We start from the raw sequence: 263,504 nt of genomic DNA on the forward strand, positions 1-263,504 counted from the left end.
ATGGGATGTGAGGTAGAACCTCTGGTCCAGGGTTCCTCCCCCAATACCACATTGCAGCCACGCTGTAGTGGAAAAGGACCGGACCAAAAGGATGCATGCCTTCCTCCCACCTCAGAAATGCTCCTGGACATATAAGAGGCTTCCACAGGGAGATTCTGAGGACCTCGGGGGCCCGTTGAGTCTAGGGGAGGAGCTGTGGTGTCAGGATGCTCAGAGCACCATCTAGTGTCCTGCTCTGCCTGAGAATCTCAGTCGAATTCATTACACCCCCCAAAAGAGCAGTTACAAATCTAGACACACTCACAGAGTAAGGCAGGATTTCCATGATGTGGACAATAAAGGGAACAGCTATGGTGATTCCAGAGTATGTACATGAGGAGAAGACAGGTGCACCCACAAGTCCTTTAGAAAATTCTCACCGACTCCTGGAAGGATGTCTTTAGTCAAGACGCAGTGCATGTTTCATTTTGCTGTGGCTTGTTCTGTTTTTGTTTTTCCCAGTAGAAAGTGAGTCAAGGAAAAGCCATAAGATCCTAGGAAACAAAATATGAGCTCTGAGTTCAGAGAGCCCTGGCTGTAACTGACTATTACTTACAAAATAGTAACCATGAGCAGAATACTTAACCTCTCCAATCTGTAAACTGTGGCTATAACTGTACCCTCCCTCAAGGGCTCTTAGACGATGAACGGGGTTCCTGGGGAATTGTTAAAATTGAGTCCCTGATCCATCCACACCCACCCTGTCTGCAGGGAAATGAGATTAGAGATGATCCTCGGTGTGTCTGCGTGTGTATGTGTGGAATCTGCTATTTTTACAGTAGAGCTACTGACAGTAGATGCTAATGTTGTCGAGGATGTGCATTGACCAAACATTATTAACTCATCGAATCCTCACGCTCCAGGAGACAGGGCGCTGTAACTTCATTACACACGTGAGGAAATGACGGCACAGAGAGTTCAGATCGCTGCCTGAGATCACACAGAAATGTACTAATAAAGACCCAGGGCTCTGTCACTTGAATTCATCAACCAGGTCAGAAAAAAAATTCCTCCTCCAACTCCAGTCAATACTTATTAGTAAAAGAATGTAGGATGGCTTTGTAGTTAAGTATTATTTTCAAAGCAATGAATTGTATGGCTCTACATTAAGAATTTAATTACGCTTTACATCTGTACTTGTAAGAGTTGCCAGATTTCTCTTGGCAAACCAGCAACCGCATTAGCACTTAACCTTTCCTTAAAGGAAAGGAAGTGTACTTAGAAGTGACTAGGATTCCAAAATGTTAGTTAGAATCAGCAGGGAATTGAATTTGTATATGTTCTTTATGTGCCAACCTACTGCTGAATTGCTGAAGAGCTGAATCAGCTTGCTACCCATTGATAGCTTTTAGAAGTTTCTCTCTTTAGGGCTTTTCCACCATGAATCACTAGAGAAAGCCCCTGTCCTGTTGCCCCAGTGGTCATTGTGACAGGAGAAAGCCCCTCAGAGCATCAGGAGGCATAAAACAAGAAAGTTGTGCATGGTGTGAGGTAAGGATACGATTTCATTTTGTATTCCTTATGGATAACCAGTTGCCTCAGCAGCATTCAGTGAATAATTGTTCCTTTCCCCACTGATTTCCTCCATTGCCACCCCTGTTATGTATAGGACTTTACATGAATTGATCTCCATTCTCTTCACTTTTTTCTCCGTTTATCCTTGTACCATACCACTCTGTCTAAATTATGTAGTTCTACAATAAACCTTGATAACATTGAAGGGCCATTCACCACCCCACCCATAGTCACCTTATTTATATTCTTCAGGAGTTTCTTGACTATTTTTGGCCCCTCTCTCTTCCATATAAAATTTAGAAACAGCTTGTAAAATTCCACAAAATACGTTTTGTGTTTTCATTGGACGTGTACAGGATCTGCAGATAATTTTGGAGAGATCTGACATCTTAAAAACATTAAATATGCCCTTCCCAAAACATGGTATTTCTTTACTTAGTTCATTCTTCTTTAATGTCTTTCACTAAAATTTTATAATTTTCTTCAAAAGGTTCCACATTAAATTTAGACTTAATTCTGGATGTTGTAGATAGGTGAAAGACTTAGGTAGATAAAGAGATGATACATAGATACATAGATACACAGATGCTAGTTAGAGAGATATAAAGAATTACTATGATAAGTCACCTTTTTGAATTTCATTTTCTGTTTTCTGCAAATATGTGTAAATGCAAATTATTTTTATATATCAATTTGATATCCAACATCTTTGTTAAGTTCTTACTAATTCTAATCATTTCCTATTGTTTATTTTGGAATTTCTTATAAACAATCATATGATCTATGGATAGTGAATAGTGATAGATTTGGTTCTTCCTTTCCAACTTTTATGTCATTTATTTACTTTTCTTCTGTTATAATACTTGCCCAGCTGATTTTGCTTAGTATTTGCCTAGTAGGTCTTTTTCCACCCAAATGCCTTTACATTTTGATTGTGTCATATACAAGCAATATATTGTTGGATTCTGTTTTTTATATCATCTATTATTTTTGAAATGCTTACTGAGTTATTTGGATTCATTACTACTAGGTTATTTTGTGGTTTATGTTTTCTCTTTCCTCCCTGTTTTCTTACCTTTTTTATTATTAATTTTCCCCATTCTATTTTTTTCCTCTCTTGCTTTTTCTCTTTAGTGGTTGCCCTAAAGAGCTTCAATAAGGGAATTTAACTCAACACAATGTAAAGTTAAATCAATATAAAAGCAAAGCCTTAGAACAGATCATTTCTCTCCTGATTATAATTGAGATATTATTTTCCTTTATATAGTAATTGTTTATTTAGATTAATATGCATGCCATATTTTTGGCTTATAATTTCTTTTTTTCCTTCTTTCTTTTTTTTTTTTTTTTTTTTGTGGTACATGGGCCTCTCAGTTTTGTGGCCTCTCCCGTCGCAGAGCACAGGCTCCGGACGCGCAGGCTCAGCGGCCATGGCTCACGGGCCAAGCCGCTACGCGGCATGTGGGATCCTCCCAGATGAACCCGTGTCCCCTGAACCGGCAGGTGGACTCTCAACCACTGCACCACCAGGGAAGCCCTGGCTTATAATTTCTTGCATCTCAGGTGCTTCCATTTGAGATCACTTTTTCTTTCTTTCTTTTTTTTTTTTTGAAATACTTATCTTAGAAATTCCTTAATCTATAAGTTAATACATTTTCCTTTGTCCTGGAAAGGTAGGCTTAGAGGATAATGAATTTTAAGTTGACAGTAGTTCTCTCACAGACAGTTGAAGCTATTGTTTAATTATCTTCTGTTTTATATTGTTGCTGTCAAGAGGTCAGCTTTTGATCTTATTTTTGCCATATGTAAGCAATTTCTCTTTTTTCTCTGGCTGCTTTTAAAATAATGTTTTTGTCTTTGGTCCTACAGTTTTACAGCAACTTGACTAAGTATATGTTGCTTTTTATTCTGTTTGAGATTGATTAGACTTCCTGAAACTGAGGATTCATGCCATACAACAATTCTGGAAAATACTTAACCATTATCTCTTTAAATACTGTCTTTCCTCCATTCTTCATGTTCTTTTCTTCCAGAAGTCCATTTGTATGTCAGATATTTTCTTTCTTTACTCCTTTTTTTCTAATCATATATACATATTTATATATTTTCTATATGTTATATGTGAGATATATCTGTGTGTGCATGTAATTTATTCATTTTTAGATTCTAGTTTATAAATTTTTTCTACAATGCATGACTTGTTTAACAATTAAGTTTCCATTTTACTGTATTTTTCAATTGAGTTTAGTTGAAAATTTTGTCCAATCATTTTGATAGTCTCTTGCTCTTGTTCTTATTCCTTAATTATATTTATAACAGCCTCTCTTATTTATTTTTTTTAAAAAAAGACCCAGGGTTCAAACTCAGGCCCTCTGGGGTCAGAGTCTGTGTGCTTCACCCTCCGCCCAGCGCCCCTCTGGTGTCAGTGCAGTTCTCATGGGGTTAATGTGAAGATCAGGAGTCAGTGCCTGGGAGACACTAGTACAGATCTGAGCACACACAGTGCAGGTTACGCTGGCTGTTACCCTGTCATCACAGGAACGTCCCAAACCAATGAGTCTGAATCCAGTGACCTTTGAAAGTGAAGGAACCTGGGCACCTTCGTTTGGCGGTGGGTCCCATTGGAGCCAGTGCCCCAAAGAAAGCACTGTAACCAGCACCTCAGGGAAAGACTCAGAAATGCGGTATGACCGTTATTACAACCAGCGTTGGATTTGATAGCTCGGTTGTCATGCTATTTCTTACCTTGGTTAGATTTCATGAAATTAAAATACACAGACAAAAGTGGACTTTTGATTTCTTTTTTTATTTTTTGTGTCTCTTATGAAAATCAAAGGACAGGATTCAAGTGGCAAAGCTGGCGGCCCCAGGGTGGGTGGCAGGGAGGGTCGGGGCCATGGTCTGGGTGGAGGCACCGAGGGAGGAGAGGGGAGCTGCCCGCTGTGTGCCCTCAGGAGGCACGAGGACGCGGGGGCAGGAGGAGCTGATGAGGTTGTGGGGACAGCGGTGGGAGAGGCTCCCCTGGGCCAGCCCTGGCCCCTGCCCCTGAGTAATGGCAGAATTCCCTGTTACGGAATCAAACTGTCTGCTTGCCCAGTGGTTTGAAAAGCCCTTACACAATAATGGCACATAGAAGAATACACATGTGAACTGAAACAACCCAACCCCAGGAAGGAAGTCCAGCCAGATCCTCAGCAGACACTTTTAGAGACAAGAGATGATGAAGGAAAGGTGACCCCTTTGTGGTCCCCTCTGTCACGAGCTCTTCCCATGGCCGCAGACGGCTGTTCTCCTACACACACAGAAGGCGATGATGACAAAGTAGACCGAGCTCTTGAGGAGGAGAAGGAGGTAGGTATAGCAGGCACAGGTGATCATGAGCTGCAGCTGCAAGGAATCTAGGAGAAGACATCTTGGTTAGTTTCACCTGTTCTTTTGAGAGGATTAAAACACAGTGGTGGGGGAACGCGTCACAGTTAGAAGCATCAATGAGATTCCTATGAGGGGTACCTATCAGGGAAATCTGCTGGTGTTCACAGTGGGGTGGTTGGGGGCTTAGTAAAGAGAGCATTGCACAAAATGGAATAAACTGGTTAATCCAAATTCTCTGAAACTGTAGGATCTCATGCCTCAGTCACCTGTATTTTCTTTAACATCTCTCACTGTGGCTAGGATGTTATTAGGTAATGGCACTTCCTCTCCTATCAAGCTTTCGAAGACATATATGATGTCAAGAAATAATTAACAACAGTGATGACGGGCCTGACTTGACTACTGAATGGACCACAAGGCGAGTCCGTTCCTGAGGAAATTTCCCTTTTCCACGCTCCATCTTCCTAGAGTCAGAATTCCAGAATCACCAGCACTTGGTGTGGAAAATGATCTCAGGAGGTGATGTGCTCACAACTCACTGCCCTCAGTCAGCTCAGGTGTTCGCTGAGTTCCAGGCCCCCTGATACGAGGAATGAAAGAAGGATCATCAGGGCCAGAGCCAGTGCTTCTAAATTCACTTAGAACCTTCATGTAGGGAGAAAGGGCCACCAACTAGTACTGATTCTGGGCCAGCTAAATGGATACCCTACGGGAGATATTCCACATGTGTGACCTTATGTCTGCAATTACTGAGTAGGGTGTAATTGTTCCCTATTGGCGGATGATGACTGTATTGCTCAGAAAATATAAGGAATCTACCCATATTCATGCAACTAGTAATGAAAGAACTGGGGTTAAAGTCCAGCCTGTGATAGCGGAAGCCCAGGCTCTTACACCCCTGCCCACTCTGTCTCAGGGCTTTGACTTTGGGATTCTTGGTCTATATTTATATCTTAGAGGAGGGATAGAGAACTGAGTAAGTGCATGAACCGTTGATTCAGATGGGTTGGGTTGAATCCCCAGATAGAGCTGTGTGGCTTCATACAAGGGACTTAATTAATTGTAGCTCATTGCCCTCATCTGTAAAGTGAGGGGAAAATATTGTATCACCTCCTAGGAGTATTATAAGCAGTAAACAGAATATGTAGGCAAGACACAGCACAACACCGTGTGTATATGAAGCTCTCAGTAAGTGTCAGTTCATGTATTAGCTACTAGCGAGGACTAAAACTTAAAAAAAAAAAACAACTGCAGACAACTTGATATCACATTTCCCTAGTCATTAGAAACACAAGCCACACAAGTGGAGGAAATCCACTGTCGAAGTAATTCAGAACCTATCACTGCACCCCCTAATTTAGAGTCATGTCACACCAATACCAGCATTTACTGTGTTAAGTTGACTCCTAGGAAATGATGATAGATTTACTTAAAATATCACTCAGTCTATTTCTGCAGCATCCAGACATTCTGGTTTTTCTACCTTAAACCAAGAAAGTTCAAAAGTTAAATTTATCCAGAGGAAAAAAATGTGCTGTAGCGTGACATAAAGGCAAACCTAGACAAAAACTTACCACTTCCTTTTTTCACACAGGCATGTGTAGTGACCTCTACAAGAAATAAGAACAAGTATTAGTGAATTGTTTATATCCATTATTTGACAGTGTGCATCTCTGTGTGTGTCTCTGGATAGACAGACTGATAGGATCTCCGAGAGAGGAGAGAATCATTAAAAGTAAGATGCCTACAATCTGGGAATAGATGGTCTGGTTCAATGTAATTCAGTAGATCTAGTGCATATACTGTTTTCCGTATCCGAGGATGTTCAAGTTCATGAAGGGTACATTTTTGTTCTTCTTTCTTACAACTGAAGGGTAATATCCAAGACCATCTTGGTTTCCTTCTGTGTTCGCATCTCCTACTCCCCGAAGTGTTCAGGAAATACTGTCAAAAGAAAGATCGTCAGAAAAAGCGGCTGCTCTACATCTTCAGCGCCCACTGCTGACATGAAGGGTTGCTCCCAGAATGAATGTATCCAATCCCAGAATCTACAACAGAATCTCATGTTTGAAGGAGTCTGGCTTAGGTAAATTTCCCATCAAAATAAAAAAAAAGAAGTCAAACCTTTCCAGATCACACGTACCCCCAAGTATCCCCAACTCATGTACGTGATTTTCTGCAGTTGTGGAGTTTGTGGACGTCAAGATAACAATATAAATGAGGCTAATAGCTAGTGAGTGATTATTACTGTGCCAGGTACTTGCTTAAATACTTCATATGCATTCTCTCCTTTAACTTCCCAGTGACACTGGAGTGAGTTGTATTTGGGGGTATTCCAGGGTACAAAAGAGGAATAAAGATTAGAGGATAAGTCATATCAGTGATGACAGAGTGCATTCAAAGGATGGTCATGGGAGATTAAATGAGATAGAGTAGGTGGGAAGTACTTTGTAAAAAATAATCCATAGAAATACAGAGAAATTAATCTATAGAGAGACACCATAATTCCACCATGGTGGACACTGAAAACATCTTCTTTTCCAGAGATCTTAATTATTCTTAACAAATGAAATATTTATTACAGGAGCTCAGCATTTCAGTTCAATTCTTTCCAGGATAGAGAGATAGACCAAATCATATTTCTAGTTAATATGAAAACCTGAGGTGAAAGTTGTATTTACCTACAATGAAAAAAAAAAGGCAAACATTCATACGAAAACAAAATTTCTTTAAAAAAATAATAGACTGTTGGATGGAGGCAATCAGAGACACAGAGGTTGTTTGGTTCATGCTTTTCCCCCAGATGTGTTTTTGTACATATGATATGGTTCTAGTTTATGATATGGTTCAGGGAGATCTTTATTTGGTTTTCTCTAAAAAAATGGGTTCAAGGTACAAGTATCCCCTATTTTTCAAAAGTTTACACCACTCCGCTGTTATGAAAGACCTACATTAGTACCTGTTTTTGCTAACAGAAAGAAATCTGAAGAGGATTTTCACTTTTACGAGAAAAGGCTAAAGGCAAAAATAGCATTTAGTGTTTGTTTTGCAGCCAGCCATGATAGAGGCAGCGGGCACTCCAGCAACAAGAACAGCATCGCCAAGGCACTACACTCAGCATTTCAGCATCAAGCTGCCATAGCTCTGAACGCTATCTGTGAGCATCTGTGCCTTATCGCCATTTACTTTGCGCATCTGTTAGCAAGATCTGTCTTAAGATGATTGCTTCTTTGCTTTATGCCTTTCAGCTTAGGAAATGTTTCATAGGAACAATCTACTTTCAGGTAGAGGGTACACCTGTGTAGACTTTGGGGTAAATCCCAAGAAGGAAAATGTTAGTACACTCATGTTAGATGTTAAAATATACTTAAGAACTGACTTTAATATGTCTTTAAAACCTCTTTCTTTTCCTTTCAGGGAATTTATTTATTATAAGGTAAATAAAAATCACTTATCACCATGCATTGATTGAGGTAAAAACAACAGCATAAAAAGTTTTCATGATAAAATTTGTGTGAATATCCTAAGTTCTCTTTCTCAATCAAGAACTTGGACCAGATTCCTTTTATGAGCCTTCAAGATCACTTCATTGATTTGTGCTTCCATGTTATATTTTATCTTTCATTAAGACAACAAAAACAACAACCAACAAATCTTCTATGAAACAGCATTAGGAATTTAGTGTAGAATGACATTGACAGAAATGCCCTCATTCGCTGTGTTGCGCTGAGAAGCCCATGGGAGACATTTATTTCAGAAATTAAGTGCCAAGTAAAACACATTATGAACTGGAATTTCTCTCCTTTATGATCGTCATCACCATGGAACTTATCATTCATGTTTCTCCCTGATCACCAGCAAAATCAAAACCCAATAGGACCTTTACGCCCAAGGTTATGTTAAACTTACCCTTTGCGTATTTGCTTCCCCTCTGTTTCTTAGCTGTAGAAATAGAAAAGTAGGGTTGTTTTTGTAAGCTTACTCTAATTAGTTTGAGAAAAGCATATCAATAAATACAATGAATGCATGAATAAATACATCCGTGCTATGGTTTGGAAAGCAAGCGTTTTCACTGATGTTATTTCATTTGCTTTTCATTGCAGCCCCAGGACAAAGCCAAGGCAAGCGCTCAAATGTAATTTGATCATTGGATGAACTCACGATCTGAGAAGGTAAAGACCTGCTTCAGAAATTCAGACTGCTACACACCAAAATCTCTGCACAGTTTTGTGTTATGCTTGGTTGCCACTGGTTAAAAAGTTTTCCTAACTACAGAGAAAAGAACATGATTTCTTCTGGTGGGCACTTTGGTCTGTTAGGTGAATACTCAGGTCATTAAGTCCCGAGTCCAGTGAGTTATAGGACCACTGCCAGGGCCAAGGTACAGCCAACCCTCTGCCCACACTGTGTGGATATGTACAGCATCTGCATCAAAGGGACTCCTTTGGGACATCATGCCTGAATCACGAGAGACCCCGAGTGATTAGGAAAAGTGTATATTCTCTTTACTGTAGTGCATCCTCCTGGGACAGTAATTCACACGAGTGTGTTCATCCACACATCCCTCCAGGCCGGGCATGTGCTAGGGCTGCAATAAAAGTTTCTTGAGAGGCATTTACCGATGGCAAGAGATGGAGTGAGTCTGTACACTTTAGGCTCACCCAATGTTCAATTACAAAATTTTAGCTTAAGTGGCAGATAAAACACAAACCTCAAAAACATAAGACCATAATAAACATGCAGCAGTAATTATTCTACATTTTGTTGAGCCATGATCTGGCTTCCTCATATGAACACCATTTTGTCATTTGATAACTCATTATTTCTGGGTTCTACTTTGAGTGGAGTAAGAGTGAAGTGAGAGGGACTTTGCTTGCTGAGTAGAACCTTCTTGAAAGCTGTGTAATTGTTCTTATTTCCTGTTCAAGTAAGATCATCAAAAATGGAATCTTTGTGCATTTATTGTGTGCTAAATTGATAGGTACTTTGACATGCGTTGTTTCATTTAATCTATACAGCAACCCTAAAATACATCCTTGTGACCTTTATATTTCAGATGATAAAACTGAGCTGAAAAAGCTTCAGTAAATTTTTTTCTTTTTTATGTTTCAAAGCCAATACAATTTTAATTTTGCGGGGAAATAGCAGGACATTTATGCTACCATTAAATGTAACAACATTTAACAATTTATATTTGTTTGTCATTAATGCTTGATCGTAAAGGTGGGGTATTTTCTTTGAAATAAAGAATGATGGGAGGTTATGTTTCTTTATAATCACATACCTTTGTGAATTGAAGGGAAAAGAATCTCTCGATCAATTCCTCTTTTATTATTCTCGTGTTTGATGATACATACGTATTCATTATCCATTGACATTTTAGTCACGGTCAGCCAGCTGAATTTCATGTATGTATCATTAGTCTTGATGATATTTCCCTGCTGGGATTCCAGAACTCTGTTGCCGTTCTTTTCTTTCCAATAGACCTTAATAACATCAGGGAAAAAATTCTCTAGAAGGCAAAGATGTGTTCCAGCCTCATGGAGGTTTATTTCATCAATCGAAGGAAGAAATATAGTGGGCTTGGGAGACATGTCTACATCAAGGCTTCTATCTGTAGAGGATAATGGAAGAGAAGTGAAAAGAATTATTAGAGAAACATAAATATTGTGTGGTTTGGAACAACCTAGCTTATAGTAAAAGGAAGTAAAGCTTCCATTGAATTAGTTCTCATCATGGCCTTTTGTACACAGTAGATGTCTAGGTACATATTATTGCTCTTATTTTCAATGGGAAGAGATGTTCAAGAGGTTATATAACCTGCCCAAAGTCTCAGCTGTTCAGGAACAGAGGCTGGCTCGCACTTGGCTTTGGTTCCTTCTCCACTTGCTAAGTTGGAATATGACTTAAAACTGCCCCATAGCAATGCTTGGAACATTCAAGAACAAATTTATTTTCTTAAATCTCTTTTGTTCTATCACAGTAGAGTCTGTTTTAAGGGGGATGAGAGTGGGTGGTAGGGTTGGGGGAGAAGACCATGTAACTTTGATGGTCTCTCTACAGGTAAGAATCTTTAGTCACTTCTAAGCTATTTCCCTTTCCTATCCTGTGTTTTGTTAACACGCTCTCTTTGGCCGGTTAATACATTCTCATGTTCTGCATCTCTGTGGAACCTCATTCTTCATTTAACTGATTCTGGAATGTACCATATTTATCTTAATTCCTAAATAAATAAATGTCAGGAGCGGGTTATCATTTTAAAAACAATATACAGTTACTTGTATTAATGGGACTCTACCTCCACCTGTATTTGACAATCTATAAAGTTGAACTTTGAGCTTCAAATGTGGGTCCCATGCTCAGTTCTGCAGTGAAGAAGTTCTCCTTGTAGATTTCTAGTTTTGTACAACTTCTCAATGTCACATCTGAGCCACTCTAGATTTTTGAGGAGGGCAATATTAAAGTTGCACCTCCAAAACTGTGCCTTGAGTTTAGAAGTAAAACAGCAATACTTCCAATATTTCTATTAAAATATGTTATTTTTGGAAATGCTTTTATATTTACCTTACCAAGTAATGCACTTACAGAATTTTGTTCCACTTTAGAAAATGTTCATCAGGAACACATTTTGTTTTGGAATTTCATTTGAAGTTGAAGCATGACTAAGAAGGCACCGTTTTTTTTTTTTTTTTTTTTTTTTTTTTTGTGGTACGCGGGCCTCTCACTGTTGTGGCCTCTCCCGTTGTGGAGCACAGGCTCCAGACGCGCAAGCCCAGCGGCCATGGCTCACGGGCCCAGCCGCTCTGCGGCACGTGGGATCCTCCCGGACCGGGGCACGAACCCGTGTCCCCTGCCTCGGCAGGTGGACTCAACCACTGCGCCACCAGGGAAGCCCTGTATAATTTTTTAAAGCACTAACCAGTGAATCAAATTTTATTTGCTAAAGGATCATCATACAGAAAGTGACAGATCTAGAATCAAAGTCCATATTTTTCCCTGCACCACACACTACTAAAAATCATTTTTCAGGACACTTATGAGTTATATCTGGGTCACCTTTATTTAATTTGATTGCTATAATTTACATTGAATAGAGTCAGTTGAAAAAGGGGGACCGGAATGTTGCTTTTCAATTTACAAATTCATTTGTTTATATGATCACAACCACTAAAGAGATCAAAATATATAATTCTTTCATTTTTTTCAATGCTTTATCAACTTTGTGAAAATTTTAAAAAACTTTCATTTCCGTGGATCTCATAGGGTAGGAACATCCTTGAGAGATGTTCCCCCCTCATCCAGGCAAAATATCACCTTTAAGGCAAATGAGGAGGGAACAAATTTACCGGACTGAAGTTAGAAAAAATAAATCCACCTTAAGACATGCTTGAATATGGTTGCAAAGTTAAATATCTTGCTACTTTTACTAATCAATCTCTAACTAAATCACAAGTTGAACAATATTCGTCCAAGTTTTCCATCGGTTATTTCTGGAATCAAATTTAAAAACCACCTAAGAGTCTTTGAAATTTTCCAAGACCCAATGAACCTAATGTATCCACCACTGAGGGACACACACGTGGTCTAACTGGCAAACTCTTGCCAATGACCTCTGTACTAGGTCAGGCCGAGAAGGAACCATGCAGACTCCAAAGACCTGGATGGAGTCACCGACCTCTCCAGAGACCCCACCCTGACTCGTGACCAAAAGGGTCAAATCCAAGAATTCTGGGCCAACACCAGCACTGCAGCGTTCAGTGCCTGTATTGCTTGCCTCCCTCCCCTACCTTACTACAGAATTTAAAGAATATTTACCTGTAACAATGAGCTGTGTTCCAGAACCAAACACTTTGACACTCTTGCCATGTGTTAGCCCACTATCTAAAAAGCCTTTGTAGAAATCTCCCTCTGGGCCTGCTTTAAAATTGTGCCCATATTTTTTCAATATTTGTATAAATATATTAAGAAATGGCCCTGCTAACAATAAAGAAAGATGGAACTCAAGTGAAAGCACATTAGGTACGAACGTGGTCAAGAGTTGAAAAATTGAACCTGCTCTTATTGGGCAGCTTGGGTTATGTCTGTTCCCATCTCACCTCACATACGCTGGAGAGTATGATTCCATCTTTCCTCACCATTTTGCCTAAATCTTCTAAATATCCTCCCTTAAAGGGTTTTCATGTATAAAATTAGTTCATGCTTAGGGTATGCAGTTAATGTTTCTTTAATTTCCAAAGTTGAACTAGAAATAATGTATTTCATTATTTAATAAATGTATATTCATTACTTTTTATAGCTATTTTGTGATATATATGTATTGAGATGTAGGTATCTGGGTTAATTCTAAAGTAAATTCTTTCCAGAATCCAATCCTCATTTAGTAGACTAGATGAGTTGCTGCAGAGTGTGAATTTTTAATGATGACCTCTTAAGCTACTCATTGCTGAAAGACTGCTCCTTTCTACCTGAAAATAACCTTATGGTTTCAAGGGCATTGAAATAAAATCCTCCCCTGCTCATCAGAGAATCCTATTCAGTTTGGTATTTCTCAAGCATTTGGTATCACCTTTTCTGCACTATTTTTTAAAATTTTTATTTAATATTGGAGTATAATTGATTAACAATGTTGTGTTAGTTTCAGGTGTACAGCAAAGTGAATCAGTTATACATATACATGTATCTATTCTTTTTCAAATTCTTTTCCCATTTAGGTTGTTACAGAATATTGAGCAGAGTAGGTCCTTGTTGGTTATCTATTTTAAATATAATAGTGTGTATTTGGTATTTTTCGCTCCCATTATGTCTGGAAAAGCAGCTCAAAATTATACAATTAGTATAAATGCTATAATTCTTTTACCAGATTCAATATTTTTAGCAAATTTGATGCCAATACAGAAGGAAAATTGAGTGAAATGGTGTCAGAATGAATTGCCATTCTATAAAGATACTCTAAGAATCATATTTTGAGTATTTAGAAATTGCATATTCAGTATGACTTATATGATCTTTTCTGGGAGGAGCAAGTCATTTCGGTGCCATGAGTAGAAGAAGCAGGAGCATTATTTTCACACGAGTATTAATACAAATTATGAACTATTACTAATTAGGTAGTCAGTTACAAAATCCTTTTGAAAGGTCAGAATGCAAAAGATTAAATATTCAGAATATAAAAACATGATGTTTCACATCACATAATGGTCCAGACCCTGCACTTTGGAATCGACAAGTCGCTATTGGATCCCAAATTTTGCCACAGTAACTAGTCATGTGCCTTTAGGCAAGTAACTGAACTTCTCTAAACCTCAGTTTCCTTATCTATGAAATGGGAAGAAGAGGATTCCTGTTGAGGAAGGAGTTAAGGCACTGAAACTACTTATCTTGGCGTCTGGTCCTCAGTAAACAGTAGGTGATATTATTATTATTCCCTTTAATGGGATGGTCGTGGCCATTTCATCAAAATCTTCCAGTAAACAAAATATATGGATTTTATAGCTATTACATCAATTAAGAAAGGAAACAAGCTCATCAATGCAAGACTTCCTACCTCTCTGGCAGCCACGGGCCAAAGAATATGGGGCCCAATCAAGCCAGAATCTAGAAGGCTTTTCCACTAGACTGGAAGCTGTTTGAGTGTAGGGACCTGTTCTATCTGTGTCTTATTCACCCTTTTATCTCCAGCATCCAGCACAGAAAGTGTCCTCGATAAATGTCTGCTGAGAGAAGGAGCAAATGAGAATATACAACCATGCAGACTCTTTTCACGGGCTTTGGAGCTGAGATGGTTCACTGAGTTCACAAATCCCATGAAACTGGTCCATATCCAGGCAATGTAACAAGAGTTGTAACTGCATGAATTTCAGCTGACCTCAGCCTATCTCTGAGAAGCTAGAGTAGCAAGAAGTGGGATTGATTGATGTTCTATAGTCATTTACTATGAGAAGTTTTTTGCACTGCTGTTAAGGATGAGATGAAAACCAATAATGTCATTTTTTCAGGTTATTGGGAGAAAGGGGCAATGTGTTTATCTCAAACTATAGAGAAGAGGTAAATATTGTTTCTCATTTAAAAGCCCATCCATAGCGCTTGCCTGGTGGCTCAGTGGTTAAGAATCCGCCTCCCAATGTAAGGGACACGGGTTTGATCCCTGGCCTGGGAAGATCCCACATACCACAGAGCTACTGAGCCGACGTGCCACAGTTACTGAACCCACGTGCCACAACTACTGAAGCTTGTGTGCCTAGAGCCCGTGCTCCGCAACAAGAGAAGCCACCGCAATGAGTAGCCTGCGTAACGCAATGCAGAGTAGCCCCTGCTCGCCGCAACTAGAGAAAGCCCCCACACAGCTACAAAGACCCAACACAGCCAAAAATAAAGACACAAAGGAAAAATAAAAATGTTTAAAAAATCTATTTTAGAAAAGCCCATCTATAAGAAAAGCATTTTGAACCAATAACTTACAGCAATGGATTACAGACATGGTCCTCAAAATACTTTAATTTCTACCCTGAGTCTATTCTTTTTTGGATAAAAAGTTGAATTTCTAAAGGTAGAATTTCAACTGCTAATGAGCAGGGAAAAGAATAAGCCATTTACATTTACATTTACATTACATTTACATTTATTTGTTTCCATATACAGCAACCAGTAGCTGCAAAATTGCTGTTCAGATGCTGAGGACAGGAATGTGGCAGTCAGATAACGTGGAATCCTAAAATGTTTTTTGGTTTTTTTTCTAAAAAGCAACTATGAATTTTTCACTATTAAGTTAAAATAGAAAAAAGTTACTTACCAGGGAGAGTTACTATGAGCTTAGTTCCTTCTCCAAATATCTTGATCCAACCTGAGCTATCACAATGGTTAGAGCACCTACAAAAATCTCAGCCTTCTCCTAGCTTCATGACATGACCAGCAGTTTAAAAACTTTGTAGTGAGGTGGATGGACCTGGAGTCTGTCATACAGAGTGAAGTAAGTCAGAACGAGAAAAACAAATACCATACGCTAACACATATATATGGAATCTAAGAAAAAAAAAATGTCATGAAGAACCTAGGGGTAGGAAGGGAATAAAACACAGACCTACTAGAGCATGGCCTTGAGGATATGGGGAGGGGGAAGGGTAAGCTGTGACGAAGTGAGAGGGTGGCACGGACATATATACACTACCAAACGTAGGGTGGATAGCTAGTGGGAAGCAGCCACATGGCACAGAGAGATCAGCTAGGTGGTTTGTGACCACCTAGAGGGGTGGGATAGGGAGGGTGGGAGGGAGGGAGACGCAAGAGGGAGGAGATATAAGAACATGTGTATATGTATAACTGATTCACTTTGTTGTAAAGCAGAAACTAACACACCATTGTAAAGCAATTATACTCCAATAAAGATGTTAAAAAACAAACAAACAAAAAAACTTTGTAGAGTCAATTTGATCTTCCGGTTCTTTCAAACATCTCTGAACGTAGGTTTCATGGCATCTGATATTTTGTAGATTTTCCTCAAATCAATTGACCCAAATGTCTGTTTTCCTCCGAGTCAAAAACTTTAAAAAGCACTGATAGAAAATGAAAAGGATAAAAGCAGGAAAAGAAGAGTTCAGCACCAACTGGTCAACCAACTGCTTTTCTAAATTACCAGGAAAAATATTCAGAGAATTAAGGCTTTTTTAATTTCCAGGTGTTCAGTTGTGTTGAAACTGCTGAGTTTGCATCAAAGAAAGTCTCTTTTGTTCTCACAAACACCAGGGCTGCTCCATTAGTGATTAGGGAATGTATTTCTGAAAGGAGGAAACGCTTCAGTAACTGAAAATGCAAATATGCCAACACAAATATACCGAGCAAGTGAACAAAGTTCTTCTTTTCTCCTAAACCGCTTTTACCATTGGGCCACATGATTTTTAAAAAGGCAGTGTCAAATGAGAAAATAAGTCCTGTGGTGACATTATTTTTCGTGGGATGAAAGAAGAAATTTGTAGCATTCTGTCTCTTTGAAATAATAGATTCCTTATTTAAACTAAACCTTAAAAACTAAGTCTAGTTCTCTGATAAGTTGAAAGATGCCGTCTTGGGATGCTGTCCTGTAATGTTATGTCACTCAACATGGATCAGAGGAAAAAGAAATTGCAGCAGCTGAGTGCTCCTCTGAATACAGATGAGCTGTCCAACTGCCAGGACCCAGACAGGATAGGGCCTGAATATCCCCAGGTCCACTCCAGATCCACTTGGTTCCGGCCTAAGTCCTGTGAGCAGTCATTGCCTCTGCCCTGAGAACGAAAGTAAGAGGAGGTCACAGTGGGCAACTGTTCATTCACAGCAGCTCAGAACCCCCAACACAATGGGGGAAGACCTGGATGAAAATCATGTTTAGAAAGGGTTTTTTAACTGAAAATTCAAAGGTATTATTACTTGGAGCTGTCAAATACCCTTTGCACCTATTGTAGACATAAATGATGTCCACTCAATTCCTTTCTGATAGTTTTTCCTCTGTTTTACTTTATTCCAAGAAAATGAGCAGAATTATAAGGTATTTTAGGAGTTGTCTATATTTCAAGATCCATGAAGGTAGTAAAATACAAGAGTAAAAAAGAGTTACAAAATCCTTTATTAAATTACAAAAACTATATGAAGAGTATAATATTTTACTAAATATATTTACTAAAGTAAATATAATTTACTATAATATTTACTAAATATTTTTATTTTACTATAATATTTTACTAATATAAATATTTTACAAAAGAGTAAAAAAGAGTTACAAAATCCTTTATTAAATTACAAAAACTATATGAAGAGTATAATATTTTACTAAAGGGCATAAAATAAAACCTGAATAAACAGATGGATACCATATTTGTAAAGGAAAAACTCTCGATCATAAAGATCATAAAGATGCTAACCTTTCCTAAAAGCATGTATATAAATTGACCTCAATTCCAACCAGAATTATGATAACATTTTATTTTTTGTTCTTTGTTGTAAAATGTTGGGGTGGACTAGATAAGTTGATTTTAAACTCTGATGGGAAGAATAAATATGAGATAATTGAAAAATATTTTTAAAAACAATGGTGAAGAGACATTGAGCATAGTAGATTTTATCACTTACTACAAAGCTACTGACATAGTTAGGATAAAGGTGTAAGAACAGTGAAATTTGTATAACACAGAAGTCCTCCAGAAGATGATCCAAATGTACGCAAATATTAAAATGTGATCTGGTATTTTTAAAAAATTTATTTATTTTTAAAAATTCATCGTTTTTGGCTGCGTTGGGTCTTTGTTGCTGCACACAGGCTTTTCTCTGATTGTGGCTACTCTTCATTGCGGTGTGTGAGCTTCTCATTGCGGTGTCTTCTCTTGTTGCTGAGCACGGACTCGAGGCTCACGGGCTTCAGTAGTTGTGTCTCACGGGCTCTGGAGCTCAGGCTCAGTAGTTGTGGCACATGGGCTTAGTTGCTCCACGGCATGTGGGATCTTCCCGGACCGGGGCCTGAACCCATGTCCCCTGCAATGGCAGGCGGATTCCCAACCACTGCGCCACCAGGGAAGCCCCAGTGATCTGGTATTTTTTAATAATAGGGAAATAATAGATTATTTGAAAACAAGCTTTGGACTATTGATTACCCCGTTGGAAAAAGCAAAAATAGCTCTCTACCTCATACCATATAAATTGGGTTCCAAGTAGATGACTATCTAAGTGAAAGAGAATCTAGAGATGTGAGCTGGAAAGAAGTAGGGGACTAACTGGGTCTGTTGTGTAGGGGAGCTTCGAAAGGGAAGCGGATTAGGAGGCACCTTTACTTAATAATGTTTCAGAAGGAGAAAGTTGGAGAATGTTTATTTTTTTCCTGTATTTTCAAATAAACATGTTTTGAAAAGAATAAATGGTGGTGACTTACTGAAGGTTTTAGTGACATGATCAGAAGGTAAAGTAAGAGCAGGAAGGTGGGTCGGTCAGGGGAGCAATGCCGGTGAAGCACACATGTTTCAGAGACAGTCGCCATGAGCCACTGAGAGGCATCTGAGGACCCAGCTTGTTGCAGTGACAGTGAGGACGCATGGAAGGGCAGGTGCAATAAATATTAACAGGTTTATCAGAGCGTCTAAAGAATTCAAATAGGAGAGATCAAATTACCATTAAGGAGGTTGAAAGTGAAGAAAAAGACGTTTTAAAACCAGAAAGATTCAGGTTCCGATTCTAGCCCCTCTGCTCCTGGGGAAGTGTCCTTGGGCACATTTCAGAGTGTCGGTTTCCTCATCTTTAAAAGGGAGGGGATAATATCTGTTTCTCAGGACTTTTGTAAAGTGCACATGAGATAACGTGTCTAGAAAAGATGCTGCAAAAGTTCAGGAACAGAGAATTCATTTTCTTGGAAAGAATGGAAAAATCTTAGCGTTGTCTACAGAATCATTTTGCTCGTAACCCTGCTTTATGTAACACGTGCAAACACACATACCCCTCACTCACCACATTCTAAGGTGACCGACAAAGGCAACTTAAATTCTTCTTCAGCATGAGGAAAGAATACAGAAATAACAAACAAGTCAAGTGAAGTAAAGCACAAGTTTCAAAAGGACTCCTTGAAGTTTTGCATTGCCTTTTCAGGTGTGATGATGATTTCATAGTTGACCAAACTCAACCAAATTTGGCAGATCATCAGAAGTTATGAATCTCATAATTATTGTCAAGATTATGTGGTTATTTCTGTGCTGGGCTTGCTGATTACCCTGCACGTGTCAGCTGGAAAATAAGAGTTTCTTCACTTGCACCAAGTCAGAGAGAGAGAGAGAGAGAGAGGAGCGGGAGATCTCTGCCTCAGAGCTGAGACTTTTGGTCTTGGACTTTGTCTTCACAGCCAGTTCTGTTCTCAGATAGCACACCATAGGCTCTGGCCTGGTTTGCGGTTTCCTTTCTACCAGATGAATCCACAGTTCGCAGGGTCTCCTGTCTCCTCCTTTCAGATCTCGTATGACGAGAAATACCTAAAGAACTGTCAGGTTTCCTCATTTCTTTTTTCTGAATACCAAAGAAAGCCAAAGATGTGGGAGGTCGAGAAAACACCACCTGTTTTTACCAAGTATTCTTGCATGGTGTTAAACGACACACAGACCTTTGCTGTTTACTGAGATAGGAAAGTTTGGGGGGAAAATAATGCAAATTGTGCAGGTTGGGGTGAAGGAATGGAATTGAAATCAATAATTTTATTCTGGCTACTTATTAGAAATCCAAGAAGAGAGCTATTTAGCTGTATTGTAAGGGTATAGATTTTGTTGTTCTTGCTGTTCTTCATGTTATTTTCAAGTCTGGCTGGTAAGAAGTGCAAAAAGCAGATCGGGGCTACCAAACTTGGAACCAAGTGCACGACCATCCGGTTAGGATTGGTCCCAGGTTTCAGACTGAAGAGCAGGAAATTAAGGGCTTGGTTGGGCAGGTCCTTCGGTAAGTGGCAAAGAATTTACAAACGTATTCGTGAAGAAAGCAATCCCCACGTTTGATGTGTATGCCAGAAAAATTATTCCAGTCGTTGAGGATTTCACAACAGATAGGAAGCTACAGAAATGAAGGAGGACTGGTAGTAGGATAATAGGGTAGCCATAGGAAAACAACAGGGAGGTAGACAGAGCTGGGAGTCCATCCCCTGCTGACCCTTATCCCTTCTCAACAGTGTGGCAGTCACAAAATTTACCTACAAATCAGACTTAATTGGGTTATGGGGACATCACTTATGAAGACAAGCCATCCTTGTCACAACTCCCTTTGAGAGAAATGCAATTGTGCTAAAAGGAGTTCAACGCTAACCACAAGAGAGGCAAGAAAAGGCACTGGACTGAGAATCTGAAACGCAGGTGTGTCCCACCTCTGTGGTTAACTGGCTTTGCAAAAAGCCACTTGCCATCTCTGGGCCCCAGCTTCCTCATCTGAAGTGTGGGCATTGGATTAAATTTGTCCTAAAGGCCCTTCCTGTTCCAACAACTATGAACCCATGATTAAGAGAATTGAAGAGTCTGTCGTGGTTGCCCGAGTGTGAGGGGGGTTGAGAGTTAGTAATAGAGAAGGTTTTCTTCCAGGTCCCTTCTGACTCTGTGACACTGTGAGATCCCAGTAGGCACAGTAGTAGGGGGCTTCATCGGACTTGGCAACGTTATTGATTATCAGGTAAATGATTCCATCCTCTTTCTTGTCTGTCTCCAAGCTGGAATTAGGTTCATCCAGCTTGTAACTGTCAGCAGAGCCATAAAGGATTCGCTTCAGGGGCTCCCCTTCTTTCTCTTGATATCAGTGCACAATGTCATTCTCCAGGGGAACCCCAGACAGTTTGCAACTTATGTGCACTGTTCTGTCTAGTCTTCGGGGAGAGGAGAGTTGATCCTGAGAAATTCTCATGCTGGTGTCTCCATCTGAAAAGCAAGGGGGGCAATCAGAGGCACTTAAAAAGGCTGACGCTGGTCGCAAAAACAATGGAAAGACAAAAGACAAGAAAGGAGAAAAGTCAACCTACAAACCCAAGCCAAAGATACAAGGAAAATACACGTGGATGGCATGACCAGTGATTAGTAAGAATGGGGTGTGAATCAGGACAGGACAGAGGACGCCGTGGCAGCCCTGGGTCTGTGGAGGCAAGAATACGGGAGGAAGGTGTGCTTTAGAGCCAATGAAAGTCTTTCACAGATAAAATGTGTCGCGGTGTGATTTTGATCATCTTCCTGGTATAAAGGAGCTTTCAGACTCCCGACAAGCTCATCAAAAAACATTTATGTTGGGGCTTCCCTGGTGGCGCAGTGGTTGAGAATCCGCCTGCCGATGCACGATGTTCGTGCCCCGGTCTGGGAAGATCCCACGTGCCGCGGAGCGGCTGGGCCCGTGAGCCATGGCCGCTGCGCCTGCGCGTCTGGAGCCTGTGCTCCGCAACGGGAGAGGCCACAACAGTGAGAGGCCCGCGTACCACCAAAAAAAAAAAAAAAAAAACAAACATTTATGTTATAATCATTTGATGTTAACTTCACCTTGGGAGAAATGGTCTCCTACTTTTCCTTTACGTGTTGCTTCAAACACACTTATCCTTGTGCTCGTTTTCACTCTGTGAGTTATAGATTTTTTGTATGGCTTTCATGAGAATTAGAAGGATATTGGCATTACTGTAGATAGTAATACATGACTAACGATCCCACAACCTTATACAGAAGGTTGTATATTATATAGATCATTAGTTTGCAGAAAGCTCACAAAGTTGGGTAAATACTAACAATTACTGTAGTTATCGCTTAGGATACTATGACGTTATTATATGACATTTCTTCATTTTGCTGTGAATGAAGAAAAGTGTTGAAGGAAACAAAATCCCCTTGTTTGCAAGATTGCCTTGTTTGCAAAAAACCCTGCAATTTTTTTTATTCACCATTCTTAGTTTGTTAGCATTAAAGCTATGCTTTCCTGTGGTTTGGAGGACAGTGTAAGATGTGATTTTTAAAGGGTCCTAAGCTCCTATTTTAGTTGTGATGGCTCAGTGAAGTGGTTTAGTCATAGTTGGAAAGGACACTGTGAGTTGTTGAATACCGTGCTGAAACGTTCATAGGTGAATCTCATTCAGTCTTCAGCAACCTATGCAGTTGTTAGCACCATGCCCACTTAAAATTGGGGAAACATGGACCTAGAGATTGTCATACTGAGTGAAGTAAGTCAGACACTGAAAGACAAATATCATACGATATTGCTTATATGTGGAATCTAAAAAAAAGGTATAAATGAGCTTAGTTACAAAACAGAAGTAGAGTCACAGACGTAGAAAACAAACTTATGGTTACCAGAGCATAAGTGGGGGGGGGGTGCGGGGCAGGGATAAATTGGGAGATTGGGACGGATATATATATACTCTACTATGTATAAACTAGATAATCAACAAGAACTTACTGTATGGCACAGGGAACTCTACTCAATACTCTATCATGATTTATATGGGAAAATAATCTAAAAAGGAGTGTGTGTATATAACTCATTCACTTGCTGTACACCTGAAACTAACAAAACACTGTAAATCAACTCTACCCCAATGGAAATTTTTTAAAAATAAATAAAATTGGGGAAACAGAAATAAACATTTCAGTAACTCTCCTATATCACCCTGTCAATGAGTGGCTAAGCAGGAGTTAGAAACCCAGTCCGATGGCACTAAAAAGGACTTGTATCTTCCATCACTCATTCATTCATTCATTCATTCATTCATTCTTCTTTCCAAGCCAACACATCACGTTCAGCACTGGATTATGGCTTCCTTCCCAGGAGGCTCCCATAGATGGTGAAGAGCAGAGACAATTTTGGGCACTTACAAACCGTGCCAAGACCCCAGAGGTGAGGATGGAGGATAAAGTGACCTAACTGAAAGAAGCCTCAAGGATCAGGTCCTTGGGCTACTTGCTCAGACACTGCTCAGGACACACGTGCAGGAGAAAAGTCCTCTATGCGAGGCAGAAAGGAGGAGGGGTGTGTGTTTGCACAGGTGTGATGGCGGGGGAGGGTTTTTGTTCAATGACAGCGGCGCCCTGGCGCACCGTGTATCCCAGCAGGCGCAGTAGTACAGTGCCGCGTCCTCCTCGGTGGCTCGGTGTATCCTGAGGCTCACCAGTGAATTACTTGGCCATTTCCTTGCTTCGTATCTTTCCTCACTAATCCCTTGTTCCTGAACAACATTTTCATCGGAGGAAATATACAGAATTCGGTTTAGAGGCTGCGCTGGCTTCTGGCGGTACCAGTGGATGTAGCACTCTTCCTTAACATATCTGTTTTTATCTGGCGTTCAAGAGATGCCGTACTTCCTTTTTTCTTTGTAATGGATGTTATGCGTTGTGTTATTTGAATATCTCCACTTGTGTCTGAAAGAAAAACAAGGGGAAAAATTAGCGAAGTTCTGATGTTCGTTACCATCGTCTACATGTGTTCTCTTCTCATGAAAAGCCTGGGGACTGATGTTTACATTTTCTTCCCAAAGAATTCAAGGTGATGATGGAATTTGTCAGCTTAGCTTGAACGACCACGTGACGCGAGTCCACCTGAAAAGGGTGATGCGACTGCCCGTGATCTATCCCCTCCCTTGGGTGAAGCCACTCACATGTCCAGAGCGAAGCCGCCACCAAGCCCTGGGGCAGGAACAGCGTGCTGCCAGCTCTAGTCAGGAGAGGTAATTGAAGAGTGGGAAGATTGCAGAGCCAACCGGAGGACTGATCTAGAACGAGGAAGTGGTGCCCGGAACTCACAGCTAAGACCCATAGACTGCAGAGAAAGGGGCTCGTGGTGATGCTCAAAACATCTTGCGGAAATAGGTCTGCTAATTCATCAGCAGATTCCTCTCGTTACTGTGTGATTTTCACCAACAGTGACGTTAGCGTTAAGAACCCATTTTCTGGTTAAAGGACTAAAGTCCTTTATTGGTCTAACAGAGGGAGGGAGAGGGAGAAGGAGGGAGAAAGAGGCCTAAGTGCACACTTGACAAGCCTCATGGGAAACTTCTAATCTAGCACCTTTGACGGTCACTACACTGTGTCAGGCAATCTCAGATGTAGGCTAAAGGGACAGCTTACTTGTGTATGCTGCTGCTCTATACTTTAGATAACCCAGCTAAAGAAGACACTTCAGATTCTCTTATTTTTGAATGTGACCATTAAATGGGATCCTTAGCGATGCCGTGTCCTTGTAGTGCCTTAATATACCTTAAAAACAAAAGCCATTGTTGTTTCCTAATATATAATGAGTGCATCCTCAGCATGGATCTTAAAGAAATACAAACAGAAGAGAAGACGGTCGCTTTTTGTCCCATCGCTCAGAGACAATTACTGGGTAACAGTGGGTACATTCGCTTACAGATTAATTTCTGTTCATTTAAAACATTTGTTTCACAGAGACATGATGATATCGTATATTTAAGGTTGTGCTCTGTCTTCATTACTTAATATGGTACCATGAACATTTTTCTACTCTGTAAGTACTTCCTTGCAGTGTTCTGACTCTTAGCAAGGTTCCCTGGTTCACCACCACGTTGACTCTCAGATCACTTAGGGTCCCACAGTTTCTATTCTTTTTACATGGCCAGTCCACAAAACAGGAGCGCATAACAGGAAATCCATGACACAATTCATCACTCAGTTTTTTTTTTTTCTTAAAGATCGTTTTGTGACCTCAGATTAACATCTTTATTCTTTTTTTTAAAAAAATATTTATTTATTTATTTATGGCTGTGTTGGGTCTTCGCTTCTGTGCGTGGGCTTTCTCTAGTTGCGGCAAGCAGGGTCCACTCTTAATCACGGTGCGCGGGCCTCTCACTATCGTGGCCTCTCTTGCTGCGGAGCACAGGCTCCGGACGCGCGGGCTCAGTACTTGTGGCTCACGGGGCCCAGTTGCTCCGCGGCATGTGGGATCTTCCCGGACCAGGGCTCGAACCCGTGTCCCCTGCATTGGCAGGCGGATTCTCAACCACTGCGCCACCAGGGAAGCCCCATCACTCAGTTTTGAACCCCTGTTATGCCCCCTGTGTCACCTAGTGACTGGATACCAAAATACACTTTATCATCTGCCTTGCCTTTCATGTTTCCTTTCCTTACTGCTCTGCTTGTTTGCCTGCACCTCCCAAATAAATTACTTATACCCCAAGTCATATATTCTGGGGAACCCAAACTAAGATAGGTAGGTATTGATGGAAGACATGTTCACATGTTGAGGTATGGGGAAGTCATTCTTGCTTATATTTCATTTGGCTTGAACTTTGTGCTAACTAGAACAGCCTGTCTTATGGCCTGTCAAACATATATTGCACATTTGCTTTAACCATTCAAGAAAAAAATCAAGAATGATTACCAGATTATTTAGAATGTCCACTTTGAAGATACAAATGAATACCCTTCCCTTCCTATGTGGTCAATGCTAGTACTCCTTTGAAGATGAGATTTCCTTTCCAGGCACCAAGGTCAAGCTGAGTCGCCATGTACATACTCATCTGTCTCTTTGAGACCTTGATGAAGTGTGACCTTGTCACGTTCAATGTCTGTCCTTTGTTCCAACAGAAACAAAACTGTTTGAGGCATCCCAAATGGAGCCGGGTGCCATTGTGGATGTGGTTTCCGACACGTTCCTGCATCACGGAGAACTTGAATTTTCTGAAGTGTATCAAACTCAAGGACACTACAAGCCCTTTCAAAAACAGTGTCTTCTAGTAGCTGCCAGCTCAGTCACCCTTTACATCTTGCCGACTCTAATCCTAATTACTGACGGAAAAACTGTGGTCCTTGAATCTGTGTCTCCTAGGCTGTCTTCAGGTTAGCTCAAGTAAAAAAATTTGGGGGGCTTCCCTGGGGGGCTTCCCTGGTGGCGCAGTGGTTGAGAGTCCGCCTGCTGATGCAGGGGACACGGGTTCGTGCCCCGCTCCGGGAAGATCCCACGTGCCGCGGAGCAGCTGGGCCCGTGAGCCATGGCCGCTGAGCCTGCGCATCCGGAGCCTGTGCTCCGTCAGCAATGGGAGAGGCCACGACAGTGAGAGGCCCGCGTACCGCACAAAAATAATAATAATAATAACTTTAAAGGATTACTGTTTACCTTCATTTATTATACTCCTAGTACACATCATTTCTTTATGGAAATTCAAATTTTTTACCTATACCATATTTTTTATGCCTGAATAACTTCTTTCAACATCTCTTAGAGTAGGTGGGCTGGCAATGAAATCGCTCAGTTTCTGTTTTGTCTGAGAATTCTTCAATTCTCCTTGACTTTCGAAGGATATTTTTGCTGAGATGTCAGTTTTCCCTTCCAATATTTTAAAGATTTTTGTCCATTGTCTTCTCGTGTGCATACTTTCTGAAGAAAGTCTACTATTTTTTCCCCATCTGGCTGCAGACTTCCGCCCCCATTCGGTAACTATTACCGCAAAGGAAATCACATCTCCATGCCTCTGTTTCATCACCTATAAAATGTGAATCACGATAGCACTGATGTCAACGGATTGTCCCAAACATGAGAAAAATTAGACCTAAAGGATTTAGAACAGTGTCTGAGAAAGAATAGCAGCCTGAATAAATGGACTCTGTGACGCTCTGCAGGTTCCCGGCAGAATCCCGGGGAAATGGATCCAGACAGGAGTATCCACCTTGTTGTGTGATCACCTAATGCCCCTGGAGGTCAGAGGCCTGTGCAAAAGGAAGTGCGCCGGTCGGGCTGTCACGCAAACCCTGAGTGAGCAGTCCACAGTAACCCCCGTCCTGCAAGGGAGGGCTAGAGCCCCATCCCACACTCACCCCAAATACGTAGGGAGTAACCAAACTCTGAACTTATTCAGGATGGCCTGAGAGAGTTGAAGTAGCATGGGATTTGGAGGTTTAAAAAGTCATTATGTCTTGCTAAGCCTCAAATTATTAGTATCGAAGTGGAAAAAGTGAGAATTACGTTGCAACCGTGTGGTGACGTTGATATAAGATGTAATATCACCAGCGTGTTTTCTGGCAATGGGTGATTTCCTCTTTGAGGATGAGCCATGTAACTTTCAAGTAATCGCTGGATAGTGAAAACGCGCTCTCTGTCTTGGGAGACTTAGGCGCGGCTCTCAGCTGTGCAGCCTCAATAGCTGCTGGTATTGAGGATGTGGGTGGGCACAGAGCTGGAGACTGTTCTTGTGTGTGTCGCCCAAGAAACTCTAACGCTGTGGACATTAAGCCAGCTGGCACAGTAGTACGTGGCCTCGTCTTCTTTCTCTAAGAATCTTATTTTCAAGGTAGATGTGGAAGTGGGGACGTCTTTTCTGGCCTCAATCTTGTTTTTCTTCCCTCCTAAGTGATTTAGAGCAGGGTCTGTTACGACGTATGCTAGATGTTCTATACCCTGATCTGGTTTATGCCGGTACCAGTGGATGTATTCTTTGCTAAAGTAGGCAGAGGACAACTTGCAAGATATAACTGCACTCTTATGTCTTGCTCCAGTAACTGATATTTCAGGTTGCTCCCACTTTAATTGCCCAAGACCAACTGCAAGCAAAGAAGAGAAATTCCCATAAACAAATGACATGTAAGGAGGCAACAATAAAGACCTTCTTCAGTCTCTCCTGTAGACTGAAATGATTCGGAGGCAACTCACAAGCCCAGAGGGAGGAGAAGAGGACTGCTTCCAGGAGTGCCATCTCGTGCCCAGACTGGCTCCCTGGGAGGAGGTAAGAAAGTGAGGGCTCTGTTGGCAGGAAGTCTCAGGCCAGTGGCAGGAGAGCCAGGCTGGATCTTGTGTCTCAGAAGAAGCGATGGATCAGGTCGGGTGGTTCTCTAGGGTTCTTCATGACCTGCTACGGGTATGAGCAGTTCTGGTTTCGTGGGGGTTTTCCTGCCCCTGAGTGCTGGGCAGGTGGGCTAAGTAGGCTCACGATCTGGAAAGAAAACCCTGAGATGAATGCGTATACCTGGGGGTGGAGCAGTTTTCATAGCCACTCACCTCATCCCCCTGAAATTCCCTGCTGTAGTAACATTGCTACAGAAATATGAGGACGTCCCTACTCTGTTCTTTCCCTATGTCTATCTTTCTGTAACTGGCTGGTGAGCCAGGACTCGGGTATGAAAACTAACCTTTATTTTTCTGTAATGCTACAGAAAAAAGCTAGACACTAGAACATCTCCTGGACATGATTTTAAAATTTATTTATTTAATTTATTTATTTTTGTCTGTGTTGGCTTTTCGTTGCTGTGCACGGGCTTTCTCTCTAGTTGCGTCAAGCGGGGGCTACTCTTTTTGCAGTGTTCAGACTTCTCAGTGTGGTGGCTTCTCTTGTTGCAGAGCATGGGCTCTAGGCGCATGGGCTTCAGTAGTTGCGGCACGCAGGCTCAGTAGTTGTGGCTCGTGGGCTCTAGAGCACAGGCTCAGTAGTTGTGGCACATGGCCTTAGTTGCTCCATGGCATGTGGGATCTTCCCAGACCAGGGATCGAATCCGTGTCCCCTGCATTGGCAGGCAGATTCTCAACCACTGCACCACCAGGGAAGCCCTTCCTGGACATTATTTAATATGCCATGTGCACAAGCACTAGGGTATTTTTGTGTTTTTTTAAATTAATTGAGAGGTTACCATGCAAATTACCAGTCAGAGAAATCATACTTTGTTTACAATCAGGGTGCCTTCAAAAAGAGACTAGATTACAATTGCTAGTGGATCTGTGAGACAGAGTGATCTATGGAAATCAGCTTCACTCAACCTGGACCTGAGAACAGTCTCATGAACTTTATGTCACATGCAGGAGTATTTTAAAAGCAATATTCTGTTTAATATGCAATGGTAATCTTTAAAATTAATATGACACCTAATATCCATTGAGGACTTGCTATTTGTCAAGCATGGTTCTAAATGTTCTCTTACAATTTTATTTAATCCTCTTAATCATCCCGTGAGGGAGCTATTATGAACATCTCTATGTGACCAGTGAGGATAGTGGCAAACAGACTCGTTCAGAGACGTGGAGCTGGTAAATGTGATAGCTCACATAAATAACCTTTGTTTATCAAAGACAATGGGTAAAATACGATATAAAAAAGGACAAGAGAGGCACCCATCATTTACTTTTAGTTTGAATTTTTCTGTACATTTTTATGGCTAGAGATGGGATTGCTGGATATTATTTACATAAATATACATTTAAGTGGGATTTGCATCTGGGGCTTTCTAGTCTCTTCTTTTGGTTAACTTATGATAGTAAGCAACGTTGCTTTAACTAAACTATGTGAATGTTATTTTTAATGACTAAGGATAAGTAAACACCTTCCAATACCACTTACCCTATCTGACATGAGCTGAATTATTTAAGCTTCTTTTGCCTCACTTTCCACAGGTACACCTTGACTGCATAGATATCTTTTAGAGGTATTAGGAGGCTTACATTATCCTATTACATGAAGAAAATGCTCAGATATCAGTACCTGGCACATCCTGAGTCTTCAGTGATGTTCTGAAATCTTATTATTACTATTATCAAGCAAGAGAAAGTTACTTTGTTAAATTACTTTTTTACAGTAAAACCATAGTAGCTCACTTAGTAAAGTTAGGTTATCAAAGTACATAGTAGAAATAAAAACCATTTGTTTTCTCAAGAATATTCTTAAGATTTTGGAGAACTCCCTCTCCTCTTTTTAAATTCTTCTATCAATACAACCTTTATAATTTTAATAGATCGTCATATCCTCATGAATTTTCTTTATATTGTATTGTGGATATTTTCCAATTCTATTAATAAATCCACAAAACGTTGTGTTCAACGGCTGCATAGTTTTCTACCCTTTTAACACAATGTAAATCTTTCTCTGTCATTCACCATTTAGTCTGACACATAAGAACCTACTGGAAACTTCTCCTCTAAGATGTGACACAGGGCGTCCTGCTTTGGACACCTCATACTGCTTTATGAGGCATTTTTGAGTACTCAGTGGACAACCTTGTCAAGAAGGGAGCAGAGGTACCTTGACAAGCTTGTCCTCGAGTTCCCATCTCAAAAGGGCTTATGTTTTCAGACCGTTGGTTTCTCTAAGGTCCGGCTCTCTACCTTAGCTGGTGTTCAAAGTTTAGGTAACCAGTAACGCCCTATTTAATTTCAAGAAATCACTGGCAGCCCACACTGAGTGAATAAGATGGACAGAAATTAAACAGACAGGATGCAGTCAGAAAAGGTTGCCTGCGTCAGAGGCAAGAAGAGAAAGGCTGACAGACTGATTCTATGTCAGTCTTTGCTGTGAATCTCCCTTCTTTCTTTCCATGGCTTCCCTGAATTAGAAATAGGACTGGAATATTTAGTAGAGGGGATGATGGGGGTGAACATGTTGCCATGACTTTGGAAATTATCAGATAAATAAGGGAATACTCATGGCACAGATGCAAAATGATATCCAGGGGGTACCTAGTATGTACTGCATGCAAAGAATGCATGGATTACAGGATAGTCCTTTGCTTCACAATTATTTGAGAGGTGGCATCAGAAAACAATAGATTTTATTATTTTATACTTTGGAAAATAAACTGATAACGTATTGGCATCTCACATATTCTGTGAAGACTGCTAATGACTCAGATCCTGCTCACATGATTCAGTATAAAAGAATCAATTGTGCCAGTGAGTGTCCCACAAAGGTGACTTTTATTTTCTCCATGGAGGTAGGAACGATGCATAGTACTTTTTTTTTTTTTTTTTTTTGCGGTATGCGGGCCTCTCACTGTGTGGCCTCTCCCGTTGCGGAGCACAGGCTCCGGACGCGCAGGCGCAGCGGCCGTGGCTCACGGGCCCAGCCGCTCCGCGGCACGTGGGATCTTCCCGGACCGGAGCACGAACCCGTGTCTCCTGCATCGGCAGGCGGATTCTCAACCACTGCGCCACCAGGGAAGCCCCATAGTACTTCTTTTTATCCTCTTATGATGAAAAGGACAGACAATGGAGCTAGATTTCCTGGGTCCAATCCTATTGTGCCAGGTACCAGCTGTGTGACTTGGACAAATTCCTGAGACAAGTAGTATCTTATTTACCTCGTGAGTCGATGGCTTCATGACAGTAACAGAAGAGGCCTCCCGGGTTACCGTGTGGGTTAAGAGACTTGATATGGGCAAAGAACTGAGAACACTAATACAGAATTCTCTCACACACACAATGATTAGCTGTTCCTCTCTTGGTCCATCTTCCCTCTTTCTTCATAGGCAGAACCGAGGGTTGCTCACTATTCGGTGGGCTCATCTATTGGCTCCAGTAGCTCAGACCTCTACTCTGATGAAGTCAGGCTGGCACAGCCTTGAATGTGAAGGGAGGAACCATCTTGCTCCTCCCCCAGAAAAAAAGACACTTGCTCCATCCCCAGATGTACCTCAAGTATTCTGTTGGCTATAGAACTGTGATCTTTAAATTTTCAGGATGGCATCAAGGTCCAGTTAAAAAAGCGTAGACTTCCTGTCTCTGGCTAATCATTTTAATTCTCTGAGCTTTAATTTCTTTACCTATAAGATGGGCAAATAATGATTATCATGCAGGGGAGTTGTGATAATTACGTGTGGTAATATATGTGTACCAAGTCTAGGAGTCCTGGTACACAGTGGTTCCTTCCCTCAGCCTGAACAATTCCCAGTTACTGGAAATCTCTGGGTGGTGATATGATAAATGAAGGCTGTGTCTACTCCTTCCCAGACAAGACTTTAGTTCATTGGGAAGTTGTGTTAAAGGAAGATTTCGGAACATCATGGTCAGAAATGCTTCCTGCTCCAGACGGGGCCTGATGTATAAGGACAGGCCTCCAGCCGCGGCGGGTCCTCAAAGTGCAGCAACGATCGACGAGAGGGGGTAGGGAACTGAAAGCACCAAGGTATGGGATCAGAAGGGCACAGACAACTGATGGTTGCAAGGCAAATTAATAGCAAAGCATAGCCATATATATATACCCCTAAAGCAGGGACTTTGCATAGTCATTGTAAAGCAGGGACTTTGCATAGACATTGTAAAGCAGGGGCTTTGCATAGACATTGTAAAGCAGGGGCTTTGCATAGACATTGTAAAGCAGGGGCTTTGCATAGACATTGTAAAGCAGGGGCTTTGCATAGACATTGTAAAGCAGGGGCTTTGCATAGACATTGTAAAGCAGGGGCTTTGCATAGACATTGTAAAGCAGGGGCTTTGCATAGACATTTTGAAGCAGGGACTTTGCATAGACATTTTTCTATAGAACTGGGCTTCCAGTCTCGGCTAGTCGCCACCATATCTGCATCAGCGGGTTTATTGCTTGTTCCACAAAGGCACCAACTTCCCCTCCAGGGTTGCTTTTCCTAGCTTTAGGGAACAACCAGGGACTCCCAGTAACTGAGCAGGTCTCTGGAGCGATCTGGCCAAAGGCCATCTCCTTTTTTACGTTCATATCATAAAGTCCAGGATGCATACCAAGGAGAGTACAATCGGGCCCTGAGGCTTATGAGGGTCTTAATGGCGCCTTCCTCAGAGGGCAATGCTCGCCACAAGGACAAGCCAAGATGGCTTCCTGGAAAGCTCAGGAAAGTAGCAGAGACAGTGAGGCAGAGGCTGGAAGCCCAGGCAGGAACTAGCTGAGTTTGCTCCTGTGGGAAGGCTGTGATGGGGCAGAGCCCCGTCCGAGGCAGTTGTTAGGCTCTGTTGGCACCTCTAGTGCTGTGGGTCCTACCACTCTGTAGTCAGTGGCCACAGCTGCTTCTATGAAGTTTACGGTAAGGATTGAACTGGGTGCTTGAAAATTTTCTGGCCTCGAATTTGCTTTGTTCCTCACCTAAGTGAACTCAAACTGGAGTTTTTATTGAGATGACAAACATCTGATGTGTCATAATTTCGTTGGGTTTCTGCAAATACCAGTGTATAACTATATTTTCAAAGCCTTCTTCATACAGGATATGTTATTTCTTTTTCTGTTTCTCTGGAAGATGACATTTTAGGTTGCTCTAACTTTAACTGCCCATGTCCAACCACACACAAAAAAACTTTTTTTGAGGGAAATTCCCATAAACATCTGACACAGAAAGTGGAAATAATAAAGAATGTATTTCATCTCTTAAGAGCAACTCACAAGCCCAGAGGGAGAAAAATATGGATGTGCCCAGCAGTGACACTTTCCTGTCTGCCTGACCATGTCACCAAGAAGAAGGCAGGAAAATGGGGTTTTGGAAGATCCAGGTGTCGTGTGACTTGGCGGGACAGGAGGAGTATGTAGGTAGGGTATTTCTACTACAAATCTGCTGAGGATTTGCTGGCACCATTCTAAATATTTTTTTCGTATCCTTTCATTTACACTTCTCAATCTTGAGAGTGGTATTATTATCTCACTTTGACCTATGAGAACAGTGTGGCAAAGGTACCTTATCCCACGTTAAAAAGCTGGGAAATGTGGGAGATTGGATAAGTAACAGACACTCATTGAGGAAAATCAGAGTAAATGTGTTACAAAATGATGAAAATATGTAATAGCTATCATCTATTACTTTTTTAAAACATCTTTATTGGAGTATAACTGTTTTACAATGGTGTGTTAGTTTCTGCTTTACAACACAGTGAATCAGTTATACATGCACTTATGTTCCCATATCTCTTCCCTCTTGCACCTCCTTCCCACCCTCCCTATCCCACCCCTCTAGGTGGTCCCAAAGCACCGAGCTGATCTCCCTGTGCTATGCGGCTGCTTCCCACTAGCTAACTATTCTACATTTGGTAGTGTATATATGTCCATGCCACTCTCCATCTTTTACTTTTAAGTGTTTTCTCTACACATTTATTCATAGTAATATGTTTGCTTGGATCTTTACACATATTTTTTAAAATTTTACTGGGATTTACATAATAAATAGTTTACATAATAGTTTACATAATAGTTTCATAATATTCTGCTCTTTTAAATAACTGTATTTTGGAAATATACTAGGTCCTTAAAAAGTTAAGTGTCCATCGACAGATGAATGGATAAGGAAGATGTGGCACATATGTACAATGTAATATTACTCAGCCATAAAAAGAAATGAAACTGAGTTATTTGTAGTGAGGTGGATGGACCTGGAGTCTGTCATACAGAGTGAAGTAAGTCAGAAGGAGAAAAACAAATACCATATGCTAACACATATATGTGGAATCTAAGAAAAAGAAAATTTTCTGAACAACCTAGGGGAAGAGCAGGGATAAAGACACAGACTAGAGCATGGACTTGAGGACATGAGGAGGGGGAAGGGTAAGCTGGGACGAAGTGAGAGAGTGGCATGGACATATAGACACTACCAAATGTAAAATAGCTAGTGGGAAGCAGCCGCATAGCACAGGGAGATCAGCTCTGTGCTCTGTGACCTCCTAGAGGGGTGGGATAGGGAGGGTGGGAGGGAGACGCAAGAGGGAGGGGATATGGGGCTATATGTATATGTATAGCTGATTCACTTTGTTATACAGCAGAAACTAATACCATTGTAAAGCAATTATACTCCAATAAAGATGCTAAAAAAACCAGTTTACGTGAATATCATTATTAATGACCTATGAAAATAAGCACCCTTCTATACAACTTGCTTATCCCTTCTGATCTTGGCTGAGTTATTTAATCTCATGGTGTCTCAGTTTTTGCCTCTCTAATTGCCTCAAAAAATATCTTTCAGAGACTTAAGAAAGTTACATTAACACACTAAAAATGATAATGATATAAAGTATAAATAATAGTGCCTGACACAATAAGCCATTTATGATGTTTTCAAATTGTATGTATTGTTAATATTCTTGAACGACAAAAGAAAACTACCCTGTTAAATAGGATTTTATTTATTTATTTGTTTATTTATTTTTGCGGTGCACGGGCCTCTCACTGCTGTGGCCTCTCCCGCTGCGGAGCGCAGGCTCCGGACGCGCAGGCGCAGCGGCCACGGCTCACGGGCCCAGCCGCTCCGCGGCACGTGGGATCCTCCCGGACCGGGGCACGAACCCGCGTCCCCCGCATCGGCAGGCGGACCCTCAACCACTGCGCCACCAGCGAAGCCCTAAATAGGATTTTAATTGTAAAAATTCTTGTAGTCTGTTTTTTAAAAATGTAGAAAGTCATTAAAAATATAAAGAAGAAAATAACCCGTCTACCCAATCAGGAAAAAACCCTACAGTACAACTCCCACATTCCTTTCATTTTGTTTCTTCCACCAATATAGACATGTACGGAATTGATATTGGATGTATATTTGTTTGTACTTTATGTGATTTTTTGATATTTCAATTTAAACAATTTCACTTTTATTAAGAAATCTTCAAATATGCCATTTTAATGACTTCATAATATTCTATCATTTGAATGCAACATAAATTATTTACCTCTTTCCCTTGGTTCATCACTGAGTTAGTTGGTCACTATTTTTTCCAAGGGATAATATTGAAAAGCTGATATAACTTTTATCTCCTGAGATCTGTTTCTCTAAAGTCATCATATAGCTAAGGTACACTGCTCTTCTGTATATTACACGAAAAAATACATGCAGAGAACTTAGCAAAAGTAATTTAAGAAGCTTAATCCACACTTTCCACGCATTCCTTTTGGAAAAGACCCCTCTTCTCAAGTTTGGTGTTTTCCACTCAGTTTCCGGTCTTTCATTTGCTTGCATAAAAAATATAGGGGCCTGATATATACACACTACTATATATAAAATAGATAACTAATAAGGACTTACTGTACAGCACAGGGAACTCTACTCAACACTCTGTAATGACCTATATGGGAAGAGAATCTAAAAAAGAGTGGATATATGTATATGTATAACTGATTCACTTTGCTGTACGCCTGAAACTAATACAACATTGTGAATAAACTATACTCCAAAAAAATTTTGTTTAAGATATATGGGTCAGGAAGGTTATTTTTTGACTCAAAAGGGCAATGGTCCCTCCACGAAGAAACTGTCATGGTCATAAGCAGTGTAAGTCAGGATGTAAATTAAAGAAATACAAGCCCACCAGAAATGGGAGAAGAAAGGTTGAAGGATCATATCCATATTCTTAGCAAAAGCCCACTGCAGATAGTACTATTAGAAATAGAAAATAAGAATTTTTTTTGTTTTACATTGAAAAGCCAGTAGATAATTTCTTGGCATTTTGCTTATTCTATGAAGACACCTACTCACTCAAATCCCGGGCATATGCTTCAACAAGTAATGTATGTCAGTCATGTGTGTCATGTATGTCAGTTAGTGTTCTGTAATGCTCAGTACGGTCTCTGTGAGAATGGGAACAATGGATTGATCCTTTTATTGTCTTTCAATTAAGAAGTGGTTTAGGGCTTCCCTGGTGGCGCAGTGGTTGAGAGTCCGCCTGCCGATGCGGGGGACGCGGGTTCGTGCCCCGGTCCGGGAGGATCCCACATGCCGCGGAGCGGCTGGGCCCGTGAGCCATGGCCGCTGAGCCTGCGCGTCCGGAGCCTGTGCTCCGCAACGGGAGAGGCCACAGCAGTGGGAGGCCCACATACCGAAAAAAAAAAAAAAAAAAGAAGTGGTTTAGTGTAATAGTTGAGAGGAGCCAGATTATCTAGGTTCCTAACCTACTCTGCCAACTAGCCATGTGCCAGCTGTGTGATTTGGACAAGTGACACTACCACCTGGTACTTTATTTGCCTCATGAGTCAAAAATGTTTCACGATAAGGAAAAAAACCTTATAGCTAGTGCTGTTTAAAGGAGCTAATACATGCGAAGCATTGAGAACACTGATGGAGACTTCATTCACACACACACACACACACACACACACACACACACACACACACAATGTTAGCTCTTCTGGTCTTGGCATGTACTCCTTCTTCTTTCTTTTTTTCTTCTTTTTTTTTTTGGCCATGCCTCAGGGCATCTAGATCTTAGTTCCCCAACCAGGGATCAAAACTGTGCCCCCATCAAAGAATTCGTTTGCTCACTTATCGAGACCGAAATGGTCAGGAAGTGACTCACGAGCCCAGAAGGAGAAGAAGGTGAATGCTTGCAGCGGTGACATCCTGTCTGCCAGGCTGTGTGCTCAAGGAGAAGGCAGGAAGGTGGGGACCTTGTGGCTGGACACGCCACGTCACTGGTAGGAGGGCATGGCCTGAATTGTGGGGGGAAGGAAGTGGTGAGTCTGGCGGGTCTAGTGGGTCCTTGGGCTGTTAGTGCCGGCTGCAGGCTCCTCAGGCCTAGGTTTCCTGTTTCCTCTGGTCCTCCTGCTTGCCCTGTTGATCTCAAGATAAAGCTAGTGGTCTCTGGAGGGTTATCTGACATGAATGTGAGAGAGCTATAGCAGCGATCGGCCTTGTCACATAGCTAGTAAATGTCAGAGCCCAAGTCAGACCTAGGTCTCTCTGATACAAGAGGCCAAGGTCTTCACCACTTGGCTACACCCTATCTGTAGCCAGATAATTGTTGACTATCGAAGAACCAGAAAATGTAGGAGCTATTTGAGAAGACAAACCTAAGAATTATTTATCCCTCAATTCTTTTAACCAGAGCAAATCTACTTTCGTTTGTTTTATGTAAGATCACATTTGAAGAAAACAAAAATCATATTTGTTTTGTCATGGCAAAACGACAAAAATTATAAACCATGAGCTGAGCTAGAAGTAACCAGAATTCCTGAGAGACTTATAACCCTGAGACGTAGTTAAGTTGGGGACTGTCATTTCACTGGCGAGGCAGCCCAGCAGCAGAAAGGGGGCTCTACAGAAGTGACCTCCAGCTTTGACAAAGCATATGAGATTTGCAATGTCTGCTGTACACAGTGCCTGGCGCAAAGTGTCACACACTTATTGTGGGATAAATGGAATCTTAAGCCAGAGAATGCAAGACTCCCCAAACCTCAATCCAAAGTAGACTTTGGCTTGGACTCAATAAGTAGCAGCACGTATAAGTTTTGTGCAAAATCAAATGTCACCATCCCAGGGCATGAATTTGATATATTTATTATGCAATCAGCCCTGCTTGTGGTTAGATCATGGTGTGTTTGCTACATTTTAGCCTCTAGGAAAATGAATAGCGTTTAGGGACTTCCCTGGCAGTTCAGTGGTTAAGACACTGCGCTTCCACTGCAGAGGGCCCAGGTTCGATCTTTGGTCCTGCAGGCAAGGTGCAGTCAAAAAAAGAGAAAATGATTAGCATTCAATCTAATATCCATTATTTTAATCCAAGGAGATAAGTATATCAGAAAAAAAAACCTAATGAAATGCAAATTGACTCATACAAAAAAAAAAGTCACAGGGCTTCCCTGGTGGCGCAGTGGTTGGGACTCCGCCTGCCGATGCAGGGGATACGGGTTCGTGCCCTAGTCAGGGAGGATCCCACGTGCCTCGGAGCGGCTGGGCCCGTGAGCTGTGGCCGCTGAGCCTGTGCACCTGGAGCCTGTGCTCCGCAATGGGAGAGGCCACAGCGGTGAGAGACCCGTGTACAGCAAAAAAAAAAAAAAAAAAAAAAAGTCACAGATAACATTGTATATATATCTTGGCAGAAAATAAAAGAGTAAGTAGTGGAGGTTGACTCAGATAAATAAACATGGGTACCCTGGGAAAGCCTGTTGAGAGCAAGATGATCCCTGAAAACATAACCCTGGTTGTTTGCACGTACTTCTGCAAAGCTTCCTCTAAGAAAATATAGGATTTGGCCACTTCACATAGAGTCACCTATATAAAAGTTTATCTAAAAAACTGTGCAGAAGCATACAGGTGGTAACTGTGGTTTCCTAACTCACAATAGTGAATGAAAACCCAATGATCTTTGTGGCCACCTAGAGGGGTGGGATAGGGAGGGTGGGAGGGAGACGCAAGAGGGAGGAGATATGGGGATATATGTTTATGTATAGCTGCTTCACTTGGTTATAAAGCAGAAACTAACACACCACTGTAAAGCAATTATACTCCGATAAAGATGTAAAAAAAACCCCCCAGTGATCATTTATTGAATGACGTGACTCTAATGTCTGCTACTGTGCACTTCCCAGAGGGCACAATAGTAGGTGGCCGCGTCTTGTTCCTGTACATTGTGAATGGTGAGGGTCGACGTAGAAGTTTCGGATATCTTGTCTGCCTCAAACTTGCCCAGTGTAACGTCTGATTCCCTTTTGACGGTGTTGTTAGATAAAATGTGTAGCAGGTGCTGCATGGCTTGACCAGGTCTTTCTTGATACCAATATACAGACATTTTAGAAATGGTTACACCAGACACCACGCATTCCAGGCGGGCTGTTTTTGACAGCTTTTTGGTACTGGAGAGTTGAGGTTGCTCTAGATGACCTGCACCGTACACACATACTGGGAAAAAAAAAAAAAAAAGGAGGAGAGCAAATAAACCAGAACCTTGGAATTTTTTAAAATGACAAAATTAGAGAATATTGGTCAAAGGCTATTAGGGGAAGAAAACAACTTACGAGCCCCAAGGACTGGAAGGACATGGGACAGTGACGGCATGTCTGCATGAACCGTGCTCTCCTCCAGGACAGCCTGGAAGCGCTGCTGAGAAGAGTTTCAGACCAGTGGGGCTTGGCTGAGGCAATCAAGTCAAACTTCCTATTGGTGACGGTGACACAGCTCTTTCCTCATTGTGAAGCAGCGTTTCTCACCACCTCCTATTACATCCTCTCCAAGACAGTAGTTCAAGCTCCTCCAGCTTAAAATAGACCACACAGATGGCCGCCTTAGAACTCTGACAGGACTCATTTTTCCAAACGGTATTCATGAACCTGCCATGACATGCAAGGTGTCCTGCTAAGTTCTTTGGGTGGAATAAAGATGCAAGGATAGGGCATCTAACCATGGAGAGCTGTCTAATGGGGAGATGGGGTGACTTAAGGCCGTGATCGTGGTATTTATTCTCTCTTTTCTCCCACACTGCCTTTCACAGAAGAAATCCTCCATAACCCCAGAGAGGTGGCCGGCCAGAGTTGGTGAGGAAAGGAGGAGGGTGATCTGGGCTGGGTTATGCATCATTGGAACCACAGAGAACTTCTGTAACCAGCTGCAGAGACTTCGGTTCTGCTTACATCTGTTCAGTTACCCACACGCACCTACAGCACAGAGTGCCACTGACCACCTTCAGGGTCTGGAGACTCCATTCCAGTTTGTTTGCTTCCATTTATTATTTATTTATTAAAAAAAAATTTTTTTTTTTTTTTTTGCGGTACGCGGGCCTCTCACTGTTGTGGCCTCTCCCGTTGCGGAGCACGGGCTCCGGACACGCAGGCTCAGCGGCCATGGCTCACGGGCCCAGCCGCTCCGCGGCACGTGGGATCTTCCCAGACCGGGGCACGAACCCGTGTCCCCTGCATCGGCAGGCGGACTCCCAACCACTGCACCACCAGGGAAGCCCTGTTTGCTTTCATTTAAATTTCAGGTTTATGTCTTCCCCCTTTGGCTACCTGGAGGATATAGCAAATCCCAGTTTCTCGTCTATGAAACAGGATTTCCTCTTTCTGAATTCCTGAGTTTCCTTTCAGTCTGTTTTTCTTTCTCTAACCCCAAGATATTTCACCTGTTTAGGGTATTTTTAAGAATTTAAGGGTTTCGTCTCTGGACCATCAGAAGATTTCATTTGAAAGTGACAGGTTCTGATCGGTTCAGACAAAAGGAGGGGAAACTGCTGGCTCAGATCAACTCCACGCGACTGCTGGCCTTCCAGACTTCCTTGTCAGGTGAATGGTCCCGTCATGGGGCTCTGCCTGGGGACCCCGCTCTCTGGACAGACAGCAATTAACCCCATCAACAGTGGGCTGAGGGGAGATGGTCCTTCTCAGGACGGAGTCACCAAAAAGGGACATTTGGAGAGTCTGACATGAGACCCTGTAATTCTGTGAGGCTATATTGCTTTGGAAAAGATAGAATGAATGACAGCTGGAATCCTAGAACTGCCACTTGAAGGATGTGTGTCCTCAGGCAAGTCACTGTAAATGGGAACAATGGTGTTTACTCTGGTTATGCTGTCCACCCTGTGCCAGGGATTGTGTCGTTTGTTTTTTAAATAAATACTATCTAAGTTGGTCTTAAGTACCATTTAATTCTGATAACATTTTAGTCCTTGTAATAATACTTCAAAGTAGTTATATTCAACCACATTGGACAGATGAGAGAATCAGAATCTTAAAAAATTTCATCTGCTCGGGATCTTTTTTTTTTTACATCTTTATTGGAGTATAATTGCTTTACAATGGTGTGTTAGCTTCTGCTTTACAACAAAGTGAATCTGCTATACATATACATATATCCCCATATCCCTTCCCTCTTGCGTCTCCCTCCCACCCTCCCTATCCCACCTCTCTAGGTGGTCACAAAGCACCGAGCTGATCTCCCTGTGCTATGTGGCTGCTTCCCACTAGCTATCTATTTACATTTGGTAGTGTATATATGTCCATGCCACTCTCTCACTTCGTCCCAGCTTACCCTTCCCCCTCCCCGTGTCCTCAAGTCCATTCTCTACGTCTGCATCTTTATTCCTGTCTTGCCCCTAGGTTCTTCATGACCTTTTTTTTTTTTTTAGATTCCATATATATGTGTTAGCATATGGTATTTGTTTTTCTCTTCCTGACTTACTTCACTCTGTATGACAGTCTCTGGGCCCATCCACCTCACTACAAATAACTCAATTTCATTTCTTTTTATGGCTGAGTACTATTCCATTGTATATATGTGCCACATCTTCTTTATCCATTCATCTGTTGATGGACACTTAGGTTGCTTCCATGTCCTGGCTATTGTAAATAGAGCTGCAATTAATATTGTGGTACATGACTCTTTTTGAATTATGGTTTTCTCAGGGTATATACCCAGCAGTGGGATTGCAGGGTCGTATGGTAGTTCTATTTGTAGTTTTTTAAGGAACCTCCATACTGTGCTCCATAGTGGCTGTATTAATTTACATTCCCACCAACAGTGCAAGAGGGTTCCCTTTTCTCCATACTCTCTCCTGCATTTATTATTTGCAGATTTTTTAAAATGATGGCCATTCTGCTCAGGGTCATTTAAGAAGTAGGTAATGGGGCTTCTCTGGTGGCGCAGTGGTTGGGAGTCCGCCTGCGGATGCAGGGGGGCGCGGGTTCGTGCCCCGGTCCGGGAGGATCCCACGTGCCGCGGAGCTGCTGGGCCCGTGAGCCATGGCCGCCGAGCCTGCGCGTCCGGAGCCTGTGCTCCGCAACGGGAGAGGCCACAGCAGTGAGAGGCCCGCATACCGCAAAAAAAAAAAAAAAAAAAAGAAGAAGTAGGTAATGGAGCCTGGATTCAAACCCAAGTCTAACAAATTACAAAGCCTGTGCCAACATCTGTTCAATGTATAAAGGTGATATATATATGTATATATATATACACACATATATATATGATTTCTTTTAAAATTATAATATGCACGGGACCATGAAGAAAATTTGAGAAATATTACAGAAACTCAAGAATAACTCTCACACACCAGAAAACAAAGACTATAAGATATTTTTGAAGAATCTACATTCATTAACGTGGTCGACCTCAAAAAATAAAAGAAATTTCTTCTAACACTTTTGAGTTAATAGTTGATGGCCTTTTAAAAACCTAATTTTCTTAAGGTTGTAACAGAAATCATTGATCCATTAAATGATAACAAATACCCTTTATTGAATGTGAAACATTGTATATACTTATCCCTCCTTTGCAAGCATAAAAGCATACTTATGCCCATTTTACAGATGAAACAGAGGCTAAGGGAGGTTAAGTAACTTACTCTAGGTTGCCTAGGGAATAAAGACAGGGCAAGAATTTGAGCCAAGTCAGCCAGTCTCCAGAGCCTGTGCCCTAAGTAACATGCTTGGCGGTTTATGATTCAGGAATTAATTTGTCTCCTCACTGGACTGTTTCATTTTAATTCAAATTGTGGGCTTACTGTACATCGGTTCTGTTCTCAGTGTGTGCTTCCTGCTTATAAAGTGCATAGTAGTTGGACGCATTCACTTACACTAACTTCTAGCACCCCCTTCTGGCCATAGGAGGTATGTCATACCTGTTATATTTCCCCTGCATCGGAGCCCCAGTAAGTGATGTCTGTTAACAGCAAAGATTCAGCATGATGAACGAAAGTGCCCTGGAATGCAAGGCAGGAAACTTGTTTTTCCAATCGTATTCCGAATGTGCTTGGTATTTTTAAACAAGCGACTCCTCTTTGCAAGGCGCCCATTTCCCCAGCCTCAAAACGAGACGAGAGGGTGATGTTTTTGGTCTCTTCCGATTCCAGAAATTCGTGATTCTGAACTGAATCGACACTCCAGTTGTTGAAATAACAGGTGTGGCAGGATGCAAAAAATGAAAGCTTATCATTTTGGTTCTGATGTAATAATAATGCGTGTTGCTTGCTATCTCTTGACTTATAACTGCTCTAGAAAACTTTTATTTTGAGTAGGTTCCTTCGCAAAACCCCATTAATTCCTAAGTGTATTGTGAGGGTATATATAGCCACTGGCTTTGTTACCCAGCCTGACCACTACAGAAAGTACTTCCTCCAGCAAACTTGTCCCAAGCCAGTGCCAAGGAAATGTTCAAATGTCGCACCTAGAAAAGATGCAAACGTTGAGGCATGGAGAGAGCCCAATGTGCTCAAGCATGCACACACACACGTGCACACACAGGTATATGTACACGACTACAGTACATACCCAAAGCTGAATTATGCTGATTATCATATAGGTAATTGGTTCTGGCTCTGTCGAGAAACTAAGAGAGAAGACCTTCAGTAAATCTAAATATGCCTACAAAATAGAACTCTCTTGGGGATATTTAGAATTTGCCATCTGTCTGTACCACCCCCATGCTTCAAGTTTATTTATAATTTTAAAGTGTTTTAATGTTTCATGGTTTTCAAAAACCAGAAGGATTTCATCAACAGCATACTCAGTATGCCTGTCTCTGGGGGATATAGTAGTTGACTTTGGTTTGGAAAACATCTCGGCTAAAAACTAGATTCTCACACCTTCTTTCATTTGCATTTCACCGAGACCCCCAAGGGGTTGTATCAATATCTGACTCCAGTTTTTCAATGCAGGAGCATCCTTATTCTGGGTTTGCTTTAATTGTCCTGGAGGTGAGGTCAACTCCATGACTAGTGCTCCATGGCCAGGTCCAGCTAGACATCCGCTGGCAGCCAGTGTACCTGAATGTTCCCCGAAGAAGGAAAAAGTCGGGTTGTCCACAACCACTGAAGAAAATGAACAAATTCCCCTTGGGTTAACCTGAGCTTAATTTACCAGTTGAAACCATTCTTGAGATTGAGGGGAGATAGGTTGTTGAAAAGGAAGTCTCAAAGCTCAAATATGAGGTCTTGATGGCTTGTCCTGGAATTAGCATTCTCTGAGTGTCTCCATGGTGTATATTTTCTGACTGCTTTTTGGGTTTTGTGTATTTTTTTAACCTTCATTCTCATTTTTGTGTGTGTCATATTTCTCAGCGTAGAGCACACTATCACCATTAATCTGTACCAGTCATGTTACATAGTTTTACGTATTTATTTATTTTATTCTTTTTTCCCTTTCTTTGCCTATTCCAGTTCCTCCATAGATGCTTGATCTGTTTATGTCCTTCAAGCTTACGTATCTCTGAAAACTAAATTATCATTTGTGAAGAATGTACTTTTGCATTGATATAAATGGCATAGCAACCTTACCTGCCTGTGTCTGTACATCTGTCTGCTCACCTGGTTTTACTGCTCTTCACAGCTTGCTGCATCCATCCCCCAGGGACCAGCACCTCACCTGCTGCCCCCTCCTGGCCATCCCCAGCTATGCAGTGACTGACACCTCAGAGGATCCCTTCATGCCCAGAGTAAGCAATTCCCTGGGAATGTTACCCCAGGGTTGTACGTCACAGGGACTATACATACACATGTTCACTCAATACCATCAGTGCTATGTTAGCTGACATTTTCATCTTCACCAACCTGCTGGCTACCAAGCAGTATCTCACTAGTCTATGAGATTATTGGCACTGGTCTGATTAGTAGGAGGCTGAAGGTCTCCTTTTATGCCTAGTATCCACTCAAGTGTCTCCTCCAGAGCCTTGCCTATTCGAGTCCTTAACACAGAGCAAAAAGAAGGGTGGATAGCAGAGGGGCAAACCTATGTTAGAGCCAGGATGCCTAGGCTATTATAGCCTGGCCCTGCTGTTTACTGGCTGCGTGACCTTGAGGAAGTTCCTTCATGTCACTCACTGTACCTTAGCCTCATTTACAAAAGCGAAAAACAGCAACTACCTCACAGATTAATGAAGATGAATACTTGCAGAACACTTAGGTGTTTGGTAAATAATAGACATGCAATATATGTTAGTTATTATATACTATGTATTATATAATAATATACTATAATATATAATACTGTGTATTATTATATAATATGTATATTATACTTACTATTACAAGTAATTTATTAATATTATAAATACAAAGGTAAATAACAAACATAAGTGAATTATTAAGATTGTATTAAGATAATACTAATTATTAGTTTTTTGTTGACTTGAATGAGTTTAGGATACTTATCTTAAAGACGAAAGATAAGTATCTTAAACTTATAAGATACTTACCCTTTGTGACTTTCGGCTGTCACAAATATTCTCAGCAAATCTATCATCTGTCTACTTCTACTGATTTTGTCTCAAGCACCATTCATTAGCTAGAAATTCTCAATTTTGTAGTCAAACTATTTGTTGGCCATATACTTTGGGTACTTTCTTATATTGAATTTTAGATTGGGGATTGGAGTTTCTGGGCTTCCCTGAATTAATCCATCACTCAGTACCTTGTTCCTTTGCTTGGTGCCCTTGTGTATAAGGTCCTGGAGCAGACTCGGAATACAGAGAAGGTTGGTAGAGAGTTTTCAGTTAGGGGGGGAAACAAAGGGCTAGCTGATATCCTTTTTACACTAAATTCAATGAGCCGAACAGGTGTGGACAGAGGAGTGAACTGGTGAGAAAGCTTTGTCCAGGAGATGGGACTTTAATCTGTGCCTGGAGGGAGGGGGCGTTGCAGAGGCAGACAGGAGGGGCGGGCATCTCCGGAGGAGGTTGCAATGCAGTGAGCAAAGGGTAGAGGTGCAGCGGGAGGGCGGGATGGACCAGTGAGGAAGGTCCTCTGATGGAAGCAGAAGACAAGCATCGGTGAAGACGTGGAAAGCCAAGCAGAGGTATGGAGATTCCGTGTGTCATACAACAGTGTCCCTCATTACTGTGTGTGTATGTGAGAGAGAGACACACACAGAGAGAGGGAGACCAAAGGCGAGTGCTAACCCTTTGACATCAGTGTAGGTAAATGGTCCGGGGAGTGGAGCATAAACTAGGAAGAAGGGAAGCACGGAGACAGTGGGACGACAAACACCAAAAGTCTTCCTTGGCAGGGACAAGGACCACCCCCAGATGCGGCAGCAGGGATTAAAGCACAAGATCGCATGACGTTTTGAGAAAAGAAACAAAGGCAGGTGCTTGGAATCTGGAAAAGGAACGGCAGAGGCGAGGCCTCACATTTCCAGGCCTAGAGCTCGGAAGAGGGGGACCCCTCAGTGGTGGGCTGCAGCCGGGCTTTTGAGAGCATTTCCTTGAGCACAAGGTCTCAGTCTGTGTGGTGCCGTGCACAGTAACTGACACTTAGCATGAGCCTTACAAATGTTTAATGAATGACCATGCGGACTTGGAAGCAGTAATGGGACCCTCCAAGGAAACATTCTCTGGACGGAGGGTGTACAGACCGAGAGAGAGAGGGAGACTGAGGCTGCCCTGCCCCCACCGCCCCACTCCAGCAGCCATTGGAAGAAGCAAGAAAACAAGGAAAATGAGTCTCTTGGAACCTTACAGAGAGTTTGGAGAAGTCTGGCGGCATCATCAGATGTCGCAGAAATCACGTGCTGGTCACTGGCCGGTTTTTGGAGAGCAGAGCGTAAGGACACTGAGTCTGATGCTCTTTATTAACAGGGGGAGGGTGTAAGGGTATCAGCCGTGTGGCAACGTGCCATAGACCCGGCGGTCCTGCACGGGTTTTCACGGCACTAAAAGGCATCAGGAGGTGTCTTCCCGGAGCAAATGGCAGACACACCCTGGTGGGTACAGAGGAGAAGGAATAAGCACAGGACCTTGACCCAACCTATAAAAATGAGGCAATCTCAGTGTTGGACCTGAGACCGCAGGGGACTGGGAATTAACTGGATTTTATAAGAAAGTGAGTTCAGATAGCCTTTGAAAGAGTTTCAAGGTACCTAGCCTGCCTCTCAAGCTGCATAGACTTAAGGGGTGTGTCTCAATTACCCCCTCAATGGAAAAATTCAGTATGTGTTACCACTAAGAAATCATAACAAAGGATAACCAATGAGCCACTAACTCTTGGGTTGGCCGAAAAGTTCATTCGGGTTTTCCCTAGACGAACTTTTTGACCCACCCAATATTTGGATGGACTATTAAGCTTATTTTATTGGTTATTATGAAAAACGGTATCAAACCCACGCTATACACCTTGAGGAAGGCTGCCCTGAACAGCTAGGGTTCGTCTAGTCCTGGCCCTGCTGTGGAGTCAAGGATGAGTGGAAGCACACAGCTCTCAGATTTCTAAGTTTGCAAAGAGAATAATAGTCACCGTCTTCTCCATGCAGCTGCCAATGTCTGATGCCATTTATCCAAGTCCTGTCCTGTGGATCACAGTGAAAAAAAAGGCTTGAGGACCGGTGGGCTGGAATACAGTGCTGACAAGGCCATGGAAGGTCTTTTATTTCATCCTCAAGCACTTGCTTATAAGAAGGAACTCTGGGGGCTTCCCTGGGGGCTTCCCTGGGGGCGCAGTGGTTAAGAATCCGCCTGCCGATGCAGGGGACGCAGGTTCGTGCCCTGGTCCGGGAAGATCCCACATGCCGTGAAGCGGCTGGGCCCGTGAGCCATGGCCGCTGGGCCTGCGCGTCCGGAGCCTGTGCTCCGCAACGGGAGAGGCCACAACAGTGAGAGGCCCGCGTAACGCAAAAAAAAAAAAAAATAATAAGGAACTCTGTCTGCCAGCTCACATCATGTAACTGAAATAAACCACCGTATACAAGGCTTAGCAAATACTAACAGCTCGATATGTGTTGCCTGGTATCACTATTGTGTTTGTTGTTTTTCAAGTTTATATAAACTACAAAGCTGTTTGATGTCATGACATTCTTTTTATTTATTTATTTATTTATTTTGCGGTACGCGGGCCTCTCACTGTTGTGGCCTCTCCCGTTGCGGAGCACAGGGTCCGGACGCGCAGGCTCAGGGGCCATGGCTCACGGGCCCAGCCGCTCCGCGGCACGTGGGATCCTCCCGGACCGGGGCACGAACCCGCGTCCCCTGCATCGGCAGGCGGACTCTCAACCACTGCGCCACCAGGGAAGCCCATGTCATGACATTCTTGCTGGAAACATCTGTAGAGTCTTTGTAAATTACTCCTCATAAACATTTGTCTATCATCATGCCGGGAAGACGGTAGCTACACCACCACCCAAGAAAACTGTGTGACCAGCTCATGTCCAAGGTCTGGTACCCAGTGTTCATAAAGTCTTTAGTTGGGTTCCAGGTAAAAACCAGAAGGCAGCTTGGGCTCCTTTGAAAAGAGCAGGAGAGTCCTAGCAGAGCAAATCAGTTATTTCTCAGGCTTTAAGGTGTTCATGCATTTTGTGTGAAATAAAGCACTGAGTGTGAGTCATCTTTAAACTCATTGATTTCTTAAAATTTCTGCAGTTTCCTAAAGTTTTTTTCTTGAATGCGCCATCAGAATGAACCGTGGGGCCGTGCTGGGTTTTTCTAGTAGATTGAGTTTGGGCTTTTTTAGGTAATAAGAGGGCTCAGAATTCTGCACCTGCACACTCTTTCCATGGAAGCCCATGGACACGGGGTTCTGGCTCACTCTAAAGCTGTCCTGGCTCGGTCAGAAGGAGCTGGCCCAGGAGGAAGCAGTGTGACAGCATGGTGCATGGAGCTTTTCCATCCCAGGGGGCACTGAGATATTATTAAAAATCCAAACTGTCTGAGGGCTTTGCCCTGCAACTATGTACGTCACTCAGTCTATATGTGGAATTGGCAGGAATGCCAAGTAGGTGTATAAGAACCATAGGCTTCCGTATCTGACTTTTTGAAGGTCCTCTGAACTATCTGAAGGTCTGAGTCCTATTAGATTTGTAAGAGAAATCTTAAAAGATGAAGAGGAGGCTAGGATAGGGCTTCCTGGGTCAAGGCCTTTCATGATGATCCAGTTTCCCTGGAAATCAGCCCCTGGAAAAATCCTGGGTCAATAATAGCTGTTTCTCTATCAACACTTAACCATCCACTAAGCGTCCAAGTCAGTAATCCACCACGAGAAATGAAATCATGAATCACTAATACATACCAAATTTAAAATTCTAATAACACCCATCCTAGATCAGCTTATATTGAGTACAATTGTACTAGCAGAAAAGAGTCTAAATCAACTGAAAGGGTTCTAAGAATTCTCTTCTATAAACAATGGTCCAGTGAACTGACTCTTCTACGTCATCTAATCTATTTTTTATATGTACCTCCAAACATAAACATGTCAGAAAGAAAAGTCACCAAAACAATGAGGCTGGTGTGAGAAGAAACTGCTGATTATGGAGGTCGTCAGATTTCTGTGATACACAGACTAGGGCAGCGACAGCCCGCACCTCGGAGGGGCCTCCGCTGAAAGCTGTTATTTGTGCTGCAGTGATTGCCAGGAAGCAGGGACCACTGAGTGACCTGCAATGACGGGGTTGCAGGGCTTTGCAGAAGGGAGGCGGGCTGTGGAGCACAACGGGAGGAACAAGCAGATTTCTGCACAAAGAACAACTCCAACATAGACTGTTTCAAGCAGTGTACCCGAATGGAACAAGCTTTCCATAACAAAGGACTCATCGGAAGGAGTCAAGGTCATTGCTGGAGATTACCCAAGGTTTATTTGGAATGACACAGCACTGAAAACAGAATCGTTACAGATGACTTGTGGATACAGCATACATCGTCTATATCTTATTTTCGGACGATCTGTGAAGATGAGTTGCATCAATAAAAAGAGGTGGAAATATATAGGAGCTTTCTGAAATAGTGTTCTTTGGGGGTGGACTTAAATGCCCCATCGGCTAGCCAGTCTCAGAGAGGCAGAAATTAAGCCATTTCAGCTGCTGATCCACACTTGCCCACCTCCAGTCACCGTGGCCGGACATCCAGATCCTCAGACTCTGCTTTCTCCAAAGGGGCAGCAGCTCCGATGTGCCGTTAGTCACTGCGTCCTGAACAATGCACATTCCAAACACAGATACTGTCCACTGTTTTGGCAATGGGATGGCTGGTTTTGCCCAGAGGCAAAACTGCAACTGTGATGCCAGACGGAATAAGAGCAACGCGTGTATCAATGACACATAAGAGGCTAAAAGCTACAATGGAAAGGAGAGAGCGCAACTATGTATATGTAGCCTTGTGCATACACATAGATCCAGGAGTGATGAGAACGAGCTCGTGTGACTGTGTGTCCATATATATATATATAGAGAGAGATAGAGAGGTGCTGGTAAAGAACAGTGACCACTTTGCAGCAGTTTCGTTTTAAACACAGTAAATGTGAAAGGGAGAGAGAGCACGTGCTCACACCTGCACAGGGGAATAAGATAATCTCGTATTACAGGACAATTCATCACGTCTTCTGCAGGGAAGCCACTCAATACCGTACACTTGGTGCAGAGAAATTAAGGTTCTGGTCTGGAGAAAGCTACTTTAGAACTGGTGGGAGGGGGTCGAGTATACAAGTCTCCACAGCTTGGACAAAGCACAAACAAACCTGTTAGCAAGAACGTGGGAACCAGTGAAGACTTTTTCCTTAGTTTACTTGTTTATTTTTCCTCTAAACCTTTGTTTGCACACATGCTTCATTGACATAGCCTTCCAAACTTTGTCTGGCATTGGTCTGTAAATCACTAAGAGTGTCACAGCAAAAGTGAACTCTTCAGGTTTTCACAAAGGTTTAAAAACCCAGTAATCAGGCTCTTTCTACAATACTTTTGGTCCTAATCCAGGCGCCGTGTGAAGTTCTCTGGAAAGAGGCCTTTGTACGTGGCGAGGTCTCTGTACTGGAGCCAGTCTGATTCCTTCACACCTACCAGCCAGCCTGCATCCTGCAAGACAAAGACAGGGCTTTCAGAGTCCAGCAAACTACTGGAAAACTCTGCATTGCCAAAGATTAATAAAATAATGGGTTTAATGAGTATTGTGGTCCTGCACAAGGATGATGCACTACATGTGAACAGGTGTGCTGAGCTCAGGGGGGAGGCTTGTCCCAAGTAAGCTGTTAGTTACAAAAAAAAAAGGAGTAAACATTTGAAATTATTTTATGTATATTGTTAACTGAAGGTTAATATTAATATTATAATTTTGTATAAAGTATAGTTAATTGATGCTAACTGGATTATGATGTAAGTCCTAATCCAGTTAGCATCAATTAACTATACGAATTAGAATTATAGCCAGTGCAGGGAATTCCCTGGCGGTCCAGTGGTTAGGACTGCGTGTTCTCACTGCCGAGGACCCGGGTTCAAACCCTGGTCATGGACCTAAGATCCCACAAGCCGAGCAGTGTGGGAGAGAGGGAGGGAGGGAGGGAGGGATGGAGGGAGGAAGGAAGGAAGGAAGGGTTATAGCGAGTGCAAAGAGAGGAACGCCGGGTGAAAACATCACACACAGGACCATTTCCTGTCCTGTGGATCACAGTGAAAAATAGGCTTGAGGACCAGTGGGCTGGAATATAGTGCTGACAAGGCCGTGGAAGGTCTTTTATTTCATCCTCAAGCACTTGCTTATAAGAAGGAACTCTGTCTGCCAGCTCACATCATGTAACTGAAATAAACCACCGTATACAAGGCTTAGCAAATACTAACAGCTCGATATGTGTTGCCTGGTATCACTATTGTGTTTGTTGTTTTTCAAGTTTATATAAACTACAAAGCTGTTTGATGTCATGACATTCTCGCTGGAAACATCTGTAGAGTCTTTGTAAATTACTCCTCATAAACATTTGTCTATCATATAGGCGTGCCCTCACAAAAGTGAAGACAGTTAACCACGGAAAGTTTAAAGAACCCATCCATGCATGGTCATAGAGCATGGGAGACCAAACATAAAACTGAGAAACAGAGGTTGCCATCTGCCCTTGGCCTTCTGGAGATAAGCAGAGTCTAGTTGGGAAAAGCTGAGTTGAAGGAATAATTTTAAACACACAGACCGTATGAAGTGAAACGAGAGGGAAATGACTACCTTTATTATGTTAAACAATGCAGGAAAGAGCTGCCACTTAAAATGAGGGATAGTCGGATTTAATCTGAACCAATCTCCAATATAGTTCAAGTACATCAGATAAAACAAGGTCTCAAAAATTAAATAAAGAAGCTGAATACATTCCCTTTGATGTAATCTGAGACCATAAATTGATGCTGCTATATAGACAAGAAATATAAGCATTTAGACAGGCCAATTTTTGAAGGCAGAAAAAAATAACACTGAGAAAAAAAATGATTCAATAAAATAACTGATAAAATCCTAGCTGATGAGGAAAAGTGTCCTCTATAAAATTATGATGTTATGTATGTGAAGGACAAAGTTATCCTTAGAGTAAAAGATGATAACTAAATATTTTCTAAACCTCTAGTAGACATATAAAAGGTCGTATTTTCCCCTCAAGTGTCTATATTTGACTTTATTTACTGCTAGAAGATTAGCACTCTAGGACTCAGGTTTTCAATAGGAAAGTAACTGAGACCAGATGGAAACTCAGATCTATAGGAAGAAATCAGAGCACTGGAAATGGCAAACATGTTGGTAAATATAAAAGACTAGCTTTTGGTCTCTTTATTTCTTTAAAAGATAACTTATTGTTAATGCAAAATATATATATAAATTTATATTTTATAAGTATAAAAAATATATATTTTACATATTTTCATAAGTTTATAATGAGGTTTTTAATGATTTTGAGATACCTAGACACTTTTGCCTGATATTGGTAATTTATGCTTTGTCATCTATTTGTATTTAAAAAAATATATAATAGCATCCCAATAGCATCCCAAAAGAAGTGTCCTAAAAATCTAGTTAGTGATGCTGTGACCTTAAGCCCTTTTCAGAGCCGTCACACAGCATCTCAGAAGGTAGAAACGTCTTCAGGAAGTCACTGTGCCCAACTGACTCTCAGGAAAAACCAATACAGCCTGCAGTACTTTCCACTCTCATCCTTTACCTGGTCAGCTTCCGAATCTGAGGGCACTACCAACACCACGTCACCCCTTTGTAAGGTAAGCTCATCAGAATTTGCTGCCTCGAAATCATGCAGTGTTTCCACCTGCAAAAGATTGTAAGAGAACCGATTCATTTTAGAAAGAAAAGGAGATGTAAAATTAAAGTCTCTCAGCCAGATTATCAGCAGGCTCTCTAAGAAGCATCTCCAAGCTGGATAAAAAAGGGTGAAGATGAGTCACACCCCAAGGAAGAAGGCCGCTGAAGACAGAAAAGGAATCCTAATCTCTGTTTACTTAAAATATCCGAGTTTTACAGACTGATACTGAGGCCACTTGAATGTATATTTAGTAAAGCAATGCCTTCTGCGAGAACTAAAATGTAGTGCATTAATGAAATTTTAATTCATCATATTTTTGTTAGAGATTTGCATTGTATTATCATCAATGTTTTGTTACTGCTTGTTTTTTAACCTGAAGTAAAGATACCTAGTGGAAAGTTCCTCTAACCTCAGCTTCTGTAAAATAATAATTGAGAGCTTGCATGTTATATAGGAATTACTAATTAAGCCTGTGATCAATTTCTTTATAAGCCAACTTCCTTCCCTATCTTACCCTTTAAACTTTGACAATCTGTTTCTTTTCCTTCTCTCTTTTTCTGGTTTTTAACTGAAATATAGTTGACATGTGACATCGTATAATTTAAGGTATACACCATGTTAATTTGATACATTTATTTATGGTAATATGATTGTCACTGTAGCCATAGCTAGCTCCTGATCAGGTTACATAATTATCATTTCTTTTTAGTGGTGGGTTAATTAAGTTCTAGTCTCTTAGCAGGTTTGATGACTAGAATACAACAGTGTCATCTATATTCACCATGGATGAGATCTCTAGGTCTACTTTACTACTTGCTGCAAGTTTGTGCCTCTTAACAACATCTGTTTTAACCCACCACCCCTCTTTCCCTTTTTTTTGGAAAGATTTCTTTAAAATTGGATTATAGAAAATTTTTAAAAAGCAAAAGGAGAAAGAGTATTATAATGAACCCCCAGGGACTCATCACCCAGCTTGCATAATGATTTAATCATGGCCAGTTTTTTCTCTCCCATATCCCTCGCCTCAATCCCACTGCCAAGATTAAACACCTGGCTTTTTTTTTTTTTTTTCATTTTTATTTTATTATTTATTTATTTATTTTTGGCTGTGTTGGGTCTTTGTGGTTGCACGTGGGTTTTCTCTAGTTGCGGCAAGCGGGGGCTACTCTTCGTTGTGGTGCGCGGGCTTCTCATTGCGGTGGCTTCTCTTGTTGCGGAGCATGGGCTCTAGGCACCTGGGCTTCAGGAGTTGTGGCGCGTGGGCTCAGTAGTTGTGGCTTAGGGGCCCTAGAGCACAGGCTCAGTAGTTGTGGCTCACGGGCATGTGGATCTTCCCGGACCAGGGCTCGAACCCGTGTCCCCTGCATTGGCAGGTGGATTCTGAACCACTGCGCCACCAGGGAAGTTCTAAACACCTAGCTTTTAAGCTGTGTATTTTGCATACAGAATCATAACATGTCAGAGCTGGAAATGACTATCAAATTCATTTTTCTGATGAGAAAACTGAAGCCCAGAGAGAGGGTAAGTGCAATTCCCCAGCTCACACTGTAGCTAGTGAGCAAAGCCAGGGAGGGACCCAGCCAGGCCTGGCTTTGCATGGCACCTGCCCCCTTGATTTCATGTCCTCTTCTTATAACAGAACCCAGTGGGGCACATGTCCTCACTGGCCACAGGTCTAGCTTTTTTCTCCACATTAATTCATTCATTAATCCCACCTGGACCCACTGGAGGTGACAAGGTAGCAGTTACTTTCTAACGAGCAGAGAGAGAGAAGAAGAGGGTTCTACTCAAGCCCACCCCGACAAACACAAACAGAGTTAACACTTTTTAAAAGACAAAGAGCTGAATTAGGAAATGCAAAATCAAACATGCAAATTAACATTCCAACTATATTCTGTTAGGTAGGATTATCTGCCTTTAACCCCTGGCTTAAACTAGGGTATTAGGCTTAAGTATAAGGGATTTACTGGGTTTGGGGTATGCACCCTTCCATTTATGAAGAGTTTAGTAGCCATTTGATGGCCTCTCTGAGCAAAACCTTCTTGCCATTATTTTTTATCCTTATCGTGGAAGCCTATTAAGATAGTTATTAACTTTCAATATATTATTAAAAATATATTATATTTTTATATTATTTTATATTTATTTATTTATATTTACATTATTATAATATTTTATATTATATTATTAAAAATATATTGAAAGTTATTAACTTTCAATATATATTATTGACTCCCTGCTCTGTGCCATGCACTACAACAAGGTGCCAGAGCTGACTGAACGATTCATGTATCCTGCCCTCCATGGGGGACCAGATGAGCACACGGATGGTTTCAAGCCCTGGGCTCTAGGGGGAGCCCGGGAGGGCACACCCATCCACTACCAAGAAGAAATCCACCCATTCACTACCAAGGGACATATCATTTACCCCGTGGTGAACTTTCTTTAATCATTGGTTGTTAAAATATGGAAAGACATGACTCTGGTTCTTGTAGCCCAGCAGCTTGGAAACCTTGCCATGTTACAACGGGATGTGGGAGTAAAGCCTAAGGCAGTCAGAGAACAAATACATATAGCAAAAAGATTAAAAATCAGACAACTAAATTTGCACAAAAGGACCGCAAAGCAAAGGAAGGGCGAATGGCCACCAGATTAAAAAAAAAACAAATGTTAAGAGATCTGAAACACATTTCTCCTTTTTAAAAGAGAATCAGCTTTAATTTAAGTAAAAGTGTATCGCAGGTCATAGAGAACTGAAAATATATTTAAAAATCAGGTGCGGCACTTCAAAGGTATCCCTTTGCAGATAAGGCAACCAAACGTACAAGCTTTTGAACTAAACAATGAGCCTCGGTCAACTGCAAATCAAATGGAACACAGTTCTCAAGTAGGGCTAAATTTAATTACACTCTGTTCTCCATCCAAAGTGACAGATTTTTCTTTTACATTTTCCTGACACTGAATAAAATAAGAAAAAAAAAAAGCGCAAAATAAAAAGAAGAAATATTAAGACCTTGTAGAGGAAGCCGGGAGGCCCTTCCTGGAGGGCCTCGCTTGCGGAGGGGGCTGCCGGCTGGGAGGCCTTGACCGCCGTGTGTTCCTCCGAGGCCAGCGCTGCTGTCTCGACGGTGGAGCCCGGAAGCACCACGTCAGCAGCTGCCTCCTTGGACTCTGCACCCATGGCCTCTTCGTGTTCTCCCTCCCCTTCATTGTTGGAGGCGGGCTCTATGACCACTGAAGGAATGACCTTCTCCTAAAGGAAGAAAAATGTGGTTGGCAGCGACTGGGAAAGGAGACTTCTGTACCCTCCAAGGGCGGCCGCTACCCCACCCCACACTGCCTGGCTCCTCCACTCTCCCCACCTCCACCATTCAGCTAAATGCCTGCTCTTCCCTTTTTCTGGTCTCCGGCCCCTCCTCCCGACACGGCTTCCTTTCTATCTCTCCTGAGACAGAAGCCCTTAGTAGGACTAATTTCTGGATCCTTGACCAACCAGGCAGTTGGGTTAAGAGTGAAGTTACTAGGGAAACTGGGAAGTGGGTTAGGAGGCTTCGGGGGGGAGAGAGGGCGAGTCACCATGGGGGTGGGGGGACAATCCTGAAAGGGAACGTAGTAGGACTCCAAAGGATGCTCTCATTTTTGCAGTGGTCCGTTCTTGTCCCACGGAATGGTAACCCTCGCCTGAAACTGACGTTTCACCTCCTGTGACTGCCTTTCTCCTTGAAACCATATTGTTGGTGAAGATCTGGTGGCCGGTGTTTGGAGATAATCTGCCCATCTTTGGCTTGTTGATTATCACCAGAGCCCACACTGCAGTGACAACTTTGAGGTATGACAAGTCCCACCAACCACTCTAAGTACTTGTGTTGTCTGGGGGCAAAGCAGAACCAAAGGATCAAGATCTCTCTCTCATTTTTTAACAAAGATAAGCACCGAGGGGAATTCCGCTAGCATCACGGAAGCCCGGAGATCAAGTTCGCTACATCCCCAGGTATCGGCAGACACGGGCACCTCCATTCTTCAATTTGGAGAAAACAATACACTCTTTCAACAAGCACAGCAATACATACAGGGCTACGCCTAGCATCCTGACAAAGACAAATCTTCGGAAAAAACGGCATATACGTTTGAGTTATTTCTCTAAGTAGTGCTGCTACCTGCTGTTTGAAGGGATCATTCAATTTCAAGCTTTAAGTAACTCTGGAGAGATTATTGGAAATGTGGCATGGGTAAAATAATCAGGAAAAAGCAAAGCCTCACATGAAACCAACTCTTCACTGTTTCTACTTAGGAGAGCAAGGACATGGACTTGAGAAGCGCCGTCCTGGCTCCAGCTGCTGGGTTTGAGGTTCCACATTGGCAACGTCTGCATTTGTTGCCTTTGAGTGCTTCTCTGAAGAAATGAAGAGCTTGGGTAACTCCAACTTCATGTACGTTAGCAATGACCCATTTTCTTTAGAAAGTGCAACACGGGGGTGGGCTTTTGGTGAAAGGAGCCTAATGGTGAGTTCGGAGCACTCTAATAAAAGTAATGACCACAAAATAGTAATTACAGTAATATGCTATAACTACTAATACGGGCTTCTCACCATGTGCCTGGCACCTGGCTAAGCACTTGGTGGCTATTTTCTCACTGCATCCAACAACCCTGTGTTTGTTCTATCATATTCTCTTCCTCCTTCCCCCATTCTCATCCTTTCCACTGTGCTTTACTCCTTTTCTCCATCACGTTATTTCACGGTTCCCTTTGCCCCTACCTGGGCTTAAGCCCAGTCCGCCAGAGCAATAGGGGCCCGTGTGGAGCCTCACGATGCTGATACTGAGAGAATGCTGAGGCCACTCTTCCTGAGAATTGAGTATTTCGTTTTGGTGGCGTGCGATGCCACAGAATGGTTACCAACTGTCCACAGCTCCACATCCAAAAGAGGTACCACCATTAACCAACAGACAGAGGATTTCAATGGGCGTTATCTCCCCAGAACCTCCATTTACTAGGACATGTACCTGAGTCGCTGCTGCTTCTGTTTCTACCGGTTGAGGTCTGTCACCATCTACAGCCTCCGTGGCTTCGGTGTCAATCTTGGCGTCCTCTGAACTCGCTGCTTCTCCAGCAGGAAGAGTCACCTTCTCTGTCTCTGCTTCCCCCACGGGGGCCCCCTCCGCTGCCGGCACCGAGGTCTCAGCCGTCACGTCAGCATCCGTTGCAGGGATGAGCTGTAAACCAGAAACCAAACAGGCTGTGTCTGTCTCCACGGGCCTCAGTGAGAGTCAGACTCAGCCCTTTCACGTCTCTCCCCTCCGCTGAGGCCATGGGACTTCCAGGCTTTCTTTGGCATGTCCTGAAGCCCAGGATGCAGGTACACCAGAGTCTGCCATTTGCTCCACAAAACCCTGACTCCTCTTCCTGCTGGCCCACGACAATGCTGCATTCCTCGGCTTTCCTTGCAGCTGGGTGTAGCACATGGAATTTGAATGGAAGTGACACATGCCACTCCTGAGACATGGCTTTTAAGGTGAGCGTGGTCTCCTCCTCAAGCTCCTTCTAGCTTTGTTGGCTGAAAGCAGAGGGCGGCAAGGCTGTAGAGGCTATCTGAGTGATGAAATGGAAGGGGTCCGGGCCCGATACTACCTGGGTCATGGAAGAAAGCCACTTAAAAGTACCCTCACCACACAAAGTCAGAATTTAGAAAAACTGTATTTTAGTATGAACTTCCAAATCTTCGTGGGGAAAGGTCCCAGAAGCTAAATCACAGTCATGAAAAAAAAAAAAAAAATTAGGAACTTTCTCAATGAGACCTCTTGAGAATGAAGGGAAAATCATTTGTCATCAAATATGCAATATAATCCAAAAATCAAATCAGACTTTGGGTCCTTTACTGAGAAAAGCAAGACAGAAAAAAAGAGAATTTTGTTTCTAAGGTTGGAACGCCGTCAGAAGAGCTTTAAATAGTGTTTAAAACTTGTAATAATGAAATAAATTGCAATCAGAAGTTTTAGTTTTGCACAGATTGGCTATGGAGTCCAAGTCTTGAACAAGACTCTCACATCAGTTTGGCAGACGTGATTTGAGAGGTTCAAATTGGAAAGCCTGAGAAAGAAGGAGAATTGTAACTTGATCTTATATAATACACTCAGGACGCATCTTCCAAAAAGGGATCTTGCTAGCTGATGTGATTAGCATTAGCCGTTCCTTTTCTTTATTGAATAAATTCAACCCAGTCTGTCCTACTAAGTTAGGAAAGCTCTGATGTTGCAGATATTAACTGTCAAACCCAGAATACTGAAAAGGGTGATGGAGACTGCCTGCGAATCGGGCCTCAGAAATGGGACAAGGAGATTCTGAGCTACACACCTACAGTCACAGCCGGGCATTTTAAAAAATAACAACTTTCTTCTGACTCATATTTACTTTTATTTATAAAAATAACCCATTGCAGTATACACACTACTAAATAGAAATTAGATAACCAACAAGGAACTACTGTATAGCACAGGGAACTATACTCAGTATCTTGTAATTATCTATAAAAGAGAAGAATCTGAAAAAGAATACACATGTATATATATGTATAACTGAATCACTTTGCCGTACACTGGAAACTAACACAACATTGTAAACAAACTATACTTCAATTTAAAAAATGAAAAATAAATCAATAACCTGTTGCAGAATACATTTTTCTGCAACATTTTACTTTAGAAATGAAAAAATAATGCTAACAGTGGAGTATTTGTTGTAAGTATCACTCATATTCTTAGAAATTTACTTCCCTCTCTTAGGAGAATTTCCTATTATGAGAATTTGGCTCTCCACACGGTATGCAATGGTCCAAAAGGCAGCCACTGGCCATGACATGGCATTTATTTATTTTTTTTTCTACTCTGGCATTAAAGCACATGACTGCAGAAAAGTAATCCTTCTACCTGAATTGTAATATACTTATTTAAGATGAATTATAAACGCTGATAATTACTGAAGTGGGGTAACAGGTACAGGGGGATTTATATTTAGGTGAATAACTGAAAATTCCTATAATAAAAAGTTAATTTAAAAATTTAAGAGAATTGCACCTCTTGTTTTACATAAATGGGTCTTTTTATGTATATGTTTGTTACCATTGTTAAAAGAGTAATACTCAGAATAAATATTAGGAGGGCATCTTAATTCTAAGAAGAGTAATGAACAACTGCTCTTAGCTTTACTGCTGGAGAAAGCAACAAGCTCTCTCCAGGATCCTAAGGACCTACTGAATTTTCTTCCTCATTGGAAACTATGCATAAAGACAATGTGTATGCAATGAACTTATGAGCTCAAATGTAGAAAACAAGTTGTATTGTCATCATTCTAAGTTATGTATGCTTTCTATCTGTCTGGAAAAATCACACCTATGGAGTGAACATCCCCCTGGTTTCAAAAGCTTCAAACCAGACGGGCTCTGTACTATGCAGACAGCATGGGCAAGCAGTGAATACCACTACATACACACATACACACAGACAGTGTTACAGATCAAAAAGCAGGCATTATGGTATTGACAGGCTACTTCTCCAAGTTATTATACATAAACCTTTCCTTACATACATGTTCCAAGCACATACTATTAGTAATTGGATTTTACTCTCAACTGGATTGATATATCTCCCGAAGAGAATATATTTTTGTGAAGTATTGATGGGGTTACCAAAAGTAATTTTTTAACTCGATACAAATAGAATGTTCATAATTTATCCTGATTTATCTCTATGGCGGATAAAGTCCCTGATTTATCTCTATGGCTCTATATAACTATCAGTTTGGTTGTATCCGATTTTACTAGTGCAAGATATACATGTCATCACCTCTCCTTTGTTAAATAATTTTAATAGGCACAAAATATTGAAAGTAACAATGCTAATAAAGACAAGGTGCTAAGGAAATGGCACTGACTACAGAGAGGAAAAGCCAAACATTTTGAATGACCTACTTGGGAAAGGGAAGAAATGATCACTCCTCCATCCTTCTCTGAGTCCATTAGAAATGAATTCCTATTTCTCTAGCTGAAATTAACACTCTGATTTTACAGACCTTAAGAGCATTATTGAAACACAGAAGGACGTCGCCACCTGTACTTCCTTGAATCTTCCCGCCTCTGTCTGACACTCCTCTGAAAAATCAAGGATGCCCTGATCCTCACCTTATGTCTGGAATCTGTGCCATATTTTCTTCTCTTACCAAAATATTTGGAAAATAGAATCCATTTGCTCAGATTAGGTGTTAGCTCTAGATAAATCAAGAACAGATTAAAAAGGTTTTCAGTGACAGTTATACCTCTATGATTATTTTTATGCATTCCAATCTGTTAGCTAATGTAGCCTTAGACTCTAAATTTAGTCTTTTCTAGACTCTAGACACCTGCAACCACAATGACTAATGACTATTTTTTGTTGTTTTTTTTTTTAAGGGAGACCAGAGTATTGAAACTACTGAAAGTATTTCAAGCCTTTGATATTCAACGTTACTAAATTTTTCTCTTCACTACACATTTTAAGAGAAACACTATTATCTTATCTTCTGCCAAAACTGTACTATCTGTTCACCAAATAGATTTATGGTGGGAAATCATCTGAGGCAAAAAGAGACTAAAAACAGTTCTCCCTACCCTCAGGTTGTTTACTGTATCCACAAGGTCCGTGAATCACATGCACCCTATTGCCAATTTGCAAATTAATCACACAGAAATCACAGGGATGTGCAGGGGACCTTCTTTGAGAAGGTGAGCGGTTCTCACTTTATCACACTGTATAGATCTTACTGCCTTTTAATCTTCTGCCTCAACAGACCCTTTGGTGGAAAGCAATATGGTCATGGCATGCATGGCAGTCTTTTCAAACACCTATGTGCCTTAGCGAGATTTCCTGCAAGCGGAATGAAATGAATGCAATGCAACAATGGCCCCCATATCCTGCACAGCAGGGGAACATAGTGGGGGACAGAAACTAACCGGTCCCTCTGGGCGATGGTGCCCTAGAAGCAGGTCAACAAGGGAGCTGTGATTGGTTGCAGGAGAATTTGTAATCTGCGGGCTTTGTGTAATTTATTGATTTATTTTATTCATTCATTGTTTTCTTGGCAATATGAGCTCTGAACAATGCCTGAAAAACAGCTTGCCAACTGTGTAACTGATCTGGATGAGGAAAAGAGATGCCCTAGTATGAAATTCCTATAGGGTAGGCCATCTGAAAATAGGTATTTTTCTGCTTAAAAAAATGATACCATGGTTTTCAAAATAATAAAGTAAATAACTTATGGTACCTTTTTTTTTGTTTTTTTTGCGGTACGCGGGCCTCTCACTGTCGCGGCCTCTCCCGTTGCGGAGCACAGGCTCCGGACGCGCAGGCTCAGCGGCCATGGCTCACGGGCCCAGCCGCTCCGCGGCACGTGGGATCTTCCCGGACCGGGGCACGAACCCGCGACCCCTGCATCGGCAGGCGGACTCTCAACCACTGCTCCACCAGGGAAGCCCGATGGTACCATTTTGATATATTTATTTTTATTCATTTTCTGTGCATATAGGGACTTTATTTTAGAACACATGGATTGTGTTTCTTGGGAAAATTATATTAGTGGATATATAATACTTTGCTTTTTCTATTTAACCATTTATTTAACAGTTCTCCTATAATTGAACACTAGCTGGTTTCTAGTTTGTGTGTATGTGTGTTAATATAGTTTTTTTTTTTTTTAATTTTAGTATTTTTATTAAATGGTGGTCATTAGAAAAATTTGAAAAACATGGGAGCATAAAGAAGAAAACAAAGTACCCATCATTTCATGATCAATGTTAACATTTTGATGTTTTCTCCCACACATCTTTTTGCTATGGACACACGTGCTTGAACTGAACTGGGATTATCTATCTACGGTTTCACCCTTGGTCCCAGCTAGTAGCAGAGGCATCACCTAGAAGCCTGTTAGAAATGCAGGGTCTCAGGCCCCACCCCAAACCTACTGAATTGGAATCTTGATCTTAATGAAGTCCAGGGAATTCATGTATGTACTAAAGGTAGAACTGCCTTTTGCACTCTGAATTACATTGTAAGCATTTCACAACCATCTGTCTTAAATCCCCCAAATGCATGTGTCAAAGGATGTGTTGGTGTGACAGTAGGCCCCAGGTGACCTGGATGCTTCAGAAAGACGTGCCCACACTCATGGTGGGCTGGGTACCAGTGTCTTCTATCTGGGGTGGGATGGATGACACATTTTTCTATGCCAGGCTCAGTTATTGTGCTTTTAGGACTTGTTCATGCCTTGGTTTGTGGAAAATTCTCCAGAGCTTGGCTAATACTTTTAGAGTACTATTCAGGCTTTGACTCACTTTGTATATTTAAGCATAAAGAGCATTAAAATGAAAAAATACACTGATAACAGTGAATCTGGTAAAATTTTGTGATTTTTTTTTTTCTGTTTCAGTCTTACAATCTTCAGTTATGTGCTCACCGGATGCATTTGATTTTCATTAAAATATTCCTGGGGTAAATGAGACAAATGATAAGTAAAGAATGTAAGAAATATTGGGCTTCCCTGGTGGCGCAGTGGTTGAGAGTCCGCCTGCCGATGCGGGGGACACGGGTTCGTGCCCCGGTCCGGGAAGATCCCACATGCTGCGGAGCGGCTGGGCCCGTGAGCCATGGCCGCTGAGCCTGCACGACCGGAGCCTGTGCTCCGCAACGGAAGAGGCCACGACAGTGAGAAGCCCGTGTACAGCAAAAAAAAAAAACCAAAAAACACATGGCAGGTCATAATTCCCCTTCAGCAAGACTGCAGTGTGAGCTCTCCCATGGAACACCATGCCTCCAATGCTGTCCCCTTCAAAGGCTGCCCCTGGTGTTACAAACTTCATTTGATAACCTATATGTTTCCTTTCTAATAAAGGAATTTAGTGGGTTTTCTCCCCCTGACCTTCAGCTCAATCATCTTTTTCAATCTACTCTCCTAGTATTGCCGGCAGACCCATCATAAGCATTTAGCAGCCCGGTCCCAGCGCAACTCAGCTGCTGGCAGGCTGGGTTGCCATGGCAACATCTGTCCAATTTAGCTCCATACTTTCTTTAAAAATTAAGATCTCCTGCTGAAATGCCCAAGTTAAGGAATCTGGGGGTTAATTTGGCCTTTAAGGTCATAGCAGAATATCCAATAATGATACACATTAAATTATTAAAGTTTTAATTAGAGATTCATTTGCAAAGCGTATGGGAGAAATGCACAGGATAGGTGGATTTATGTTTACAAGCAAAGGTAAATATTGTGCGTTGCACACTCTCAGACATTGGGACGTGAGCAAGTATTAGTTTCAGAAGTAGCCACAGAACACAGCTTCAACGGGGGCTGCAAAGAACTTGTTAAAGAGGCTCTTTAGAAAATGCCTTTACTGCACAATAAACACTTCACCCCACCTGGCTCTGGTATCTTTTTTTGTGTGTGCGGTACGCGGGCCTCTCACCGTTGTGGCCTCTCCTGCCGCGGAGCACAGGCTCCGGACGCGCGGGCTCAGCGGCCGTGGGTCACGGGCCCAGCGGCATGTGGGATCTTCCCGGACCGGGGCACGAACCCATGTCCCAGAGACCCACACACCCAGAGACTAAACCAAAAAATGGAGATCTGCAAATCACCTAAATGTCATCATGCTCTGTTGGCAAAACTCCTGACCCTGCCAAGAACCACACGCATGTCCTTGGGCAACCTGTGACTCAGCCAGATGGCAGTCGGAGGCCTGAATCTTGAGGAAAGGTAAGCAGCTGACTGTCACAGGTGGAGGACCCAAGTGCCTACCCTCTGATATGACAGCCTTTGACTAGTCCCTGGACTTGGTAAGAAAAACACTCCATGCTGATCTGTCGCCCCATTTGCCTAGCAAATAGAAGCTGGAAAATAAGACATGATTCAAGGGCGCTTTCATGACAAGGGATTTGGAAATCCTTAACCGTTGAATGCAGTAAGTTGTAGATTTTTGAGAGCAGGAAGAGAACATATTGTATATCAAACACAACTTGTAAAGGAGAGATGAGAAAACTGCTAGAGAACGGGAAAGTGATTTCCCAAGGCCACCTCGCTGGTGAGCCATGGAGCTAAGAGTCTCCAGACTCTTGGTTCAGGGATCTTTTCAATACATCCCCTTAGATCCTTGCTTTGCAGCCAAAGTGGAGGGTTAGGCTACCCACTGTCTCTGAGAAGCTCAAGGTTGGGCTCTTACAAGCACTTCTATATTTCTTTTTGACCCTTCAGTTCCACATCAGGAATAGGCATCAAGTCGAAGCATTGGTTGGAGAAAGTCCTGGTGTCAGCGTGGAGGGATTTCAGCCCAGTTGTGACCCTGTTGGCTTTAGATTGGTCTGTAAAGGTACTTTTATAAAAACCTGCTCTTTTGAAAAATATAGCATCTGGAGAAGTTATGAGAGGAACACCTATGGATTAAAATGTCAGGATTTGCATTTCATGTCATCACTTTCTGGGTGTGTGATCTTGGTTTAAACCACATAAACTCTCTGTGTCTCCGTTTCCTTAATCTGCAAAATGCGGTAATGATACCTAAAGAATGCTTCCTTCACAGGATTGCTGTGAGATAATGTATGTCAAATATTAGCATACAATATGGTCCTGTTGCCTGCGCCTTAACTCTCTTGGTATTCCAGTCATAATGCCTTTCACTGCTGGCCAAACACAGTAATTCTCAAAGGCAGCACTTGGCTTGGTTGAGACTCAATACTGGCAAAATTGAGACTCAATTTTCCAGAGGAAAGGAAGGGCTCTCTAAACCAAAATCAAGCACTTTTTCCTGGTCACACTTATGGTTCCAGCTCATGTCCACTAATGAGGAGAGGTCCGTGGAAAGGACCTTCTACCCTGGAGGTGCTGAGAGGATGAAAAAGAAAAGGCAAGAACAGGTGCAGAGCTATAAGACACACTGGTCTGGATGTTCCGTTCCATATTATCCATGGACCAAGTAAACCTTGATACTGGGACCCACAGAGTGAGAGATCTGAGCCCGTAGACACATGTCCAAGGCTCTGCCAAGTCAAAATGGGGTAAGACTAGGACTGATGGAGGGTGGGGGTGGGTTTTATAAAGAGTTGTCTTTTTAGCATTCTTGGCCATCAGCCCAGTTGGGTCTGGTCTTACCCAACTGGGCTGATGGCCAGGAAAGGTATCCATGTGGGCTTATGCATTGAGCTCAGTAAATACTGAGAGAGAATAAGGGAGTTTTTATCCTGAAGTTAATTACAACCAAAACCATGTTAAAAACAGCCAAGTTCAAGCACTAGATTTAGTATGTGCCAAAAAGTATACACCAAACCGGACACAAAAGGTCACATATTGTATGAGTCTATGTATATGAAATATCCAAGGTAGATAAAACCATAGAGACAGAAAGCAGATTGGCAGTTCCCAGAGGCTGGAGGTGGGGGCCATGGGTATGGGGTTTTAACCTGGGGAGATGAAAATGTTTCAGAACGAGATAGAGGTGGTGGTTATACATTAGGAATGTACAAAAGCCACCGAATTTTTCACTTTAAATCGATTAATTTCATGTTACGTGAATTGCACCTCAATAAGAAAAAAAAAAAAGCACATGCCAAAAGTAACACTTAAAAAATCACTAGGCACCCATCATGGACAAACGGCTCCTCGAAAGTGGAAGAACAATCTGAAACCTCACGATCGTGTTCACGTGTAATTATAACACTGAAGAAATAATAACATTCCACAGTCATCACATGGGTCCGTGCAAGAAGGGGCTTTGGAAGGTGAGACCCCAGAAAGCAGGGAAGATGGTTTGTGTGTGCTGCTTAACAGCTGGCAGGTGGGTTAATGAATACTTAATATCAGCCACATGTGGAAACAACCACGGCCCCGTTTTCCAGAGATAGAAACTGACAAGCCCCGGTCAACCTGCTCTGTGAGGTGTGAGGCGTGGGGCGTTGTCCACAATCTCGTTACCTTCATCTTAGCCCTGGCTGACTCCATCTCTTTCCCGTAATGTGCTGCAGTGATAGAGAGAAAGCCAGGTCTCGGCCCGGCCACTTGGGTCAACTGTGAGTACATCTCTGGAGCTCACCCGCCTGTGTGCTCCTTCTATCACCCCCCTGAAGGAGGCTGCATGGCTCTGAATGCCCACATCTTCCTGGCAGCGAAGGTTGGAACATTCCCTATCAACGGACCCAATATGAAGGTCCCTAGAAGAGAAATAAGTCTTCTCAGAAAAGGCAAAGAATTTTGATGGGATGCAGCTTCTTTAGGGACCGAGAGGAAATTTGCGCTGATGGGGGACCGAAATAAGACCAAGCCCCTTAATATCAACGTGCAACAAAAGGAAAAGGGGTGCTGTTATCTTCCACATCTGCGGCCAGCTCCTTCCCAGAGTACAGCTTTCACCTACATCTGCTTATCTTGGAGGAAACCACTTATCATGAAGATGATGACAGGAATGATATTATCCAACTCTCACTGTTGGAGGAACGTCTACGTGCCAGATGCTAAACTAGTGACATGGATTATTCCCAAGCCCTTGCCAGAAACTTTCAAGGTAATTATCATTAATCCCATTTTACATCTGTGGCAACTGGGGCTCAGATGTCACAGGCCACTGGGCAGCGTAATGAGAAAGGTGGCCCTGCTTTTGATCACAATAAACAGCTTCCTTTTCCTAAATATAAAAATTCAATTATCTGAATGGAAGCTGAAAGAAAGAAAAATGACCAGGTAATATCGGTGTTTTAATAGCTTTGGCTGTAGTCTCTTTCAGGATCAGTAGACTATAGTGTCAATCAGTCAACCCATCAATGACTCAGAATTCTCTGGGCATGCATTATTCACCCAGTTCTGTGCTGGGTGCCATGGAACACAAAAGAAACACCTATTTGTTTGGCTTGCAGGGCACTGAGAATGTAATTAGCTGCTAATAGGAATGCAGTCAAACTCAGAGAAAATAACTATTCCTGTGATTTTTTTTTTCTGAGAAAGGTAAAAAAGGTACATCTATCTCCAAGACATGCATGTCTGTCTGTCTATCTATCTATCGCCATATATACCCATATGCATATGTCATTATATACATTATAATTTAAACCATGCTTCAGCGTGAGCACTTTGTGTCTATGAAAATGAAGGCCAGAGGAGAAGTTGCTGGCTTCCTCTGACAGATCCGAGCTCACATCTAGAGGCACAGTGGAAGCCTGAGTTCCCATGTTCACGCTGCACAAGGAGAAAACTCAATGCTGTTACCCACACACACGCCCATCACAGAAGGATGCCTGGACCTCTGTGTAATGCGCGCCTCACCCAGCACCAGTCTGTGTGAACCAGGACGGCAGAAGCCATATCTACTGCCTGCATCACCGTATCCCCCAGACCCAGAACAGAGCCTGACATCTAGAGAGGACTCAGCTATGTCTACCAGCTGAATGAAGGAGGAAACTAGCACATGCATTCTACACACACAGACAGAAATATTCCTGGAAAGATGAAGTTCACAGACCGTAGTGTATATCTCTATCTATGTATCTATCTATCATGTATCTGTTTACCTATCTACCTATCTATCTATCATCTATCAATCATCTATCTGTTTACCTATTATCTATCATCTATCTATCTATCATCTATCTATCTATATGTTTACCTATCAGTTATCTATCATCTATCTATCTATCATCATCTGTTTACCTATTATCTATCATCTATCTAATCTATCTATATCTGTTTCCCTATCAGTTATCTATCATCTATCTATCTATCATCATCTATCATCTATCTGTTTACCTATCAGCTATCATCTATCTATGTATCTATCTATCTATCATCAATCTATCTATAGTTGTTGGTTTAAATTGGTCCTGACAAGTCAACTTAAGTTTGGTAAAATGTTCAAAAAACGAAAACACAACAAAACCAAAAGTAGTTCCTCAAATAATGGGTCAGTGTTTCACCTTCCAGGATTCTAAAATTATTCTAAAAATTCTAAAATTCTAAAAATATCTACCTTGATCTTTTCCCCATTTATTTGTTTTGGAAACAATGCTAACCCTAAATTTAATTACACTGCATTATTTCTTTAAAAATAATGGGGAAAAAAGACATTGGTCCACTTCACATCATTGGAGCAAAATATAGGAGCAGACAGAAATTTAGAGAAAGTTAGAAGGGATTCTCTGCAAGAAAATAAAATAAATGTAGGTAGAAATCATCCTTATCTGGTTTTGAACTTAATTCTCTGATATATTTCTAAACAAATATTGATTTTTTTTCCTAAAGAAAATTTTCAGTACTTATATAACATGGAAACGTCTGGAGAAGAGGTAGCGAGTGTTGGTTTTTAAAATGTATCCTGGGGCTTCCCTGGTGGCGCAGTGGTTGAGGGCCCGCTGCCGATGCAGGGGACACGGGTTCGTGCCCCGGTCCGGGAAGATCCCACATGCCGTGGAGCCCGTGCGTCCGGAGCCTGTGCCCCACAACGGGAGAGGCCACAACAGTGAGAGGCCCGCGTAACGCAAAAAAAAAAAGTACCCTGCAGATATACTGGTAAAATTTGGTGCTGTAGGGAAAAACTAAAAACAATATTAGCTAGGTGGGGAATGAGATAACAAACAAAAATGTAATAATTAAACTTTTCTTGGGAGCCCGAGGTTTCTTTGTGAACCACTGTTCAAATTTCCTGTTTTCGAAATTACATTTGCCTCTTTTTTTTTTTTTTAACAAAACCACCACGAATTTCACCTCATATGAAATGCATTCTGTCAAGACTGGAAATAATAACTGTATGGTGACATTTCGGCGGCAAAAATGATGACCTCAAAAGGTCATGTCAACCCCATCGTGACTGATGACAGCCAGAGCCAGCCTTCTAACTCATGCTCAGGACACGGTGTGGATTTTCATCTCTTTACAACTAAATATCACACATCTAGCAACAGAAGAGAGCTTTCTTTAGAAAAAATAACCCTAATATTATCTCAATTATGACCATTAGAAAGAAGCTATAAACCTACATTAAGAGAACAAAATCACATTTTATCTGAGATTATTTTCTTAAGTAGAAGGGCGGACTTGGGGGGAGAACTGACTTTATCCAAGTGTGTCCATTTTAAAAACATGAAAAGTAGCCACTTTTATGAGTATTAGGCAAATCAAACTGCTGTAAACTGCCCTCTCTTACTGTTATTTTTTAGTCCATTTGAGGGTGGAGAAATCAACTACTTGAACTTTTTCTTCTCAGAGAGGATGACTCACACGGTCAGCTCAGGATCTGCTGTTCTTAATCACCTCTGCATCTCAGCAGGTGCCTGAATCCTTCGTAAGATTCTCCAAACTGCCTTGCGTTTCACAAGGAATCTAAATTTTCTATTCTTTAAAGTTCACATAAGCTTTAGGAGACAAGCATTTTCAGAATGAAGAATTCTTCCAGGGACTTCCCTGGTGGTCCAATGGTTAAGAATCTGCCTTCCAATGCAAGGGATGCGGGTTTGATCCCCGGTCAGGGACCTAAGATCCCACATGCGTGGGGCAACTACTGAGCCTGTGTGCTCTGGAGCCTGCGCACCACAGCTAGAGAAAAGCCCGCGTGCCACAACGAAGATCCCACATGCCACAACTAAGACCCGACGCAGCCAAATGAATAAATGTTTTTTTAAAAAAAAGAATTCTTCCAAACATCTCCTTACCCAACATGAGGGAAGCCCGTTCTAGTAATGGTTGATGCTTATACCATACAGTTTGCTAAATATTTTTAACACCACCCTTGATTTAAAAGATTATAAATCTTTTATAAATCTGTATATATGTAGTAGGTATGACATAATAGGTACTTGATAATTGGTAGCTACTCAGATTCTTCATTGGAAAACCAATGAACTTAGACTTTGAGAAAACAAAACCTACTTATATAAGTTTGTTAAAGTAAGGATGGGTATGAGAGGTTATGTAGTCATGGCCAATGGAGGATCAATGTTCAAGCCTGTATTTAACACATGAGCTTGTCTATTTCACATCTCCACCCTACTGTCAAACCCAGAATACCCTTGCTCAAAACCATGGGCGTTGATGTCATTAAGCCTTACACTGAATAGTCTGGGGCACTGAATCAACTGGGTTTAAAAACACTGGTATACACTACTATATATAAAATAGATAACTGCTATATAGCATAGGTAACTCTATTCAGTACTCTGTAATGACCTCTACGGGAACAGAATCTAAAAAAGAGTGGATACATGTGTACGTATAACTGATTCTCTTTGCTGTACAGCAGAAAGTAACACAACGTTGTAAATCAACTCTACTCCAATAAAAATTAATTTTCAAAAAAGCACTGGTAAAGATGGAGTCTGTGCTGCTATTCAAAATCGAAATTTGATGACAGCTTTCCAGAACTGAAGCCATTTCTAAATCAATATCTGAACCTGATCAATATCTTTCTAACTCCCTGGCATGGTCCATATTCTTTTTTTTTTTAACCCATATTCTTTTTAAAATCAATTTTCTTCTTAATTGTAACAGTATTCTAAGATTCCATTGTCTCTTTCCCTTCCTTCGTTATTTAAATCATCCTAAGTTGGGTGGAGAGATCTGACACCAAATGAAAATGCTCCATTTGCATTGAGTTACTAAGATCACCTGTGAATCTGGAAATGAGAGTTAAGAAGAAAAATCCCGGACACTGGAGCACAGCGCCTCAGCACTTCCCAGTCTACAATCTGTGCAAACAGCCTTTTTAGGAGGGACTCAGTCTAGCAGAACACAGTCTTGTTTTCCTTACAAAACTTGGTCCAATTGTGTACCTTTACATGGAAAATGCGATCATTTTTCTTGAGTAATTCTTAATTTGTATTTTGCATCACTATCTTGCCCTATTATTTATTTTTTCTACTCTATTAATAAATAATAAGTTTGACAGATGACCTACCCTTTTCCCAGTAAAACAAACTAGGGCACTGACAGCAAAAATATAGCTTTTATTTCTCTAGTTATCTCACGTAGCAATGTTATTTGGGGACTAGGGAGAATGGTCTCCCTCTCTGTACAGATTCTGGGAAGGCTGTAGGGTACCCTGATTGAAATTCTTGGGAGATATTTTAACTGCATTTCATAAATAAACTATTGTTCACTCTCCCTGGGAAACTTTGGTAAACTTCCCTGGTAAATTTTCCTTGGTATCATTCTACACTCTCACGTGTGTTAACTTATCCAATTCAATAGGGTGCATATAGAGCCCATCCCAGTTTTCGATGTGGTGTGGTGTGGTGTGTGGCTCAAAGGAGCAGGTGAGAGAAGGGTTCCAGGCAGACAAATGAGTCTCCACTCTTGCACAAAATACATCCTCAAGCTCTCTTGTGCCATAACAGCCAGCACCAGACTTGATTTTGAGCAAATGGTTGTTCCCATAGAAGTCCTTATAGTTTCAAGGATTTCTAATATAGGATTTCAGTCCCTCCTGGGGCCTTCACCAACCTACAAAACGAATATTGTAAGAAATCAACGTGTAGACACAACCAACAAGGTGATTACCCTTCTATTTATTATCTGCAGATTAGTCCCTAACGCAAGGCCCATCTCCAGCCATCACAGGTGGGACGGAGCATTAACAAGTCTGGTTATTTGTTGAGTTATTACAACCTGTTGACCATGAATGGGAGAGAATCAGAAAGAATCAAGGCACCCTTTTCTGAGAACCAAGCCTGTGGCTACATGACAGCGTTAAGAGCAGGACTCTGGATATCTTCCTTAAAAAAAAACCAAAACAAAACAATAAGAGCCTGCAGTTTTCCTGTCAAAGGAATAAAGGCCATTTGAACCTAGGGAGCCATGACAGATTCAGAGGTGATTTGATCCAAGTGAAGCATGAATGAGAAGGGAGAAATGGGATGATGAGATTAGCACAGCTAAATGGCAGGGGAGGTGGGGGGAAGGCGGAAGGGAGGTGGCGCTCACCGCTGCCCCCTCCACTGGCTCCTCAGCCTGGGCGTCAAGTCCAAGGTCCAGCCCAGCAGCAGGTGGTACAGCAGCAGGGGGCTCCTCTGCTTTCGGCTCTGTGGGCGGAGCCCGTTCAGGTTCAGCCTTTGATGGTTTGAGGATTAGAGGAAAAAGATTCAACAAGTGAATAGGTAACACGACGGAATACTGGACAATTACGATTTTCCTCGTCATCCTACAGGCCATTAGCTTCATTAAATCTGTGCTGGAAAAAAACTCACATTAGGCATGACGGGTCTTTATGCAACGGGTCTAGGAATAAACTCATTAAGCTTCACATTACCATCACCAAGCACTGTTCTATCCCTTGAAGTTGGGCAAAAAGACTTACCATTTTGGCTACTCGTTTTACTTACTTTCAACATTCTGAGTATTCACTTCCTTAGGACATCTCTAAGAGATCCTGAAACGGTACCTTCCCCTACTGAGCAGAGAGAGGAGAGATATCCTAGGAGCTCCCACCTTTGGAAATTGGAAGGAGTAGGGAAGAGCTCATGGAAACACAATTCTGGGACCTCCCCCCCTCTGCTGATATGCAATGCAAGCAAAAAAAATTGAGGGGCCATCCCAATACTCAGATCAAAATGCATTAACGTGAATGAAAAGGTCACTATGAAGTTACTGCGCAACTGCCCCGGCTGGGAGGCGTAGATCCAACCACCTGGCAAGGAGCCACCACAGTCGTAGATACTTTGCTGCCTTACATTTTGTTCGTTCCCTAATTCCACTTTTCCCTCCAACAAAATCCTTAGCCATCAGTTTTTTTTTTTTTTTTTTTTCATATAATAAACGAATTCTTTAGGGAACCACAGGCAGTATTCTCTGTGGTACCGATTAGACTATTCTACTCGTGCGGATAAGAGTGAGGTCTTTTCTTCCCACTGTGACCTCTACACACAGACACCCTCCGGATTCCAATTATATGCTGAATCAAGCCTCTGGCATCTCTTATCTCCAGGCTTTTTGAGTTTTAAAATTAGCATGATTAAATAACAACAGGCTATGAAAAACAGCACCGCCAATGCAAGTTACCATGGCTACTGAAATTGTTTCCTCTCTTTTGATTTAAAGATTAATGTAAACACACTATTTAGCATGACTGTTTCACTAAATGGATGGCCACTGTAGGGCACTTGAAGACCCTTTTCTATTAGGGCATTTAAACCATAAGAAAGTTTAAAAGCGTTTTCCTAGAGGAGTACAAAGTCTCCAATAAATACTTCCTTTGGAGGAATCAGTAACTTCCGTTAGACATTCGCCATAAGCCATCAAAAGCCATCTCTAGTCCTCCCATAGGTCCACTGAAGCTGGTGCACACGGCAAGTTGCATGGGGAAGTGATGGAGAAGTTGTGCCGAGATTATAGAAAACAATGATAGCCTGCTGTTGGATAAATACACAAAATATTTGTCTGGTGCTCTCCACCAAATCCTCCACTGTGACGCGTGCCAAGGTCACACCACCCTTCTCTTGAAAGGGCTTAATAAAATGAAAGGACACTTAGGGAGATAAATGTACAGAGGTCTGATATTTTTATGGGCTTTTATAACCTTTAAGGTGTGATCTGACACAATTTTTAAGAAAGAATGAGATAAAATTCACTCTAATCTACTCTCAGGAGTCCTTTATGGGGAAAGATTTCACTTATATCGTTCGAAAGGAATTATCTTCATAATGGACTGAGTTTTCCTAGCAGCCAAGAGCTACGGTAAGCTCTCAGAGTATGATCCAACCATTTGGGAAGTCGAGGCGATTTGCTGTGAGAGAATGGTATCAGATGACCTACACAGCAAGGATAAGAAGGGTAATTTGACAAAGAGCAAGAAACCCATAGGCAGATAGCTGTCCCCCTGTGAGCTGAGTCTGCAATGGAGGATGAGGGGTCAAGAGAAGTTTCAAAATGTTTATCAAATAAATATATCTGTGCACATTAAGAAAAAACCCAGAAAACCAAACACAGAGGTAACTTAAAATGAACACATATTTGCATCAGAGGCTAGGTTTCTTGGAAGTCTGAGGAAATTTTGAAGTTTTACACACGGTGAGAATAACTAGGGCGATTTCATGAATAAGTCCAATGGCGTCTCGTTCCTGAGGTCAGACAGTGACTCAATAGAAGCAAAGTACGAAGGGGAGGAGAGACGGGTTATGTCCTACGAGTCACAACATTTTTCTCTATTTATAATATGACACGGAGTATTATAATACAGCATTACACACTTAACTTAAATTCTAGGGGGCCAAATAGAACTCAGTGAATGATGAGTAAGGGTAAAGCATGACAGCTTTGCTTGCCCATAAAATCAGCTACTCAACTTTGGAAATAGAAACCACTTTCCTAATCTCAGATCATGTAAAATTGAAAATGTTTTGTCAAGATGGAAAGAAAAACAAAGGTAAATTGTGAACAACACCTTGTAGAAAGATCTCAAAGTAGTCCTGTAGGAACTGTGCCCTGTTTCAAGCACTTTTTTTTTTTCTATAAGAAGCCTCCCTTGACAAGCGTTGCAAACGGGTTGATACCATGCCATATCCATCTGGGAGCACTGGTAAGGACTTGCTATTGTTTGCTGGAGTAGAGACCGTTATACATTCAGAGGAGAGGTATACTCTATATTTATTACTGACAGCAGGATGCCACAGTGGTTTAATTCTGAGACTCAGAAATGGGATCCTTTAGAACAAAACGAGTAGTGTAACTTGGGTGCACATTTTCCGGCATACTCTGTGATAAGCTAGAAAGACGGTCAATGCAGAGGAAGAAGAGATGGGGTGGGAGAGTGGAGTTAAGGGTCTAGTCACATTCCAATATGGCGACTACCTTATGATCCTGATTCTCCAAACTGGGGAAAGCTAACTTAGTGAGAATTTCAAAGGGCCATGGAGGCAACCTTGAGCCCAGGGCAGCGTTTGCAGATTCAAAAAGGTTTCAACTTGTACACAAAGGATGTCCCATGGGGCCATAAGATGCAGACTTGGGGAGATGTACAGTTGACTCCCAACTGCAGCCTTCACCTTGCTCAGACCAGTCAACGAACCCATGCTGGGACACTGCCCTGCTCCCGGGAAGATCCCATATAATCACAGCTCAGTGGGACAGGGTCACTGTGATGCCTAGTTCCCCACAGGGCAACACTAGCAGCATCTGCAGTGCTGGGAATGACGAAACTAAGTTCCCCAATGGAAAGAAGGTGCAAGAAGTCTGCTTCAGAGAACACATATAAAGAGAAGGGGAGGGCAGGCAATGGAAGCCTGCCCTAGAACCAGCTGTAGGGGGTAGGGAGATGTTCAGAGAAACTTCAAAGCCACTGGATTCTATGCCAGGCATTTGCAACAGTAATAGGTGTGAGTTTAATGATGACCCATTGCCTTTTCGTTTATACCAGGGTCCCTCCATTTTTCTTAACCCATTCCCAACTGATAATTAAAAATCTCACCCTCCAGCACCAGTATAGCCTTTACTCCATCAGCACCCAGACTGAAAACCACCAATGACCATGAAATGGAGGTCTCTCCGGCTCCATTATTAACATCAACTTAATCTGAACTTTAAACATTTAAATCGTTATTTGCAGGTCTCACAGGCTCCACCTTTTTATCTGGTTACCCAAAAGGCAGAAATACAACAATCTCCGGACAAGGTACTAGAGAAACACTTGCCTTTGAAAAATATCAAATTAGCCTTGAAGACAAACTTCCCGGAGCAGAAAGCCTTACTTAGAAGTGAAATCATCTGAAAGGAAAAATTCCTTCTCCTTAAAACCAATTCTAAGTTTCCAAAATGAAAGCCAGAAGCTAGGATAATCCTATGCCATTCCCATGGGAAAACCAGTGTGCTACAAATAACCATGAACTAATCTGCAAAGAGCCCAAATCCTCTGTAGTGTAGCACTGGGAAGCTCTCAGTGATGTCACTCAAGGTCTCTTCATTCAACTTTACAAGGAAGCTGCTGCGAAAAACGTTTCCCATGATAACTGAGTTTGTAAGAATCTCCTCTAACCCTTCTGCCTCCTCCTCACTCTCCAGCTGAGCTTTTCTCTCATCTCATTTGACAGCAAAGTAGGAATCCTACCTCTACTGTGCATTACTTCCTTCTACAACTCACAAAATGAAGGGAGGACATGAGAAATGAGGTAGCTTCAGGTTCAAGGAAAAGCAAGGATCTACTTTCAAGCATGAATTCTCGAGGTGATTTCATCGTCAGTCCCATAGCATAAGGTACAGTCACTCAGAAACACCCATGTACAGGTTCGTTCCCTGGTACAGGAAGATCCCACATGCCGGGGAGCAACTAAGCCCGTGCACCACTACTACTGAGCCTGCGCTCTAGAGCCTGCAAGCCACAACTACTGAGCCCGCATGCCTAGAGCCCGTGCTCCGCAACAAGAGAAGCCACCGCAATGAGAAGTCTGCACACCGCAACGAAGAGCAGCCCCCGCTCACCGCAACTAGAGAAAGCAAGCCCGTGTGCAGCAACGAAGACCCAATGCAGCCAGATAAATAAATAAATTTATTTTTTAAAAAATTAAAAAGAAACACGCATGTCCTTGATGGATAGACTGTGTTCCACTGAAGCCCGTAATTAAGAGACTGATTTTTGCTGGGATCACTGTGCCTCATAAATAGAAGCAACCACATTCAAAGTCACACTGAGATTTTTTCAGAAGCTCTCCTTCGCATTTTCTAGAAAAGAGGGGGCTACAGAAACCACACTCTGGATTTCAATCTCTAAATAACCTACAAAGATCAACCTCGGATCATTTGGTGGTAACTAGCAATATCCCCAAAACACAAACCAAAATCAGCTTACGAAGTTACAGATCATATTCTGGTCTGTCTGCATTGTGAATAATGTAGTGTCCTGTGGCTGAAAATTGGGAATAAAGTAGACTATTCAAAATTATTAGGGTTTCAGTTAATTTGCCAAAAAAGCAACAACAAAGGTATCATTTAAATTAGCTCGCATGGGGCTTCCCTGCTGGCGCAGTGGTTGAGAATCCGCCTGCCGATGCAGGGGTCACGGGTTCGTGCCCTGGTCCGGGAAGATCCCACATGCCGCGGAGCAACTAAGCCCGTGAGCCATGGCCGCTGGGCCTGCGCGTCCGGAGCCTGTGCTCCGCAACGGGAGAGGCCACAGCAGTGAGAGGCCCGCATACAGCAAAAAAATTTAAAAAAAAATAAATAAAATAAAAAATAAATAAATAAATTAGCTCGCATGAATTGTGTCAATAAATATAAAGTTTTTTTAGTCTCTTTTTATTTTAAGTCAGAAAAGCAAAACATGCAGAGATAACTTTTTGACAGCAGTTATTCTAAATAGAAGCCTGAGCTAGCAGAATTCAATGATCCGATGAGAGACATTATGTAAAGGGCAGTGTCTCCAGAGGCATCTTTGGTCTGCAGCTTCTCCTCCGGACATCAACATCAAGTTAGAATTTAATGGACCTAAGCTACAAATTTTAAAGTTTTATAATGCTGGAACCTTAATCTTACTATATCACTGAAGTGTGACTTCTATGAGTTAATTATGAGCCATAACTTAAAAACTGTATACAATACATTCATTCAGGGTATGAATCCTAAAAAATTCAAGGTGGAGGAAATCTCAGGGAACAGTGATCTCTAGGAGAATCTTCATCAGGTAGCCAGGCTTATACCCTCCAAACAGGAGACTGAAAGAATCTTTCCTGGGTAATCTGACCAAAAAAATCCCCCAAGAATTAAACATCAACGGTTCCACAACAGAAAAGATGAGCCAGTGACATTTGGTTAAAGATGGAGGATTGAACACAGGCAGATACCTCCAGAATCCAAACTAAATAACAATAAGAAAATTAATTTTTAGAGACATAAACCCATAAGGGTAAAAAGAATGGGAACAAAAACAACAGCAACAAAATTCTGAAACTGAAAAGCAAATGAATGAACAGTAGGTAACTTGAGGAACCAAAAACATCTGTACCCTAAGTTGATGTAAGAAATGCCAAAAAGCAAGCCAATTTATGACTCATAAATCCCAGCGGATCAAGAATTAGAAAGATGCAGACCACAGGAAATGGAAGTTAGGATGCTGCTAATAAAGACAGAGGAACTGGTTGGAAGTCTATTTAAAAGTACTTAGACCTGGAGATACTCTCATCTACCTGAAAACCAAGCAATACCCTTTCCACCCTCGACTTGAGATTATTTTCAGAGGCTGAAACAGAGGGTCTCTGGACTGGGGGACACACAGGTACGTTAGGAAAGCAGCAGGATTAAATGAACATTTACATAATAAATATCTAAACATGGGCTCCTCCTCCCCCAACTTCTTCCCCATTCAACTCCCATTACCCTGGCAGCCAGGCTTGTACCCCTGCACCCCTGCACATACCCAGACAGGAGACCAGAAGAGTCTTCCCAGGGAAATATGACCAGCTCAAGAAAAAAAAAAAAAAAAAGCCTAAAGAATCTGACACTAGGAATTCCTCAACAGGAAAGGTAATCCTACAACAATACTCATAGTCAATGAGCTCTACCTACTTGTACAAGTCTCTCACTTTTTCAGTGTCCCCCTCTTATTAAATACGAGAAGACAGCCAAGATTAACAAACATTTAAGAAAAGTTTCAAATATTAAAGGGAGACCGAATAGGTTTAAAAAAGTGGAAGAAACAAAGACTTACAGGGGGGGAAAAGACCTTTGAAAATTATTATTATTAATACCCTTGGAAATATAATGGAAGATGCTGTATTCATGACACAAGAAGAGGATGCTATTAAAAACCAAATATTCAGTAAACAAAAAGAGCTCTTGAAAATTAAAAAAATATATAGAAGTGAAAAATCTGTTGGAAGAGTTGGAAAGCAGAGAAAGAGGGAAAAGCAAAGAAAAAGAAATAATTAGAAGACAAGCTCAAGAAGCCAGCATATGAAAAAGAGAAGGGTTACAGAATGAGAAAACAAAAAAAAGCAAAAGAAATCATCAGTAAGAAAAATTCCCCCAAAATGAAAGACACAGTCTTTAGATTAAAAGGGCCTAGTAAAATGTATGAAAATAGACTCAGACCACAGTACATCCTTGTAAAATCCTAGAAACACTGGGGTATAAAGAAGATTACACAGACTTCCAGAGAGAAGGAGAAAAAGAAGGTGGGAGGGGTACATAAGGGGGCAGAGACAGAGAGAGAGAGAGAGAGAGAGAGAGAGAGAGAGAGGGTTTCTTACAAAAGATCAAGAATCAAAATGACAATTTCTCAGTTGCAAGGCTCGGAGGTAGAATCGAAGGGAGCAATGGCTCCAAAATTCTAAAGGAAAACAGTTTACAACTTGTAATATAATATCCAAACTAACAGTCCATTCTGTACATGGGAAGAAAATTATTTTCAAACAAAGAAGGTCACAAATGCATGCTTCTTGTGCATACCTTTCTCAGCAAGCTACTGGAGGCTGTGCTCTACCCCAATGAGGAATTTAACCCCAAATGAGGACAATTTGTGTCCTGAAAAGAGTGGATGGACGGAAGACAGGTGAGGCAATCCCCACAGCAGACGTGATGGGAGACCCTGTGATAACAGCCAGTCGTATCCATGGAATCCCCAGGTCAGAGTGGAGCCGTCCAGAAGGGACAGTTTCAACCTTCAGGAGGATGAAACTTAAAGAATGTTTAATGTTCTAAACAAAACGAGAGGAGATTTCTATAACCACAGAGTATGGGATTGAATTAGTAATAAGTACCTAGAAAACTAAGCAAACAAACCAACAAGCTCACAAACAAGACCCTACAATTATTTCCTCAAAGGAAAACAAAACGTTGGCATAAAAGGAAATGTAAACTTCATGACTTGAGCACTAAGAACATCTATAGCATCGTGATAATACCACCACCGATTGGCTGGCTGGCTACAACATCAGTGGAAGGACAAGAAGCAGAGAGAGACGTGAGCTGTGACCATAGCAGGTTGAAAGCGCTTTAAGTCGTCATCGTCCAGAGAGATGAGTCCATAGCTAATGCTTTAGAAATCAAGAAGGAGCATTAGAAGAAAGTCGTGCACACATATGGGGGTGAAATCAGAGAATCTGCTACAAGGTGTGAAAGTATTTTCCTCTAAGAAGCAGGAAGTCAGGGGGTGTGAGGTGGTCTGAAGTTTTTAAATTAAAAAAAAACTTATAAAATGTTGTTACTCTTTAAACTATGTGCATTTATAAGTGATAAATACAAACTTAAAAAAATGAGAAATGAATTCTCATGACCCGATCTTTCAAAGGAGTTCTCTTCTATGGAAGAGACACGTGATCATCTCTCTGTGTGTTTGTGTGTTATCTGTATTCGGGTGTAGGTGTGTGTCAGTGGGTTTTCTCTTTTTATAAGTAACATGGGGGAAAGTAGTCAAACTTTTACATGGAGAAATTCTGAATGTTAAAATTCAAAATTGTTCATGTCTAATATTCTGAGACAAAGCACTCATCACAGACAAGCAGATATTTGAAGTCTCCCTTGAAGAGGTTTTCAGAACTTACTCCATGAACTTGACAGCCATGTGGCCTGCCTTTCACATGGGTTACACCGTCCATCTGTTGGGACATATACAGTGAATGGGACAGTTCACTGTATGGCCCGTCTTATTGGCCAGAGCCAACCTACAGCTTCTGATCTTCCAATGAAGAACCACTGAAGAAACAAGGTTCCGCGTAGTATGGCTCTTATATAAACCTTTAGAAGGAGGCTCCTAAGAATCTCTTATATTGTCTAAAGATCCATCTCATTAGTTCAAAACAATCGTATCTCCTCTTTTCCAACAGCTGAACCTAGGAGATCTCTCAGATAAAGACAACTTCTAATTTCTAGTGGAGGAATCATCAGAATTCCATGGTATAGCTAATAATAACAATAGCTAACTAGAGTCAAGGAGCTCTTAGTATGTGCTAGGCTGCTGGGCTAAATCTCTAAGTTCACATTTCCTTTAATCTTCACAACAACGCTGCAACATCGCTCCTATTACTGTTTCCATGACTGAATTCACAAGAAGTGGGCTCAAATTTTATGCTGACATACTTAAACATTATGCTCTCCCAGCAAGCAGATGTCCATATTTTTAAGATTTGCATCATTCTCAACAGATGGATTTTGCCAGCAAATTGATTTCTTACCTGGGTGAATCCATTAAATGAACCTCCAGAAGCCTAAACAGAAATGGGAATCAGAGTATGTTATTTTTTTCATTACTTTTGTAGGATTGGTAAATGTCTATTAGACACATGGGAAAGTAAGGACCACCGCAAATTTTAAAATAATACAAAAGCCTGCTGTGCATGAAAATGCTTAGGAAATGGAAAAGGCCATATTGTATTATTTTAAATAGGCTGACAAAAAAAAGAACAACATTATTTTTACAATTATTGCTGGTATGTGGCTCGGGGCTAACCAAAGTCCACTTTCTCAATAATGAGAACATGATTCCAGACAAGAGCCATGAGTGGTTAAATAGCTCGGTTTTTAGCCATCTATAGAATCTGGAAGCATTTCCAGTATTTCTCTAAATACATCATTTGATGAACAGCTATTATGAGATTTTATAGTTTCAATGGGCCTGGGTAGAAACATTTCATGTGTTTTCAGTGGGATGGTACCACTTTAGGAACAGTAAATCTGTCTGTTATATATATATTTTAGTGCTTGAACAATAAAAATGAAAGTAGAAAGAATAAATACAGTAAATAGGATGGTAAAGTAGACACTCATTAGTTTCCAACACCATCATTCTCCTTTTTGTGTTGCTGTTCTGGGGGGTTTTTGTTTGTTCGTTTTGTCAACCTATTTTGTGTTTGGTTTACACAGATTTCAAGAGGTACATGACAACCTGTCAAGGAGATGAAGCAGATCTTGGAGAAGACAGTGATGGATGATGAAGTCGGTGAGAAACATTAGGAAAAACAGAACCTACAGAAGTCTTTGGCTAGTCTATACTACATACTGGGGTAAGTACCTCTTCTTTATCAGCCTCTATTTCTTGGTACAACAATCCATATCTCTGGTTAGCAATTTCATCTTCAGATAAATCTGAGTTGTTGGTGTCATTGTCTTGGGGACTAGTGGAACTCTCGGTGCTAACATTCTGGGAGGTTCCCACAACCAATGGTCTAGCTATCTCTTGACTCTGTTCCCCACAGCTAGCAATGGCTTGTTCCCCACATACATCTGCTAGTAAGTCCACCTCCAGCCCTTTCTTGCTCCCAACTGTGTCTAAATGTTCCCAGCAATTATCTAAGCCTCCCATATCTCTGATAGGCCAGTGGTTAATAGAATCAAGGCAACTGGCAAATCCACTTGCTTGGCCATCTGGTATACCAGAGAATTCCAATATATCCATATTATTCACTGCTGAATCCAAGCTTGGCTGCCAGATTTGACCTGGATCTGTTCCCCAAGAGTCTGTTTTTGCAATTCTTGGCAAGTTAGTGGTATGGCTACAGTTCCCAGTCACTGTACTTTCAGGTTCCTCTATTAATGAATCTTCAGCCTTACACAAACACCAATCTCTTCTGTTTGCATTAGTTCCCAGAGCATAATTAAGATCTGTCCTAGACTGAGCTGCTGCTTCATGTTTTATCGATAAAACAACAGACTGATTTCCATCTCTGTTACTTCCAGGCGCATGTAACACAGCCTCACACTGCATCTCTTCAGCATCTGCACTGCCCTGTGCTGAGTGATACATTATATCATGGTTAGGAGGGTCGATTAAATTTTTCTTTATGTCTTTTCCAGCTAAGTCCCATCCCTCTGGGCTGGCATCTTCAGGATTAGATACAGAGTCAGTATGGAGAGGCAGATTCAAGATACCTGTGTGACTGTCAGGTTTAGCTCTAGATCCCTCTATAATTTCACAAGTATTTATTACTACTTGAATCCCTTCATCTAGCCCTTGGTCTCTGTCACTCAACTCATCTGCTCTCTCTACACTTTCCATGTCTTTTTCTAATATGTCAGTTTCCTCAAGATACTTTTCATTGGTCTCTACACTTTCCTTATACCCAGCACTTAGATCTTTCCTAGTTTCCTCTTCATTGCTTTTTAAGGTCTCTTGGTCTTGCTTTCCTACTGTCTGAAAAAGATCTACTACTCTGTTTCCTGTACATGCTCTCTCTTCAAATTCCTCTGTCCCTTCTAGGGCCTTGCCACCAATAGCTCCAGCCTCTACCTTTTCATATGTCTCCACACCTGCCCAGAGAGAATCTTCTATCTTCTGTTTTCCTTCTTCTTCTTCTGACTTTTTAACATCTTCTTGACTTTCTTTGACCAGGCCACCAGTTTCCATGGCTGGTATCTCTGAGTCAGGTAAATCGCAAGGATGCTCCATCTGCAGACAAGCAGCCCCAGGCACGGGATTTGGGGGCATTTGTTCTTCTCCATATGGAGGGGCTGGCCCCAGGACATGCTCACCCTGTCCAGCTACAGTGTGCCAGTCAGCAGTAGGAAGTATTCCAGTGGAAAATCCCAGTTCCTGCTCCGCTTCGGAAAGACATGCAGAGTCTTCCTGCGACCCAACTTGGGTAATTTCCTGGCTGACACTGTCTGTACTAGCATCAGGGCCCCAAATAATTGCACCTAAATCAATTTGAGATCTTTGAATTTCTTCGGTCAACCCACTGTCTGGAGGTTCCTCCATGATCAGGTTACACAGGGAAAGACTTTTTGAAGAATCAGTCTTTAGAGTGTGCAGAAAAGCAAAGGAAAAAAAAAAAATATGAAATAGATTATGGTAAGATTTGATGAAAAACACAAAGCTCTTCAGTAGGGTAGCACCAGTTACACAAAGCTAGAAAGTATTTAAATTAAATGGTTTAAGGCTAAATCTGTGACTAACAATGCCATGAGAAAAAAAAAAAAGCTCATTGTAGATAATATAACCACATATACAATGCATATTAAATACCAAAAAAATCCAGAATTTTCTGGATATTTACCTACCGGTTGTACCAAATCAGTGCTTGTCTATATGAGTAAAAAAATAATAACAAGAAATAAGCATAAGCATAATCATAAGGCAAGGGAAGAAAATTCACTAGCACATTAAAATCCCAGGCTGTCCAAAGCCAACATACTGCTGAAGACTTTGGCTTTTATTGGTTTGATATTAAGTTTTGCAACTTGTTTTATAATAGGAATGAGTTTTGTTCCACTATTGCTAAGACTTCACAATTGAAACATGAAAAATGCCTCTGTCATTTACTAATAGCAACAAGGACGTTTTAAGGCTATTACATGACTTTTGGTTTAGCAGACTCTGAAATGAAAAGTTTCCAATAAAGAAGCAAGCCTGAGGACACCAGAACAAGATCAAGCATTAGCAGCCACAGAATCACACAGCATCATGTGCTCTGATACAGTGTCAGAATAAAATCTTTCCCAAACTCACGCTGTCCTCGGTTCTGCCTTTGAGCTGGTGTTTGGATGGAACATGATCCGATGTACTAACCACTCTGCCTGCCTGGAGGATTTTCCTCTGGTTCTCCCCCCAACCTAGAAGACTTGTCTGCACACAAAGAAATAACACCGAGGAGCTAAGAAGATCAAGAAATGTCAGCTATTATGCCCAAGGGAGCTTCCGTCTTACAATCTTGTCATCATTACCATTCCTAGCAGGTCTGTCCTCTGAATTAGTCAGCGCTCCTTCTAGATGGTACTTTTATCCTCTCTATACCCTTCCCAGCTAGGGAAGGTAAGGTGTGTAATGACTCCAACTAAAGATATGAAATATTGGAATAACCAAAATTAGCGTTGTCCTCTTAATCTTTAAAAAAATTAACACAAAGTTGAGGCTAGAATTTTCCAGTGTTCTGAATGTCAATCCATGTATCCCTTTTTGTGAATATCCAAAGCTATTTTTTAACTCTTCTCTTGAGAGCTTTCCATGATGCTTTAAGCTCCTGTGGAAGGGAAGGGGATAGTCATCTTTCTGTTTTAAGGGAAGAAAGTAGCAATGTCACCTCAAAAGACCAGGCTCATGAATAGTTAAAGCTACCCAACTTTCCTGTTGCTGTCTCACTAAAAAAGAAGAAAATGTGAACTCAAGTTGATTTCTTAAGACCATGTGACCAAGGGCTTCTCTAACAAAGGGGTAGACAATGGCCCTACCCCAAGGGATGTGAGGCTCTATGTGGGTGCAGTCATTTTCTTAATTTCACAGGTGTCACCGCCACAACAGCCTGTTTGTGTTTTATTCTGAAGTCTAAATACTGGAAGTATTCATCCTTGTACATCAGAGTAGCTGAATAAATAACATTAGCAGTAATATCTACCTTGTATTGACACATGCTAGACATTGGGCTAAATATTCTACAAATACTGTCTCTAATCCTCACACAATCCTCTGAGGTCGGTGTCATTACTCTTATTTTACAGATGAGAATAACTGAGGCTTAAAGAGTTTTATTAAAAGTTGCTCAAAGTCATTGTTAGAAGAACTAGAGTAGACTCAAATCCAGGACTGTGTGTCTCTGAAGTTCAAATCCGCATTGACTAATAAGCTTCACTGAAAATAATAATGAAAAAATGGTTCCCTGTGTAGAGTAGCTCGTCCTTCACATTTTCTCATCCATACTTTTTGTGTATTCTATGAGCAATAATAAATAAGCATGCCTTCAGTACAAAATTTCCTCTGGCCACCGATAATCACAGGAGGATGCATAAAACGCAAAACACTGAATTCTTGCTCACCCAGGAGTTTGGCACTGACATTCTTTTCCTCACCATTGTTTCCATGTGCAGGTAAATGCTTAGAAACCATGAGGGAGTTGACAATTGTTCTAGGGGACTACGTTGTCATCAAAAAACATCTGGGTCTTCTTTCGATCACAGACGAAGTAAAATATAACAAGGTTCCCAAATGTCTAGCGATCCAGATACACCAAAATACAGAGTTGTTAGTTCTCTTACCGTCCATAGGTCCCAGGGCAATGTCTGAAAAGCAAACAGAGAAACAAAAATACCATTAACAGACAAATCCCCAGCATGTAAAAAACACGGAGGTGACAAAAGTTCTTGAAATAAAATCATAAACATTTCAGAAACACTTAGTACAGCACCATCCAACAGAACTTTCTTTGGTGATGAAAATGTTCCATATCTGTGCTGTCCAATACGGCAGCCACTAGTCACATGTGCTATTGAACACTTGAAAGGTGCACGTGGAACAGAACCAAATTTTAAATTTTACATTCTTATATTTAATTTAGATTTACAATGTCCACATGTGGCTAGTGGCTACCATATTGGATAGTATAGGTCTAGTCAATCTGCTTTTTGCTCTGTGAGTGCAAACTATATCTGAACTATGATGAATGGGTTTACATTGACACACACACAGACTCACACACAATTAAAATGAAGTAAACAAGATGTCCATAAATTAGTCTATCACATCTTTGAGGAAATGCAGATCCTAATCATTGCTAATGCTCTTTCCTCTCCCCACCCCCCCTTACCAAATTCAAGACAATGACCTGTTAATGGGAAATGAACTCCAGAAAAGTAGTTCTTTAGTATGTTGAATTAGACGATTAACACACAGCTCGATTAATTGGCAATCGTGCAAATTAGCAGGGTGCCCCCTAAGACATGGGTGAATTACACTTACTACTGGCATTGTAATTATGAAGCTTATTGATCCTGCGGAATGAATCCAGATGGTTCAAATAACTTCCACTGTGAGGGGAAAGTGGGGGACACTTTCTTATTTCCCTTGTGACTCAGAATTACAGCTAAGGCCACCTCCTTTTCTGCTCATGTCTTTGTGACTAGAATAGATCCATGTTTGAGCACTTATTTTGAATCTCTAAATGTGAACAGAAAACGAAGAGAGCCTGGTACTCCCATCTGAAGAATATGACACTTTCCAGATGGGATTATGGATGTCTGGTTTGGGTTCTGTACTACACAGAAGATGAGCCCTGTGGTTCCAGCTGAAACCTCCCCCCACCGCAGTTGGTCCAGACCTCCTCTAATGGTCCCACCCTGCAGCTCTGGGCAGCCTGGTCGGTCTCTGGGTTAGCACCCACTTGTAGAACGACTAAGTGCGGAACAGCTCCACTGAAAGCCAGTTATTGGTGCTTGGACACCTTTTGCACCTTATATGCATTTTCTGATTCTCCAAATGGTTGATAAGTTTTCTTGCTTCACAGTCCCTTAAGAATCACTGCTCCTAGAAGCTCCTACACATCCCTGCATAATGCAGACAGAACAGGTATTTTCACCAAAGGAAGGCAGCAACGGGAAACGTGTTTATCACTCCTTCCGATCATGAAAGGAAGGATGTGTTAGCTCGTGTGCACACTGCAAAGATCACAAGGTGAGGTGTTCTGTGAGCAGCAAGAACACAAATTAAAACACGGGGTCAGATGGCTAAGATGAGTCCAGATTACATAGCCTGCCCTACCCCTGGAATGTTATTTAGATCAAGTTTAGCTTTTAGAGTGCAGGTCTGGTTAACTGCCACGGCGGCAAAGAATCGCATGCACCTATATAAACAGGAGTCAAAATGCATTATTAGTTGAAGATCAAATCACACATTGTAGAGATGAAGTAGCTGTGATTAAGCTGCATATTTACGCTGGGAAATGGCTGAAGTGGATGGCTAGTATGAAAGTTGTTGGCCATAAGCATCACATCTCTCATCTACTTGGAATATGGAAATATATTCTAAAATAACAGCCACTGGGGTCTTGTTCACTATAAATTCAAACTTCACAGAACGTGGTAGCAATTCACAATCTGACTGTATCTGCAAACTGTCTTCACAGATGTCTAATAAAGCAAAACTCTGGATCTCAAAATAAAATAAAATAAAACACGGGGTCAGGCGATGGGGAAGGGAGAGCATTTTGACTGAAGGGGAGAGAAGGTAGCAGATTCTAACAGCGCTGTGCTTTTTGTTATCTCAGCCTCGACTTTTCTTCTTAGCCAAAGAGGAGAGATGTGGTTAGCGCTGGATCACAGGACAACTCTGCAGTGAGGTGACTCGATTACAGCCACTGGGAAGTCAGAGCAGTTAATCACCTGGCCCAAGGGAAGGATAGAGGGGCACACACAGCTTGCCCTGATGGCAGTAATACACTTCCTCCAGAAACTATAAAGGTTTTGAAGATACCACCAAGGTTATTTTCTGTTTGTTTGTTAAATTCTGAAAGACTCTCTTAGCCTTAATTTCCGTGATTCATGGCTTCTTTTAATCATGAATTGATAGAGAAGAGGTTTCTCTCCTGAGTCAGACTTGCAGACAGAAATGCTGTGGTATCTCACCCCCTGATCATCACAGCAGCCACTGTGGAAACTTTCTTCCTGCGACTAAAGTAATAAATGTTGGAGGGGAAGGCAGAAGGAGTCCCTTGAATTCTGCTGGCTTTCTATACAATGAGAAAGCTCTGGAAAGGAGATGTTCTGAATGATATGTACATTCATTTTCTGCTTTGCTTGGCCACCAGGATAGAATTGTCAAACTTGCTGACAATGACGACATTAGCGTTTTCCAAAGTGAGTTTTAGAGACCATTTCCATGAATGTTAAGACCGTTTCATGAAAACAGATTTCTGGGGTCAAACAAATTTGGGAAACCCTAAGTTAAACAAATCTAAACAGTTTTTTTAAATTGTAGGACTTCTTGGAGCCCTTGATATTCAAAGGCACATCACGAATATCTTAAAAGGGAATTAATAGAACTTCCTGAAACATTCATCTAAGAGACCCATTTTCTTTTTTTTTTTTTTCTGCAAAGTACCATCCCGACTAGTGTCTAATCTACTCAATTGCCTGCTTTATTGACGTCTCAGATTTTTATTTTTATTTTATTCCAATATCACAATCTGGAGGCCTGCAGAAATCCCATCACATTTTGGAACAAAACATGGATTAAAGAGGAGTTTTATTTATTGAGGGTCACAGTGAGCTGTCTGTGCCCCAGTGGTTTACTGTATCAAGAAGGCTTCACGACCAGGAAGTTGGCCTGGGTCTCACTTCCTAAGTTGAGTTTTGCAATACACCGTGATTAATTAATTTGAAGTACAGTGTAGCATCCTTGGATTTTTCCCAAACTCAAATGTGAGGCCCCGACCACATCAAAAATACTGACATAAACAATTCCCAGGTAGCAAAAATTCTGAGTTAACGTCCTTCCATGAGCAGAGACAACTGTGAAGTAACTATATTCCAGAGGAATCACCAACAGGTCATGACAGCATCCATCACCAGTATCCCTCTGACAGACAATGAGATCATAATAACTACTGAAATGGGAAAAATGTTGAGAAGGAGGAAGTCGTGAGCAGGGGTAAGCTTGGATAAGCAAGGCCAACTCTGCCACAAGCCAGGATCAAGAACACATAAGCCATCATCACCATCATCAAGTTCAGAACTATCAATACTGACAAAAAATTCCTGTTGGGGCAAAATCTCATGGTGATTTCAAACATGCCTTAATTTGCAAAGTATGAGGAAGGAAATTAGAGAAAACAGGAAGAAGATTAAACCCCAAGCCCAAAGAAACAGTCTTATGTTGGGAAGCCGTGAAATGTATCATCCAAACCTCGACACTTCTGAGTACAAATGTGGTTCTGTGGATTACCATGGATGATTCCTGGCAAACTGGAATGTATGTTATCCCAGCTCTGCGGGTACAGAAAGCTAATGGTAGGGGAGGGTGAGACTAATTGACAGTGATCAAGTCCTCTTTCTACCCCTCCTTCCCATCAGGAAGCATTCATCAACTGAAAAGAAAAGTCAATAGTCACATGAAAGGGAGAGGGGTCAGCGAAATGCCTTACTGAGCTTATTAAAGTTTATGAAGTATCAGCCCCAAACATCAAAAAATCCACTTGGTACCTGCGACATCGGTGAGTGGGTTACTCCAGCAGAACCCGCAGAGGGCATGTCGGGCTTGAAAGGATCGAAGTCCAGATCCAACAAGGTCTCCTCTTTCTTCACCTCAGGGACTTCATTCTGTTAAAACAAAACAAAACATGCACGAGCTTGAATCTGATCAGACTTCATGATCTATTCCATGTATAACCCTCCAATTTCAGCTGATATCCCCAAAGCACGCTTTGATAATTTACCACTTAGCTGGCTCATCCATCCACGGGCTCCCAGAGTCACTAATGATCTATGATGAGAGGTGAAATAACCACCTCCAGCCAAGTATATCACCTTAGATGCTCAGGTACATGGCCCCGGCACCAGTTCTTTTCCTTTGTTCAGCTCCAAGTCCAGGCAACAAAGAGAATGTCTGAGAAATGTATCCTAAAGCCACCTAGATCCAAGGAATCTCCTTCTCTGCCAGCTCAGAAAACTCAGGCCAAGATGTACAGAGGACCAAGTAGATAAGATGGGCTAAGGCTTGGACCCATTTCAGTCACCCACTGCTGTGATGTACCCTAGGAAGCTAAGATTTAAAAAGTAAGGGGGACTTCCCTGGTGGCGCAGTGGTTTAGAATCCGCCTGCCAATGCAAGGGACACAGGTTCGAGCCTTGGTCCGGGAAGATGCCACTTGCCGCGGAGCACCTAAGCCCGTGAGCCACAACTACTGAGCCTGTGCTCTAGAGCCCGCGAGCCACAACTACTGAAGCCCACGTGCCTACAGTCCATGCTACGCGACAAGAGAAGCCACCGCAATCAGAAGCCTGCGCACTGCAACGAAGAGTAGCCCCCACTGGCCGCAACTAGAGAAAGCCCACGTTGCAGCAACGAAGACCCAATGCAGCCAAATAAATAAATAAATAAAATTTTTTTTTTTTTAAAAGAGAGGCAGGGATTGTTGTCTACTGTGATCTCATCCCACCTGCCTCTTCCCCTCAGAGGTGCCCCACCCTTGGTTTCAGTTATCATGTGATCCACTCTTCATCCATAATACTCTTTGTCCCAACTGTGTTTATGAGGGAGCGAAAGAGAGAAAAACACGTCCCCCAGTTTTCAATGCAAAATGAGCTCCTACCCCAAGAACATTTTTAGATTAGAAAGAAAGTAAGCCAAATAGAGAATGAAAGTCCTGCCATAACAATAGCAAAAAAAATTATAACACTGAGCACTAACATTAGTTCATTTACTGTGGAAGGCAGCTCTGCTTACCACTGTACCAGCAACGCACATTTATTGTGAGATCATGACAGAGCATGGCCTTGAAGTTGGGCTAACCCAGACTCAGGTTACACAGTAAAGGTCAAAGCTGAAATAAGCCCTCATAAACTGTACCACAGTGGAGAGAATTGGAGTCAGTTTTCACACAATTCGAGTTACACACGTTTGGTATTTGATATACGCTTCAATTCTGACCATCTGTTGAAAGGGCACAATGGATAAAGTATTATATAAAAATAGAGATGTTTAGAGAAAAAATTTAAAGAACAGGAGTTATTTTAATTAATGTTGATCATAGACATAAGACTTAAAAATTCAGAAATGTATGAAAAGCCTGCGGGCAGAACAGATAATACTTTTTTTAGTATATCCACACTCATTGTAGGAGAAAATCTGCTTATATATCCTGCTGTTAGTCTTGAATTATCTATTTTGCAGCACAATGATTCCTCATATATACTTTTTTTTTTTTTTTTTTTTTTTTGCGGTACGCGGGCCTCTCACTGTCGTGGCCTCTCCCGTTGCGGAGCACGGGCTCCGGACGCGCAGGCTCAGCGGCCATGGCTCACGGGCCCAGCCGCTCCGCGGCACGTGGGATCCTCCCGGACCAGGGCACGAACCCGTGTCCCCTGCATCGGCAGGCGGACTCTCAACCACTGCGCCACCAAGGAAGCCCAGGAATTCTTGACATTCTGCTAGTTCTGCAGAAAACTTGAGGCCACACAAACATGTCCATTGGTCCTTAGGAGCCAAATAGATCCCTTTAAGGAAGCTCAAATGGGAATTTAGAGATCAAGGATTTAAAAAATTAGTCAATTATGCTTTGACTTTGATTGAAATAAATCTGGGTTTGCACCCCAATTTTGCCACTTGCTTGCTGTCTCTCACTGGGCGGTTAATTCAGCTTCTTTGAACCTCCATTTCTTCATGCATAAAATGAGAATAATAATACCTAGTAAGACTACCATGAGTAATAAAGACAAGAAATGCACTGAATATAATATATTAGAGATATTCAAAATGGAAATGGAAGCCATATTGCTACTACTATTAGTAATGATGTCTGTGTAAAATAACTGTCATCAAATATCCATCATGGGGCCTCCCTGGTGGCGCAGTGGTTGAGAGTCCGCCTGCCGATGCAGGAGACACGAGTTCGTGCCCCGGTCCGGGAGGATCCCACATGCTGCGGAACAACTAAGCCCGTGCGCCACAACTACTGAGCCTACGCTCTAGAGCCTGTGAGCCACAATCACTGAAGCCTGTGCGCCTACAGCACATGCTCCACAACAAGCGAAGCCACCACAATGAGAAGCCCGCACACCGCAACGAAGAGTAGTCCCCGCTCACCACAACTAAAGAAAGCCCGCACGCAGCAATGAAGACCCAAGGCAGCCAAAATTAAATAAATAAATAAATAAATTTTAAAAAAAGAAAAAGAAATGAGAGCAGGGGCAGAGCCACAGACATTAGAAAGAATATTAAGGAAATATTATGAACCACTTTATTCCAATACATTTGACAACTTAAGAAACAGAAACTCCCAAGGCTTACTCAAAAAGAAATCACTTGAATTGCTCTATATCGATTAAAGGAATTGCATTGATAGTTTAAGACATTTGTCCGTTAATAATAATAATAATAATAATAATAATAATAGTAATAACAACCTTTCAGGCCAGATGGCTTCTCTGGTGAATTCTACCACACAATTAAGGAACAAAAAATACCAGTCCCATATAATCTTTCCTGGAAAATTGAAGATGAGGGAATACTTCCCAATTCATTCTATGAGGCAAGCATTACCCTGATACTAAAATCAGACAAAGATGTTGTTTAAAAAAAACACCCTGCGGACTAATAAACCTCATGAATACAGGCAAAAAACTCTAGAAAAAGCTTTGGCAAATTGAATAAAAATATGTATACAAGTATAATGCATCATGACCAAATGGAATTTATCTCAGGGATGCATGATTGATTTACCATGTGAAAACCAATGAATATAATTCATCATACTAACAAATTAAAAAAGAAAACTCATATGATCATCTTAATAGTGTAGAGAAAGTATTTGAAAAAATCCACCTCCAGTCCTGTCCAAAACTCTGAACAAGGTAGGTAAAAAAGTCAACTTCCTCAACCTGATAAAGGGTATCTACAAAAAAAGAAAAAAAAAAGGGTATCTACAAAAACCTACCAAAACCTACCAAAAACATCATGCTTAATAACAAAAGACTGGATGCTTTTCCCCTAAGATCAAGGCAAGGACAGCTTCTTCACCACTTCTTTTCAACATTATACTGGCAGTACTAGACAGTGAAATAAGGAAGGAAATAAAGGGCATCCAAATTAGAAAGGAAGGAATAATACTATCTTTATTCACAGAAGATACAATCACCTATAGAGAAAATCCAGTGAAATCTGCAAAAAAAGCTAAGGAACTAATATTGAGTTTTAACAAGGCTGCAGGATACAGCATCAATATACAAAAAAATCAGTTATATTTATACATAACAGTATAAAAACCCAGAAACTGAAATTTTTAAAATATGATTTACAGTCACACTAAAAATACGAAATACTTAGGGATAAACCCAACACAAGATGTGAAATGCTTGTATACTGACTACTACAAAACACAGCAAAGATAAGTTAAAGATCTTGATAAAGGGAGAGATATGCTGTGTTTATGGGTCAGACAACTCAATATTATTAAGATGTCAGTGCTCCCCAAATTGATCTGCAGAATCAATGCAATTCCAATCATCTGTATTGGGTTGAGTCCTGTGCCCACCCCGTCCCCTGCAAAATTCACGTCCATCAGAAACCTCTGAATGTGACCTTATTTGGTAATAGGTTCTTTGCAGATGTCATGAAAATAACATGAGGTCATACCGGATTAGGATGGGCCTTAATGCAATAGCTGGTGTCCTTGTAGGAAGAGGGAATTCTGGATATCAAGCCACAAAGACAATGCCATGTGAAGACACAGAGCACACTGTCACACAGGGAGAATGCAGTGGGATGGCAGGGGCAGAGAGTAGAATGATGGGTCTATACACCAATGCACAGCAAGGGCTGCCAGCAACCAACAGAAGTTAGAGGTGCAAGAAAGAATCCTCCCCCAGGGCCTTTCAGAGGGAACACGGCCCCGCTGACACCTCGATCTTGGACTTCTAGACGCAGAACTGTGAGAGAATAAATGCCTGTTATTTTAAGCCACGCTCTTTGTGGTGCTTTATTAGGACAGCCCTAGAAATCTAATACAATGTCCCCAAAGTGTGTAGAAACTGACAAATTGATTCTAAAATTCATATGGAAACTCAAAGAACCTAGAATAGCCGAAACAACTCTGAAAAAGAATAACAGGGCTTCCCTGGTGGCGCAGTGGTTGAGAGTCCGCCTGCCGATGCAGGGGACGCGGGTTCGTGCCCCGGTCCGGGAAGATCCCACATGCGGCGGAGCGGCTGGGCCCGTGAGCCATGGCCGCCGAGCCTGCGCGTCCGGAGCCTGTGCTCCGCAACGGGAGAGGCCACAGCGGTGAAAGGCCCGCGTACCGCAAAAAAAAAAAAAAGAAGAATAACAAAGTTGAAGGACTAACCCTATCTGTTTTCAAGACAGTATAAAGGGACAGACGTCAAGATAGGGTGGCACTGGCATACACGTGAGCAAAAAGACCAATGGAAAACCAGTCCAGAAACAGAACTATACACATATGGACAACTAATTTTCCACAAAGGTACAAAGGCAATTAAGGAGAATAATGCTAGATTTTTCTTTTTCTTTTTAGACTTTTCAACTATTGTATATCCATATGTAAAGAAATAAATTTCAACCCACACTGACCGACTCTGGGCTTGAAAAGCACTATTTTTTCCCCTTTCTGATTTTCATCTTATTAATTCTTTCTGTCTTCAAAGAATGTTAACATGTTTACTTTGAAAAAAATATCAACTGAAAGTAGAAGCAGTTGGTCCAGAAATATGCTACCTTGAAAAGAAAAGCCAGGGCGGTATTTAAAAGCAGGTTACAGACACCCAGGAAACCACTGACACACATGTAAATAATCACAGGCTGGCCCCATCAGGATTGAGGAGACGAAAAAGGGCTGTCTCATGAACGTGTTTTGCAAGTTGAAAAATCTATTTCAGTTTGATTGGCTAGGAAAAAGAGGATGATTTCACGAACTTAAAATGTTAAGACGCAGCCGCAGGCCGGAGAACGGAGATCTAAGAGTAGCAAAGTAAATAGTGCTGACTTGATCCCAAGGGTCACACGATTTAAAGGCTGTGCTGATGTCTTGCCTTCCTGCACATCAGGGTGACAGGAGGGCTTGGAGGAACGAGCTGGGCTGTTCAGAAGATAATCCCTTTGGATTCGTAAACAAAAAAGCTATATCAAAGAGAGAAAATATGTGACGTCATTGTTGGGGAAAGATTTAGACCAAATAGTTGGGGTATCTGCTATGAAAAACATCCAAAAACAAGCCATCTTTTCTTCCTTACTGCTATTTGAAAGGAAAATAGGCAAGAAGGGACCCTGCCCCTAGCCCTGCCTCTCAAGGGGTCCCCACACTTTTGAGCACCTTTCTTGGAATTTTTTAGGTCACCCTCTGGTTGTGGGAACCAGCTACAGCTAGCAGTGCCATCCAAGCAGGACACCCCGGACCAGGACCTGCATGGGCCCGGCCCCCATCTTTCCACTTTGGAGCATTCTCCCACCCTAACTCCACAGGGAGGGTCCATCTCAAGCCCCAGGAGTCCGGGGCTCATAAACCGCCAGGCTGTCCTGGAACTTGGTGGCTGGGCCTGGTCGGCATTTCACTTACGGGGTCCCGTGAGACTGGCCACCAGGACGCTGCTCGCACGCTCACATCAAGTGGCTCAGACTGCTTATATGGAGAGCCCCTGCACCAGAAACAGTATTTGCCCAGGACCACAATCCCTAAGGAGAGGCCTGGTGGGAGGGGATGGTGAGTATCTGAATTAAAGTTAAGTAATCAAGTCAGCACAGAAAGCACTCCGGGACATCTTGTGAAGAAAAAAGGAGACAACCTTGCATGTACACATATACCTATGTGTATTTATACACACGACTGGTTTTTTCTCGTCTTGATCTCTTGTAAAAATCTTATTTATTTCCCATATATTTGGTTTCCAGGGACATAATACCTTTAAAATCTTCCTTTTAAAAATGTTTACCAAAAATCCATTTCCTAAGAATAGAGTATTTTGAGGGGAATGGGAGATTATTTGAGAAGCTCTTATTTAAAGAAAGTACACAGAGATTTTGTCGCAGAACTCCTCCCAGCCCCATACATGCTGATAGGGACTATGAAAAATGCAAAAGGAGATGCAGCCCCCTCCCTTCTGTGATCAAAGATGCCTTTTTCACAGCATCTCATGGGACTAGATGGCAAACGCTGTTTTAAAAGAATAATGCAGGTGCGTGCACACGCGCGCACACACACACACACATACACACAAACACACACTCACACAGACACAGGATTTCTTCCTATTTAAGTTCCTGGGAGTTAAAAACAGGGAGGGATGGATTTGTCCTTTATCGGGTCCATATTTGTAAACACAGAACCAGAAAAGCAAAGTCAGCCCTGTGGTCTTGATAAGCAGGCATCTCCCTATAAGCAGATAAGGATATGTCCAGAGAAGATTCTGGGAAATATGTATTTCCCGAATACACATGCTACATTTAAGGTTTGGGCCATTAGAGGGCTCTGTAGACCTGATGGATTTCTGTTTCCAATCCCAGGATGTTCTCAAGAGAGAATTATCGCTGTGATGAAGCCTGGTGAATGAAACATACAAATCCATCAGACATGAGGAATATTTCATTCATCACATCTTGAGCTTCTAGGTGGGATTAATACAAATGCTTTTCTTCCCCATTATGCAAATGATAAAAATAGCAAACTGGGGGCATAAATCTATTTGTTAAATGTAAAACGACCCATTAGACATTTTGAAAATAGTAAAATAAAATTTATATATAAATATATACATGAATCACTTCGCCGTACACCAGAAGCCAACACAACATTGTAAATCAACTATACCTCAATAAAGAAAAAATAAGTGAAATTAAATAAAGCTGGATTATATCACTCAATAAGGGAGAAAGCAGAGTGAAATATAAATCCTTGATTCACCCCTGCTCTTACTGTGACATGAGACTCACAGCCATTGAGTCGATGGAAATGCTTCGAGTTATATACTGGGATCCACCCGCTAGAACCATGTTGCCACTTATATCCAGAAGAAAATGACAGAAAATCCTTTCCGCCTCCTTCCCAGATTAAAAGAAAACAATCTATATGAAGCTGAACCCCCCAAAATGCACCCCCATAATGTCTCTGGGGGTTACTTCTTTCAAAGTCACCTGGCACACTGATGGATATGACCCAGCCAGTAAGTTATAAACGGTAGACAGACAAAGCCTGATGATTTCAGAGCAGATACAGGCCAAGAAAGCATAGCATGGAGTGTGCTGAGTCCAGACAAATGATATTTATATACACATCCAAATTTCAAGAGAATATGTATTTCTGTAGGTTTCAAACACTGTAATAGATACAAAGCAAAAATAAAAACCTGCTGCAAAGTTCTAAAAAAAGGAAATGATAAAAGGCACAAACGTGTATTAATATAATATTGCAAAATGGGAGATGCTTTTCCTTCTCTTTCCAACAGCCTTGGAGCCGTGCATACAGACTATCCAAGCTGGGGCAAGGGGGCTCCATCAGCTAACTGTGTCAGCAGTAGCCACAGCTGCTCTGGCCACAGCTGGAGACGTTTCTGCTTTGAAAGATGCTTCCTCTCCCTCTCCTCTCCCTAACTCTTGCTTTGTCCATCACTCTCATTCAACAACACCAGCACACGTTAACACTCCTAGAAGGACTTAGGCACCTCTTCTGGCATCTGTAATTTTTAGAAGTGCTTTGATTCTTTTTTTCCCCCCCACTGTAAAGGACCCTTATGTGAGCCAGCAAACTGCAAATAAAAAAGCATTTTCAAAGAAAGAACTCTTTTAAACCCCATTTTTACTTCAGAACCAGTCTATGTGTCACGTTTTCTCTACTTCAGTGGCCTCAGCTGCTACATGTCCTCAGCTAAATACACACGGCTTCTAGGTGGCCACATTCTCTATCGATGATGGAATTGAGAGGATGCTCTCGTGGGGTCCAGGTGAAAGCAACTTGAGTAGGGATGTTATCACCCTAAAACACTGTCACTTTTAAACTGATGTAGCTAAAACCAGAATGAGCTGTTAGAAATACAAAGGGACAGCACAACTTGGAAATGAAAACTGCTCATGTTTGGTGCCAGGGCCATGGCGGATGCTGGCTAAGATCATTTGGCTCTAAGAACCGCTATCCCTGGTGGCATCTGTGTATCCACAGATATAATTGGTCCACGCGCTGAGAAAAGTGCAATTCCCCCTCCTCAAAGGAGCTGCTAAATCACATTTCAAGTTCGAATTAGCTTACCAAATTCAGCATCTCATACAAACAACAGGAGAAGGAAAACAACAGCTAAAAGCATCGTGCTGATACGTAAATGCCCTTGAAAGAGATGAGAAATTATGATGTGCCACTGCACTGCTCCTGAGTTTTCATTTCCTGAGCTCCCTGTTTTTAGTACATTATTTCCATTATTATCGACAGGATGCGATTGTAATTGGGACACCATATGCAGTGTTGTCATGGAGGTACTCAGTAATTACAATGTTGTGTTTGCACTCCTTGCAAAATGTTAAAATTATTTCTGACCCTGAGAACACCAGGAGGAAATGATATTGGTTGGCACGACTTCTCTAGGGACATTCACTGTTAACAAAGAGATGGCTTTGAGGGCATTAGGAGCAACTAAGTCAAGACTATCCCTGAGGCAACGGGACATCCAAACTGGGACAGGTATAGGTATAACATTGAGAGGAGCTGTAGGTGGAACACACACACAATCAGGTATCTTGAAAAGCAGGGGGAATGCTGGTGCCAAGTCATGTAAATGGATACATTTACTCCTGCTAAAGGTCAAAAGACTTAATATTCACCTCTCTGAATTTCATTTTCCTGTTCTCTTCTAGGGAGCAATATGGAAGAAATAATAAAAGGCACAAACGTGTATTAATATATATTGATATCACCAAGGTGCTGGTGAAGTAACAGAAAAAGTGGAAGTAACCATCAGCAGTTGTTCCATCTGATAGAATACCCCGTTCAAACTGTTTTTTGGAAAAGACAAGATTTTGACATGAAAAAATGCTCAGGAAGATGAAGCAGAAAATTCAGGAATACATAACAATACAATCCGGATTCTGTGCTGCAAAACTGATAAAACAAAAAAAAAAAAACTAAAAGAAAACATAACTAAAAGAAAGTAAACCAAAATGCATCAGTGGTTATGTTAGTGTTATGATTTAAGGGATTATTAAAATTCTTCACTTTACACTTAGAGTTCTTCCCAACTTTCTACAGGAAGGATGTACAACTCTTAACAGTGGGAAAAATGAGTCTTTTCAAATACCGCACATCTCCCATTTGAGAACCTTTTAGACATGCCAAGTATTGACAAAGCAAACCTGAATGACAACTAAAATTACACTGTTGGCTTGAACATCTGCCACCTTCTTTAGAGATGAGCTCCGAGAGTCCCTCTGCTGTGGAGCTTTAGGGAACTTCCCAGCTCTGTATCAGGCACTCACCTGAGAAGGCGTCGTCACACTGATTTCCGGAACAAAGTTGTCCTCGAAGAAACTGATGATGTTCTCCTGCTGCAGCTCCTTTGTTGGGGTGACTTTAGGGAGAGGTGGGACAGGAGGTCCTTTCCTTGTCTAAGAAGCATCACACAAACAAACAGGGGCTAATTCAGGCAAAGATGGGATGGGAGACATGCAGAAACGTCACGTGAACAGAGCTAGGGGAACAGACTGATTGATTGATTGAAACGTAGGTCTGCTTAGGGAAATAAGCCCACCTGATTCAGGCAAAGAACGCCTGCTTGGGTGGCCCTCAGAGCTCTGACAACCAGTGGCCCAATGAGAAAAATTCAGGCTATGAGGCTCCACCCATCTCAACCCAAGTGCTATACCCAGGGCTGCGGTGCCACGTGTACCTGTGCCTCTCAAGTTTAAACTAAGGCAATACCTTCTCTGAAGTCAACTGAAAATGATTTCTCACTTCAGCAGTGCGTTAGCATTCTAGAACTAACATCCAGCAGGCTTTTCACTGGAGTCAGTGAGACCGCCATCGGCAGCATATATCTCACTCGGCACTCCAGTATTTTGGAAAATAAGCGTTTTAGAGATCTATGCATCATTCATATCTTCGTACAACGTTCCTTAGTTTCAACCATACACAGGAAAGCTTGAACTGGATTGGAGACTTCAAGTTTCCCCATAGGAATTTCATTTGGGCCAAAAGCAGGGAAGATAAGGGTGGCCATTTATCTTTGCTTGGCCCTTTCTGTTTCTTTCAAACACTTGCTCTGTCATTTCTGTTGAGCACACGTGCAGTATACCGTGGGTGATGCAAAAAACGTGAAATGACATACACGTCATGGCCTTTCTTGCTCCAGATGCTACCTAAAGCACTAACAGGAGGGAGGCTTCATGGAAAAGGTAGGATTCAATAGAACCTTAAAGGACAGGATTCTGAGAAAAGGAGAGCATGCGAGCCTGAGGAAGCTGAGATTGTGGAAAGACGTCTCAACACACTCAAGCAGAGGGTGTGTGAGGAAACATAAAAATCCAAGCAAGAAAAGGAAGCCGATTCCTTGGTGACGGTCACAATGCCCAAGGCTCCCACCTCAAAATCTGCCTGACTGGAAACTCTCGTCAATGTCCACGCCCCACAGAATTATCCCTGGTGCGGTCATCTGAGCACCAGTTTTTCCAGTCCCCCGAATATTATTATACATGTGATCTCTTCCTACCTGCGAGGGTGACCGAGGCCGGGCTGGTGCAGGAGATGCAGGTGCCAGCGTGTGATTGGGACTAGCTGTCGGGCTCGGGATGGGTGAAGGCTCCTCGGGCGGCGATGGCGTCTTTGCAATACGGAGAGGACCCGAGTCGCTGGATGAACACAGAGAGTAAGCAGGGCTCCTTCTAAGGAACAGAACTTATTTCTCAAGGGCCCTCCTTCCCACAGAAAAACTGAGGCATTCCAGGTACTGCTGGTTATCTACTCCCTCCTCTTGTTAATTCTGGTTATTAGGGCTTCCCTGGTGGCGCAGTGGTTGGGAGTCCACCTGCCGATGCGGGGGACGCGGGTTCGTGCCCCGGTCCGGGAGGATCCCACGTGCTGCGGAGCGGCTGGGCCCGTGAGCCGTGGCCGCTGAGCCTGCGCATCCGGAGCCTGCGCTCCGCAACGGGAGAGGCCACAGCAGTGAGAGGCCCGCGTACCGCCAAAAAAAATTCTGGTTATTAGCAACGGTGATGTGGTAGCTGGTACTATTTATTGTCACAGGTAAGTAAAGTGGGGCACGGAGAGGATAAAGATCCCTAAAGTCACTGGGCAATTTAGTGGATCTGAATTCTGGCCTTGGTAATGCGAACCCTTGTTCTTTCCACTGGGCCAGACAGACTCTGCAAGGATCGTCCAAACATAAGCTGAATTAACTGAACTAATTTTACTTTTGATTTATAAGAGAATCTTGCTATGGCATAATCTATAGCAAAACCTACCCCACAAATGATTAATGGGGTATTAAAAGGCATCCTTAGGCTAGCACTCATTAAGATTTTTTTGGAGGGCTTTCTGATGACATTTAGAAATAATTCATTATTTCTCTTTCTACACCTTATGGCTCAGTGACTCAACTCAGACAGCTTGAAACTGCGAACATATTATGTGATGGATGAGAGTCTGTACTGTTTCCTGAGAGCCCACTACATTCCTGGTCCCAGGCCAGATGCTTGTCAACAGCCCAAATGCAACGGCTAAGACACCGCTCGGGACACATTCTACTCTCTAAGGATTTCTAAACTCTACAGATTGAGGGAACAAGGTCTGCACCCAAAAATAAATGAGCACGTACACAGCAGCAGGGTCTACGTATTCAAGGGGCTGAGGAAATAGGTCCCGTGGACAAGACGTGGACGCATGCATGATTGGGGCCGTGCCAGCAATCATGGCCTCTGCTGGGAAGCACAGCCCCCAATCTATGCTAAATGGAGACCCCGCTGAGCTCACTCACCACCTGGTTCTGCGGAGGAACATGGAAAAACAATGAAGAACATTTGTCAAGTGGTCGTGGCCCCGCTTTTTCTTCATTGTAACTGATTCAGCAACATTGCAACTTCCAGATGCCTTTGTCCCTTTCCTCTCCATGTAAGGGAACAACCTTTTCCCATGCACTGCATCTCTAAATCACCCAAATGTCACTGTGATATTCTTATTACAATTCTTTCTTGGTTTCTAACCTCATATTGAAATAGTTGTATTGGAAACAGCAGCTCTATCCCTTTCCTGTATTCTTTTAGGCAACATTCTTTCCCTTAGACAAAGAAAATATACTTAATGCTCACTTAGAATAGCAGCTAGAGTAGAGACTACAAGTACAGCTAGACCAAGGAGCATCAAATAAGAAAATTACTTATTTCCAGGGAGTTCCAAACACTCATACATGGAGGTGGATACATGGAGGTGGTGGGTGCCCGTGTAAGAGTATGTGTGTTTTTATAAATGCGTGTGTATCATGTATACATTGATGTTAAAATCGTAAGTACAGAATGTCAGGACTGCATATTACCTTAGAAGCTGTTTAGTTCAATAGCACATTTTTATTTCTGTTGACTAAAAAAGAGCTCTTAAACCAGAGAGGTTACTGAACTTACTCAAGGAAGGCACAGCAAATTAACTGCAGAGTCAGAAACTTGAAAGCCAAGTCTTCTGACTTCCAACCCAAGCCTCACTAGCTTGCACTACTTGAGTACATAATGTTTGAGAAGGATGGATAAAAGGGATTCCCAAATCACAGGAGAAAGCTGCTGTGAATCCAAACCCTGGCAATGTAGACCATTTACTTACAGATCACTGAGCCTTTGGTATAACTGACTGGTGTACTCAAAATAAAACCAAACCAACGTTCAACAAAACCAAAACAACGCAGTGCTTGCAAGGTCAAGTTAGGAGGTAAGATGATGGTGAGGTCTCACCTACTTCCTTTTTCCTTTCCCAAAATGGATTCATTCAAGGTATAAGCACCGATAATAAGTATCAGAACTAACTGTTGTGAGTTTGGGGAATTCCCTTCTTCTCCAGATAAAGTAACAAGTGCACAACTAGAAATTATATGTAAGGGACGTCCCTGGTGGCACAGTGGTTAAGAATCGACCTGTCAATGCAGGGGACACGGGTGCAAGCCCTGGCCCAGGAAGGTCCCACATGCTGCGGAGCAACTAAGCCCATGCGCCACCACTACTGACCCTGAGCTCTAGAGCCCGAGAGCCACAACTACTGAACCCACGTGCCACAACTACTGAAGCCCACGCGCCTAGAGCCCGTGCTCCACAACAAGAGAAGCCCACGCAATGAGAAGCCCACGCACAGCAACGAAGACCCAACGCAGCCAAAAATAAATAAATAAAAATAAATAAATTTATTTTTTAAAAAGAAATTATATGTAAAAAACTGACACCACTGCTGGAAAGCAGAAAGAGGTAGATATCAACTCTATTGTGACAATGACAAAAGTCCATGGAGATACATCTGAAGGCTAAAAGTCAATGTAAAAGCACAGAACGAAGGCTGGTGTCAGCCTCCAGATGGAGAGGCTCCTTGGTTTTAGATCTTTGGAGGATGAGTAAAAGACCATAGGCTGATACAGACTGCAGAATTTGCAACAATCCTTGCATTAAAGGTGCACAGACATGAACTTGGCTCTGAATAACATGGCCTACCTGGGAGCTCCTTGAATGGTGAAGGCCTTGTCAGCGTGCTGGTCACCCAATTTCGTCATCACTTCATATAGTTTGTGGCAAAGCTAAGGGGACAGAGGCCACTGCTGTAAGTATTCTGGAGCAAATTCAGGCTACTGACCCCAGAAAGGAATTGTTTATTGAAAAACTAAGAATCTTATGATAGTATGCATGGTCCCAGGATAATTTAACCTCTGAATAAGGTTCAACTTAAAATGTACGTCAAAACTGTCAGGCCACAAACACAAACTAATATATATACAAACCAGAGCAGGAAAATTTATTGTTTACATTGATTCCGTTAGAGACAGAGTCATACAACCTCCCTGCTGAACTAAGAAAATATTAGTCGATGACAGAGCTTCTGACTATGTGAATATCTGGAGACCAATTTTTCCTGAGCCTCAAGACTTGGAAATCCAACTTTAAAAATTGACTGAAAGTAAAAAAGAAAAAAAAAAGCACAAACTAAAATCTTTACCAGATATACAGAACAGTGTGGTCACTACAAAACAAATGTAGAAATATTATTGAGAGTCATGACACACTATTAAAAGAAACACGAAAGAGAGTGAATTCTTTGCATAATGCTGTGCCATTTCATTTGCTTCCAGAACAAACATTCATTTACTTTATATTCCATAAGGAAAAATAATCTTCATTACTCACCACTGCAATTTCCTTATGAAACTTGGCCTCTAGGCTAGAGACATTTTTGAAAGTATTGACATAAAATCCAACTCGTCTATCATGTAGAGATACAAAGAGGAAAGAAGAGATGGGAAAGATCGGTCAGCAAAACTGTATTTTCAACGACAATGACACACATTAAAAACAGATTTTCTTTACGTAATTTTGAATAACATTAGATTAAATAAAAATACCAAAAAAAAAAAAAAATACCTAACCCAAAGTAAGCCCAACCTTTCCTGATTTGTTAATGAACAAAAACAGCTTCTTTTGGTATACAGCACAACCTTTCTTAGAGTGTTGGTAATAACCCCAAGAAATGGTTCTCACACTTCAATGTGCACCAGGGTCACTTGGAGGTTTGTTTCTGATTCAGTAGGTCCTAGGTGGGGACTGAGAATTTGAATTTCTAACAAGCGCTAGGTAATACTGATGCTGCTGGCTCAGAGATAACACTTTTGGAACCACTGCCCTAAGCATTTGTATTTTAGATTTGTATCTTGTAAAAGTTTTCAGATAGAGAAGTTTATTAATTTTTACAAAATATTAATGGTCTAGTTTTGGTATCATATATTTGGATTCTGAAATTTGTTTGATAGAGAGAAATAAAAAAACCTACAAATTAATTACAATTTTTCAGCTGAAGTGAGAGCGTACTTTCTTTTTTTTTTTTTTTTGCGGTACGCGGGCCTCTCACTGCTGTGGCCTCTCCCGTTGCGGAGCACAGGCTCAGCGGCCACGGCTCACGGGCCCAGCCGCTCCGCAGCATGTGGGATCCTCCCGGACCGGGGCACGAACCCGCGTCCCCTGCATCGGCAGACGGACTCTCAACCACTGCGCCACCAGGGAAGACCGGGTCGTATATTCTTTTTTTTTTTTTTTTTTTGCGGTATGCTGACCTCTCCCTGTTGTGGCCTCTCCCGCTGCGGAGCACAGGCTCCGGACGCACAGGCTCAGCGGCCACGGCTCACGGGCCCAGCCGCTTGGCGGCACGTGGGATCCTCCCGGACCGGGGCACGAACCCGTGTCCCCTGCATCGGCAGGCGGACTCCCAACCACTGCGCCACCCGGGAAGCCCTGTTCCCTCAACTTTGAATGTGACTTCACACAAAACCTTTGTAAATATGATGAGAAAGAGTTAGCATCTCACCAACTATTTAATTATGTATATTCCTTTAATGAAAGGTGAGTTAATATTTTTTGTTCATTTATTTCTCGCCCATTTGAATTTCTCCTTTTGTGAGTCATCTATTTATAGTTTGCTTATTTCTTGTTTTATTCTTATTTATTTATAAGGGATTTTGTATTATACATATTGACCTTTGAATACCTTAAGCAAAAACAGGAGTCCCCTTTCTTCTATCTTTAAATTCTGTTTCCTGATACACAGCATATCTTGTTTATATCAATGATTATTTAGAGAAATAACTGGCACAGTACTAGAGAGAAATACCTTCTTTAGAATGACTAAACAAACATCCACAATTTTCTAATATGTTTATTGTTTCCTTTTAGAACTGAGAAATCAACTAGATGTATTTAATTGAGAAAAAAGTTCAATATTTTTAATGCAACTTATCATATAGTGATTCTCTCCAATTTATGAAATCAGAGATTCTTTCAAAGTAGGGACTGCCTTGGCCTAGTTCATGAATATAGGCCCAGCACCTAATATAGCAGAACAGGACAGAACAGGCATGCAGTAAATAGTCCATGAATAAATGAATGAATGAATGAATGAATGAGCAACTGAACTAACCAATGAATGAACAAATTTGGCACTCAGTCCACTGGAAGGGCACATTCTGACTATAACCTTGGCTTGTAAAAAACTAGTGTCACCAGCAGTAAGATATACACCCACAAAGAGTATAGGGCTCTGAATTCTGATATTATCTGCTTGGGAGGTTTCATTTCACAGGTTCTTCATAAACAAGGGACTCTGAGACATTACCATTTCCCCAAAGGACTTGTCTGAGGCATCCTCAGGTCCCTCCTGGTCAGCAGTCAAGGCCAACTTAATTTCTTTATTAAGATGTTTCTTTGGTCTCGGAAATGGTGGAAAGGATTAAAAGCTCAGCTTACCACAGTCCCAGCTTGCCAGCCAGGATGCTTAGACCTCAGCACTGCCCTGAGGGAAGCCTGTCCCCCCGGGAGCTGGTCACTGCTTCCCCCAGAGCCCCCCACAATGGAAGAATACTCTGCCTATAAGTCTGTTTCTGTTTCATAGATAAGTTCATTTGTGCCATATTTTAGATTCCACATATATGTGATATCATATGGGATTTGTCTTTCTCTTTCTGACTTAACCTCACTTATGATCATGTCTAGTTGCATCCATGTTGCTGCAAATGGCATTATTTCATTCTTTTTTATGGCTGAGTAGTATTCCACCATATATACATACCCTTCTTTATTCATTCATCTATCAATGGACATTTAGGTTGCTTCCATGTTTTGGCTATTGTGAATAGTGCTGTTATGAATATAGGGGTGCATATATCTTTTTGAATTAGAGTTTTCATCTTTTCTGGATATATGCCCAGGAGTAGGATTGCTGGATCATATGGTAATTCTAGTTTTAGTTTTCTGAGGAACTTCCATACTGTTTTCCATAGTGGCTGCACCAATTTACAGTCTCATCAACAGTGTACTAGGGTTCCCTTTTCTCCATATCCTTGCCAAGGTTTAGGATTCGACTTAAAGCAGTGTTGCATGACAAGCGCAATTCTATTTATTCAGGGTGGTAGCATGGGGATGCTGATGAGAATTGAGAGATATAAGGCCCCAACTTCACCCAACAACTTCTTGTTCAACCGCTAAGTGGGAAAACTGCACTTAATGGCATGAGAAATGCAGAATACCTATAAATAAGAAGAATATTTAACATCTAAAATAGGAATGAAGTTCGGGTTAACAGGTAAGGGCTAAAAGTACAGGCTTCGTATCAAAGACAGAAGACTAGATGAGCTACTGGAATAAAGGAGTTCTTCCAAAAGCTAAAAGAGTAGCCTTGTAAATTTCAAGGTTAAGGACAGTTCTCCTAATGCTTCTTAATTGAGATTTGGGTCTCCACCTGAGAAATATACCAAGGTCTAAAACTGTGCCATCCAATGTAGTAGCTGCTAGCCACATCAGGTTATTTAAATTTAGAAGAGTTAAAGAGAAATCATTTTAATTTAAAATTCAGTTCCCTGGTCACACTAGCCATATTCCAAGTGCTCAACAGCTAGCCACATGTGGCAAGTAGCTACCACATTGGAAATTATAGATTACTGAACACTTCTATTGCACAGTGCTGAACTATCACATGCAATAAGACAAGATAAGGAATATTCACTGTTTGTGAACTTCTATAACCTGTACAGAAACATCTTTACCTTGACCATAATGATGGTAATTCTTCTTGTAAGTCAACGTTAAACTCTTCAAACACTTTCTGTGCTTTCTGAAATTCCTCTTCTGCCTAGAAGTGACACATAACATGTTGACACTAAAAAATATCACATAGACACAAGCCATTTCTAGACACAACATCGTTTAATATAAAATAGGAATAGCTTTATGGCATCCCGGAAACATTTTGGGAAGCAGAGAATCTGGTAAAAATCCACAAGATTTTTTTCAATAAAAGTGAAATACTGGGGACTTCCCTGGTGGTGCAGTGGTAAAGAATCCACCTGCCAATGCAGAGGACACGGGTTTGATCCCTGGCCCGGGAAGATCCCACATGCTGCAGAGCAACTAAGCCTGTGCGCCACAACTACTGAGCCTGTGCTCTAGAGCCCACAAGCCACAACTACTGAGCCCACGGGCCACAGCTACTGAAGCCTGAGTGCCCAGAGTCCGTGCTCTGCAACAAGAGAAGCCACCACAATGAGAAGCCCACGCACTGCAACAAAGAGTAGCCCCTGCTCGCCGCAACTAGAGAAAGCCTGTGCGCAGCAACAAAGACCCAAAGCAGCCAAAAGTAAATAAATTAAATTTTTAAAAAGTGAAATACTGAATTTTATTTCAAAAGGAAAATGTGATTGATTACAATGGTTTCTCTTGCATCTCTTACAGAGTCATTCACTCTACAAAAATGCATTAACAGCCTGTCACATACACTGCTCTGCTCGGGATACTGGACACGGATGCTTCTCCAAGAAATTCCCTGTCTAGTGAGAAGTCTAAGTAATTACACTACAAGAAAGGGCTTATGAGCCCTTACAGAGCATGCTATTAAGGAAGATGGTGCAAGGAATAGAGAAGGTTCCGTAGGGCAGGTGATGTTTTAACGTGATATCAAATCTTGAAGAATGAGCAAATGTTTGCTAACAAAGGGGATGGAGAATGGACTGCAATACATAAAAGGTGCAGTTGCTGGAGTTGGGGTGCCAGTTCACTAACCATGTGGACTTATCAGACTGCTCCACCTTTGTGCACCTCAAATCCGTAAAATGGACATAGCAATGCCCACCTCACAGGTGTTGTGAGTATTAAAGAAAGAGGATATAAATGAAGTGTTGAACATGGTGCCTGGCACCTCAGGGGCCTCGCGTGAAGGGCAGCTCTTATCACAGCTGCTCAGCAGCTGGTATTATAGGTCACGGAGGCTCCAGCTTAGGACATGTGTAGAGGAAGGAAAGGAGGGGAAAGAAGACTTGAAAGTTGACAAGGATGGAGAGGTGAGTCAGAACCAAATTGCGAAGGTCGCGTGGGCCGTGGTAAGGAATTTAGAATTTTTTCTACAGGCAAAATGGGAGCCATTAAAAGACTCAAGCAGTGGAGAAACTCTCTCTAGATATGTGCTGCAGAAAGGCCATCCAGGCAGCTTTGTGTGTGCAGATGGGGGAAGGCAGGACTGGATGCCAAGTGAGAAGTCAGCAGGTGTCTCCAGTGAGCTGTCAGCCAATGACTGACATACATGGTAAAAGCTCCGGAAATGGGTTTTCTAAAAGAAAAAGAATGTCATGCAATTGTAGTACACATCTGTACTCTCAAGCACAATTTATGTCTGAGAATTTCACACTTGATTTCCTAGTTGAATCTGCGTTCTGGTGTCAAGTATGGAGCATGACCACAGAAAGAAGGTAAGGACACATTACTTTCTGTGATCAGGCAGTACTGTTGGGGGCGAACGTTTATTACGATGAAAATGTGAGTCAGTGTCACCCATGTGAACTCTACCATGACCTGAAAACCCTTCACGTTACTTAAAAATTATGAACAGCAGCCCACAAGCACCGTACTTCAGTTTCAGTTCTGTCCGGATTCCAATCTCCGTGAGAAAGGAAAGATTTCATTTTCAAAAGCAAAGTTGCTGTAGGTCACACAGAACATGGAGAGTGGTGACAGCAGTGGGGTCAGTCCCTTACCTTAGAGATGCGACTCTCATCCTTCCTCTTGGAGCTCTGCAAAGCTTCCAGATGGTGGCGGGCACAGTCATAGTCCACCAGCTTCCTGCTGCGCTTGGCAATGCGGTTCTGTCAACAGGGAAACATATGCACTAAGAAAGAGGCGCGGTCACAGACTCTTCTTGACTGCCAAAATGCCTTCCTTGTCCGCAGTAGCTGAGGACCTTGACCGGAGATGGAGGTGAACCAGAATTTCACTAGACAAATGATCCCTGGAAAACAGACTACAGCCTCCGCTCCTTTGTTTGAAAACCATTAGGTAAAGGCCTCCCTTGCGATGCTAACTAGGTCAATCAGGAGGAGGTGAAGGCAGAATTTGTAGTCAAAGACCAGAGAAATTCCACAACTGGTTGAGGGAAGCACATAAACCTATACTCTCTGTTAGTCTCTATCCTAGATCTTTAAATGTTCCATTTTGAAGATAGTACAAGACTATATTAGGATTTGCTTTTATATTTCTAATAGCACTCACACTAACAGCAGTTCTATAAATCAGACTTACTTCCTAAGAAACCCTTTTTCCTAGAAGTGTTTGTCAATCCTTTTGTTCATTCAAATTATCTGAGGAGATTTTAAAATATATTGATTTCGGGCTTCCCTGGTGGCACAGTGGTTGAGAGTCCGCCTGCCAATGCAGGGGACACGGGTTCGTGCCCCGGTCCGGGAGGATCCCACATGCCGCAGAGCGGCTGGGCCCGTGAGCCATGGCCGCTGAGCCTGCACGTCCAGAGCCTGTGCTCCGCAATGGGAGAGGCCACAACAGTGAGAGGCCCGTGTACAGCAAAAAATAAAAAATAAAAAAATAAAATAAAATATATTGATTTCTAGAGACTTTTGTTTCCAGTTAGGATATAGAAAGCTGCAAAGAATGTTACTGCCACACTAGCAAGAAAATATCTGGATAATTTATAAAAGCATAAATTGTCTTGACTGTATCACAGACATGAAGTCACCAGGCAGTAAAGGAATCTCAATTCCAAAGAAGGATGAGTCTCTTCAAGGAGAGATGAGACGTACCAACTCTTTCACCTTTGGCAGGTAAAAGCTGTGGCCACCATATAAGCGGACAAGAAGTAGTCAGCTAAAATTTTAACACATTCTTTAAGGTCTATTGTGGGCTAACGTGTCAGTTTGGAATAGCTGGGTGTCCAAGACACAAAGGGAAGTTGCACTTATGGGCAAGCTCTTTCCTTGGGCCTCCACTGGATGCTATGAGAAAGTCTGGCGACAAGACACTCCCTTGCAGTGCAAGTGAGAATGAGATGATCTCTGATGCTATGGGGTTAGAAATACAAAGCCCTGCCCATTCCCTTGGACATTTTTCTCTTTACAAAGTAAAAGCCTTAAGCCACTTGAGGAGGAAACAACAGATCCTCTGGTCCACAGAGACCAGGCAGAGATCCACTGATTCTGGGGGAAAGGTAGAAACAAAATCAATCTGGCCCCAATGATGGATAGGAATCTCTTGGGTCCCCTAGATATATTCAAAAATAACTGTAACACACAGAAGAGTGGGAGAAAAAAATCTCAACCCATGGGGGAGGAACATAAAACCCTCTTGAGCCCAAGATCTGATTCCTACAACAAGAAGAGCTCTGATCCCACTTGGGCAGGGTCAGAAAACTCCTGTTCAAGCTCAACCACAGATAATGAGGCCAACTTTGCCTAAGACAGGCCAGGAAAGTATAACATAAAACAGACTTGCCTCCACTCCAAGCCCAGCACTGAATAACAAGAAACAGCTGCCTACCACTGGAGAAAGGACAAGTGTATGGAGAGAGACCCCCTCTGAAACACTGGCACACAAGGACACCTGAAATCTGAGGGGGAGCAGGAACACTGAGAAAAACTCTCTGACATCCAAGGGCCCAACCAATGTGGGTCAAAGTAGAGGCAAAAACTAGACTTCAACCCAAGAGTCTGAAAATTTTATAGATGTTAGACTATACGTGCAAGGTATCAGCAGCCCAATTCTAGAGGAATTTGAAAGCGACAGTGCACTGAAAGTAACAATAGCAACAACAAAACACAAATCCAGCTCAAGCTGCAAGCAGATTAATTTGAACTCTCACACTACTGGCTTGACAAAAAGGCATGCCCATTTCCAGGCATAAATATTACTCCAGTCTTCACTATTCTATACACAATGTCTGGCAGTCAATCAAAAATTTTGAAACACACACATTAAAAAAAGAGAAATGGCCCATGAGAAAACACAGAGCAAGCAACAGAACCAGACTCAGACATGACCCAAATGTTGGAAGTACTGGTAATTTTGGGGGGCGGGGGGGGGCTGCACCCATGCAGCATGAGGGATCTTAGCTCCCCAACCAGGGATTGAACCTGTGCCCCCTGCAGTGGAAGTACAGAGTCTTAACCACTGGACTGCCAGGGAAGTCCCCAGCCAGTAATTTTAAAATAACTATGACTAATATGTTAAAGTATCTAGCTGGAAAAGGTAGACAAAATACATAAACAGACAGGGAATTTCAACAGATACATGGAAATTTAGTTAAATGGAAATCAAATGGAAATAATAAAATTTATCAGAGAGGAGAAATTTCTTCATTAGACTTAAAACAGCTGAGGAAAGAAATAGTACAGTTCAAGATAAATGTTTAAGGAGGCTCTCACTCTCGGGGTAATGTTAGTGCAGGGTCAGCAGTCCAAGTAGGTGCCTCCTTATATTTTGAACCCTCGTGCCCTCACTTGTCTCACTCAGTCCCTGCCCCTGATGCTTGCTTAGTACTCTTTCTAGCAGTGCCCAGGTGTCTCTGACAGACTCTGTCATCCAGCGACCATCTGTCACTCTGTGTTACTCCTCTACACCCCCTTCAGGGGTGACGACGGGTGGGGTGGGGCAGTTACTCTCATTTAGCTGCTTCCAATCCCTTTCACTTGACCCTCTGCACCGACCACTTCCCACTGGTGTCAGTGGAAGGATGGCTGACATACCACGTCCGCTCAAAATATGCGATGAATTAATTAGCCCAGCAGAGTAGAGAGAAGGGTGCTAACAAGGTGACAAAGCTCATTCCTTTCAGCAGACATCTGTTACCTTCCAAGGAGCACTGCCCCTTGAGGTAGCGGCCTTGTGTAACTCTGTGGAAACTTTTACAAAGCTCTGCTTTGTGGACTTGGTCGGGGGTGGGGAGGTTGTCCTTTAGGATCTTCCAAAAAAGCAAATCTTGATGCTTTGAAGATAAACTTGATTTTCGAAAAGAGCCAAAATTCAATTACTTCCAAGCCTGGGAACACTGCACTGGATCATCTTATTTTTTGTTCAAAAACAAGAAGTAAATAATGTGAGTCATTTTCTTCTATAACTGACAAGTCAATTACAGAGTACAGCTTACCATGGTAGAAGGGACATTTTGAAGGCCATCACTCATTTTGATGCATATATTTTTGTGCTGGCAAAACATATCAATCTTATTGCCTTACCTATCTGATATTTGGGAAACCTGAAAAAAGAACCACATCTCCTAAGAAAGGGTAGAGTTAATACACTAAAGCTTCACATGGAAAATGATACAATTCTTACTTAATCATCCAATAGTACATTTTATTCAATAAATTTACTAGCTTAATCGTGAATAGTTTAATTAAACGGCTTTTAAATATTTACTTATTTTAGTTATTTATTTATTTTTATTATTTTTGGCTGTGTCCGGTCTTAGTTGCAGAGTTTGGGCTTCTCTCTAGCTGTGGCGTGTGGGTTTTCTCTCTCTAGTTGGGGTGCTTGGGCTCCGGAGCACGTGGGCTCTGGAGCTGTGGGATCTTAGTTCCCCGACCAGGGATCGAACTTGTGTTCCCCGCATTGGGAGGTGGATTGTTTACCACTGGACCACAAGGGAAGTCTCCATTAAATGGTTTAATTAAAAGTTCTTCAGATTCCCCACTATGCATTGACCGTATGCAGTAAAGAAAATAATTTACGAAATTAAAAAAAAATTTCAACAATAACCCCAATTTGGAATTCATTTTGGCCCACTGCTGTAAATATATGCTGAATGGCTCATGCACAGCTGCCAAGATAAAATCTAAACTTCATTTTACAATAACTGCTAACAGCTGTAAGCCTGTGTAGGTTGGGGACAAGCGGGCTCTTACCAGAACATTGATTTTAGATGTCAGTGCTGCACAACAAAAACTGTAACACCAGGTGCCCTGCCAATCACAGCTGGAAAAGTCAAACACCATTCCCTCATGAATGGTACTGCATAGCCCTTGCTGATGGGCTGCAGTAAATATCTGGAAATTTGCCTAATCATGTACACCCTGTTGATGTTAATGAGTCAGGGAAGTCAACTGTGTTCCAGGCTTTGAAAATGCTCCACTGTATTTTTAATCATAACCCTCCTTTTTATCAATAACCCATTCACTACATCATCTATCAGCACTCCCCTTATGAAGTGACAGAGTCTGTATCCACATCTAACTTCCGTCCATTGAGTAAAAGGCACAACATCTGTGTATGTTCACAGAAGAAAAGTCTTTCAACTCTTAGAAACAGCTATCCCAACTGCTCTCCAACCCCAAATTGTTTCTGTTCCAAGTTAAACACTGCTATTTCCTTCACTGTTCACCATATGAAATGGTTTCACAACTGTCTATCTTGGTTGAAACCCTCTGTGTATGCTCTAATATTCTACATGTGACTTCAGAGAAACAGAGAGAGAGATTACGTAGGCTCTTTCCATGATGCAGGTAAAACCGTATTTCATTTACCTTCAGGGAATCCAGCTAGATAACATGATTCCAAATCTCTCACGTAAGATGTTTCAGTAACTGAAGGATCATCATTGTGTGTGACCTCAACCATGGACACCATGGACCACAGGAAAAGAACTGCTTAAACAGAATAAAAGGACGTCCCTGGTGGCGCAACGGTTAAGAATCCGCCTGCCAATGCAGGGGGCACGGGTTCGAGCTCTGGTCTGGGAAGATCCCATATGCCGCGGAGCAACTAAGCCCGTGCACCACAGCTACTGAAGCCCGTGTGCCTAGAGCCTGTGCTCCACAACAAAGAGAAGCCACTGCAATGAGAAGCCCACACTCAGCAACGCAGACCCAATGCAGCCAAAAATAAATAAATAAATAAATTAATTAAAAGACAGAATAAAAGTTCCACTGAGTGTTTCAACAAACTGAAAAGACTAACCAACATAATCCATCATGAGTTTATTTTAATCTCTCTGTTTCAACAAAGGTACTTCTATATGTCTTCTGAAATTTTATACTCCTAGAGAGAATGGTCAATTTCCAAATAGCTATTGCTGGCCAGTATCGTAACAAATAACAAACAGATCCTTCACACATTTTTGATGATACTAAGTTTTTGTTCCTGAAGCTCAACAACTTTTCAAATGTATTCTCCTGTAGTCAATCACAGCCTTTATTTGCTTATCTAAGTTGTACTATCAAATATTATACGAATAATTTAGACAAGTTGCGAGGTTCTTTGAAATTTTCAAGTAGGAAGACAAACGTTTCTTTTACCTAATTTATTAGGAATTGATTTTTATGGAGACTGAATTACCACAAAATAAACAGTATTCTAAAGCGTGATAATAATTCTGAGACTGTTTGCTCCACAAATGCTGCAAATTCCAAGACAAAATGTCAGTGTCTGTCAAATTATCTGAAGATATCTCAAAACACATTCCCTGTGTTCAGAATTTTAAGTTTTTAAAACACTGTTTAATTTCTCGGAAAATTTTTAAAACTGACTAATACCTTTCCAAATTAAGATGTAGCTATACAATGACTAGGTAAAGCATTCTGCTGCCTATTATGATAACTTCACCTAGAATTCGTCATTTGGATTTTGTTCTCTGGGACATTTTGCCAACAAGGCTAATGTGTTCAGTCTGATCCACTTAGGTTTTTGTCCGGTGCCTCTGGTGTCCCAAAACACGCTTCAAGTGTTGGCCATATAGTCTTGGCCAAGAAGCTTCACTATGTTTCATGGTCAAGGACGGTGCACATTATTGCAGATAGTTTCCTGGTGTCTGGCAATGGCTATAAAGAAGTCCAGGTAAAAATGGAACTTCACATCAGAGGTCACCTAGCAAGATACTGAAAGTGCCCATGGACACTGGTTCATGGCCTCCTCGCTCTACAGGAAGGGCAACACATGGCTGTCTTACCCAGCAGTCCTCTTTGAGCTGGGAGAACAACTAGGGAGCAGATCTATTAACGCTACCATTTGCTATATACAACCCTGATGGTTTAAAGACCATCTATACCTTAAGAGTCAATTTCAAATCTGTGATAGTCGATCCTTCACTTGTATATTTTCCTTTCAATGAATCCAAGTGTCGAATAAGACAAATGTTTTAGACAAGATATTTTTAGATCCAGATGCAAATGTATTTGAAAGGCTTACATCTTAAGAATTCAATGTGAACCTGAAAATTTCAAGGAGAGAAAAAATATGCAGGTGTACTATGAACATACACAAAATAAACAGTAAGGAAAAGATCAGATTTTGCTCTCACATGCGCAATGAAGTTTCTCCTTTCCTCATGACCTTTGCTTATTCTAATGGAAATTCTTGCCAAATGCCATATGACCAAAAGGTTTGAACATAAAGAAGACTGGAATTTTTTGGTATCTCTGATTTATGATTTTATACCTATAGGATTAAAAAGACTTCTGTAGAGAAATAAAAGCTGAAGCAGTTCATTAAACGGGGAAATGTGATTTCTGGAACTATATTTCATTTTAAACTGTTAGGAACAGGATAAAAATCTCATGCTTAAATAAATGAAAAGTTACCAACGGTCTTTGATGTCAGCTTGAGGACTTTTAATTCTACTTATCTCTTGCCCACGTTTTAATAAGAACATGGGACCATTCAATTCTTCCCTTTATAGACACAGAATAAAATACCTTTATGTCAGGAAATTGGCCCAGATAGGTGTCCAGTGTCAGCAAGGACCCGTCCACTAGTTTTTGATGGAAGTCTTCCCAAAGCACATCACATTTCTGAAAGAAAAAGAGAAATAAAGAGACAACTGCAGAATTATTTTATAATTGGTTAACTTTCACCAACTTCTAAAAAACCTGAAACTAGACAATTAAATAAGTTCTACTACTTCCCTGGCTAGTAAATGCTAGAAAAGTGTGGATTATTTAAAAATACAGTAATTTGGCTACCAGTTCTAATTTATAATATAGGCTACCTAAGGGCTCAGCTCATTTAAAAATGTGTTTCTGATTCTGAATTACTAAAGAATGTAGAAACTTCAAAAGGTCCCCAGATTCCTATAAGTAGACCTTGGGGCTAGGAGTCTGTGAAGAATTCCACCAAGACAGTTTGCTTCTGAAGCAATCCATGAAATTAGAAACCACTCCAGACAAACAACAAACCGTTGCTGAAGCCTCCACACGGAGAGCAGAAAATTTAGTCATACTGGGAAGGGTCCTACCATTTATGGAATATCAATTATGAGAAACACAATGAGTATTAGATATAATTATTATTGTTACTTCTATTACTGTCCAGGCATTGGGTTAAAAGCTGTATGTGTCTCTGTGTGTATGTGTATGTGTGTGTGTGTGTGATTTAATTCTCACAATAGCCTTATGAAGAAAGTCTTATTGTTGCCATTATACAGAAGATGATGCTGAAGTCCAGAGATGTTACACGATTTGGCTAAGGTCCTGCAGCTGGTATATGACAGACTCTGGTTTCAACCCTTGAATTTGAAGCCCATGATCTGTCGATGACACCAGGCTGCCTCACCAGAATAGAGTTCATTCATATCCCAGCTGTGTGACTTTGGAAAACTGCACGTTCCTGAGTTTCAATTTCTCCAAGTATGTGAGTTGACAACATAAACTTGCTTCACAGAATCCCAGGCACGTGCGCAAGAACGTCATTTCATATTCCTCCCATTACTACATTTGGCGTCTCCTGACAACGTTTACACTTTCTTTTTTCTTAGCAATAGAACGTCCAGTTTTAGCCAGGCACACGGCTGCCTAGGACACAGATCATACTTCCCAGCCTCCACTGCAGCCAAGTGTAGCCATGAGACTAAATTCTGCCAATGGGATGGACTTTCAGGAAGTGGCCCTAAAAGGAGGCTTGTCCTCCAGGCTTCCTCCTTCTTGCTGACTGGAAGACAAAAATGAGAGCTGACAGCCAGAGCTCAGAGAGTCATCTTGAACGTGGAGGTGGCAGAAAGGATGCAAAGACAGGCCCCTGATGCTCATGGGTCCCCCATACTACACCTGGGCTGCCAACCTCCAAGGTCGGTTATGGGAGAGAAGCTTCTCTCTTGTTGAAAACCACTTTTTAATGGTTGATTTGCTTCTATTTTTCACACGTTAAAACCCAATTCTAATTGTAATAGATGCTTATTAAGAATTTTATGCAAACAGGGACTTCCCTGGTGGCGCAGTGGATAAGACTCTGTGCTCCCAATGCAGGGGGCCCAGGTTCGATCCCAGGTCAGGGAACTAGATCCCACATGCAAGTCACGACTAAGAGTACACGTGCCACAACTAAGGAGCCCATGGGCCGCAACTAAGGAGCCCACCTGCTGTATCTAAGACCTGGCGCAAGCAAATAATTAATTAATTAATTTAAAAAATAATAATTTTATGCAAACAAAAAAATTTAAGTCCACCGTACGAAGAGGCTTATCTTATGATCTGAGCAGACCCCCTGGACATGCAGTGTCAGGTGCTTCACCATCAAAAGATTCCAAAAATCCTGGCAGCCACGAGAATCAAGGTAGGACAGCAGCTGTTTCCTTAGGAATCAAGGTCAACAGTGGCATTTGCCATACACAGAATTGTAACGTGGTGTTCTGAAAAGCCATTCACACAAGTTTCTACCATTCCCTTAAAAATTCTTCTTTTCACAATGCATTTTTAATTATACACCTCTAAGCAGAAATTTACAAAATGAGTTAATAAGCCTTTAACAACACGCTGTTGAAACACAGTGTGTTTATATTTAAGAAATGTGAGAAGATGCAATTCCTCAAAACTGCATTGGAAAATGGTGTGTGGAGGCTAGTTTTGCCTAATTCACATACTGAAAGTTTTCAAGAGGTAACGGAGCTCACAAAGAGCTTTCTTCATAAATAGATCTCAGTTTCTATCATAGTCATAACAAGATTATGACTTGTGATCAACATGGGGATGTCAGAATTTTCGTGAAGCAGCCCAGGAAAGATGTTAACCCATCTCTCCAAAGGCTTCATAGATGATCAGGATGTCATGTACCAGACCCTTCCCTGAGTTGTGGCAGCCATAACTCTTAACTCTTCTGTGCCTCATGAGAAGCAACGAGCTCCCGTGAAGTGGACATGATGACCAACCGTTCTTTGTTTTAACAAAGAGCTTGGACATGAGAAAACCCCTGACAGCAGGCTTCCTAAGGTCAGTAATAATCACACACACTGTGCACTAGGTTGAGGATGTGAATACACAGACTTTAAGTGTGTTATTAGGAGATACAATTATTATTCTCACTTCGCCGATGAGGAAACTAAAGCCCAAGAAGATTAAAGAACTCATCTGATGTCACACCCCATTCTGCCTTCTTCAAAGCAACAATAACCACTTTCTCATTTCCCAGAGCCAGACAGCCCTGAGCTAGACGGTGCATTTCAGGTGTTAAGACATGTCTAAGGACGAAGCCTTTCATTAGTTAAATTCCTATTAGCAGGCCCTGTCCTCAGCCCTGCAGACCAGCGAATGGACCATCTGGTGGTAAAGTGATGGGATGCTCTTCCCAGATCCTGTGCCTGCTTTCAAGGAGGGATGGGGAAGAAGGTGCAGTACATAAAATCAGGCCATGAGCCAGTTCTCCTACTGGAATGGGCTAAGAACTGTGGTAAGGGACAGACAAGTGCTATTCTTATGTTGAAGAAAACCAATCTTTAAGCCACAGCTTTCTACCCAAGTGGCTTTATTATCATGTTCACTCCTCACTGCAGGTTTGGGTTGATCTGGATGGTGGAACTGCACAGTGCCTTCTGGGTACATGGTGTCCCCTCATGATTAGGGCCATGAAGTGGTGAGAGGGGATCAGGGGAATAGGCTGAGTGAGCAGGACATGGTGGGAACCTCACAGAAGTCACCCCAGGGCCTCTCACATGCTGTGACCAGCTCTTACCTCGCCAATCATTTTCACGTCTTCGCGTCCGTACCAGTCAGGCTCATAGACTTCATGCAGCGACTCGGTGAGCTTCATGGAAGCCTCCTGCATGCCTAGCATTGGAGAAAAACAACTCCTGTTAGAGAGAGGTAGGTGAGGAATCTCTTCCTCCTTTCCCTACTTTTCAAAGTGAGAGGCAAAATCTTGAATACTTGCTAATTGTTTAAGGAAAACCTGGGCAGGCACAATTGCTATTTGCACCTGTAGTCCTGATTCTGATTACAGTGTGCATTTTCTAGTATTTTTAGGATAAAGATCCATGCTGGGTCTTAAAAAAATCAACAAGGTGTTCTAGTCTAAAAACACCAATAATAATATGTCCTATTATGTGTGCTGTCACTTGCTAAATGGCATGAAACCTGTAAATGTATGGGACACCTAGAATACTTACCTATAAAACTAAAGAGTTCTAAAACAATTAATACCAAATGACTTTAAATATTAGAAATAAAGCATGGGGCGGGGAGCAGATAGAAGCAAAATCTATAGGATTTTCAGGCATCATTGAAAGGGCTTTAAGTGACCTAAAATTTTTCAAAAGAAACAAGAAGTTGTTCTTTTTCCAATATTACTAAAAGCTATACATACAGTTTTAAGTCAGAACTCTCAGAAAGCTTAGCATTCTTAAGTCTATGGGTATTTCCAGAATTTTCATTAAGGTACAATTTGGTATGTTGCAAAAATATGGTTATTAACAACAGGAAAGATATAAAGTTTCCCAGTGCAACATGGTGATACAAAGTATCACGAAGTCTTTTCCAGACTCCCTGTGCCCCTTCTTCAAAACATGGAGGGTACAATTCTGTTCATTTATCCTTACACCGGTAGCACACTGTCTTGATTACTATAGCTTTATGCCTAGCTTTGAGATCACATAGTGTAAGCCCTTCAACTCTGTTGTCAAGATTGTTTTGTCTATCCTAGGTTATTTGCATTTCCATATAAATTTTGGAATCAGCTGATCAATTTATTTAAAAAAAAATCCTGATATGATTTTGATTTGGATTGCTCTGAATTTATATATATCAATTTTAAAAGCACTGATGTCTTACTATTGACTCTTCTAATCCATGAACATGGTATATCTCTCCATTTATCTTAGGTCTTTTCTCAGGAAGGTTTTGTAGTCTTCAGTCTAGACATCTGGCAAATCTTTGTTAAACTCTTAAAATTTTTAAGGTTTTTGGTGCTGTGGTAAATAGAATTGTTTCTTAATTTATCTTCCAATTACTCATTACTGTTATACATAAATGCAATTAATTTTTGTGCTTTTTACTTTGTAACTTAACAATCTTGCTAAATTCATTCCATTTTTCTATTTTTTTTAACTTTTTTGTAGAATGCTTTTGATTTTGATGTACACAATTATGTCATCTGAGAATTGTTTCAGTTTTTTCAATTTTCAGGCCTTTTGTCTCTTGTTATTGCATTACTGCACTGGCTAGAATTTCCTGTACAATGTTAAATAGACATGGTGAGAACCATGAGGTGTTGAGTTTTGAAAATTTTTTTTCTCCATTTTTCAAGATGAGCATATGGTTTTGTATGTTTTAGCTTGGTACTATGGTGAACTATTTTGGTTGATTTTCAGATGTTAAACCAACTTTATACCCCTGAAATAAATTTCACTTGGGTAAAAAAAACAAAAACAAAAACATGGAGGGTAAAGTGTGGATTGCCGTGGAGACAGCTCAGGGCTGGGGACTGAACATGGTGGAGTCTTTGGCTGGTGACTTGGAGAAGTGCCTCTTTGGCACCAGACTCTCCCTTACAGCTGGAAGGTGAAACCTGACCAAGTTGGTGTCCTGGTCTTTGTCACTAGGGGATATGAAAAGGGGCTGGATAGAAGGAGAGGAGAGAAAAAACAAAGTGCTGCCATTAAAAATATAAAAGACACATAAACTTAATGCCAGTGAATCAAAGAGGGAAAGTTTTTTGTTAAACTGAAAGCTGCAACACTCTAGACTCATCCACATGCTTGCTGAATTTAAGACAGTCAGTTCTGAGTTCAGCAATGAGAGAAAAGGACAAAATAAAACAAGATGGCTGAGGAGTTTGAGGTTTTTGAGCACAAGCTGCCTGTTATCCTTGCTTGGCCTTTGCAATAAACCTTTCTCTGCTCTACACAATAAAATAAAAAATAAAAAGAAGATGTCTGAAATGATCAAAGTATATCCTCGGAGAGTCACACAATGGAATGTTATTCAGCCACAAAAAAAGAATGAAGTAACACCATTTGCAGCAACATGGATGGACTTGAAATTATCATACTAAGTGAAGTAAGTCAGACAGAATTTCATATGATATCACTTATAAAATGATACCAATGAATTTATTTACAAAACAGAAATAGACTCATAGACATAGAAAACAAACTTATGGTTACCAAAGGGGAAAAGGGTCGGGGAGGGATAAATTAGGAGTTTGGGATTAAAATACACACACTACTATATATAAAATAGGACCTACTGTATAGCACAAGGAACTATACTCAATATCTTATAATAACTTATAATGGAAAAGAATCTAAAAAAGCATATCTATATATATTATATATATAAAGTATATATATATATCACTTTGCTGTACCCCTGAAACTAACACATTGTAAATCAACTATATAGCAATACCAATTTTTAAAAAATAAAATACTAGTTCCACCCCACAAAAAGAGTCAACATCTAATTTGCTATTTCATAATACTTTTCCACTCTTTAGGCATAGAGCATCCCCCTTTTTATTCCCCTTATAAGATGCAGATATATATTTGGTCTTTGCACACGAAAGGTATGAACGTGTTTTGGGGCCACAGGAAGTGTGAAAACCTGTGACCCTCTCTCCATGAAGAGCACATCATTGAACATGTTAAGGACGCCCCTTACAATAAGGGGTACAACCCACACCTGCTGAAATGACTTGGCAACCATGTGATGAAGGCCAGCAGGCTAAAGTAGGAAAGAGCAGTGATGACTCAGTTCTCTGGGGACTCTGATGAACTAGCGTCTTATAAGTGTAGAGACAGGCAAAAAGTAATGCAAAAACCTGCATCCGTCACATGGCATTTTGAATCCAAACAAGGAAGAATCTCTCTTGTGATGGTACATGTGGTCACCAATGACATGGCAGGAACATTTATTTCAAGTGTTCATGTCTACCCCTCCCTAAGCAAATCAATACTAAGAAATGTACCCTTCAAAATCATACCAAAAGTGAGTCACCAGTTAGAATTCTATAATTCAGGTGCCAAAAGGCTTCTGAAGTTTTCTTTTAAATCTTTGTCTTGAGTCAGATGGAAATTATAAACAGCTGTTTAGGTAGGTTCTTAATGTCTTAAGAGAAAGAAAGAAGAATATGGCATTGTAGGACAAAACCTTTGTGGTACAAAATGAAACTGTGCTGGATTTCCCTGGTGACGCAGTGGTTAAGAATCCGCCTGTCAATGCAGGGGACATGGGTTCGATCCCTGGTCCGGGAAGATCCCACATGCCATGGAGCAACTAAGCCCATGCGCCACAACTACTGAGCCTGCACTGTAGAGCCTACATGCCACAACTACTGAGCCCACACGCCACAACTACTGAAGCCCGTGTGCCTAGAGTAAGTACTCCGCAACAAGAGAAGCCAGCGCCATGAGAAGCCCGTGCACCACAATGAAGAGTAGCCCCCGCTCGCCACAACTAGAGAAAGCCCGCGCACAGCAATGAAGACCCAACACAGCCAAAATAAATAAATAAATTAATTAATTAATTAAAAATGAAACTGTGAATGTAAGTTTAAAATAAAATTATGTAAGACCTTACTCACTGAGGTGAAAAGCTCAATGTTTGCAGTAAATATTTCTATTAGCAGACAAAAATAACTACAAAGTGCTGTGTGGATAAGTAGTGGTGTGGATAATTTGGAAAGAATGTATTTTGACAAAAAAATTGTCTCTAGAACACTCCATAGGAAGTACTCTGATGGATACACAGGTGAACAAGACACAGCCTCGCTCTTAAAAGGCATAAAGATTGACAGAGTGTTTAGGGATTTAGAAACTACTCTGCTGGCAGAGCACACGAGAAAAAAAAAAAAGCTAAAACCCAAGTTCCCTTCAAAGTAATTGAAGGGAAAGCAGAATAGATGCTAAGTGACATTTAATAATATCTAACATCCAATATTTTCTTAAAAGATTAGTGGTTTCTGGGCTTCCCTGGTGGCGCAGTGGTTGAGAATCCGCCTGCCGATGCAGGGGTCACGGGTTCGTGCCCTGGTCCGGGAAGATCCCACATGCCGCGGAGCGACTGAGCCCGTGAGCCATGGCCGCTGAGCCTGCGCGTCCCGAGACTGTGCTCCGCAACGGGAGAGGCCACGGCAGTGAGAGGCCCGCATACCACAAAAAAAAAAAAAAAAAGATTAGTGGTTTCCAAAACTGTAAGACAAGTCTCAAACATCATATGGAGAAGAATGATTATTCTGGATGGGAACCACTTCCCTCTCATCAAAATTTTGTACCACCCTAGACCTCAGTTTTCTAAAGTGTACATTATCAAGAAATTACAGTACATGTCATGTGTTGTAGTAAGAATAACATGAAATGAGGTCATGAAAAGCTTATGTCAGTGCCTACCTACATGCTCAATAAATGTTAGCTATAATTATTATTAAACTATTAGCCTAGACTTCTAAGAAGTCTCCTAGCAGTTTCATTCCCTCTAGCCTGGATTCCGCACAATCACAATAATTATTTCTAAAATGCTAATCTGATCATATGACTCATTCCCTCACCTACAATAATGTAAGGACTCCCTTCTGCACGGACAGAATAAAACCCAATGCTTTTTCTACCTGGAAAGTCCTTCCAACATTAACCCCTTTCCCTGGCATATCTTATCACCTGATGACCATGTATGCCCCCTTCCTGGGTCCATTCAAGTGTAAGTTCCTTGAAAGGACCATTCCTGACCTGGTCTCTCGTCCCTCAGCTAAGGTGGAGGGGGTCTCTCCTCTGTTGTGATAGCCCAGAATGCACACTTCTCTTAAACTACTTATTACTATGCATATCTGGCCTTCTTGTTTATTCAGCTTTCTCTACGGCCAGCTGCATGAGAGCAGACACACTATGTCTTGTTCATCTCTGCATCTCCATCTCCTAGAACAGTATCAGGCCTGTAACTGAGGCTCAAGGCAATGTTGCTGCTAAAATGAATGCAAGCATAAGATCTCCTGCAAAGCCCAAGCCATCAGCAGAAATAATAAAGACCTACTGGAGTGAATACCACCCAGAGATTTAGTGATAATAAGATGAAGGTAGAGCTCATTGAATCCAATTTCCTAGAATCCCAGGGGTAGAGATCTGGGGGGACTTCAGAGACCATCTGGAGCACTTTAGAGGTGAGGCAGTTGACAGGCTTGGTGATTTTCCCACCGTTGCCTTTGGGACCAGACCCAGGGCCCATCACTCCGCTGGGTGAGATCTCATTCCTCTGTAATGCTGCCCGTATTAAGCTGTACCATTAGTTAGCTAGAGCTCTTCTTGTGAAAATTAGAAAAATGGGCCATGAAAGCGCTTTGAAAATGCAAATTATGACCGACTTAATGCATAACTCCTTGTCTTTAAGCGTGTTCCCCAAACTCAAAATCTGCCCCAAGGAATGCTAATTCTTTGTCAAACTTTGAGAAGAAAAAGGCATTCTACAGTTAAATCAGTGGAAAATGCCGCCTACTCCATAGGCTATGGGAGCTTAGTTGTGTTAGCATATTAAGGGCTCTGATAAACTCTGTAGTAACCTGTTTAAAAATTATTCCAACCAGCCTCAGCCAAAGGAATCTAAACAGAGATATCTTATACGGAATATCATTTGTTAGCATCACTCAGTCAGCAAAATGTATGGAGGAAAGCTGGTAGAGGGTCCTCCCTCCTTCTTATGGAGATGTGGCCATTAGAAGTGGGAGGCAGGGCACAGTCTGAGGGAAGAGTTGCTTTGATGCTCCACCCAATGTCTCTCTGGATCCAGCTCTTCACTCAGTGGATTATCCTTCTAGACCACTTTAAGGAAAAGAATTAAGTCAGTCTTTTTATTTTTTTTGCAGTAGGCAGGCCTCTCACTGTTGTGGCCTCTCCCGTTGCGGAGCACAGGCTCCGGACGCGCGGGCTCAGCGGCCATGGCTCACGGGCCCAGCTGCTCCGCGGCATGTGGGATCTTCCCGGACCGGGGCACGAACCCGTGTCCCCTGCATCGGCAGACGGACTCTCAACCACTGCGCCACCAGGGAAGCCGTAAGTCAGTGTTTTTAAACAGCATTATCCATACTAGGGCAATAAAATAAACTGAAATATACAGACTTGGAAAAGAGATCTAATTCACTCATTGATTCAACAGATGTATCCACTTCTTTTTAATCAGCTAACAAAGAAAATACTGTATTTAAAATAATATGTGACTTCTTGTGTTCAAATCTTCAATCAATAATGAAAGAAATACCTAGAGTGCCTTCTATTTTCTGACCAAACTGTTATAAATACTTGAGGTTAATTTTTTTAGAGCAGTTAATTATGTGCTTGCTGTATTGTGGAAGTTAAATTCTCTGAAGTTTACCTCTTTGCAAAGGCAAAATAAGGCTAATGTCATTTAGTCTGCATTGGATGGTAACAAAGAGATAACATGCCTAAAATGCTTAAGTACACAGCCTAGCACATAGTAAGTGCTCATTAAAAAGCAATAGAGGTAAGTTGTCATTACTCCATTGTACAGATGAACTCTAATTTATGAAACTAATGTAGTAGTGATGGCCATATAGCTCAATGGCAGTACAAGGAAACAGCAAGCCCTCAGGGGACACACAGACCATCTATGTATCATAGCCCTGTTATTTAATAAGCCCATGACCCTGGACAAGCTATTTAAGCCCTCTGTGCCTGGCTTTTCTTACCTATAAAATGAAGATGATAAAAGTACCTGCCTCATAGAGTTGCCACGAGAACTGAAATTATAAGGCTGGTATATCAAAGCTTAAATACATTTTAGTTTAAAAATTACTTTCACTAATTTTTATTATCATGACTAACTTTTTTTTTTTTTGGTGGTATGCCAGCCTCTCACTGCTGTGGTCTCTACCCTTGCGGGCAACAGGCTCCGGATGCGCAAGCTCAGTGGCCATGGCTCACGGGCCCAGCTGCTCCGCGGCATGTGGGATCTTCCCAGACCGGGGCACGAACCCGTGTCCCCTGAATCGGCAGGCGGACTCCCAACCACTGCACCACCAGGGAAGCCCCATGACTAATTTTTAATTAAGATCTTCATTATTTTGTTATGTAACCATACCTCTGTAATCAATTTCATACATACACATTGAAACTGTTAAGAATAAATTCTTGGAAATGAAACTGCTGTATCAAAAGGCATGCCAGGGACTTCCCTGGTGGCACAGTGGTTAAGAGTCCTGGGACACGGGTTAGAGAACTGGTCTGGGAAAATCCTACATGCCGTGTAGCAACTAAGCCCGTGTGCCACAACTATTGAGCCTGCACTCTAGAGCCCGCGAGACACAACTACTGAGCCCGTGTGCCACAACTGCTGAAGCCCGTATACTTAGAGCCCGTGCTCTGCAACAAGAGAAGCCACCGCAACGAGAAGCTCACGCACTGCAATGAAGAGCAGCCCCCGCTTGTCACAACTAGAGAAAGCCTGTGTGCAGCAATGAAGACCCAATGCAGCCAAAAATAAAAAATTAATAATTTTTTTTTTAAAAAGGCATGCGAAAAAAAAATACACATTTAAAGACCTTTGCCAAATCGCTCTCTAGGAAAGCTGTCTTACTAGCAATGTACAGAAGGGGTCCATTTCCCACACAGCTCTGCCAATGCTAGGTATTACGGGTTGTTGTTGTTTTTTTTTTTTTTTTTTTTTAATGTCTTTGAACATTTGGAAGAAAAATAACAGCTTCTTCCTTTTGATTTTATTTAATATTCTATGATTACTCAGGATAAGCATTTTTCACATTTATTACCCATCTACAGATCTTCTTTGGTTAATTTCCTCTTCATATGTTCTACTTGATTTTTCTTTTGATCAACTGATCTTCATTTAGTTTACTTACTGAGCTCTTTATATCCTGGTTCACCTTCATTAAAATATGTTGTCAAAATAATTCTTTTAACATTTTATATACGTATGAGGTCAAATCTCTCAAACCTCCCCTTTATGGTTTCTGCCTTTTGGGTTAGCCTTGTAAAGACCTTGTCACCCAAGGTTGGAGACTGTCTACTGTATTTTATTCTGGTACTTGAGAGCATCTCTTTGTATGCATATTTAAATCTTCACTATATCTGGAATTGAGTGAGGTTAGGAATCTCACTTTTTTCCGAGTGTTTGGCCAGTTTACCCAAGACTCATTGACAGATGATCCGTTCTCTCCCCACTAATCTCAAAACCTGCCTTATCATCCATCACATCCGTGGGTGCACTTGGATCTGACTCAGTGGAGGGGGCTGGACAGCGGCCGGCCGGCAGAGATGGAGTACACACCCCGATCACCCTCCCTGCCCTCCGTCACCAGCCTCATTTCTTTGCCTTGAATATCCCGGGACTAGAAACCAATGCCAGAGCCTCTCTGTCCCCCTACAGTGGCAGGGCTGCAGGTGCAGCTGGTCCCCACAAGTCACAGGCAGTCCAGGGCCATGCTTCTTGCTAACCCTGCTACCATCGCTCGCCCCCTCCAGCTAGAAGGCTTGTGTGTAAGTCTGTGGGCATCCAGCTCTTGGGACATACTCTCCCTGGGATGAAATCAGCTGCAAGGTCTCAAGCTCACTCTATCTAACAACTCTTCCTAGAAAGCTGCAGGACGTGGGAGGCACTTATTCCCAGTTTCCAGCATAAGGGCAGACACGTTTGTTCCTTGTATATTCTGATTATCATTTCAATGGGAATTGGGGAGTGGGTGGAATGGAACACCTGTGCTCCAGTACCCATCCTGCCAGAAAGCCAAATGGCTGTATAATTAACACTCAATCTTGTGACTCTTGAATTCCAAGAACAACCTATGCTTGGTAACATGCAGTAAGCAACTCATACACATTACCTTTGATAGCTGCTAAATATCCTCGGAGTTCTCGCTGAAGTCTGGTACCCTCTGCCTGAAAACACACAAACACAGAGATGCTAAGCATCTTGTCTGTATCTTGCATGCAAACATGTACAAAGCAATAAGTCTAGAGTTATTTCCTCCAGAAGCTCATTCTTGAAAGAACGTAAATATGTGGACACAGACTAAACAAGATGCCCATCACTCTAGATATTGACAGAGATTTTACTCAGCCTAAAAAGGAAAAGGAGAGGGACTTCCCTGGTGGTCCAGTGGGTAAGACTCCACACTCCCAATGTATGGGGCCCGGGTTCCATCCCTGGTCGGGTAACTAGATCCCGCATGCATGCTGCAACTAAGACCCGGCACAGCCAAAATAAATAAATCAATATTTAAATATTGTTTTAAGAAAGAAAAGAAAAGGAGAAGTCAAGTAAGACATTGCTTAGAAACTGTGACCCACCATACAGCAGTTCAATACATTCAAGAGCTACTAAGTCTCTAAATTTTGACATGTAGGTTACAATGGTTGGAAACTGATCACCACTGTTCACTGTTTCATATGATAGCTACTAGCCCCAAGTGGACAGAGAGTTAGTGCCCAAAAATATATATATCTTGTTAATATATTCTACACTGACTGTATATTAATACAATATTTTGGATATACTGAATTAGATAAACGATATTAAGACTCATTTCATCTCTTTCTTTTCATGTTTTTAAAATTAAAGTATAGTTGATTTATAATACTGTGTTAGTTTCAGGTGTACAGCATCTTTCACTTTTTAAAATCCATTAGAAAATTTTAAATTATGAATGTGGTTTGCATTGTGTTTCTCTTGGACGTCACCAAAATAGAGAAATTGTTCAATTGTAAATGTTGGCCCATGAATACTTGTTTTGGTTTGGACTGCACTTAGAAACTCTAAGGCTCTGAGACCAGGATTAGATTTTCGTCTGGAGTTACCCCAGGAAATGTTGATGGCAGCATAGAGAAGTGAAGCAGGTAAGGAAAGAGAGCCAACGCAGGGTGCATTAGCAAGCAAGCTTCTGCAGTGGGCAGCCCCGCCTTAACCCCGCTGGCGAACTCTGGGAGACAGACTCAAACACCCTATAGATATCCTAACCAAGGGGCAAGGGAGCTGGGGCATTTATGCATCAACTCCTGTCAGTCATTGGCTGAGGGCTGCTTCTGGGGGACATTAATTCCCCATTATGTCCACGTAGGGGCAGATAGGTCTCAGGAACCACAGAAAGCCCTCAGGCAAAGAGCTCTGATGCTGGAAGCTGCAAGTCAGTCTAGTGGGCTCAGAAAAGGTGGGTGCTAGGGGCATACAGCTGGGCACCTACAGTGTTGCCTATGATACTGCAACTGAACACATTAAAAATATATGCATTTTAATTGCATAACATTTAACAAAAGTGAAGAGAGCTAGCATACAAAATGACTCCACCTTGAAAATACTATAGCAACTGTTTTATAACTCTAACTTGATAGTTAATAATACACCCACTAATATAGCAACTATAATAGTCACATTCAATTCAAAGAGCATTTGTTAGTATTTACCAAAAAGGGAGAGGGGATGAAGGCAAAAAAATCTTATGTCCTTCAGGGACTTCCCTGGTGGTCCAGTGGTAAAGAATCCACCCTGTAATGCAGGGGATGCGGGTTCGATCCCTGGTCAGGGAACTAAGATCTCACATGCTGCGGGGCAACTAAGCCCGCACGCCACAACTACTAAGCTTGCACACCACAACTACTGAGCTTGCACGCCTCAACTAGAGAGCCTGTATGCCACAAACTACAGAGCGCACGTGCCCTGGAGCCTGTGTGCCACAACTAGAGAAGGGAAATCCCACAGGCCACAACTAGAAAGAAGCCTGCATGCCACAATGAAAGATTCTGTGTACACCAACTAAGAGCTGATGCAGCCAAAAATAAATAAATTAATTTTAAAAAAAAGAAAACTTGGGCTTCCCTGGTGGCGCAATGGTTGAGAGTCCGCCTGCAGATGCAGGGGACACGGGTTCGTGCCCCGGTCCGGGAAGAGCCCACGTGCCGCGGAGCAGTTGGGACCGTGAGCCATGGCCGCTGAGCCTGCGCGTCCGGAGCCTGTGCTCCGCAACGGGAGAGACCACAACAGTGAGAGGCCCGCGTACCGCAAAAAAAAAAAAAAAAAGAAAACTAAATTCTTAAAAATAAACTATGTCTTTGAATAAATTACAATCTAGTAGAGGAACTAAAATATGTATATGAAAAATTGCATTGCACAGCAGATTATACTTAACTCTGAAACACCATCCAAAGTGTTTGGGGGTACAATGCAAAGCCAAAATGCCTAGCACATTTAAAAATAGATAGTGATTAATAAATAAACTCTGGGGACTTCCCTGGTGGTCCAGTGGCTAAGGCTCCGCGCTCCCAATGCAGGGGGCCCAGGTTCGATCCCTCGCCAGGGACCTAGACCCCACATGCTGCAACTAAAGAGTTCGCATGCTGCAACTGAGAAGAGTCTGCATGCCACAACTACAGATCCCAAATGTCTCAACTAAGATCCGGCACAGCCAAATAAAAATAAATAAATAAATAAATATTTTTAAAAAATACAAATAAACTTTGAAAAGAAGTGTTTAAGACTATGCTGGACTCCAAAATAAATTCTGGAAGAGAATATTTTCCTCTATCTTATAGTGCAGGTATAGTGACATTATTTCTATAAAGTCTATGTAAAGCTCAGGTGAGGTTTTCTTTACCTGCCTTAAGCTCAGGCTGGTTTTGCAACTCTGTAAATCCAGGTACCACCAGATGAAAGCTTAGGGTTAATTCATTTGTTGGCACATATGAACTTCAACCAGAATGGTGCTATACAGAATGGAAAAACAGAAATCATCAAAGTTCTAAACAATTGACTCCCTTTCTTGTGGCTGAGCATGGCTTAAAATCAAAACTCTAAGTTTCCTTTGCCTTTGCTGAGCCATTCAGAAATACAGTGTGAAAGCAAACTACTACAAGCTGGATTAAAAAAAAACTAACCATAGTGGATTTCCAAAACATCAAAGTATAGTGTAAAACTGTAGGCAAAGGATGAGGAGAATGAAGAAAAATGCTAATGATAAACACTTGCGTAAAGGTAGAAGCGAAGAAGGATCCAGAGAAGAAACAGGTAGAATCAGGCCAAGGTCCCCAACACAAACAGGAAAAGAATTTGGGGAAGAAGGAAGTCAGTCTTTCCCCTATTGATTATCTATTTTGGGACAGATACTGTGTAAAATTCTGAGTATATAAAAAGCTGAAAAGACATTGTTTGGGGAGATCTTATTATTGTCACATCTACACTGCATCTCCCTACCAGATCTGTTTTGGGGGGAGGATTATACTTCCTGCCCCATCAACATCCAGCTTGGCTGTGGGACTTGGCTAATGATATGTGAGTGGAAGAGCCATGTGCTACTTCTGAGCAGAAGTTGTAAGAGCCATCACATACTCCTACCATTTCCTTTCCCTCTACCATGCGCCCCATTATGTTCCAGATAGGGGTTGCTTCTCCAGCCTGGATCTCAGAGCGAATAATATGTGAAATCAGACGTGTGATTGACCCAGACAGATCTAGATCCAGACCGATCTAAAGCCTACAGCCCTGAAAGGGGCAATTAGGAGGGTTGGACTCCCCTAAGGCCACATTTTTCGAAATAGGTAAATGTAGAACTTAGAGGTACTTAATGATTTGTCTAGCACACTTACAGCCACAAAATAAACCTAAAACACCTCACTGGAATATCAATTTATTGAGATTGGAGGGGGACAAATGGAGAAACCATTATTTTACCACCACTAAGCCACCTGTTAATGATGTAAAATGAAAAACTGCATAGAGATGAAACAGAACTTCACAGATGTCTCCTGCTCTCAGATGTCTGCTTTAAGCCTCTGCTCTACTACTGTTCCTACTCCTTCCCTGGAAAAGTGCAAGAAGCACTTAGCTCAGGCAGGGCTCACATCTCACCCAGAAGGATGCTTTCCCCTCAGGAAGTAACACAGAGCCAACCACAGTAACTGATGGCTTTGAGTCACCCCGACTGCTCAGAGGATCTGGAAACAGCAAAAGAGTAGTGTGGAAAGGCATTCTTTTCCCAAATATTTACGAAATAAAGCATGTCAAATTAAGCCCACAATTAAGTCATTGCCTTTTCTTTCAAGAAAAGTACAAGAAAGAGAATGAAATATTCAGGCTCCAATCTATACACTGCATTCATCTAGCCCAAGGGGAACAATAAACATTTTTAAAAATAAAATAAGCATCCCAGAAGAAATTTTTAGATATTATAAGAGTGAAAGAAAATTCAAATTATATAATAATGGCTTAAATTAATGAGTTCAATTTAGCCAGATAAACTGGAGGCTAACTTGAATAACTTTATTCTTTTCCAATTATTAAAACTCTTAATTTTCCCCATGAGTATTAAGGTTCATAAAGCATTCAGTAATAACCATATTGAATTTCATATAAAATTCTGCCTGAATCAAGCAAAGGCCTCTGGAAAGAAATTTTTCACCTATAATATGCCACACAGCAGTTCTGCACAAAACCTGTTGCCTAATAAAATTTACTTAACATCATTACTCTATGTGAATCACAAGTTTTAAATGAGAAATAACTTCTTATAGCACTGCTCGCATTTCACTGAATCTAAAGTTCATTCCAAATTCCTCTGAAAATTACCACTTCAGTAATTCAGCCTTGAATTGTGTATTGTGCATGTGCGTGTGCAGAAAAAAAGACTGAAAATTCCACAACGTTGAGAATTTTCCCTTCAATTTCTTAATGTCATTCTCTACAGTAGAAAATTATTATTCCAACCCTTGGTCACACTCTCCTCAGGACTTACGGGCAAGTGAGTCTATTATAATTAAGTTGTCTGCATTGCCTACTAATAAACCGCTTTGGAAAATATCTAAGAAGGATTCACTGCCCACCATATTACTTGCCCTGGCATATAGTATAATAACATGCCCCTGGAGTTAGCCAGAGTTCCTTTATTTTTTCAACTGCATCATTTATCAGTGTCAGGAGCCACTGCCTCTCAAGCCCAGACGGTCCCCCAGGCCTCGCTTTCTTCCCACACAGCCCAAGGGCGTGGCTTGCTTCTCCTTCCTCATTAAAGCTACCGCCAAACATCCCTTCCCTTTGTGTGTCATGCCCGCACAGGGCTGGGAAGAAGGAAACCATCTCCCCAGTCTTCTGTTTCCTGGCTGTTCTGGAAAACAAGCCAGGGTCACTTTGGGTTTCATCATGAAGATATCAAAAATTAATAGGCAAGATGGACCTAGAGATGGTCATACTGAGTGAAGTAAGTCAGACAAAGAGAAATACGGTATGCGGAATCTAGAAGAAATGATACAAAGGAAGAAATGATACAAATGAACGTATTTACAAAACAGAAACGGACTCACAGACTTAGTGAATGAACTTACGGTTACCAGTGGGGGGGAGGGTGGAGGGAAGGGATAGTTAGGTAGTTTGGGAGTGACATGTACACACTGCTATATTTAAAGAGGACACTCAACAAGGACCTACTGTATAGCACAGGGAATTTTTCTCAATGTTATGTGGCAGCTTAGATGGGAGGGGAGCCCTGGGGGAGAATGGATACATGTGTATGTCTGGCTGAGTCTCTTTGCTGTGCACCTGAAACTATTGCAACATTGTTAACTGGCTATACTCCAATAGGAAATAAAAATTTTTTTGAATTAATAGGCAAGCAAAAAGTCTTCATGGTTTTAAAACCTTACAAACGTCTGAGACTCACTGCCTCTAGTCAGAGAATCCCCTTATTCTCTTGCTGAGTGGTCTCTTGAAGCTGTTGCTTTCTTCCCCTAGTCCTGTGAGCACCTCTCACGATACCTGCCCCTAAAGATTAGACTGAAGTTTAAAATCTAATTAAATAGCTGGAGAGAGGGTGAAGCAGACACATCACCATGGAAAGTTTCAAATATCTTTGTTACCCAATAGGAAGAAATCACATTCCATACCTAATTAAATGTGTTTCCAAATTTTTTTAAATCAGATTGGTCCTCAGGAACACCAGTTACTTAATTATTTGTTTATATGTCTTGTGGGGGAGGGTGGGGTAGAGAAGAGGGTCAGTTCCCAGATAGGCCTGGCTTCTGGGCAGCTCTCGCTGCTTCAGTCTCTCTTCAGCACCTTGGACAGCTCCCAGACACAGCTTTGGTTCTTGAACATTTAAAGATTTAATCTATGTAGTGTCAAAGGACTAGCTATAAATGCTACCACATCAAGGTTTCCTACTGCACCCTAGTAAGTGCAAGGAAGAGTTACAGACAGATTTCCTGCAAGGTGAGCCTGGTTCCTGATAAGAGCTACCACAGACGGACACACAAGAAGAGTGTCTCAAAGTCCTACAGCTATGGCAAACTGTCTCTGGGCATTGGGCTTAAAAACAGGGTTGCACCAAACTATGATGAATAACATTTGAAGATTAATGAGTCAAGTCGTTTATTGTTTAGGTACACTAAATTCTGAAACACTAAAAAGATATTAATATTGGTAAATACTTATGTCTAGGACTTCAGGAGCCAATAAAGAGGTATGATTTTGTTAGCTTACCTTAGACCCAGTTACGCCTGCCCAAAAAAAGAAACTGTACTTGAGGCATTCATTTGAATTTGCGATACAACGCATAGAATGAATTGATAAATTTCTAAGGAACTAAACTCAGGGCAGCAACCACTGCAAATTCAGGGGCACCATGGCCCATACTACCATGTGCATGACACCCACGGTCAGGGGCATATACCACTGTGGCCCTGACTGTACTTGCAAAACCAAATCCAAGTGCATTTTATTTGCAAGGCTATGCAGGTCTAGCCAAACACCTTAAGGCAATATGTATTTAATACCTAGTAAACAAGCAATGGCTTGTTGAATTGACTTGTTAAAATATGGTGAATGTAATTTATATTTATAGGTAACTGATTTATAAGTAACTTTGTTTTTAAAAAACAAAAGCAATACCCACAAGGCAGAAAAATTTTTTATTAAATATCCTCTTTAACTAAGTAACTGGGTTGATGTTTTAAAAGGAGCCGAGATAGAAGGCCAACAGTATTAACGGATGTATGAAACTTGGATCTGAAGAGATGTAACTTCAAAAATTGTAATTTCACTAAGTTAAGTCCTATCAGCTTGCCTGTCATCATGAACCTATAGAAGTTTCCAGAGTTACATTATTATTTTTGGCCTTTACTGACATTCTTCTCTTGAAAAGGCTAAGTAACACATCAAAATTAAAACTGGCTCAATTTCTCAGAGTTTGGACAGGTTAACTCAATCTTGAAAGCAATGTTAGTATATTTTGTGATCACTTTTTTTTTTTTTTTTTTTTTTTTTTTTTTTTTGCGGTATGCGGGCCTCTCACTGTTGTGGCCTCTCCCGTTGCGGAGCACAGGCTCCGGACGCGCAGGCTCAGCGGCCATGGCTCACGGGCTTAGTTGCTCCGTGGCATGTGGGATCTTCCCGGACCAGGGCACGAACCCGTGTCTCCTGCATCGGCAGGCGGATTCTCAACCACTGCGCCACCAGGGAAGCCCTGTGATCATTTTTGAAGCTGAGAAGAAAATCAGATTATCAAGAAGATGAGATTTAATGGAGTTTTTATCAGCAACTTGATGAACAGACGACTAGTAAGTCATACCGTCTGAATCCACTTCTGATCAAAGACAACCTCAGGCTGCTCAACACTGCAGGCACTCTTGGTTTACTAAGAAATAAAGCTCTCCCTCTGATAAGTCTGGGTGCCGTTCAATTGGAAGATGAGAGTTTTTCAAAAGTGAAAGCAGCAGGGTCTTAGGCACGTACATTTTTTTGCTTCCTTGCTTTGAGCCCTTTGTCGTAATAGGAGCCTTCAATAAGAACCTAGCACTGATTTCAAAACACCATTTCTTTACCTTAAAAAATTTCTTCTGGCGTATCTTCGTGCAAAAGATATAAGATAGAGAGGAGACTGGAGTGTATTTTGAAATCACATTTCTGGGCCGATGGCGGCAGCGAGTGGTACATGGAAGGGAGATAGACGTCGAAGAGAACATCTCAGCTTCCACAGTTTTATCCAAGATTCATGGCCCAATTTCCAACTATCCTTGTCAGCAACTCCAAGCATACCTATGATCTGAAAACCAAATCAAATACCTTCTGCCTTTCAACAAAACAAAATTAGAAAGCTAGCTAGTAGTTGTATGTACCATTTTTCCATATATTTCCCTTAAGCCAACTAACTTGAGTTTATAGATGTCTATTCTGATCTTTTGGAAAAGCTAATCCATTGTGTGCGCAAGGGGATAGAACTACCTAATTAGAACTGTTAAATTCACCACAGCAGGCAGGCTGGATATGACTTAAAGATATGCTTTATGGCCTTTAGGCAATTGAGTTTGTGACCCTTGAAAAGCCATCCCATTTTTTTTTTCATTTTGTGTGTGTGTATGAAGAGGCTTGACTTATAAGTTGCACCAGAGACATTATATACATATCTTTCCAAGCTTTGCTTTAATTCCTAGAGCATGGTAATGAATATAGTGGGGAGGGGGGGAAATGACCCCAAAATTAAGAGAAACGCCACAGGGGGCCCCTCTCAACAATGACTCTTCCTGTGACTTACAGTTCAGTGTCCCTTTCTGTAGGTATGGATACCACTCCGTTTACAATATTCTATCACGGCCAAATTGGACAGGACTTAAAAGTATTAGAAAAACAACTGCTATGTCAAGTTACAGAGATGCATTGATGAGTAGGAATGAAGTACGTACCTTGTCTATCATTATTCCAGACATAAAATAACATCCAGGATGCTTCTGAAACTGCCATGTATGATGTCTATCTTAGCTTGTTAGGGCCACCATAACAAAATACCAGAGACTGGGTGTCTTACACAACAGAAATGTATTTCCTCAGAGTTGTGAAGGCTACAAGTCCAAGATCAAGGTGTTGGCAGGTTTGGTTTCCCCTGAGGCCTCTCTCCTTGCCTTGCAAACAAACAGCTGCTTTCTTGCGTCCTCACATGGCCTTTTTTCTGTATATGTGTGCATCCCAGTGTCTTTCTTTTTTCTTAGAAGGACAACAGTCATACTGGATTAGGACTCACCAATATGACTTCATTTGACCTTAATTAACTCTTTAATGGCCCTGTCTTCAAAAACAGTCACGTTCTAATGTGTACCAGGGTTAGGACTTTAACATATAAACTGAGGAGGTACATAACCTCAGACCGTAACAGTGTCCTCAAAGCAAGCCTTTAATACAGCAATAAGTAACAAAGTCAAACACTTACTGAGTGTTCCCTTTGTTCCTGACACTGTCTTATTAACTCATAATCCTCACAATAACTATGAGGCCAGCACATATTTACAAATAAGAAGACTGAGGCACAGAGGCTGAGAAGCTTGGCCAAAGGTCACGGAGCTAACAGACGGCAAGCCAGTACTGGAGCTGAGGTGGGCTCGATTATTTAGGCTCCACAATCTGCCTCAAAAGTCCACAAGTTTCACTGCCCTCTCCCACCTCTATGCCCTCAAATTGTGAAGGCACAGACGCCAGCTAATGATGGATGTGGCTATGTAAGAAAAATCAACTGTTTTTTGGAATCATTTCTTCTGCGCTCTCATGATATAGTTCTAATCTGTAAATAAAGATACTGGTTGTTTACTTGTTTTTCTCAAAAGCTCATGGTTCCTGAGTATACTCCATAGGATTCATATAGCATAGGGGTTAAGTCGGTGGGCTCTGGGATCACACTGCCTGGCTTTAAAATCTGAGCTCTGCCACTTTTAACTGTGTGACCTTGGGCAAGTCACTTAACCTCTCTAGGCCTCTGACTCATCATTGGTAAAAGGAAGTGATAATGGTATTCACTTACTAGGGCTATAACCAGCATCAAACGAGACAGACAGTCCATGTAAATTACCAGCAGAGAACCAGGCACACAGTATGCATTCAATTAATGCTGGATGCACTATTATTATTCTACCTGATACCTTTTCAATGATAAACTGCAAAGAGCAGGTGTTTCATAGATGCTTGACTGAACCAAGTTCTGCTACTTGTCATAGTACAAAGGAGTATCTTTTTTTTTTTTTTTTCTTTGCGGTACGCGGGCCTCTCACTGTTGTGGCCTCTCCCGCTGCGGAGCACAGGCTCCGGACGCGCAGGCTCAGCGGCCATGGCTCACGGGCCCAGCCGCTCCGCGGTATGTGGGATCCTCCCGGACCGGGGCACGAACCCACGTCCCCCGCATCGGCAGGCGGACTCTCAACCACTGCGCCACCAGGGAAGCCCACGAAGGGAGTATCTTCATGAGGAATATACAAAACCTCCCCCAAACAAGCCACTTGGGAATTGAGACTGCTTCCTTCTTTTTAATTTGTATTTCTAGGTCTCAAAGACACATTTATGTTTTTCAGAAAGTTTTTTTGTACCTTTAAGTGTTTCAGTAACAGAGGATCCTAGAACCCGTGGCAGTAATTTATGCAGATGTGTAAGAACCACTCAATAATGGATATGAGGTAAAAAATCAAACTGACATGATAAATTACTGTGAGGAAACAAGAAAGCATGAATACCCATGACCAACAGAGCAATCCAGCCCGTTCCACAAATGAAAGCTTTTGTGACATATACTCAATTTTCCCGTATATAAAGCAGAATTACAATTATGAGTTGCTATGAAAATCAAGTGAGACAATGTTCAGAACACTTTATAAATGTTAAAGCCCTACTTATGGAAAGTCTTAATAATAAAAATACTTCATCAGTGCTTTTGCCTAAGCCAGTCAGGTGTGGCTTGGAAATTTTTAAGCTCCACGGAAGAGTTCTTGTAATTATCCGGGTTTAGGGAACACAGTCAAAGGAAGGTACAATTAAGGAATAAGGTGTATTACTATTCCACATACAAGGAAATATATGTATTATCTTCACTATATCAGTGAAATCTAAGGCTTGAATCCAAGTCGTTACTACCTTATGATGGTTCTTTAGAGACACAAGTCAAACGGGTGACCCGATTCAGAAGTCTGGAATGGGACCCAGGAATCAAAATTTTAAAAGGCATCCAGATGATTCTAATGGTTATTTGGGAACCCCTGCTTTAACTTCTCACTGTTTCCATCATTTAATTGACACAGTGCGTGAATGGACACTCTCAGAGTATGTGGCTCTACGATGAGGTGGGCAAAAAGCCCCTTAAAAATACGTCCGGCTCCAGGTTTCAGTCCGTCACCATCAGACATGCCCTCTAATGCATTTCCATCACTTAGGCTATACCTTCAGTGCAAAGTTAGCAAGGGGCTTACAGGGTGACTTATGAGAGAGAACTGCAGGCAATTGCAGGGCGTCAGTAATACTGATGCAAATCTGAAAACCAACTGCAACTCATCTGTGCCAATGTTCACAACCACTGCAGGCAGCCTCCTTAGGCTCGGATGAGAGAGATGCCTGATTCTGTGCATCACATTCTCAGAACAGCACGGTCAACCTAGGGACCATTCAGGGAGGAGCATCCAAACTAGATAATAAGTTGACTTCACAAGGAGAAGTAGGAGATACATGGAATTGATCTCTAAATGAATGCTGGGAAATGAGATGCTAAACCTTCTCCAATTGGCACAGTTAATTAATGGAGTAAGGTAAAATACAATTAAAATACGTAACAGAATAAGATAGATGAAAGGAAACTTTTTGAGCAATAATATGACGAGATTCCTCTAAAAGTGATTTCTTAAGTGGGGAACAGGCTCCATAGGAAGTGGCCCATAACAGTGATGCCTAGAACATCTGTAGTTTGACTGGATCAAATTTTAGTTAGGTTAAGCTTTTGATTTATATAGGCCATTCTTGTGGTTGGAATGAAAGAAATAAGAACAAAGAGGATAAAAGATGGGCAGGTTCTCCAACGAATATTTTTTTCTTTCTCCCATGGGGAACGATGGTCAGCAACACCTGAATAGTCACAAGAAGTAGGCAGACTCATTTCTCTCCTCGAAAGCCAGTGAGCAAAAGAGAGGTTTAATGGGTGTGTCAGAAATGAATAAACAGAAGACTATAGAGAAATGCAGGGACGTTTGAAGAGCAAGGGCCAATACATTCTTTTGACACCTGCAGGTTTCCTCCCTCTGTTCCCTTCCACAGAAGTCAATTGTATTGACAATCCATGGGTGATACTTACCAAAAAAAGGACTCCTAAGTCAAGACTATATATGCAAACCACATCTTTTCCACCAGAACAATTGGTACAAATAAAGACTGAAAGTCTTAACTAGGGGCTTAGACCATTTTTTGTAACAATACCAATTGGAGTGAGAGTATACTCATATGCTAATATTAAAGGTGAAACTAGGATACCAAAATGCATTCTAATGATGGAAATATAGTAACATTATCTCAAGATTCTGAGTCTTTTTTCTACTACTTTATTTTTTAAAAGAAAGAAGACTTTTGCACACTAGACCACAAGCTTGACAAAGAAACTATTCTGTCTGAACTACTTATCATTCTGTTTCCAATGCCTTATGCTTAGTAGACATTTAATTAGGTGTTGAGTCAGCCAAGAAATGCTTTTAATAGACACTTATTATTTGGCTTGTTATATATATTGACCTGTTACCTTTGATGAAGAGTCCAGCTCCTAGCTCAAGCCAATGTCTCTAGTTGTGTACCGATCCCAACTCTTCTTTCTACTCAAGGACTCAAGTCAGCTGCTCTCCCCTTTCTCTGGTGATTCATCACATTTTCCTTCTGTATTAAATGAGTGCCATTAGTATACACATATTTCTGGCATCTTAGGAAAATGCTCTCTTGACTCCACTTCCTTCCCCAGCAACAGTCCTATTTATGTGCTCCCCTTTGAAACAAAACTTGAAACTTACTGTCTCCAAGCCTCCTGATATATTTTACCTCACTCTATATATTCTCTATCTATTTGGTTTTGTCCCCCATAGCTCTGATCATTTCTAGCAAACAGCATAATCTGCTTATTTTTATTAAAGTGTTTCATTTATTATCTGTCCCCCTGTTTTGGAATGTAAGATCCACAATGGTAGTAACCTTTGTCTGCTTGTTCTCTGAAGTTTCCCAAAGACCTAGAACCATTCCTGGAACATAGAAGACACTCAATAAATATAAAGAAAATGAATATTGAAATGGTTACATACTATTGTTCTAAACATGCGCCCACATGCTGTCATCAATCAAATAACTGTGAAACTTCCTTAGAAGTTGATACCAAGAAGAAATACTTTAAATTTTGGAAAATACTGGCACACTAAGATGGTTTTCAGTATTACAGAATTCTCACAGAAACTTATAGTTAGCCAGAGGCAGGAGTAAACTTCATTTCCAGAGATGCAGACATATATGAATTCTCCTATAGTATATTGTGCAATTACTGAGTTCAAACTTTAATGGAAGCCAAGTATAAATGCAAGCAACAAGACTCAACAATTCTCTCCGAAGTTGCTCAGAAGTTATGTATCAATTAAATATATTAGTGCTCTATGGTCAAAATATTATCCAATCAGAGAAGAGTAAGCTTACTCTAAAACACTTACTCTAAAACACAATTCATGAAAAAAAAAAACTACAAATTGAAGCATGTAACTGGGATTCAGGGACTGAAAAACATTCTTCTGCATAATTAAAATTACTTATTACATTGTGAATAAAAGTATGTAAAGCTCTCAGAAGATGGAAAATACTGTCCATGCCAGCTGATACATATGGAGTAGCACGGAACTAGGGCAGCTTCAGAACCCAGGGAGGGGACCAGAGCCTTGCTCTAGTCTCGATAACCCAGGTTAGAATCAAGTCCAGGCCATGTGAGACACTCTCCAAAGGTTATTTTGCTGCCAAAAATTAGGATGAAAAAGAGAAAGTAAATGACAATCAAGAGGAGCACTGATAATGAATGAGTGAGGAGGCATGGAAAATCCAAGACAAAGTGAGTACAGAGATAAGTGTGACAAGGAGGGATACATTTACTAATAAGCACCTATCAGGTGCTAGAGGGCAGAGATTTTTAATTTTTTTTTGGCTGCACTGGGTCTTCATTGCTGTGCACAGGCTTTCTCTAGTTGCAGCAAGTGGGGGCTACTCTTCGTGGAGGTTTGCAGGCTTCGCATTGCAGTGGCTTCTCTTATTGTGGAGCACGGGCTCTAGGCACGCAAGCTTCAGTAGTTGTGGCACACGGGTTTAGTTGCTCCGTGGCATGTGGGATCTTCCCAGTCAAACCCGTGTCCCCTACATTGGCAGGCGGATTTTTTTTAATGGCTGGGAAAGGATGCCTTCCTTTAAATATTTTATAACCTAATGAGGACGTAGATGCACATCTAAAATAACTGTCATATAAGAAAACCGAAACAAGAGCTTTGGGATGAATTACAAAAAAATGTACACTGGAGGATGCAGAGAAACAGAAAGCCTGGCTGAGGGGACTGGAAAGACATCACGTAAGAAACATCTTGTAAGTTGACCTTAAGCAAAGGTAGGGCTTCAACAGATGGAGATGGCAGGTCAGGCAAGGATAGTTCAATCATAAGGAAGCGCTCGCTGTGGAGAAAGTGGAAGAACTTGGAAGCAAGCAGTCCAGTCCCTAAATAACACCATCAGGCATAGGAACAACCAGCCATCCCCTTTCACATCATGGTTATCTGTGTTAAAAAGAAATAGTTCTAGGATATCTGTTAGGACTATCTGCTCAAGGAAATTACAAACTTTTTCAGGATGTAAATGTGATTTGCCATAAATAAAAATTTTATCCACACATTAACACACTGTGGGAATATATCCTGTATTTATGTTCTTTTTTCAAACTTCTATTCTGTAATTTTTAATTATTTATATACATATGTCCTAAAAAGTGTCGTGAAACTGCTTACAAAAATTCAAGCGCTATTCAACACCTCTTCCGTCCCAGAAATAAAAACGTGCTCTAGGAACGTGCTCCAAATGATCATTCCTGCCACCAGTTCAGCTTCGAGTTTAACAAATGTTTTAGTTTATGTTCAAAGCACTAGGTTCTGTGCAGAGAAAAAGATAAAAGCGGCCACACGGGACCCCTGTGCGGAGGAGAGATCAGTATGAAGACATGACTCCAGCTTTCAGACATTGGATTCTCCTAATAATGAGAATCACTGGCCCTGGATCCTCCCCACTGGAGAGCATTTCAAGGTGCAGATTTTGTTTTCTTTCTTCATCTGTGTTATACCAATTAGGCCGTTACCTGGTGGTGGGCACGGAGAGAAGCGGCAGAGCTACGGTGTATGGTATTTCAAGGGGGGGACTAAAAAGCCGTGGCGATGTGAGGAGAAGTGAGGCTCCCTTCTCCTTCATGTGAGAAGTTCTCAGACCACACCTCCATTAGGGCACCCGTATCTGTGCTCCCTGAAACGTGATCAAAGCTGGTTATCTGAGCCCCACCAGCCCCTGGGTTACCCTGTTGTAATCTGCACACTGGCCATAAGCCTGGCATCTTAGTGGGCAAGTTTATGAGCAGGAAGTAGAGAGAGAAGCCAAGGATCTTCCTTTTACTTTGGGACCTTCTCTGGGCTCATTAACAAGACCCGTCAGCAAGCGCCCAGGTGAACTGAAGTGAAAGCAGCCGATGTTCACACCAGTCACTTCTGCTACTTGTTAGCAGCTCTGGTAAAAGAGGACATATAGAAAGGAAAAAAACAAGCCCTCTGGGGAGGAAACGGTGAAGTCAGGTCTCATTCTTCTGGCTGGATGTCTCCAACCCTTGCTCTCCTTACCACTCGTCACCACGGAAAACCCTGAGCTCTTGGGGGAGGGGTCACTCTATTCTCCTTTGCTGGACCCTCCTCTCCCCTTCCTCCCTGTCCTGACTGGGTGTTCATGGACCACAAAATCCACAGCAACGGGGAGTGCAGTGGACAATAAGAGCATATGCACAGACCCTGCGTCCATGCTCTCCGGCTAACGCAAACCAAATAACTTTTAGGAAAGCAGGTCTGGGATCAAAAAGAGAATTTGGGGTTGGAACAAGATAAAAGCTAATCCTCAAGCTCAAGTTCAAACATAGACCCGTCTGCTACCTCTGTTTCCACCACGAACAAGCGGGGAAAATATCAATTACTATAAGGACTCTTATGATTTTCTTAAAGGAAATTTCAAAGCAAGATCATCAGAGCCCCAAATGCTTGAATACTTTCTAGAACATTCTCGTGCTCTACTTTTCTTAACATTCTTTTTTTTTTTTCCTTTGGCCACGCTGTGCAGCATGCAAGATCTTAGTTCCCTGACCAGGGATCAAACCTGTGCCCCCTGCATTGGGAGCGTGGAGTCTTAACCAATGGACCGCCAGGGAAGCCCTAGTGGTCTACTTTTAGAATCTTTTGATTAAGTACTAATTTAGTATGGTCAGATGACTATGATATACTGCACAAATCCAAATAAAGTTCATTTTATACTATAAATAGTATTTTTGTTGGATTTGAAATACATATACACAGAAAAAAATATGAAATCTAGATTTCCTAGGTCAATGTCTTTAGGGTATGTCACCTTAAGAGAATGCCTTCTGCCTTTAGAGTAATGATTCACATTAATACTAAAAATCATAAGCCTTGTAGAGGTCACCACAATCTTGGTAGATCCTTCATCCTTAGTTAACGTTTCTACATAGCATAAAAGCATATGCAACAGATGGGAACTGATCACCAATACATACTGGAGGTTAAAAAGACACATTCTTCCCTCTACGGAGTATTAATAAATTCAGTCTTCAGCTATTCTTCCAAACCTTTAATATGTTTCTACAGAAGATTAGTAAACCTCTCTCCTCATCTTCCTCCCACCCCCTCCTTTCTTCCTTCTCTCCCTTTAATATACAGACAAGGTTATTAAAGTTCCCTCCCTCCTCATGGCACTAAAATGACTATAAATTTACTCTTTCTGATTAAAACAAAAAAATATCAAAATGAGCATGTGCAAATGCAAGATGATTTTCATGTGAGGATATTTTCAAAGGGAACCAAAGAGGGTCAGGAGACTCCCTGAGAAATACTATTACTACATTTCCGTTCTATTTGTTTTACTCTTATCAAGCAGAATTGCTTGTGCAAGTTTCCCCAAATGTTTAAGTTTTACCTGCATTATGAAATCTGATAATGATCTTGACAGAACTAAGGTGTTGATCTTCAAGAATGACAGTATACTATTGGCTCCATAACATTTGAAAATGTATATAGTGAAAGGAATAAGCAGCAGAGCATTTAACTGCTGATGATTTAGCCAACTGCACTTTTCTCTAATACCTTAGACAAAAAACAATCCTCACCTCGTTCAGACAACAAAGTCCAAAAAAGAACAATAAAAATTCCCCATCAGGGGCTTCCCTGGTGGCGCAGTGGTTAAGAATCCGCCTGCCAACGCAGGGGACACAGTTTTGAGCCCTGGTCCGGGAAGATCCCACATGCCGTGGAGCCACTAAGCCCACGAGCCACAACTACTGAGCCCGCACTCTAGAGCCTGCGAGCCACAACTACTGATGCTGCGTTCCACAACTAATGAAGCCCGCCCACCTAGAGCCCATGCTCCACAACAAAAGTAGCCACAGCAATGGGAAGCCCGTGCACCACAACGAAGAGTAGCCCCCACTCGCCGCTACTAGAAAAAGCCCGCGCACAGCAACCAAGACCCAACACAGCCAAAATTAAATAGATAAATAAAATAAATTTATATTAAAAAAAATTCCCCATAATTGGAAAATGCAAAGTACTACCTTATCATGAATGCATTCCTGAACCTGATGCTTCCCAAGGTTAGCCTTCTGGGGTACTAAAATATCATAATGCCATAAAAGTGACTGAGAACAAAAATCTAACAGCAAAGAATTAGCTCTACAGGGACACACCAGACAGGAAGACTAGGTTTCAAAGGATAGAGGGTAAATCCTCAAGGAAGGAAATCTGTAAACGTGAGTCACTTCTTCTATCCAAAGCCAATCCCTTCAAGCAGACTTTGGGGACTGCCCTGCAAAGTAACAAGGGCACTGATTGGCAAGTTTCTCTGTGGGAAGTTGCTGCCATCCAAGTCAATGATCTGCACGAGTGCTATCCTAGTGTATGAGAAAGTGCAAGAGAGCTCACCAAATGAGAACATCGGGAGATGTGGAGAATCTGCTCTGGAGGAGACTGAGGAGCAACTTCGTCTATGAGCTGACATCCAACATTTCTCTAGGAATTCTCTCTTCTACTGTCATAAATCCAAAGCTCTCTATAATACTCAGTGATCTGGACATGATCTATCTCTCCCTCTATGACCGTTTTCTTCTCCAACTCCCCTCTCTCTTTTCTCATTTTCAGATAGAACGAGATCAGTGTTATTCATAATAAATTGAGTTCCCATCTGTCCGACCCTTAGTCTTGGGATGAAACTGGAGACATTCAGGAATGTGTTTTGGTGGAGACTAGTCTACCCGGCTCTACCTGCTGGATTTTGTATCCCCTGTTGGTGAGGAAAAGAAACAGCATGTTACGAACAGCCAGAACACTGATACACAAATGGAAAAAAGAAACCTCCAGGATCAGGGATCTGCAAACAGAAGCAAAGGCAGTGACATAAAACCGATGTTGACCTTCCATTGCTGTTTTTCATCCCTGTGGACACTTGTGGCTCCAATGACAACAGGAAAATAAACCCATGTCCTTACATTTTCCCTGTGTCCAAACCCGATTTTCCAGAGTCTGCTGGCTCAGCCCACCTCTAGAATGATCTCCAGATTTGAAGCTTCTAATCTAAGAGAGCCTGGCCTTTATCCTCCCTCTGCCTGACCCTCATGCATGCTCTCTAAAGATGATATGCCATGGGCTTCCCAGGTGGCGCAGTGGCTGAGCGTCCACCTGCCGATGCAGGGGACATGGGTTCGTGCCCCGGTCCGGGAAGATCCCACATGCCGCAGAGTGGCTGGGCCCGTGTACAAAAAAAAAAAAAAAAAAAAAAAAAAAAAGATATGCCAGCCATTCATCAAGCCTTAGAAATATAAACAAATAATTTAAAAACCAGTTTGTTTCTTTATTCACATGTCTGTTAAACACATAGCATCCTATTAAAGGAACAAATATCACAAACTGTGTTTTTCAACCTTTTTTTCATTATCACCTCCCCTGAGGAAACTTTTTAGACATTTTTTTCCTAATTATGCCCCCATGAAATTTTAATACCACAGATATACCATGTCTACTTACGTGAAGTATTCCCATAAAAAGAGTATGATGTTTTTCATCCGCCAATAACCAATTTTCTCCCTCTTTGGGAGATATACTCTCTATTGAAAATGCATGATCTTAAAGCATGCAGCAATCGAAATAATCCTCTTTGGGAGATATACTCTCTATTGAAAATGCATGATCTTAAAGCATGCAGCAATCGAAATAATTTTGTCAGAAGTATTTAATTACTGCTAATACTCAGTGGAAGATAAATCACCAAAGAGATCGCCTTTCCTTTAGATCAGTAATCTGTGTTGAAGAGCTCCAGAGAAGCAAAGTCTTCTTCTCCTGAGATTCTAGAACACAAACCTTCTTCCCGCAGTGCCTATTACCTCTTTGCCTTGCACAGAAAAAGTCTACAGAATTAACCATTGTTCCCCTCAAGTTAATGCCAAGCCCAATGAAGATCTTTCTTCAACCTCAAGGTATCTTATTTACGCACTAAAACACAAAGCCAACCCATTTCCCACTCCAGAAATGAGATAAATATACTTGCCTCTTGTCGTTTGAAGTTCTGAACATATTCTTCAAACTGTTCATCTTTTGTCTCATCAGCTTTCCCAAGCTTCTGAAGGACCTAGTTGGTGAATAAAACAAAATGGTTCAATTTAATAATGTTTTCAGGGTGGGATAGGGAGGGTGGGAGGGAGACATAAGAGGGAGGAGATATGGGGATATATGTATATGTATAGCTGATTCACTTTGTTGTAAAGGAGAAACTAACACACCATTGTAAAGCAGTTATACTCCAATAAAGATGTTAAAAAAATAATGTTTTCAAACAATAAGCAGAGCAAGGCTGTTGTTTCGCTCTTCTGAGGAGACGTCTCTCTTAGCTAGTTAGTTTGCTTTTCTGTAAACATCTTGGCTTAGCGCCTTTGGAGTTGAACAGACCTGGATTTTAATCACAGTCCTACCACGTGCAGGCTTCATGACCTTGAGGAAGTGTCATGCTATAGCATTCATTTATTCACATATTTTTTCTCCAGTAGGCTGTAAGACTTAAAGACAAAAGCTATGCCTTGTCCTTTTGTCCAAAGCATCTGGCACAATGCTTGATGCATAGCAGTTGCTCAATTTTTTGTTAAACGGTGAATCAAAGTTGTTTGAGGAAAGTACTAGCCTACTTCATGGGGATGGATTTAGAATTACTGGAGTCACAGGCACACGGTAAATTCTCCCCCACCATCTCCTGACACTCTCTCCAATTCAATAAATGTTCAAAGAGGCCCTGGGATACACAAAGCCCATGCTAAGAACTGGTCATCCAGAAATAGATATATGAAGAAAATAAGGCCCCAGGACTTAATCTTAAGCTTATGATCTAATGGGGTAGACAAGGCAAGTTCACAAATAACAAATCAAAGACAATCTGTAATAAGCAAGATGAGTGGATTGCAAGGTGTTAGAAGCAATATTCCCTTAGAGCTGAGCTCTTCAGGGAATCCTGGTGGGGATTCTTCAAAACATGCTGGAATCCGGCAATCCCACTCCTGGGCATATATTCAGAGAAAATTATAATTTGAAAGGATACATGCACCCCAATGTTCATAGCAGCACAGGTAAAAGCTATTTCAAGAAAATGTTTGTGCCAGAAATTTCTATCATGGTTTTCTGGAAATTAAATAGTTTGTTGGTAGAGGTAGTGAGCTCACTGTCCTAGGAGTTATTTAAGTTTAACCCAAAGTTAGAGGTGCTAGAGAAGAGACTTATTCACCAAACTGGTGAATGGAATGAGTCATCTTTCAAATATCTTCTCATTCTTGAATCCATAATCTCAAATACCTTCTCATTCTTGAATCCATAATCCATGTATCATGTTAGACATTTTCCCTAGAGAAGAATGAAAATCTCAACGAAAAGAAGGCAGAGAAGAATGTCTGTTCGTTTCTATCTCCAACTGATATTGACTTGCTGAAGACTGCTTGCCAAACCCTGTGCTAGGGGCTGCAGAAGAGCAAGCTGCGTTCCAGGGACTGTGGTCATGTGACAGGTCTGAGCATGGGTGCAAGATGTGGAACTAGGGTAGATGTGGCTAGGGTGCTAGGCAGAGGGCAGATTACGGAAAGGCTTCGTCTGCAAGACTAAAGACTTCAATCTGCTTGTAGAGACCACGGGAAGGCAACGAAGAGTTTCCCTTCCCTGGAGACAGCTACAGGATTAAATCTGTGCTCCCTGGTGATAGTGTTAAGGGCAGATTAGAAGAGAGAATGAGTGGAAAAGGGAAACCAGTTAAGAGATTATTTAAATAGTCCAGGCAATAAATGACAGCCGGAGCTAAGGAACAGGGAAAACCAACCCTCAAGAAGTAAACATACAGAACTTCACAGCTTATGAGACAAAAAGGGTGAAGACAGAATGAGTCAAGGGTGACTTCATTTATTCTGTGGTGGCTGAAAGGGTCATCTGGTGACAGTGAGGGTGCTGAATTGTTGCAAAGTCTCCAGGGAGATGGGAATGGTTTAGAGGTGGAATTGGAAAAGGTAAGAACCAGAAACACAAAGCAGGCATGGTGGGTGGAACCAAAGGCCCAGCTGAGGCGGAAACCACCAATGTGCAGGTACCCACATTTAAGCAGTTTTGTGATTTTTTTTCCAGCAGCCTTGATACAGGTGGTATGATTCATCTGCTACATAGATTCATCTGTTGTTACTTTTGTTGCTGTCAGTTTTCAAATGCAAAATAATATTCTCAACTGAAGAAGCTTTTTCAAACTGCCTTTCCTTTCAGTGAGATTCTGGAATATTCCTCTAGGGCTGGCTGGGTGTTCATCTTCTCACACTCAGCCCTGAGTTCAGAAGTTCTGATCTGATCCTGAAAGACATCATGACTTAGGCAAAAAACAATTTAAAGCAAAATATGGTAGCTTGGAATATTTAAGCTAATAAATCTTTTTTCAGTGTCTCCTACAGCAGTTAGTTTCTCAGCTTGGTTTACAAAGGCTGCTCCAATGATGTGAATCTCACATACTTTTCTAGAGCAATTGTTCATGTACAAAGTGTCCAAGTCAAGTCCCTAAAAATTTAGAACTCGTTTTAATGTGGGCAGTTTCCCCACACTGTGAAGCCAAAAGTCTGATCCAATTTCAAATCCTTGGAGTCCAGTGCAAATTAAATGCTGACTATTGTAGCAGTGAGAGAATAATTGCCTTCGCTCCATATGTTAAAATTAGCAATGGAACACTATGTTTACAGCTCTCAGAATAAAGTAGTTGGTGGGCTTCCCTGGTGGCGCAGTGGTTGAGAGTCCGCCTGCCGATGCAGGGGACACGGGTTCGTGCCCCGGTCCGGGGGGATCCCACGTACCGCGGAGCAACTGGGCCCGTGAGCCGTGGCCGCTGAGCCCGCGCGTCCGGAGCCTGTGCTCCGCAACGGAAGAGGCCACAACAGTGAGAGGCCCGCGTACCGCCAAAAAAAAAAAAAAAAGTAGTTGGCATTTGAAGTCAGAGAAAAAAATTCACAGTCTTCCATTCCACGTGGAAAGGACTTCTGTTAATCACGGGAAAGATCAAAGACCTGCAAGGTCAAGAAACAGTGAGGTATGACCCCAAGCAAGAAAAAAAGTCCTATGATCCGACGTGGGAAACTGATAAGAGGAGGGGATGCAGACGACAAGGTAATTCAAGATGAAGGCCACTGAGGGTGTCCGAGACACGTTTTTATATACCGCTTGACGCTGGGACAAGGGTGATGGTTAAAAGAATTCTGCAGGATTGGCCACTGGGTTGCCCTAGAGAGATTCACACATTAGATGAGGGCTCGGACTAGACAGAATTCCAACTCTGGGTGATTCATCCTTCCCTAAGCCAGACTCTAAAAGTCAAGGAAAGAATCCTACAATCTAATCAGTTTTCTCTAAACAAGGAGGTGCCCCTCTCTTCACACTTCCTGTCTTTATAAAAAAAGAAGAGCACATCAAATTATGTAAACATTATTCACTGAATCCAGGAATCAAGTACATGGGATGACCATGGCGTTTTCTGGACAGGACACAGACAGATGGTCTTCTACCACTGCCCACACCCAAATGATTCATTCATCTGTCTGTCTGTACACCCACCTATCCATCTATCAAGTGCTCACTCTGATACTGTGCAGAGATACAAAACCTCGGACTGGAGGGAGACCATTGGGTGCCCCTGAGTGCAGGGGTAGCCGCTTTTCTGAAGTGTCCTATGGGTACACACTGCACTGTTTCCCCAACTTCAGGGTACTAGTCACTTAACCTCTTTCTGGATATGTTTCAAGACTTAAAGAAGTGGCTTTAATGTGGCCTCATTTGAGAAGAATAAGATGAGCCACCCTTTGGTGTGGTTCAGGTGTCCATCAAGGTCCTGCACTTTGCCTCCCATCTGGTCCTCTGTGGGATCTGTTTCTGCACCGCTATGACATCCACTTCTTGCCCTGGCAGATCTCAACAGTACATTAGCCATCACGTCATCAAAGCCTCTCGGAGGTCGGCATGAGCCTTCTTGCTAATTCTGGGAAACACTTTCGGGGAGATAAACAAGAACAAATGAGAGAGGGAAGGTTCACAGCCTTCCATCCCATTTGGGTGGCCTTCAGACTTTAAAAGTTTGAGAATAACGCATGGTAGAGAGAAAGTACAAGTCTCAGACATGAGCAGGTTTATCCTAAGTGGGACAGAGGCAACTGGGAATTAGAAAGCAGTGGAGGAAAGAAAGTTCAGGAGCCTGGAAAAGGAAGAGAAGTGAGGTGGGCCCCCCAAAATGCACATACAGCAAGCACATGTATCAGAAAGCACATGTACAGTATCACGCTCCAGAATTCTGCTCTCTCCTACCCTCCCCAATCCTTTAAAGTTGAGGACATCTTAGTCCTCTGACTTAAAAAAAATCTTGTTGGAAAAGATAGCTTGAGGAATACTGATGCAGCAAAGATGAACTGTGAGCCCTGGCATCTGACCCCTTCTTCTTCTCCAGGAAGCTGAGTGCCCCCTCTCTTCCTCTTGCTTGGGTCACCTCGTCTCAAGACTACTTTTCTATGAAACCTGATACTTCCAGTATCCAACCCAGAATACAGCATTTACAGCACAATGCAGTGACACAGTTGGCCAAAGCCTTTGAGTCATCCTGAGGCTCCGAGGGACCATATTTTCCTTCTCCAGTGCCCCCCCTTCAAGGACAGAGCACTCTATCTCATGCCAGTACTGCACAGTGACCCTCCAACCTCATTAAATCATTCAAATTAATCCTCACGCTGCTTAGCTAGGGGAAGATATTCCTCCATAGACCACGAGAGAAAAGTTGTCTGCCAAACTGGTGGCAGTCTACCTACAGAGGAGCTGTTAGAAAGCCATGCGGCCACAGCAACCAGGAAGGGCTCTGTACCCAGACACTTCACCGGGGATCAGTCCTGTGCCTACAGGACTCCTCAAGACTCCTCAAGCCATCTTTGTGACCTCAGCTACCCACAGTACCAGCAAAAGATGAGTCAGCAATTTGAACACACCGAACTGCAGTACAAATAGGAAGGAAGATGTTGACTTAGGTGGATCCAAAGTCCACAAAACCCTACTCAGGATTTTAGTTGGGAACTGTAAATTGCCTAAGACAAGAGGGAGTTGCTGGGTAGGAATCAGACGAAAAGGAGAGTCCAGAGAAGAGAGTAAAGACATGTTTTTGCTTTTCTTGCTCTTGGGAAAATGCCCCATCTTAATAACTCCATATTCCCTAATTTATTAGCTATCATCTATGGAAATTTAAAATACATCAAGCACAGTTCCAAATGCATTAGACCTAAAAATGAATTTAATCCTTCCAACAATCTTGTGAGTTAGGTTATATTGACTATCCTCATTTTACTGATGAGAACACTGAAAATTGGTGAGGTTAGAGGTTAAACAATTGACCAGGGCTTCCCTGGTGGCACAGAGGTTGAGAGTCCGCCTGCCGATGCAGGGGACGCGGGTTCGTGCCCCGGTCCGGGAAGATCCCACATGCCGCAGAGCGGCTGGGCCCGTGAGCTGGACGTGGTATTTTCCATTCAGTTTGTTCCTGTGGCAGTTTTCTAAAGATCTGTGCTCAAGAAGGAACTCTGCGTGCCTTCACGACCTTTATTTAAAGAACACTGGAACAGAGGGGCAACACAAGGTCCTGGGAGACTTAGGTGAGATAGAGGATGCTCCCTACGGCTGTGAGGGCTGCCTGTCAGAGCACATGGCCTCCTGCTCCTGGGCACTCAGGGCTGAAAATACTTCTTACCAACAAGCATGCAATCGTCACAAACAAACAAGTAAATAAACGAGCGAAGAAACAAGTAAATCCTGCAGCACTAATTATTTCTGCACACATTTCTGTATTTTGCTTTTACGCCTTGATTTTTAATTTTCTGCAGCTATTTTTCAAGTCTGATCTGCATGAAATGAATTACTAAAGAAAAAAAACTATTAAATATAGCTTGGAGGAGGCCCACTTTTCAGATTTAATTGGAGCTTCTGGAGCTGGATTCATCACATTCATACGGTTAATATGGAATATTTTATAAAGTTAAACGTAAACTTGGTGTGAATTTTTAAAATACCGAGAGTAACAGTATGCTGCCTTGGGCTACATCACCAGACTCTCGTCTGGACAGGGGAATACTTAAAGGGTTTTTTTTTTTTTAAGAAGCACAGTTTGGTGTGTAAGAATTACCATGTGATAGAATGGGTAGGAAGAACACAACTGTTTTCTGGAGACCCTGAGTGATACTTACATGATACTTGCATAAGTGAAACATGCTTCTGGAACAGCCTTTTACTTGGCTGTAAACACATGCAGACACTTCTGTGGGTCATACCGTGCACTGACGCCTACAGATCCACACTCCCCGGTCCTCACCTGGTTCAGCACCTCTAGGGACTGCATCCGGCCCTGCCCCTCTGGCTTCTGTCTAGAGATGATCATGAGAACTCAAGGCAGCAGAAGATGGAAAGGCAGGAGTGGGGACAGTGGTCCCCCTGGTCCCCTCCCTGCAGCCTCAACCCTCTGGTGGCTCCTCCAACAACTACATCTCCTCTCCCTAAGTTCTGATAACAGCTTCCTCCCCTTCCCCTATAGGCCTGGAGATCAAACGTCGCCAGCACCCTCCTCTGCTGCTAGAACCAGCGGCGTCCCCATGCCTTGCTGGTTTCCCGTAATGCTTTCCACAGGCCATCCTGGAATAGAATTGGGGTCTCAAAATTCCTAGCTCAAAATCTCCCACCGCCCTTTCTACCTTCCAACCATGAGCAATAATGAACTAGAGCAACCCAACACACTTCTAAAAAAGTACCACTGTTGTATCACAGTGTAGGAATGGGATAAAAACAAACCAGTGCAATCCATCCTACCAGAAACAATTTGCAAGATAAGCAAGTCTAAAGATACCGATCCCACAACAATGGGGTTTTGCCCACGGGGACACTTTTTAGGAACATAAGCCCTGCCTGCAGTTGGCAAAGGATAATTCTAATTAAAAAGTGTTTAGTAGGATGGTTTCAGCTTCATTTGAAGATATCTCAAAGAGAGATTGTTTTTCCTTTTGAAAGGTTGTGGGACTTTTATCCCTGGCATGTGCACGACATCTTTTCATCAATGTTGTTTAGATGTTGATTTTCCTCCGTTGAGAATTCAAGGTAATCACAACCAAAATCCTAGTAGGCTCACTGAGGAAACTGCCAGGATAATTCTACAATTTATATGGAAATGTGAAAGACACAGAATAGTCAAAACAATTTGGAAAAACAGGAGAATAAAGAAGGATGCTATATCCCACACCAAAGCTCTTTAGAGTCATAAAGTCAAACGTTCAGAATAGAAATCTAAGAATGGAATGACTTACTTTTGTCCTACTGAAAGGGTAGTCTCCTTCAAAATCTTTGACCTTGGCACCTAGTAAATCCTGAGCAGAGTAAAAAGTAAACAACACCTACAAACAACTAGCTCCTATATGTCTTATTGCATGTTTATGGGGAAATCAAATCCCACGCAGGGTATCTGGTGTAAAAATCAAAACGTTTAAAAAGCTAGGACTATGTTTTTAGAAAAATAACGGACCATGATTCTAAGGCAAAACCTCTCTCCACAGCCTGCATTCTCATGAGATCGTTACTTTAGATTTCACTGGCTACACCAGTTCTGCACCTTATTATTATAGGAAATACTGCAGAAGTATTTCTCTGCCTTCTGTTTAAGAAGATCCGGATGTGAGATCACTTTATTTATTTATTTACTTTTTACAGTAGGTCCTTGTCGGTTATCTATTTTAAATGCAGCAGTGTGTACATGTCAATCCCTAACTCCCAATCTATCCCTCCCTGCTGAGATCACTTTCAAAATGTTGGTTCTTTCCCTTCAGCTTCAATGTTGCTGTTAAAGCCATAATTTATAATATCTAATATTTGATTAGTCAGCAAATGGAAGGAATATTGCAGTCCAATCAACATAATGTCCAGGGTCATAGAAAGGAGTAACCCATGAACACTTCCAAATCTTTTTACTGTACAGCTTTCAAGAATTATTTAGTCATCCTGATGAATTTATTAAGCAATAAATGTAACTGATCGTCTATTTGATGGCATCCTTCCATCGTATTTACATTTCTGTCTCTAAATTCTTGCCACTCAAAGTGGGTCCTCACGCCAGAAGCATCAGCTTTCATCTGGCAGCTTTGCTAGATATGCAGAATTTCACGTCTATCCCAGACCCACTGAATTAGAATCTGCTGTTCAACAGTATCCCCAGGCAATCCATCTGTACGTTCAAGTTTGGGAAACCTGCTCTAAAAATTACAAACTCAATGTCACACCCCACAGGTAAATTTTTAAAAATAGTCATTTTTCTGGGCACTTGCTGTCAGTGTAGAAAAAAAATCAAGCTTATCACACTGAAGCTGCAATGATCACAGGATACACCTTGAACACTGGATATTAAAATGAATGCATGAGCTCTATTCAGCGTTTCCTCCATTCTCTTAAAGCAAAAGGACTGAAAAATTTCCAAATGGTTAAATGTTCTGGACAGGTGAGTGGGTTCTGGTTGTCTGCAGTTTAATTTGCATTTTAATGAAGTCACCACCATCAAGTTTTTATAAAAACGTGATTCTGCAGAGTACTCAATAGGAAGCAGAATCATTCCAATCAGTCACGTTTTTGTCCACAGTCTGTGAATTAAACGTGAGTTTCTGGCTCAGCGACAGTCAACAACTTCAGATAAATGAAACGGGAACATCCGTGACGGTTTTCCTGGCCATCCCCACAAATGGTGAGTACGGCACTCCTGCCCTTTCATGTGGAAACAACTGAAATCACATGGACCTCAGCATCAATGTTCCAAGCAACCTGGACTACAAAGAGGAGATTTTAACATCAGACAATCATGGCTGCAAATAAGAGCAAATCTATTTCTCTGGCAAATGTCCTATGATGGTTTTCTATATAAAATAAGAATGAGGCTTTAACCCAGAAGTCTGCAGGCCATAATCATTTATACTGAACCAATCTTTGCTTCTTCCTCTAAAACCTAACGAACATCAGTGACCAAATGCCCAGCCAGCACCCGGCTGTGAACAAGATACCAGGCTTAGCCTTAGCCCTATGCAGCATCCGCAAACACAAGTCACCTCCTCCTTTGAACATAATTGTAGCAAATGAGGTCTTCTCCTGTCATTGTTTCTTTTTGTTCTCCTTTTCCCTCCTCACCTCTTACTGGAAGCTTCATGACAGCCTCTGTCAGCATAAAATATACTTAAATTAGCTGTGAAAAGTGTCCAATATTAGTGAGAGAAAGTTTCATTTGGTAGAACTGTCTCTCCAAAGAATGTGAAAAACCTTATTCACTTCCACAAATGCCCAGGCCTCAAAAACTCGAATTCCCCCTCCTCCCCAATGAGTCCAGGACCCTGCGGAAAGAGCCAAAGGCATCCTGAGATAGAGATGAATAGCTGCGCGTCCCAGGTAGGCTGCTTCTGAAATGTTAAGCTGCAAACTTAGGAAATGGGAAAAGTAAAGAAACATCTGTATTGTACTTGGGTTTCAAAGTATGAACAGAAGCATCTAAAATGAGCCTTCCTTCTGAATATGGACTGTACAGTTGCACTCTCCTAGGTGTTAAGGACCAAACTAAAGGGTCATATAACCAGCTGGAAAGAAAAAAAAAAACTTAAATAAATGTAAATTTAAATAATAACTCATGCTTAAACAAAATTAGCCAGGAAACTAGATGACTTCATATGGTCTTAGGACGCTAAGTGCATTTTGAATCACCATGAAGATGGTGCAGAATGCAGTGTCGTCCAAAATTTTTTTGACCAGAGAACCTTTTGGTCTAAGGAGCATTTTGCGAGACTGATGGGCTACCAAACACACCTGGGAAGACCCTGAGCCACACCATCCCTACCAGGGATCTAGACCTGGGAAGCCCTGCACCTCTAAAACAGAGCTCCTCAACCTGGCTGGCATCAGGATCACCTGGCAGGCATCTGTTGAAGCAGGTCTGCAGAGATCATTCTGACGACCACAGATTTGCTCTCATCTGTTAGCTGTGGGCAAAGCCTTAAGCTTATTCCTCAAGAGTAATTATTTTAATTTAATACCAAGTTTATATAACACTCAGAAGTGAGCCATCTCTCAGCAACAGAAACAAATAATGAGATGTCCTGGTTCAGCCAGGTGTAAGCTCCATCGCCCTGGATAAGCCACTGAGGCTCCGTGAGTCTACCTTCCTCGTTTCTGCCGCCCCAAGGCACCCACACAGGATCCTGAAAAACAAACAGAATCCCTGCATTGTAACTCCTGCAACGTGCAGCTCAGGTTACTGGGATACATACTGCAGCATCATTAATTGCCCTGCATAAATAATTCAAAATAAACCAGGCTCAAATAATTGGTGGGGAGGGGATCTGGTTCATGACCCAGCTCTGCCAAGTGTAAGCGAAAGCTTTCTCACTTCTTCCTCTTCTTCTCCACCATTCTTTCACCATTGAGGTGACAACTAATGAAAGAAAACCATCTGTGTAATATACATCATGACCTAAACATACGAAGGCCCCAAATTCATTTTCTACAGGTCTCTGCACCCTGCAGGACTGAACCAATGGACGGACTTGCCCAAGCTCCCTTGACTCTAGCTTCCTGGACCAATGGAGGCACCAGCAGGAAATGAAAATGTGGGGAGAGGCAGGTCAGGTCCTGCTCTGTCTCGGCTTTGAGCTGTTTCTGGTTATACTTATGTTCCCTTCACCTCTACGGCTCCCATCCGGAAACCCCTCCTTTATGACTGTCACTGGGTCTGGCTGCACCATTTTCTCCTCTTGCCCCTTGAGTCCTAGCAGTGTTTACAGTTTCTTGCTGTTGTCACTAGTCTTTGGTGATTCCGTTAACACTTCCGCCCTTCTATGCTCTATTCACTAAAGCATCTTAAAAATTAAAAAAATTTAAAATTTATTTATTTATTTATTTGGCTGTGCTGGGTCTTACTTAACAGCATGCGGGATCTTCAGTTGCTGCGTGCGGGAGCTAGTTCCCTGCCCAGGGATTGAACCCGCACCCCCTGCACTGGGAGCACAGAGTCTTATCCACTGGACTGCCAGGGAAGTGCCCACTAAAGCATCTTGAACCATCTGAGCTGAATTCTGCCTCCTGCCAGGCCCTGGCTGATAGCCCAAGACCGTCTCTGGCCCTGGAGATCACTGGACCCATCCTGAACCCACTGAGCGAGGGGTTGGGGGGCATATTTGCAGTTTTAAAGCACACATGCACATATACACGGACACAAAAAAACCTGGTCTCTCAGAATTGATTGCTGAGGGTCCAAATAAACCATTTTAATATACACAAAGTAGCATGTATTTAAATATATATTACATTGAGTCCAAGTTCTAAAGCCGCAATTGCAAAACAAGCCTGTGCCCTAGGAAGGGTAATATATATTTACATAGATTTAGGCTCTTAAAAATTGGCCTTGGGTACTGCCAGAATTTGATTCCTATAAAATAAAATTTCAAAACTCAAACTGATATAAAAGGAGCCTGGGGGTTTTCAAAGGCAAGGCCTTCTAGGAGGGTCAGAAACACATGCTCGGATTCTCACCTTCCATCTCTGCACCCTGGGAAGGGGTTTTGCTCTCACTGCAGAAGGCGCGACAGGTCAGAAGCCAGCTGACGGTAAGAATTCTTACCAGGGTCAGCTCTTCCAGGTCTCTGCAATACCCGTAGAAAGAGGAAAATAAAATATCTTTTGCATCCTTTTGGGGGGAGGGAGGGTGTCTCTTGAGTCAAAGGGATTGCTCAATACTGCCAAAAATATTTACTGTTGTTTTTTTTTTTTTTTTCTGGTACGCGGGCCTCTCACTGTTGTGGCCTCTCCCGTTGCGGAGCACAGGCTCCGGACGCACAGGCTCAGCGGCCATGGCTCACGGGCCCAGCCGCTCCGCGGCATGTGGGATCTTCCCGGACCCGGGCACGAACCCGTGTTCCCTGCATCGGCAGGCGGATTCTCAACCACTGCGCCACCAGGGAAGTCCAAAAAATATTTACTGTTTGTCCCTGCTAAAAACTACGAAGTAGCTCTGTGGTCAGAAATTGGCCATATTGCAGAGCCTGATAGAAAAAAATTTTTAGGCCTTCTTCCCTAAGTTAAAATAAAATGATGTACCCAGAGGGAAAAAAAAAAACCTCTAAGGCCCTTGTAAAAGAATTTATTGGGCGGATCAACCTATGATGTCATTTAGGCGGCAACCTGATTCTCTGAGGAATTAAGAGCAACTGTCCTTATCTTATAAATCTTTGCAAAACTAGAAATGTGAGTCTGGAGGCAATTCAAAGTTCACCTCTTCTTTTTGATCAATCCCCAAATCTCCCCTATTTAGTCCACAAGGCTTGTAAGATGTGGGTCTTGGGCAACCAAAGTCCTTCTTGGAGAAATTTACATGCTTTCCCTGTTCTTCTGAGTTGTCAATGTGAAAATACAATTTTCAGGGAGGAAATTTTTATCAGAAGAAAAACAATGGAGAAAGGTCATTTGGAACTTGGACAAATGAGAAATCTTAAGTGTATGGAAGCTATTCTCTGTGTCTGTCTGTTCACATGCGTCTATATGTATGTGCTGTAGATGTCTGGTATTTTCTACCTCTAGGTGATATTGTCAGAATTAATTTGCAAATGAGCTCTATTTAATTGGCCTGAAGAAAATTAAGCTCTTACATAAATTATGAATTTTAAAGTTCTTAAAAATGTAATAAAAAGTAACTCAAATGCTTTTCAGGTTCACACCATCTGAGAGAATCTTTAGTAAATAAAAGCTAGTCTAAATGTGTTAGTTTAATTAAAATAGACATGTCTGTAGGATTATCAACATTAAAAATTATGCAGACATACAACTTTTATTCTACCTAGGCTTACTAAAGGTCAAATAAGTTTATGTAATCTCTTATAAAATCTGCCAGCAAGAAAAACTGTTTGGGTTGATGACTGACTTTGTTTAACGTCTCATAAAGTTTTTAATGGGTAATGTGAACATAATTGTTGTTGTTTTTTTAACATCTTTATTGGAGTATAATTGCTTTACAATGGTGTGTTAGTTTCTGCTTTACAACAAAGTGAATCAGGTATACATATGTTCCCATATCTCTTCCCTCTTGCATCTCCCTCCCTCCCACCCTCCCTATCCCACCCCGCTAGGTGGTCACAAAGCACCGAGCTGATCTCCCTGTGCCATGCGGCTGCTTCCCACTAGCTAGCCACCCTACGTTTGGTAGTGTATATATGTCCATGCCACTGTCTCACTTCGTCACAGCTTACCCTTCCCCCTCCCCGTGTCCTCAAGTCCATGCTCTAGTAGGTCTGTGTTTTATTCCCATCCTACCCCTAGGCTTTTCATGACATTTTTTTTTCTTAGATTCCATATGTATGTGTTAGCATACGGTATTTGTTTTTCTCTTTCTGACTTACTTCACTCTGTGTGACAGACTCCAGGTCCATCCACCTCATTACAAATATCTCAATTTTGTTTCTTTTTATGGCTGAGTAATAGTCCATTGTATATATGTGCCACATCTTCTTTATCCATTCATCTGTTGATGGACACTTAGGTTGCTTCCATGTCCTGGCTATTGTAAATAGAGCTGCAATGAACATTCTGGTACATGACTCTTTTTGAATTATGGTTTTCCCAGGGTATATGCCCAGTAGTGGGATTGCTGGGTCGTGTATGGTAGTTCTATTTGTAGTTTTTTTAGGAACCTCCATACTGTTCTCCATAGTGGCTGCACCAACTTACATTCCCACCAACAGTGTAAGAGGGTTCCCTTTTCTCCACACCCTCGCCAGCATTTATTGTTTCTAGATTTTTTGATGATGGCCATTCTGACTGGTGTGAGATGATATCTCATTGTAACATAATCGTTAAGAACAAATAAATTAAATTGATGTAAGCAGGATAAAAAGTTTTTAGGTGAACTTTTCAAATCTCTTCAGTAATATAAAACCTTAAAGTTTGCTAAATTAAATTAAATGATGGAAAATCATTAAACATCTAGATCATTTCCAAGTAACATGGAATACTGAAAATTTAATTACTGAACACAGGTTTATCCACTTTGGCTTCCTTTTTCAGAGAAACTAAAAGATATTTGGGTTTATTAGCAAACATATTTCGTGCCACCCTAAAAAATTTACTATGAGAAAGCATATGTTTCTAGAACTTATAAAAATATTTGTAAATTTGTCAAAAATTTACAAAATTTGAAAGCTTTTGATATTTTTGACAGACTTCCCCAAAGTCAAATTCTAAATGAAGTCTTTTTGACTTTGAACTAACTCCGGGATTTTACAGAGGGTCCCTGAAACATCTCAAAAGATTTGTTCTCTCTCCTTATAAAAGAGAGATATTAAACTAATAAGGCTTATTTTATATGTTGAATTACATGGGAAGCATTGTCAAATAAGTGATGATAAACCTTCTTAGGTTATATCGTATGGGTGCATGTTATTAATATAAGTGGTCTAGAAATTATATAAAATTCCTAAAATTCTGAAATGTCCTGGTAGAATGCTATCAGTCATAATTCTGATTATTACCTTAAAATGGTGTATGTCACAGAAATAACCAATTTCCTTGTCAATTGCACTTTAATAAATGCTAATCACATCTTTAACCATGCCATTTTTAAGTCTTTTATCATTTACAGTTATTGATTTACTCTAATGGTTTTGCAAAACTGTTCCTGCAAAAGTGTTTCATCAGAGAGATTCACAGAAAGGACTCTGACAAGAACTCTGGAATACAGGTTTCTGATAACTTTAAGATCACAAAATTAAACTGCATAGAAATGTCCAGAACTACCAGAAAAACTGCATTCAAGGAGAACAAGTATTATTACGTAGGACTGAATGAAGTGAGGAGAATGATTATGATTCTTATAAAACATTCAGAAATTCCGAGTACTCTTTTCATGTAGCAATACGGTTAGCTATTTGCATAAATTTAGTAAGAATCTGTTCTCTTTGCAACAGGCCTTAGGAAAACTGACCTGGTACATTGCTTAAAACCTTCCAGTCTTAAAAAACGCTTATAAGGTTAATCACTATTCTTGCTACATTTATGTAAGTAATCAGGCCAAGTACAGTGTAAACAAATTAGTTTTACTGCGATTATTCTTTAACGAAAAATGGGAGTGATTGTAGAAAGAAAAATTACGTTTTCACCTTTGTCTACATTAGAGTTTAATTCTGTTAACTGTCTTTGAGGTTTTTGTTATATACCTGTAAACTGAACTAGATCCTGAGTTCTTCTAGTTTCCTCAAGTATCTGGCTACAACTTTCCAAACTAACGTTTCCAATTTTCTCCCACCCTTCTGATTTGGAATCACTAAGAACAAACACTGCCCTTGAATCTCCTTGGAAGGTTATATACCAGGTCCTTCTCAAGACTCAGACAAATTTTAAGGACTTGAACTGTGGATACACATCTCCCAGCCGAAGAAGGCTCCACCCGACATCTGGTCCTGTGCAGATGCTGGAACCCTCCAATCAAATGGACTAGGAAGGAAGAAGCCAACATTAAGGTAAAGGTAGACTGCTTCCTCCCTAGATGTTGGATTGAGAATTCACACTTTAACTAAACATGAAACCTTTTTATCTTTTCCTTCTTTCCTTTACTCTGGCCTGGCCTGGAAAAATAATCCTATCATCCATATCCCTCAGGCCATTGTTAACCTTTCAGACCACTGGATTTGTCATGAAAAACTCCTATCTGTTCAGGATCCTAGAGACCCCCTGGCCCTCCCTGTGACCAATTTCTCTTCTATTCCCAGTGTCACTGCAAACTATGACTGGCCCCTCCCCCCTAGAAGTCTCTTATAGAGTTTATCTTTTACTGCCAGAACATTCTGTGCATTTTTCTTACCCTTCTCCAATTAGAGCTGCACGGGGCAATTAGATACCTATGTATGTCTTAGTACACTTGCACCCTCACGTTCTCATGACTGTCTACATAAGGTCTGCCCTTTTCCACTAAAAGATCTCACCAACAGCACCCATCTTTTTTTTTTTTTTTTAACTTTTTTTTTTTTTAACATCTTTATTTGAGTATAACTGTTTTACAATAGTGTGTTAGTTTCTCTTTTACAACAAAGTGAATCAGTTATACATATACATATGTTCCCATAACTCTTCCCTCTTTTGTCACCCTCCCTCCCACCCTCCCTATCCCACCCCTCTAGGTGGTCACTAAGTACAGAGGTGAACTCCCTGTGCTATGCTGTAGCTTCCCAACAGCACCCATCTTTGCAAGGTAATCAGGACAACTCTTTATTTTAAGCTGGGAGAAAACTAACTAACTGCTGACTTGAACAGCCACCATGAATAGTACCATCTTAAAGGACATGGTTTGTGCCCCAATCAGGTTCGTGTTTATGGTGGTTATTGTCCTCCTTGGGCTTATGAATGCTTAGATGGCTGGCACATAGCCAGGCAATGCCTCTTAAGTTATCTAACTGTGCCCCTGACTTTCCACAAACAAACTAGGACACCTCATTGGTTGACTCCCCTGGGTTAACATCATTGAGGGCCATACTTTCCTGGTTAGGAGTAAATGTAAATGAGAATACAAGCAATAACCTCCTTAACTCTTGAAAGTACTGCAGAATCAACTGTTCAAGCAATAGCTGCCTGACAAAAATTCTTAGACTCTCTGGCCAAAGTTGTTCTTGATAATAGGAAAGGCCTTGATTTCTCTTTTAGCTGAGCAAAGAGGTGTCTGAAGTGTACTCCTGTTTATAATAGTCATTATAATAGTCTCCCTGGTGCGCTATATTCTCTCAAAAGCTTTAAGTGGATGTTTGCAGCCACTAACCACCAAGCAAATAATCTCCCTGAGACCGGAACATCAGAAAAGGAACAGAGAGAATGGCCAACTTAAAAACTGTGAACCTGAAGTCATGGCCCATGAGTATCACAGAGATTAAGCAACAAAGTCATGACCTATGAATATCACACAAAGGATCATCAGAAGCCTCAAGAACTATACAGTAGTAGCTGAGAATGCTGCTGATGCACTTTTCTTTTTTTCTTTCTTTTTTTTTTTTAGTAGAACAAGAAGTTTATTACTCCCACTCAGTAGTTGTTGGGCGCTTTGATGTTAAGTCATACATAACTCAAGAAATACCAGGAATCTTCTTAATCTCAGTGACCATCTTTAACACCACCTCTACAGGGATCTCATTGCCAGGGGTTGCAGGTATACCAGTCATGAAATCACTAGTAATCAAAGGTTGAATAACCACAGATCTCTGGCATGAAGGCTGCTTCTGAAGTGGGTCTGAAGTGGGTAAATTTTGACCACATCCCTCAGTTAGGCTGAGCGTCTGATCCAAAGGGGGAATTGAGACAACAAGCCCAACATGGAGTCACTTGTGCTAAGCCCCACAGCAGCAAACCAAGACCTAATACCTAACCTAAATGCAGCTTCAATCACCCACAAGAGTGTAATCTCAACTGGTCAGCACTAGTGAAGTAATCTGTCCCACGGAACCCTTCTGCCTCCCTTCGGAGAGTGAGGTTCCTTGAAACAATGCATTCTTTGCGAGTAATTTACTTTTTCTGCTCCCTCTCCATCTTTAAAAACCTTTCCTTTTCTATAGTTCAGCAGAGCTCCGTTCTTCCTTTTGTTTTTTGATTTGAGAAAAAAATGTTTATTGATAAATCATCGAAACAGAGTATTGAGTAGATATCTTAAAAGGCCTGTGGATGTGTTTCTTTTTCTTTTTTTAAATTGAAGTATAGTTGATTTACAATGTTGTGCCAGTCTCTGCTGTACAAAGTGACTCAGTTTTACACATACATTCTTTTTTTAATATTATTTTTCATTATTGTTTATCCCAGGAGGTTGGATATAGTTCCCCATGCTATACAGTAGGACCTTGTTGTTTATCCATTCTAAATGTAATAGTTTGCATCTACCAATGCCAAATTCCCAGTCCATCCCTCTCTCTCCCCCCTCCCCCTTGGTAACCACAAGTCTGATCTCTATGTGAGACCCTTTTAATTTTTAAACTGGATTGCATTTATGAAAAATTAAGTGTGTTCAAAAACAAATTTATTGACAATCAGAATATTTACATTAAACTATATATATATATATATATATATATATATATATATATATATATATATATATATATAAACTACAGCTGTTCCCTGTATAAAAACTGGAAAATACAGGTAAGCAAAGACAAATAACCCCACCAATTAGAAAGAAACACTGCTAATCAATTGCTTTTGTGTGTAGATATAATGTACTTTATGTAACATTAACGACTGGGGACATTCAATTTCCATACTTTTTGAAAAGTGAATCTGGAGTGAACAAAATTCAACTGCAGCTTACTTTAGAAGCCAACATGAATTACCAATACTATGAAAGTGCACAGTAGGAAGTACCTTAATAACAAGTACTACGCCCTGTGTAGGGACTTTAGAACTTTTGTTTTTCCTCAATCTCCAATGTTTATTGCTTTTCAAATCTGACTTGCACATGAAGCAACAATGAAGTGGTCTCTTCAGTAATCACAGTTTTTCAACTTGTCAAATTCAAATTCAATCATGTATCCATAGCCCAGATAACTGATATAGGTCTGCACAAGTTCAGTGTCAGGATAAGATCTGATTTTTTCAAGGCCTAAAAAATTTTAAGTTGTTTCCTGTTATTTGAACATTCCCCTGGTATCTGTATACTATTGCTTTTAACTATCAACTGTTGCCCAGAATAACTTACACATTACTTTCATGTATTTCAACCTGTTTTTCTAGTTTAACATTGTGAATTTTACCCAGGCCCAACTAAAATATATTTTCAATACTTGCCCTTGAATTATATATGATGTATTTCTTATGTTGATAAACTGTTAGCAAAGAAAAATATACCCAGAACAAAAGAATGTTTGTATGAATGTATGTAATTTTTTCTTCCAGTTTGACAGCATTAAAAATATTTCAGCATCAGACACGAAGTTTGGCTTTACTAAAGAGGAGAAGTCTGAGTCCGCCCCAAGTGGTGTGACTTAAAGTATGTTAGGGCTTCTTTGATGGTACTGTGGTTAAGAGTCTGCCTGCCAATGCAGGGGACACGGGTTTGAGCCCTGGTCCGGGAAGATCCCACATGCCGCAGAGCAACTAAGCCCGTGCACCACAACTACTGAGCCTGAGCTCTAGAGCCTGCGAGCCACAGCTACTGAAGTCTGTGCGCATAGAACCCCATGCTCTGCAACAAGAAAAGCCACCACAGTGAGAAGCCCATGCACCACAACTTAGAGTAGCACCCACTTGCTGCGACTAGAGAAATCCAGTGCACAGCAACAAAGACCCAACGCAGCCAATAAATAAATAAATAAATAAATTTTTAAAGTGTGTTATTTATCTTGTCTATGTTTTTTCTATTTCTTTATCTGTAACATGAGGATGATGATACAATATCAGAGGGCTTTAACACTTTACAGGGCTGGTAGTACTCAAGAAAACCATGCCTATAAAGCACCAGCTTTTTGAAAAGGGTCATCATTCTCCAAATAGAGCTCCTTTCTTTTTGCTAGATGGGATGCCACCTGAATCTTTCATTCAATAAAGCCAATTTGATCTTTAAACTCAGTTAAATTTTTGTTAGTTAACAGGAGACAAGAGAAAGATTCATGAAACATTTGAGTCAAGACTTCAAGACAAGGTGACCACTAGGTTGCCTAGGGACATTCAGAATGCTCATTATTGACTTAATTGCTGAAGAAGCAAATAATGTATTTCTTGAAACCTTTCTAAGCATAGATCCTAGAAAAAGTCCATCCAAAAGAATACATGTGACAGATGGCCCAGAGAAAGGCTTCCACAACACACAGCTCAAGGCCAGTGAGAAGACAGGTACGGGTATTGATGGTTTGGGCTGCCAAACGATACCAAGGACTTTGCACCACCCAGACGTGATAAACGCAGGTGGAGTACATCTGGCCAAAAAACGCTGATTAGGACTCAAAGGACAGATTCCAGCATTTGACAATGTAGTCCTGCAATTAGAGCCTCATTTTAAATTTGCATCTTGGTTTATTCAGAGAACTAAAACTTTTCTGGACCTAAAAAGTGGTCTTGGGCTTCCCTGGTGGTGCAGTGGTTGAGAGTCCGCCTGCCGATGCAGGGGACACGGGTTCGTGCCCCGGTTCGGGGAGATCCCACATGCCGCGGAGCAACTAAGCCCCCACGCCACAACTACTGAAGCCCGCGCTCTAGAGCCCATGAGCCACAACTACTGAGCCCACGTGCTACAAGTACTGAAGCCCGTGCGCCTAGAGCCCATGCTCCGCAACAAGAGAAAAGCCACCGCAATGAGAAGCCCACACACCGCAACGAAGAGAGTAGCCCCCGCTCGCTGCAACTAGAGAAAGAAAGCCCGTGTGCAGCAACGAAGACCCAATGCAGCCAAAAAAAAAAATTTTTTTTAAAAAGACATTGGTGAGCGATGGGTGTTAATCCTGTGACGCTCCACAGCCACGATGGGCTCCAGAGACCCCGGTGGTTCAACCTGGGAGGAAAAGATGAAAGAAAACAACAATGCTCACTGTTTTCGTACCTGGCACCTATGTGACGAACAGCCCTCTGCGTTAAGAAGCTTATTTTGCATTCTTCCATTTGTACTCACTCCACTTGAGTTTTCCTGGCAGCCACACACTGACCAGGAAACAGCGAGATGTAAGGAAGTGTATAGATTTTGGAATCCAAGCACAGTTTGTTTAATGACACAGAGGACATGCCCTTTGCATGTTCACATTGTCAAAATGTATAATTCATGTGTTTTCCAGCCTCCTCAAGTTCCTAGCAGGCACGGTATATGCAGCTCGCCAGCTGCCAGCATTTTGTAATCCGGCAAACCCAGCAGGCGTACTACTGAAATCACGATCAGGTACCCAGCCATATTTGCTCAGCTCCCCTCTCGATTGTGACAACAGAAAGTGACAGAACAGTCAAAACCCAGCCGAATTTACAGCTCACCCATGCAAGGTGAATACAGATGAAGGACAAAGAGATGCAAATCTAATTTTCAGGCTGAAGAACAGGGGACAGTGGCTTCTACACAATATTCTGGAAGAAAGCCAGAGCTGTGGTTTCAGCTGCCCTGGGTTTCCCGACGGGATGGGGAACCAGGGATTCCCAGCGAGGTGCTCAGTGGGCCATCACTGACAACAGGTTCGGATGCCAGCTGGAGCCCTGAGTCACATTAAATAGGAAGTAAGGGGCGTCCCATCTTGTCCCTCTGACAAGTGGGGATGTCTAATTCCAACAACTTCATGCACGGAATGCTTCTGCTGTGTCAAGGACTGTGCTACACGCTTTATTTCATGTAACCCTCCTGAATAGCCTGTAAGGTAGGTACCATTATTATCCCCAATTTACAAATGAGAAAACGGAGGCTTACAGGTATGAAATGGCCCAATGTCACATAGCTAGAAAGTGATAGAGCTAGTACCAGACACCCTGGTCTGTGCTTTTAATAACCTGTTGTTTCCTGATGCTGAGCTTGTGAGATTATTTCAAGTCAAGAGACCACATGTTCCTTGCACTGCTGACATCTACGGTATCTGTGCATATGGACGGGTGGCCAGGCTCTCTGAGCAAGGCCTTGCTTTATTGTAAGTCCACTCGTTAGGCTCACAGGGCAGGTGCATGGTTATTTTTATGTGAGATCGCAGACAAGTCATTTAAGCTCTCCTGCAGTCATCTTTCCCATAAGGTAATAGGTGTCGACTAAAAAATAAATGCACAACCTAAACATTGAGAGTTATGTTTTATTCAGCAGAAATCTTTAGGACTTCAAGCCCGGGAGGCAGCATTTCAAGTAACCCTGAGAGAACTGCTCCCAGGAGGCAAGAGGGGTGCCAGAATATATAGGAGTTTTGCAACAAAGGGCAGGTAGTAGGAACAAAAGATTACTGTTAATTAAAGAAAACTAGAAATCTCAAGTTAAGGAATTTAGGCTTTAGTACCTATGGAAAGATGCAAGAGTCTGCGCTCACTGAAATCAGTCCTTTGATATGCACCTCAGCTATCCGGGTCCAGTATCCTGTATTTTTCACATCCTGAGTTCCCTCAGGGCTCACCATGTCACAGTAGGCTGGTGGCTGCAATTGCTGATGGCTGTGACATCCTTTGTTTACTGACATGGCAGGCAATATTCCATTTCTCATAGGTGTTGAATGATGAACACCAAGTTCCCTTCCAGCTTTGAACATGTGCTTGTATAGCAGTTACCAACATTCAAGCTAAACAGCCAACACTTGGTTCCTCTCATGAAGTTGGACAGCAGGGCCTATCTCACCCTCTGTGAAGTATCGTGTTTCCAGCCCAGGGAGGGGCCGGCACAGGGGTCATGATCCATCATTGACTCGGTCAACAAATGCTGAGTCCCAAGCCAGAGCCAAGTATTGTACTAGGTACTGTGCAACAGAGGAGGGGCAAAATGCAGGGTTCCTGAGTTAATCATGTTTACAGAGAGGCCAAAGAGAGAAGAGAAACATCCAGAGCCACGTGACTGGCCCATGAGTAGCCCTAAAGGAAGGAGGAGGGCAGAATTCCTCTGGCTCAAGGGGCTATGGACTTGTGAATGAAAAATGTTGCTGTCATATCAGTAAACAAAGGATGCTGCAGCCACCAAGCCACGAAAGCCACTCCGATGGTGAGCCCTGAGGGAACTCAGGACAAATGGGCTGCCAAGCTCTCAGCCACTGCAGCCACCCCCAACGATGCACCCTGAGGGGACTCAGGATGGGTAAGCACAGGTTACTGGCCCCCCCCCCACCTAAGGTGCATATCAAAGATACTATTTCAATGAGCCCAGACTCTTGCATTTTCCCATACACAGAAAAGTGCTAAATTCCTTAACTTGAAAGATCTGGTTTTATTTATTTAACAGTAATCTTTTTGATGTTTCGACTACCTGGTCTTTGTTGCAAACCCCCCAGTGTATCCTGTTTCCTCCCTTACCTCTTTGGAGCAATCCCTCAGAGCTATCTGAGAGGCAGTGTCCCAGGCTTAAGTTCTCAGTTTTGTCCTCCAAATAAAACATAATTCTCAACTTTTAGATTGTGTATTATTTTTTCAGTTGACAGACTGAATGTCCATGTTCCCTAAAATGCCTATGTTAAAGCCCTAACCCTCAAAATAATGGTATTTGGAGGTGGAGTCTTTGGGAGGTAATTAGGTTTAGATGAGGTTATGAGAGTAGAGCCCCCCTGATGGACTTAGTATCCTTATACGAAGAGGAAGAGACTGTAACCCCCTCTCTCTCCATGCACCTGCCCGAGGAAAGGCCATGTGAGCACACGGAGAGAAGGCTGCTGCCTACAAGCCAGGAAGAGAGCCCTCACCAGACAGCAAGTCTGTCAGCACCTTGATCCTGCACTTCCAGACTCCAGAACTGAGAGGGATAAATGTCTGTTGTTTAAGCCCCCCATTCCATGGTATTTTGTTGTAGCAAGCCGAGATGACTAAGACAGAAGGCTTTCCAGAAGAGACAGAACTTCAGCTGAAGGGCCAGTAGAAAATAACATGAGAAAGTTAAATGGATGGAAACTGAGGTGGGGAGAAAAGAAGGAAGCCATTCCACAGATGGAAAGACAGGAAGAGAAAAATGAAAAAGTCAGGAAGGCAAGCAAGGGGCAACCTCACAATACAGGAGGAAAAAAAAAAATCCTGTTCAACCCTAAGCAAAACACATGAACAATTTCAATTCTTTCCAACAAACCCTGATAATCAAAAGAGAAAGCCATCATTCCCCACCAGCACCAGGCAGCTTTCTGACAGGGTGAGGACATGCTAACTGCTCTGTGGTTTCCTTTTCTCTTTAAAATCAATTAATTTTAAAACACGCCTCAAATTGGGGTGATGTCATTTATAGTACTGTGACAGCATCGAGATGGAATCACGAGTTCATAAATATTTATTATCATCTACTGGCAAAGCAGAAGAGAAGAAGGGGAAACTGAAGAAGCACTTAAAAGCTTCCCACCCACATCCTGAAAGTGACAGAAGCAAGGCAAAGGTACAGATTCTCAAATACATGAAGGGGTGTTGAAACTCACAACCTCTACTTCTGCGGCAACATTGAAAATATTCAAAGCGACCATGATTTGATTACAGAGAGTGGGAGAAGAGGAGGGAAAGAAGGGGAGAGGGGCATGGACATAAAGGGTAGCAGGAGGGTAAGAGAAAGGGGTGAGCGACACAAAAGCATCTTCTATTTGTAATTTGCTATTGTAAGAATACAGCAACAAAAAGAAAAAACAACAATGCAAGGGGTGTGTCGTCACACCTACTTTTAGGGAAAAAGCTTCTTTTAAGGGAAAAAGCTTCACTTGAAACAGAATTTAAAGTCATCATTAGTCTCAGAGGCATCTTCCTTGAACATTTCTGTAAGTTCTTCTTACTAAGCATCACCACCTATATCTGAATTCCATAGCGGTAACTTGAGGTCAACTACATTTGCACCCAGTTGGGAAATCAACTGCTAAGCATTTTGTGTTTTCCTATTTGAATTAAAATGTATTTTCTGAGGAGAAGGCATTAGAAAGAGATTTTTTTTCACACTTATCCTTTTATTTATTAGATGCTTACTAAGTACTGAATGAATGATTATATGAATGTATTGATCATATGAATGGTCAATGAATGAATGAGTAGTAAGTGAGTGAATGAATGAATGGGTTCCATGGTTCATCCAGGGGCAGCTTGTTAATTGCACACATAAATGCCCCAGAAGAACCAAAAGATTTTTACTCTAGGGGAAAAGAGTTTCTAAATCAATCCTTTTTCATTCATTTATTTCAATCATTCATTCTCAAATCTTGTTTGTGAAATCAGCATGCCATACACCAATAATAAGCACACCATGATCAAATTATTTCATTTCATGATTGATAGTCTCAATAACTAGCAAAAAGCGCTATTAGCACTTGGCATATCTCTTTCTTCTTTTTCCACTGCAACTGCTTGTTTATTTACTTTTTTACATTACTGAAATCATATTTTTTTAAATTAAAATAGCTATATAGTTTAATAATCCAACCCCCATCTATTTTGGCTGATAAATATAATCTGCATAATATGATAACTGAGAAATAATTTATGGCACCTAAGGTGACGGTCTAAAACCCAGCAAAGACTTTATGCACAAATCTCCCCATCATCATGTTCTCTGTAAAAAGAAAAAGAAATGCTCCCAAAATGGGGAGCTGCAAAATAAAGTATCAATACAATGCAACATTAGGCATTATATTATCATATAAAGTAATTCTTTTAAGTCACCATGCACTGAAACAATTTCTAATGTTAATTAACATTTACATGTAAGTGGCTTATGTTTATGTGTACTTGTATCTATTTGTACTGCAAGTACTGTATTTCTGTGCTTATACATTTGTCCTAAAGAAAATAAATACCAGGTAATATTACATGAAAAGCAGAAATGCCTGACAGAAGTACCTGCCATTTGCACAAAGCACAGTTGGACAGAATTGGGGGGTGGAGGCAGGGCTGGGGGGGCAAGTAACCTGAAGAATCACAATGCCTGGGAGAGAGTTTCTTCCACTTTCTAATAAATTGGTACTGCTTATATATAAGAATATGGAAAAGCTTTTTTTTTTTTTTTTTTAAGAAATTTACAAGGAAATCAGAATCTGGAAAGGCTTGGGATAAAAAGCCAATCAGGCCCAGCAAGATAATCGTTGTGCAAGGCTGGTTATGAGTGCCCATCTGAGTGGGGACCACAGCACTAAAGGTGATAGAAAAGTTGCCTGTGTATGTCTTTTGAGGTATTCTTTCTTTGTTCTTTTTTTCATTAATATAGAGATGGAAGCAATTTCACTAAAACAGAAAAACAAAATGTCCCAATTATGTTCCATTTGTAAGGCCACAGGTTTCTTGGAAATAAATTATGGAAACAAATGAAGTACATTTCTTCAATCTAAATGGTAATTCTCCATGACAGCACAAATTCTACATAACACCGTGCCCAGTGCAAGTGGATGTCCAAGTAGATTCTAACACAGCAGCCTGCCTGGAAATTGCCCTAAGGAGTCCTGAACGTTGGAGGCCCTGACTCTGGGCTGGTTCGCAAAGCTCAGTCAAACCAAAGCAGCCCTTTGGTGGAGAAAGCATACTCACAGGCGTAACTTCACAAAGAAGACCTTATAATAAGTAATGGATTCCACATCAGCCATGGAGACTAGCTGGTGAGGCCACGCTTCAGGCTTCTCATTTTCTCATTTGTTTTGTGATGCTAATTAGTTAATTTTTTATTTTATTTTGGCCGTGACACGTGGCATCCGGGATCTTAGTTCCCCGACCAGGGATCGAACCTGCGCCCCCTGCAGTGGAAGCGCAGAGTCTTAACCACTGGACCACCAGGGAAGTCCCTATGATGCTGATTAGTGAGACAATATATCATCATCCAGAGTCCAGCCAGGTCAGTTGAGACCTGATGTCTGTATAAGTCAGAAATCAGAAACCACTTACTTACCATCCAGGGGATGGAGGAGCTGAGAAGCCAAAGAGGCACATGAGGAGTTCCAAAGACTAGCAAGTGGGGAAAGCTGCTCCCACACCTGAGCTGAGGAGAGCCCAGGGACCAAGGTCAACTGACAGAAGCTGGCAGCATCCTGCCATGAGAAGCTGGACCCAGGAAGGACACACAGCTGCAGCTAAAGGAACCACCCCAGGTAAAGTGGAAGAGAGAGAATTACCCTGGTCTCTCCCTTCCACCTACCCCCCAACCTCCCGACAGTGCCTCCCAATGGCCAATGTCAGCTGGAAGCCAACTGAAAGAGCCTGGGAAATGGAGCCTGCAGGGTCCGGGCCCTCCAACGCAGAGAGCAGAGGAGGGACAGCATCTGCCCCAGAGAGGGGCATCTGAGGGCAAGCAGGCCCAGGACCCTTGCACTGCATCACTATCACCATTCTCAACTCTGAGAAATCGCTTTCCCGTAATGTGCATTGGTGTGGTGCCATCAGCCAACACCAAGAGAAAGAAACACACTATCATCATTAGTGATAGTAGCAGTAATGACAAAATGGTCTTAAGATTGCCATTTTATAACCAGTAAGTACCCTCTCTTGATGAGTCTGAAGAGAATTTTTTCCACTGGGCTCAGTTATCAAAATGACTTGTATGTCCTTAAGTAATTAGGTAGGTTGGGGCTTATGGACACTGGATGGTAAAACTGCTCGTCTTCCTACGCTGCCCTGTCAATCACAGCTGCACTGTGACTCCACCTCAGTCCTCCTCCACTGTTTCTACTTTTTCCTTTCTCTTATTTGTAATATTTTCTATTTTGCATTACTGTAAGCTGACAAAATCATTTACGGAACAAGCAGGAAAGAAATACATACATACACTCGTAGAAGTGTAGGTGCATAATTTTGAGCACGGGCTAATGACAACCATATATAACAAATCCAAGGGATGAGCTTTGGTCTCCTGCCAAATTGTGTCGGGAGGCTAACTATCACCTCTTCATCTGTCAGGGGTGTTGCAACTATTTATTCTGTGTTTTTATTTATTTTTTAATATTGCAAATATTTATGCTTTACTTTGTTGACCTAGCCAATATAGACGTTAATGTTTATGTAGTTAAATCTATCAGTTGTTTGTGGTTTCTGTCCCTGATTGCATGCTTAGAGAGCCTTTTCTAACCTTAAGATCAGATACATACCAATTTCTATTTCCTCCTGGTTGTTTTGTGGTTTTTTTTTTTTTTTATACATCTTTATTGGAGTATAATTGCTTTACAATGCTGTGTTAGTTTCTGTTGAACAACAAAGTGAATCAGCTGTATGCATACATATATCCCCATTTCCCCTCCCTCTTGCATCTCCCTCCCACCCTCCCTATCCCACCCCTCTAGGTGGTCACAAAGCACCGAGCTGATCTCCCTGTGCTATGCCGCTGCTTCCCACTAGCTATCTATTCTACATTTGGTAGTGTATATATGTCAATGCTACTCTCACTTCGTCCCAGCTTACCCTTCCCCCTCCCCGTGTCCTTAAGTCCATTCTCTATGTCTGTGTCTTTATTCCTGTCCTGCCCCTAGGTTCATCAGAACCATTTTTTTTTAGATTCCATATATATGCATTAGCATCCAGTATTTGTTTTTCTCTTTCTGACTTACTTCACTCTGTATGACAGACTCTAGGTCCATCCACCTCACTACAAATAACTCAGTTTTGTTTCTTTTTATGGCTGAGTAAATTAAAAAAAAACAAACATGTAAAGCATAATAATAATAATAGTAGTAGTAGATAATAAGAATAATTACAAACATACTAGCAAACATCATCATCGTAATACTAAACAATTATATGGAGCCTGGTTTGTGGCAGATACTGTTCTAAATTATAATTCTAAACAGTAAATAATGCAATAACATTTAATTCTCACAACTACCCTAAATAGCTACTATTACCATCCCATTTTACAGGTAAGAAAATAGAGACATATTTTCTCATAGAGAAGTGAGGTAACTTGAGCAAAGTCACAGAGCCAGGAAGTGGGAGAGCCAGGATCTGAACCCATGTAGGCTGGCTCTAGACTCTTGGTGCTCAAACACAATGCCATGCTGCCTCTGGGATGGATTTTGATGTACAGTGCAAGACAAAGATCTAAAAAGTACTTTTTTTTCTTTCCTGAGTAGCCAGCTAACAATCCTAACATTATTGAACGATCCTCATTTCCCACAGTTAGTGATGTCAACTTTATCACATACATTCTTATTTTCCTTGACTTCACCACGCACGAGACGACTCAGGGCCTTGTTATTCCCATCGTGCACTTCCAGATTCGGTACGGAGGACAACTGAGCAGGTAATCTATCAAAATCCCACAACTGGAGACTTCTGCTCCATCGGCCCTTGGTGAGGTCCACTCAGACAGCAGGATCCTCAAGACACAAGTGAACACTCCTAACAACACTGAAGATTAGAATTCCAGCCAATTATCACTCTCTCATTAGGATTCCTCTAATTATAAGACTCAGGGAACTGAAAAGACAATCAAAATCAGCAGCTGATACCACTTATAACTGAGAAGTGGCTGGCCTGAAAATTGTGACAAACAAGCCATAAAAGCCCACTTATTACAAAAATAAATATTAATGGGACAAATAAATGGAGGATAGCAATGATTACCAACATTACCTTTTGTGGTAAGTCTATGAGTAAATTTTTTATTCTATTTTTTCTAGGCTGTCCAAATTTCTATAATCAGCACTCATTACTATTATTTAAGTAAAAAATCATTATTAAACCACTCCACAAGGACTGAATAGTGCTAGTAAATCCAGATCCCGGATATTCTGTTGCATCCTTCCTCTGTAAACAAATGTGCTTTTGGCCCTACTCTGCGTGTACCCTCTGTTGGGTATGGGGATAGAGAACAAAATCATGTTTAGTCTCCTCTGTAGTAATTTGATTTTTTTTTATTTTCATTTTTTTGCAGTACGCGGGCCTCTCACTGTTGTGGCCTCTCCCGTTGCGGAGCACAGGCTCTGGACGCGCAGGCTCAGCGGCCATGGCTCACGGACCCAGCCACTCCGCGGCATGTGGGATCTTCCTGGACCGGGGCATGAACCTGTGTCCCCTGCATCGGCAGGCGGACTCTCAACCACTGAGCCAACAGGGAAGCCCCATGATTTGATTTTTTAAGCTGGAAAATAGAGTCATGAATATTTTGTGATTAAATGTTAATTTTTTTAATGTTTATACATGTACAAAATGGAGAGTGAACATGTGTCACAGCCAGGATTTCAAGGGGAAGTCATCGAAAGGCAGCTTGATGCTCTTTCCACCTTCCTGGCCCTCCCCTCTCCACTGCTCAGCGTCTGCTACCTACCCTCCACCTGTTCCTATTCACCTGGGGTCAGAGCCAAAGAGGGGAGGTGGGCCGCCCTGCCTGTCCTCTCTGAGCCTGACAGGGACGCAGTAACGAAGGGACCACCTCCTCCAGTGGCTGTTGTAGCTTTTATTCACCTTCCCTAAATTACTCTTACAGGGGAACGTCTCCATTGATAAACATTCTGGTCCTGGCTGCCACTAGAATTTCTTGAGATGTGGCAGTGTGTAAGGTCACAGTTGTAAATCAATAACGAAAACACCTTTACAGAAAGCCTTCGAAGTGGCCGTCCAATGCTGGAGAACTCAAAACCTTCTAAAGGAGCCCATACCACTTTGGAAAAGTCTAATGGAAGGAAGGGAAGGAGGGAGGGCGGGAAGGTAGGAAGGTAGGGGGGGTAAGTAGAAGAAAACAAAACAAAAACCTTCCTGACACGGAGCTCCACAACTCATGCTGATAATTTCTCTTTATTGGTTCTCCCAGTTCATTGCTTTAGGGCAGAACAAATCCCTTCTCCACACGACAGCCCTTGAAATGTTTGATTTAATAGCCTCAGATATTAAATTATGGCAATTTTCCTTATAATGTGTTGCAGCTCTATTTTCATTATTTTTTCTTGTTTTCATACTTATCCACCTGAGGATACACAGAATGAACCATCTGGGGTGTTCCAGGAAATCTGGTTATGAGAATTAGATGCCCAGACAATGCCAATCTTGTCTTATATATCAACTCAGAGTACATAAGAAAAAAGGCAAAAGAATGGGGCAGAGAGGGTGGCTCAATGTTCTTTTCTATGTCTATTTCTAAAGAAAAGGTTTAAGGATTGGACAGAAGCCCCGGCCTCATGCCTGAGAGATCTTCACTTAACTCCTTCTGTGTCTAGCACAAGGAAAGTAAGGGGATTAGCACAGCATGTAGATATGAACATGGACTTGGAGACAGAATCTGGATTCTGCCATGTAAGTGACCTGGGTCAAGACACTTACCCTTTCTGGAATTCGTTTCTTACCTATAAAATGGAAATGATAAACTGTACCTGATAGGATTGCTTTGAGGAATCAAATGAAATAACATACAGAGGGTTCACAATATGCTCTCAGTAACGAGTGGTTATTATTTCTTAAAGAAGATCTGCGTGGGGATCTGGCTTATCATCTTATTCACTTCTAGTCTACATACAAATCATCTTTGCCAGGGTGTGAGAAAATTTGGAAATAGATTTTTACGTAGCAGAAATAGGCAGAAGATATGCTGCTTCCAACACAAAACTTCATTATAGCCAAAAAAAAATGCTATTAAACAGATGACATCCAAAGACTCATTTTAAAAAATCAAAAGGGAGGAGAGGAAGGAGCCGCATGGCAGATGAATTTCCAAATTTCCAGGTTTCCAAACTGCGTGGAGATGAATCACCTCACTCCTGGGCTGCCCCCTTCCTCGCAGGACTGTAGTCCTAGTCCTGTCGGTTACAGGTTTGCCTACCAGTGCCCTCTCCTCTTTGTGCAGATGCTAAGCATGGAATCCACTGGACAGGACAGTCATCTGCTTGCTGTAAACGAACCCACTGACATTCTGGTTTCTATGCCTCATTCCCTTGTGTGCTTGATTAGTACAAGTCAGCAGTAAGGAATTCTGAGATACCGACCAAGGTCCCCAAAGGCAGGAACATGACTTTTTTTGTTTTCTCCTGAAAACCAGAATTTAGCACAGTGCCACATACACTGAAGAATGCAATGAACAGCTGTTGAACAGAAGAGAGGAAAAAAGAAAGGGAGAGATAGAGAGACAGAGAGATAAAGGAAAAAGAAGGGATGAAGGGGAGGAAGAAGGGAGGGAGAGAAAAAGAAGAAATAATGAATCGATCAATCAATAGAGTAATGCCAGTGAATCCTCTTGGGAACTGGCCCTAGAGCCCTCTCTTGACAAATTCCAAGGGCTTAACATTAGAAACAGGCACAGTAACTGTGCCAGCTCTGCAGGCTCTGCTGTGAGTGACAAGAGATACAACTATATCCAGTAATAAATGGCAGAGATTGAGCTGAGATCAGTTGCTGACACTGCCATGTGGAACCAGGGAAGCCTGCATTTTTTTAGGTGATGCCTTTCAAGTAACCCTCAACTCTTTCCTGGAGAAAACCACATCCACCACTGCAAAGTCAGAAAGACATCAAGAATAACCCAGTGCGAATGATTAGGGGAAAGCAAATCAAAACCACCATGAGGTAGGTATCACCTCACACCCGTTAGAATGGCTATTACCAAAAAGGCAAGAAATCACAAGTGTTAGAGAAGATGTGGAAAAAAAGGAACCCTCCTATGCTGTTGGTGGGAATGTAACTGGTGTAGCCACTTTGGAGAATAGTATGAAGATTCCTCAAATAATTAAGAACAGAACTATCAAATGACCCAGCTATTCCACTTCTGGATATTTAGCCAAAGAATATGAAAACACTGTTTCAAAAAGATATATACACCCCTATGTTCATCACAGCATTATTTAAAACAGCCAAGATATAAAAGCAACCTAACTGCCCATTGGTAGATGAATGGATAAAGAAGATGTGGTGTATAGAGACAATGGAATATTACTCAACCATAAAGAAGATGAAATCTTGCTATCTGAGACAACATGGATGGACCTTGAGGGCATTATGCTAAGTGAAATAAGTCAGATGGAGAAAGACAAATATTGTATGATTTCACTGATATGAGGAATATAAAAAACAAGCAAACAAACAAACAAAAAACAAAATAAATGAACAAACCAAACCAAACTAAAGCAAACATGTATTGAATAGATACAAAGAACACAGTAGCAATAGCAGTCACGGGAGGAGATGGCGGGGCGGGGGGTGAGATGCGTAAACAGGTCAACTGTATGGTGACAGACGGAAAATAAACTTTTGGTGGTGAGCACGCTGTAATACATACAGAAGTAGAAATGCAATGTTGTACACGTGAAATTTATATTATGATATAAACCAATGTTATCTCAGTAAAAAAAAAAAATAAGAATAAATAAAATACATTTCTTAAGTTTTTTAAAAGAATAACCCAGTGTGCCTGTACTTACTAGAGCTGGTTCCACTGTCTGCTGAACTGGCAGTCAATAAATAAGCAAGAAGAGCTTGTGGTTTTTCCACCGTCTCCCCAGACAAAGAATAGGTGCTAAAACAAGCCCTTACCACAAAAAAACAAGGGCTGAGCAGTTAGGGTTGCTAGATTTAGCAAATAAAAACACCTGCAATATTTGGGGCACACTTACACAGAAAACGTTCATAAACATCTTTAGTTTACTGAAGTTATATCTTACCAATGATTTACCCAATTCAAATTTTAAGCAAAAAATACTTGAAATATTTATGAAGTTACTTCACATAATAAGACCATTATGTGTCATTGTAAATAATATATTTTATGATATTTTATGGACTTTTAAAAAATATGCTTCCAAATTTCTTTACTGTCTGGCTTAACAGAAGTCAGTTGGGTTCTCACATCTACTTCGGCATTCAATCTGTAGAGATATTAACCTCTGGAAAACTCTATGGTACGCTTGTAAGAGAATGAGAGTGATAAAAGCAAAATAAAAGCAAAAGTAACAGCTTAGCGTTATTTTGAAAATAATGTTGGTCTCACAAAGCCCCTGAGAAAGTCTTAGGTTCTGCCAAAGTCCCGGGACCACGCGCTTTGAGAACTGCAGCTCCAAGACACCCAGGGACAAATGGAAACTATGAAACACCCAGCAGGGGCTGTGTTGGTGTCCACTGCTCTGTCTAGCTGGCCTACGGTGTGCAGTGACTCATGAGTCAGTGTCTACGACAGGACAGACAGAAATGCCCTTTCTCCCCTGTCTCCCCTGGAACACTCGTTCCCACAGAAACACAGCCAGATCCTCTTCACCGCCTGTGGGCTTTGCTTTCCCCTCCAGCACGATTTCTTCAGAGAATCGTGTTCTTCAGCCTCAAAGCAGGAATGGGAGACAGCTTCACTCCCAAGCCACCAACTCCTAAGTTGTTTCTTAATATAATATACATCAAGTGTAGGCTGTCTTCTCCTAATTGTAGCGGTGGCTACAATTGTAGGGGTGTATTGTTTTGACTTACATTCAGTGAATAGTTGGTAGGTGCTGAGATCTTAGAAGATAACATAATAGCCTACAATTTAAGAAATGCCTGGTCCAGAACTCTTCCTACCGAAAGAGCAAACACTGTGTGATGAGTGCAATAACATTTGTCAATGGTTATACTCCCAGAATAATTCTTTACGGGATAAAGAAATAATCAAAATCAATGAGGGAAGACATGTTTTATATTGACAGACGAATCTGAAGTAATGACGTTAATACCTACACCTAAAATTTAACTTTGGACTCCTCTGTCACCAAACCCTTTAAGTAAATTACGCATAAAGGAAAAGAAGCACAAGGGACAAAAAAAAAAATGTACACAATGTAAGACCGGTCCCTCAGTGACAAAAAAAGTTTATGCAAAAAACTAGCCTAATGTGAACCTCCAAAAAGTTCAGCTGACTTTTTGTTGCTCATACCTTTTTGCAGATTCTCATCAGAGTGCTGCTTCAATTCTATGTAAATAAAACACCCTCCTAGACTTTGTTCTCATTTTGGAGGAAACATTTCATTATAAGACCTTTCTACTTAACGTTTATGTCTTACTCTTCCTAGTGTTGGAGGCCAGAGGAAAGATGAAAAGAATGTAACATATATAAACAGTAAAGGCTCACTACTATGTTCATGAATTCTCCCCAGGGAGACGTTGCAAAAACAAAAGGGTGTGTATTCCAATCAGTGTGTGAAACACTGCCTCCTATAATTCCTTCTCTTTTTGTTAAATTAATTTTTATTGGAGTATAGTTGCTTTACAATGTTGTGTTAGTTTCTTGCTGTACAGCAAAGTGAATCAGTCATACGTATACATATATCCCCTCTTTTTTAGATTTCCTTCCCATTTCGGTCCCCACAGAGCACTGAGTAGAGTTCCCTGTGCTATAGCGTAGATGATCATTAGTAATCTGTTTTATACATAGTAGGGTATATATGTCAGACCCAATCTCCCAATTCACCCCCCACCCCCCCTTCCCCTCCTGGTAATCACAAAACAACTCCTTCTTAGAGGCTTACTACATACAATTGTGAAATAAAGGCCCTGGAAAAAGCAGAAACTTGAACTGGTTATTTCCCAGACTATTTTATCTTGGACCTCCCCGCTTTTTGCCAAAACCACATAGCCGTCTGTACTATATATCCTTCAGTATCAAACCTGGGCTGCCAAATCCCAGGGGTGTCCTGTGTGATGCCCTGAGTGGATGGACCAGACCTGCACCTGGGTTTGTTTTCCCTCAGCCAGTGGCCTAAGGGGCCTGAGATAGTCACGCTCCCAATATTATCTATTATTACCTATTATTATTACCTATGCTATTATCTGAGTATGAGAAGTTGCAAGATAAATGGAGTAATGATGATGCTGATGTTGATAGGGCTCTGAGAACTCTGGAATAGTTGCACTTGTTTTCAAAGGGGAATCCCACACCAAAGGTCCTCCACCGCAAAATCAGCTTATGCTAAGGTACCTCACCATGTAGGTATGAGTCTACACTTGAGCCTCAACATAAAATTTGGGCCTTCCTGTACCTCAAAAAACTGAACACAGAACTACCATATGACTCAGCAATCCCACTCCTGGGCATATTCTGGGAGAAAACCATAATTCAAAAAGATACTTGCACCCCAATATTCATTGCAGCACTATTTACAATAGCCAGGACATGGAAGCAACATAAATGTCCATCAACAGAGGAATGGATAAAGAAGATGTGGTACATACATACAATGGAATATTACTCAGCCATGAAAAGAACGAAATAGTGCCATTTGCAGAGCTGTGGATAGACCTGGAGACTGTCATACAGAGTGAATTAAGTCAGAAAGAGAAAAACAAATGCTGTATAATATCACTTATATGTGGAATCTAGAAAAATGGTACAGATGAACTTATTTGCACAGCAGAAATAGAGACACAGATGTAGAGAACAAACTTGTGGATACCAAGGGGGGAAAGGAAGGTGGGATAGTTGAACTGGGAGATTGGGATTGACATATATACACTACTATGTATAAAATAGATAACGAATGAGAACCTACTGTATAGCACAGGGAACTCTACTCAGTGCTCTGTGGGGACCTATATGGAAATCCACAAAAGAGGGGATATATGTATATGTATAGCTGATTCACTTTGCTGTACAGCAGAAACTAACACAACATTGTAAAGCAACTATACTCCAATAAAAATTAACTTTCAAAAAATTGGGGTCTTCCTATGATCAAAGTCATGACTTATCCTAAAAGACGTTTTTTTGAACTACACATTACTTTGAATACTCTGTGAAAATGTGGAGTATGGAATTAGCTAATCCTACTCTACTACTCTGATGTTTTTAATGAATTCTTGATGTTTTTAATGAATTCTTTCTCAACCTAAGGAGATGAAATTGACAGTTTCATTCCCACTCATTCATTCATTTAACAAATGTTTAATGAGGGTCTAGGGTTTGCCAGGCACCCTCTAGGCACTGAACTGCAAGAGAAGAAACAGACAAAATGAACCACTGCCTTAAGAGGTCTTTCAGCTGTGGTTGGAGAGAAGAGAGATAAGTTTTTTAAAACAATAAGTAAAATACATAATTAATGTTGGAACGTGTCATGGGGAAAAATAAAGCAGGAAGCGGGGTTGACAAAGGCCTCACTTGAGCATGTGATACTTGAATAACGTCCAAAGTTGTTTTGTAAGAGCTCTTTTGAGGAATAGTTGATATACTGATACAAAGAACTGGACGTAATTAATGTGTACAGTTTGATGGGTTTGGACATATGCAAACACTCCTGACACCATCACCACAATCAAGGGAACTGACATCCCCAACCCCTCCCAAAGTTCTCTCGCATCTCTTTGTTTTCTATTCTGTTTCATTTTGATATGTGAAGAGTGAACCCTGAAGACGAATGGGAAGGGCATTCTAGAAGGATGATGCTGTAGGGCAAAAGCCCGGAGGTGCCACAAGGATACAGCGTGGGGGAATGGAAGTGAGCCAGGGGAAGAGGAAAGAGACAGTGGACCTAGGGGACAAGTCCTACCGGGCTTTGGGAGCCTTTTTTAAGGACTTTGGCTTTCTTTCTGAAGGAGATGAAAAGGCACTGGATCTTCTGGAACACAGGAGAGCCATGATCTGATTCACCTTTTAACAGGAACAACCCGATTCCTGTGCGAAGAAGTGGTTATAGTGAAGCAAGGGCGGGACCAGGGGACAATTGAGAGGCCCTGCGGTCACTCAGGCCAAGACAGTAGGGTGGTAGGAGCAGAAGAGGTGGTAGGAAGTAGCAGGACTCCAGCTGGATGAAGGACTGGGTGAGGAGTGTGAAGGAGAAGAGTCGAGAATGACTCCAAGTTTTATGACTGAGCAACTCGAAGGATGGGAGTTTGCCGCAATGAGGAAGACTGGGAGAAGAAAGGCTTAGAGAAGGAGCTGGGGGGGCCCCATTGTGCACACATGTGTTTGAGATGCGATCAGACACCCGAGGAGACAGGTCAAGGAGGCAGTGAGATACGCAGATCTGGAGTTCGGGAGAGAGGTCAAGGCTGGAAATAATACTTGGGAGTATCTGCACACAAATGGTATTTTTAAATCTGAGACTGGATGATGTCCACACCAAGGGAATGTAGATTTTTAAAAAGAAGTCCTCAAGGACTGAGTCACGGGGAAAGCCAAATGAAGAAAGTGTTTCAAGGATAAGGGAATGATAAACTGTGTCACATGGTTCTGAGAGGTCGAGTAAGGTGATGACTGAGAACTGACCACTGAATTAAACATGTGGAGGTAACTGATGTGACCTTGACAAGAGCAGTGCAGGTGGCACGGTCAGGTAGAAAGCCTGACTGGAGTGGGTTCAAGAAAGAAGAAGAGAAATGAAAAACACACAGATCAGCAGCTACCAACGTGTGGTCCACACACTCCGGGTGGGGGCCCTCCACACCTTTCTACGGGTCCGCAGAATCAGAAATATCTTCACCCTTATTCTCTCATGAGGGTATCGTCAAGTTTGCCAGAGACTCCATGACATGTGATGACATCTTTGCTGTGACAGCTAAAGGAATGTGTGCCTGTGTATTCTTATGCTTTTAATTTTTCTGCTTCAATTTCGAATATGGGAAATATCAATGAATATAATCCAAGTAAACCACAACTCTTTGGGGTCATCAATTGTTTTTAAGAGCACAAAATGGTACTGGGACTAAAAGGTTTGAGAACCACAGATATAAATAGGTATATTGATAGATAGAGGGATAGATAGATAAATAGATGGACAGATGGTAGACACACAGATAGATATATACTGAAAGTGGGAATGAATGAGTATCCCATGCTGCATTTTCTCCTACTTCCACTGTCTGACATTATAAGTCACCCACATGCGATTCTAAACAACTAATCAGCCATCAGCTTGAGAGGACATAGTGGCCCTAGGAGGTGGCATATGGCAAAGCTTTAGCCCAAAGGGACATGTTGAAGGAGACACAGGGCATAGTCAAAAGCAGACTCGGTGCAATCTGTGACTGTCTGAAAGGCTGTATTCTGAAAACAATCTTATTTATTCAGGATCTGATATTAAAATGCAAATGATTATCCCACACTCAAGCACAATTTGGCACATGGACTCAAATTCCTCTTTATCTTCATTATATTTTTGTCTAAGGGGAAACTTAGCTTAGAATGATTCCCCATACATAATAGTAAACAGTGCATTGGCAATCTCGTGGTTTATTACTTATGGGAATAGGGAATTCTTTTCATAAAATGGCGAAGTTAAAAGAATCACCACTGTCCTATTTCTTCATTCTTAAAGATGATATTCATCAGAGTTCCCCTTCACTCAAAGCATCCAAGGGCCCAAGATGACATTTCTGGATCCCAGCAGAGTAAAAAGAATATAGACTTGGGAGTGCCACAGACCTAGGCTCCACCATTCCTAGCTGAATGACTCTGGCAAGTTACTTAACTTCTCTGAGATTTAATTCCCCTTCTATAAAACAGAGACTTCAAAAGTTCATGAAGGTCAAAAGAAGCAAGCTTTACAAAGTACCTAATACAGAGACTAGCAAATGGCAGATATTAAGTAAATGGTAGATTTTTGTTTTTGTATGTCAGTAAAGAGCACAAGATGGACCTTTATTTTTTTAAATTTAATTTTATTTTTTTTGTGGTACGTGGGCCTCTCACTGTTGTGGCCTCTCCCGTTGTGGAGCACAGGCTCCGGACGCGCAGGCTCAGCGGCCATAGCTCACGGGCCCAGCCGCTCCACGGCACGTGGGATCTTCCTGGACTGGGGCACGAACCCGTGTCCCCTGCATCGGCAGGCGGATTCTCAACCACTGCACCACCAGGGAAGCCCAAGATGGACCTTTAAAACAGTGAAATTATAATATCAGGACACACTTATAATAAGCAAAAAAATATACAATAAAGGACTTAAGGGGAAACACATATGTGAATATTCATAGTGAAGCTTCCTATATTCTTTGAGGATGAGGCTATATTCTATCAGGTCCTTATTCAATACACATTTATTGAGTCCTACGACATGCCAGGCACTGGGAGTACTGAACAGGATAAATCAGAGCCCCTGCCCCCTGGGAAGTTCATGGTCTAATAGGGAAACAACCTTTAACACAAACTGCAGTACAAGAGGGATATGGCTTTGAGGGCCATGCGCCAGGCACCACAGAGGCAGAGACGGTGGAGCCAGGGGTGCCCGCGCTGCTTGCTGCCCACTAAGTCCTGCAGCCTTCTCTAAATGAGGAACTGTAATAGGGAAGAACAAACCCGACTCCATATTGGATCTGTTTCTTTTCTACATACTTTAACCTTTCTATTCTACTACTTTGGCTTCAAGTTAAGAATGTTGCCTATGGCCTGAAATATACAGGATAGCTCATTCTCAAGGATCTAACTTTTTAAAGAGTTATGACGCTTTTCCATTCATACACAGGTTAACAAGTTGCAGAACAGGGCTACCCTGGTGGCGCAGTGGTTGGGAGTCCGCCTGCCGATGCAGGGGACACGGGTTCGTGCCCCGGTCCAGGAAGATCCCACATGCCGCAGAGCGGCTGGGCCCGTGAGCCATGGCCGCTGGGCCTGCGTGTCCGGAGCCTGTGCTCCGCGAAGGGAGAGGCCACAACGGTGAGAGGCCCGCATGCCGAAAAAAAAAAAAAAGTTTCAGAACAGAGAATAACATTTGTCTTGCTGGAGGTTTACAGGATCATCGTGACCTGACCTACATGGACAGCTGCAGGAACAAAGGATTCTGACACCAAGAAGTTGGCACCAACCAACCACACCCTCTCCCCTTTTAGCATGAAAAGAAACCTGAATTTTAACTCTGGTAAGATGGTTCTTTGGGACGCTAGTCCACCATCTTCTCGGTCTGCTGACTTTCCAAATAAAGTCACTATTCCTTGCCCCAATAACTCATCTCTTGATTTACTGGCCTGTTGTGCAGTGAGCAGTACAAACGTGGACTCGGCAACACCTGCTGCCCACTAGGTCCTGCAGTCTTCTTTAAATGAGTAACAACGCTTGAAAGTTATCGCTAAAGAGCTCCTCTCCCACCATCACCACTGCCACACCTCTCAGCTCGCTAAGTTCTGCTCTATCACGACAAAGTTAGGGATTGTCACTGTGTTTTGAGGGTTTAGGATTTGAGCCTCATCTGCCTGGAATCCGTGAAAAATGAATGATTTGGTTACGACCCATTTATTTTCGGACGTACTTTTGTTTTCAAACATCTTTAGGATCATTAAAGGCCCATTCGGCTTTATTTATTTGGCGTGTTTCAATCCATTGTGGTCATTATCCTTTCCAGGTTCTTATTGTGATGTCTCAGGTCACTCTTTTGACCTGAGGGAGCTCTTTTGAGTTGACATCTGTTTCCTTTGAAAGTGACCCAGAGTCTTAGATCGCTTCCTTCCTTTAGAGGATGACAAGATATTCCAGACTCATCTTGCACATTTCCTGCCCACACTGGAATCAGCTGTTTCTCCAAGGAGCCCTGGCAGTAAGAAATTTCAGTAGAAAACGGTTCCTTTTAGTAAGATATGGGTCACTACTGCATGGATGTCACGGCTTCTAAGCCTCTTCGTTACACAGCAGTAGATCCCTCCAGATGTGGTCATGCTTCATGAGATGTCTCTGCAGGCAGGTGAGTCGTTTACTAATACCTAGTACCTTCCTTTTCAGACAACACCATCCATGAGGGACTCTCCCCTGGAGGCAGTTATTCTGGCAAAAATTACAGTTCCTCTTAGAGATAGTCTCTTCCTTCTCTGGTGGGTAATTCTTGGTATTCAACCATGAACCACGCTGTGGGGTACAAGAGGGAAAGGACCTCCTAGGGATTTGGAAGGCCAGGTCTGTGATGAGAGAATTGGGAAGCTGACATTCATGGGCAGCAAGCTCCCTGGAAATTTTCTCTCTGAACACTCTTGGGTGCACGGTCTGATTCCACTGTTGCTTCAGCAGAGACCAGAGCAGATGAAGCTGCGTCCTCATGACTTTTACCTAAATAAAGTGGCCATTATGTAAAGATCTGGGCTTGAATCCAGTGTGCAAGGGCATATGTGCATTTTTTGCCAAATAGCCCCCAGGTCTACATTTTCCCTCATGCGCCTCAGGTTTGAGATGGGCATTTGCTCTCCTTTCCAGGTAAGAATCACAAAATATTCATCCCGGAATTCTCCGTGACAACCAGGGAAGAGGGCAATTTCCAACTCTAGGAAGCAGCAAGCTACATGATCAAACACTCAAGACTCCTAAGTGAACGATTCATAATCACAATAATAACAGTAACAATTCACACAATTATTTATTGGGTGCCAGTTTAGGTGAGGAGCTGTATTTTATTCCCTTTCACAGCAGGGCTATGGGATAGATACCACTGTTATTCCCATTTTATAATGAGGAATCTGAGAATTTATGAGGCCACGTGGCTCATAGCTAATAAGAGGTAGTCCAGAGATTTAAACCCAGGGCTGTCTGACTCCAACCTCCAGGCCCTAAACCATTACTCTTTGGGAAACAGTGAACAAACATCTTGCTTCCAGCTGGCATGACAAGAGGGTAGGGGATATAAGTTGACTGCTAGCTTTCAGCTGGAGGGGAGGAGAGACGAAGAAGCCTTGCTGACTACAGCAGAGCACTCACGGAGCTCTTACAAAGATGAGGGTGCAGCTCGATGGTGAAAGCAAGCCCTGAGGCCATCTGTGGTACCAGGTCCTGCAGACACACACCTGGCTTAAGAAAAACACATTCTTTTGACACATAAGAATACTTGAAGAAACAGTGTGAGAAATGCTTTGATGCTGTTTTATACATCACAAACTCAAATTCAGCCCACGCTTTTAACACATGATCTATTAAAGAGCCTCACCATCCACTGTATCAGTGGAATTTTCCTGTCTACTCTAACAAGCTATTTAAATACAGTGAGGGCTATTTCTTAACATCCCTCATCATTTAAGTGCCATATACAGCAGAATGTCTAAATCTCAATAATGCTTCAGTACTGATTATTTCTCCTGATGGGAAAATTAAATATAAATGTATGCTTAACTATGGAATCTAGCCACCCCAGAGAATTTCACTTACATAATCCTTAAACCAGAGGACAGTGAGATTGCACTTGTCCTGAGAGATTTTTTCCTAAGCTTCCTCTACTTGCACTGAGATAACATTCCCACATTTTTTTTTTAAATTGAAGTGTAGTTCATTTACAATGTTGTGTTAGCTTCAAGTGTACAGTAAACTGATTGTTATACACACACGTATATGTGTGTGTGTATATATATATATATATATATATTCTTTTTCAGATTCTTTTCCATTACAGGTTATTATAAGATATTGAGTAGAGTTTCCTGTGCTATACAGCAGGTCCTTGTTGTTTACCTATTTTATATACAGTAGTCTGTATATGTTAATCCCAAACTCCTAATTTGTCCCTCCCCCGCACCTTCCCTTCTGGTAACAATAAGTTTGGTTTCTACGTCAGTCTATTTCCATTATGTAAATTAGTTCATTTGTGTCATATTTTAGATTGCACATATAAGTGATATCATATGATATTTGTCTTCCTCTGCCTGACTTACTTCACTTAACATGATAATCTCTTGGTCCTTCCACATTTCTTTTGAAATTAGCTTTCATCTTTTTTTTGCCCTATTAAATCATCTCATCCTCCAAAAAATGACATAATACATTAAACAACACCTAAGAGATAGGTGTATGAAGACCAGACATGGGACTAAAACATGCCTATTACTTCCAAATACAGGGAGACAACTATCCCAGAATTTTCAAAATGTGGAACTTTTTTTGTCACGGAAAATTTCTAACATACACATAAGTAGACATAACAGTATAATAAGCCCTCGCATACCCACCACCCAGCTCTGCCATTCTTGGGTCATGTGTCCATCCCATTCTCAACAGAATTTTTTAAAAGGGCATTCTTTGAGCAAAACAAACCTTACATTAGAAGCGGGAATTCCTGAGATTAGGACTCCGTGCTTTCACTGCCAAGGGCCCCAGGTTCAATCCCTGGTCGGGGAACTAAGATCCCACAAGCCGTTTGGTGCGCCCCCCCCAAAAAAAAAAAACCAGTGGGGACTGAAGTGAAGTGATAGTATCAGACTTCAGTCTTGTGGTACCAATCATGGGACATCTCAAATCAAGAGCATCTGCTCAATTTCAAAACTACTCTAGATAGTAACTCACGCTTGCAACAAATCAAGATATGAAAGTGCTAATTGCTAGTGAGTCAGCTCTAAGGAATGCAGATGGATCTTTTCTTGTACATTTACCACATTCATGTGAAAATACAAAGCCCAAGATGGAAGGAGTGGTCTAGAGCCAATGCCGTGTACAAGATGAAAGCACGCGACCCAAACCAGGAAAATAGACAGCCTACGTTCTCCCACACCAGAGTTAACAACCATAGGTCCCAAATTTTGCTTATCATCATCATTATCCTTGCCATTACCATTTACTGCCGACCTACTCTACCCTACATCCTGTGCTAAGCACTTCAGCATCTCTTTAATGTCCAAAATAAGCACTTTAATCATCAATTTGCAGATGGAGAAATGAAGAGTGAGAGAGATTAGATTTCTTGTTCAGCAGAGTCTTGATTATAAACCAGGGCCTCCTGACTTCGAAGTCTGCATTCTTTTCCTGTAACACACTTTGGTCCCAAATACTGACCCAAATATCATCAATTAATTTAAACAAACACACACACCCACACACACAAACACAAATAAAATCCCCACCTATTCTGAATCTCTGGCATGTTAATGGATGGAATAATCAGTACCCGTGTAATATGTGGTTAAAATCTGAGTCTATGAGGCGGCCCTTTACCAACTTTTTACCTTTTTTATGACTCCTTAAGGGATTGAATAAATCAAGGAGCTGAAGCCACACCAGTCTGTTCACCAGGCTCCATCACACTTCAGACCACCCTACCTTTTAGGAAACAACTCTGGGTGCCTATGTTTCCTAAAGCAGGTGGGCCACGAGGTTTGTCCGTTGTGACTATTTAGTGCTACCAAAGAACAATGCTGACATCAACCTGGAAGTGCCTACCCTGAGGAGGTGTTTCCAGAGGCAACTGTCAGCTTAAACTTCCTGAGTTACCAGTGGTGTTTAAGTCCAGGTAATAAAAGACCTCCTGATACTTAAATAATATTTTGTACTGAAACCAACTGAAAAGGGATTTGGGGGGACTCTGACAGTTAACTAATGAATGTTTGCAAAAGAGAAAGCACTATGTTATGACCCGAGACAGTCACTGGGGGCTGGCAAATGCAGAGTCCTCTGAGCTTAATTCTTTGAACAAAATATTTAATTAACAATTTTCTTAAAGAGTGAATGAAACCTTCAAATGGCACCAAAACATGGTACAGGGATGATCCTGCTTTGATGTCCTGAAACATCGGATCATATATATGTGTCAATGCCTTTGGTCCATTCCAAAAGAAAATCTTCCTAATTATTGTGACTGGCAACTGTGCTCATTCTCTAAGCCCTAAATTGTAATACTTACTCAGTATTAAGCCCCTATATAGTCCTGAGTAACCCGCTAGGCTTCTCAGCTTCAAAATTCTGAACTGCAAAACAGCTTATTAAATACTGTAAATTATCATTTTCCATACTACTTTCCATCTTATTCCAAATAGTCTTTTCCGCAACTTTAGGTCCGCACTCCTCTCTCAACCACTTACACATCATGGAGTTCCTTATTATCTTGACTCTTTTCCATTGAATTTAATTTCTCTAGATATAATAAAAGCAAAACAACTCCAGTAAATGTTTAATCGTTACCCTGCTGTACCTCCCTTGATGAACTGATCTGGGTAAGCAGAGGGCAGTACGATTCACGATTTTCTAAGTGTCTACTGTATGTTACACGTATGTAATGCCACCACATCAAAACACACCTGTCAAAATGCAAAACTCATTTTCTTTGCCAATTAGTATGCCTAACTCACATTCCTGACTTTATTCTGTGCCTAATCAACTCTCCAATAATGGGGGTCTATATTGGATTAATTGTTATGGGTATTTATTATTTTTATAATCATAAAAAAAAAACAACAGATACATATTCAGAAAACCTGCAAGTGGCTTTAATTCTAAAGACCATTATTTCTTTACCACCAAACCATCAGTATAAAGAACTCTCGTGATACTATATTTAAGACGTATTTTACTGAGTTTATGGCTGCCATTGTTAAAATGTTATTGAAGACTTTCATGGGCATCTGGAGTTCAAATACCAGCTGCAAACAACTCTGACAGAGTGTTGAAATGCTCTGGGAAACTGTGTCAGAGAATCCAAAAGGAGGCTCCATTGGGATCAAATATACTGAGGTCGAAGATGCACGTGAAAAACTAAAAAACTGTTTCATAAAATAGGAGTAGAAAAAGCTATATCTCTAAGGCACGATATGATTTTATATGAGATTGCTAAATATATGCTAGTAAATTAGTACATTAATTTTATTTTATATTTTAACATCTTTATTGGAGTATAATTGCTTTACAATGGCATGTTAGTTTCTGCTTTATAACAAAGTGAATCAGCTATACATACACACATATCCCCATTTCCCCTCCCTCTTGCGTCTCCCTCCCACCCTCCCTATCCCACCCCTCTAGGTGGACACAGAGCACCGAGCTGATCTCCCTGTGCTATGCCGCTGCTTCCCACTAGCTATCTATTCTACATTTGATAGTGTATATATGTCAATGCTACTCTCACTTTGTCCCAGCTTACCCTTCCCCCTCCCCGTGTCCTTAAGTCCATTCTCTATGTCTGCATCTTTGTTCCTGTCCTGCCCCTAGGTTCTTCAGAGCCGTTTTCTTTTTTAGGACCTAGAGACTGTCATAGAGAGTGAAGTAAGTCGGAGAAAAAATAGATACCGTATGCTAACACATATATATGGAATCTAAAAAAATTAAAATAAATTTTAAAAATAATAATAATACATTAATTTTATAAGTTGACATTCAACAATTTCAACTACAGCCTTGTAAGTTCATACAGGGCGAAAAAAAATTTTTGACAGTGAACCCTCTCACTGGTTGCCTTATATTCAGGAGAACTTGATAAATATCACTATTACATTTTAGAGAGGGTAAAACATACCACAAAGCTACTTACTGATAGAAGGGGGGCCAACACCCAGGTTGATCTGTATCCAAAGCCCAGGGCGGTCTTTCCACCAACCACAAGAGCTCTTCCAAAAAGAAGTCCCATGATTTTTTTCTCTCTTGAGAGTACAGCTAAGTTATCAGGTCTCCTCTGACTTCCACCAAGTCCTCTAGTTCCCTAAAGCTAAGGCAGTTTCCAAGTAAAAATAATCCCCCCCAAGAAAGAGAATAACATACAAATCTTGAAAGCCCCAAATCTCCCTCTGTCAACTCTGCTTTCCTAAGTTTGAAAGGGTCCCCGAAGTGGGAAAATACTGCAGAGATCCCTGAATCCTCATTATCTCCCCTTCTCTGCCCACAACAAGCTCGCAGCCAAACTGCTGGCAATCCAACCGTCGTACTCAGTGTGCCTCCACCACCACCTCCTGTTCACAGCTCTCACACCGACGTCCTTCTGAAGCCTCTCCCTCCGTTCAACTTGCTCTGAGGTCTCTCCCTGCAGACATGATCCTTCCCCCCTCATGAAGTGTAGCACCTTCTCAGCCGTGTTTGAGTGGAAAGAGAAATGACCTTGAGGTCTAATGACCTTGGGGTCTAACAACCTTGACTCAAATTCAGTTTCTCCCACTGCAGGATGCCCAGTTACTTAAGCTCCCTGCATCTCACTGCGCTCATCCATGAAGTGGGACCAGCAATATCTACATCACAGCTGAATAAATAAGGGCACGTACTCTGACTTACCCTAAGGATGGTGTCTGGCATATTCTAGGTCCCCAATGACTGTTAAAGCAGCATCTCTTTTCTTGTACTTACTTAACTTCTCTTATAGCTGCTTATGAATTTGCATGCTGTCTCTCCAACTGAATTGCAAGTTATTGAAGTGCAGACATCATTTTAATACTTCTCTTTGTATCTTATAAAACACTTGGCACACAGTAGGGACATAAGAAATATGCCGGCTAAATGATATAAATGAAAGGCTTTTCGAGAGGAAAGAAACCATAAAACAGCTTAACAATCAGTCAAACAATTATTTTTGTACTTAAGGACCTGTTTCACTCTGGTGAAACAGAATCTATTCTTTCACTGTAGGACATACTCACTAAATTGCTTTGACGTTCTTTTAAAAAGAAAAAAAAAACATCTCTAGGAGCTGCCGGGACACTCTGAAGGAATGTGTGTTGTGAGAGAACAAACCCTGTAGAATTAACCAGGGCTACATTCACAGCACCAAGGGATACAGACAGTGCTCCTGGGTGGCTCCTATTTTTAATCAAATACAAATATTAAAGGACCTGTAATTTTCCCTCTATTGCTTTCCTTCTGTCATAGGAGCTAACTGCCTCTCTAAAAATAGCGGGTGTTAATTTGCTGCACTACTTCATAGCTTTGGTTTGGAAAGAAGAGGAGGACAGGACCTCCTATTTGGTAACATGTTTTCATTAGCTTTTGTTTCTTGGTCAACAAACAAGTGTGGGCTACTCGCCAAGTGCCAACTACTGACCTTGACACTGAGGATACAGATGTGAACACACAGTCCAAAGTCCCTGCCCAAAGCTTACATGGAACTGGGGAAAGAAAGAATAATAAGATGAGTAAGTAAAGTAGGAAGTGTGTTGTTGGACAGTTGGAATGCTTAAGATGCAATAAGGTTAAAAAGTAAATAAAAGAAAAAGTAAAACATATTTGCAGAAAATAAATAAGTAAAACACATATGCATAAAAAAAGATGCAATAAGCAAACAAAGAGGAGAGAAATGGGGTGGAGAGAGTGGGGGCATGGCGGGGTAAGAAATGATGTCAGAGAGACGAGGAAGGAGCCAGATCAGGAGGGCCTGTGGGACACAGAGAGAGCGGTGGCTTTGACCACAGTGACGTGAGTGCCACTGGAGGGTTCTGAGCAGAGGCCTGCCTTGCTCAGACCTTAGCACTCTAGTGGTCTTGAGGAGAACAGGTTGCGGGGGTCTGGGTCAGAAGCAGGAAGCCAAGCTGGGAGGCTAGTCCCATCACCAGATGACAGATGATGGCGGTCTAGATCAGAGAGAGAAGCGAGGACTCCCCAATTCCAGGTTCGTTCTGAAAGCAGAGCTGACATGATTTATTGATGGATTGGATGTGGGGCAAGAAAAGAGCGGAGTCTAGGATGACAAAGTTTCTGCCAGGTCTGCACCCAAGATACATGTATGATCCCAGTGAATTCCAAGCTCCTTCCAATACCTCTTCCCCCATGTCCCCAAAACACCTTCCCCAACACACCATCTCCTTGGGGGACAGTAACCCATGTATCCTGCTTGTCTACTTCATATCAGACATTGTGCTCTGTGTGCACATAATCCACACTGAAAACTTGTGCGGTGGTGATTATTATCCCAGCTTATGTTTTTGTTTTCTTTTCTTATTTTTTATTGAAATACAGTTGATTTACAGTGTTGTGTTAATTACTGCTCTACAGCAAAGTGATTCAGTTATCCATATATATATTCTTTTTTTTATACTCTTTTCCATTATAGTCTGTTATAGAATATTGAGCATAGTTCTCTGGGCTATACAGTAGGACCTTGTTGTTTATCCATTCTATATATTAAAGCTCACATCTGCTAACCTCAACCTCCCACTCCATCCCTACCCCAACCCCCCCCATTGGCAACCACCAGTCTGTTTTATATGACACTGATTCTGTTTCACAGATAGGTTCATTTGTGTCGTATTTTAGATTCCACATATAAGTGATCTCATATGGTATCTGTCTTTCTCTTTATGACTTACTTCACTTAGTATGATAATTTCTAGGTCCATTCATGTTGCTGCAAATGGCATTATCTCGTTCTTTTTTATGGCTGAGTCGTATTCCATTGTAGATATGTACCACAGCTTCTTTATCCATTCATCTGTCATATCCCATCTTATGTTAGAGACCTGAGGCTCAGCAGAGGTAGGTGATCTGCCTAAAGCTGGACCCAGAAAAGAGAGAGCATGTCTAAAGGGGGAAGGGGGACATCTATTCCGCTCCAGGAGTTTGCTGCCTGGAGGAAATGCCATCCCAATATTGCTACATCTTCATATTTCTCTAGGGCAATCTGAAATCCCGATTATTATGTGGGTTCTCCTGATATTTAAATGTATAGTTTTTTAAAAAAAAACAGCACTGTAAAACTATATTTTGTGACCTCCAAAAACTTATATTGCTCCCATTCAACCCTACCCAACTCAAACTTTAATAACAGATAGAAGAAATAATTACCAAACGTATGTCTAAGATTTTGTGTCTATAGCATATAAAAACAAGCAAACAAAACAAAACAAAACAAAAAACAAAAAACCAACATTTACATGGGCTACAAAACACACCTTCATACCAAATTTCACCTAAGGGCAGTTCATCCTAGCAAGATGGAAAAGGCAATGTTGCTAATTCTAAATTATTTCTAGATTTTTTTAATCAGCAATATTTTTTGAAGTGATCATCCTAGGTGATGTAGAGAAAATGAAAGAATCTAAGAAATGCTTCAAAGAAATATAAGGCAGGGATGAGACATAAGTTAAAAAAAAAAAAAGAAAGAATTTTAAGACTGACTATAGGCCCACCGTATTGGACTAGGTTACATACCAAATGTACAAGAGAGGAAGGACACAGATGGCCTTTGCTCTCCAGGAGAGACACTTGCCAAGTGAAACTGGGGCAAGGTGTCTGCTAGCAGCCAGTGCTCTGTGACCAGAGAGAGATGCGGGAGCAGGTCTCCAGTTATGCCTTTGACCTGTTAACTCTGAACTCCACTCTCTAGTGGAGGCGGAGTGCTCACCAGGGCTCCCCAACACGTGTCTTCCTTCCCTCCCCTCCATGCATCGCCTCTGCTTCCCGCTTTCCCCTCAGAAGCAGGCAGAGAGGTGGGAACAGGCATATGCTCTGTGCTGGGGTCCAGGGTTGGAAGTGCTAGGAAAGATCAAGGTCACGTTAAAAATGGGTCGTACGACACATGTACAATGGAATACTACTCAGTCATTAAAAAAAATGAAATAATGCCATTTGCAGCAACATGGCTGGACCTAGAGATTATCATACTGAGTGAAGAAAATCAGAAAGACAAAGACAAATAGTTACCATATGATGTCACTTATATGTGGAATCTAAAACCTAAACACAAACGAACTTACCTATGAAACAGAAACAGACTCACAGACATAGAGAACAGACTTGTGGTTGCCAAGGGGGAGAGGGGTGGGGGAGGGAAGGATTGGGAGTTTGGGATTAGCAGATGCAAACGATTACATATAGGATGAATAAACAACAAGGTCCTACTGTATAGCACAAGGAACTATATTCAATATCCTGTGACAAACCATAATGGAACATATGAAAAAGAACGTATACATATGTACAACTGAATCACTTTGCTGTACAGTAGAAATTAACACACATTGCAAATCAACTATACTTCAATAAAATTTTTTGAAAAAAAACAGGTTGTACCAAAAGAGGGTGTCTGGGGTCTGCGCTGGCGAACTCAGCAGCCAATAGAGCAGTCCCTGCTGCGGTCCTCTTGCAGATGGAAAGGATATGAGAATGGCCAGTGAAGCCCAAATACAGAGCAGAGGCCAAGGAGAAGAGCTAGAATCCTCCCACATAAAAATCAGGGCGTCCAGAAAAGCCCAACTTGAACTTGGACACGAGTAAGTACAAGAGAGATGTGCAAGGTCTGAAAACTGCTGGGAAGGAGGAGCGGCCGTTTGCCTGTGTGAGAGAAGGAAGGCGTGTACAGAGGCCAGAGCTTGTTCACAAGCCACCGCCTTCCAGGAGCCGTCCGTGAGGGCCTCATGCAGCCTGTTGCCTCCATTCCAGCTCCAGGTGGGAGCACCCAGGCCTGGCCCTTTAGACACAAGGAAAGACCCCAAGGACTTCTGAGACCATCAGAAAAAGAGACTCCAGGCAGGAAGTGTGGACAGCAGGAGGGGGACGTGTCGAGACACTACCAAGAGGTGGGGGGGACACACCGAGAAGGGTGAAGAGGTCACCGTTCACACCAGATCTGAAGTTGGGACACGACATTATAAACACGCTCCGAAGTGTGCCCTCTATTGTGACTTGCAGCGTTCACGCTGCAGTCAAGCGTGATCAAATAAAACCGCTGATGGGAAGGGAAAGCTGAAAAAGGATGGGAGTCCAATCGTCCTCCTTCTACATTTACTTTCTCAAATCAGAAACCCCAAATTGCCCTTGACCATCCCTCTTGCCCACTCCCACATACCAAGTCCCATCCATCTCCCTCCCAAAGACCCCTCAATCCCGTGCACCCCTCTCCAACCCCCTGCCATTCCCACTGGGCAGATGGCCTCCATCCCCCATCCACTCACCTGTGCATCTCTCTGCTTCAAGTCGTTCTTACCCCCTCCAATCCATTCTCTACACCACAGTCAAATGACCCTCTAACCACTCAGATCCAATCACATTTCTCTGCTGTTTCAACAGCCTCCCACTGTCTTTAGGATGAAGTCCAATGCCGCCTGACCCAGGGCAAGAATGCAACGTAGAGTCATTGAAAAAGTGAAAAAGTCAATTTTAGATCACCTCTATCTATGCTACTCCTTTTTTAGTCTTGGTATAAACCTCTGAGCTGGATATTAAAAGGCATATATAGTTCTTTGTTGACATTACTATAAAATGAAAAGGCAGAATTAATAATATCCACTTCATGAGAGTTTTGATACCATAATTACTTAATATATGCTTCGGATTCATAGTCAATCCTTTTGCTTATTTGTGAAACTGTATGACATATGCAGTCACAGGAATTCATAGATTGATGTATATTATTGCATTTCCATTGAATAGGAGTTCGTCATCATGAAAGTTATATTATGTTAAGTAAGAGGGCTATTATTACTGAGTATTTGCCACATAAAAGGATAGGAGAAAACCTATAATGAATCACGAGGTTCAGCAGATCATGCGTGTGACCTAGATGGGTTTGAATGGGTTTGAATCAGCTCTACAGTTAGGAGTTAAAGGTAGAAAATATATACAAATATATAGTCATTTATGAATATTCTAATTCAAGAGAGACGCTTTGGAGTAATTCATTGTCTAGGAGTTCTTAAACAGAATTAAATACACATTTCTCATTCTAATGTTAATTATCTTTTAAAATTTTTTCCCATAATTAAAATAGATTTTTATAACCTTTCACAAGCAGAGGCAGAAATTACTTCTACCAAACACTCAGAATACAAACCAAAGGCAACATTAATGTCTGATAAGCTAAACTCGTCTTAATAACATCCACCTACCCAAACTCAATGGAACACAATAGAACATGCTGTGAGCTGTCATATGATTTGAAAATATCTTTATCTCTTAATGTTATTTATGGTAAATTTTATTCTTGGTTTGTTTTCAATAGAGTGAAATCTGTCAATCTTTTCTGGTATGGTGTCTGCCTTTGCACCTGGCTCAGAAAGACTCCCCTACCCTCAGTCTCCCTATGTATTTATCTGTGGTCTCTTAAAACACCTGTATCATTTTTCTCTTCTGTACATTAATCCTCATTCTAGCTGTGAACTTATTTTTGTATATAGTGCATAAAATAAATATTTTTTTTTTCCAAAATGATGAGCTGTTGGCTCAAATAAACTTGTTGAATGATTCTTAACATATCTTTGGCTTTGTATCTCAACTTCCTATATTCCACTGATTTGTCTAATTATACTTGTGACATCTTAATTCTGATAAGACAAAGTCCATTTCCTTTCACTAAAATTTTGTCAGTGTTCAAGTAGTTATTTGTGTTTGCAATAGTTTAATATCTGATAAGACAAGCTCCAGTTCTTTTCCCCCAAATTTTCTGAGTTATAGATTAGTATTTTACATTTTTGCAGCCTTATATCTGTGGTTCCACCCCCTTTCTCTTTATTTTCTTGATGTGTATTCCAGCATTTTTTCTTGATTGGTCATCCCAGAGTTACATTTATTTTATTAGTATTTTCCAAGAATTATCTTATTTTAATACATCAATTTTATTGTATATTTCATTGCCTTATTCCTGGATTTCTGTTTTTAACCTTATTATTCCTTTCTCTTCCTGTCCTTAAACTATATTTCCTGGCTTCTTGAGTAGAAGCTCATTTTATTTAATTTCATCCTTTCCTATTTAATACAAGAGCATTTAAAGCAATTGCTTTTCCTCTGAGTATAGTTTCACATGTATCTCATGACTTTTAGAGTGCAATGTGTCACGGCCATTGATTTCTACATAGTCATTTCTACATTTCTACATGTAGTTTTGATTTCCTCTATTTGCTTTAAATTGCTTAACAGAATCCTTTGTGATTCTTCAAGTAGTTGAAGTGTGATAAAACTTTTCAATTATTCTCTAATTCTTTGAGTTGTAAAGAGAATGTGGTCCGCGTGATTCCTGCTTTTAGCAATGTAGTGAGATGATCTTTATAGCTTACTATATAGTATTATCAGAGTAAATATTCTTGAAGTACTGGAAAAGGACATATATTCTTAATTTATAGGACACAATAAATCACCCATGTCCTCCCATTTATATATGAATATATAGCTATACAAATAGATATGTTCATACATATACAATTATATAGTCTGCAGCATGCACTTTTACTTAATATTTTATCATTAATATTAAATAGATTTGAAATATTTTAAATATTTCTTTAAATAAGCTTTGTAAATATTATTTTAATAGTATTTTAATTTAATCCATAATAAATGGATCTCACATAAATTAGTTAATAAAACTCCTATTCTCCAACACTATTTATTCCTATATTTTACTATTATAAAACATTTCCCCATCCAACTAAAAAAAAAAATTCCCCATCCAAAGCATTATTATAAAAAATATCTTTATAGCTTTTAATTTTCTTATTGTATATTCCTGCTAATAGAATTACTGAATCGAAGATTGTAGACATTTTTAAGGACTGCACTCCCAACCAGTAACTCAAAAAAGTGACTGGGACCTCATTAAGAGTTAATGAGTTGCTTTTATTTATTTATTTTTCTTTGAGAGTCTAATAACATAAGAGATAAAATTGCAATTTAAATGCATTTCTTTTATTACCAAGTAATCTGACCTTTCTCATATCTTTCAAAATCATTTTTATTGCTTCTTTTAAGAACTATCTAAGCCAGCCATTGGTCCATTCCTCTGCTAGACTATGAACACTTTAATTGACTTATGAGACCTTTTGATATAATAGGAAAATAACTCACATATGTTTCAAATGATGTATTTTAGTTCTTTGCTTTTTAATATTGCTTAATATATTTCAAACAAACTTACACTTTAAACCTGTATGCAATAAAAACTATGTTAGGGTTCTGTTGCTTTTATGCTTAGAAAATTGATTCTCATCACAGATTCAGTTATATATTCACCTTTAATTTTTATAGTCTTATCTGATATTTTTTAATCAATCCATCTGAAAAATATTTTTGTTTATGGCATAAGGTGAAAACTCATACAGTTCATGATTTCCCCAATTAGCTGCTTTTTTTATGACTGATTATTGATGAATATTCCTTTCATATATTTTTGGAGTAAGGGCTTCCCTTTGTCAAACTGATGCTTCCTTGATGGTCTGCCTTCTTCTGAGGTTTGTGTTCTAATCTAATCTGTGTATAGATTCTTGAATAAGAGCCCTATTGTTTTAATTATTTTACCTTTATAGTACATTATACACGAAGAGGGTAAGTCCTCTGGTGGCACAAAATAATCAAAAATACTCATATGTACTTTCCATCTGATAACCTGTTGCTAGAATATGTTTATTTTTTTAACATCTTTATTGGAGTATAATTTAGAATATGTTTACATTGAGATTAAGTCGGGAAGTGCTGCCATCCTTAAAATATTCAGTATTTCTAAAAGAACAGAGTACATTTCTCCATCCATTCAGACATTTTTACACCATAACTTACAGCTACGGCTCTCAGTATACAATATCCTTTTAAATAACTGCCACTCCTTGCTTAGTTGGGTTGTCCAGAGTTTATATTGTGTTGTTGTATGGAATAATTTTTTCTTATCATATCTTGTAAATATTGATGATATTTAAGAAAATAGTAATTTTTCTTTGTCTCTTATGTACTAATGTACTAAATTTATTACTAAATGATTTAAATAACTGCATGAGTTTTAGATGAGTACTTAAATTTTTCTTTGTATCTGTTAGTCATGTCACACTCATGTTATAATATTACTTCCATTTCATGACTCTTTGAATTAGCCAGAAATTCCAAATCAACATCAAATAATATTATTAATTGGCGATCTTTCTAATATTCCTGATTTTAAATAGAACAACTATGATGCTCACCATAAGATTAATATTAATATTTTTTGTCATGAGAAAAAAGGAGGTTTTAATCAGGAATGGGTGGTGAGTTTTATCATAAACTTTTATACATCTATTGAAATGATTACCTATTGATTGGCTACATTTTTAGGTTGAACCACAGGAAAATGCAAATTTTCCAACATTTTAAAACTAGAAAACATGGTAGTTTCCTATGGTTCAACCTAACATACCAAAAGATACGCTAAACATTAAACCTTGCCTGCACTTAAGAGACAAATCTTACCTGGTCGGAAGATAATTCCTTTAACGCACTTCAAAATTCAGTTTGTCCACGTTTATATATGGGGCTTTTGTATCTACGCTCATTAGTGAGCTTGGGCTCAATCAGCGTTCTTGATTCAACCTTGTTACAAGACAATTCGAATAAAATATGAAGACACTATTATGAAGTGACAAGTACCACCACAGACAAACATCACCCAAGCTGGCACTGAGCCAAAGATACAGCATCCAACCTGTTTCCTTCATCATGTTTCCCTCTCTGACTCCCCTGGCTCTCTCCTTCCTTTATCAGGACCCCTGATTACATTGGACCCACCCGGAGAGTCCAAGATAATCTTCCCATCTCAAGATCCTTCACTTAATCACATCCATGAAGTTCCTTTTGCCAGGCTAGGTAAGATATTTACAGGTTCCAGAACTTAGGATGTGAACATCTTCAGGACATATTACTCTGCTTACTACAATCTCCAAGACGTTGATGTGATGAACTATGACACACTGAGAACACTGCAACACTTCTACAGTATTCCCGCCAAATCCACTGAATCACAAGGAAACAGGCATGCCACAACTGAGGGGCATTCTACAAAATAAGTGGCCTAGATTCTTCAAAACTGCCAATATCCTGATACAGAGAAAGAAAGGCTGAGGATTGCTTGAGATCAAAGGAGACTAAAAAGATGTGATGCTACAAGGACACAACTGGTGAAAACTGGTCTCTAGATTAGATAATAGCACTGTATCAATTTCCTGATTTTGAATATTGCCTCACTTTGCAACTTTTCCATAAATCTGATATAATGTCAAAATAAAAAGTTAAAATAAGGCAGAAAAATATGACAGTTAAAAAAATATCACGGGACTTCCCTGGCGGTCCAGTGGTTAAGACTTTGCCTTCCAATGCAAGGGGTGCAGGTTCGATACCTGGCTGGGGAGCTAAGATTCCCACATGCCTTGTGGCCAAGAAAGCCAAAACATAAAACAGAAGAAATATTGCAGCAAATTCAATAGAGAGTGTATAAACTGTCCCTGTCAAAAAAAAATCTTTTAAAAATCACGTTAAAAAACATAATTCTCATTTCTCAGAATTCCAAAGCAAAAGAAAAGCTACTCAAACTAGTTTTGAAATTCTCTTCTATTTTCCCAACCTCCTTTGTACTTCACCATGGGAGTCAGATTCTTTCAGTGCCTAAACCATTTTGGCAACATGCTAGGCACAAGTTACAGTTACACATGTACGTGTCTCCATGGTAGCCTAAAACAAGTATAGTGGTTAAGCCCCTTGACTTAAAGCCACCAGGAGAAGAGGACTTCCCTGGTGGTCCAGTGGTTAAGACTCCGCGCTTCCACTGCAGGGGGCAAAGGTTCCATCCCTGGTCCCCCTGGTTGGGGAAGTTCCAAATGCCACGAGGCACAGCCGAAAAAATAAAAAGCCACCAGGAGAAGAACCCGGTCACTTATGTGACACCCCCCTGAAGCCCCCAGACTATTTCTAGGCTCCACAGTGGAGAGCATTACCAAATACAAATCCAGCTGAGTTGTACTCAGGCCCTGCTCTCATCGTGGAAAACAAAAATAAGAAAAAAGATACAGGTTTTGACAAATCTCACCACATATGTGAGTGTGCAATGCATGAAAAGTAATATCTTTTCAGTGGACAAAGGACAGAGCATAGGAGACTTAGGTTATATCGCAGGAAAAAATTAGCTCAATGTGAGAATTACATCCTGTGTTAAGAGGATCAGAGGAATTAAGATGACTTGAGGGAATTTCCAGAGAACTTCAAAACTAGGCAAATAAGTGCAATCGCACCTGTCCGGAATGAGCCAACGTGTCATTTATGAAGACCATGGCTGGTAGATGAAACTTCAAGTGTTGGATCTCATTCACCTGTGCAGTGAAACCTTTCTAAACAGAGGGGAGATATTTGCACTGTCCCTAACACACTGAAACAACCTACAGTAAACAGCCCTACAAAGCAAAGAATAAGCATACGTCCGGTGCAGCCCAATTTGAACTCTCAAGGCCTGAGAGACAAAGGTGGGGAGTAACGGACAGACCACACACAGAAGCACCAGGGTGTGTGTTCCCCCAAGAAGTCCTAGAGAAACAGGGTCTTCTGTTGGTGAGGCTGGGCACCCTTCCAGGTGGTCTGTAGCACACGTCCCCAAGAATCAGCCCTCCTCCTTGAGGTGCCAAGAAGCCTCAAGAAGATGGTAGAATCTGAGACAAATGACGGCAAGACAGAAATTGCAACAAGAGCAAAGGATGAGGTATAAACCCTCCAACTCCAAAGACCCAAAGCCTCTGCTTCTTCTGCGCACCCACCATGTCTGTCTACCAGCTACAACTGTGCGCAAGGGAGCATTCTGGGTGTGGGATGGAGAAAGTCACCTCATGTTCTCCATTTAAAACTCCCCTGTATCTAAATACCCAAAGCAGAACAACCAAAACACTAAAATAGTTAAATGTACATTGGGTTATGTACTAATGATACAGATCCAATTTTTGCGAGCAGAGTGTTTTTATGCAATGTTTCAGGTTACCATCGAAGAGGCTACTGTGGTCCGAAGCAGGAGTGTGAGAAAGCCCTTCCGGAAGACATCGGGGCCTCCAGGGAAACAAAGAGTTACAGACAGAGGAAAGGAGGCAATAGAGAGGAACCGGGAGGGTTTGTTTCCATTATTGGGGAATGGTCTAACGTCTGATAAGTCACCCGTTTCCATGACTGCACAATCAAATGAAAGCGAAGGAGGTCTGCATGCTCCAAGGAGGAACACAAGGAACTCCCACAATTTTCCTGGTAATGGATTTCATTTTAATTGCATAGACCACTGAAGTTACTAAAAATAGGATCTAAGGCTTCCAATATCCAGTCCTTGTGGGACTAATTCCTGATGTTACAAACACTGACTTTATTAAAAATTCCAGGCACTTCCCTGGTGGCGTAGTGGTTAAGAATCCGCCTGCCAATGCAGGGGGCGAGGGTTCAAGCCCTGGTGGGGGAAGATCCCACACGCCGCGGAGCAACTAAGCCCGTGCTCCACAACTACTGAGTCTGCGCTCTAGAGCCCGCACGCCACAACTACTCAGCCCGCGTGCCGCAACTACTGAAGCCCGCGCACCTAGAGCCCGTGCTCCGAAACGAGAAGCCGCCGCAATGAGAAGCCCCCAAACCGCAACGAAGAGAGTAGCCCCCGCTCAGCGCAACTAGAGAAAAGCCCGTGCGCAGCAACGAAGACACAATGCAGCCCAAAATAAATAAATAAATAAATAAATAAATAAATAAAATTACCCCCCCCCAAAAAAAATCCATTTATAAAGCATTATGAAGATGACTTAAAAGATAGAGCTTTCTTTTTGTTCCCCCCCCCTTGGTGAAAACTCCGATGTAAGTCAGGGATTTTGTGTGTGTGTCTATTCGTCAAATCCCTGGGGTCAGAGCTTCTATGGGAGGTTCGCTTGCATAAGGCACGCGCTTTGATGGAGTTCAGGACTGTGGAGGCGTTTGACCATGAATCCGAGGGCCGACTCTCCTCTATGCTGCCCCCGAGTCCCTGCCAGCTGTTCTGATTACCCTCCACTTTCTCTCTCAGAATCCTTGGTGTCCTCATCTGTAAGAACAGCGGTAAATCTGTCTCCCAATCCCGTGGTGAAAATCAAATTAGATAAAATTCCTCTCTTGCCCCCTGCTTCAACCTGTTCTTCACTGAGTAGCTCCCCACCTTCCTAATACACCGATCTCTGTCTAGGCGTCTTCAGCTCTCTAGGAAAGGCTTTTATCCTGATCAGCACCTCCAAGAGCCCCCAGACTTAAAAGAAGAAAGGCTGAGAGTTTAATCTTTGTCATGTATCTCCCCAATCCCTCCAATATACTGACGTCACTAATTGTCACTACTGACACCTATGATCAATACTGACATCAATCCAAAGAAACAGAGGCCAGGGCCTCATGGGGAGATAAATCAGGGGGGAAGGCCGGGTTACCAGATGCTGTCATCAGGAGATTAAAGTCTTGTGCTTGCCTCTCTCCTATGTGTGACAAAAATGCTTCAGCAGCTCACCATTTTAAGCACTGTTCACAATAGTCAAGATGTGGAGACAACCTAAATGTCCCTAAAGGGAGGAAAGGATAAAGAAAATGCGGTACCTCCATAGAGTAGAATATTAGCCTTAAAAAAAGAAGGAAATTCTGTCATAGGATCAACATGGATGAACCTTAAGGACACGATGCTAAGTGAAATAAGCTAGTCACAGAAGAACAAAGTGCTGCCTGTGAGGTGGCTAGATAGATGCAAAGAGTCAAAGAGTGCAATGGTGGTTTCCAGGGGCTGGCAGGGAGGGGGAAATAGGCACTTGCTAATCAACAGGGATAAAGTTTCAGTTAAACAAGATGAATAAATTCTCGAGATCCACCTGTACAACACTGCACCTGTGGTGAACAGTACTGTACTGTATAGTTAAAATTTTGTTAAGAGGGCAGATCTCACATTGTGTTCTTAAGTAAAATCTTTTTTAATGTTTAAATGAGGTGAACATCTCTTATCTGAACCCCAGGATCATATGTGTTCTAAAAAATTAGGATTATCTAAATCCTATATACAGCTCTGATTCCTAAACCTCCAGTCTCCACTGTGGAAGACACAGCCACAAGAGGAAATATTCTTTTGACTTCCGTACCCTGCCTGGTGCAATAACTCTGCAACTGTTATTTGCAGCAGCTCAGAGAAATGAAACCAGCGGCTGAATTCTACCCGCCTGCTACGGGTTGTCTCACCTAAATTTGCCCACTTAGATTAGCTCATCTTGTCTATAGGTGTATCAAATATATTTCCTATGCGCTGGGCTGGAACAGAGGTTTAATTCATTCCTTATTTCATAAATGTCAATAGTAACAGTTAGAGGGACCTCCCTGGTGGTACAGTGCTTGACAATCTGCCTTCCGATGTGCGGGAGCCGGGTTCGATCCCTGGTCAGGGAACTAAGATCCCACGTGCCATGGGGCAACTAAGCCCACGTTCCGCAACTACTGAGCCCGCACGCTCTGGAGCCCACAAGCCACAAGTGGAGAGAAGCCCACGTGCCTTAACGAAAGACCCCACATGTCGCGACGAAGATCCTGTGTGCCACAACTAAGACCCAATGCAGCCTAATTAATTAAAATATTAATTAGAAATAACAGTTAGTTATTAAAACTTTAATTATGCTGATGAGAGAGCCAAATGACAGGAACAGATAAGCCTGGTTACTGTAAATGTAATATATCCAAAACAAGGTCCGTCTACACAACTTCGACAGTAAGCTAAGCCAATGACTTGGGTCTGAGGATACACCTCTGATTTCTCACTTCCCTTCTAGCTCTAAAGTTTGGGGTCTAAGTTCAATGGAGACCCTAGTAAGACTGTTTCTGTTTTGTACCATTATCACCATGAAAATATCACTAGCATTTCAAAGGGGGCTTCAGAGCTTGAACAGAGTGCAAGGTGGATTAAATCTTACCCATGGGATCAAGTTCCTCCCCGCTATCTGAAGAGTTTTCTCAAAGAGCCCCACAAGCATTGAGATAGAGAGAGCTTTGAGAGAAAAGAAAGAGAGGAAACGTCTTTCCATCTTGGTCTCACCAAAAGTTGGTTCTCTGCATGGACAAAAACCAGGATTTTCAAAAGTGTCCCTGGGTCTGTTTCGCCATGGCTGAGGATGCAGGCCACTGCATACACTCTGCCTGTGAGGTATCCAAGGGCGGACAGATGATGGCAAATGGTTTCTCTCCACCTGTGGTTCTGGCCCAAGTCTTTAGCACACATGCACGTGACCAAAGGAAATATATGTTATGTACCAGGTTTTCTCAGTTTAAACAAGGAGCCTCCCAATTTGGCCCAAATAGATGTGTGGAGTATATACTTAGATCCTCTTTTTGGATCTAAGATCCAAAAAGGATAGAAATCCTCCATCTCATCTAAAGAAGGGTTAGAAGCCATAAAAACAAGCACTGATGTGCCACCTTGAGAAAGACATTAAAATCCAAAGAAAATAAAAATAGCAACCATTTCTATTCTATGGAACTCCTACGTACTGTGCCAATGTTTACAATATTAGCTCAGATTCTAACTGCAGTCTGAAAAATCAGCATCATTATCTGCATTTTACTGAAGTGGAGACTGGCCCCAAGACCACACAGCTGGGAAGTGAAAGTCAGGATTCGGACCCACACCTGACTAATTCCCACATCTCCTCCCGTCATCCTGAGCTGCTTCCAAATCCTAACAAAATCTTCCAGTAGTTCTAGCAGCCCAGCTTACCTTTCACCAAAGACACACTTTCTAAAGTATCATGGCCAGATCCTAATACCCCTGAGAGCATCAGCACCCCCCCCCCTTGGCCAACGACCCAACACAGGTGGCCATTTGCATCACAGCTGAAAGGAAAATACCACTCAGGGGGTCAAACCTTAAAGTCATCCACTGATATACTCAGCTGCTGAGGTGGCTGCCTTCCAACTAATGAGAATAAAAATACCTTATGAGGCTTCCAGGGAGGTCTTAACTAAAGAGAACAATGTTCACAACAGATCGAATCTGGGTAATTCCTAAGTCACCAAGCACCTACTCATTATCTCCTGTTCTGAACTGACAGTACTTCTCCACCATGTCTGAGTCACCTTCCATAAAACACTGTCCACTTTCAAAGGATGCATCCTCAGACGGTAGGTGAAAAACTCAATGAAAAAAAAAAAAAAAAACGATTAAATGAATGTGTGTTCTTAAGTTGAACAGTATGAAACGGATGATATTTGACAAGTTTTGATTCACAAAAAAATGGTGGTTTCAAACAGTTCAAACGAAACCTTAGGACGGAGGTTTAGCTGTAGGCATGAAAGCCGGAAAACACAGTAGCTTCTGCAGAGATAGAATTCTCTTGCCCTGTGCAGCCACTGTTCTCCTGTAGCCCCGAGGCTGTGACAACCCCACAGTGTGGTGGACGCAGGGTCCGCCATCAAATTGTCTTGCCATGCTCAACACTTGAGATGGCACGACGTCCACAGTCCTAGGTCTCAGCTCCACCTCCCACCATTACATCCACATTCCAGACAGTGGGGATTAAGTGGGGACAGTGGAACCCAAACCCCCAGGCTTTCTGCTCATCTCCCTCTGGTCAGAGCTAACTGCCGTGGCCACATCTAGCTGCAAATGAGGTTGGGAGATGCTCTCTTTAGCTGGATAGCCGTGAAAAAGGAAGAACTGATACTATGGGCAACCTGAAATCGTCTACCACGTGACAAAAGAAAGAATAGGAATCATCAGCCAATGCTAGAGCGTTTCTATGATGGATCACAAAAAATTTGCAGACTTGAGGGGCTCTGGAAAAGCATCTGGAGAGATGAAAATGGAGTTATTCAAGTGAGCTAAAATTTAGAGGAAATCAGCATTGTTAGCATATGCAAGTTTCTAAGGTGCAGATATAGAACATGCACCGGTTCACTGGATGGCTTGGGAAAAATCTGCCCTTTGTATTTAGAAAGCCGCCTTTGTCGATCGGTAGAGCACACACATCGACGCTCCGCTGTCTTCCCCATCTGTGAGGTCATATTTAGTGGCACATCCTTCTCTTACTTCTCCTGGTGCTCAACTTCAGGGTGAGCGGTAAAGATTTTACAGGATGTTCATCTTGTAAGAAATGAGATGAACTTGGATAACCGGTAATTCTCTATGGTTTTTCCAAACCCATCTTTTGAGCCACTAAGACCCCTAGTTACTAGTACCTCCTTCCCAGATCCCATAAGCCTGTGAGCACCATGTTTACTAAAGTAGTTTGAGCTGCTAAGATAAAACCACCATGTAACCAAAAACAGGTGATTGTCACATGGGTTTGCCCCACTTTAAGAAAAGCCAGTATATAAAATCCAGAAGTTGAGAAGACAACGGAGAGGTCCCAGGGGTACAAATATGATGACACGTAGAGCAATGAATGACTCATAAAGGAATGAAACCATTTCAGGGACCAGACTACATGGAATTTCTCCCCAACCCGGGGTCACGACTTGAGACCTGACATTTTCTCAACTCGACATTGCAGAAGAACATCATCAGAGCTGAGGGAAAGAACACCGCACTGCCAAGTTCTCAGTCATTTCAGAGAACGTGGGCTCTCTGGCACCAGACTTCCGAGATCAAATCTCAATGCCGCCCTTCACTGGCTAAGTAACCTCAAGCAAACCGCTCAACCTTGTCCTGTCTGTGCTTGGGCCTCCTCCTCTGTAAAACAGGGATAATAAGAACACCTACTTCATAGGTTTACTATGAGGGTTAAATGAGCCAATATAGGTAAATTGCTCATAACAGTGCCTAATGGCTAGAAAACATCCAATTCTTCTTTTTTAATAGCAAATTTCACTTTTTTAAATGTTTTTAGTTTTATACAGTTTTTAAAGGTTACTTCCCATTTACAGTTGTTACAAAATATTGGCTCTATTTCCCCGAAAACACCCAATTCTGAATGCAAACTAGGCGAGGTGCAAGAATGCAGATGCCTCAAATGCCAATTTTCCAACATCTTTCATTTCTCTCCTTAGTAGATCAAATGCTAAAGAGGCAAATGAAGCCCAGGGAATGAAGAGGCCCCTTTCATCCGTGACAGCCTGCCAAGCTCTGTGGCAGGAAGATACAACAGAATGCAAAGGAAAGCATTCCCCCTCCACGGACAAGAGGAAAAAAGAGGTGGAATAAAAATGCATCCCCATTTTCCTCTCTCCTCCCTTTGAAGTAAGGATAATGTCAACGGCAAAAGAGAGCTATGACACTTACACCCATGGAGCACTCTAGAAAGATCCTTTTCCAGCCTGCCCTACTTGCCAACCTTGGGCACAGCTACATCTCTGTGGCTGCACTAGGCAACCAGGTCAAGGGGAGCCTGACGTTTAGATTCCTCAATGCCTTGACAGTCATGCGGTGGACACACAGTTACTTGGAAGTTTGGCCAAGAAACCCGCCAGATTGGATGTGGCTGTTGAGGCAGTGGCCACGCGGCTCTGTAGAAGGGCTGGGGACCAGAGCCCGGCGTCAGTCTAGCCAAATGGCAGAACATACAGGGCCGGAAGAAACCAAGGTGGGGCTGAGTCACTTGCAGCACGCCATGCCACCGAGCCTTGCTTAAGCCCAGAGGTGCTCAGATCCTAACTTACTAAACCACATACACCTGCAGAGAAAGCCACCTGTGTGGACCAGAGACCCTGATCCCAGAAGACAGGAGGTAGAATACAGCACATCAAAGAACGCTTGCCACCCTGAGACTCTTTGCACCACGATCCTCCTGCCCCCTGCCCCAGGCACACAGGCGCCAGCTGTACCCTTCCTCTGCACACATGAGTGGTAGCGTAATGGTCACCACTCCCCCACCACCGAGTTTAAACACAATATATTGACGGGTTCTTGAGAGAGGAATGTTCCTATGATTATGTGTAAAATATATAACGTCGTTTGTTCATTAAACAAGGAGTCTTATATGCTGATACAGCACGGGACAAATACAACTCAGTTTGCAACACCAAACTTATCATTGGAAGATACAGGCTCTCTAAACTCTCACACTTGCTGATGGGAGTGTAAATTTGATATATCCCTTTGGAAGACTCTTGAGCCCTTTCTCCTAAAGCTAAACAATGCCTACCCGAATCAGAAATTCTATTCCGAGGTATTAACCCAAAAGAAATGAGTGAGTTTTGTCCACCGGAAGACATGTACGAGGAATGTGCACAGCAGCTGTATTCATAACAGCCAAATACCAGAAACAAGCCAAATGCCTATCAACTGGAGGATGGATAAATAAATTGTGGGAGATCGTACAGAGTAATACTATTCATGAATAAAAAGGAATGAACTCCTCCTATACACAGCAACATGGATCACTCTCATACATACTGTGATGAGTGAAAGAAGTAAGATTCAAAAGAGCGTACACTGTATGACTCTGTTTATACAAATTTAAAGAACAGGTGAAACTAACCTATGGGAGTAGAGTCAGAATAGCGGCTACCTGGTAGGAAGAAGTGAACAGAAGAGAGGAAATATTAACTTGGAAGAAGGCTGAAGGAGTCTACTGGGTTCCAGAAACGCTCTTCACTTCATCAGAGTGTCAGTAACACAGACTATACGTTATACATGTGTATTTGTAAAATTTTGTCAAGCTGTACACCTCAGATTTTTTGCAAGTTAATACATGCGTGTCATACCTCACTCTAAAAGCTTCCCCCAAACACTCATGAACACACACACACACACACACTCATAATGCACACAGATATGTGCATCTTTCAATTTCAGTTTGAGGAAGCAGAGTCTTTAGTGATGAGAGGAGGGTCAGCAATGTTACTGTTATTCCAAACAGGTTGCTCTATACCCAAACTCTACAGGATCTCATCTAATGCACTCTGGAGATAAATGCAGATGACTCCCTGGTCACCTCTAATAAAGACTCCCTCTTCGTTTACCTGAGCCATCTCTACATACAGATCTCTAGTTACTATGGGATGGGCAACGGGGAAAAGGTGACTATACAATCATGTAAGAAATGTTACTAGCCCTAAATAACAGATTCTTTTTTTTTTTTCGTTATGCGGGCCTCTCACTGTTGTGGCCTCTCCCGTTGCGGAGCACAGGCTCCGGACGCACAGGCTCAGCGGCCATGGCTCACGGGCTTAGTTGCTCCGCGGCATGTGGGATCTTCCCGGACCAGGGCACGAACCCGTGTCTCCTGCATCGGCAGGCGGATTCTCAACCACTGCGCCACCAGGGAAGCCCCAGATTCTTTTTTAAGAATTTGTTTATATAAATTAAGAGTTTGGGATTAACATATACATACTACTATATATAAAACAGATAACCAACAAGGACCTACTGTATAGAACAGGGAACTATACTCAATATTTTGTAATAACCTATAAGGGAAAAGAATCTGAAAATGAGTATATATATATATATCTGAATTTTTGTATATTTTGTATATCTGAAGATATACAGATATATTTTGTGTATCTGAAACAAGAACAACGTTGTAAATCAACTATACGTCAATAAAAATAATAATAATGATAATTCTTTTAAACGTGTGATGAGGAGCCTGGAGTCATGGAGGGCACGTGTCACACATTCTTGTTGAAACAATCACGATAACAGGGCTAACCTGGAGGGACACAGGTAATCTGACTCTTCAAGGCACAAGGACCATGACCAAAACCAGAACAGGACTGGGAGCCTGGATGCCAGTAGTTCCAGTATCCACCAAAGACTTTATTCTCCTTGCTGCTCTTCAAGGAGTTTTGTGGAAATGTTGAAGCCAAAAGAGTCCCTTAATGCTTTAGACTCATTGGTGTTTAAGCTTTTTAAGGTCACAGATCTTTTTGAGAATCTGATAAAAACTATGGGGAACCAGGGGGGAAAGAAAGCATAAAATGTTGCATGTGTTTTAAGTCTTAAGTAATACTTAAGAGCACCTAACCACAGAACTGTAAAACTATTAAGAAGAGTCTGAAACCTCTTCTCAATAATACAGTCTAACAGACTGTTGGTGTAAAGTAATTTATAATAAAGCTAAAGACTGATTCCTTATATTACTTTGTTTTTAGCTGGAGCTATATTTAATCAATGCACTAACACTAGGTATCTCCTACTATGATCTTGCTTTAGTCTTAAAAATGGAGAAATGAGCTAATTATTACCTAACAAATACAATCCATTTCATAAGAAATATATATTTTGAAACATGTAGTAACTGCACAGGTAAATGTAAAATATAAATGTATTTTCACTCATAACTCATTTTTTATCCTAACTGATTTAAAATACAATTGAATAAAGCAATAATTATAAATCTTGCTGATGGACATACAATACATAAAGATGTAATTTGTTTGACAACTACAGCACAAAAGAGAATTGTGTGGGAGCAAAGTTTTGTATACTATTGAAATTAAGGTAGCATTAATCTGAATTAGATTGTTACAAGTTAAGATGTTAATTGTAATTCCAGGGAAACCACCAAGAAAGTAATTCAAAAAATATAGTAAAAGAAACAACAAGGGAATTAAAATGGCATACTACAAAATATCTATTTAACACAAAAAAGGCAGTAATGAGGAATCAAGGAACAAAAATAAATAAAATATAAATGGTAGACATAAATCCTACTCTGTCACTAATTACATTAAATGTAAAGTAATTAAACACTCTAAAAGGCAAATGTTGGCAGAAAGGATTAAAAAAAAATCCAACTATATACTGTCTCCAAGAGACACAAATTACATTCAAAGACACAAATAGGTTAAGAGCGCAAGCATGGAAAAGATATACTATGCAAACAGTAACCAAAAGAGAGCTGGAGTGGCTATACTAATAACAGACAAAATAGACTTGAGGACAAAAATTGTTACTAGACACAGAGGGACATTTTATAATGACAAAACAGTCAATTCATAAAGAAGATATAAGAAATATAAACCTTTATATACCTAATCAAAGTGCACCAAAATACATAAAGTAAAAATTGACAGAACTGAAGAGAAGAATAAACAATTCAAAAATAATAGTTGAAGACTCCACTACCTTACTTTCAGTAATGGATAGAACAACTAAACAGAAAACCAATAAGAAAATAAAGGACCTGAACAACACTGTAAACCAAGTGGTCCTAACACACATCTATCTACACAACACTTTACTCAACAGCAGACTACAATTCTTCTCAAATGCACATGGTACAGCCTCCAGAACAGATCATATGTTAGACTATAAAACAAGACTCAATAAAGTTTGTACAGTTTTATTGAGATATAATTGACATATAACGTTGTGTAAGTTTAAGGTATGCAACATAATGATTTGATATACGTACGTACAAATGGTCCCTGACTTAGGCTGGTTCGATTTACAATTTTTCAACTTACCATAGTGCAGAAGTGACACCCATTCAGTAGAAAGCATACTTCAAATTTTGAATTTTGACATTCTCCTGGGCTAGCAATATCCGGTACAATACAGGTATACCTCAGAGATATTGTGGGTTCAGTTCCAGACCACCACAATAAAGCAAATAACACAATAAAGCGAATATTGCAGTAAAGCTAGTCACACAAATTTTTTGGTTTCCCAATGCAGATAAAAGTTATATTTACACTATACTGTAGCCGATTAAGTGATCAACAGCATGTGTCTAAAAAAACTATGTACATACCTTAATTTTAAAATCCTTTATTGGGAATTCCCTGGAGGTCCAGTGGTTAGGAGTCTATGCTTTCACTGCTAAGGGCCCGGGGTTCAATCCCTGGTCAGGGAACTAAGATCCCACAAGCCACACAGCATGGCCAAATAAAATAAAAAATAAAAAAAATAAATAAAAAATACTTTATTGCTGAAAAATGCTAACCATCATCTGAACCATCAGCTAGGCATAATGTTTTTGCTGGTAGAGAGTTTGAACTATTGCAAGGATTACCAAAATGTGACACAGAGACATGAAGAGCAAATGCTGCTGGGAAAATGGTGCCAATAGACTTGCCTGATGCAAGGTTGCCACAAACCTTCAATCTGCAGAAAATACATTATATGGGAAGTGCAATAAAGTGAAGCACAATAAAACAAGGTATGCCTGTACTCTCTCGTGATGCTGGGCAGCAGCAGTGAGTACAGCACCCAGCCAGCCATGTGATCACCAGGGTGAAGAACCAATACACTTACAAGCACTCTGTACCCAGACAACCCTCCCATTTTTCACTTTCAGTACAGTACTCATAAATTACATGAGATATTCAACACTTTATTATAAAACAGGCTTTACATTAGGTGATGTTGCCCAACTGTGGGCTAAATAAGTGTTCTGAGCATGTTTGAAGTAGCCTAGGCTAAGCTATGATGTTTGGTAGGTTAGATGTATTAAATACATTTTTCGACGTAGGGTATTTTTAACTTATGATGGCTTTATCAGGACTTAACCCCATCATATGTCAAGGAAGATCTGTACTTCAAAATGATTACCACAATAAGTTTAGTTCCATCATGTCACATAGTTAAACATTTTTTTCTTGTTTTGAGGACTTTTTTTTTTTTTTAGCAGTATGCAGACCTCTCACTGCCGTGGCCTCTCCCATTGCGGAGCACAGGCTCCGGATGCGCAGGCCCAGCGGCCACGGCTCACGGGCCCAGCCGCTCTGCAGCATGTGGGATCTTCCCGGACCGGGGCACGAACCCGCGTCCCCTGCATCGGCAGGCGGACCCTCAACCACTGCGCCACAAGGGAAGCCCTTGAGTACTTTTAAGATTTACTCTCTTAGCAAGTTTCAAATATAGAGTACAGTCTTGTTAACTATAGTCAGCATACTGTACATTAAATCCCCGTAATTTACTTATCTTATAACTGGAAGTTTGTACCTTTGACCACCTTCACCCAATTCCCCCATCCTCAATTCCCCAATAAATTTAAAGGATTGAAATCACATAAAGCATGTTATCCAACTACAATTGAATGAAATTAGAAATCATTAACATGGGAAATTTAGAAAATTAATAAACCTGTGCAAACAAAACAACACACTCCTAAATACCCAATTGATAAAAAAAAGAAATCAAAGGGAAATTGGAATATATCTTAGATAAATGAAAATGGAAACCCAACATACCAACTCTTATGGAATGCAGCTAATGCAAGAGAAAACCAATGAAACAAAAAATTGGTTCTTTGAAGAGATTAACAAAAGTGACAAGACTTTAGCTAGACTGACCAAGAAATAGAGAGGACTGAAATTATTAAAATCAGGAATGAAACAGGTGACATTACTACCAACCTTACGGAAATAAAAAGAAATACTACTACATAAAGGAACACTATGAACAAATATATGCCAACAAATTAAATCAATAAACTAGATGAAATAGAAAATTTCTAAAAAGACACAATCTACAAAAACTGACTCAAAAAGACATAGAGAATCTGCGTGGACCTAAACAATTAAGAAATTTTATTAGCAATCAAAAAACTTCCCGCAAATAAAAAACCCAAGCCTAGATTGCTTCACTGATGAATTCTACAAATATTAAGAGAAGAACTAACACCAATTCTTCACAAACTTCCAAAAAATAGGAGATGGGTCACTTTCCAATTCATTATTTGAGGTGATTATTACTCAGATACAAAAAACAGACAAAAACATCACAAGAAATGAAAAGTGTAAAACAATATCCATTAAGAATAAAGACACGGGCTTCCCTGGTGGCGCAGTGGTTGAGAATCCGCCTGCCGATGCGGGGGACACGGGTTCGTGCCCTGGTCCGGGAGGATCCCACATGCCGCGGAGCAACTAAGCCCGTGAGCCATGGCCGCTGAGCCTGTGCGTCCGGAGCCTGTGCTCCGCAACGGGAGAGGCCACAAAGGTGAGAGGCCCGCATACCGCAAAAAAAAAAAAAAAAAAAAAAGAATAAAGACACAAGTTCTCAACAAATACCTTAAAAAAATTAAACTTAGAATCTAATAATCCAGGTCCTATCAAATGGGGCTTCTTCCACAAGAGACCAAAACCATCCTCTGAGTTTTGACCACACTCTCTACTAGGCACATTAAGCAATCTCATTACTATTCACTCTACAGTAAAATTAAGCAATCTCATTACTATTCACTCTACAGTAAAACATACAAAATCAATGTAATTATAAACATATCTCCCAAACTCGCCCATCTCCTTCTGTCACCCACCAAAAAACTACACAGCAGTTTTTTGAGACAAATATTTCTACTTTTTGTGACTGATGCATTAGCCAGCATTATTCTAAAATTATAATGGTTTTTACAGAACCAGATTTCACAGACTCCAATCTTCTATGCTATACAACACTCCTCATAAGGGAGACATTTGGCCCTTGATGAAACATCTCCAATTTGGCCTCCACAAAACTGATTCCTTTGAAATCTAAGTAGGTTATGTTAAGCATAAGGATATTTTTAAGCATAGTATAGGGTGCTGCTTTTCAGCATTTTCTCTACTACATTGGAGATAAATTTATAGTCACCGGGTGGAAGAAAGCCTTACTCTCCAAATTATAACCCTGGAGTGGACCGAGGAGATCATACCCACCACAGAATCTCAAGCAAACACGCTTCTCTAAAGCAGTGTGCTTTGCAGATTCATTAAACCTTTAAATTACCAGAGGAATTTATTAAAATGCATATTCCCAAGTCTTAATAAGAGATTCTGGTAAGTTTTCAAATAGGCCCAGGAATCTGCATTCTTAACTCACCCACTCCCCAAATGTTCCTGACTATTGAGAAAACACTACCCTGGAGGTACCTGATTTCTAGATTCACTCCCTATGCTTAACAGGAGCAACCACAGGCCAATACAGGTACCCAGGAGAACCCTCTCCTGACCATGTTTCATAATGCGAGTGGTCCCCCTGGTCACACGCATTTCCTAGAGGGGTGGGAAGAAAAATCTGGACAATTGTTTTCCTAGAGGCTCAAAGAACCCACTGAACAGGGAGAAGGTGGGAAGTTGATTTTTTGCTATAGAAACATGTAGGTTAAAGAGGCAGGATTTCTTGTACAGATGCCTCAAATATTGAGGAATAACAGGGCATGTGAAAGGTATCACACTGTTCTAGGCTTGCTACCACAAAATGGGAGATTCTTGCAAGGCTTCGGCCATCTATGCTACTCAACTGTTAGCAACTATTACTAGGTAGAGGAAGAGACTGCCTGCTACAAAAGATTCTCTTCCAAACTTAAGATTCTTCCCGAGCTGCAAATCATCTCAGATTATTCCTGAATTCAAGACCACAACCTGCAAAATAATCAAGTCAATGCCTACAACGTAATTAAGTCAAGTTGCTGCCAGCCTTAATCATGTGTGTTCTCTCTCTCTCTCATTAAAAGTTAGGAATCCGGGCTTCCCTGGTGGCGCAGTGGTTGAGAGTCCGCCTGCCAATACAGGGGACGCGGGTTCGTGCCCCGGTCCGGGAGGATCCCACGTGCCGCGGAGCAACTAAGCCCGTGAGCCACGGCGGCTGAGCCTGCGCGTCTGGAGCCTGTGCTCCGCAACGGGAGAGGCCACAACAGTGAGAGGCCCGCGTATCGCAAAAAAAAAAAAAGTTGGGAATCCAAGTGCATTCAAACCTTTTAAAGACAAACCAATGTTTCCCGATGTGTGGCATTTAAGAATTTTATAAGGGCTTTCATATTTATTGAGTTTCTGATGGTTTACGATAAGAGACCTTACAAATCCATAAAAGCAGACTGGGCTGGAGTTTACTGCTGTTATACAAAGGGATCTTTGTATGACAGATAATTCAAAGGGCAAGTCAGCTCTGAACCAGTGTCCTGCCTCTGTATCAAGGGGGAACTCTGACCTAGAAGGACCCTTCAACATGTGAGAGTAAAAATTTGATCACACACAAGAGGGATTGCGACTACAGAAGGACCATACCAGTTAGGGTCCACTTTGCCACTTTGATAAATATGCAAACGGTAGAAGAGATCTTTTTTGCATTACACGGGCCTCTAACTGTTGTGGCCTCTCCCGTTGCGGAGCACAGGCTCCGGATGCGCAGGCTCAGCCGCCATGGCTCACGGGCCCAGCCGCTCCGCGGCACGTGGGATCTTCCCGGACCGGGGCACGAATCCGTGTCCCCTGCATCGTCAGGCGGACTCTCAACCACTGCGCCACCAGGTAAGCCCCTGGGAGGCAGATTTGAGATCCATTCTCCCCTCTCCTCACTTGGCCGCCTCGTGAATACAGGTTTTCTCTGCTGCATACTTCGGCGTCTCAGTGTTTGGCCTGTTGCCTGTCCAGCAAATGAACCAGGTTTGGTAACATAGTTTCCTATTTCTAAGTTGGTTTGCCGTTCATTAGATATTTGAAATTCGAATTCTTTGTCAATCATATGTTACAAACGTCCTCTTTTTTTTTTTTTTTGGCGGTACGCAGGCCTCTAACTGCCGTGGCCTCTCCCATTGCTGACGTTGCACAGGCTCCAGACGCGCAGGCTCAGCGGCCATGGCTCACAGGCCCAGCCGCTCCGCGGCATGTGGGATCCTCCCGGACCGGGGCACGAACCCGTGTCCCCTGCATCAGCAGGCGGACTCTCAACCACTGTGCCCAGGGATGCCCAGAAGAGATCATTTATAAAGCCAACGCTAACAGTCGATTCTCGTTACCTATTGTATATTCTACAGCTTTTTTTTTTTTTACAGCTCTTATTTTTATTTTATTTAGTTGAATAAGGGCAAAGAGTCTGATGTTTAGAATGCTTACTGACTCCTAAAATCCCCACACTCTTACCCTACTCCCCTTGCCTGGACAGCTACAACTCATCCTTAGGATCTTAGCTTAAAAATCTACCTGCCTGGGGCTTGGTGGCGCAGTGGTTGAGAATCTGCCTGCCGATGCAGGGGACACAGGTTCATGCCCCGGTCCGGGAAGATCCCACGTGCCACGGAGCGGCTGGGCCCGTGAGCCATGGCCACTGAGCCTGCGCATCCGGAACCTGTGCTCCTCAACGGGAGAGGCCACAACAGTGAGAGGCCCGCGTACCACAAAGAAAAAAAAAATCTACCTGCTTCAGATAGGTATATGCAATCCTCTCACTCTAGGTGAGTTCCCTAGTTACATTTGCAAATGGTTTTTTTCTCCTCACAGAATTTTTAATTATGATTTTTCATTAATAACTATTTAGTTATTAGTATATTCAAAGATTTATCTCTCAACCACCTCCCGCTGGTCTTTGTTGAATGCTATATTACAGGCGCCTAGCAAGTGCCTTTTGGGCCTTAGACTCTTTTTTTAAATTTTTATTGGAGTATAGTTGACTCACAATGTTGTGTTAGTTTCAGGCGTACAGCAAAGTGAACCAATGATACATATACATATATCCACTCTTTTTTTAGATTGTTTTCCCATAGGTCATTACAGAGTGTTGAGTAGAGTTCCCTGGGCTATAGAGTAGGTCCTTATTAGTTATCTGTTTTATATATAATAATGTGTATATGTCAATCCCAATCTCCCAATTTATCTCCCCCCACCCGGTAACCATGTTTGTTTGCTACATCTGTGACTCTATTTGTTTTGTAAATAAGTTCATTTGTACCATATTTTTACATTCCACATATAAGTGATATAATATGGTATTTGTCTTTCTCTGACTTACTTCACTCAGTATGACAACCTCTGGGTCCATCCATGTTGCTGCAAATGGCATTATTTCATTTTTTATGGCTGAGTAATATTCCATTGAATATATGTACCACATCTTCTGTATCTATTCCTCTGTTAATGGACATTTAGGTTGGTTCCATGTCCTGACTATTGTAAATAGTGCTGCAATGAACATTGGGTGCATGTGTCTTTTAGATTCTTAATAAATGATTCTAAATGAATAACTGAATTTTATCAGGTTGATTTCACAATCGAATATATTAACTATTAGAATATGTAAATTCAGCATTTTACTCAACAAGTGTCAGGTGCCATAACAAAAGTGCATTTATTCATAGGTCCATGTGTATTTTATTAAATCATTATAGGCACTTTAATATAGAAGAAATGTATATATATGTGTGTGTGTACATACATATATGTACACACATATATAAATTTTTTTTCAGGTTCTTCCCACTTATGACTAAACTTTCAACTAATGAACTATATGCAAATAAGATGAAAATGACCAAAATCATGGTTTTCTGATTTTCGTCCATCTAAGTATCTTCAGGGTAATCAAAATTTATATATAAGTATATTATGCATAGCAAATATTTCAAAATTAAGATCTTTTTCATGGCTTTATCCAACATTATTCCTAATAAGAGATTTACTCAATATATATTCAGGAAATATATCTACTTAAGCACTACACTTAAATTTAGACTTACTTTGAATCAGTAAGAATGAAGTTTCAGCTTCACTTATTAAAAGTTGGCCTGTGGATGTGTTCTCAGGAAAACGTGATTATTCTCAAGTTAATTTTGCACAATGCTGTGTATGTAGTCTTATGTTCATCAGTGAATTCTGCAAACTCTGTGTTGATGGCAGCTTCATTATGTAAATGTTAGCCATTATAGAGACTATCTGGAAAATTATCTGCAACATAAGAAATCTTTTACATCTGTCATCCCTTCATACAAGCCCACAGGCTCATTTATTTCCTCGGGAGTTCTACTCAGACAGCCCCTAATTTAAGTGGCTAGAAAAATAAAAAATTGTGTTTGAAGAGTCAAGTGGAAACTCCCAGACCTTAAAAAGTCAGAACATATTTTTTTAAATACTCTTTGACTTCTCGACTCATCCCCTCACAAAGTGCTTCACAACATTTTTTTGAAACTTAACACACACACACACACACACACACACACACACACACACACACCCTTAAATGGACCGATGGCCCAAAAGAAAGTCAGCTTACAGGAAAGGATGCTGGAGGTCCTCTAAAGTAGTATTCCCAAACTGCAGGCTGGAAATCAATTTGGTATGTCACCTTAGCATGTTATTAAAAACAGAACAGAGTGGAGTGGCATAGAATGGAATGGATAATCAGTATTTGCTGATATTGAATTTCCTAACTTAGAAACTCTGGCATGATGGGAAATCTTGGAGCGAGAAGCTGTGTGTATATGTGAAAGTATATTTGGATATAATAAGCCCACTGATAAAGAGCTCACATATTTGGAGCTCAGGCATGCTGTGACACAGTGGCCATAGTTGAGTATAATCCCAGAGAGAAAGGCTTCCTGGCCCTGCCCTCACTGTGAGAACCATCAGTGGGGCCACCATGTTCCTGACACACTGCAGTGCTCACCCTGGGGGACAAGAGGGACATCTGAATTCTGGACTCCCTTTTAGAACCCTTTTTCGTAAGGCCATAGTAAAAACCACAGACTTCTTTAGAGAAGGGACCCTCCCCATAGGATTTCTGAACTTACCACAAGACGGGGACCCCAGGGAGGAGTAAGAGGTTCTCATGATACACTGGATGTGATGTTGAAACCATTTAATTAGATGGGACCTAATGGGACCTAATTTTATACCTCTAGTAAAGTGGACCATATTATTTACACAAGTATCTCAGGTATTTTAAGTTGTATCGGTCCATAGACAAGCTGACTTTTAAAGTATGATTTATGGAACACACACACAATATGCTATGTTGTAAAGGATAATGATAACTCTTACTAATATTAAAATCTCAATCCCTACGGTTCTAATTCCCTATTCCTGGAGAAAGAAGGATGCATGGGTATATGCATGTTTATGTGTAAAAGAAAAATGAAGGAAGAAACCTTACTGTCAAGAATGTCCTCAGAATTATTTTTAGTTTTGTCAGTTCCTAATACAGCCAGAGAAAATTATCTTAGTAGATGAGAAGGTATAAGCTTGTACAACGTAGAAGTGGACAACAATGAAGTCTTCTGATGATCTTAAAAGGGGAAACCCTGGATGTGTCTCAGACACTCAGTCTCCAAAGTGTCCTCAAATGTAAACACGGTCATACAAGCTACTCTTCCACAGACAAGGCACTGGGATCCATGGAAAGTGTCTCCTGGTCAGAGCAGGGTATTCCTTCTCCCATTCAATCTGCATAAATAAATAAACACAGGCACATACACATCAGCACATGCACACACAAACACCAGCCACAAGTCTCCCTTTGAGAACAACCAGATGTGGGCATCCGCAAGGCAACAATTTTTTTTTTTTAAAACCCACAAATGTCACACAATTAGGCATGGAAGGAGACTACACTCTTTTTCTTACCATATCACACAATCAGCATGGGGCTGAACCACAGGACTTTACCAATATTTGACTGTTTGACTTACAAAAATAACAATTCAGTACAGTTCGACCTAATATTGATGGAGTTCCCACCATCCTCAGAACACATAAGGTTAATTTTATTTGATATGCTACCTCCACAAAATGACAATTCAAATGACAGGGATAGTGACACCTTTATGATAATTTCACAAAAGTCAGAGAGAAAGAATAATGTGGAAGGATGCTCTCAGACAATGTGTTTGCAGGGTTGGGAAGTAAACTAGCAAGAACATACGAAGTCAAATAATACATCATGACCGAGAACATACAACTCACAAGACATTTGGTCCTTGTCCTCAAGCACCTACAATTTACTTGGGAAGTTATAATGCAAGAAAAAAATCACACCTATTATTTTACAATAATTACTCAGGGCAGATAAACTGGCACAAAGAATATCAAACAGTGCATGTCTTTATAGAGTTTAAATAGCATAACTCTCTTATCAATACAAAAAAAAGAAAACCTAATGCTGAAAAAGGCTAGTATTATACCAAAGGCTTCCCTGCTCACTAGAGTCACATTAAAAAAAATGTTTAAATCTTTAAAAATGTTTAAAGTGCTCCACCAATATAAATATTGCATAGAGGTCAAGGAGGGTTAAGACCAAATAAATGTCACTGGATTTCACAAATGAATAAAGGTGGACAAAAAAAATCCCAAAGCGATTAAATATTTAAGTAAAAAAAGGCCTCTGGATAAACAAGCAGACTGACTGTATGTGTTTATATCTGTCTCCTCCCAAAACCCAACAAAAAACAACAGCAAAGGAATAAAAAGGTATGAACATACATGGATAAAAAGAGAAGAGGCACGACTAGTTGATGAGTTCAATACATTTTACAGAAGCAGAAAAGTAGATAAAAGAATGGAAACAACTCAGCAGAATAGAGAAAGCTACTTTTTAAAAGTGCCTGTACAGGGCTTCCCTGGTGGCGCAGTGGTTGAGAGTCCGCCTGCCGATGCAGGGGACACGGGTTCGTACCCCGGTCCGGGAGGATCTCACATGCCGCCGAGCGGCTGGGCCCGTGAGCCATGGCTGCTGAGCCGGCGCGTTCGGAGCCTGTGCTCCGCAACGGGAGAGGCCACAGCAGTGAGAGGCCCGCGTACCGAAAATAAATAAATAAATAAAAGTGCCTGTACAGGCAACCAATGAAAAAGCAGCCAATTCTCACTGCACATTCACACACACACAAACACGCCGGCTTCAAACCTGGTTCTACCAACTACTACAGAAAGTGAGGATAAAGAACAACAATGACAATGGGGGACAGTCATCAGATGTGCCTTCAAGTCCCTTCCTCAACCCCAACATTGGCAAGGAAAGACCCAGGATGACAGCTATGTAGCAGGCCTAGAAAAAAAAAAAAAATCAGCCCAGATTACAGCAAAAGGGCAGAGGCCCCAAATGGAGGGGAGTTGTGGGTGGTGTCTCTCACTGGAGAATATAACTGCATTACCTGATATATCGAACCTTTGATAATGATTTTGACAGGCATTTGACAGAGCTGATGAAGCAATAACAAACAATTCTAAATAGTTCATAAAAAAATAAGCAAACAGAAATAAAGGCTATTATTAACTCTAGGGTAACAAAAAGCTGTATGGAAAACCTAATCTTCAGATAAGACTTCATTAAAATTTTAAACACACACAAAGGGTACCATTAAGAAAGTAAAAAGGCAAGCCATCTTCTAGGAGAAAATATTTGCAAATTGTCTATCTGACAAAGGATTCATATCCTGAATATATAAAGAACTACATACCAAAAAGAAAACAAGCAACCCAAATAAAACACATAGGCAAAAAACTTTAACAGACTCTTTGCATAAGATGATACCAAAATAACCAACAAGCATTATACTAGAAAAGATGTTCATCAGGGAAATGATGGTAAAGGAATTAAAAAGGTATGAACATAAACAAGACAAAGAACAGAAGAGACATGAGGGATGACAGATATCTGGTTTATAATAGAAATGTTCTATAACTTGATCTGGGTGGTAGCTATATGGAAATCCATATACATAAAAATCCACCAAGCTGAATATTAAGATTGGATACTTTAGTCAACAAACGTTATACTTTTTCTGATGTCATCAAGTAAGCTTTTTAAAAATTTATTTTATATTGGAGTATTGTTGATTATCAATGTTGTATTAGTTTCAGGTGTACAGCAAAGTTATTCCGTTATACATATTCACGTATCTATTCTTTTTCTATACTTTAATTTTTAAAAAATATAATCCTCAGCAATCAACAATTTTTGCCCTATTATTAGGGGATATGGAAGTAGAAGGATGAATGTAAGAGGGTAAATCTTTACCGGTCTTCACCAAATAAGAAAGGATAGATCCCTTCCTATCTTAAGCTTACTTGTGATTAGTAATAGCTGCCTCTGGGGAAACAAGACTGGCGGTTGAGGAGAGACAGGGGACTGCTAATTTTTCATAATAAGCCTTTTACTAATATCTGATTTTGTTAAACTGTGCATATATTAACTTGATGGGAAATTTTTAAGTGAATATTAAGTTATAAGCTATTAACTATGTGATTTTTTTTTTTTTTTTTTTTTTTTTTTTTTTTTGCGGTACGCGGGTCTCTCACTCCTGTGGCCTCTCCCGTTGCAGAGCACAGGCTCCGGAAACGCAGGCCCAGCGGCCATGGCTCACGAGCCCAGCCGCTCCGCAGCACGTGGGATCCCCCCGGACCCGGTCCGGGGCATGAACCGGTGTCCCCTGCATCAGCAGGCAGACTCTCTACCACTGCGCCATCAGGGAAGCCCAGCTATGTGATTATTTACACAACAACGGAGCAGAGAAGGCCTTTCAAGTGCGCTGCAGTGGACACCTTTCATTTTGCCAGCGCAGTGCCCATTCCCTTTTCTGCGCTCTGATTCTCCCTCCTCCACCAGCAGTACAGATGGTCTAGGGGAGATTTCTCCACCCCAGCTTCCGTAGTAGCCTGTGACTCAGGCCCAATCCAACCCATGGCCCTGGCCCTTGGCCAGAGATATATTTTCTTTTCCAGGGATAGGCACAAGCCGAAATTTGGGCAGATGAGGGCTATACTGAGGAGTTCTCTGTAAATGTGGCCTAGCCTAGAGGGGCTGGCAGCCATCTTGCTACCAAAAGAGAAGAACGTGCCCAAGAATGAGGCTGACAGGATGGACAGCAGAGATGAGAGATGAGGAAAAGACACCCGAGCCCTGATGCCTGTGGTTGAGCCCCGGTTCCATGCAGGTCTGAAGTCTGTCTTCCCCTGCTGTTTTCATAATTATAAGAGGCAGTACCGTGTAAGGAGGAAGTACTAGACTGAATGGCTTCAAACTTCAGCTTTACTGCAAACTGTGTGACCTTGGGCCTGTCACTTGACCTCTTCCTAATCTATAAAATAGGAATAGTAATGGTACCAACCTCACGGAATCAAATGAGGTAACACACACATATGTGCATATATTTTATATAGCTTAATCCAAACATAAATTTATTAAAATCTCATTTAAATTTATGTGTGCAAGAACCATATTTTTACTTTTAATTAAATCCTCTTCTTTCCTTAAGCAAATTTGAATTGAGTTTTCTGATACAACTGGCAGGATCCTAATTCAACAGCCAAAAGAGAAACCATGCAAAACCAATCGATAGATTTAAGCAAATATATAAAACATACACATAATATAAACATAAATGTGCTCTATAACTGAAAAAAAATCCTCAAAAAATTAAAAAGTAAATAGAAAAGGAAGAAATAATGTTTGGATTGATAAAGTTTCTGCCCTTACAAATAACAAGATGGAGATGCTACACAAAATGGGCACAAATATAAACACACAATTCACAAGTGAAACAAAACAAGAACGCAAGAAACTAATGTTCGGGTTTTAAAAATCAAACATGAAATAAACAGGAACTAATTTTTTCCGATGTTAAATCTAAAGAGTGCTTTAAATTTTATTATCTGGTGTTGGCAAATGTCCCATGGACTGCTAGTGAGAATGTAAACTGACACAACCTTTCTGAAAGGCAATCTAGCTATAATAAAAAGAAGCACACCTTTGACACCATAATTCTTCTTCTAGGAATTCATCTAAGGAGATACTTAAGAGTGTGTGGGAACGTTTTCCCTGTAAGTTTTCTCACTGACTGTATTTATATTCGAAAACACTGGAAACTGAGCGTCCAAAAACAGGGGGTCCCCATTAAAACTCATACATTCCAATACTGTTCAATCACTTATAATAGTGATGGAAAATGTTTGAAGAACGTTCATGATTATTAAATGAAATACACAAGTTACAAAACTATATAGGATGCGACTGTTTTAGTTGTATAAATATATACACAAATGTAAGGAAGCAAATGTACTGGGATACATAGCAAATGACTGTGAAATCTCTGGGTGGTAGAATTTATGTGTCCTAATTTGTTGGTGGGTTTTTTTTCCCCCTTATATATGTATTTCATTCTTTCTCCAATGAACTTTTACAGACTTTCAATAAGAAAAAATGTACCTTAAATTCATAGAAAGCCATAAATTACCTCTTAGTGTAGTTTCAGTCATGCATTTGGAGCCAAAATGCATGCAAGCTGTTAGGTGGAGTACAGGTGATAGAAAAGTCGAGGGAGTGGACACTCTTTTGAGAAAATGTGGTGGTAGAAACAAGGAGCAAAGGATCTCAAAAACATACGTAGCATATCATTATTGCAATGGAGCATCTGGATAAGAGGAGGAGACCGAAGATGCAAAAAGAAGGAATAACTGGGGGATATGTCTTATGAAGCCCAAAGGGCAACACACTGCTTTCCATTGTCCCGCGGCTTCTGCTTGGGATCGACTGGGCTGCCTTATCTGGATTCCCACATGCCCTTTTCCCATGCCTGCATGGGCTCAGAACTTACCCAGGGGCAAAACTCATACTCTCAGCCTCTTGGTGTCTTAACCCCCTAAGCTAAGTACAACAGGCAGTTTTCATCCGTAGCTTTCCCCAGGGAAGAAAGTAGGACACTTGAAGCCCTGCTCAAGGCTCCTCTGGGCCACCTTGATTAACCACCAACCACAAGTGAAATCATAACACACACCATTATGAAAAAGTGACTTTTCAACAATTCATAAGGGTTTGAATGCTCTCTAAGTCAGATTATATTTTCTTTTCAGTTATTTCTGGCATATTAACAGCTGGTGACCTAGATTAAGAAATAATTTAATATGTCAAAAGGCAGACTGTATCAATAAATTCCCTCACAGATGGGAAGTGGATTCAATGAAAAGCTTCAGACCTAAAATTCAAGTACTTACTTGGAAGGAGGGAGAGGGTGGGGAGGAATACCTACCAGTGGGTAAAATGAAGAATGGAAAAATGATGACAAAACCTGGCCAGGATCCAGCAGATCATGGCTACTTTCTGCACAAGTAGCCAGGGACTGGAAAGGGGCAGGAAGCCTTGTTAATTCAGCTGCTAAAGGAGCGGTAGGAGGAGAATCACAGTTCAGGATGAGCTTGGGTAGATATTAAAAGAAATACAATCCTCTTACTGCATTGAGAGCATGCATGTGTGAAGGGAGGGACGAGAGGCAGCCACCCAGCCTCTGGGCATGCGGACAGGCAAAGGAATCAGTGCCCCCTTCAGCTGAGTTCATGCGGGTCAATGGGAACTTGGCGGGGGGGGGCGTCCTGAGCCTAAGTCTGAAAAGGGCAATTCACCATCACAGTGGGCAACGCGGCAAATCTGACTTCCAGTAAAACAGGAAACCGCTAAACATACAGAATCCCTGGGATGGAAAATACTTCCACGTGAAAGAGAACACAGTTCAAGTGACACAGACCGCGGGGCTCATTAGCCGGTGTCCATTTTCAAGTACAATGCTTCATCTACAATATGAATGTCCTTTGCCAGGGAAACAAATGAAGACCTCAGTGCTGGCAAGGTCTTGACGACAAGCAGTGGGTAGGGAAGCCAGGCAAGCCCAGTGCCTGCTACGGTACCTCTCCAACTGCTCAGGGCTGGGCTTGATTTGGACATGGCGTTCATTTGTGCCCACCTCTCGGGGAGAAAAATAAATTACTGTGACCAATCTTGAGGGGCTTGTGAAACACCAGGGAACCCAACCCGTGCAACATGGATTTTTTTTTCCATGCAATAAAACGCCCTTCTCTGTGCAAAAATATGCAGAGAACTCTTAGGTTCAGGTCATATTTATTTTTGACCTTCCAGAGAAGGACGCTAGCGTCAAAAGGGATACGCATTCAGAGAGACTCCTCAAAAAGAAAAAAAAAGAAAGAAAAAACGAAAGAAAGAAGTGTTGTGCATCTAGATCTCGGTTTTGAACTTCAGGATTCACTCCACAGTACTGTATTAAAGCCCTTGGCTCTTCGCGATCAGCCTTCTTAATCCCAACAGATTTCTTCGGAGGTAGCTTCTGTGCTAAATCGCTCGTTCCTGCTGCACCCAAGTAGCCAGGAAATCCCGCCGGAGGAAGGACAGCGCCGCAATCTCCCGCCAGGACCTGCGGGCCGCGTCCCCACCAGCCGTTTGCGGCCGCGCGGTCAGCGGGCGCCGGGAGGAAGACGCGCTCAGCTCCGGGAGCCACAGGCGACCCGCCGCACCTGCCACAGCTCGTGCCGGGCGCCCGCCCAGGAGAGCGGGGAGCGCGGCCAGCCGCGCGGGGAGCGGCGATGCAGCCGGGAGACCCGGGCCAACCCCGCGCCTCCCGGGACAGGGGCTACGCGTCCCCGGCGCTCCCGCCTTCCCGCCGGCTCCCCGCAGCGCCGGGTGCCGCCTTGCTGCAGTGGCTGCGGCGGAGGGCAGGGCGTCCCCGCGACCCCGGCCCGGCCTCCTGCGCTCCCCCCAACACTACCCTCGCCCCGGCCGGCTCGGCCCTGCCCGCCGCGTCCCCGCCACCCGCTTCTGACCTTTTCCTGCGCGCGGTTGAGTCGCTTCTGGACGTTCTTGGCGAAGATGCCCGTCTTGATGTCGGCCATGGCTGCGGGTCCGCGGAGGCTGCGAGGAGCGAAGCGGGCGGCGAGGAGGAGCGGGAGAGGAGGAGGAGGAGCGGGAGGAGGAGGAGGAGCGGGAGAGGCGGCGAGGAGCCACCAAGCGCCAGGAGGGGTGAGGGAGGGGCGCGGCGGCGGGGACCCTCTTAAAGCGACAGAGCGGAGGCGGGACGCGCTGGGCCGTGCGGTGACACGGGTGGCGAGCTAAAGAGAGAGAAGCCAAAAGTCGAAATGCCCAGAGAGCGCCCACAGTGATGTAAGAGGAGGTTCTGGTGGAGAAAGGGAAGGGAGCCGAGCAGCAGCCGCAGGGCCCGCAGCAGCTCCGGGGTTCTCTGAAGGCGGAGTTTGTGGTGGGGGAGGGTGAGAGGGGCTCCAATTCTCTTCAGGAAAAAAAAAAAAGGCGGGTGTGGGCGGGGGAGTTGGAGAAGAGGGAAGGAGAACCCCGGGAAGGTGCAAGTGGAGCAGCTCCGAAATGGAGGGGGTTGGGCTGCGCTCGACGACGCCAGGTAGAGAATGCACCCCTCGATTATCTGTGTGTTCAAGAACACACCCTCGGGAGGCTCGCAGCCCAACGAGGGAAGCCAACTGGGAAACCGAGTCAAGGCAGAGGTTGGAGCTGCAGCAGAGACACTCGTAGAAAGGAGGGAGGCACCAATGGTGACACTTGTGTAAAGTTCCACACAAGACTTGGAGCGCGGGCGGGAGGTTCCTTTCTGAGAAGGGTCGACTCCTTTAAGGCAGGTGCTGTGCTTTGGTGATCTCTGTAATCCCTGCCCTGAACATAGGCACTCACTTTCCAAGAACCATTGCGTTGAAAGAGGAGGGTCCTTTATTGCCTCACACCAGCAGTGTAAGATCCAGGCCTCCTAACCTGTTGCTTCTTACCCACCTTCTGGTAACCTTAATAGGGTTTCACCATCCTCAGTACACTTTGCAGAAGCAAGAATAATAGAGGTAAACTTGTCCTATACCTACCCAGAGCTCTTGAAGCCTCTGACCGAAGGTCAAACTATTCATATTGGGTTCTCTCTGAGAATGTGAGAAGGGTAAGGCAGGTGGCCCAGCAAACAGATCAGAAGTGAGTCAGGCACCTGGGAATCCTGTGAGTCCCGGAGAGCATCTCACGCCACCTTTAGAGTAGACTGTCACGTGGGCAGCTCCCATGCTCTGCGGCTTGGTATCCACTCCTAGTATAGTCTCCTCACCTTGATTCTAAAAGGCTTGTGACTGCCTTTTACCAATAAGATATGGCGGAAGTACACTGTGCCAATTCCAGACCAACGCCTTGAGAAGCCAGGCAGCTTCCGCACTCTGAGTAGCAAGACCTGTTCTTCCTGTGCTACCGTGTAGAGTTTCAGCTACCCTGCTGTAAAAAGCCCCTTGGAGAGGCCACATGGTAAAGGAAGAAGCCCTCAGGTTACTTGGACAGGGAGAGCAAAACCCAGCTGAGACCATCCTCCACGAAACACACTGGCCGAATACAGCCACACAAAAAATCATCAGCAAGACCAGCGGAAGAACTGCCCAGCCAATCCTAGCCAAGAATGTGGAATGGTGAGAAAAAAAAAAAAAAAAATGATAGCGGTTTTGTTACGCGATGCACACTGAGGCCAAACAAACTCAAAGTCAGTTTGGAGCAGAGAAAGGTTTACTGCAGGGCCATGCAAGGAGACAGGTAGCTTATGCCTCCCGAAATTCCAAACTCCTGGAAGGAGTTTCAGCAAAGCATTTTAAAGGCAAGGTGAGGGAGAGGCATGGTTGGTTGCTGCAGACCTCTTGGTGTCAGAATCCTTTGTTCTTGCAGCTGTCCAGGTAGGTCAGGTCAGGATGATCCTGTAAACCTCCAACAAGACAAACTTTAGGGGCTTCCCTGGTGGCGCAGTGGTTGAGAGTCCACCTGCCGATGCAGGGGATACGGGTTCGTGCCCCAGTCCGGGAGGATCCCACATGCCGCGCAGCGGCTGGGCCTGTGAGCCATGGCCGCTGAGCCTGCGCGTCCGTAGCCTGTGCTCCGCAACGGGAGAGGCCACAACAGAGAGGCCCGCGTACAGCGAAAGAAAAAAAAAAGACAAACGTTATTCTCTGTTTTGCAACTTTTTATCTCTATATAAATGGTAAAGTGTTATACCCTTAAAGGTCAGAGCCTTGAGAATGGTCTCTCCTGTACATTTCAGCCTATAGGCAACATTCTTAACTCTAAGCAAAAGCAATAGAATACAAGGATTTAAAGAAACAGATCCGATATGGAGTCAGATGTGTTCTGCCCTATCACAGTTTTTTAAGCCACTTTTCTGATGGTTTGTTACTGAAATACCCAGTCTGTTCACTTGGCTCTTACTTCCTTAGGTTGGCTATTCATCCCAATTTGCCTGGGAATGAAGGCATTTCCAGGACATAGGACTTTCAGTGTTAAAACCAGAAAAGCCCTGGGGAAACTGCAAGAGTTGGTCACCTTCTTTCCAACATCTCAACTAAACAGGAATTTACTTCAGAGCAAAGTAAGAAAAACTTGTTTCTTCTCTTGGTCAACATTCAGTAGAGCAGACTACTCAGAAGCCACGAATTTTGAGTCGGAGGCTTCTGAAACTTAGCTCTGCCTTGGGATCTTGGCCATGAGGATACAAGCCTCAGAATGTTGGACTATACCAGAATGTTCTGGAGCATATCAGTCCATGGTTACTCTTATACTCTGAGCCCCAGAACCCCCTCTGCTCCCTCTGGGCCTGGCTACAGCCCTCATTACAGTCATCACTGCCCTCTCTCTGACAAGCAAGGGACAGGGTCCCAAGCAGTGGGTTTACTTTTTCTCTGCTTACTTAGGGCCCGAGCCATCAGGTCCCACTGTCCCAGCCTTTGTCTCTCCTGGCAATTACTCCCCCACCAGTTTTTGGAACACAGTGAATATCTTTTGAAATAAAATTGCAAATGGTTAGCTTTTCTTATCATTTGGATGCCCAAATCTAGATCTGTAGCGTGGGTGGAAAGGGAAGCTTGTCATTTCTTGATAATTCCATTTGGAATACATGCTGAGCATATTAAAAACTTGTCGTGTGCAAACTTAACAAATCAACCAGTATCCATTTTCGGGTTGCCATGTGGCTCATTCTAGCCACGCTGGAATATTGATGAAGTGCTTCAGCTGGTACTTAGTAGGTGCCCTGTATATATATATTTTATTTTATTTTATTTTATTTTATTGGCTGCATTAGGTCTTCGCTGCTGCACGCTGGATTTCTTCTAGTTGCGGTAACTGGGGACTGCTCTTCATTGCCGTGCACGGGCTCCGCAATGCGGAGGCTTCACTTGTTGTGGAGCACGGGCTCTAGGCATGCAGGCTTCAGTAGTAGTGGATTGTGGGCTTAGTAGTTGTGGCTCACGGGCTCCAGAGCTCAGGCTCAGTAGCTGTGGCACACGGGCTTAGTTGCTCTGTGGCATGTGGGATCTTCCTGGACCAGGGCTTGAACCCGTGTCCCCTGCATTGACAGGTGGATTGTTAACAACTGCGCGAAATGCAGGAATGCGTGAGACTAGCTCCTGAGGATGCATTCTTAGCTATTTCTTCTCATAATTCTGCAATAATGCTACTGGAACATGGGTCGGGGGAAGGAGGGCCCAACTACTACAATGATATTTTTCCTTAGGATAATTTTTTAAAATTGAAGCATAGTTGATTTACAATGTTGTGTTAGTTTCAGGTGAACAGCAAAGTGATTCAGTTATACATATATATATTCTTTTTCAAATTCTTTTCCATTATAGGTTATTGCAAGATATTGAGTATAGTTCCCTGTGCTATACAGTAGGTCCTTGTTGTTTACCTATTTATATATGGTAGTTTGTATCTGTTAATCCCAATCTCCTAATTTATCCCTCCCTCCCCCTTTGGTAACCGTAAGTTTGTTTTCTGTGTCTCTGAGTCTGTTTCTGTCTTGTAAATAAGTTCATTTATATCATTTTTTTAGGTTCCACACATAAGTGGCATCACATGATATCTGTCTTTGTCTGACTTACTTCACTTAGTATGATTTTTTTTTTCGACTTTCTGAATTTTATTTCATTTATTTTTTTATACAGCAGGTTCTTATTAGTCATCCATTTTATACACATCAGTGTGTACATGTCAGTCCCAATCGCCCAATTCATTACACCACCATCCCCACCCCACCCCCCCGTGGCTTTCCCCCCTTGGTGTCCATACGTTTGTTCTCTATATCTGTGTCTCTGTTTCTGTCCTGCAAACCGGTTCACCTGTACCATTTTTCTAGGTTCCACATATAGGAATTAACATACGCTATTTGTTTCTCTCTTTCTCACTTACTTCACTCTGTATGACAGTCTCTAGATCCATCCAGATCTCAACAAATGACTCAATTTCGTTCCTTTTCATAGCTGAGTAATATTCCATTGTATATATGTACCACATCTTCTTTATGCATTCACTGTCGATGAGCATTTAGGTTGCTTCCATGACCTGGCTATTGTAAATAGTGCTGCAGTGAACATTGCAGTGAGTGTGTCTTTTTGAAATATGGTTTTCTCTGGGTATATGCCCAGTACTGGGATTGCTGGATCATATGGTAGTTCTATTTGTAGTTTTTTAAGGAACCTCCATACTGTTCTCCATAGTGGCTGTACCAATTTACATTTCCACCAACAGTGCAAGAGGGTTCCCTTTTCCCCACACCCTCTCCAGCATTTGTTTCTAGATTTTTTTGGTGGTGGCTATTCTGAAGACTGGTGTGAGGTGATACCTCACTGTAGTTTTGATTTGCATTTCTCTAATAAGTAGTGATGTTGAGCAGCTTTTCATGTGCTTCTTGGCCATCTGTAGGTCTTCTTTGGAGAAATGTCTATTTAGGTCTTCTGCCCATTTCTTGATTGGGTTTTTTTTTTTTTTTTTAATATTGAGCTGCATGAGCTGTTTATATATTTTGGAGATTAATCCTTTGTCTGTTGATTCGTTTGCAAATATTTTCTCTCATTCTGAGGGTTGTCTTTCCCTCTCGTTTCTGGTTTCCTTTGTTGTGCAAAAGCTTTCAAGTTGCATTAGGTCCCATTTGTTTATTTTTGTTTTTATTTCCATTACTCTAGGAGGTGGATCAAAAAAGGTCTTGCTGTGATTTATGTCAAAGAGTGTTCTTCCTATGTTTTCCTCTAAGAGTTTTATAGTGTCTGGTCTTGCATTTAGGTCTTGAATCCATTTTGAGTTTATTTTTGTGTGTGGTGTTAGGGAGTGTTCTAATTTCATTCTTTTACATGTAGCTGTCCAGTTTTCCCATCACCACTTATTGAAGAGACTGTCTTTTCTCCATTGTATATCCTTCCCTCCTTAGTCATAGATGAGTTAACCATAGGTGCATGGGTTTTTCTCTGGGCTTTCTATCCTGTTCCATTGATGTATATTTCTGTTTTTGTGCCAGTACCATATTATCTTGATTACTGTAACGTTGTAGTATAGTCTGAAGTCTGGGACTCTGATTCCTCCAGCTCCGCTTTTTCCCCCTCAAGATTGCTTTGGCTATTCGGGGTCTTTTGTGTCTCCATACAAATTTTAAGATTATTTGTTCTAGTTCCGTAAAAAATGCCATTGGTAATTTGATAAGGATTGCACTGAATCTGTAGATTGCTTTGGGTAGTACAGTCATTTTCACAATATTGATTCTTCCAGTCCAAGAATATGGTATATCTCTCCATCTGTTGGTATCATCTTTAATTCTTTCATCAGTGTCTTACAGTTTTCTGCATATAGGTCTTTTGTCTCCTTAGGTAGGTTTATTCCTAGCTATTTCGTTCTTTTTGTTGCAGTGGTAAATGGGAGTGTTTCCTTAATTTCTCTTTAAGATTTTTTCATCATTAGTGTGTAGGAATGCAAGAGGTTTCTGTGCATTAATTTTCTATCCTGCAACTTTACCAAATTCATTGATTAGCTCCAGTAGTTTTCTGGTGGCATTTTTAGGATTCTCTATGTATAGTATCATGTCGCCTGCAAACAGTGACAGTTTTACTTCTTCTTTTCCAATTTGTATTCCTTTTCTTTTTCTTCTCTGATTGCCGTGGCTAGAACTTCCAAAACTATGTTGAAAAATAGTGGTGAAAGTGGACATCCTTATCTTGTTCCTGACCTTGGAGGAAATGCTTTCAGTTTTTCACCATTGAGAATGATGTTTGCTGTGGGTTTGTCGTATATGGCCTTTATTATGTTGAGGTAGGTTCACTCTATGCCCACTTTCTGGAGAGTTTTTTATCATAAATGGGTGTTGAATTTTGTCAAAAGCTTTTTGTGCATCTGTTGAGATGATCTTGTGGTTTTTATTCTTCAATTTGTTAATATGGTGTATCACATTGATTGATTTGTGTATATTGAAGAATCCTTGCATCCCTGGGAAAAATCCCAATTGATCATGGTGTATGATCCTTTTAATGTGTTGTCGGATTGTGTTTGCTAGTATTTTGTTGAGGATTTTTTCATCTAGGTTGATCAGTGATATTGGTCTGTAATTTTCTTTTTTTGTAGTGTCTTTGTCTGGTTTTGGTATCAGGGTTATGGTGGCCTCATAGAATGAGTTTGGGAGTGTTCCTTCCTCTGCAATATTTTTGGAAGAGTTTGAGAAGGATGGGTGTTAGCTCTTCTCTAAATGTTTGGTAGAATTCACCTGTGAAGCCATCTGGTCCTGGACTTTTGTTTGTTGGAAGATTTTTTTTTTTTTTTGCGGTACGCGGACCTCTCACTGCCGTTGCCTCCCCCATTGCGGAGCACAGTCTCCGGACGCACAGGCCCAGTGGCCATGGCTTATGGGCCCAGCCACTCCGCGGCATGTGGGATCCTCCCAGACCGGGGCACGAACCCGTGTCCCCTGCATCGGCAGGTGGACTCTCAACCACTGCTCCACCAGGGAAGCCCTGTTTGAAGATTTTAAATCACAGTTTCAATTTCATTACCTGTGATTGGTCTGTTCATATTTTCTATTTCTTCCTGGTTCACTCTTGCAAGATTATACCTGTCTAAGAATTTGTCCATTTCTTCCAGGTTGCTCATTTTATTGGCATAGAGTTGCTTGTATTAGTCTCTTAGGATGCTTTGTATTTCTGCAGTGTCTGTTGTAACTTCTCCTTTTTCATTTCTAATTATATTGATTTGAGTCCTCTCCATCTTTTTCTTGATGAGTCTGGCTAATGGTTTATCAATTTTGCTTATCTTCTCAAAGAACCAGCTTTTAGTTTTATTGATCTTTGCTATTGTTTTCTTTGTTTCTATTTCATTTATTTCTGCTCTGATCTTTATGATTTCTTTCCTTCTGCTAACTTTGGGTTTTGTTTGTTCTTCTTTCTCTAGTTCCTTTAGGTGTAAGTTTAGATTGTTTACTTGAGATGTTTCTTGAGGTAGGCTTCTATAGCTATAAACTTCCCTCTTAGAACTGCTTTTGCTGCATCCCATAGGTTTTGGATTGTCGTGTTTTCATTGTAATTTGTCTCCAGGTATTTGATTTCCTCTTTGATTTCTGCAGTGATCTCTTGGTTACTTAGTAATGTATTGTTTAGCCTCCATGTGTTTATGTTTTTTACGTTTTTTTCCCTGTAATTGATTTCTAATCTCATAGTGTTATGGTCAGAAAAGATGCTTGATAGGATTTCAGTTTTCTTAAATTTACTGAGGCTTGATTTGTGACACAAGATGTGATTTATCCTGGAGAATGTTCCATGCGCACTTGAGAAGAAAGTGTAATCTGCTGGTTTTGGATGGAATGTCCTATAAATATCAATTAAATCTATCTGGTCTATTGTGTCATTTAAAGCTTGTGTTTCCTTATTTGTTTTCATTTTGGATGATCTGTCCATTGATGTAAGTGAGGTGTTAAAGTCCCCCACTATTATTGTGTTACTGTTGATTTCCTCTTTTATAGCTGTTAGCAGTTGCCTTATGTATTGAAGTGCTCCTATGTTGGGTGCATATATATTTATAATTGTTATATCTTTTTCTTGGATTGATCCCTTGATCATTATGTAGTGTCCTTCCTTGTCTCTTGTAGCATTCCTCACTATTTTTAAAAATTTTTATTTATTTTTATTTTTGTGGTACGCAGGCCTCTCACTGCTGTGGCCTCCCCCTTTGCGGAGCACAGGCTCCGGATGCACAGGCTCAGCGGCCATGGCTCATGGGCCCAGCCTCTCTGCAGCATGTGGGATCCTCCCAGACCGGGGCACGAACCCGTGTCCCCTGCATCGGCAGGCGGACTCTCAACCACTGCGCCACCAAGGAAGCCCTCTTGTAACATTCTTTATGTTAAAGTCTATTTTGTCTGATATGAGTATAGCTACTCCAGCTTTCTTTTGATTTCCATTTACAAGGAATATCTTTTTCCATCCCCTCACTTTCAGTCTGTATGTGTCCCTAGGTAGGAAGTGGATCTCTTGTAGACAGCATATAGGTGGATCTTGTTTTTGTACCCATTCAGTAAGCCTGTGTCTTTTGGTTGGAGCATTTAATCCATTCACATTTAAGGTAATTATCTATATGTATGTTCCTATGACCATTTTCTTAATCGTTTTGGGTTTGTTTTTGTAGGTCCTTTTCTTCTCTTGTGTTTCCCACTTATAGAAGTTCCTTTAGCATTTGTTGTAGAGCTAGTTTGGTGGTGCTGTATTCTCTTAGCTTTTGTTTGTATTTAAAGCTTTTGATTTCTCCATCAAATCTGAATGAGATCCTTGCTGGGTAGAGTAATCATGGTTGTAGGTTCTTCCCTTTCATCACTTTAAGTATATCATGCCACTCCCTCTGGCTTGTAGAGTTTCTGCTGAGAAATCAGCTGTTAACCTTATGGGATTACCCGTGTATGTTATTTGTCAATTTTCCCTTGCTGCTTTCAATAATTTTTCTTTGTCTTTAATTTTTGCCAGTTTGATTACTATGTGTCTCTGCATGTTTCTCCTTGGGTTTATCCTGCCTGGGACTATGCACTTCCTGGACTTGGGTGGCTATTTCCTTTCCCATGTTAGGGAAGTTTTACACTATAATCTCTTCAAATATTTTCTCTGGTTCTTTCTCTCTCTCTTCTCCTTCTGGGACCCCTAAAATGCGAATGTTGTTGCTTTTAATGTTGTCCCAGAGGTCTCTAAGGCTGTCTGCATTTCTTTTCATTCTTTTTTCTTTATTCTGTTCCACAGCAGTGAATTCCACCATTCTGTCTTCCAGGTCACTTATCCGTTCTTCTGCCTCAGTTATTCTGTTATTGATTCCTTCTAGTGTAGTTTTCATTTCAGTTATTGTATTGTTCATCTCTGTTTGTTCTTTAATTCTTCTAGGTCTTTGTTAAACATTTCTTGTATCTTCTCGATCTTTGCCTCCGTTCTTTTTCCAAGGTCCTGGATCATGTTCACTATCGTTATTCTGAGTTCTTTTTCTGGAAGGTTGCCTATCTCCACTTCATTTAGTTGTTTTTCTGGGGTTTTATCTTCTTTCTTCATATGGAAGATAGCCCTCTGCCTTTTCATCTTGTCTTTCTGTGAATGTGGATGTTGTTCCACAGGCTGCAGGATTGTAGTTCTTCTTGCTTCTGCTGTGTGCCCTCTGGTGGATGAGGCTATCTAAGAGGCTTCTGTAAGTTTCCTGATGGGAGGGATTGGTGGTGGGTAGAGCTGACTGTTGCTCTGGTGGGCAGAGCTCAGTAAGACTTTAATCCATTTGACTGTTGATGGGTGGGGCTGGGTTCCCTCCCTGTTGGTTGTTTGGCCTGAGGCAACCCAACACTGGAGCCTACTTGGGCTCTTTGGTGGGGCTAACGGCAGACTCTGGGAGGGGTCAGCCAAGGAGTACTTCCCAGAACTTCTGCTGCCAGTGTCCTTGTCCCCACGGTGAGACACAGCCACCCACTGCCTCTGCAGGAGACCCTCCAACACTAGCAGGTAGGTCTCATTCAGTCTCCCCTGGGGTCACTGCTCCTTCCCCTGGTTCCTGAAGCGCACACTACTTTGTGTGTCCCCTCCAAGATTGGAGTCTCTGTTTCCCCCAGTCCTGTCGAAGTCCTGCAATCAAATCCCACTAGGCTTCAAAGTCTGATTCTCTAGGAATTCCTCCTCCCGTTGCCAGACCCCGAGGTTGGGAAGCCTGACGTGGGGCTCAGAACCTTCACTCCAGTGGATGGACTTCTGTGGTATAAGTGTTCTCCAGTCTGTGAGTCACCCACCCAGCAGTTATGGGATTTGATTTTACTGTGATTGCACCCCTCCTACCATCTCATTGTGGCTTCTCCTTTGTCTTTGGATGTGGGGTATCTTTTTTGGTGAGTTCCAGTGTCTTCATGTCGATGATTGTCCAGCAGCTAATTGTGATTCTGGTGTTCTCACAAGAGGGAGTGAGAGCACGTACTTCTACTCTGCCATCTTGGTTCCTACCTCAGTAGCATCTTATACTCAAAAAAAAAAAAAAAAAAAAAAAAACAACTAGTGTGATTTTTAAACATGGTTATGTCATACAGTGGAGTCTTTTTTTTTTTTTTAACAAAACCTTATGCAGCACTCAAATATATTAATGAGATGGACCCTCTCTGGATGCAGAGAATGTTGGGTGCCCAGAGCTCCACCCATTAAGTGGCCCCTTTATTCCCTGTGACTGTCTTTAAGGAAGGTCCTTAGAGCCACAGAACTCCCTGTACACAGCAGAAGTCCACAGTACCAGCGATCCTCAGCGACACCTTCTGTCTCTGAAGTTGTAGGGTCCATGCTTTTGTGTGTGTTTCCTTCATCCCCAACACCACTGGGCCCTCCCACCGGTATTCCTTGATTGTTTGTGCCTGTTCCTCATAATGACCATACATTTTTCTCCTTGGTCAGTCAAGGAAAAATGTGGCCCTTGCAGTTCCACGTAGATGTCACTATTAATGAAAACCCAAATCCTCACTAATTTCAGGGACAAGCTTAGATTGTAACCGAGCTCAGGTCTGGCTGTTCACCGCTCAGAAATCAATATTCGAGAGACAAATGTTGGTAGAAAGGAAAATTGCTTTTAATCAGAATGCCAGCAATCTGCCAGCAATCAGTGTCCCCAAAAACCATCTCCAAAGATACCGCTCGGCCACGAAAGCTTTTAAAAGGAAAAAGGGAAGTAATCTCAGGTAATCACTGAGATGGGGGTCAGAGTTGTTGCCATCCCACAATGTGTGCAGGCTTGTGTGCAGGCTTGTTGACTTCTTGTGATCTTTCTCTAGATGCAATCTTATTCACACAGTTTGGGAGCTTACTGAAGGGGAAGCTAGAGAAGAGGTCTGGTCGTCTGTTAATTCCTTATTCTTCATTTCTACTTCTTTGATCTCTGGAAAGAACCAACACGTTAGGCAAAGTATTGTGTGATCAAAAGATTTGAGAGGTGTGCTTGGGCCAGAGATGAGTAGAGCATGGGGGGTGCCTGGTTTAAGGTTAGTGTCACGACAAAAGGGGCCTCCTGCAGGGAGATCTTTCCTGCAAAGAGCTCTTTCCTGCCAAAAGCTGCTTACAAAATGTTAAATTATATTTAATGATTATTCAGGTAAAGTTCAGAAAAAACATCACAACTCCAACCCCAGGTATTCATCTGAACAGGGCAGAATTCCTGAATTAATTGTAATTTCCAATTCATCTTCCTTCCTTCTAAATTGCACTTCAAATGGCTCGATAAATCAGAAGTATAATTATGACAGGTTTTCATAATTTGGAATAGGCCCAGAATTACCACGGTATTATCACAAAACTCATTTTCCAGATGTTTTAATGGTACAGAAGTTCATCCTTGGCTATATTTATATCTTGTAAGTCCAATTTAGACCCTTAGGAAGGTAGATTTCTAGATCCATTGTTTAATGTGTCTAACTCTTTGCTAACACTCACAAGAGTTAAAATTTATGCTGTGTATTCTAATTGTCATTGTACAGATAATTAAGGAGCAATTCCATTTAAACATTTGGTTGAACCTAACTGGACTTTTGGTCCCAACCAAATTATGACTAGTGCTTTACACTTACCTCTTTGTTTAAAGACTCAGACAAAATTTTATTTTGTCTCACAAACGTTAAAATAGCAGTGAAAGGAGGATGTGCTGTAAAATATATATTTTTTGACTGATTATCTTATACATTTCAGGTGAAAACTTTCTTCATATTATGCCAACTATTTACATTTTAGTCCCACATATATTTTTATTAAATTTCACCTGCATGACTACCCTTTTTCTTTTCCCAATTTAACCAAGTCTAAAAATACAAACTTCTAATCGCTTCTCGGCCTTTTGGCTAAGATCAAGTGTAAAAATACAAACTTCTAACTCTATTAATAATGCATCACTAATGTATCCCAAAATACTGCATAGGAGGCAAGAGCTTTGTTTTAATACATGAGCCATTGGCCACTAAGGAAAACAATAACAATGTATTCAATTGCCTAATAACTTTAAAGTATTTCAACACCATGTTTGATGTGTTTATGCAAAATAATGCAAAACAACTTCTATGCCCCAAAACAAAATGCTTGAACATCACTTAATAGCTTACAAGCCAACTGAGAGGTCAGGGAGCAAAACAAAATAGAAATTCTAATTAACCACAACTCTCTCTGAAGAAAGGGACAAGTCCCTGCAAATATTTTAAGCTATTTTCTATCCACAAATAAGCTATAAAAATTCCATGTACAGTGTGGGAAACAGCACATTTGTCTGGGCTATCGAGAGCACCCTCTTAATTGCTTATATATCTAAACTATTTTATTGGGAAGTTTTCCAGCTTGGACAAACCCCAGCTTTGTAACAGTGATCCACTTGAAAACCTTTTAACAAATGCTTAATTGTATCGTATGTTGGCCCAAGATTTTTTTTGGTTCAAGGAACTTATTTTTTTGATTAAATGTGTCCATATTTATATTTTACATGAATGTAGCTATTCACATGTGCCTACCTTTGGCTGCATGGCTGCTCCCCTACCTTCACCCCATCCTTTGCCACCCCTACACACCTCTGTCCAAACTGCTCCTGGAGCTGTGGCTGCCGCTGACATAGTAGAGGTATTACCTTGGACCATAAGATTCCCCATGACAGTGTGCCTCCACTCCAAGCCCACACTTCAACCAAAGCCCCTGGCTAATGAAGCCAGCCCAGGTTCCTGGTATGATTTTATGTACAAGAAGTCTGGACTTAGCACTGTTTCCTCCCAAACATCTGCCTACTTCCCTTCAGTATAGCCTCTTTCCTCTCCAGAGACCACACAACCTTCTACCTGTTCTTGTTACCTACTCCAGGTTCATACTGCTCACCGCATGACAGGCCAGTAAATCAAGACACGAGTCATTGGGCAAGGAATAGAGACTTTATTTGGAAAGCCAGCAGATTGAGGTGACGGACTAGTGTCCCAAAGAACCATCTTGCGCAAGTTTGGATGTTAGTTTCTTTTATAGAACAGAGGGATAGGTGAGGAGGTAAAGTGAAAAAGACAGTAAGTTGTTGCAAATATTTCCTGGTTGTGGCCAGACTCCAGAGGGGATGTGTTCATTACTTCTTTCCTGAAGCCATTTACAGGTGGGCCTGGTCAGGATGTTTCCTATGAGCTAAACAAAGGCATTTTAGCTTAACCCTGCAGTACGGGAGGCAGGGTTGCCAGGGATGGGCCATTTTGTATACTTTCCCTTTAGTGATAAACTTCTAGCAAAAGCAATAGAATACAAATGTTAAAGTAAAAGAAGTAGATCCAACATGGAGTCAGATTTGCTCCTCCCTATTACATTCTCACATCTAAAATTACCTCACTCTCTTCACCTCTCTTCTCTAAGACCCCCAACAGGCTGCTGCCTAGAGCCACCTCCAAGGAATCAAGCAAGTTGGATGGTGATGGTGGTAATATTTCCTATTAGTATTGCTTTCTGTGTTTCTGCTGTAGTTCAGCATTATTGGGCTTAGAGAGGCCTTGGTAAGCTAGTCTAGGACAGAATCTGTCATGGATTGAATTGTGTCCCTGTGATATTGTGATTTATAATAAGAAATATTATGTTTGATGTTTGTCCCCGTTCTTGCACAAAGCTCCCCAAACCCTTGAAATTTCCCAAGTGATTAGAGCAATACAAGTATTTTTTCTTATTCTTAAGAAAGCCCCTTTTGGACTTCCCTGGTGGCACAGTGGTTAAGAATCCGCCTGCCGGGCTTCCCTAGTGGCGCAGTGGTTGGGAGTCTGCCTGCCGATGCAGGGGATATGGGTTCGTGCCCCGGTCCGGGAGGATCCCGCATGCCGTGGAGCGGCTGGGCCCGTGAGCCATGGCCGCTGAGCCTGCGCGTCCGGAGCCTGTGCTCCGCAATGGGAGAGGCCACGGCAGTGAGAGGCCTGCGTACCGCAAAAAAAAAAAAAAAAGAATCTGCCTGCCAATACCACGGAGCAAATAAGCCCGTGCACCACAACTACTAAGCTTTCGCTCTAAAGCCCACGAGCCACAACTACTGAAGCTGCGTGCCACAACTACTGAAGCCCGTGCACCTAGAGCCCATGCTCCACAACAAGAGAAGCCACTGCAATAAGAAGCCTGTGCACCGCAACGAAGAGTAGCCCCTGCTCACCGCAACTAAAGAAAGTCCGTGCACAGCCACGAAGACCCAGCGCAGCCAAAAATAAATAAATTTATTTTAAAAAAAAGAAGAAAAGCCCCTTTCAGTCACACCTGAGTGTATGTTAATGAGGTAACTCTTAGAAAGGTCCTAACGATGGGGGCTTGTTGCCAGGAGAACCAACCTGGTGATTAGAGGGTTGGAACTTTCAGCCCCACCCTCACTGCATCCCCTACCCCCCTACCTTCTCCCAACCCCGATCTCTGGGGAGAGGAGACAGGCCAATGATTGAATCAACCATGCCTATGTAATGAAGCCTCCATAACAACAAAAAGGGTAAGATTCAGAGAGCTTCTGGGTTGGTAAACACGTGGTGGTGCAGAGAGAACGGGGCCTGGAGGGGGCTTAGAAGCTCCACACACGTCTTGCCCTATGCATCTCTTCCATCTGGCAATTCCTGAGTTATACCCTTATAATAAACCAGTAATCTAGTAAGTAAAATGTTTCTCTGAGTGCCGTGAGCCACTCCAGTAAATTAATTAAACCCTAGGAGGGGGTCATGCAAACCTCCAGTTTATAGCCAGTTGGTAAGAAGCACAGGTGACAACCTGAACTTGCCATTGGCATCTGTAGTGGAGGGTGGGATTGAGCCCTTAAACTATGGAATCTGACACTAACTCCAGGTAGTGTCAGGACTGAACTGAATTGTAGGACCCCCAGCTGGTGTTGTTGCAGAATTGCTTGGTGTGGGGAAACCTGGCAGTTCCCCCCAGCATTTGGTGGCCAGAAGTTTTGCAAGTAGAAAAAAAACACCTAGGAGGAGTTTTCTCTTTACAGTCTCCACAAGAGATAATTGAAGTCCTAACTCCTGGTACCTGCGAATTTAATCTCATTTGGAAATAGCATCTTTACAGATATAATTAAGATGCAAATTAAGATGAGGTCACACTGCAGTAGGGCAGGTCCTTAATCCAATAGAACTGGTATCTTTATTTAAAAAAAAAAAAAAGAAGAGACTTGGAAACAGACACACAGGAGAATGCATGTGAAGACAGGGGCAGAGGGAAGAGGGCCGTGTAATGATGGAGGCACCGACCGGAGTTACTCAGCTGCGCCACAAGGAGCACCTCCAACAACTGCAGAAGCTTGGAGAGTGAGAACGGCCCCGCTGACACCTGAATTACAGACTTCCAGCCTCCAGAACTGAGGTTATAAATTTCTGTTGTTTGAAGCCACCCAGTTTTTGTTACTTTCTCATAGCAGGCCTAGGAAACTGATGCAGAATCCAACCTCCTTCTTCAAAACAGCATACATGTTGGAAAAATTTATCTCGCAATCCAAATAACTGACAAACAGATTTCTGAAAACAAGATTTTCATTACTTGGAACAGCCCGTGCTCATCTGTTGCTTTCTTTTGAAAAATTGTATTTCTATAAGTGCATGATTTGCCCTTCGTTTCCTTCTTAATTTAGTGAAAAAAGCAGTAGCTTTTGAGCGAGCCTCTTGCAGGTTGGGTTCTAAGGAAGCAGAGGCTGAGTTTGGGGTGCAAGTTGATTAGAGATCGCTGAACCTGTGAAAGGCAGAGGAGGAAGCTGGCTGGACTCCCAGGCAGGTCTGGGCTCCGTAGGGAGCCCTGCCCACAGAATGTCCCCATCCAGCTCACAGGAGCTGGGCCATTACACCTCTGCCCGCCAGCCACTGGAGGCCGGTGGCCCTAGGAGGCGTGTGAACTGGGGTCAGGCAGCTTTCTGCCAGGGGAGTCCACTCTGCAGGCCCTGGCAGGAGGCTGCCTGGGGACCGCACTCCCTCAGAGGTGGGCAGCAAGCCCCCCTTTTTTTCTTTTGGCCACATGGCGCAGCATCTGGGAGCTTAGTTCCCTGACCAGGGATCAAACCCACGACCCCTGCGTTAGAAGCGCAGAGCCTCAACCACTGTACCACCAGGGAGGTCCCAGCAAGCCCTTCTTGGACGGGGATCTGGGCAGTGGGCCAGGCCATCCCCTACTCAGTAGTTCAGATGAAGAGCTCCTAGAACACGGTAGACACGTGTTCTTTGGTCCCCTCTAAACATCTGCTGTTTCTTCACCCTCCCATGTTTTCCTGCCTCCTACCTACACTGAGATGTTTCTGAGATCAATACTAAGTTGCTCATCCTCCACAAGGCGCAGACTTTTACATTTAAACCTGGTCCATTTGCCCCTTATGAATTAGTTGTAGTCACCTGTGTCGTCAGGGCTCTTCACTCTATAGCTATTTTTCCATTTTTAATAAATAAGAAACTTCTAGGTGGACAAGTTTGAAACTACATAAATACTCTGTTTCTTGCCAAAATCTTCCTCCCCCAATTTGGCATGCATAACGGTTCTTGCCTAAATCTGTTGTTACCAAGGTGGTTTTTAAATGGCGATTTTCTGCTTCCATCAGTGCTACTGTGTTTGTTAATCAGAACTCCACTGTATGCAAGAGCTTTCCCTTTCTTTCCATATATCTACTAATTTATTATCTATTGTCAATATGGACTCATGGATTCTTATTTTGTTCATTCTGTTATTGTTCTTATGTACCTTGCTGCTCAAATTACCCCAGACTTGGCCAGTGAAAGCCCCTTCATTTTTCTTAATATATCCTCATCATTTTCTGAGCACTTCGTTATTTTCTGGTACGGTAACATATTCCAGGCTCATCTTGAATTTCTCTGCCCCAGCCTTTGAATAAGCCATTTCTCCATGAACCCCTGGTTCATTTTTGTGGAGAATTGTATTTAGAAACGAAGGTGTGGGTTCAGGCATTGCTCGTTGCAAATGAGTGACTGAGCGTCATTGAAATAATAAATTTATATGGATACCTCTAATTAGAATCCGACCTAGGATTCTTGCTTGCCTTTCCCCATTCCATACTTGTATCTCTCATCTTGTATATTTCCCTGGCTCTCAAGAACCTTACTATAGTCACTCATTTGCTCAATTCTGCAATACCCACAAAATGGTTTCATAATACTGATACCACTACAATAAACCTATTGAGAAGAGTTCAAGGTTAACCTTTTTTTCCCTTTGGACTGAAGTCAAAATACTATCTTCAACATTTTCTTGTGGTACTGGCATAAAGACAGACCAACGGAATAGAATAGAGAGGTCCCAAAATAAACCCTCACACATGTGGTTGAATGATTCTCAACAAAAATGCCAAGACCTTTCAAAAAGAAAGGACAGGGCTTCCCTGGTGGCGCAGTGGTTGAGAGTCCGCCTGCCGATGCAGGGGACACGGGTTCGTGCCCCGGTCCGGGAGGATCCCACATGCCGCGGAGCAGCTGGGCCCGTGAGCCGTGGCCGCTGAGCCTGCATGTCCGGAGCCTGTGCTCCGCAACTGGAGAGGCCACAACAGTGAGAGGCCCGTGTACCGCAAAAAAAAAAAAAAAAAAAAAAAAAAAGAAAGGACAGTCTTTTTAACAAATGGTGCTGGGAAAACTGGGTATTGATATGTAGATAAATGAAGTTGAACTCTTATACAAGGTACAAAAATTAACTCAAAATGGATTAAAAACCTAAATGTAAGACCTACAATTATAACACTCTTAGAAGAAAACATAAAAGGAAAGCATGATATTGCATTAGGCAATGATTTGTTGGATATCTCACCAAAAACATGGACAACAAAAGAAAAAGAGATAAATTGGACTACATCAAAATTAAATGCTTTTGTTTATCAAAGGAAACAATCAGCAGAGTGAAAAGACAAACCATGGAATCAGAGAAACTATTTGCTCACCATATATCTGATAAAGGGTTAGTACCCAGAACATATAAAGAACTCCTAAGACTCAACAACAAAAACCAAACAACCTGAATTTAAAACGGACAAAGGGCTTGAATAGACATTTCACCAAACAAGATAATCAAATGGCCAATAAGCACATGAAAAGATGTTCAACATCACTCATCATCAGGAAAATCAAAATTAAAATCACAATGAGATACCACCTTATACCCATTAGGATAGCTACTATCAAACCAGAAAATAACAGATGTTGGTGAGGATGTAGTAAACTTGGAATACCTGTGCACTCTTGGTGGGAATATAAGATGGTATAGCCACTATGGAAAACAACATCGCAATTCCTGAAAAAAGTAAACTAGAACTTTCATATGACAGCAGTACCATTTCTGGATATATACCCCTCCAAAAATTAAAGCAAGGTCTCAAAGAAATATTTGTACACCTACAATCATAGCAGCATTATTTATAATCGTTAAAGGTAGAAGCAACTCTAGTGTCCATTGACTGGTTAATGGATAAACAAATGTGATATATTCACACAGCCTTCAAAGGAAGGAAATTTTGACACATGCTACAACATGGAAGAACCTTGAGGACATGATGCCGGATAAAGCAAACCAATCATAAAAGGTCAAATATCGTATGATTCCATTTATATGAAGTACCTGGAGTAGTCAAAGTCATAGAGACAGGAAGTAGAATGGTAGTTACCCAGGACTGGAGGCAATGGGGAGTTGTTATTTAATGGGTTTGGAGTTTCAGTTTTACAAGATGAAGAGACATCTGGAAATGGATGGTGGTGATGATTGCAAGTTCAGCAATATGAATGTACTTAATGCCACAGAACTACACACTTAAAAATTGTTAAAATGGTCAGTTGTATGTTATGTATATTTTACCATAATAAAAAAAAAATGAGAAACTTCCTAAGGCAGATCACTTTATTCACTGGAAACAATTAGGTTTGTACTGTCTTCATTTAGTTTAAGATTTTCCCCATCCTTATTAACTTTATTTTATTGGATATGTAGAACATTAATATGAATCCAAAAGTCAAAACTGTAAAGAAATGTACACTCGGGGAAGTGACACTCCTTCTCCTACCCCTTCAACCATCCCTTCATCTCCATTCCTTGTGGGTAACCAATTTTATTCCTTTTCGTATTGTCAGTCTTGTATTACTTTTTGCAAAGTTATACAAATATGTTCATGTTTTCTTATTTTCTCTTCTTTTTTGCAAAAAAACCCTAGCATACTACATATATTCTTTTGCATTTTTTATTTAAAATATGTTCTGGAAATTACTCTCTTTTGGTTTATAAAGATTTTCTGGGCTTTCCTGGGCTTCCCGGGTGGCACAGTGGTGGAGAATCCGCCTGCCGATGCAGGGGACATGGGTTTGTGCCCCGGTCCGGGAGGATCCCACATGCCAGCGGAGCGGCTGGGCCCGTGAGCCACAGCCGCTGAGCCTGCGCGTCCGGAGCCTGTGCTCCGCAACAGGAGAGGCCGCAACAATGGGAGGCCCACGTACAGCAAAAAAAAAAAAAAAAAAAAAGATTTCCCTATTTTTTTTTACCAGTTTCCAGTACTTCACAGTGTATATTTATCCTAGTGTATTCAACCAGCAATCATTGTTCTTGTTTATCTCGAAGCTGAAATTATCCCAGATATAGCCAGTGAAAGCAGTCTCCTGTGTTTGTACATTTAAGTAGTTTACAATATTTTACAATTATAAATAATTAGTGAAAATTTTTGCATATGTATTTTCATGTTGTTAAAACTATATCTTCGGGATAAATTCCTGATAAATCTGTAGATCAAATAATACATGTGTAAGTAGATTTGTTCACTATTGTCAAATTCAACTCCAGGGGATAGTACTATTTTTCATTTTTATCAGCAAGGTATGAAAGTGCCTGTTTCTGCACAATCTGGCTAATTTTGGCAAGCCTTTGGATTTTTGTCAATCTGATGGGTGAAAAAAAAAAAACTGAAGGAACTGTAAACTTGAAATAAATGAGAGATTATTTCCCCAATATCTCTAAGGTAAAGAAAAGCAATTATAAAATTCATGTCTCTAATTCCAATATCTGGACCATCTGCACCTGTAGGTCTGCTTCTATCAATTTATTTTTTAACATAGACTGTAAATCTAGATGTTGTTTTTTTTAACCTACTCTTCCTGCTTCTTCGTGTGTCTTATACATTTTCAATCTTTTGACAGGCATTGTTTTTAAAACAGTAGACAGTGAAGTAGATTCAGTCAGGCAGCTAAGGTGAAGGGATGTTTTCTTTGATCTCACTAGGAGTTAACCTCAGTGGGGGATCAGTAGCAGCTTTAATTCGTTTCAGTTTACATCTGGACCACTTGAGAAGGAAGTCAGCTCCCTCCCAGTAGCCAGACTTTGCAAACAAGTCACCAGTATACTATAAGACTGTGAGAGGGCTTCCCTGGTGGCACAGTGGTTAAGAATCCGCCTGCCAATGCAGGGGACACGGGTTCGAGCCCTGGCCCGGGAAGATCCCACATGCCGCAGAGCAACTAAGCCCGTGAGCCACAACTACTGAGCCCGTGCTCTGAGAGCCCACGAGCCACAAATACTGAGCCTGCACGCCACAACTACTGAAGCCTGCGCGCCTAGAGTCCATGCTCTGCAACAAAAGAAGCCACCGCAATGAGAAGCCCGTGCACGGCAACAAAGAGTAGCCCCCGCTCGCCGCAACTAGAGAAAGCTCACGTGCAGCAATGAAGACCCAACGCAGCCATAAATAAATAAATAAATTAAAAAGACTGTGAGATCTCTCTGCTTTCCAGCTTCTTATACTTTTGAGGGGCTGATCTCTATGATCTTATCAGAGCTGAGCTGGTGGCAGCTGGGGTTCAGATTTAGTTAATTTCAGTTATCTTCTAGTTCCAAGTGCTTTGAGGTGATGCCAGGCCCCTCCCACCTGTGACACAGGTACAGTGAGACTGGGTTCTCAAGGAAGCACAGACTGAGATGGGGCTCAGTGTGCAGGCTGTTTACAGGGAGTGCCCTTGGATCAGCACCTGTGGAAGGAAGTGTTTCATTTCCTGGGGCTGCCATAACAAATTACCACAAACTGAGGAAGGCTTTCCCATCAAACCTGACGATCTGTTGAGTTTTCTGGCCTTACACAGTCTGTCCACTCCTGCATGCCCACTTCCCTGAGTCCCTGAGTCTCTTCTTCCACAGTCTGCCACAGTAGTTCTGGTATTTTTCCTCACTTAGTACAGACCATTACTTTTTCCATGCTTCTAGGAGCCGCCCTAGAGCCAGATTAGAGTCTTTGCTAGCATGTTAAACCCTTTATCTCAGAAAAAGTGCAATTAATTTGTAAACTTTCTGTTATCCAATCTTATGTTCCAGGCCCCCTTTACCAAACATGCTCAGATCCAGTCCCACACAGACTCCACTGGTCCCGCCAGTACACGCTGGCTAGGACTGGCAGCTCCTTTGTGGTACAGGCCTTTTCCTCCCTTTTCTGGCCCTGCATGTTGCTGGTTGGAGCATCCTGTGACTTCACCCGAGTTATAGGCCTGGTACCCAGGACGAATGAGGGGACGTATCCTGGGGCACATCCTTGCTCACAGAGGAGAGGCTTTTGAACTGTCTTCAAGGGAACAGAGCACTAGCTCTTGGAAAGGGATGTGCCACTTCTGAAGGCTCAGAAGTTTTAGGAAAATGTGTGGATTTAAGAGTTTCAGGGTTTTCAACCCAGATATCCTCATCCCATGTGTCAGTGTCCTATTCTTTCTCAAACAAGGCTCTAATCTTGGCATTAAGACCTACCGTGGCTGAGAGTTTAACCTCTGGAACCCTGCTACTCTTGTGATTGCATCCTGGGCCTCGTGCTTAGATTTCCCTGCACCCCCAACTGCAGATACTTTTCAGAGCCTCTTAGCAGTCTCCCAAGAGGTGCACTAATTCATGCTGGCCTTTCAACCGCCACTTAGTTGCTTTTAGTCTTTCCTTATCTTTTTCTGGAGTGTCAGTGAGTTTTGCACTAGGCGTCTAACTCCATAATCTTTTTAGTTACTGATTCCTGCATATTTTTCTTTTTGAAAATTTCAGTTTACTGTGATAAGAATACTTCACGTGAGATCTACCGCTGAACAAATTTTTCAGTGTGCAATACATTATTGTGGACTGTGTAATGTTGTACAGCAGATCTCTAGAACTGACTCCTCTTGCTTAACTGAAACTTTGTACCCATTGATTAGTAACTTCGTTTCCCACCCACCCATGCCCCCCAACCCCCAGCCACCACCATTTCACTCTTCGATTCTATGAATTTGACTATTTTAGATACTTCATGTAAGCAGAATCACACGAATTTATCTTTCTGTGACTGACTTGTTTCCCTTAGCATAATATCCTCAAGATTTATCTATGTCATGTGTACTGCAGAATTTTCTTATTTTTTTAAGGCTGACTAGCATTCCATTGTACATATATACCACATTTTATTTATCCATTTCTATGTTGATGGACATTTAGGGTGTTTCCACATCTTAGCGATTGTGAATAGTGCTGCAGTGAACATGGGAGGGCTTATATGTCTTTGAGATCCTGATTTCAATTATTTTGGATAAATACCCAGAAGTGAGATTCCTGGATCATATGGTAGTTCTAGTTTTAATTTTTTGAGGAAACTCCATACCTTTTTCCATAGTGGCTGAACCATTTTGCATCCCCACCAACAGTGCACAGGAGTTCCCTTTTCTCCACGTTTGCCAACAGTTGTTGTCTTTTGGTCTTTCGTGATAGCTGTCACGATAGGTGTGAGGTGATATTATGGTTTTCATTTGCATTTCCCAGTGATTAGTGACGTTAAACTTTTTTTCATATGTATGTTGATCATTTATATGTCTTCTTTGGAGAAATGCCTATTCAGGTCTTTAGTTCATTTTTTTAATCAGGTTATTAGTTTTTGGCTGTTGAATTGTAGGGGTTCATTATATACTTTGGAGACTTATCCTTTATCAGATGTATGGTTTGCAAATATTTTCTCCCATCCCCTAGCTTGCTTTTGACTCTGTTGATTGTTTTCTTTGCTGTGCAGAAGGTTTTTTAGTTTGATGTAGTCCTACTTGTTTATTTTTGTTTGTGTTGCCTGTGCTTTTGGTGTCATATCTGTGAAATCATTGCCAAGATCAATAATTTTTCCCTATACTTTCTGCTAGTATTTTTATAGTTACAGGTCTTATGTTTAACTTATTAATCCATTTGAGTTGATTTTTGTGTGATATATAAGAAAAGAGTCAAATCTCTTTCTTTTGCATATGGCTATCCAGTTTTCTCAACACCATTTGCTGAAAGGACTATGATTTCCACACTGTGTACTCTTGGCACCCTAAGATCAGTTGAGTGGATTTATTTCTGGGGTCTCTATTCTATTCTGTTGGTCAATATGTCTGTCTCAATGCCAGTACCATACTGCTTTGACTACTAGTTTTGTAATATGTTTCAAAATCAGGAAGTGTGATGCCTCTGACTTTGTTCTTCTTGCTTAGGATTGTTTTGGCTATTTGGGGGTTTTTGTGGTTCCATATGAAGAATAGTTTTTTCTCCTGTTAAAAATGGCTTTGGGACTTTGATAGGGATTGCACTGAATCTATAGATCATTTGGGGTGGTATGGACATTTTAATAACATTAAACCTTTTCATCCATGAGCATAGGATGTTTTTCCATTTGTTTGTGTCTTCTTTAATTTCTTTAATCAATGTCATTTAGTTTTCAGTGTACAAGTCTTTCATCTCCTTGGTTGAGTTTATTCCTAAGTATTTTATTTATTTTTGTGCTATTGTAATTGGGATTATTTTACTTATTTCCTTTTCAGATAGTTCATTGTTTATGCATAGAAATGCAACTGATTTTTATATGTTGAGCTTATATCATACAACTTTACTGAGTTCATTTATTAATTCTAACAGTCTTTTTGCCAGTACCATACTATTTTTCATGTAGTCTTTTGGATTTTCTATACATAAGATCATGTCATTTGTAAACAGAGACAATTTTACTTCTTCCTTTTCAATTTGGATGTCTTTTATTTCTTTATCTTGTCTAATTACTCTGTCTGGGACTTCCAGTACTATGTTGTATAGAAGTGGTGAGAGTGGGCATTCTTGACTTGTTCCTGATTTTAGAGGAAAAGCTTTCAGTTTTTCACTATTGAGTATGATACCAGCTATGGGATCTTCCTGTTTGGCCTTTAATAGGTTGAGGTACTTTCCTCCCCGATATGTTTAAAATACTGACTGATACATTTGGCTAGTGCATTCTCTTTACATGCTAGTGCATTCATCACTACTGAAATTTTTAACAACTGTATGTGATCCACTTTTCACCAGTGATGAAGTCTTCAGTAGCAGCTGGACAGAGAGTACTCTAGCTCCAAAACCCCACTTCAGTGTTCACTTTTTTGGCCATTCCTGGCAGTAACTGTCTACAGATGTAGTTCTCCAGTCAGCAGTCTCTGAGACAGAGTCTAAAGGACAGTATGTTTATTAGGAATCAATATCTATGGAAGAGAGATGAAAGAAGCAAAGAGGACAATCAGGCTGCAACACTGACCCAGTAATCTCAGGCAACCCCACAAGGAGTCCCGGGATAAAATAGCCAGTCACAGTTTTCCTGTGTTAAGCCAAAATGCCTCAATCAGGCAGCAGATACAGACCACCCCCAGAGAAGTGTGGCTTTGGGTGGGTTGGCTTTCTGTAGTTGAGGCATTCACTGAAGAGTTTAACAACCAAAGGCTGCCTTCTGGCACATTCCCAACAGCTGAGCCAAGAAGTTTTTTCTTGATGTTTTTGAGTGGTACATCCACATTACCAGAGAGGATAATTATGCCCACATGTAAAACTGACTGCCAGTTATTCCCTCCTTGCAAAGGGCTTGCCATATTCTGCAGTATAGATCACTTAGACTTTATGGTTCCATGGCTCTTCAATGTCATTCTAATATCATTTTTTAATTAAGATTTTTTTTTAGTTTAGCTGATATGTTGTTGTATGAGCCAGAGCAATGATGTTTTATAACTTCAACAGCCTAATCAGAAGTGAAACTTCTCCAACCGTGAACTTTTTTTTTTTGATAAACAAGTTTATTTGTAAATTTAGTCAACATACATAATTGACCTAAAAACTTCAATAGAAGGATAAATTTGAAAACCACTTGGAAAGCCATCTCTATTAAGTGATTTTTCCCAGGACCTTATACCAGATGACACCATTTTAACTGGCAGAGGTTCCATGAGCTGAAGCTGTGTGTCCCTCCCCCACAGCAAGTTTACCCTAAGGGTTATTATAATACAAACTCCACAAGGAAAAGAAGTTCAGTATTGTTCCCTCTTGGTAGAGAAAAACTCAACCTAGTCATGAGACCAACCACAACACAAAGAAAAGCTGCACTAACTACTATATTATTAACAGATGATGCTGGTGTGAATAACTTGTATTATATTCTAGAGCCCTTATAAATAAATCCCCTCGTTAGTGTCTGCATTATCAGCTAGAGGATTAGTTAATATGTGGTAGAATGAGGACTTATGCAAGGTACAATGCGCAAAGCATTTTACTATGTATGAAAAACAAGTGCAGTCTAGTTAGGAGAAAACCAACCGGACTCTATATATTACACACACCTTAATGACAAGACTCCCCACCACATGTGAATGTAAAACATTTAATTTAAAAACGTTGACACTACAATATATAAAATAGCTATTATAAATGCACATAGTGTATTCTATAGCTGCCAGGTTTACTTCTTTTTTTTTTTTAATAAGGAAACTGTAAGTTACACTGTGGTTAAGACTTGTATCTTCACCCTTGAAAAAGCCCACATTCTATCACAGTGATGTACGGTCAGACTTAACAGCCCCAATTGTTAAACACTTGGATCAAGTCATAACCAGTTTTATTGCAAAAGGACCCTGTACACATTTATCAATTCTAGTACCTTAATAGCTACGCAACAAGTCATTAACATACAGAAACATGCATCATGAGAAGCAAGAAGTATCACCCATCCCTTCTGCATATTAGCAACTTGTCACTCCTGAGCAACAGCACTCACATCACTCAGGTCTGTGAACAGTCAGTCACTTTTCGCATTCATCCTGAGTGAAAGATGGAATGACTTAAGTACAAATGCAACATATTATAAACAATTTCTTACAAAAAAATCACAAATTAAACCAAAGTATTTTACAGAATTTACTACAAAACACCATAGAAACTGCCTTCACTTAAGCTCTCTCTCCCCGTATCCGGCGAGCCAACTGGATGTCTTTGGGCATGATGGTGGCTCTCTTTGTGTGGCTGGCACACAGATTAGTATCTTCAAATAAGCCCACCAGGTACGCTTCACTAGCCTCCTGAAGCGCAGCAATGGCGGCACTCTGGAACCTCAGGTCGGTTTTGAAATCCTGGGCGATCTCCCTCACCAACCTCTGGAAAGGCAGCTTCCGGATCAGAAGCTTGGTGGATTTCTGGTAACGACGGATTTCTCGAAGCGCAACGGTCCCGGGCCTGTAACGATGAGGGTTTTTTCACCCCGCCGGTAGAGGGGGCGCTTTTCCTGGCCGCTTTAGTGGCCAACTGTTTGCGGGGCACTTTGCCACCTGTGGACTTACGAGCAGTCCGCTTGGTTCGGGCCATTTTCTTTCACCCAGTGCCGAAGTTTTACGCCGCTTCTCCGACAGCCGCGCCGCTCCTGCTGCCCAATGAAGAGCCGCAGTCGCCGAACTAACGGAAGAAACTCCTCCGACTAACGACCAAACCGCTCTGCGTTCCTACCGTGAACTCTTAATTTCAGTTATATATCTTTCAGTTCTGGAATTCCTATTTGATTCTTCTCTGTTAACATCCAGTATATGGTGAAATTCACCATCTTGTCATTTAATTTCTTTGAGCATATTAGTTACAACTATTTTAGTGTTCTTACCTGATAGCTCTAATATTTGAATTTTTCATCTAAGTGTTTTTTGCCTTTTTCTCTTCCTTTTCAATCAAATAATTTTTTCTGCATCTTTTCTTTCTTTTCCTCTCCCTCTCTCCTTCCTTCCTTCCTTTTTGCATACCAAGTTATTTTTGATTGCCT

The 263,504-nt window shown here is 41.6% G+C and overlaps 3 protein-coding genes and 1 pseudogene across 4 annotated transcripts; all 4 read right to left on the reverse strand.

Moving 5' to 3' along the window:
* Positions 1-4,368: 4,368 nt before the first annotated feature.
* Positions 4,369-28,069, reverse strand: LOC131762646 (T-cell receptor gamma chain C region C10.5). The gene is made up of 6 exons (XM_067042874.1): positions 28,027-28,069; positions 27,595-27,917; positions 12,742-12,784; positions 10,211-10,540; positions 6,501-6,536; positions 4,369-4,952 (listed from the first exon to the last, which is right to left on the reverse strand). Exons 1-6 carry the CDS (start codon positions 28,067-28,069, stop codon positions 4,810-4,812), a joined length of 918 nt encoding a protein of 305 aa, XP_066898975.1. The 3' UTR covers positions 4,369-4,809.
* Positions 28,070-50,297: 22,228 nt separating this feature from the next.
* LOC131762643 (amphiphysin) lies at positions 50,298-236,565 on the reverse strand. 2 transcript variants are annotated; one of them, XM_067042871.1, is made up of 20 exons: positions 235,973-236,565; positions 150,922-151,006; positions 131,127-131,177; positions 122,025-122,119; positions 118,781-118,876; positions 111,845-111,952; positions 109,865-109,950; positions 106,464-106,539; positions 105,777-105,859; positions 102,809-102,947; positions 101,580-101,708; positions 91,601-91,717; positions 87,665-87,688; positions 85,697-85,720; positions 82,876-82,908; positions 73,706-73,831; positions 58,747-58,956; positions 56,756-56,995; positions 53,647-53,748; positions 50,298-51,532 (listed from the first exon to the last, which is right to left on the reverse strand). In XM_067042871.1, the coding sequence occupies exons 1-20, from the start codon at positions 236,039-236,041 to the stop codon at positions 51,425-51,427; spliced, it is 2,001 nt and encodes a 666-aa protein (XP_066898972.1). In that variant the 5' UTR covers positions 236,042-236,565; the 3' UTR covers positions 50,298-51,424. The 2 variants fall into 2 exon arrangements, with proteins under 2 accessions (XP_066898972.1, XP_066898973.1); XM_067042872.1 differs by lacking the exon at positions 73,706-73,831 and having other exon boundaries at positions 235,973-236,400.
* LOC136794812 (uncharacterized) lies at positions 83,682-85,394 on the reverse strand. The gene has a single exon (XM_067041705.1). The coding sequence runs from the start codon at positions 85,392-85,394 to the stop codon at positions 83,682-83,684; it is 1,713 nt and encodes a 570-aa protein (XP_066897806.1).
* A 25,543-nt stretch (positions 236,566-262,108) lies between the features above and the next one.
* LOC131762650 (histone H3.3A-like) lies at positions 262,109-263,171 on the reverse strand (annotated as a pseudogene).
* Between the last annotated feature and the right edge of the window lie 333 nt (positions 263,172-263,504).

Source organism: Kogia breviceps, chromosome 9 (genome assembly GCF_026419965.1).
Source record: "Kogia breviceps isolate mKogBre1 chromosome 9, mKogBre1 haplotype 1, whole genome shotgun sequence".
NCBI classification, from domain to species: Eukaryota; Metazoa; Chordata; class Mammalia; order Artiodactyla; family Physeteridae; genus Kogia; species Kogia breviceps.

Bases quoted from the DNA above. Each gene is read 5' to 3' on its own strand.
- LOC136794812 (XM_067041705.1), bottom strand. From the start codon at position 85,394: ATGGAGGAACCTCCAGACAGTGGGTTGACCGAAGAAATTCAAAGATCT.
- LOC131762646 (XM_067042874.1), bottom strand. From the start codon at position 28,069: ATGGCACTCCTGGAAGCAGTCCTCTTCTCCTCCCTCTGGGCTT. The intron at 12,785-27,594 runs GTTAGAGTTTCT...ACACATGGCAAG, and splicing joins GCTGGCTTAATGTCCACAGC to AGTGTCAAAGTGTTTGGTTC. The intron at 10,541-12,741 runs GTAAATATTCTT...TATCCTCTACAG, and splicing joins AACACAGCTCATTGTTACAG to ATAGAAGCCTTGATGTAGAC.
- LOC131762643 (XM_067042871.1), bottom strand. From the start codon at position 236,041: ATGGCCGACATCAAGACGGGCATCTTCGCCAAGAACGTCCAGAAGCGA. The intron at 118,877-122,024 runs GTAAGAGCTGGT...TTTTTCTTTCAG, and splicing joins ACGTGAAAATGATTGGCGAG to AAATGTGATGTGCTTTGGGA. The intron at 53,749-56,755 runs GTCTTAATATTT...AATCTTTTGCAG, and splicing joins CTCCCGGCTTCCTCTACAAG to GTGGAAACACTGCATGATTT.